General features: G+C 45.4%; 7 protein-coding genes across 14 annotated transcripts; 3 read left to right on the forward strand and 4 right to left on the reverse strand.

Annotated features, from left to right (window-relative positions):
- Nucleotides 1-70323: 70323 nt before the first annotated feature.
- Nucleotides 70324-96132, reverse strand: LOC128834380 (protein spire homolog 1-like). Its single transcript, XM_054023091.1, has 18 exons — nt 95080-96132; nt 94322-94371; nt 93140-93215; nt 92480-92511; nt 91433-91597; nt 89585-89710; nt 89191-89259; nt 85831-86001; nt 83143-83211; nt 82460-82589; nt 81910-82049; nt 80253-80325; nt 79495-79643; nt 74973-75101; nt 73735-73799; nt 72828-72855; nt 72114-72256; nt 70324-70692 (listed from the first exon to the last, which is right to left on the reverse strand). Exons 1-18 carry the CDS (start codon nt 95351-95353, stop codon nt 70506-70508), a joined length of 2076 nt encoding a protein of 691 aa, XP_053879066.1. The 5' UTR covers nt 95354-96132; the 3' UTR covers nt 70324-70505.
- Nucleotides 96133-97170: 1038 nt separating this feature from the next.
- Nucleotides 97171-109881, forward strand: NEPRO (nucleolus and neural progenitor protein). Of its 2 annotated transcripts, none has more exons than XM_054044083.1 (9): nt 97171-97277; nt 98145-98299; nt 99244-99320; nt 103767-103898; nt 104296-104373; nt 106096-106448; nt 107347-107408; nt 107882-108111; nt 108799-109881. In XM_054044083.1, exons 1-9 carry the CDS (start codon nt 97178-97180, stop codon nt 109217-109219), a joined length of 1608 nt encoding a protein of 535 aa, XP_053900058.1. In that variant the 5' UTR covers nt 97171-97177; the 3' UTR covers nt 109220-109881. The 2 variants fall into 2 exon arrangements, with proteins under 2 accessions (XP_053900058.1, XP_053900067.1); XM_054044092.1 differs by lacking the exon at nt 97171-97277 and adding an exon at nt 97325-97527.
- A 3991-nt stretch (nt 109882-113872) lies between these two features.
- On the reverse strand, nt 113873-119413 carry TAF13 (TATA-box binding protein associated factor 13). Its single transcript, XM_054044167.1, has 4 exons — nt 119306-119413; nt 117908-117989; nt 115882-115979; nt 113873-114649 (listed from the first exon to the last, which is right to left on the reverse strand). Exons 1-4 carry the CDS (start codon nt 119330-119332, stop codon nt 114479-114481), a joined length of 378 nt encoding a protein of 125 aa, XP_053900142.1. The 5' UTR covers nt 119333-119413; the 3' UTR covers nt 113873-114478.
- Nucleotides 119414-119460: 47 nt separating this feature from the next.
- LOC128845445 (kinetochore protein NDC80 homolog) lies at nt 119461-200927 on the forward strand. Its single transcript, XM_054044181.1, has 17 exons — nt 119461-119561; nt 172787-172899; nt 174706-174777; nt 175357-175483; nt 176403-176575; nt 179559-179661; nt 182572-182661; nt 184187-184280; nt 185331-185437; nt 186256-186400; nt 187230-187435; nt 189056-189208; nt 191189-191278; nt 194218-194310; nt 195940-196070; nt 198301-198403; nt 200543-200927. Exons 2-17 carry the CDS (start codon nt 172796-172798, stop codon nt 200663-200665), a joined length of 1914 nt encoding a protein of 637 aa, XP_053900156.1. The 5' UTR covers nt 119461-119561; nt 172787-172795; the 3' UTR covers nt 200666-200927.
- Nucleotides 128057-140294, reverse strand: LOC128845429 (cell surface glycoprotein CD200 receptor 1-A-like). Its single transcript, XM_054044157.1, has 6 exons — nt 139009-140294; nt 135183-135494; nt 133084-133323; nt 131922-132024; nt 129881-129932; nt 128057-128142 (listed from the first exon to the last, which is right to left on the reverse strand). Exons 1-5 carry the CDS (start codon nt 139094-139096, stop codon nt 129920-129922), a joined length of 756 nt encoding a protein of 251 aa, XP_053900132.1. The 5' UTR covers nt 139097-140294; the 3' UTR covers nt 128057-128142; nt 129881-129919.
- On the reverse strand, nt 187083-210400 carry GTPBP8 (GTP binding protein 8 (putative)). Of its 5 annotated transcripts, none has more exons than XM_054044124.1 (8): nt 210371-210400; nt 209232-209603; nt 208179-208277; nt 206342-206472; nt 205829-205928; nt 205248-205366; nt 203031-203156; nt 187083-187301 (listed from the first exon to the last, which is right to left on the reverse strand). In XM_054044124.1, the coding sequence occupies exons 1-7, from the start codon at nt 210383-210385 to the stop codon at nt 203075-203077; spliced, it is 918 nt and encodes a 305-aa protein (XP_053900099.1). In that variant the 5' UTR covers nt 210386-210400; the 3' UTR covers nt 187083-187301; nt 203031-203074. The 5 variants fall into 5 exon arrangements, with proteins under 5 accessions (XP_053900099.1, XP_053900090.1, XP_053900080.1 ...); XM_054044115.1 differs by lacking the exon at nt 187083-187301 and adding an exon at nt 201457-202490; XM_054044105.1 differs by lacking the exon at nt 187083-187301 and having other exon boundaries at nt 202824-203156.
- Nucleotides 210401-239352: 28952 nt separating this feature from the next.
- LOC128845451 (cell surface glycoprotein CD200 receptor 1-A-like) lies at nt 239353-281243 on the forward strand. Of its 3 annotated transcripts, none has more exons than XM_054044201.1 (6): nt 239353-239596; nt 251554-251865; nt 253738-253977; nt 255021-255123; nt 256771-256822; nt 278358-281243. In XM_054044201.1, exons 1-6 carry the CDS (start codon nt 239509-239511, stop codon nt 278586-278588), a joined length of 1026 nt encoding a protein of 341 aa, XP_053900176.1. In that variant the 5' UTR covers nt 239353-239508; the 3' UTR covers nt 278589-281243. The 3 variants fall into 3 exon arrangements, with proteins under 3 accessions (XP_053900176.1, XP_053900169.1, XP_053900184.1); XM_054044194.1 differs by lacking the exon at nt 278358-281243 and adding an exon at nt 276594-276862; XM_054044209.1 differs by lacking the exon at nt 278358-281243 and adding an exon at nt 258234-259543.
- The last annotated feature ends 7115 nt before the right edge of the window (nt 281244-288358 follow it).

Raw genomic sequence — 288358 nt, forward strand, 5'->3', positions numbered from 1 at the left:
AACGTTTTTAGTGAAGACTGAAGCAGGGTGGATTTGATTTAAATCACTAGTCAAGAAGACTCAATTTAATCATCGATTTCTACATAAAAGTGCATTCTTGTTGGTTATTATAACCTTAATACATATTCTTCATCACTCAGAGATAGATGTAGGTTTCATTTTTAGAAGGTACACAGTATACATTTAAATGATTTATTTTGAAAAAATTTCAGGTTAGTTTTACAGCTATATCAGAAAATGAATGATTGGTTGGTTGGTTATTTCATTTACCAAAAGTAAATGAAGCAGATATTTTGAAGTCATTAGGAGGTGAACTATCATTAATATTTGGAGGATTTTCTTGCCAGACAGACATTTAAGTTGTTTTATTTAACTAAAACAACATTATGTAGTCTGGATTTTTTTCTTCAACAGCACGCATATTTTAACAAAACAATCATATGAATTTTTGAATTTAGTTAAACATTAGGGTGACCAGATGTCCCGATTTTATAGGGACAGTCCCGTTTTTTGGGTCTTTTCCTTGTATAGGTTCCTATTACCCCCCACCCCCGTCCTGATTTTTCACATTTGTTGTCTGGTCACCCTATTAAACATTCATGTTTTTTAAAGTCAGATTTTTTGTTAAAATTGTTTTTAACTAAAATAGTTTGAAGTTTTTTAAAAAACAAAAATTAAATTGACTGTCAGCTAGGTCAACATGAGAAACTTAAAATATTGGATTCTGCAGCTAACTCAGTTGTCTTCACCTTCATTTTCCTTTTTGTTCATAATCTGGAAAAGAAAAACAAGCTTTCCTGCTTTTTCAGGTCCCAAATGATTTCTCAATTTGGAATGAATTAGTTCAAAGGAAGAAAATATTCTTTCTACACCGGCAGAAGAAGCTACTGCTGTTAAAAGTTAGATCACCACTTCAGCCTTTGAATCCAAGTGCTTAAGTGACTTTCACCAGTTCACTGGTGAGACTTTCAAGAAATATGTTTGCTGCTGCTGATTTAAAGAATGGTTCATCCTTAGCTCTGAAGTTTATTATAGTTGGCATTGTGGAGGGATGATTGCTGGATGTCCATGTCATAGCCAACTCTTTCTTCAGCAGTTAAGGTTTGACCCATGTACCGAGTATTGAGAATATTTGCCAGAAAATGAGCTGAAGATAGTGCTTGTCCCATTCGTTTTTTTAATGCTTGTAATTTAACTCTGTCACTGCATATTTCTCTTTTTAAGATCTCACTCAGTTCCTTCCAAGTGTCAACAGTGTCAACAAATAAAACAGCTATTTCCCTGAAGTTTGTTCAAGGCTACAGAACTAGGCTTCAGGGTACTCAGCAGGTGTTGATCATTTCTCTTAAGCCCAATGTTGAGAACTTTGGCTGTGACAGTGCCCTCTATTTTTTCATGATTTTGTTCACAAAATGTCGTCAGATTAGGCCAGTTCTTGATCTAGTGCTCAAAACAGTTCACTACTGAGTTCCATCACATCTCTTGTGGGAGAGTTAGCTTGGTTCCTCCCACTTTTTTCAGAGCAGCTGCTGCAAAGTGGTTGTTACGGAAGTATTTTGCAATTTCAACAACATTAGCCTTTATTTCTGGAACACTGAAGTCTTTGGCTAGGAGGTGCATCAAATGAGCACTGCAGCCATATGTTATTAGCTTGGGACTCTCTTCACTCTGTGACAAAGCTGCATACTAGACATTTGCATCCCCCCCGCCCCCCAGTTTGTTATAGCTTTTACTGCTACTTCTTGTAAGTATTCTGCTGTGTGTGCATTTCCTGGTGTATCAATTGTTTCTGTAAGGAAGACATTCCCTTCTTCTGTTGTCTCACAAGCACATACAACAGGATCAGTGTGGACATTGCTCCACCCATCAAGACTCAGGTTAACAATTTCACCCTCTAGACCTTTTACACACTGCTCAATTTCTCTTTCAGACACTTTATCCAGCAATTTGCCTGTGACATCTGCTCTATTGGGTGGACTGCATCCTGGTCTTAATGATTGAACCATGTTAATGAAGTGTGGGTTCTCAATCATACGGAAAGGAGAGTTTGTTTCATAAACAAACAGGGAATTTTCTCATCAACCTCTTTTTGTAATCTGCTGGTTCTTATCACAGCCTTATCTATGGTTGCTTCTGGATGATTAGACTTTTTTCTTCTTTTTGCTACAGGTGATATACTGTGGCTATGTGACATCATGATGTGACTGAAACACTGTCATTGGCAGATAACTCTGAAACTATAGAAAACGATAGTGATCTTGAAGGCGGATAGTCTTCAGAATCCTGTATGTTGTGGGTGGATTCTCCTAAACAAAATAAGTCAATGCAGTTATTTAATTATTACCATACTGCTCATTTAGTATTACTCGTTGCATTCACTGACACTCAGTACTACTTTAAAGGTGAAATTGTAAAAGGAAGATCTGCCTATTTCAGCTATTTATTTTTTTTAATCACAACTCCATCTAAAATGATAGTACCATACAGCAACAACTAGAATTCTCATGTTTGCGCAAAAAATAAAGAATAGTCCAGAAGGAAGATAGGCACTCCTTAAGAAACAAGTATGAAATAAAAAAGTTTACCAACCTGAAGATCCTGCACGTTCAGACATGTTCCTTTCATCATCTTCAACGCAGCTTCCTCCTGAGAAGGAACACTTCTCATGATGTTGTTTCATTTGGGCAACCAGGCCTTGCATTTCTTTGTTGCACTGTTTGCATTTTGCACGCATGCCTGTCTTACCCACAGGTAGAAGAACTTCATTAAAATATTCCCAAACTGGGTCTCTTTTATGACCTGCTGCCATTATAGGTTTTCCTTTCTAGTGAGAGAATGATGTGGTAGATCTCAAATCAATGAAGGCTACACTCAGAAAGACCTCAAGACTTTTGGAATATGCTGCTCAAACAGTTTCACTTTTGTTTCTACTGCCTGTCTCTCCCTTCTCACATTTATCTCCAGGCTTCTCCTTGTCCAGATCTATTCCACCCCCAACAATCTTCTATTCATTGAACTTTTTGAAACTTTGCACTTTTAGAGAGAGGTAAGGAATTTACTGTGTAGACAGATAGGGTTGAGGTCTGTTATTTCTCACCTCTATATATTATTTATTTAAAAACATTTTTGCTGTTAACAAGCATGTTATCTCTGGACACACAGCTCCAGTGTGAGAACTGGAAAATTAAGCATCTCTGATGGTATCTTCTAGACTGAGCAGAGTCACATTGGTTAGATAGAAAGATTAACCTAAATAATCTATACAGAAGCCCCTGGAACCCCATAAGATTGGTTCCCTAATCAATGAACTACTGCAACTCATTTCCAAAACTTTTCTTAAACATTACATTAATATATTGTCTCATATATAGAAGTAGACTTTATAATCCCTATTCCATGATGAGCTCTTTGAACTATAATATATCTTAATTAAAATTCTCTTTAGATAGGTTGTTTCCTCAAAAAGCATTTTATCAAAAAAATCCAATTTAAATAAAAAAAATCTGATTTTTTAAAATTAAATATATGTGTGTGTGTGTGTGTGTGTGTGTGTGTGTGTATATATATATTTTTTAATCCACCCTTGCCTGAAGCAAAATAGGCATTGAACTCTGACTTCTTGAAGTCAGTCATTAGTTCTCCTTCCCCACTAAGTAGAGGACTTATGCTTTCCTTCACCTTTCTCCGAGTGTATTAAAAGGCAATGAGAACAGGTTCTTTATGTCCATTGCTAGGTGTAACACATTTTGTGCTGTAGCTTTTCTGATTGTCCCTTTATGTTTGTGCTATTTTTTTGTACTCCTCCTTGCAATTCATCCATATTTCCAGTTTTTGTCGTATTCCTTTTTGATTTTCAGGTAATTAAAGAACTCCTGATGGAGCCCTATTGGCCTCTTATTATTCTTCCTATCTTTCCTTTGTATCAGGATAGTTTGCTGTTGTGCCTTGAATATGGTCTCCTTGAGAAACTGCAAGTTTTCCTGAGCTCCTTTATCAATTAGATTTTCTTCCCATGGGCAGGGCCGGCTCCAGGCACCAGCCAACCAAGCACGTGCTTGGGGCAGCACCTTGTAAGGGGCGGCCAATCTTCGGGTGGTGGGGGGCGCTCAGGGTTTTTTGTTGTTGTTGTTTTGGTTTCGGCCGGGTGGCGCTAGGGGGCTGGGTTGTTTGTGTTTCGGTGGTGTGGCGCTCGGGGGGGAGGGGGTTTTTGGCGGCATGGCACGGGGGGGGGGGGGCGTGTTTCAGCGGGGCGGCGCGCGGAGTTCCCCCCCCCCAGGAGCATGGCGCTTGGGGGGAGGGGTGTTTCGGCGGGGCGGCACGCAGGTTTTTTTTTTCCTGGCGGTGCGGCGCGGCGCTCGGGGGGGGGGGGGTTTGGCGGCACGGCGCTGGGGTGTGTGTGTTTCGGCGGGGCAGCGCAGCACTCGGGGGGCGTGTTTCGGTGGGTCAGCACGGCGCTCTTTTTTTTTTACTTGGGGGCGGCAAAAAAGTTAGAGCCGGCCCTGCCCATGGGACCTTACCAACTAATCTTGAGTATATTAAAGTCTGCTTTTTTGAAGTCCATTGTCCTTATCCTGCTGCTCTCACTTCCTTTCCTTAAGATCATGAAATGTATCATCAGCCACTTTCATCCAAATGGTCTTCCACCATCAGATTCACAACCAATCCCTCCCTGTAGGTCAGAATGAAGTCTAAAATGGCCACTCCCTGGTTACTTCCACCACTTTCTGAAACCAAGTTTTCTCCAATACATTTCAAGAGCTTAATGGAAATTTTGTGTTTTGTTGAATTAGGCCATGTTTACACTACCACTTATGTCAGCAAACCTTATGTCACTCAGGGGTGTGAAGAAACTAGCATAAAGGGTAGTGTGCACAGGGCTATGTCAATGGAAGAGCTTTTCCTGCCAACATAGCTATCACCTCTTGTTGGGGGTGGTTTAATTATGTCAACAACATAGAGCGGCTGCATGAGAGGTCTTACAGTGGCATAGCTGCATCAGTACAGCTGTGCCACTGAAAGCTCTCTAGTGTAGACATAGGCTTAGTTTTGTAGGTAAAGTCCCCCATTACTACTAGGTCTTGTATTTTGGATATTTGTGTTATTTGTTCTAGAAATGTCTCATCCACATCCTCTTCTTGATTTGGTGGTCTATAGCCGACCCCTAGCATGATATCACATTTTCCCCCTTTTCCCAGAGACTTTCAACTGGTCTGCCTCTCACCATCTTTTGGACCTCAGAAAAAGCATATATATTCTTGATGCATAATGTAACATCTCCCTTTTTCCCTGCCTGTCCTTTCTTGTCAAGCTACATCCCATTGTACAAATATCCCAGTCTGGAGATTTATCACTCCAAGTCTCTGTGATGCCAGTTAAATCATAAGTTAGCTTTATACTAATACTTCCAGTGCTTTCTGTTTAGTTCCCAGACACCTTGCAGTTGTGTATAGACATCTGAGATGTTTAGCAGATTCCCCTGTTGATGTCAAGCATTCAGCACCAGGTAACCAGGCTGGGCCCACAACATTCAAACATCCTTTTTTTGTTGTTGTTTTTTTTAAAGTGATAGATTGAGATGGTCTTAATCTGGCTCTATTTTGGGTGGGGCAGGAAATGAGCCTGTTTTATTCCCCAGAAGGGGATCTCCTTCTCCAAAACAGCTGCCTTCTATCTGCTTTCACACATGGGCATTCAGTCCACTATGGTATTCTCCCTCGCAGTGGGACCTGGTGCAGATGTTCCTCAGTTCAACCCACTGAGGATGTGATTTATGAAGCCTCTCAGAGGTCCCATCTTCCCCCCCTCCACTTCGTTTTAGCAACTCTGGGATTTTTTTTTTTTTTTTTAAAGCACTCCAAGTTTCTTTAAGGCAGGTCCCCTTGATTTATTGTGCTCTAGTTTCAGCAACAAAAGGCTTTTTCTAAAGTCTTTTGCTACTTTGAGTGGCGGTTTCCTGTTCTACCTCAGCCTCCCTTCAAACAGAGTGGAGCATGGGACCAAACCCAGGGCTTCTCCCAGCATCAGAGAACAGCAAAATTGGGCAGGGGTAGGGACTCACTTTTTAAAATGTGGAGTCAATCCATCAAGAGGCAGAACGTTGTGCTGTGCTGCTTTTATACCACATGATTTTCGGAGGTGCTAGCTCCCAGCAAGGTCAGTCTAGGATTCAGCCACATGTTAGATCTTGTCTGTCACCCCTGCATTTCACATGCTATTTTATATAAAGCTACAGAGCAACCCAAACAAAGTAATCATGATAGTAGCATAGAATTGGCTATGAAAGCATCACAAGAAAAAAATCTGTAGGCCAGCTATGCCATAAATAACCCAAACAGATAAAAAACACTCCACTAAAATTATGCAGTGGCATAATTCAATATGTCTTACTATATGGGAGCAAAACCTGGGGCCCATCTTTAACAGCCAATGCCACCAACTTGGACAAAATCTCAACAGTAACCCTGTACCTACAGTTCTGCAGACAAGCATTGCATGCACACAGGAACCCCTGCAACAATGGCTGCAGAACAGGGTGGGCTCCTCCTAATCAACATACAGAAAGCAACAACCCTGAAAGCACTCCCCTCCTCCATAAAGCACTAGACGCAAAGATCCAAACCAGAATCCAACTGAAGACAACTTACTCCTATAAAATCACCACATCCAAATCTCTTCAACCTTCTGACCAATGGACATCATTCCATTTTTGGTGATAATCCAGGTTACTGAACCAACATTTAAAACACCAATCTATAGCCAACAGGGAAGAAGAAGAAGAAGAAAAAAAACAAACTTAGATTGCAAGAAGTGCCTGCACAAAAGTAGGACACTAAGACAGTGATTCTCTACATTTTCCATAATGTGACCCCATGTTAAGAAGAGTTTCAGGACCTATCACCAATCTAGCCTTAAAGGGAAGCTGGCTGCAACTCCTTGGAACCTGTTATGACCTCCAGGTTGAGAGCCAAGGCATTAGCCGACATCTCACCACAGTGAAATGGACAAAGCTAAGTCAGATTCTTACCAAATACAGATTTGCTCTATGAACAGCAAACTATAAAGCACTATGAAGCCAATATGACAAAGGAGGGGGCAGTACAGATATGTTTCTTATCCTATGTCCAAAATGGGAGGGGGAGGAGTAAAAAAAAAAAATCTGAGGAACTATCAGAGACAATAAAACATCTCCCATGTATAAGTGTTCAGGAGACACTGTACCTAATCCTAGGTGAGGGAAGTTCTACAACAGACAGTATCACATGACATAGCAGCCAACCATCAAATCATGAGTGTACAGCAAAAACAAGTGGATCAAACCCCAAACACAGATCTGGTGTCATAGATCTGGCCATGTACCCCCGCCAGCCACACACCACACTGCTGAGAGGAGAATCAAAGCATCTGGAGCCTGGATGAGTCCAGCCACTGCCTCAGCCTGAGGGTCCCTAGGCACAGGCTCAGGTGCAAACCTGCTGTCTAGCACCCCACCCTGAAAGCTGCCATCCAACTGCCAAGGCTCAAGATACAATGCTGACTCCCAAAATACCCCACTTGCTTAGAATCCCAGCAAAAGATGTGAGCCTTAACTCTCTCAGGGGGCTCACAGTAACCGTGATTAGCACTTAGCACATAGACTCAAAGCAAAGTGTCTCTAACACACGTGCTTCTACTTAATCATATAAAGCACATGAGAGTATAGCTCAAACAGAAAAACATCCTAACCACAGAGCCCTTCAGTAGGCAGTGCAGGGCCATCTGGGCTCAGGTAAGTAGGCAGGCAGGCCCCTCATCTTAAACAGGCTCCTACATACTGGGATGATTCCTTTCTCCTCTTGGCCATTTTATCTCCAGCTCAACTACCCCATTTTAGTCAGCTCCTCCTTTTAAACTTTCAGCCCCCTTGGTCAGATAGCCCTCTTGCCAGCTTCCCCACATAATCCTGCCCCCAGAGGTGAAAGTAAGCTGGTCCGGTATGACATACCGGCAAGAGCCACTATGGCATACCGGCAAGAGCTTCCGTGGCATGGATTTAAAGGGCTCTGGGCTCCCTGCAGTAGCCGGCCGCTAGAGGGATTTAAAGGGCTCTGGGCTGCCCGCAGCAGCAGGAGCTCCGGGCCCTTTAAATCCCGGCCCCAGCCTGGCAAGGCTCAGGGCTCCCCGCAGCCCTGGGCCCTTTAAATCCTGCCTGCAGCTCCTGCTGCCGGAGCTGTGGTGGGGATTTAAAGGGCCCGGAGCTCCACAGCGGCTGGAGCCCTGGGCCCTTTAATTTGCCCCTGAGGGCAGCTGGGAGCCCCGGGTTGATTTAAAGGCCCTGGGGCTTCCAGCCACAGCCGGTGCCCCAGGGCCTTTAAATCTTGAGAGGCGCCCCCCCCCCTCCCCTCAGGATTCTGGCAGTACCAGTAAGTCCTGTAAGTTACTTTCACCCCTGCCTGCCCCCCTCTAGTGACTTCATTGCCAAGGTGAGGATGACCTCTCCCTTGCAAAGCCAGTTCTCTTGGTTAGGAGCCAGTCTATTGTTTAATGCTATTCCCTGTTAATGAAAGATCACTTAACATTAACAACTCTTTTGACACCCGCCTTTGAAATTTCAGTGCAATATGGAGGCAAACCTGATGCTGAACCTTCAAAATGGAGTTTTCACTTTGGTAAAGATACATTTAGAGTAGCATTCATGATACAGCAGGCTTTCATAGTAACATTTAACAATAACTTCATAATATCAACCAGAATTCATACATCAAGTCACACATGGTGAAACCCATTCTAGGCAACTACTTGGAGACCTAAGGTTTCTGGTCCTTTTATATCTTGTACAACTTTTAATGCCAACATGAATGGAGTCAAAAAAAGGAATGTTTACATATAGACTTGGAGGTTCTGGTGGGGCCCAAAACTACAGAGGTTGGACCTATCTATACTTATCAACTGAAGCCTATATCAGAATTGAAATACACCATTTAGTACCTTGAATAGGCTTCTGAGAAATGGTGATGTCACAAGGGCTTTTAGAGTCTCTTCTCCTTAGAAGCAGAAACACACCTTCCCCTGAATATTAGGAAAGTTAAAACATTCCACCTCTAGAGGCCTTTTCATCACCAGCTAATACTGATGGTTACTGTTAACTCCCTGTTTATCTCACTCAGCTCCATCCTGATTAAGGGCTCAGGTGTGAGTGGAGGAATCAAGTACCTAAGGAATGTTTATGGAGAGTTCTTGGTATGTCATACAAAGCAAAGGGCACTATGAGAACACACCCCTTCTCAGCATGAGAAGGGGAAACCTAGCAGGAGTATTAACACCAAGTAGAAGAGAGAGAGAGAGAGAGAGCACACAAGTAAGAGCCAATTACAAACAGCTGCTTTAGGGATGCCAAATTTAAAAGGCCAGAGAAAAGTGTGCTGGGAAAAGATGCTTGTAACAAGGCAAGCCTGCAGGAAAGAGCATGCAGTTCTAAAAGATGGGACTATGGCTTGCCCACTAGCTGTGTATTGTAGGCATTGTTCTCATCTTCTGAATCGGAGAAGAGTTGGTTAGCAAATTTGTGGTTTTGGCTTTATAAAAGCTCAGGAGCCAGTGAGCAAACAATCAGGAATCAGTTCAGTTAAACACAGCATCCTCTAGTCTGGTAATAATGACAACACCTTATGCTTAGCATAGCCTATTTCATCAGATCTGTGAGCACCTTACAAATACTAACCAGGAGATCACACTAATTCCCTAGATAAGAGGCAGGATCTGAAGAGAAGATCTGCCACCAATGACCACATAAAAATGACCTATGATAGAGAACAGGCTCACCTGTTAACGCTCTGCACTTTGATCACTCTGGCACTAATTAGCTCCCCCAGAGAGGGCTGATGGGGAATGAAATGTGATTAGCTAATCAGGATAGCAGGTTGGGTGAGCTAAAGGATTAATTAGCCAAATAGCTGTGGCCTGATGAAAAGGCACAGGAAGGCCATGTAAAGGAGAGGGTAAGCAGTGCTAGCTGAGTCTAGTGTCCGAGAGTGCTCCAGTAAGAGATCTCCTCTCGGGCCCTGGAAAAGGGCTGTGGAGACAAGGGATATTGTAACTAGTATTGCTGCACAAAACTGCAAAGGTGTTGGTAGCAGGGCCGGCTCTGGCTTTTTTGCCGCCCCAGGCAAAAAAGCCTCCCCTCCCCCCAGAGTGTGGCAGGGGAGGGCGCCGAGCCTGGCCGTGGGCCGCTCTCCTGGGCTCCAGCGGCGCAGGGTCCGGAGGTATGGGGGCTGCCCAAAGCCCGTAGCGCTCGGCTCTTAAACAGAGCCAAAGAGTCGGGGAGGAGCAGAGCCGCCGCGGCTGGAGGCTCTGCTCCTCCCCTGACTCTTCGGCTCTGTTTAAGAGACGAGCTGCCCCAGCGCTACCGGCTTCAGTCAGCCCCCATGCCTCCGGACCCTGCGCCGCCGGAGCCCGGGAGGGAAAGTGCCCGGCCGGCGGCTGGGGTCCGGAGGCAAGGGGTCTGCCTGAAGCCCATAGCGCTCGGGCAGCTCAGCTCTTAAACAGAGCCGAAGAGTCAGGGGAGGAGCAGAGCCGCCATTTTCCCGGACATGTTCGGCTTTTTGGCAATTCCCCCCAGACGGGGGTTTGAGTGCCGAAAAGCCGGACATGTCTGGGAAAAAGAGGACGTATGGTAACCCTACTAAACCAATCTTACCAGGGAGTCACAGACAGTCCCCTAAGGCTCTCTAGTCTATCTTGCCACCCAGACAAACTGAACTTTGTGAATAAAGGTCCCTTAAACCCCCCAAAATTACACCACATCAGGTTACTCCCAGTCCCAAAGAATAAGCCACTTACCTCAGCTCAATTGGTACTCCAGATCTTACACAAAAGATAATGCTGATAGCTAATTCTATGGTAAAATAACTATAGGTTTATTAGCTAAGAAAAAGAAAGGAGAGTTATTGGGAGGTTAAAGCAAATAAAAAATATTAACCGGTGAATCACAGTTTGTAAAACCCAGTGGTGGCAGTGATGTAATAAACTGCTAGTTTCCCACAAGTCTTTTCAGGGTACCCAGATTGTCTTGGGGAATCTCGGCTTTGTATCTGGTACCCTTCTCTGTAAGAGTTCAAACAGGGAGAGAAACAGGATCTTTCTTTGAATACATATTTATAGCTTCTTCCAACAGAAAACAAGCTGACAATCTCTCTACTCACATGGGCTTTTGCTGTGATGATGGGGAGTAAGGAATGCACTTGACCTTGATCATCACACCACGCAATGACCACTTGCTTTGAAATTAGCATTTTCTGTTAAAGTTCTTCATTTTCATTCCTAAAGGTTTCTTTCTCTGTTGGTGAGTTATTTAGTTACAGGGATATACACAAAGTAAATGTTGCCATTACATTATAATGGGATATAGATAAGTGAAAACAATGCAAATAACATCCCATTAGTTTTCCTGAAGTTTAAACACCCAATACATTTTTATACCATCTAACCATTACTTGATCTAAACTAATATACAAGTGAATTTTCCTGAGGCTCTGGCATGAGCTGGCACAGGGTCTGTCAGCATCACAATGGTATGAAACCTTCTTTAATAACAAGGATGCACAGAAATGTAAACAACAGCTCATAAGGGTAACATTTGAATGTGACACCTCCTGGCTCCCAGCACAGTGCACTTTCCCCATGAAGCCCAACCTACTACCTTTGCCAGCAACCAACCTCTCTCATAAACAGCTCAGAGCTCTCTGTTATTTATGGCTGAGTGTGCAACCCTGTTTTACTCAACCCGCATTAGATCTTGGGTCCACTTATGTGCAATTTTTGTGTAGAGGAATTGTGCTTAGAGGGACGCTGCTGCAGCTAGGCAGTAGGGCATGGAAAGATGGTAAGTAACTCAACGGGTATATAAGTGGGCAAGTAAATAACTCAGCTGGTGACTAACTCACAGCCTTTGATGGGACTGCTGTGCATGCAGCAGCAGGATCAGGTCCTATGGTCTCTTTCTTGATGTCAGTTTGCCCCTTCCCCTCCTTTGGAAACAGAAAGAAAGGAAAGGAAACATAATAACACTTTTAGACGAGTGGGTGAGAGAGAATCCTTAGTGCTTAAGAACATTTAATGAAAACCAGCTGCCGGAGTGAGACCAAAGAGTTGGTCATGCTGGGGTATTGTTCCTAAGGTTTCTCTGGAGCAGTGGTTCTCAACCTACTAATCATGTGGGCTGCAGGTTGAGAACCACAGCACCCCCCACTAAAATCCCCCCATAAACCCATATGCCCAGTACCCCCCGCCCAGAGGTCCCTCCATAGAGTGGGACCAGAAGCGGAGCCCTGGGCATGGGCCGGGCAGCTGGGACCCAGACCCTGAACTCTGCCAAGCATGGGGCTGGCAGCCAGGCATCCAGACCGCGGAACCCCATCAAGTGTGGGACCGAGCAGCTGGGCCTTGCCGAGCGTGGGACCAGGCAGCCAGATCCCAGACATCGCTTAGCACGGGGCCACGAAGCTGGGACCTGGACCCTGGACCTCTCTGCATGCTGGGCTGGGCAGCTGGGACCTGGATTTGTTTTTTAATACACAGCTGGACCGCAGCTGTGTGCTTATTGGGCTGCATGTGACCCGCGGGAGAACCACTGTTCTGGAGGTACCTGCTGAGGAAGAGGGAGGGAGATGGTAGAGAGACTGTGCAGTGAAGAGGAGAAATGGTGAAGGGGATGTGTTCCCAGGCCAGGGCTGGCTCTGGCTTTTTTGCCGCCCTAGGCAGAAAAGCCACGCGCCGCCCCTCCCCCCCACAACACGGCAGGGGAGGGCGGAGAGCCTGGCTGGGGCTCTCCGCTCTCCCCGGCGGCCAGAGCGCCAGGAGCAGGGCAGAGAGCCCCCGGCGGCCAGAGCGCCGGGGGGGAGGGCGGAGAGCCCCCAGCGGCCAGAGCGCCGGGGGGGAGGGCGGAGAGCCCGGCTGGGGCTCTCTGCTCTCCCCGGCGGCCAGAGTGCCGGGAGCAGGGCGGAGAGCCCCCAGCGGCCAGAGTGCCGGGAGCAGGGTGGAGAGCCCAGCCGGGGCTCTCCGCTCTCCCTGGCGGCCAGAGCTCTGGGGGGAGGGCGGCGAGCCCGCCACGGCTCTCCGCTCTCTCCCACTGGCTGGCGCGCCCGGCCGGGGCCCCGCTCTCCCTGACCGGCCGGAGCGCTGTGGGGAGGGCGGCGAGCCTGGCCGGGGCCCGCTCTCCCCGACCGGCCGGAGCGCCGGGGGGAGGGCGGCGAGCCCAGTCGCGGCCCCACTCTCGGCCGGAGCGCCCCACCGCGCCGCCCCCCTCCAGGCGCCGCCCCAAGCACATGCTTGGTGGGCTGGTGCCTGGAGCCGGCCCTGTCCCAGGCATTTTACCTCAGAGCTCTGAGAGGCTCCCTCCCCTCACTATTTAAAGGAGCTGCTCTTGGAGAGGAGCCTTTCTGGGACAAAATAAGATGGCAAAAGAGAGAGTAAACACAGGGTGAGGGTGTGGGTGGATGTATGTGACAGAAAGAGAGTGGGTGGACAGAAGGAAAGAGGATCCCAAAGTTCAGTGCACAAGACAAAAGCCGGGGCCTGCCCTGTGCCCCCCTTCCGTTCCTCCTCAACTCCAGACAGCTGCAATTTAGATGTAACCGATACACAGACAGCTATTCACCCAAATCAATGTTCCCTCGCTTCCTCCTGATCCGTCAGGCTCTCTAATGTGCCCATAACTGTGGTAACTGCCAAACCGTAGGAGAATTCTGAGATTGCCAACACATGAACAAACATACAAATGAGTGCTCTGTGGCTGCAACCCTTTGGTGAAACTATATAGTGGGAAGGGGAGCCCAGTGGGGCAGATGGAACTGGGCGGGAGAATAGAGAGTGCTTTAAATTAGTTCTTCCTCCCCTAAGAATAATCAACTCCTACTAACTAGTGCCAGCAATGCCTAGGCCTTGCAACCCCATCGCCTTGAAATCTAGGAGAGACACTCATTTCCCCTTACTGCTGTGCCAACTCTATCTCCTGTGCAATGAGGCCCTGCACCCATCAAATCATTGGTCTCTCCCTGTGCCTTCACCAGACCCAACTTGGCATGCTTTGGGGTACAGATCACAACCTCCATTGGTGCCTTTGACCTGAGGTCATAGCTCAGATACTGCCTCTCTTAAGTGCACTAGCCTTTGTCAACTCCTAATTCACAGCTTTGGAAACAAAGGTCTGGACATGGTAAACAGGCAAATCTTGTGAGTTCTGTGCCCAAGAACAGAAATTCAATCTGTCAATACAGCAAGTATATGGAAGTTCAGAGACCCAACTATCCCTTTGGCTTGGTCTACACTAAACCCCCAAATCGAACTAAGGTACGCAACTTCAGCTACGTGAATAACGTAGCTGAAGTCGACATACCTTAGTTCGAACTTACCGCCGTCCAGATGCGGCAGGCAGGCTCCCCCGTCGACTCCGCGTACTCCTCGCGGCGAGCAGGATTACCGGAGTCGACGGGGAGCACTTCTGAGTTCGATTTATCGCGTCCAGACTAGACGCGATAAATCGAACCCAGAAGTTCGATTGCCTGCCGCCGAACCAGCGCGGTAAGTATAGACAAGCCCTTTCAGAGTTAAAAAAAAATAAATGCTCAACAGAAGAGATGCTCCAAATCAGGAAAAGGTAAAGTACCAGGGGGGTATATGTAGCTATGAAACTGTAATGCTATATTAGGACTGCTTGAAATTTAGGGAGATTTTCTTCTTCCATTTGATTCTTTAGATCAGTGGTTTTCAACCCTTGGTCCATGGACTGCTGGGGTCCGCAGACTATGTCTACGATTTCCAAAGGGCTCCTCCATTTGAAATTTTGTAGGGGTCTGCAAATGAAAAAAGGTTGAAAACCACTGCTTTAGATGAAACTTATGCTTTTCAGCTAGAAAAATTGGTTTTGGTCTATAGTGCTTGTATGTCATCTCCCCTACTTCCTGTGGAAGAAATAAATATTTAAAAAATGTCTTGCCAACCCCCCAACATTCAAAAATCATGAGCCAGGTACCCCCAAAACCATGAGATTGGCTTAAAAATCATTAAATCTTAAACATTAATAAATCTGGGGGTCTTTTTGCCTTCTGGTGTTTGAGCTACTAGATTTTCTGATTTCAAGGTGTACGAACACATAATAAGGGGCAGTCTCTGCCCTGAAGTGTTTAGCCTATAAATAGACAAGAGTGAGAGAGGAAAGGAGGTGCAGAGAGTTGAAGGTCAAAGGGTGGTGGTGGTGGTAGAGGCAGGAATAGGACCTATAGTTTTTGATTACTAGATTGGTGCCTTACCCACTGAGCCAGGCTGCCTAGCCAAATACCAATCCCACCTTATCTACAGTAATGCTCTGACTGTTTGCTGCCATCAGTGAAGTTGCAGCAGTGCAAGAGCAATAGTGGGAAATTTAAAGAAAACCTCAGCCTATATGCGGGTGGCTACGTTTCCTCATAGTAGTTGACCAAAACTATAGGATGGGTGGCATATTTGGGCACCAGACTCTAGAAAAGAGAAGTCTCAAAAGCATGAGTCTTAGAAGCAGGAATGCTGTGGTGGGCTCCAGTGTGGATATAATTTTCTGTTCCATCCTCTCATTGTAGCTCAGAGGATAGTAAATTATGACTGAAACAGTTAACTACTGGTCTAATGTTTCTTAGTGGTGCTCCTGAAGTGTGGAAAGAGTGCTGCATAGTGGAGTTATCTGAGGCCAATTAGGGGTGAAGGGATTTTTGTAAGCATGAAGCTAATATGAAATAATTTGTGTCTTGAGCCCTGCCCAACAACCCCCTTTCCCAGCAATAATAAAAAACCTTCTTCTTCAGTTTGTCACCTTGTGAAGAAGATGGCATGCTGCTCCAAACACAGCCATAGGTCAAAATTTACCCCCTGCTTGGGCTTTGGCTTTATCCACAAAATCCAGCCCAAGCCTTCTCCCCCAGACTTGGTTGCTCTTCCTTGATGACTGCTCAGCCCACACTCTAGGTCTTCTGTAGATAGCCCATCTCTTATATCTCAATGGGGGTAATGAGTCATCTTGAATAGAGTCAGCAGAGCCCACTTAGCATTTCCAACAGGATAACCATTTGTTAACAAGGTACTTATTTTTTCAGGAACACACTGCCAGCCTATTGCACACCTGCACAATGGTTGATAACAAATTAAAGCTATAACTGCTCAGATAATGATGATACTACAGATATGAAAGTGCATCCTTATGGGTCAAATCCTGCAAAAGTTACTCTTGTGCATGTGCTTACTCTCAGACAGCGTCCCATTCAAGCCAACAGGACTCTGTTTGGGGGTAAGGATACATGCTGTAATAAGTGATAGCAGGATCAGTCTCTATGGTAGCATCAGTAAGGTAACAAAGAGTCCTGTGGCACCTTATAGACTAACAGATGTATTGGAGCATAAGCTTTCATGGGTGAATACTGCGTCTGACGAAGTGGGTATTCACCCATGAAAGCTTATGCTCCAATACATCTGTTAGTCTATAAGGTGCCACAGGACTCTTTGTTGCTTTTTACAGATCCAGACTAACACAGCTACCCCTCTGATACTCATCAGTAAAGTAGTTTGTCTAGTAGTTAGAACAAGGAGCTAAGCCTCCTGAGTTCTATTCCCAGCTTTACCATTAACTCATGGTGTGACCTTGGGCATGTCATGTCCTTGCTTCGTGCCTCAGTTTTCCCATCTGTAAAACTAGCTATGGATCTGTCCCCAATCTTCCTCAAGTTCAGGGCTGTCTCTTTAAATTCAGGCTCCTCTCTAATGTAGATAGAATTGAAGCAACAGTACTACCAGTTATAAATGGGGAATGAGATTATGGGGAACTTCAGGGGATTATGTCCTTCAGGTGGGCCTCTCCCTATCCGTCCAGCCCTCTTATTGGTTCTTATTCTATGCCCTTCACTGGGCCATCTGAGTGCCCTCTTTCCTAGCACACATCTCTCCCTTCATTCTTAGCTGCTGTGTTTTAAAGAAAAAATTGTACCTGGATTTCCAAACTGCCTTCTCTCTCTCTCTTTCTCTTTGATGTTAATTGTCTCCAGTGCTGGAGAGCTCCTTGGCTGATTAAATCAGAGAGTCCTCCCTGGTTTTATTGACCCATGAATGGGGGCCTCTTCAGTGCTCACTGGAGTGCGGTATCATTGCCCCTCCTCCTCCCCCCCATTTGGTTTGATGGATTAATCCCGCTGTGTAAAGAAAAGTGGGGTGGGATGGGAAACTGAAGCAGTGGGAAAGGGGGGGTGTGGAGAGGGGAAGAGAGAGAAGGCTCTTCAGCAAATGCTCTGCTGCCCTTCCTTAAAATAACACAGTTTATTTAAGCAGGTCAGCCACACAATGGCATGAGGAAGGCTGTTACCAAGCTCATGGGACCTTGTGTGTGTTGTGTAAGAGGCTGAAGTGGGTTTTAACCAAACTAGGAAAGCTGGCCTCTTCCTCCCCCCTATGTGCACTACGCACACACACGCACTCTCCTCTCTTCCACATAACACACGGAAGTCCTTGCTTCTCAAGCGCTGGGACGATGGGCAGCTGGGGATAACACTGCTTCTCCAGCAGTGCTGACTTAAGATCCAGGCTTAGTTCTGCTGGCTTGCTGACCTGGACTCCTGGCGGAGCTGTGGGTGGGGGTATTCTTTGTTGGCACACTGCTCCCCACCCCCCATTTGTTTGAGGCATGTGCCAGGAATTCACACCTCAAAAGAGTGCTAGCAACTCAGAAGAACTCATCCCTCAATCACCACCCCACACCCATTCTGATGGCATAAATGCTCACTCTGAATGTCACAGACTGTCTGCAATGTACAAAGCTTCCTGAGCATGGAGAATTTCTTGGTCTTAATATCACATGTCAGAATTTAGTGCTGAGGAAAATAAGGTGTGTGTGTGGAGGGGCTCAGCTAAGTACATTGCAGGCTGGCTTCACTCCGTTCCCAGCTCTGCCAAAAGTATCTCAGTCTTCCAGAGACAAAACATTCCTTGGTATTCCAGCCCTGGGCTCCCCACAATCAGCTCTGCCAATTCCCCTCACTCCTGACCCATGAACAAATTTGGCTATTCCAATCTTGGGTCCCTTCTGATCTGACACTGCCAGTTCATCAACTCACTCCAAATTGGATACTGGTGATTTTGTAATGCTGGGAAATGTTCACAGGTGAGCTGGGTTAGGCCACCAAATTCATTTTTCACTTGTGATACAAACCAGCTGTTGAATCACCACATGGCAGACCAAAACAGTATGTGCTATTGTCCCCCAATAAAAACAACCAGCCCCAAACCAATTCATGGGAAATTCCCCCCCCCCCTTTCCCCGTTTCCCTCCACTCACTAATGGCCGTATGGGATGATTTATACAAGGACCACTACAGAATTGTACCATTCCTGATCATATTCATCTCCCCACCAGAAAGTCAGCAACAGGAAATGAACAGACTCTCCCTGAGGAGACTTGTGTAATTTTCCAGTCTCTCGCTTTCTCTTTTTCTTTCTCTGGCTTCAGGGTGAGTACGTTGCTGTTGGCACCACCTTGCCAGCTTCCTGGCACAGTTATTCATTCATCCTGCCAGACGTTTCAAGGCTTACTTGCCCTTTCCAGAGAATGGAAGCAAAGAGGGGGAGACAGGCTCCCTTGGAATGAATTGGCAGCCAGCATGTTTCCAAACACTGAGAGAGAGAAATCTGCCTCTCCAGACTCACCAAAGCTGCCACCATTAGTGGATCTGGGCCAGACAAATCTAAAAATTACCATCATGCTGCTGGACACACATGCTTTTTGGGGGACAGAATGGGACAACGAGAAGGGGGCAGAAGTTGCTGGCATTTCTTTTGAAGTCTGTGTTTTTGCAAAAGAGCATCGCATAGGCACCACCTAAATTCCTGCTCTGCATGTGCTGCTTATTTTAATATGTGGAATTCAACCAGTGTGATTGGGAGTAGCTGCAAATGGCCATTTCTTTGCAGAGAATTCCTATTCCCAGTCCACCTGCCTGCCTGCGCCTCTTTGTATGTGTGTGAAAGAGAGCATGGGGAACAGTGTGTGTGTGTGTGAGAAAGAGAGAGAGAGTTTACATTGTGTTAGAGGAATTACAGTGTGTGAGCATGGGGGAGATTGTGTGTGTGTGTGTGTGTGTGTGAGACTGTATGCAGGAATGGACTGAGTGTGTATCACTGGACTGTGTGTGTATATAGATGAGTGTTGCTGGGTTCGAGCGTGTGTGCACAGTGAGGACAATTAAGGAGGCCTTGCTCTAAAGGCACTGGACAGGGATTCGGGAGCTCTGAGTCCATTTCCTGTGTGACTTTGGGCAAGTTACTTAATATCTTCATGACACAGTAACTGTAAAATGGGGCCAATAGCACTTTCTTGCTCCCACCCACATCCATTGGATTGTAAGCTCTGTGGGGCAGGGACTGTCTCTCACAGCCCTAGCACAATGCGGCCCTGATCTTGATTAGGCTATCGAGGCAATGCTGTAATATTACTAATAAATACATGACAAGTTATTTAAATTGGACACAAATTGAGCAAAAATGGCTTCATTGCTGATCTGGAGAAAATGAAAACAGACGTAATGCCCTCAGTGTAGAGTGGATCTGCAGAGCTTTATGAAGGGGATAAATTATTTTTTGGCAAAATTCATTCCAATCTGTGAGTAAGGGCTTTATCTTGCAAGGTGCCAAGCATTCTGTTCCCAGTCCAGCAAAGCACTTGAGCACGTCAGTAGTATCACTGACTTCACAGAGATTACTTCTGGTGAAAGGCGCTATGCACCACAAGTCAGGCACCTAGCCCAAAGGAAAGATGGCGCAGGGGACTGGAACTTGGGTTCAATTCCCACCTCAGCCACAGACCTGCTGTGTGATTAAGGTTGCCAGTTTTGGTTGGACGTATTCCTGGAGGTTTCATCGCATGACATAATGACTCCAGGACAATCCTGGAGGCTTGGCAACCCTATGTGTGACAGTGAGCCAGTTGCTTTACCCTCCCTCTGCCTCATTCCTCATCTGCCCAGTGGGGATAGTGGCTCTGTACTTCACAGAGGCATTCAGAGGCTAACGTCTATTATTGTCTGTGATTTGCTTGGCTACTAAAAGGATGAGGGCCAGATAAATCCCGAGGCAGAGAGGCAAAGTGATACTGAGACTATGAAATCCAGGTCAAATGTCTATTACTATTTCAAACAGGGGACCCTGCATTGTGTGAACTGACACTAACAAGATGGCCGAAAGAAAGAGCAGAGTCAGAAACCAAACAGAGACCGGGCTGTTTGTGAGGCAGGATGAGGGTGGCCTCTCATGCGTTCCCAGAAGACAGGGCATTCTGGTATGTCTGGGAAGGGCTTGGGCCTACCCCACCGGGGTGACCCCGCCCCGGCCAGCGTGTTCGTGTGAGGCCATGCCAGCAGAGGCAGAATGCCATGCTCTTCAAAATAGTGTCCCCTATCTGACACCAGACAAAAGCACGTCCAGATGGGGGGACAAACCACCCAAAAGGAGGACTGTTTGATTTAAAACCGGATGGATGGCCTGCCTCAACACGACATCATCCCGTATGGGCTGGTGCCTATCCAGTCCAACGGTCGATACCTCCTATATCCCACCATCACTGCCACCAAATCCTTCTTCAGCGTCAGGACTGGATCAGCTCCAGCCCTCCCTGAGGCACCTTTGCCCAAAGGTTGTTTTAAAAACCCCAGCCCTCATTTGTTAAAAAACAAAACCAAACCCAAACACCTTGGCTTTGAAGAACAGCCTGGAGAAAAGAGAAAATAATTTCCCTTTCCTTTTAGTGTAACTCCTGGTGCGTGTGTATTAGGGACTGGAGCACACAGGGATGGGGGAAGGGGAAGAAAGTGGAAAGGTTCTCATTAACGGGGACAGCTCCCCACATACTCAGACACAGGTTCCCAGATTTCCCTGAGCTTGCTTCCTTCCATGGAGCACATCACAAAGCCATCTCTTCCTCCCCTGCCTGGGTTGTAAAATAACAAGTTTCATGTTATTGCTGAACTGCGGAGGTCTGGAGCCCTGCAAAGAGAGCGGGGCAGTCTAATTAGGGAAATGAGAGCCATCCTTAATGAGCACTCCTGACTCAGTGGAGTTTAAAAGAGAAAGGAGAGAAAACTGGCTTGATTCACACAGCTTTCTCTCTCCCCTCCTTTCTGTCCTCCCCATAAACCTACCGCAGTTTGTTCCCTAAGTCCAGGATTCTCTCTTCATTTAAATATTCAGCTTCTTGCTCCATGTGATTTCACTGTGGAATAATTGATTCCAGCTTCTTGGCTGATTTTATTTTGTGAAGGTGTGTTTGCGTCTGGCTGTAGGTGCGTGTTGGTGTATCTCACTATGCTTTTGCCTCTGTGACTCTGTGTATGTCAGTGAAAAGAAGAACAGGAGTACTTGTGGCACCTTAGAGACTAACAAATTTATTAGAGCATAAGCTTTCGTGGACTACAGCCCACTTGTCAGTGGGCATCTATGGGTCTGCTTCTTTATGAGCACGGATTGATGTGCATGTACCTGAATGTGTCTCCGTGCGCACAGACCCCTCAGTCATAGAGAAATATACCATTGTCACCATGTGGTGCTCATAAAACACATAAAGGCGTTCCTCACATTTCATGAGAGGTACCAGCATTGTTCCAATTGCCCCAGCTCCAAGCAATCAAGACAATGGCTGTGCCTGCACCTGTCCAGTTGAGAGTGCTTGTGTGGAGGGCTAGGAACTGCAAACGCTGCAGATGCCCTTTTGTAGTGGGACCTCCCAGCTCCATCTCAGGGTGCCCATGCCCACCCTTTCAGTGACCACTTTGAAATTTGTACCCCAGCCTTGGGCATCCCATGAGTCAACTGTACTGAAAGTCCCTTCCCTGCATATAATGCCCTGCACTCAACTCAGGTTCTCACCACAGGTTCTAAAATGTTCACTGCAGTCTCTCACATTACCCACACTTCTTTCCAGGTTCCCACGCTGAGTTCAACTGGACCCCTAAGTGTGCTGACCTGAACCTAGAGCCCTTCTGGAGGAGGACAAGTCAACTGCACAGATACACCTGTGAATTTCTCTCCTGCACTGATTTTATTAGCTATTCTAATTAGAGTTGAGCTTGAATTAAATGTCCCTCAACTTTGGGAGAGTTCAGTTCTGGCTCCCAGCTTTGCAGCGTGGGCCCAAGGGGAAGGAGGAGTTTGAAGTAGATTCTGAGGTAGGGTGACCAGATGTCCTGTTTTTAAAGGGACAGTCCCATTTTGGGGGACTTTTTCTTATATAGGCGCCCATTTTTTCACAGTTGCTATCTGGTCACCCTATTCTGAGGTACACCACACCCCCACTTTACTGACAGCCATGACCTTCTGCTGAGATCTTGGAACTTTATGGCTCCATGGTGAAGGTACATAATGCGAGGCTGAATGGAGGGTCTTATCTTCCTGAACACAGAGGAAGCAGAGTGCTCCAGGGTTTACTAGACTGTAGCCTCCAGCTAGTATTGGGGGATGTTATTCCCAAGTGTCTGCCAGAATCCTTGTTCAGTTAAATTAGCACATGCTGAAATGCTTATGCTAGGTTGTAGGGAGCTAGCTCTAAGCCAGAAGTGTGGGAGGAACGCAGTCCAACAGAAAGAAAATAAGCAGAGAACATTTTACCCATAAAAGCACTTTGCTTTCTCCTTCCTTCATAAATCAGCTTTCTCTGATCTCATCCAAGAAATGCCACCAGCTCCCTGCTTCACCCTGTCTGGGAGACATTTCTGGGTTTGGATCTTGCCTTGGGGCAATTAAGAGATCAAATGGTTTCCACCCCTCTCCCCAAAATTAGGGAGAAAACTAGCATCTAGCATGAAGCTGCAGGCCCCATCTAGTGAAGCGTTGAGCACCTTCCCTTCCTCTAAAAGGCAATTGGAGCTGGGAGAGTTCAGCACTCCTGAAAATCGGGTCATTTATTTAACCAAATACAGAGTCAGGTGTCTAACTTCAGCCATATGGCTTTGAAACTGCTGGCCTAAGTGACTTGCCTAAAATTGCATAGAGCCAGATTGGCAACTCCTTATGTCCACTGATGAGTAGTTGCTAACATGAGTAGACTCGGTGGCTTCATTGGGGCCACTCATGTAAGTAATTGCTCACCAGTGAAAGAAAAGGGTTCACAATCAGACCTATAGTGTGTCAGTGGCAGAATGAGGAGTCGAACCCAGAAGTCCTGACACCCACTTCCCTGCACTAATCACTAGATATTTTCCCTAAAGCTGGTGAAAAGTTTTTGAAATTTCAATGGAAAAATTTTACTCAGTGTAATTCTCATTTCCTTTTATGGCTCAAGGAACTCCAATCAGTGCTGAGCACCTGTAGTTTGAACTAGACTGGCACAACGTTTTTTTGTGTCTGAATTACATAGATAACCTAGAAAGTCTTAGCCTGAGAGCCAGTTTCCCTCTCCTCTTGCCCTGGCTTGATATGACAGAGCTGGTGTGAGCCCAGTGTAAAATGATTGTGGGCACCACATCCAAACTAGTGGAGTGTCTTTACGTTTTATAGTTGATGTCACACTCAAGTAAAACATGTGGTTACTAAATTGAGTAGGCAAGAAAATAAGAAATACGGCACAGCTCAGAGAAGCAAAGTGTCATCTCCATAGCAGAGTATAATAGTATGGGTCCAAGCTGCAAGAGTTTCATCCAGTTTTCAAACTGCTGAAAGTCTGGCTGTGTTTGGCATCCCCTTTTTGGTTCAGCCCATGATAATAAAAGATGCCAGTCACAAAATTTAGATCCATATCCAGCCTGGGGTTCTGTAATGCAGTCAGCAAACTATTCCATGGCTATGTCCAGGCCAGGATTTAGGGAAATCCTGTGCTGTGATACTGGGCAGCACAGGCTGTGCTAGTTAGTCAGAGGAAACCACAGGGTCTGTTGGTGTCCAGACAGTCTCAACAAAGAACCCCCTTTATGTTCATGACAGCCCAGTCCTGTCTCTTCTCCACTGTGAGAGACAATTCTTAATATTGTCAGAATGGCCAGGAGGCCGGCAGAGGAAGGAACAGATGCAGACTGGAGCAGGGAATGGCTTGCGTGGAAACAGGCACAGCTAGAGCAGGAGCAATGAGTTGAAATGACTGGTCATGGGAGTGTTCCCAGCTCGCGTTCCCAGTGACATTGAGCAGACTGGAGAGACTGCTTCCCTTAGGAGCCTATACACCTGCCTTGGGGATCACTTGCATGGAGGGAGGGGTCTTTGCCTGTGGATTGGCTGAACCCTGGCTGAACACTGTGCCTATCGTAAGACCTGCAGGTAATTGCCAGAATGGGCCAAGATATTGATAGTCCAGCTTTAGGGTGACCAGATAGCAAGTGCGAAAAATCGGGTAAGGGGGTGGGAGGTAATAGGAGCCCATATAAAAAAAATATCCAAATATCGGGACTGTCCTGTAAAATCGGGACATCTGGTCACCCTATCCAGCTTTCTTGAGGGGTGCTGGGCAGTGCCCAGGTATTACATCAAGAGCCATACCTTATCCCCGACCACGATATGAAGGTTGTCCTGCTGATGGAAGTCAGAATATCACTTTTCAGAGTAGCAGCCGTGTTAGTCTGTATCCGCAAAAAGAAGAACAGGAGTACTTGTGGCACCTTAGAGACTAACAAATTTATTAGAGCATAAGCTTTCATGGACTATGATGCTATGCATCCGAAGAAGTGGGCTGTAGTCCACGAAAGCTTATGCTCTAATAAATTTGTTAGTCTCTAAGGTGCCACAAGTACTCCTGTTCTTCTTTTTGAGAATATCACTTGTAATCCTTGGCTGATTCAAGGTAGGTTTTCAGTTCTTTGTGGATGTGGTGCAGGTGCTTAAACATGTCCATGAAGAATTGAAAATCACCTGACCTGTGGATTGGCTGAACCCTGGTAGAATGGCCTGGGGCCTATCACAAGACCTGTTGGAAATTGCCTCTGATGACTCATCACAGTCTCTGGCTCAGGAATGAATCATCAGGCTTAGACTTGGAGGTGACTTGGGCCTGGTCTACACTGCAGAGTTAGGTCGACATAAGGCAGCTTATGTTGACCTAACTCTGTAAGTGTCTACACTAAAGTGTAGCTCCCACTGATACAACTCTCCCACTACACCGATTTAACAACTCTACCTCTGCGAGAGGCATAGCACTTAAGTCAATATCATTAGGTCAACGCAGTGTCAGTGTAGACATTGTGTTGCTTACATCAACTGTTGCTGCCTTTCAGAAACCATCCCACAATGCCTCAAGCTGGCAGTTAAATAGGTGCAAGCGCTCCTGGTGAAGATGCACCCCGCTGACACAAGGAGAGTAGTGTGGCTATGTAAAACCAATTCAATTACTGCAATGGCTGTATGTTGATGAAACTTAGATCAACTTAATTTTGTAGCCTAGACTTATCCTCTGACTTAGGCAGGCTCCGGTTCAAAGATATCACAAATATACACACATCAACACACTCAACATTTGGAGGTATTTAGATCTAGGGTTTAGATTCAGGTGTCTCTCTAACTGTGATTGTGGATGGACTCAACAGCTCTGGAAATCTTTGAAAATCTCTGAGTTAGGGATGGAGCAAACCACTTTTTGCAGTCAGTCTTTGAGGGGTGTAAACCCGAATGAGGGAGAGAAATTGTTTAGGTTAAATTGTTTAGGTTGGTTCCTGAGGTTACAACCAGATAGGTAGGTTGTAGGTAGGATAGATCTTACAGTCCATGTAAGTGGTATAAACCCCATCACAGATAGGCCAAAACACTGGAGACCATTAGACTACAGGAAACATGCGTTGGTTGGTCTGGGTTCACAGTACATGTGCCGGGTCTAAGTATTATGACTCTGTGATTACATAAGAACAGGCCTCAAATCTCAAACCAAAATAAATCCAACCTTTCCCTTTCTTTCTGAGTCTCATTGCTTGTTCCAAAAAGTCTGGTCAATGTACCTGCGCCGAATTGCCGCCGAATCCGCAGGACCGGCGGACCTCCTGCAGGCATACCACTGAAGGCTGCCTGACTGCCGCCCTTGCAGGGACCGGCAGGGCGCCCCCTGCGGCTTGCTGCCCCAGGCACGCGCTTGGAGCACTGGTGCCTGGAGCCGCCGCTGCCTATTACCACCCAGCCCCGTCCCAATTTTTTACACTTGCTGTCTGGTCACCCTAGCGGCTGTGCCTGCAGCTTGTGCTTTCTTACTTTGAGCTGCTCTGCTGCAGGACTACTACCCCCAAACACATACTCACACAGTCCTCTCTACCCCTTTACCTATTCCTCTTTCCTTCCCAAACACACACAGCACAACCGCCGTTCCTCTCCTAATCCTTGCAAAGGTCTCCCTGATTTTCTTTTGAAAACTTGGGTCATTCTAAAGCCCAGAGGCCCTATCTGCCTCTCACTTGATCAGGAGTATCTCCTCTGAAGCTGGGCGCAGGAGTGGTGCAGGGGAAAGATCATCAATAAGCCAGGTATAACTTCCTGAATCCATCGGTCTAGCGCTGATGTGAGTACTGCCACTGGTATGATGGCTGTATGGATTTAAGCCAGTGGAGAACTGGTGGTGCCCCACCATACCTGCTTCATTCTGCAACCCTCCCCCTATGCTGGGGTGGGGAGTAGCTGATGCAGGAGCTGCCATCTTCATGCCAATGAAGAGTTCCCCTTCCCAAAGGTAATTCTCCATTGACCATTTATGGCCAGAATGTGACCCGTTTGTGTCTCTGAGAATCAGCTCCTATAAGTCTTATTTATCTATAGTACAACTGCAGAGAAGTCAATGGAATTCTGTCAGGGCTGAATTTGACCCTGTGGAGTTACATTAGTGTAAGTGAGAGGAGAACCAGACCCTAGATATCCATAAACTCCTAGTCATCCCAGATCAAACCTCCATGAACAGAACATTAAGAGTCTGCCCCAGGAAAGGCTCCACACCCTCAACTCCTACTGGTGGGAGTGTGCTACTCAGAGCCCCAGGTAAGGCTGCACCCTACCTTAACTCCTCTGAGTGTTTTGCGGCGGTTCCTAGTACAGCATGAGCAGTTAGTCTCATTAACAGTGTAGAGTCTATGTCTTTTGTAGAGTGTTTGTTTAACGGGCAAATGTTTACACAGCTTGTGGGGAGGGATTTTAATAGAAAATTAAACTACTGTAGCACCTTCATCTCTGTCCTACCCTTGACAGGTCTCCACAGCCCCCCAGTTTCCCATCCCTTTCCAGGGCACTTGTAATGCCCATAAAAGTCGAGAAAGTCTCTGTTGTAAATCGATTTCTGTCCTTTATAACCCTAGAAAAATGTGTTGGATTTAATGTTGGGTTTGAGGAATTTATTTTTATGATTGTGGCTGGCTGGCTTGGGGAATAAGTAAATACATTGTGCTTGTTAAAAAAATTGTCTGGTCTTGCAGTGTGTGTGTGAGAGAGTATGCACACATGGGGTATGTAAGCATGTAAGGGTGTGTTTGAATGTGGGATGGGACTGTGTGTATATGAGGGCGTGGGTCAGGGAGTATATGTTCATGTTTGTGATTGTATGTGTATATGAGGACATGGGGGTGGTTTGTGCGTGCTTGTCTGTTTGAGTAGGGGACATGAGGGATCTAGGGGTTATAGTGGACCACAAGCTAAATATGAGTCAACAGTGTGATGCTGTTGCAAAAAAAGCAAACATGATTCTGGGATTTATTAACAAGTGTGTTGTGAGCAAGACACGAGAAGTCATTCTTCCGCTCTACTCTGCTCTGGTTAGGCCTCAGCTGGAGTATTGTGTCCAGTTCTGGGCACCGCATTTCAAGAAAGATGTGGAGAAATTGGAGAGGGTCCAGAGAAGAGCAACAAGAATGATTAAAGGTCTAGAGAACATGACCTATGAAGGAAGGCTGAAAGAATTGGGTTTGTTTAGTTTGGAAAAGAGAAGCCTGAGAGGGGACATGATAGCAGTTTTCAGGTATCTAAAAGGGTGTCATAAGGAGGAGAGAGAAAATTTGTTCATCTTAGCCTCTAAGGATAGAACAAGAAGCAATGGGCTTAAACTGCAGCAAGGGAGGTTTAGGTTGGACATTAGGAAAAAGTTCCTAACTGTCAGGGTGGTTAAACACTGGAATAAATTGCCTAGGGAGGTTGTGGAATCTTCATCTCTGGAGATATTTAAGAGTAGGTTAGATATATGTCTATCAGGGATGGTCTAGACAGTATTTGGTCCTGCCATGAGGGCAGGGGACTGGACTCAATGACCTCTCAAGGTCCCTTCCAGCCCTAGAATCTATGTATCTATGAGCATGTGTATGAGGCTGTGCACATGTGGTGAGTGGAGTTGTAGGTGTGAATGAGACTGATTGTGGGGGAGTCCAAGGATATGCATGTAGGGGTGTACATAGATGAGCATGTGTGTATCAGGTGTACAAATGTGGGAGGAAAAGATGCACTTGTAGTTCATGAGTTTAGCTATAGATCCTGTCTAATGATCTAAATAATTATAGGCCTGTCAGTCTGGCATCAATCCCGGACAAGGTAATGGAGCAGCTAATCCAGGAGTCCATTAATAAAGAGTGTAATGTAATTAATGCAAATCAACATGGATTTATGGAAAATAGATCCTGTCAAACTAACTTGATATCTTTTTTGGATCAGGTTACAAGTTTGGTTGATAAAGGTAACAGTATTGACATAAGATACTTAGACTCTGTGCGGCGTTTGACTTGGTTCCACACGATATTTTGATCAAAAAACTAGAATGATATCAAATTAACACGACACACATTAAATGGATTAAAAATGGGCTAATTGTTGGGTCTCAAAATGTAACTGTAAATGGGTCATCGTCATTGAGCAAGTGTATTTCCAGTGGGACTCTGCAAGGATCAGTTGGCTCTATGTTTATCAATCACCTGGAAGAAAACATAAAATCATTATTCATAAAGTTTGCAGATGACACACAAAGTGGAGGAGGGGTAAATAATGAGAGAACAATTGATTCAGAGTGATCTATATCTCTTGGAAAGTGTGCACAAGCAAACATTATGTATTTTCATAAGGCTAAATGTAAATGTATCCACCTAGAAACAAAGAATGCAGGCCATACTTACAGGATGGGGGAGTCTACCCTGGGAAGCAGTGACTCTGAAAAAGATTTGGGAGTTGTGGGGGGATAATCAGCTGAACGTGAGCTCCGAGTGTGATGCTGTGGCCGAAAGAGCTAATGCAATCCTGGGATGCAGAAACAGGGGAATCTCAAGTAAGAGTAGAAAGGTTATTTTACCTTTATATTTGGCACTGGTGAGACCACTGCTGGAATAGTATGTCCAGCTCTGGTGTCCACAATTCAAGGATGATGTTGATAAATTGCAGAGGGTTCAGAGAAGAGCCGTGAGAATGATTTAAGGTTTAGAAAACATGCCTTATAATGAGAGACTCAAAAAACTCTGTTTAGTTTAACAAAGAGAAGGTTAAGGGGTGATTTTATTACAGTCTATAATTACTTACATGAGGGGCTTGGATCAACATTCATGTCACGCTCCCAGTCAGTAGCCGGCCCAGGCCTGGGAAGCTAATGATCCAACCAGTGGACCAAATTTGGTGATGAATCCTGGTCATGCCACCTGAGGCACATTGTGCATATGCTAAGAAGAAAAGTATTTACATAGGGAACACATTTTAATAATGGGCTGCTCAATCTAGCAGAAAAAGGTGTAACACGATCCAATGGCTGGAATGTGAAGCTAGACAAATTCAGACTGGAAATAAGGTGTACATTTTTGACAATGAGTGTAATTAACCATTGGAACAACTTACTAGGGGTCACGGTGGATTCTTCATCACTGACACAACTTTAAAATCAAGACTGGATGTTTGTCTAAAAGATCTGCTCTAGGAATTACTTTGGAGAAGTTCTATGGCCTGCGTTATGCAGGAGGTGAGACTAGATGATCACAACAGTCCCTTCAGGCCTTAGAATCTATGAGGGTATATGTATGGGTGTGTTTGTGTGTGGGGAGGTGTGCATGCCTGGGTATGTGGGTCTGAGATGAACCCTAGCCCTGGGTTACTGGCTTTCAGAGTTTATTTGCCAAATAATTTGGGACCCATTTCAGAAGGTCAGTGCAAAGCCTCATTTTCTAGATGCATTTGGAGAGTTTCTGAGCTCTCCTAATATACCTGCCCCTAGCTGCCATATCACCCCAAACCTTTTCTCTACTATCACTCCCTTTCTCTTCCTTCCTTTTTCTGACCTCCCTTTCTCTTTCTCCCATTTCATTCCTTCATTCCCTATACCTCTTCCTCCCCATCATTTCTTCCTTCCTCTTCTTTCCTTTCCCTCTCTCTGCTCCTCCTCTTGTCTCTCTTCCCCCACTCCTTCAGCCTTCCTCCTCCCCCCTTTCTTTCCACTCTCCTCTCTTACTTCTTCCCCTTGCTTCTCTTTCCACTGCTCTCACCCCACATTCTTTTGTTCTCCCTTTTTCTCTCCCCTCCATTGCCTCTGTCTTTCCTTCTCTCTCAACTGCCTCACTCCCCTCCCTTGCCAAAATATAATTCCCCCATGTGAAGCTACGGGCTGCCTTCCAGCTGCTAGTGAGACGAAGGGTCCCAGGCATGCTCAGCTCTGAGTTCCACAGGGCATTGTAACCTTGGGTACCAAGGCTATAAAATCTTTAGTGTCTCTAGGAAAGATGATTGTAAATTCTTCAGAAGTCGCACCACGGGTGTAAAGTTTCTCCCTCCTTTCCCCAGGCCTCTATGAAAGGGGCTATGTAGTAAAACAAGGGGCTCACACCTCCCAACAATCCCAGCTGTTAAAGCACTGGCTCTGGTCTAGGAAATGTTGACCTATGGCTGACGTCCTGGGGCCTAATTCTCTCCATGAGGTTCAAGTATCCTGCAGGGAAGAGAATCAGGTCCTCTGGATCTTGGTCACTTAGTATTTGACTTTAAATACATGAATAACAATAGTAAGAAGGATCTAGAGGGACTCTGTTCTGACTGTTGAGCAAACAGAAGCACATAGACTCTGAAAAATCACTGCCAACATGATCCAATATATATTCACTCTCACTGATTCTGTATCAAAGGTGCTCAAGTTTTATAAATCCAGAAATGTTTTTACTAACTTCCAGCGCCACACACTCCACCTGGGATCTGGCTATTCAGCTGGGCGTGTCCTGGCTCTCACTCTGTCGCTCATTATAAAGATCCTGCCATCAGAACTCAGCTGAGAGTTTTGCTTACACATTGTAGGGAAAGAACAGAATCCAACTCACTGTCCTACAGCTGTGTGGCTAACAGGAGTAAAACCTGGTTACTGTCAGTCAAGGGAGCAGGTGAGGCTCAAAGACAAACAGAGAGCAGAATTGTGGAGAAGGAAGGAGCAATAATTACTCAGTCACTTTTCTGACCCCAAGCATAACGTTATGACACTCTGCATGGGAATTTGACCATGTGGCCTTCACAAAAAGAATCAGATGCCTAAATTCCTGGGCATCTTCAGACAATCAGAAGTCCGGAAGGGAGAGCTGGTAAGATGAGAGGCTGGCAGGGTGAGGTAGGAATCACTGATGACTGTACAGCAATCATAGCATTGTACCATGCATAGATCTGTCAGATGAGCTGGTGTGAGACTGCAGTGTCAAATCCAATGTCTCACATTAACAGCCTGATCAATAAATGTAACTCTAATTTGTACCCAGGCCAGGTCTGCTCTTCACAACAGGCCACTGTTCAACACATAGCAGGAAGTGAGTCAGATACTGATACGATTCTCCTTGTTCTCCTAGATTTCTCAGTCAAAGAATGAAGAAAGGAGTGATGCTCGTGTTACTGAACCAATCTGTCACTTCTGGAGATGGTGGCACAAATTTATTTCACATGACAAGTGAAGATGAGTTTGTAATTCTCATCCTTATCGACTGAGTATACATTTGTCCGTAGTGTCAAACTGCTGCCATTCAGCATGACTGGAAAGACCCAGGCCTGGAGGGGCATCGGCAGAGCTGTGCAGGGAGCCCAGGACTGGAGTAGCAGTGGGGGCTGCAGATCAGGAGAGAGGGGCATTGGCAGAGCTGTGTGGGCAGCCCAGGACTGGAATGGAGGGTGACTGAAGCAGCCAGGGCATTGGAAGAGATATGTGTGGGATAGCAAGGAGTTTTGTAGGTCAAAAGCTGTGTGGGAGACTCGCTCAGCACCTGGCTCGCTCTGGTCTAGTCTACACAAGGAAATCCAGGGAAGTTAATCCAAATTAACTAAAGGTATCAATTTGAAGTGGATTAGTTAAACTGCATTAAACCCCTGTGTGAACACCCTCATTCGGGGCTCGTCTGCACTATGGGCACTACAGCAGCACAGATACAGCACTGTAGCGGTACCACTGTAGCACCAGAGTGTAGATGCTTACTAAAGAGATGGAAAGGGTTTTTCTGTCACTGTGCATGATCCCCTGCCTGAGAGACAGTATCTAGATCGAGAGAAGCATTCTTCTGTCAACAGAAAGGCATCTACACTGGGCTTTAGGTCGGCATAGTTACAATGACCAGGGGGTATGAATTTTTCACCTCCCTTCATGACGTAGCTATGTAGATCTAAATTTTAAGTGTAGACCAGGCCTCAGAATTAAAGCGGCCTTAATTTTGTTTAGCTTAATTCACTTCCATAGTAAATTAAACTAAAGCAAATTAAGGCCGCTTTAATTCTGAATAACAGCAGCTACCCAGGGATTTAATGTGGTTTAAATAATCCATTTCAAATTCAATCCTTTAGTTAATTTGGATTAATATTCCTGACTGTCCCCAGGTAGACAAGCCCTCTAGCGAACACTTGTGCAACAAACTCACTCAAAATGTAAAAAGAATTAGGCGAAGTTGCCTGGCTTTTGTTCTGCCTTCCCCTTGCTCTTGCCAAGTTCTGCGCTCTGCCTTACTATAAAAGCTGCAAAACTGTTTTCCGCCTCCCCACTGAATTGCATTGCTACAGACAGTTTCCTTTCATCTTCCTTCACAGCCTTCAGCCTGGTGGGGTGCTAGAAGTGTAACCAGGCTTCCTCTCCTGCTATTGTTACCTCCCCAGAGTCCTGGGGGCTTTCAGCATTCCAAGACTATTGTTGTCATAGGACCATATGGATTGGTCATCTATACCTCCAATGTTGTCCGGGACCTGATGTACCTAGTCCATTGTGCAAAAGTGGACATAGATATGCCTTGTAACTTACTTTCCGAGACAGGTTGAGCTATCAATCAGGTCTCCAATGATCAGAGCAGTGTTGCATAGTGGATAGAGCACTGGACTGGGACTCAGGAGACCTAGGTACTATTCCCAGCTCTGCCACTGGGCTGCTGGGTGACCTTGGACAAGTCACTTGCCCATTCTGTGCCTCAGTTTCCCTACCCTTGCTCCATTGTAAAGCACTTTGAGCTAGGGTGACTAGACAGCAAATGTGAAAAATCGGGACCGGGGTGGGGGGTAATAGGAACCCATATAAGAAAAAGACGCAAAAATCGGGACATCTGGTCACCCTACTTTGAGCTCTACTGATGAAAAGCACTATATCAGAGCTAGGTATTACTATTTGTGCAAGTATTACTCACTGGTGAGTGTGTATTACAAGTTCCCCTCTGTGCCCATTCACCTACACAAGCAGGTCAGGACCCTGCCCTGGGTTTAGCTGAACCTCTCCAAGAAAAATAACCTTCCCTCCTACTCAGCCCCAAGTTGTCTCCCAAAGATACTGGCCGATTTGATTTTTGTGGCATGGTCTAAGCCCTCAAAAGAGCTGAACAATGGCCTCCCCCTCAGAAATGTACCAACCTATTTGATTTCTGGGTTGTTGGGCAGAGCCCATCAGGACAGCACACGGGCTGTCCCTCAGGTGTGAGGAGGCGACGCAGATCTCAGAACATCAACTAATTACATGGGGCAAAGAACGAAAAACAGGGATGGGGAGCAGGTCACAAGGCCACAGGGAATCCTTAGGGGGACACTAAGCAGAGAGCTGTTGACAAAGAGGCCAAGGAATCAGTGCAGCCAAAAAGTGCCAGATGGACAGCCAGGGATACTGAACTCCTTTCTTCATCCATAAAACAGGTACAGCACAGAGCCAGCTTTCCGGCATTGCTCTGCCCATGTGTTTTCATAATAACCTAGAGGGACTATCTCTAGAGATGAGAGGGTAATTCAGTCTCCAGGCCCTAACCAGTCCTTGGCCTCTCCACTGCAACCACCAGAGAGGGTCCAATGAGTGGGAATTCAGGGGGCAGCTTTTGTGCTGTGTCCCCAGGGTGGATTGAACCCCACCCAGCTCATTTTCACAAGGCCACCAAAACAGCCACTGGAGGCTAATGACTTTCAATCACTCCTGACCCAGGCTGGCTTTGAGACCGTGACCCAGATGCCCAAGTCTCAGTAGCAAAGTGGCTGTTTAATTACACGATTCTAGCTCAAATTCTGAGCACAGGGGCTTTGACATTGCTGTTTGTTTTCTTATTTGAGAAGCTCAAGAGAAGCTCAAGACTTAAAAGCAAACCCTTGAAAGCAGAGAATTTCCAATCACATAAAAGTCTCTGTGCAGGCCAGGGCTGAAGAGGGGGTTTGTGACTTTAATCTTTGCATATCCCTTTCTCTCCTCAAGAATCTCTCTCTTGCACACACACACTCACTGCTCCCCCCACCTTCAATAGTATAATACGCCTAGAGTGGGAAAGATGAGGAGGAGGTGGAGGAGGGAGGAGGAAGCGAGCCCTCCCGCCCGCCCCCATGCTGAGTCCGAGTAGACTTTGTGAGAAAGCGTCTCTCCAGCTGCAGCCCAACCCGGTGGGAGTCAATTAATTCTGAATAACCTAAACCGACAGAGGTATTTGCATTCACAACCTGACTGATGACCGTATAAAATTGATTTATGAATTGAAGTGCTTCCCCTCCCCTTATCCCCGATTCAAGCCATAATTGATTATATGTGCTGCAGCGAAATTAAAGAAAAGAAAATTAAAACAAGAAAAGAAAAAAGGGAGGCCCCACAGATGCTGCTCTATATTCTCAAGGTTTCCCGGGATTAGCCGATCTATTCATCGCTTATCATTTTTTATTTAAAAAGTTGCTTCCCCTCCCCACCCCGGCGACCACCACCTCCCACTCCGGGATGCAGCCCAGTGCGAAGGACCGAGAGAGGTGGATGGGAAGGTGCAGTCCGACTGCCAGGAAACTAGCAATTTGGCTGCCCTACAGACATAGTAGACATGGGACTGGAAGGGTTCTCAAACCTGATGCCCTTACTGGTGGGGAAGGAGAGCCCATTCTTAAACCTGTGTTGAGAGCAATAACAATGGTAGACCTCAATCCTGCAGAGGCATAAGCACACACTTAACTTTATGCCTTTTGAGTAGTCCCATTGTGATCCTTTGCAGGATGGGGACTTGACTTTGCCCTTCAACGGTGCTTTCTGTCTGACGATCTCTAATACCACCACCTGCATGGTGTCTTTCATCCATACATCGCACAGCATCCATACCCACAAAGGTGGGTGACTATAGCAATATAGGAATTAACAAAACCAGCTCAGAACCATGGTCCATCTAGTTCGGTCCCTGTCCGTGACCAGCATCAGCTGCTTCAGAGGAAGGTAAAAAAACCCTTCCAGTAGGCCAGGGGTAGGCAAACTACAACCCGGGGGCCGCATCCAGTCCTCCAGATGTTTTAATCCGGCCCTCGAGCTGGGGAGCGGGGTCTGGGGCTTGCCCTACGCCACACAACTCCCAGAAGCAGCGGCATGTCCCCCCTCTGGCTCCTATGCGTGGGGCAACCAGGGGGTTCTACACACTGTCCCCAACCCCAAGTGCTGACCCCGCAGCACCTATTGGCTGGAAACCATGGCCAATGGGAACTACAGGGGCAGCGCCTGTAGACAGGGCAGTGCACAGAGCTTCCTGGCTGTGTCACCGCATAGGAGCCGGAGGGGGGACATGCCGCTGCTTCTGGGACCTGCTTGAGGTAAGTGCCACCCAGAGCCTGCACCCCGGACTCCCTCCCACACCCCAACCCCCTGCCCTGATCCCCCTCCTGCCCTCCGAACCCCTCGGTCCCAGTCCGGAGCACCTCCTGCACCCCAAACTCCTCATTCCCAGCCCCACCACAGAGCCCACACCTCCAACCGGAGCCCTCCCCCACATACCCAACCCCCCTGCCCCAGCCTGGAGCCCCCTCCAGCACCTTGAATGCCTCATTTCTGGCCCCACCCCAGACCCTGCACCCCAAGCCATAGCCTTCACCCCCTCCCACACCCCAACCCCCAATTTTGTGAGCATTCATGGCCTGCCATACAATTTCCATACCCAGATGTGGCCCTCAGGCCAAAAAGTTTGCCCACCTCTGCAGTAGGCAGTGATAGGACAACCTGCTCCAGAGAAAGTTTCCTCCTGACCCCCAATAGGTCAAGGTTGGCTTGAACCCTGAAGCATGAGGGTTTATGTCCCTGCCAGTTTTCTTTAATTACTGTTCTAACCCTGGATATTCTCATTATCCCATTCTTTTCATTGACTCATCTCTTTGTCATTCAGATTTATACAGATGGGAAAACGACTGTAAAGAGAGGTGAGGTGACTAGCCTAAGGTCACCCCAGGGTTCAGTAGCAAAGTCAAGAACAGCAGGTAGGTAAGCTGATCCCCATTCTAGTTCCCCTTCCTCACTCCCTTCTTCTAAACAGTTGTCAAACATTCAAGAGACTCAAAGCTTCTCAGACAGAGGGAGGTGATTTTTTTACCAGAGCCAGGCGAGACATTTCCCTTACAGACCCCAAGCCCTATGAAACTGCCCTGGGTTAGGATTTCATTATAAATCCATTACCCACACCAGGCTCATCTCAAAGTAATTTAAGGCTCACAAGCCTTTTGAACGACAGCTGCAAAGTTTGGGCCTGAAGCCAGAGCTGAACTCTCCCAAAGTTCAGGTGTGTTTGGCTGCAGACTTTGCTTTGGCTCCATCTCTGGTTGACATGATTTTTAATCATGCAGTTTTGCACTGCTTTAGTATTCATAGACTCAGATGTTTAAGGCCAAAAGGGACCATTGAAACCACCTAGCCTGACCTCCTCATAACACAGGCCTATTTTACAGATATGGAAACTGAGGTGTTGAAAAGTAATTTTTAGCTATTGGGAGCAGCTGGAAAGAGGAGGTTAGGCTAGCAATCGGAGCTAGTGTCACGCTATGATCTACATCTAATTGAATCTAGTCAGATGTTTCTAAAGTGCACAGGCATCACTTTAGTCTACAGGTGCAATATCTAGACTGATGAAGACTTCAAAGGCATAAGTACATCTATCAAGACTACATAAGGTTGCCACACCTGATGTGGACATTGCTGATCACAGGCAGGGAACTAAATGAGTAAACATCAAATGAAGGATTTCCCTTGGCTGCTTAGAAAGCCTGTTGAGAAGGAGCTGATCCAGGAACGGTTGCATGGCCAAATGAGTGGGGCTAGCTGTCGAGTTAAAGGAGAATCCACTTTGCCTGCCGCTTTCAGGCCTAAAAGGACTGCAGCCAAAGGTTTCAGGCGAAGGCAATATCCTGACCTTCATGAATGAGGCATTAATTTGAACAGACAGGAACCCCATACAGATGCGTAAAGCAGGTGCACATGGGACTAAAAGACCCTGAGGTTGGCCTGCCTTCTGCCCAATGGCTAGCGACTTCAGAAAGTTCAGAGCTATTCCCCCTCCCTCCACACTGGCCAGTGAAGTAGGTCCCTGGTGAGGAATGTTCACTGCACCCTGTCAGAGGTTGGTTGGGTGGTGGCTATGCTCCCTGTGTGCTGTGGGATGTACGATGCCTGCCTAATGTATGGTGTCTCCGGAGCGTCTTCTGGGGGCGGGGAGGGGTGCCTTAAGGGCACAATTTAGCCCAGAGATGAGTTGTTAAAGTTTAGCTGTAGACACTGATTGTTCAACAGCTTGTTCTAATGGCCAGTTGGACTTCTTAGATGATGATACCGCCGTGCACTGTAACATAGATAGTAGTCCCGTCCATGACTAATAAATCCAGCCCAAAGCTAGGGAGAGTCTGTGAGGTGACATGAGGCAGCATGAGCTGTGTCAGTCAGTCTGGGAGCTGCAGAACTAGCGAGAACCACGGGGTCTGTCTGTGTCCAGCAGCCTCAGTAAAGACTCCCCTTTGTATTCAATATGGCCCAGCCCTGTCTCTTCTCCACTGTAAGGAACATTACAGATGCCAACTTCTAAAAGTGTATAGCTGGAACCTTATCCTGAGCAATATAGGAAGGTTCCTACATCCTGGCTGTTAAATGAGTGTAGAAAGAAATTAATAGAGGAGACAAAGGGGCAGCTTGAAGAGGAGAAGACGTGGGTAGAGGGAACAGGAAATGTAGGGATGGGGATTGGGACAATCAGGAGAAGGAAAAGGGACAGTTTTATAATGTCTCTTCCATTTTTTCATACACATCATTTAAATCTGAATGATTTTTATTGTAGATGAAGGAAGAACAATAGCAAGAAAGAAAGAGAATGGAATTGATGTCTCCATTAGAGAGCACAGGGTGTGTGTCTCCACCACATCAAGCAGGAGCAACTCTGAGAACAAAATGGTGGTTGGAGCTGCAAATTAAAGTTACAGTACACAGAAAATAAAGGCATAATGCAGAAAATAAATGCAGTTTCATTACTCCATATGTCCTTACAAATAATTATAACAACAAACTGCTTCTGTATTACCATCGTGCTTAGGAGCTTCTGTCATGGACCAGGACCCCATTGTGCTAGGCGCTGTATGAACACAGAACAGAAAGATGTTCCCTGCCCTAAAGAGCTTACAAACGGAGTGTAAGACAAAGGACACCAGGTGGAGACAGTTTGTAGCTCTGCAGACATTTTAAAACTTTTGTTTGCTATAAAGACTGATTCAGTTTCCACTGAAGTTAATGGAAATCTTTCTATTGACTTGAATGGGAACTGGATAGGGCCAAATGTGAGCATTGTTTGATGTGCCAAATGTAGTTTTCATAACACACATTGAGCCAAAAATGACGCTTGAGTCACAAACTGCTGCTGAAACTGCAGTTGGGCATCTGGGGGATGGAGAATGGAACCAGAGGGGTCAGAGAACAGTAACAGAGAAAAGTTTAGAAAAATATTCACAGATAAGTATATTTCAAAAAGTTCCCATTCCCTGCTTTTTTAAAAAATCCTTCTACTAGGAACTATTTTTTGTAGCAGAAGGAGCTGCTGCATAATGCACTCCTGTCTTCCAATATTTTTAAATGTTAAAAAAAAAAAAATCTGCCACACTCTAATAAGCTACATGTCAGTCAGGGTGGGCATTAGTTAGCTATTGGACCACTTTATGGGTGGTTAAAGGCCCTCAGCATTTGCCCTGTTGTCTGACAATGCACCTAAGGCTTGCACCACTCGCTGTCTCTAACTCCCCCATTGTGGTTTCTGGGATTATAACTTGGTCTGTGATCATGCCCTCATTCTGTCATTGTACGGGATCTGTTCAATCGTTACACAGTGAAACAAAATAGTGTAAGGAAATATCTATTTATCAGGGGGGAATTCATCCCCATAAAGAGAGACACCAAAATGCCTACGCACACACCACTGAAGTCCTAGTTACGCCCTCAAAGTAGGAAAGAGAACAACTCTCAGTTGGTGATTGGTGATGGTGCTAGCTCCTACACCAACTGCTCCCCCTGCCCATGTAGGGGGCATGATGGGGCTGGAAGACAGAGAGGGAGGAGTGGAGCTCTGCTCCCCTATAACAATTCTCAGCTGGTGTCTGACTCCTGAGGGACCATAGTCAGATGTTGTAAGTAGGAGCAGCTCTGAGGCTGTTTTAATTTACACCAAGGCTGAGGCCAGGGCAGCCTGAGAATCAGGGAGTTGTAATTAGCCAAGTGCCAAGCTATGCTTGGCTCCACCTCCCATCCCATCCACACAATCTTCTGCACTAAGCGTATCTTGGCACAGGAAACAGGCTTGTCTGTTTATTTTTAACCCTTTCTTTCCCCAGTTTTAATCACCTGAGCTGCTGAGGAAATTTTTTAAATAGATGTCTTTGATCTTCATGGTACATTATTATTCCTTATTTGTCTTATGGTAGGTCTTAGGGGGTCCCACCAAGATTGAGGCCCCACTGCACCGGGCACCGTATACACTGAGAGTGAGAGATGGTCCTCATTTTGAAGAGCTTATTATTTTAATATCACATACGGCAGGTCATTTGTAGATACAGCACTTATTTAGGCAATGTAAAATTCAAAATGCAAAGCAAATATTTTTCTAAACAGTAGAGGCCCAGCGCTCATGCCTGGCTGAGCTGTGCTTTGCACACAGCTCAGACAAGCGAGGGGACAAAAGATGGCCATATAAGATATGCTTCAGTCAAATACAAGGTATTGGGCTCAATGCAGGGATAGCTGAGTGAAATGTGTTTTACAGGAGGTGTGCCTAGATGATCACAATGGTCTCTTCTGAGTCTATGAACTGATATGCCACTTTAAAATCCTCACATCCCCTGGAATGCAGGGGGTGGGGGGATGATCCAAACCCAGCACAAGTTAGAGCAGCTTCTGGGCTCCCCAGCCATACCCCTAAGCTAGGCAATGTAAAGGGGGTGCCTAGGGTAGCTTTAGAGTCACTTTGCACCACTGGAGCAGCTCACATGATGGGGGCCATTGCAGAGGCTGGGATCTTGCCCTAGCTGCTGAGGGATCAAAGTTTTTCAAAGCATGTCAGCATCTCAGTTCTCTCGCTGTTTCCCAGATACTGGATAGGCACCTGAGAAATGTAACCGATTTCCATTTCTTTCCATTTGGAAAGTAGCAAAAAACCATTCAGACTCTTTTATAAACAAATCCTCTCATCAACGTTGACTTTTGTTAATTGAAAAAGGTTTTATGAGAGTCAAATCAAAATTCCATCTGTGATGCGAGCACAGCTCCACACAAGCAGGGTTGTAAGAGAGAGGAAAATCTGCCCCCCCCTTCCCCAAATATGTATTTAATTTTTGGAGGGGGGAAATAAACATATGGAGCCAGAGTTCCCAAATTACATATGGAGAGGGAGATTTTCCATACTGATTCCTTAAGCCCAGAAAACACAGGGCGGGTTGTTTCTAGAAACGGCAACTCAACAGCCGTGCCAGCAGGTCGTATATTACAATCTGCTATAAATCCAGGAGGGGATGCAAAACAGAGAGATTGTTCCTAGATTTCACTGGGTTTAAATTGAAATTCCATCCACTCTTTCCTTGTAGCAGCAACCCCCAAAGCCCTGGGACATTGTGGAAAAAAACAAGATTTCATCTCCATTTACAGCTTTTTTCACTTCAGAAAAATAAAAGTTTTTCCAAAATCACTTTTCCACTCAACCCCTCTCTGGCCTCCCCCCACCTCCGTACCAAAACAGCCACACACACAAAAAAGTTTAAAAGACATTCTTTATTTCCCCTCACAGCTGCCCCTGTGCAGCCCCCCCCTTGCTCCAGTGCATGCTGGGTAATGCCATGTATTCTTAGACTCCCAATGGCCCCCATTACTGTCAATTAGTTACGGAATGCTACTGGGATTCATGCCTGACAGCTCCAGCAAAGCAGGAGAAATGGGCTCAGTAGGGAGCGAGGGGCCTGCCCTTTTTTTCCTCCACCCCCACCCCCCACGAAAAATACCTTTCTCAGCAAGGCTTTCTAACGGCCGCCTCTGCCCCCCATCCACTCTATCTGCACGCACACACATGACGTGTGCTCGTGTATATTGTGCTGGATGGTGAGAACGCTCGGTTTAGGAGGCTCCAAGAAAGTTGATCTCCTGAAATAAGGGGGGTCTTCAAAATCCTTGCGTGTTTCTCTCAGCAGCCCCCAAGGGCCTCCTGTTACAAACCCCTTGGCTTCAACTCCCTGAGTGTGTAACATCTCACTCCTCTCCTCCAACCCTTCCCACCCCCCTTCAGAAGGAGCTGACAGGTCAGAAGGTTAACTTTATTCTGTAACAAGTGTGGATCTCACTCAGCAGAATCCGCTTCTTGCCCATTTCTGCTGCCCTCCAATGTGAGTGCAACTCCCCCAACCCTGGAAATCCAACACAATAAAGGTCTAGGAGGACAGGTTGCTCCAATAATCTCACTGCAAATGTTTGCACAGCAAGGTTTTAAGGAAGACGTTTAGGATTTAACTGTTTGGGGGTTTCTCTGGACACACTGCAGAAATGAGATATCATTGGAGGGAGAAAGCGTCGCCACTCTCTGACCCTCGGCACTTGGTTCCTAAACATACCCATGGCATTCTCAGAGAAGGGGGGAAAAGGGTGTGTATCATATAAGCCCCAGTTGTGTCACCTGTAGCACTGCCATTTAGAAATGGAGCTAACTTGCTTCCAGCCTGGTCCCCTGCTTGTATCATCCTAACTGGTTTGATTTTTAAATAACACTTCACTCTTCCATAGTGCATTTTACAAACATTGGACCAGATCCTAAACTGGCAAAAATCCATGAAGTTCCCTGACTGCTTTGGAGCTAACCCAGTTTACATCAGCTGAGGGTCTGGCCCACACAAACTAGTGTTGACGGATGGTATTGTGGGTAAAGAAGAGGATTTGGGGGTTCTATTCCTCTCTCTGCCACTGACCCTCAGTGTGGCCTTCTCAAGTCACTTCACCTCCCTTTAGCAGGGCCAAGTGCAAACATATTCTTTGGTTTTGCCCCATGTGGCTTCACTTTCCCTCCCCTGTGCTTCAGGCTGAAAGCACAATTCAATTTAAGCCAATGAGTGTCACCTGACTTCAATCAGAGCTGGCTCAAAACCAGCATCTTCAAGCTGAACCATTTCGAAGGCCAACAAACTGTCAGATTAAAATCCCTGGTCCTGAATCCTCCCCGACAGTTTTAGTTCCTGGACAGATCCAAACCCAGGAAAGGCTGTTTTTTGGGCTGGGATGCGGCTGAAAGGCTGAGGTGCAGCCCACGCTGGAGGCAGCTTGTACAAGCAGCTGGTCTGCCATTGAAATTTCTGCCATTCTAAGGGATGAAATCCTTCAACAACAGAGATTTCAGTACCATTGAAATAAGCTACCAACTCATTCCCTGATATGGTCTCCAAACTGAACCCTGAACCTTAGACAAATCCAAAATCAGAATGTGACAATACCCCCTGGGCCCACATGTAGCATGGATGAAATATTATAAAGTGTCCCTGATTTACTCAGAATGGCCTAGGTTCAACTGAAAAGCTCATGAACATCAGTGAATGTTTGGGCAAACCTGGCCTGAGTGTGTTGTTTATAACAAAAACAGACTCCTGGGGAGTTGTGTATGGCTTAGTTTGGCTGTGAGCTATTATTTTTATGCTCCTGATAGCAAGAGTGTGGGTGGAGGGGAAGAGGTATCAAACACAAATATCTAGAGATCACAAGGACAGGTCTGATATTATTTATACTCACAAGATGCATAGATACCGAGGCAGAAGGGACCACTTGTGATCATCTTATAACACAGGCCATAGGACTCCCCCAAAAGAATTCCTTGAGCAGATCTTGTAGAAAAACATCCAATCTTGATTTTAAAATTGTTGGTGATGAAGAATCACCCACAACCTTAGTAATTGACCCAATGGTTAGTTACCCTCACCGTCAAAAATTAATGCCTTATTTCGAGTCGGAATTTTTCTAACTGCAATTTATAGCCATTGGATTGTGTAATACCTTTCTCTGCTAGATTGAAGAGCCCATTGTTAAATATTTGTTCCCCAGGTAGGTACGTATAAACTCTGATCAAATCCCCCCCCTTAACCTTCTTTTCATTAAGATAAATAAATTGAGCGCCTTGAGTCATGCCACTACAAGGCATGTTTTCTAATCCTTTAATCATTCTTGTGGCTCTTCTCTGAATCCTCTCCAATTTATCAACATCCTTCTTGAATTGTGGATACCAGAATTGGACACTCTATTCCAGCAGTGGTCACACCAGTGCCAAATACAAAGATAAGATAACTGTTCTATTCCTACTCGAGATTCTCCTGTTTATGCAACCACGGATGGCAATAGCTCTTTTGGCCACAGCATTACACTGGGAGCTCAGCTTATTATCCAGCACAACCTTCAAATCTTTTTCAGAGTCCTGGCCTCCCAGGACAAAGTCCCCCATCTTGCTTCCCAAGAGGGGCTAACAACCTTGCTAGGCCACTATGGGAATAAGATGGCTAAAGAACTTCCATCTGAGCTAGTCTTAGCACAGCTTCTATTGGCTTGGCAAGAGGGTGGTTTGCTTTTGATTTACTATGCAAAGCCACTGCCTATGGACCACAACGATACAAGTTCAAACCCTAGTTATGGTAATATTCAGGCTGTTCATGCATGGTGAGTGCAGCCCTGGAGAAGGGACCCCAGTAAGCAAATTAAGCCCACTACAGTGTGTCACTGGCAGAGCAAATGGCTTGCTTTCCCAGTGTTTGATTATAGGTCTTATTAAAAGGGTTAAATAATCACATGATACCCACATAACAGCATTGAAGTGAATAAACAACATAGTGTGGGAGAAGTTTGCTTTGCTTCTCTTAACAACAAAATGTTCCAGAGACTGGGTTAGGGATCAGTAATGGGGTAGGGACTTTCCAAGTCTAGGTGAGGGAGGAGGTAATTGGCAGTTGTCTATTTTTTGGTGGTCCAGGTGAATGAGTTGAGCAGGTCTATTTCCTGGTGGACAGGAATCCATAGCAGAAAAACTGCCACCAATAATTGGCTACCTTGTTGACGGCCTCACAAAAGAGGCTACAGACTTGAATTACTGTTCCAGCCCTCCAGGACAGGTCACTGCCTTGCAGAGTGTTGCCCATACAGTACTTATTTTGTGGCTAAACCCAGAGAACTTCGGTCTTCAAGGCTGCTCATCCAGAATCTTTCCCCAGTGCTCATTTCACACAACAATACACAACTAACGCACTCTGAAAACCTCTCTGAAAATGACCTGTCTCAGGAACAAGAAGCTGGAGGAAATCTATGCTTGTTATCACAGGGCTAAACTCATCTCCGCGTCTGAGCCATGGACTGATATGAACCAGGAGAGGCTAAAGAGCATAGAAGAGGGAAGAAGAAAGACTAAACTGCAAGATCTCTTTCCTAACAGGCATCTCATAAATAATGGAAACATGTTGGGGCAGCAGGAGGAGGAGGAGGAGGGTGACGAGGGGGGATGGTGAGGAACCAGCCAAGGAGGAGAGCTGGTCGCGAAATGCTAGGGGAGGCCACTTTGGTCACATGGTTTCCGAACTGCTGAAGAAAAGTTGACAGGAATGTCAGGGCATGAAAAGGCAAAATGGCCACTTTAATTAACTCCTTTTCAGCAGGCCTGACCAGAAGCCACCTCCCTCTCCCCCCCCCCCCCCCCCCAGGCCTCATCAAGCCCCTAGTACAGAGCTGCCTGAAAACAGGATAGTGTGAGAGATGTTTATCACTGATTATAAATGTATCGCTGACAGGGTCACGGGCCCCTGCTCGCTGCTTCTGGGAGTGAGGCGAGTAGCTCACTGCCTGGGATTGCCTGCTGCAGACACAGCCAGGGAATAGTACGCTAGTGGCTCAAGAGAGGGTGAAGGCATAATCTTCCCATAGAAGCAACCCCAATGTGTGGGCACCATTAGCATGTAACATGCAGTGTGAAACGGGACTGTGGTCCATTGTGAGTTTGGAAGGCCAGGGTATCACTATCATACTGTCCTAAAAACTGGGGGCTGGAGTAGGAGGACTTAGCCTGTCAGAGAAAAGTTCTTTCTTCCCATTTCTGTCCCCTTTAATATCAAGTGCTATGTTGGGAGAAAGATTTGGTGTCTCCTGAGGCTAGATCCGCAAAGGGATACAGGCCCTGAAATCCCATTGATTTCCATGGGAGTTAGGGGCCTCAATATATTTGAGGATCTAGGCCTTGGTGCCATCTACGTTCATTGCTTTTGTGATGGTAAATTAAGGTGCAGTGGGAAGGATCCACCAGTCTGGCCCCTGATGATCCAAAGAGAACCCAATGCCTCATATCTCCTGTCCTGCCAGAGTAATTTGGAGTGCTCCCAAAGCTGTCCCTAGTTGCACTGGGTGAAGACGGTATTAGGAGTCACCCACCCACCACTCCCTTCTCCTGTCCTTTCCCCAAGCTCAATGACCCACCCTTGTGTGATTTCCTCCTACAGAAGGGGGATTCATCTCTCTGCTTAGGGTGTGGGGATCAGGGGCTGGGGTGTAGAAGATCTGCAGTCAGAGAAGAGGGTTCACGGACTGGTCTGTTGGTGAGTGACTATGACAGTCCTAATACTGGTGTGGTGCCCCTTCATGCAGGGAGCTTTCTACTCAGTCCGTGGCTAAGGCTGCCTTGGGCTGCACCGTGTTTTTGACTGATCCGGGTAGCAGAGGAAGGATTGTCTATTGGCTAGGGCACGACCCTAGGATTTTGAGAGGCTTGGATTCAAGTTTCTGCTCTGCCACAGGTTTCCTGTGTGATCTGGGGCAAGTCGCTTAGCCTCTCTGTGCTTCATTGCCACATCTGTACAATGTGGGTAATAGCACTGCCATACCTCACAGGGGTACTGTGAGGATAAATATGCCAAAGATTGTCAGTTACTAGGGTGATGGGGACCATATAAATGCCTTAGATAGATACATCGTGTTTAAACATAACTGGTCCCTGCACTTTTGTTGTTACTTTATCCCTTTCTATCTATCCATCACACAAGACATCTCTGGTTTGCCCTGGATGGCTGCAATTAAACATAGGGCTTGAGTATGATCTTATTCACCCCATATTTATACCATTCTAACTCCTTTTAATTCAATGGAGTTACTCCTGGTTTATGGCAAAGTAAGTTTGAGGGGAATTAGACCAATAGGAGCAAGAAAGGGACCTGAACTGAAATCATCTAACTGAAATCCCCAGAAGTTCAGCTCGGGTTGGAAGGTTTGAAATATGAACTAAATCCTGCAGTTCCCCTTAAACAAAAGTGATAGGGTTTAATAAGGATGAGACCAATAACGTTCTACAGAATTTACTTTCAACCAACCTATAGAATGTAATAGGGACTGAGATCCTTCTGGTAGTTTTTTTCGAACTGTCCTATAGATTTCTACAGCAGGGGTACCATTTTCTGTTAAATTGTGTTGGACTTTTCCATCTCTAATAATGTCTTCTCTTTGTAGGTCCATCTATGCTAGAGGGCTGGGCAGCTACATGGTTAAACATTGCAACTACCGTATTTTCCGGCGTATAAGACGACTGGGCGTATAAGACGACCCCCAACTTTTCCAGTTAAAATATAGAGTTTGGGATATACTCGCTGTATAAGACTACCCCTCTTCCAACGCACACCAAAAAAAAAATTAAAAAAACATCAGATTTGATTTCAATATGGTAATTTTAATTCAAATGCTTATGACATGCAGGTACTTAGCAGGAAAACTGTCACTTATAAACATAAGGCTGTTTGTCATCAAACATGTAAACATAAAACAGTGCAAGTGGATTAAACTTTTCCTAATTCACTCTAAAGCTGAAAGGAAGGATAAGACAATAAACCCATGGGAGCTGCCATGCTGTTTGTTTTCTAAGCTGTCAACCAAACTGGAACTGATGATGATAGGAGGAAGATAACAAACAAGAGAGAGAGAGCAAGTGCTGGGCAAGTCCCTGGCGAGTTAGCAACGCCCATCATAACTGCAAGCTACGGTATTTTTACAGGTTTTGCTGGCGTGACAGTTTCCCTTTAAAAGCCTTCAAAATCCTCCTGTTCGTCATCTGATATCATAAGTACATCAATGACATCTTGTGATACATTTGTAAGGCAGTCATCGTATGGATCGAATTCCGTATCAGATGGTGTGGTCTCAGCTTCGGCTTCCTCTTCATCTTGCCACAAGTAGTCGTCCTCCATACCATCTAATGAATTTGATATGCCACACTCCTTGAAAGACTTGATTACTGTTTCTGCATCAATATCATTCCAGGCTTTTATGACAAACTTGCACAAAACATCCAACTGTGGAGCACGCATGTTTCCTCCTTTTGTGAATGACTTTTCGCCGCTAACCATCCATTCATTCCACTGTTCTTGAATGCGATCTTTAAATGGCTTGTTTAGGCACACATCCAGTGGCTGTACCAACGATGTCAATCCTGCAGGAATAACTGCCGCATCTGTGTTTAGTCTTGCAAGCATTTGCTTGGTGCTGGGAGTTAAATGAGCCCTGAACATATCCCACACCAGTAGACTACATTTTTGAATAAGTCCACCTGGTCGCCTGCTCCATACATTGTCAAGCCATAGCTTTACCCCTTCTTCATCCATCCAGCCTTTTTCATTCACATGTACAAAACAACCAACAGGGAACTTGAATTTCGGCATTGTTTTTCTTTTAAAAATAATCATTGGTCTCAGTTTGGCGCCATCAGCTGTGCATCCTAGTACCACTGTAAAACTGGACTTCTCATGTCCTGTTGTTTTAATTAAAATTGTTTTTTCACCTTTTTGATGGACAGTTTTATTTCCAACCATATCAAAATTCATTGGAGTTTCATCCATATTTCCAATACTACTTAACGCATAGCTATGTTTAGTGCGCTGTTGTATTACGTATCGATGGAAACTATTTACTTTGCTATCAAGATCTGCAGGTAATTTTGGGGCAATTTTCATCTTTTGCCTCAGTACCATATTATGCCTTCCCATGAATCTAGTACACCAGGATACAGTGGCCTTAAATCTGTTGCTGTGATCTGGGTTAGATTTGGCCCACTGAAGTGCAAACAAATGTATTTTATTTCGTGTCACTACATAACCGTTTTGGCGATGCTCATTCACCATGTCTGCTACATGTTTTTCGAGTTCTGGCCAATGTGGAGTGCCTCTTCTTAATGCACACTTACCCCTTGGCATACTCTTTAATGCTTTTTCATTTGCTTTCCAGTCCCGAACCATCTTTTCTGTTACTCCATATTGTCTTGCAGCAGCGCAGTTATTATGTTCCATGGCAAAGTTTACAACTTTAAGTTTGAAACTGGCTTCATATTTCTTTCTTCTTGCTGGTGGAGCCATGATGGGGTTTTGACTGTTGGACATTTGTATACTGTACTGTATGTACTGGTGCTATACTGTATGAACAGGTACAGATACTGGTGCTGTACTGTATGTGGTACCCAGTATACAACAACCAGCCAATCACAGCAAGCGATGTACCTTACCGGCGATTGGCTGGTTGTTGTATACAAAGCCTGCTTGGATTGGTCAGCTCTCCCTGCCTGCCCAGCCCTCCCTGTCTCCAAGACTATCAGAGCGGTAGCGCAAACACGCCTCTTTCACCCGTCTGGCCCGCCCTTGTATCCTATTACCTCCTTCTTTGCCTCTCAGATCTCGCACATGCGCGCCTGCGCCGCTTCACTGCAGTCCTCAGGAGCGAGATCTGAGAGGCAGAGAAGGAGGTACGGTAATAGGATACAAGGGCAGGCCAGACGGGTGAAAGAGGCGTGTTTTTCTGGGCACAGCGCCGCTCTATCTCTTTTTTCCATACCCCGGGCGTCCCGGACGCCTGCAGCTTGCTCCGCCCTTCACTTACACCTTCCCGGTGAGGCGCCCCCTCACCTCGTCATCGGGCGGGGATGCGGCCGCGGCCGTTTTTGAGCTCCCCCCACCATATGCGGCGACCGCAGATTCTCCAGTCCTGCTCGGAAGTTTCAGCACCCGCCCTATAAGACGACACCCGGCGTATAAGACGACCCCTGACTTTTGAGAAGATTTTCCTGGGTTAAAAAGTAGTCTTATACGCCAGAAAATACAGTAAGTTTTTCTAGCACCATTTGCTCCTCACATGGTTCAGTGTAGCCATATTTACCAGCCTGGTCAGCAGGAAGCAGTTCAGCATGTCCACACATGGTATTCCCTACAACTGTTGCTCTACCAATGCATTGTGGCATCTAGTCCATAACTGCAGACACAGCTCCCTGGAGTGGGTATATTGCAGGTGCACAGCCTGCTCGCAGGTGCATGTGTTACAGTATATATTGTATATGGAAAAGGGTTCAGAAATGAGCTACAAGAATGACCTGAGGTCTGGAAAACAGCAACAACAACTCAGGAAGCTCAATCTATCCAAGAAAAGGTTAATAGGTGACATGATCGTAGTCTACAAGGACCTACATGGGAAAGAGATTTCTGCTAGTAAACAGCTATTTAATTTAGCAGAAAAAGGCATTATGAGAGCCAATAGGTGGAAGCTGCAGCCAGACAAATTCAAGTAAAAACAAGGCACAGATTTTCAATAGCAAGGGTAATTAACCACCAGAAAAACTTGTGTTGGATTCTCCATCACTAGCAGTCTTTAAATTAAGGCTGGATGCCTTTCAAAAAAGATTTGCTGTAGTTCAAATAGAAGTTCTAGGCTTGTTGCAGAAATTCCTAGGTGAGGTTCTCAGGCCTGTAATGCAAGAGGTCAGGTTAGCTGCTCACAATGGTCCCTTCTGGCTTAACCTCTATGGGTGTATATATACACATGCACAAGCCCAGCTTCTCAGCTGGCATAAATCAGTGCTGACCCAGCCAAGGGCCTGACCCACTCTTCCATTTCAATTTAAAAGCACTGAATAAGCACCCAGCCCATGCTCTGGGGACTTTTTATATAAGTTAAAATTCCACAGTTTCCAAACAGTTCCCACCTCACAATGGACAGTGTTCTCAGAAAGACCCATCAGAAAAAAATAGCCATGACCCCTCCACAAAAGCCAGGTAATAATGGAGAGGGTCATTGTGTTTGTGGGCCTGTTGGATCTGATTTCTCTGTCACTTACCTCAATGTAAATCAGCAGGAACGCCACCCAAGCCAGAGGCCCCAGTTCTGTGCACCTGAAGTTATTTCCAGCTGGCAAAGGGAGTGCACATTGTTACTGCCAGAGTGAATAAGGGGAGGATTCTGCTTGGCTAATGCTTCCACTGGTGTAACTGGGACACAGGTGCAAGGCAGGGGAGAATCAGGCCCCAGTGGAGGTAGGCTTGTGTCTAAAGTGAGGAGTGTTGTGGTTAAGACTGTGGGCAGGGGGAGGGCAGCTAGGAAGAATCAAGATCTGGTATGTGAAGGGGGGCTGGGGTGGAATAACTCTGCCAACCTTATGTTCAATTCCACCCGATCACACTGAATCTAGGGCAAGTCGGAGCAAAGAAAACACTTGTTGACTGAACTGCTCTTCCAGTTCTTTCAAGCTGGTTTTTTTTTATGTCATTAAGAATCTCCCTCGCTCTCTTTTTTTTTATGGCAGGAGGAGAGAACCGTTGCATACTGAGGGGGTGGGGGGCATTGCATACTTAGCGTTGAAACAAAAAAGCTCCTTCTATTGACTCCTGAATGGCTGAGATAAAGAGAACCACATGGGAATCATTGTTAGAAACGAGAGCTCCACAGCCTGGCCTCCCCTTTCCCATTATTGTACTATTCTCCTCCCTTCCCCCCAGCCTCCTATCCCCCTACCATTCCCCCTCTGCCCTGCACAGTCCCAGGGAATCCTTTTTCAGGCCTGCACTGCCTCAGGCCCCTCCATTTAGCCTGAAACCTCCATTCAGAATCACTGGATTGGGCAAAATCCCTTCTTCCCCCTCCCCCTCTCCACACACACAACTTGCCCTCATCAGCTGAGCTTCAGTTCAGATCTCACAAAACAAAACGCAACAAAAACCAGCCTATATAATTGATGGCTGTTGTGGAGAGAGACCCCCCCCACCTCCGCCCCCTTCGTCCACCTCCCTCCCTAGCCCGCTCCCAGCAGCTCCTGCTGTTGCCATTCTCTGTCTCCTCCCTCCTGGCTCTATTTTTTTTAGTTAACAAGTGGGCACTGTTATTATTGCATCTCCACCCCCCCCCATATTTATTTCCTTTCACACTGAAGGGGGGGTTGGAACATGCAACTGAGAGATTTTTTGACACCTGGGCCCCTTTCCATGTGCCAAGGAGAAGCAGCAGTGGCAGCAACTCAGGCTTCAGAGCTGAGTGGCACAATGCTGACGGGGTGGGGAACTGAAAAGACCTTCCTGAGCACTTGGGGAATCAAACGAAAGGGAATCATTGGAACACCCAGGGCGACCCAGCTGGGCAAAGTGCAGTGAGACGGAGAGCAAGGTGGCGGCTTAGTTAATAGGCTGCATTAAAGTTAAATGGAGATCGTTTTCATTTCTAGAGGACACAGGGACTGTAGAACCCGTTTTTCTGTCCCTTAGGAAATGTGGCACAGATTGCAAAAAAAACCCCATCCTAGGTTCTTAGCTGTATAAACCAGAATAGCGCCATCAACTGTGATTCGCTGACTGCAATGGTCCCCTGTTCTGGTAACTATTCGGTAAGGAGCCAAATTCTGATCTCCTTGACATTGGTGTAAATCCACAGTTCCCTGAGACAGAGTAGGATCTCATGTACATGGGAGTAATTATGGTGTAACTGGACTGATTCTCCACTACCTTGCATAGTTGTGACAGCCACCATCTTGGACCTCCAGATCTAAAAGCCGGAGCTGCTACAGCCTGTACTGAAGAGCCAAGCCTCTGTAGGTGGGGCTGAAACAACTCATATCCTCAGTGGCTCAGGAGCCTGTCACACACACATCCCGCAGTGGGTGACATAGTCATTTAAGCCCTAATTCAGCAAAGCATTTAAGCATGTGCTTAAATTGTGTCCTTGCCTTCAATGGGACTCAAGCACATGCTTAAGCATGATCTTAACTGCTTTGCTGAATAGGCATAGACTTAATCACATGCTTAAAGTTAAGAACATGCTTAAGTGCTCTGAGGAATAGGGATCTTGCACCTGGGGAAAGCAGGTGTAAAAAACTACCCAGTCAGAACAGGACTATTGGTAAATGATGATCAATTCTTTGAGGTTATTAATGGTTCTGATCCTAAGGAAGATCAGAGAAAATTCTCATTTTGTGAGCACAGATCAGGTGTAATTAATCTGATAGTGTCTTGGATGGATATTTGATGTGTGAAAAATACCTGGGTGGTAATATTCTACATATCTTACTGTCAGCACTATGACTGCAGTTCTCTAATTGGCGAGGTCTGAGAAAGGTGTATAGGGTTTTCTCATCTTAATATGGTTGCACGGCATTGTGGTTTTTCTCTCTCTTGAATGCCACAGCTGTTTTAGCAGAAAAAATGTTGGGCCAGATCCTCTGCTGGTGTAGCTCAGCAAAGCTCCACTTAAACAACCGGTTTATACTATCTGGGGTCTGGTCTTGTATAAATGCAAAGTTTAAAAAGGAATGACAGCATTTCATATCCATTTGGCACCGGTGTAAATCACTACACAAGGTGCCAGGCAGGGGAGAATTCCACCCTCTGATCTCATTTACATTTGTGTCAATTTGAAGTAACTGGGCCAGGTGAAAGGTGCTGGATTGACAGCCCTGAAGTCTGACATTTTCTGTTGAGGTTAAATGTTGACGGTTACTCATTTGGAGTTGCAGGTGCTCAGCAGTTGTCCAGGCCCTTTCAGGACTCTCTTTATCCCAGACCATATACAGCATGGGCAGCATCATTGCAAGCTTCCCTCATGCTGACCCCTGATGATGTGCATTATCATGTTCACAGCATACACACATCGGAGGTGGATTAAAAACATAAAATGCTGTTGTTGGAAGGTTGCAATGTAACACTATTTTATTTCTTAAAAATTTGGAACAATAACACACCAGAAACAGAGTGAGACAAAGCAGGCTGCTCCTTAAAGAAGAGAAGCACAACTCACCTCACCTTACTGCAGACTCACTCTGTTAGGCCCAGACCACATACTTTCTGACAGAGCCCCCTAGCCTACAAACAGGACCAGGAAACATCCCTGAGCATTTAAAGTGAGAGCTGACAATTTTAATACAGCTTTCAATACACCACATGCATCAACCCTGCCCTGGAAGGATCTGTCTTTAGGGGTGAGAAGGTAGTTCAATCTCCATTGTCCATTTCTGTTGAGACTACCGACTAGAGCGACTATTCATGTCAATTGTGATGTGGCTTCCACTCCTCAGAGGACTATGTAGAGTTCAGTAATCATGCAGTAATCCCAAAGAGAACTTCTTTATTCAGTCACACGGTTCTCTACTGCCTCTGCATGACAGTATACTCGTCGCCCTCCCCCAGGTCTCCTATTAGGAAACTAAACCACTTAAAGGTACATTTCCCAATCAACATGCAAAATCAAACATAGCTTTTCTTTACACCTCTTGACCTGCCAAGGCCCAACATGGGACACAATGTGTGACAAAGCCCCACAATGAGGTTTATGCAGAAATTACCCATGTAGGGAACTTGACATCCCATGGGATTCCTTCCGTAAATAACTCTTTCTAAAGGTACAAGTTCATGGTTCTTTATTGCTGATACAAATAATTTTCAGCAATAAAAGTAAGGAAACCTCAAATTGGTGTGGAACACAGATAACTTGGGACTAAAATGAATGGCATCCCTCAAAATGAGGGACATTGGAGAGGTATTCTCTCTAAAAATTTAGACTTGCCATGAACTTCAGTGAGGACTAGCATCTTGGACATTTCTGAAGCCATCTAATTTACAAAAATCGCAGTTATGCAATTCCAAGCACCACAAATGGGTCTCTCTGAAATTACAGTAGGGCAAGGGGTAAAAGGGAAGCGCTAAGTGTTAGCAGCAATCAATGGGCCAGTTTTTCAACCATATCCTACTTGGACACATAAATCCCCAGAGGTATCTGCTCAAGCAGTGCATGTGCATGAAGGAAGTTTCATTCCTAACATAAATGTGCTAAAAGTGCATAAGCATTTTTGTACACCCATGTTTGAAAATTTGGCCCTACATATCCTTTAGGTCGGATCTTTTAGTCAGGGTGAACAGTGCTCTGCGGTATCCTTTACTGCAATAATGATGCAAGATCCTGGTGAGATCCCATCTAGATTCCAAATGGGGATTTTGGAAGATACCAAACTGATTCTTGATTTAATCCACTCAAGTTTTTCTGGAGACACCAGTGATGCAAGGACAGAGCACTCTGAAAAGTTCATAGCCAGGTCCATGTCAGCCACCAGCTGGCCTGCATGTATTTGAGAAAGCTGCTAGGTCTTTACCACAATACTGAGTCTCAGTTTAATAAATCAAGGCCCTTAGAATTCGGAGACACAAAATCGCTCCTTGACTTTTCAACTTGACATCTGCAGAGCAGTTTATTGAAATAAGTGCTGGGAAAGCAGACACAGAGTGAGGTGGGGTTACTGAAGCTGCTGTGATTTGGGAATAGGTGGGTTCTCCAAAGTTTTTTAATGCTAAGTGACTTCAGGATTTGGGGAATGGGGTTGGTGTTGTGTAAGCCAATGATTTGGAGAAGAAGATAGTGTTGGGTGGGCTAAGAATTTAAGAGACTCAGTAAGTTGTGCAGATGGTAACAAAATGCAGGACATTTCTCTTGTAAGATACTCTTTCATATCCAGCCCATGTTGGTGGAAACAAAACAGAATTACTCAGAAATTGGGGGGGAGGGAAGGGGATTGTGTGTGTGAGAGAGAGAGAGAGAGAGAGAGAGAGAGAGGATTCTGACCCCCTTGAGGGGTTTAGCATAAGGAATGGCCTTCCTGCAGCCTGGAGGCCTCTGGGAGACATTACCTATCCCTGAGACTCAAAATCACCTGGGGGTGATATAAAAATAATGGTGTAGCAATGGAAATAAACTTGGGCAGTGCCACTGGAGATGGCTCAATGCATCCTGGGATGAATAAATAATGAAAGCAACAAGTATCTGCAACGAAATGGCAGTATACATACCTGTTGTTCTTTACCCCTCTCTCTCATTGACCGAGGTTTGTTCTTTCTTTGCCCCTTCAGATCACCCTAAAATTGAGATCCTGTCTTTGACAAGCAAAGGGGTTTGGGCTTCTGATCTCTCCAGCTCTTGTTAGTCCGTGCATCCATCTCTGCTCGTCTCTCTCCCCCCCTTCCCATTGCCACATCCTGAGCATGAAAGCTGGCTGGATTAATCCAGCGTGGAGCACATTGTGCGTGAGTCATGACAGACTCACTAAAGCATGCAGTGCTGATAAAAGACTGTCCTGATGGGCTCTGTCAGGGATCTTGGAGAAACAGCGTGGAAAAAATCCGCTAACCCCTATCCCAGCTCCCGTGCCCAGGGCCCCAGACAGGAAGGCACCTCGGAGAAAAGCCCACAGTGCTGGCCTGGCCCTGTTCCTGCCTCAGCCAAGGAAAGATCCCTTGTCATAGTCCCCACTGCCTCATGCTTTACTTGGTGCTTTCCAGGGGCTGCATGATCAGTTGCAAACTTGCTGGGCCAAATTCACCCCGGCATAACCTCACTGGTCTCAGTGGAGTTACACCAGGGATAACCTGTCCCACTCCGCTGAAGGGGCCAGAGAAAGATTCTGATGGTTACTGACCTCTAAAAATCAGAAACAGGGCAGCCCCGCCAGGCCTCTCAGTCCAGCCCTCTGCCTAATGCAGAGTCATCCCCCACAGTACATTTTCCAGTGCTTTGCTCGGTTTAGGGCTACATGGTGGCTATTAGTCACTGCCCTGCTTTGGGGGTGCACAGCTACATCAGCCTCAAGGGAACCCCACGTTGTTTTGTGCCTCAGGACAACACAACACCCTCCAGGGTGTGAGGAGAACATACCAGCTACTATACCATTTACGGGGATTCAGCATCTTCCCTGAGCTCCCATCCCTGAATTTCCAGAGACTTCTTTGTTTGGATAAGGGCCCAGCTCTGATCCCCACTAATCTGGTCTGGGTTCAAAAGAGTGACTTAGAGGGGAAAGTGGCTGTGTAATATTAGCACCTACACAATCTTGTCAGTCTCTCTAATCCTTGGCCCACCCCAGCACCACTTCCCTCCCAAATTCTTGGGGCATTCGACGTATTTTCACCTGCCCCACAGCTTGTTTGTGCTCTCTTCTTATTGTTATTTGTGTTACAGTAGGCCCTAGATGCCCCAGGGGAGATCAGGGCCCATGTTCTTCTAGGCACTGTACACACACATGCTACAAGACAACTCCTGGCCTCAAGAGCTTACAGTTTAAATAGATGGGACCAAGGAAAGGTGAGAGGGAAAAGAGAGGTGAAGTAACTTGCCTGAGGTCACACGTCAGGGCAGCAGCAGACCTAGGAATAGAACCCAGGTTCATGCCTCCTGGTGCCCTATCCACTAGACCATGCTGCCTTCTGCATTTGCACAGACTGTGTCTGTCTGCTTGTCCCACGTGCCTTTAGATTTTAAGCTCCGTAGAGCAGGACTCCCATTGTTTCTATCACATGCCGACCAGTTGCAAAGCACTGTACAATACTAACATTTCTCTAACATGATTAATCCTAATATCTAGTACCACCCAAGTTCTTGGCTCACTCAATACTCTGCTATCTTACTGTCCTCAGCTCTCCCAATGCTATCCTCACCCCTCATTTGCTTGGCCAGCACAATTCCCCCCACCACCACCCAGTCGCCCTTCCCAAACTCCAGCCTCCTCGTCTGCCGCTTGGAATGAAGAGGGAACACTTGAATCTGAACTTTCCGCAGCACGATTCCAGCTTCCAGGGAAGGCTAAAGTCCTCACATGGTTGTCTGTCACTGATTTATCGACGCCTCCCTAATCGTGGAATGCCAGCCATACATGGAGATCTGGGGAAAGAAAGAGCTTTACTTGAGGAATGAGAGGTCATTGCAGTCAAATCAGACATAGGCTCCAAGGGATTTTTTTTCCCCTTTGCTGCTGCTGCTGTTGTAACAAATTTACATCTGCTGAGCTGTTTCTGCTGTCCCAGCTTTCCATGTTCCAGACTTGGACCTTAACTCTATGGAGTGGGGCCGATTGCTCGGCCAGTGGAAGCTCTGCGTGTGTGTGTCCGTGTCAGTGTGAGTGACAGTGTTCTTTTTCCAAGGCGTATTCTTTTTCATCCCCTGCCAGTCCTTTTCTGGATGGAGATTTTCATCCCCCCTTTTTTCAACCATAACGTAAGCACGAATCTAAGAATGATCAGTATAAATAGGATTTAATGAGTTTACTGACATCGTAGGAGGCCAGGAAAAGATGAGAGCAAAATTCCAGCCCTCATCTTCATTAACTTGTTTATTAACAAATCTAAAGAAAATATTATTGAACAAATTCATTCATTTTTGACTGATTGATTTGACCATTCCCCCATGAGCTGCAGGGTTTCCCCATCCCCTCTACACACACACACACACACACACCCCTCTTCCTTCTGGGGTTTACTTCTCTCTTCCCCATCTCAATTGCGACCGGGATGAAATCCTGGCTCACTAGGGAGTTTTGGCACAGACGTCAATGGGCCAAGATTTCACCCCAGTGATCCTGAGCCTTACGCGTTGTCTACACTACAGAGTTTTAGCGACAAACGTTATGCCGCTTTAATTAAAGCATTTTAACCAAACCTCTGTTGCATGTCCACAATATTCTCCCTGTATCGGCCGAGCACATCCACACTAGCAGCTCTTGCGTTGACACAGAGAGCAGCACACTGGTAGCTATCCCACCGTGCAACTGGCTGCAGGGTGCTTTGGGAAGGGTTTGCAATGCCTCAGGGGCAGATACAGCGTCACATGATGCAGGTTTCTCAATCCCATTGTTCCATGGGCATCCTACTAGATTGCCAGGCGCTTCTCAATTGAAGTGTATGTTGGTGGGGAGAAGGGGGAGAGTGTTTGACAGGGAGTGTGTGTGTGTGTAGGGGAGAGACAGAGTGTGTGTGAGAGATTGTGTGTGTGGGGAGTGTATACTGTATGTGAGAGAGACTGTGTGTTGGGGAAGTGTGTGTGGTGGGGGGGGAGTGTGTCAGCATGCTGTCTCTAAGTTCAGACAGCAACCTGAGCAACCAATCCTGGGGGAGGGGGACACCCCCTCCCACATCAGCCCCTCGCTCTGCACAGCACAGCTCTCTCTCCTCCTCCTCCCACTCCCCCCCCCCCCCCCCCCCGCAGCAGCCTGCTCTGCTTGCCTGCCTATCGTTCTGGGAATCCCTCCGAGTTCTCCCACAGTCTGTTCAGCTGCCCAGAGCAGCATCCCCAGAAGCTCTGTGAGCTCTCCAGGCTGAGGAATGTCAAAACTTCCCCATGCTTTGGAAGGGGAGAGGTGCATGCCGGCAGGGCAGCTGAGATCAAACCAGTGAGCAGAGCGGTCACGGTGGGCATTGTGGGATACTGGGGGAGGCTAGTTATGTCGACAAAACAAACAGCAGCATCTACACTGTTGCTTTAACTTTGCCGCAAAAAGCTCTGTGCCTCTCGTCGAGGAGGCTTTATTTTGTCAGCAAATCAGCAGAGTTTTGCCGCCAAAAGTTGCTTTTTAGCGTGTACAATTCCCCTGTTTTGTCGGCAAAACTGTGTAGTGTAGACAAGGCCTTAGTAGCAACTTGAGGTGGTTGCCAGACTGCCTTTATACCCTCTAACACCTTTCTCTCTGCACATAGTCTAACCTGAGTACGGCTCTTGCCTCCCTGTGTTGGGTCTGTACCGTGGATCCCAGTGCCACGTCCCTAGACTGTAACTCAGGAGGAGCGTTGATTTGATGACACACTGGGGGAAATGCAGTGGCCTTTCACCAATGCAGACTTAATGCAGTTGTGCAGGCAGAGGGCAGAATTAGCCTGCTGAGTTCAAATTTAAAGGAGAGAATATGTCAGGAACACTGCCCACAAAAACGGAGCACCAACACCACACTACACATTCGTTTGAGCGGGAACTTCTGCTTGGGAGAGCTCCAGGACTGGAATAGTGGAGGACAAGGAGTTGCAGTGCAGGAGTGAGGAAGATTGGCAGAGCTGTGGGAGAGGGAGCCCAGGACTGGAATAGCAGGGGGTGCTGCAGGTCAGGAGTGGGGTGCATTGGCAGAGATGGAGGGAGCCGAGGGTTGAGGGTGCTGCAGGGGCAGAGGAGAGCGGCAGAGCTTTTTGTGAGGAGGTTTGCACAGCACCTGCCTGAACTACTCCTGGACCTTATAGGTGGAACTGACCCTCATTCTCCTGACAACAAATTCACTCTCCAAAATATAATACATTGAAACAGAATCACTTCCTTTGAATGGAGCTGTGATGGAGCACAGACCACTGGTGGAGCAAACAGCGCTGATATAGAGTGGATTAGTGCCAAATAGAGGCTAACAGAATAATCTAGGAACTGAAAAGAGAATGGTTTCATCTATTGGGCAACACTTCTGGGAAAGATAGACAACCGCCCCTGGGGAGGGACCCATTAACACGCAAACAAATGTGATGCTGACTAAAGTGTATGCAGTGAAGTGATACGCATTTTGGGGTGACAGCTACTTAGATCAAAGGAGAATGCTGACAGGGAAACAGACTTCCGCCGTGGGTGTGTGTGTATATGTGAAGGGGAAACTTTAATTAACAATGGCAGACAATGACTATTTTTCTGGGAAAGGGACAGAGCTTATATCACTTCCCAAGACACTGCACCTGAGGAAATCTTATGTGGAGACATCCTGCTCGAGGACTCCACGGCTGGTCTGGTAATGGAAATCCAACCCTGACTTCAGAGATTGCCAGGAGCATTCCTGAGGGGCCAGATCCCCAGAAGTACTCAGGACCCAGCAGTTCCCACTGAGAACAGCAGGCGCTGCTGAGCACCTCTGAAAATGTGGCCACTTCATTTATGTGCCTCAGTGGGAACTGAGCAACGAGTACCTGGGCCGAGTCGGGAGCGCTGACAGAGCGGGGCCTGTTGGCTCATAAGCGAGCCAATGAGATGTTGTGATGCTAAGAGACTGGCAAGGGATTTGGCAGCCGATAACAATGGGGCTGATGTAACCCAGATGTTGCAACCCAGACTTGGACTAGATGTGATTTTCTGCCATTCACTTCTGCTGCAGTATGATTTTTCCTCTCCGTTTTCCCATAGACGTAGGCTGCCTTGGCGATATTTCAGGAGGACAAGAAAAATGAATTCCTTGCTTCTGGGGGGAGGCAGCGGGGGTAAAATGTGCTCAACTTAAGGAATCTGTTCAAAAGACCTTGCCAAATGACTGCCTGCCCCAAGAGGTGCTGCCAAAATACTGGTTGACTCCATCATCCCTCCTCTTTGTCACGATTCCTGCAAAAATCTAGAGAACAGGCAGCATGCGGGAATATAGAGATCACTGCCCATTATGGCATTGTCTCATTGTTTCCTTGTACTCCCCCATCCGTCTTTGCTCATCTGTTGCCTCTTGTCTTCCACTTTGATTGTAAGCTCTCTGGGGCAGGGACTATCTTTTTGTTCTGTGTTTGTGCAGTGCCTAGTACATGACCAGGCCCATGACCAGGACCCCATGGCTCTTTGGCACTATGGTAATACAAATAAATAAATAATAATAATAATAATGATTGATGTCAGTAATGTACAAGGGTAAAACTTGGGGACCACGAGGAGTGAGAGGTATAGGGGATTGATGGTACTTGGTTTAAAAATCTCTTGGGCATGATTAAAAATTAAATTAATGGAGATATCCTATCTCCTAAAACTGGAAGGGACCTTGAAAGGTCATTGAGTCCAGCCCCCTGCCTTAACTAGCAGGACCAAGTACTGATTTTGCCCCAGATCCCTAAGTGACCCCCCTCAAGGATTGAACTTACAACTCTGGGTTTAGTAGGCCAATGCTCAAACCACTGAGCTATCCCTCCTTCCTTCTTCAGTGCATCACTCTAATTTCATGCCAATGTAATTCTATCGATTCCAAGGGAATCACACTGCAGTGAATTAGGCCCCTACCTTTAAGGCCCTCTATAAATGTAACTTTCATCCTTACTAGTGTGGGAAGCATCACCAAGGATTTCTTGTACAGATGGGCTCTAACCAGACATTGAATCCAAACCTCACCCAGTTTTGGCAGGGCTCCTGGGCCAAACTCAGATTCTACTCTGCATCCCTGCAAGCCAGTCTTCCGGGGCCATGGAAACAACCCCAATAGTATATTGGGCTAGCAAAAAATGGCACCATTGCAACATGCTGGTGTACCTTTTAGAGCTGAACCCACCTCTTGTTTCTTTGTGATTGTCTTACTGCGTGGCCCAATGGTGACCTTTTTACACAAGATTGTGGTGTGCAAACAACTGATTCCCATTAACAGGCTCTTAAACAAAAACCTCACCCCATTTGTTTGACAGGCTCTTGTCTTTTTGGAATTTCCATACTGAATATTAAATAACCCTCTGAAATTGTGGCTATCAGTTTTTGGTCGCAGCCCTGCAGTCGTCGTGTGTGTGGGGTCTATATACTATAAGGATCGATAGATTGGTGCCAGTAGGTACAACACGCATTTAAAAAACTATTCAGAAACCTAGTCCTTGAATATTTGACTTTTACAACATCTCTGCTGGGTAGTGGAAGACAGTGAGCTGGATTCTGGCTGGTGTCAACTGGTGTATTTCTGTCATTCAAAGTAGCTTTGGCTATTTGCCTCAGCTAAGCAATCTGCCGTATGTCTCCATCCACATAAATCTAACTAGCCCATCATTAGAACCCCCAGTTTTCTTCAATAGTTTCCCTGTGCTTTTTGATGATAAGAGGTCATTTGCTCCCTGAGTAAATAAGACAATAAATCTTCTGTCCAATCCAGTACAGAAGGGGCAGTGTCTGATATTCACTGCTTATTAATTATTATGTTGTACTGAGTAGCACCTAGGGATTCAGTCAAAGACCAGGACTCCATTGCACTAGACAGCGTACAAACAGCGTATGGCCTTTTTTTCACTATTACTAGCAAAACTATACATCTTTCTTTAATTGTATTCCAATTAACGCTTGTCAGCATACCTGAATCACAATAATTAAATGAGCGAGACATCACATACAGAAGCCACACTACAGTGGGCCAGATCCATTGACTTCCATGGAGTGACACTGATCTCCACCAGCAGAGGATCTGGCCCACCAAATCTGTGCCCCACATTTCTGATTTCCAAGACGTGTCAAGAGCATATGGAATACTGATGCAATTCCCTTTTTACATTTGGCGCAAGTGCCGCAGGCTTTGTTACGACCCAAAGTGATTTGTTGGTTTGGAATTGTGTTAGGTCCTGTCTCCTCAGAAAGGCCATTCTCTCTGCTTATGAATCACGGGCGTAAGCAAATAAGTGCACTCAGACTCCCAATGCAGCCAGGGGGAAATGACAAATGCTTTCTTAGTGGCCACAGCAGCCCCATTGTAAGAAACCAAGGAATCATTTCCCAGTTACTGTAGCTTTCAGATACCTTGATCCAACTTGAACCCCAAAATAAAGAGATTGCAAATGATATATTGGCTATTCTGCTTTGGTGACTGACCACTCGGGAGCAAGAATGCAGCTCCAAGGGGCACGACACAAGGGTCTGAAGAGCTTGGCTGTATTTTCTTCCACTTAAAATTTGGAGAGGTGAATAGCCAGTGAAAGTTAGGAGGAGATTGATGGCTTTGGAAGCTGCAATGCCCTCTTCCTATGCGGGACAGCTTTGGTACAGGCAGGCAGCCTCATGCCTGACCTTCCCCTCCCTGCCCCATCAGTGACCTCAACGCTGACCTCCCTTTCCAGGGGTGAGAGATGGTTAGAGAATGGGGAAAGAGTCTAAGAAGAGATCAGCTCAAGAATTTTTTGGGGGGAGGGGAGGCAGGAGCAGAGAGCTGGTGGTCTCTCCATGCTCAGTTATTATCTACCCAATGGCTTTATACCGGGCACACACCATTTGCCCTGGTCCAACTCACTTCACTTCAGCTCAGCTTGGAACTGTGCTCCTTCTGCCCATGACCCCATGGAATTCCCATCTGCATCCCATTCTGGCTGTTGTGAGATGGGCAAGACACATCCCAGATGGATTGTTTAAGTCTCCCATTCTGATGCACTCTAGGTCCAAAACAGCTGCTTTCTGTACCAGCCACGACCTAAATATTTCAACAGTGCAACCCTGAATCCGTCTGCAGCTCTCTGTTTCTCTCCTTTCCTTGGAAACCGTCTCCTCTCCACTCTTCCTTCCCCCCCGCTGGCCACCTTTTCCTGTCCTGTTTCGAAAATGCTCAGCCCACGTGGCAGCTGGGGGAAGCCACTCAAATTTCACATTGATTTAATTGCCATGGCTGTGCTTGTTTGATTTATCTTCACACATACACTTGACAGATATTGTCTCATAAAATCTCCACGGAGAACCCTGCCAAAAAGGCCCGCAGCTATACTCTGCTAGCCTGGGATCTCACTGGAATAAACCAGCTAAGTAGGGGGCACACTTAGTAACAGTACCTAGATGGGAAACCTCAAGGCTTGTAGAAAGCATCATTGGTGCTCAGTTGGGGTGGACCGATGCCCCAGGGGGTGCGGTGTGGCTGGAAGTGTTGTTAAACAAGGTCCACACTGAATGGACTGAATGGCACTTTATACAAGAATAAGGTACTACCTTGTTCAAATTATCTCATATTTGGACTGCTAACCCTCTTCTGGACTTCCATGAGATACAGGAAATTTCAAGACAATCCAAGAAAGCATGTGGATTTTACAGCTCTTTGAAAAAATCAATTGTTAAGCAGTAAGCTAGTCTCAACCAATAGCAGTGCTACCAGCTGACTATAATATTTGCATTGTGTCTAAGGGCTTGTCTACACGGTACGGCAATGCAGACTACTAGGTTGTTACAAGGAGGAGGGGAAAAATTGTTTTTCTTAACCTCTAAGGATAGGACAAGAGGCAATGGGCTTAAATTGCAGCAAGAGAGGTTTAGGTTGGACATTGGGAAAAACTTCCTGTCAGGGTGGTTAAGCACTGGAATTAATTGCCTAGGGAGGCTGTGGAGTCTCCATCATTAGAGATTTTTAAGGGCAGGTTGGACAAACACCTGTCAGGGAAGGTCTAAGTAATACTTAGTCCTGCCATGAGTGCAGGGGACTGGACTAGATGACCTCCCAAGGTCCCTTCCAGTTCTGTGATTCTATGATTTCTAAAAAGCACTGATGTGCTGCACACTAATTGATCTGTGTAGACCCTGCTGGTGTGCACTAAAAGTTCCCTAGTGCACTTTAACGTGGTACTGTTTCAAATGGTACTACATTAAAGCATACTAGGGAACTTTTAGTGTGCACCAGCAGAGTCTACACAGACCAATTAATGCATGGCCTATTAATGTGCTTTAGAAATCAGTCCCTCACAGTCCTCGTTGCCGCACCGGATAGACCAGCCCAAAGTATAACTTTGGTTTAGTTGATGCATTGTTCTAAAATTCCTGTCCTAGACTACTGTGCAGTGGTTCTAACAAACATGTGATACATCCCACTCCAGTGACCTACGTCTAAGTGCAAAGTGACCAATGTAGAAATAGTTTTGGACTGTAAATGCAAGGGATTGTTTCTAAAATGGATGCAGCTCTGAAAATATCCCATTTATATAGGTAAACTAAAACAGATGCAAACAAAGTCACAAGCGCATTAATGATGTTCAGCTATAGGGTTCCCATTGCATCCAGTCAGTATTTTATTATATATCATATAACACCCCATCTTCCTGAGATTGGCACAGTGATCTGGAGGAAAACGCTGTGATTGTCAGTCTGACCTGTAAGACAGAGCCCCTAGAAATCTCCCCAAATAATTCCTTTTTACCTATAGCATATATTTTATGAAAACATCAATCCTAAAATTGCCAGTGATGGAGAATCCACCACAAACCTTGGTAAATTGTTCCAATGGCTAATTACCCTCACTGTTAAAAATGTACACCTTATTTCTAGTCTGAATTTGTCTAGCTTCAAATTCCAGCCATTGGATCCTGTTATACCTTTCTCTGCTAGATTGAGGAGCCTGTTATTAAATATTTGTTCCCCACATAGGTACTTATGGACAGTAATAAAGTCACCCCTTAACTTTTTCTTTGTTAAGCTAAATAATTTCAGCTCCTTGAGTCTATCACCTTAAGGCATGTGTTCTAATCCTTTAATTATTCTCATGGCTATTCTCTGAACCTTCACCAATTTATCAACACCCTTGAATTGTGGACACCAGAACTGGACACAGTATTCTTGTGAGCTCATGTTCACTTGATTATCCACCATGACTCTCAAATCTCTTTCAGTCACTGATTCCCAGGATAGAGGCCCTCATCCTGTATGTATGGCCTAAATTCTTTGTTCCTAGCTGTATGCATTTAGATGTAGCTGTATTAAAACATTGTTTACTTGCACCCAGCTTGCCAAGAGATCCAGATCACTCTATATCAGTGGCCTGACTTTTTCATTATTTACCACTTTCCCCAGTCTTTGTGTTGTCTGGAAACTTTATCAGTGATGATTTTATGTTCTCTTCCAGATCACTGATAAAAATGTTAAATAGCACAGGGTCAAGAACTGACCCCTGCAGGACCTCACTAGAAACACATCCTCTGAGTGTTGATTCCCCATTTAAAATTACAGGATGAGACCTTTCAGTTAGCCAATTTTTAATCCATTTAATGTGTGCCATGTTAATTTTTATGGTTTTAGTTTTTTAATCAAAATATCATGTGGTACCAAGTCAACCGCCTCACAGAAGTCTAAGCATATTATATCTACTACTTTATCAGCCAAACTTGTAATCTCACTAAAAAGGGTGTCAAGTTAGTTTGACAGGATCTATTTTCCATAAATCCCTGTTTATTGGCATTGATTATATTACCCTCCTTTCATTCTTTATTAATGGAGTACTGTATCAGCTGTTCCATTATCTTGCCTGGGATTGATGTCAGACTGAAGGCCTAAAATTACCCAGATCATCCCATTCACCCTTTTAAAATATTGGCACAACAGTAGTTTTTTTCCAGTCTTCTGGAACTTCTCTAGTGTGCCAAGACTTATTGAAAATCAACATTAGTGGTCCAGGTTGCTCCTCAGCCAGCTCTTTTAAAACTCTTGGATGCAAGTTATCTGGACCTGCTGATTTTGGCTCATAACATGGACAATATAGCACAGGCTTCCACCTAGAAGTCTGTATGTCACCTCGATTAGTGAATCCCCATAGATGCACAGGAATAGAGGGAGTGTCTTCAGGTTAGAATTATAGTACCTCAGCTGAGACCATTCCTGGGAAAGTTAGCAGGGCAGGGGAGAAGATCTTCCGTAACATACACATGTTGTATTCCCACACTGACAATATGGCTATGCTTCTCCCAACTCTCTTCAAGTTCTTTAGCTTCTTGACATGTTCAGACCTATAAGCATGAGCCAGGAAGATATCTACAAAACGTGTTCCCCTGCCAAGGAAATACACCCTTGCTCTGCTAAGCAGGACCTGAGGAGCCTGAGGGTGAAATTCATACAAAAGTATTGTGTTTGGTTTAAGTCTCTAGCAAAAGAAAAGAGCTGCTGCTGTTTCTTAACACAGCCTGAACAGTCTATGACAATTCCTCATGCTGGTAAATGGTTATGGAGTACTCTGTTAAGACACATGGCAGAGTTTCTGTAGGTAACCAGCTAGTGAAGAAAAGACGAAAGTGTGATTTTGGTTGCATGAAATATCTCATGGCAGAAAACTTCTCAACCTGCCTTGAGGTATTTCCATTCATAGTAAAGGAGACAAAGTGGGGTGAGGTAATACGTTTTATTGGACTAACTTCTATTGGTGAGAGAGACTAGCTTTTGAGCACCACAGAGCTCTTCTTTAATCAGGTCTACATATTCATAGTACGATACGCAGATGATTTCATTGCGTGTGAGACCAGAAGGCCATGGGGTCATGCGCTGTCATCTACCTGCAGCAAGAAAGCCCCATGCTCATGTGATCCCATTTCAGGGGACACCAAGAAATCAATAGTTGTGGTTATATGATGCTGTTCCACCAGGGACTAAAATCACCATGTGACTTCTCTTTAGATCGGACAGATCCCTATGACCGAAGGATTCTCCTTCATTTGGGTGATTCTACTGATGTAACTCCTGGCCTCACAGAGAGCCATGCCATTCTTGCACTGGTGCAACTGAATAGGAAGAAGATTGCAGTGTTCAGAAAATGATGGCTAATATAAATTACAGCCTTTTGCTGCCCTCTGCTGGAAGACCGAGCACATAGTTCAGTTTTACTATTCATGGACGTCCTGCTCGTTACAAGGAGAACAAAGATATACTGGTGGAGGATGAATTCATAAAGCTACTTCCCAAGCTAAGGTCAGAGCCTGCTCTAGTATAACAAAGTGACAAGTGTCTTACCACTAGTATCACAGGTATCGAGATGGGTGTTAGCTTTGAAATGTCCTTAGCTCATCATGGTTCCCTCCTCACTCACCCTCTTTGAACCACAAGATAAAGGCAAAGATGCTTTGGTTTACTCCCATCTCCCTACTTATGAAAAGTGTCCATGGTTGGGAAATTAGTGGAATAGGCTGGATCAGCTAAAGATGGAAAAGAACTAATATATCTATCTCCCCCCTTCTCCACCTTCCCTCTCAGGGCAGCATCATTCACTTCAGCCACTTGTTCCATCAGTTTGCCAAGTCTCTCTTTGAGCAATCCTTAGCAAAGGTATTTCTGTCTCTTAAGCTGGACTTCTCTGCAGTATAACAAGTTTTGTTGGTGGGATATTTTGTCTGACACACAGCTACAGTTTTTAATATCTATAGTCCCAGCATTCTAGTTCCAGCCTCTTGTACCCACCTGAGCACTCTTCATTCATGATTAGAAGAGAGCATTGCACAACTTTAAACTAGCATGTTCCCAACGAAACAACATTAACCGGGACGACTAAGTAAGGCGTTACTGTACTTGTGTTGATCTAAAGGCTGTAAGGCTGTGTAGATGGTAGTCATGACACATAGAAATTCCACTACTGGCATGGGCCAGTCACTATCACCTGTAGTTTGAGGTGGGTAGGTTCACCTCTTCTGTAAGGGCAGAGAACTTACTGTAATGGTCCACTCACAGGCTAATGTAACCCAAGGTTTCGGAAGAATGAAGAGAAGATTTTGTCTTTCCACTGCTCTACTCTAGCCCTGGTTCAGTAGGTAACTTTTATCCTCTACAACTGAAGTAGGCCCCAGTTTGTCTCTCTTGGAGACTAGCTTAGTTTACACTGAATCATGACAAAGTGAGCAGGAAGCTAGCATGCTAGTAACAGGAGCCTTAGGACAACTCTAATGAGTTTTGTGTTTGAAGTACTCTGGAGTGTTTGTATAGGAAGTTCTTTACCTCCACTGTGGCAGGCACACAGCCTAGTAGGCTCAGCTTGTGTTGTGGATAGCTCTGTTAGCCTGAGCTGCCTCCATCCAGCTGACAATTTACATCCTTTGATTTGAATTTCCAAACTCTTCAAAGCCAGAACTGAGTTTTGCAGCATGGACCCAGCTCAGATGCCATCTTGTCTTCCCTCTGCTACGATGGCTCTAGTCTAGAACCAGCCATTTACCTTTAATGCTGGATGAACTAATGTCTGGGACTTAATGTCACCACAACCCTGTTAACAGTCCTGGTGAAAGAAGCTACCTAGCATGTCACATTCTTACAACAGTACTCCTGTTCTCTTTGCGGATACAGACTAACACGGCTGCTACTCTGAAACCATTCTTACAACTGTCCCTCCACCCTCCCCCAGGCTGAGGGGAGGAGAAATCTACCTTCAAACTACATTTGTTTCTACAGGTGGTCTTAAGGGGACAGGCCAGGAGGATTTAAGTGGATTCTAAAATTCAAGTATACCAGCAAACCCTCTTCCCCTCCACCACTACAGTTTACCAAAATGTTCTTTATTTTTCCACTTAAGCATCACAAAGCATCATCATGGTTCAATTCAGAACAGTTGAAAAAGTTCAAGGCCAGAATAAAAGCAGAATACCAGGCTGAGGGCAAATACTGCAGGTGGTGATGGAAGGTTGCCAGTTACTGAGAGCTCGGAGGGAGCAGCTTTGCTGGCCCAGTACTGACAGCCTCCAGAAGAGCTGGAAGCACCAAAGACAGACTTGCTTACCACTTAAGCTGCAAGCCCTGCAATCTGTCTGCTGGCCGGGGCTAGAATCCTGTTCAGTATCTGCAGTTAATTTCTGGTGATGTTAAATGAGCCAGTTATTGGGGGGGGAAAGAGGTGAAGGCAGAGTGAGCATGAGGGGTTTGGTGCTGTGATCACATGATGGGAAGACCCATTCTCCCCCTGCTAGGCAACAGAGCTTCGGGGTGAGCACTCCCACCCACTTACTGTGCTATTTCACTATTTAGATGGTGGGGATTGCCCTTTGGCAGTGACTATTAGATTTTCATTGTCTTTATAGGTGACCGCAAGTGCGGTGAAGGATGAAATGCTAGAGGCGTGACAGTGCTTCAATATTTATTATTTATTTTATAAAAAAATAAATTAAAAGCAGATTGCCAAGAGCCACAATGTTTTACACTATTTCACTAGAAGTAAACAACAGCTGTGTCTTCTGGCTAGCCAAGAGTATCCAGCAGGGGGTCTTTTATTCAGGCCTTTATGTTAATATATAGATACAGCTGTTATTTTTGCACTCTTACTTCAGGTGCAAAAAACACAAAAATGTAAAGGAATCAATAGGACAGGACACACGTTTAGAGAAAGGAGTCATTCCAGTTCAGTCCATGACCTGGATCTTTTCCTGGGAGGGATGCATTGCTGCTGGCTGGAGAGGACATGTAACAGGTATTGCTCACATGTGGTACAGATGTCCATAGAAGGCCAGTCCATCATGGTCTTCCTCTGAGAGGCAAGAGGCCGTGCTAGGCAATGGGGTTCAAACACTAGTGGTACTCTGAAAGTGACAAAAATGAATCCAGGCTTCAGTTAAATAGGTGGAGTGTTCTGCCAACCCCTTCTCCCATCTGATCCAACACCCACTTAACACTTCATCCAGAGCACAGTCCTGGATGGGTGCTGAGCACCTTCTACTCCCTTCAGTGTAGGACTGGATTGGAACAAGCAAGCACCAGCTCATCTTCATTTGGGAGGGGGAAAACATGGCCTCCAACGATCAAGATGGTCTGCACCCTAGAGGTCACCACCAATAGATCCCCACAGCTACTAATGTGTGTTCTTTACAGCTATGGCGGGTCATGAGGGGGTCACAGCCTGGTGATGTGTTGGTCACCTCCAGCCTCAATTATCACCATGTACCATGCCTTGCAATGAAAGCAGCTACCCTGGCGGAGCTCCAGCTGGTTCTGAATGCAGCTACCCACCTGTTAAGCAATACTAACGGCTATTATCTCTGTGCTCTGAAAATTGTACTGACCCACACCGAAAAGTAGATCAAAACCAAATGCTGCAATGGACAGGTCTCGTCTGCCCCCAAAGAGACCTTTCAAATCCAAGAGTTTCCTAATACTGCTCTCATAATGGACAATGCAACTCCAGACTAGAAGGAAGAGTCCCGAGAAAGCTGTCTTCTGATCTCCTGCACCCCTCCCAGCCACCAGCCCATAGCTATGGGGCTTCTTATAAGAAGAGCCAACAATATCCAGACCTGAACACATTCAGGACAAGTTTTATACTCTATCTTTTTGAAATAGCTTTCCCACAATAAGAGGACTAAAAAAAGTTAACATACTGGAAGAAAAGGGGAGAGAACCAAGATACTGCTGGTTACTTTATGTATTCTGTGATGCACTCAGATACCGTAGCCTATGCACAAGATGCTATTCGTTTGCAAGAGGCAGGATTCCTCTGAGTCACTTAAAATTACTGCCTATGAACATGAGTCCCAGTTTGCATCTAAGCTGTGGTGATATACAAGAGATATTGGACCCTGAGGATATTTTACCAGCTTTAATGTCCCAGGGAATAAATCAGACACTGGATAGGGATTATTGGGTGAATTTTTCTGCAATAGCATTAAGTTGGAGAAAGATACAGATGATCATATATGGAAGTCTTTCCAGTGAGATGTTAAACTACAGTCCACTCTACCCATCTCTGTTTGGAACCTGAGATCCAATGGCACCTTTTCAAGAGAGTCATTAATAAAGCAGGATAATGGGCAGGCCAACAGTCATTCAGTGTAACATGCCATTGGCCAAAGGTACTAATGTCTATAATAGCCATTGTATTTGTCTACACAGGTCCCACTTCACAGAAACAATGCCTTCCCTTGAAAGGAACTTTGAGACACCCAGAAAGTGAAAGACTATAGAAAGCAAGTCTCACATTTAAAAAACCAAAACACACAACACTTACCTAGAACAATCCCAATGTTCTACTTCAAACAACAACTGTGAGGATTTCTGATCTTGGGTAGCTGAGTCCTCCTCCTTGGAGAGTCTCAGTGCTTTTATTAAGCTAAGCGGAAGATGCACACATGGTCTGAAGGGCATGGACATCTAGAACCAGAATGCCATGAAACTTAAATCACCAAACAGAACAAATTCTCTGCTTTAGAAAGCCAGTATGGATCAGTGCAAGTTTATCAAATGCAGGACTAGTCAATATGTTAATCTACTAGTAAGGGTGAGAGATTTTAGTTGTACCAAGGTCAGGAAGTTCATTGTAATAAGCACTTCACCCAGAGATCTCTAAGCATTTCACAAAGATGGATAGGCATCATCATCTCCATTGTCACAGGAGTAAAAGGAGGAACAAAGTGAAGCAATTTGCTTAATGACACAGCAAGTTAATGGCCAAGCTTCGAAGAGAAGCAAAAAAATAGGTTTTCCATCTGGGTCCCTTATTGACTAGGCTATGCAACTGCCCGTACTTTTGGGAGTGTATACATTTCGTTACTGATTTGGAATCTTGAGACAGCTTCTTCCATCTTCTTAGGAGAGAGGTTTAAGGTAAATTGCAAGAGTCAGTGGGACAGAGAGGAAATATTTTTTATGACTAGTTAAGACACATGGTGGGGAGGGTCGAGACAGAAATTAATCAGACTACTGTACAGAGTAAAGGACTTACCTTGACACAACAATCACAGCAGATGACACTGGGGGGGGGGGAGGGGAGGAGGAGAAAAACAGTGTTATTATTTGAATGGAGTTCTGGAGATCCCAATACTGCAGGCAAAGATATGTCTTTCAAATAAGCTCAAAGGCATCATTTGCAATTATGACTTATTCACCTGGCTTCACAGTTAGAACTTTCCCGTTCACTGGTAATTTGTGAACAGATTAATACGTACTAGTTTAAAATGACTGATGTTGTGTGAAAAAACTTCAGCCTATGGACAGCTCACTGTTTGCCACACGTACTCAATAGTCAGAATTCAGTACTAGTGCTATGTGACTGGGTCACCAAATCACAGGGTGTTTGATTGCTGCTGGATGACCCACAGTTAACGAACTACTTCTGCCTCAAATTTAGTTAAAATGACTAAGTCTCTAACAGGCCCCAGATTTGTTTCCGCCCCATGAACAAATCTTACAGTTTATGAGCGAATAGAGGGGTCTCAACCTGCTCCAAGTCACTGAAGGATTCAGATAATTTCAAAATTCATCCAGAAGATCCTGACTTGGAGCATTTGCCTAGGACCTGATCTAGAACCAAGCCAACCTCTGCCCCAGGACTTTGGGGACGATCAGATGCCACCTTTGCAGTGTCAAGCACAGGGGAACAAGCGTGGTTCTTGAAGGGTAAGAATTTCATTATCTTTCATGAATTTTAAGAATTAATAAACTAAGACACTACAAAGTGACAGTCTTCCCTTCACCCATAACCATGAGAAAACAGTTACGATAGAGCCCAACTATTCAGGCAAAATTAAAGGGATAAACAACTTGCTCCATTGAGTGCTGCAATTGGACAATTTAGAATAGTTTTTATGATTCTTTCTTCCGCCCCATAAAGTCCTTCTACACCAGCTTACCTGCTACAGAGATGACACCTGTAAGGCCACAGAAAGACCATCTGCTTATGGCAATGGAAACAGACCTGCAGATAAGAGTTACCTATGAATGCCAATGGGAAGCAACTCTTGGCAAGCAGTAGATGTTGCCAGTACAGCATAGCATATTCTATATTATTCAGTGCCCTGAAGGCTTTAGATCTACATACAGTAACAGTTCAAATACAGGAGGGCAGAGACATAAGAATTAAGAGCCATAGGCAAAGAGGTTTTCAGAGAAGATTTGAAACCTGAGTGTTGATGACAAGGATTTGATTCAGACAGTAAGAGCTGTTCTTGACAATGGCTAGATTGTGCGGAAGAGCATAGGCATCCAATGAAGAAAGCAAGGTGGGGATAGGGAAATGAGCCATTGAGACAGACTATTATTTCCAGGGAGATTAAAGTGTCAGGGCAAATTCGGATCCTGAAGTGGATGATGAGCCATAGGAGAAGCTGAGGAACAGTGGTGTGCTTTTTTAAAATAGACTCCAATGGTGGTGAGAAGTGGTATTGCCACAGGTCTCAGCCTGGAGAACCAGAACTTGGGGAGGTCAAAGAGGAGAGTTTCAATAATCAAGAAAGGGAGGTGATCATGGATGACTATTGCAGAAGAGGAAGAAAGGCGGCTGGGTGTACACAAGCAGTGTTGGGTACTCAGACCGAAGTGGGAAGAAAGGGAGGATTCAGGGTGAAAGGCGCCAGAGTTGGACAGTGGAAGTGAACAACTATGTTAGAAGAAGCTCCTTTTGTTCAAGAAAAGCACTTTGGTCTCATAGTCCAAGTATCTGAATGTCCTTTAGCTAAACATCTTGGGTTTGCATTTGCTTAGAGCTTTTAGGAAGGTCAGAACCCTAGTTAAGTATTGCATCTTAAACCCATTTGGTTCTTGTGGACCAGCTATGACAGAGTTCTTTCCTATTTTGGGAGTAAGGATCTGTTGGGCAACAGCATGGAGTACTAGCTAGGGTCTAGCTCAGTGTGCAAATTAACTTGCTTAGAAATTTAACATTGTGCAGTGTCTAAAGCTTCCATGTGGACTGGGGCAGGACTGCTGAAGATCAGTGTATTATAGGGTTAAGTGAAACCACTTGGGACCCATTTGTCTATCAGGCACTTGTTATTCCCAGGAATGAAAGGACATGAGTGCATGAAGAGGAGTGAAGCCAGCAGACTCTTCAGAAAGAAAGGGCAGTACATCAAAGGGAAATGGTAAATACCCTGGCTCTTGAAGATATCGCACAACCATCTCTTTGGCGGGATCCCTCCATTTCAGACATCACGGCATATCTGGTTCCAATCAGTTCAGCAATGGTTGGTGATGGCCGCCTTGTAGGAGAGGGGTAGTCCTAGGCAAAAAGGACAGTTAAGAGTGAGAGACCAAAGAAAAAGGCCAGTTTGACTAGGATTCTAAACCCGAATTGAACTCCAGCCCCATGTGACTGATGGGTCTCTAGTACAGCAACTGACCAAGTCATCTCAAGCATCTCCTTTCAAGCTCAGTTCTGAGACAGAAGGCAGCCTGGCAAAGCACCCTTCTGAGTCACAATACAGCCATGCCAGAGTCTGAGGGGAGTGAAGGATGGCAAGGGAAGCACCTGGCTCCCATCTGGAAGGGGAGCCGTGTTCTGAAGAAGTTTAGAAAACCAGCCATGAAAGACAGCTACAGGCCACAGTTATATGGTCTGCTCCCCATACAATAAACAGCCTGGTTGTATTAGGAGGCTAAGTTCAAAAGGCCTCCCTGACACATGTGGTGTACCCCCTTCTGCAGCAGACAGGTGACAAAACGGCAGCAGTGAAGGGATCGCATTTAAAGGTGCAGTACACAATTCAGCACAGAGGACCAGAGCCACAAAGGTACTTAGGCACTTAAGTCCCAGTTTTAGGCTCCACTACAGACCACAGACCTCACTGCTGCCTCCCACTAGGCATCCAGATGCCTAACTCCCGGAGCACTCCAGGAACAGGGGAAGATGATGTTCCTCCAGCTAACTCGCATGCAGGACTGGATCCTGTAGGCATGTCAGTGGCAGCCTAGCAGATCAGATCCCATTCAAAATCCAGCCTACAGAAGAGGTACCAGCCTATAACTTTCAGCCCAATGGTTTGAGCACTCACATAGGATGTGGGAGACCCAGATTCCATTCCCCTCCTCTGACTGAGGGGAGAGGCCCTACTCAAATCTCAGGAGAGCGCTCCAACCACTGAGCTATGGGATATTCTGGTGTGGGCTCCCCCAGTCTCTCCTGTTGAAGCTTTTCCTGGATGGATAAATACTAAAGTGCACCAGAGAGAGATTATTCTTTATTCCAGTTATTAGGGACCCACCTGAAAGGTGGGAGACCCCAGCTTCAGGCCCCTTGCTCCAATCACTATTTATCCACAGTGGAACAGCTTCAACAGGAGACAGAGCCTCACACCAGTACCTCCCATAGCACAGAGGTTAGAGCACTGTCAGGAGAGGTGAAAGACCCCCCATTCAAATCCTCTCCTTCACCCCCAGGCAGATGAGAGGAATAGGGTGACTGCTCAATCCACTAGACAAAAAGCTATAAAGTGGGCACCACCACCACCCTCATCCTCTCTCCCCCCCTCCAATTTTGTGTGGAGTGAGCCAAGCACTTCTTGCAATAATTAATTAAGTGATTTATAAGCCTAAACTGCCTGACTCCAGGAGTGATGTTTCCAGTTCGTGAATCACGAGCAGATAGGCTCTTAAATCCAGGCTCCTCCCTGCAGCCTAACACACACCACCATTGGCATCTCCCATTGGCTAGCTTAGGCGACTCCCTGCCTAGCATGCTAGCTTTGCGGATCACTTTCTAAGGCACCTCTCCCCCCATTCATAGTATATGTATGTAGGCCCTTGTGACGTCGTGCAGTCTATGTGGTTTTATAAAAACATGATAAATGAATATAATGTAACTGGAATATGCTTCATGCGAAAGGTCTCTTGTAAGGTATCATTACAAAGCTTATAATCTAATGGGTGTGATCATCCTATTTGTATAAATGTACCACTCTTGTATCTAAAACTAGAAATACAAAATATAACTGAGGGCCTATTGTAATTATGCAAAGTGTGGGCCATTAATAGTGGTTTGGAATCTTGATGACTCCCATTAACCAGGACCATTGTCTGCAGATGGCTGTGTTTACCTGTGAGTCTTCCTGTATGTGTGTGTGCTGGCAAGTGGGTAATGAAGTCTTGCAGCGACATGTGATCATGTCACCTGAACTGAATCCATCTTTAACCTGTTGCTTTTCCAGTGAGGAGGGGTGGGGAAACCCAGAGGGACAAAGGGTTCCCGCCTTATGCAAAAGATATATAAATGGGTGGAACAGAACAAAAGGAGGGAGGGGAGCCATCATGAAGAATCCCCTAGCTACCACCTAAGCTGGAACAAGAGCTGTACCAGGGGAAAGAATTGTGCCCAGGCCTGGAAGGTGTCCAGTCTGAGGGGGAAAACAAACAAACAAACAAACAAACAAACAAACGTACTGAAGCATCTCTGAGGGTGAGATTATCTGTATTTAGTTTGATTAGACATAGATTTGTGCATTTTATTTTATTTTGCTTGGTGACTTTGTTCTGTCTGTTACTACTTGGAACCACTTAAATCTTACTTTCTGTATTTAATAAAATCACTTTTTACTTATTAATTAACTCAGTATGTGTTAATACCTGGGGGAGCAAACAACTGTGCATCTCTCTCTATCAGTGTTATAGAGGGCGAACAATTTATGAGTTTGCCCTGCATAAGCTTTATACAGGGTAAAACGGATTTATTTGGGTTTAGACCCCATTGGGAGTTGGGCATCTGAGTGCTAAAGACAAGCACACTTCTGTGAGCTGTTTTCAGGTAAACCTGCAGCTTTGGGGCAAGTAATTCAGACCCTGGGGCTGTGTTGGAGCAGATGGGAGTCTCTGGCTCAGCAAGACAGGGTGCTGGAGTCCTGAGCTGGCAGGAGCAGGGGCAGTCTTTGCACATCGAGTGGCAGCTCCCAAGGGGGTTTCAGTGATCCAACCCAGCACAGCCTAACTTTATGGATTGCATTGTTGTTCCTGTGATTTGTCTAGACACCTAGAAGTTACCGTAGCAGTACCTAAGTAGATCAGGGCTCAAGAGTTAAGCTACATACACCCTGCTAGTCAGTACACCGGGTTATTTAATTTATTTATTTATTTAAAGATGGCTGCTAAAGACATCCACACTTAACCTGGGCCCAAGAACTCTAAGTTTTTATGTTATTTCCCATCCGAACAACTACATTGAGCATATTTTCAAGAAACAGCCCATTGTTTAGTTCACACAGGGTTTTGATATCCAGCTTTCACCATATGCCTTAGGTCACACATACACTGGCAAAATAAGCCATGTTTGACAAATTCTCACCATCCCTCCTGTTTCCAGTGTTCTGGGCTTGGCAGCTACAGTAGACAGGACCTTACCGCATTTAACACTCTTAGAATGTGTTAAGAGCATTAACCTCCACAGAGTGCGTGAAGAAAGGTTCGAGAAAAGTCTGTACCTGAACTCAAGCACCCGGGCTATGCTGTTAGCAGATGGGAGTTGAGCACCAGACCATTCACCACTGTGTATGGAAGCTTGTTCTGAGCTGGTAAAGATGCCACATTCCTGTTAACACCAGATCTGAGACTATAGTTGCCATTATACAGCTGACCTTTGCACCAGTTGCTTTACTACTGGTGTTCGGCCTTGTCAACTGCAGAAGGGGGGGAGGGGAGGAAGAGAACACCAAGGACAGAGCACTAGATCTCTAACAGAACTGAGTAGCCAGTACACTTACTGTTGCACACCATTAGACCAGCAGTTACACTGTTTTTTCTCCCCACCTCCCATCACGGATAGGGGTGGAGTAGAAAGAAGAAGTGGAACCTGTGCGACACTGGTTGTCAATCATGGCTTGGTTTTCCTAACAACGCCTTGAAATTCTTTATTCCTGAAGTTCAATTAGGAGCACCACGTAGCACGCTTGTTAATCGATTCTGACATTATCAGTTAGCAGAATGTGTATTATGCTAGTTTCTGCTGAACATGCACTTTCAGGTGCATTTTTAACATTCTTCAGGAGCTCTAGAACTGTACCCAGATACCATTTATTTTAAATGTTCCTCATCATCAAGGGATAATTACCCCATCACATACTCAGAAGAGCCAAGCTAGAAGGGAACAAGTACAGCACCAGCTGTGCTAACAACTAGCAGAGAAGCAGGTACTGAAGAGCAGAGTTGTATGAATAATGGATATTTTGCGCTTGCTATCAATTCTAAAATCCAAAAATTTGGGTCAAATAAAAGGTTTTGTTTTGATTTAGAATATTTTTAAACTTGGATTGCTTTAGACTATTTAAGTGTTTTAAACAGTCATTTGGAACCAAAAATAGATTTAAAAAATCTAAACATTTCATTGACACTTTCAAAACAAAATATTTTAAACTGAAACAATTCAGCAAAACTGTCAAATTTGTAAAACATTTTGGTGTTGCTGTATCTGTATTTTTTGTTGAAAAAAAGTTATCAAAAAAAGTTTGACCAGCTTTATTAAGAGTTCAAGTTATGAAAGTTGGGGGAAGTCCATTTCCCCCACCCCACGTTCCATTTTAGAGCTCAATTCTATCCCATCAAGCTGCAACCCTTGGGACAGTAGCCAGGCCAGCTCATTACCAGCTCGTGGCATCACTGGGAGCGGAGTTGCAGGCCCACGCAGGACTTACATCTTCCTTGATTTGAAGGGCACTCCTTAAAGACTCGAACCTCCCTCGGCAGAAAGGCTGTCGCTGATTTCGATTCGGAAAGCTGTTTGTTTTACAGTCTCCTTGCACGGGCACGCTCTTGGGGGTAAATGTGCAGTCTGCAGAGCAATCTGGAAATGGAAAAGTAGGAAAGGACAACAAGGTGTTCAAGCATAAATGTGATCTGGTAACTTCAGAGATTCTTGAGATGAGTGGAATGCTTAAATACTACAGGCTGATCAGTTTCTGATGGGAGTGAAGCCTGTTCTAAAGATCCTCTTCCCTTCCTCCCCTTACCCAAGATCACAGAAGCACCACGTAATTGGGTACATTCTGATCAGAAATGTAAGCAAGCAACCGTGATGTTTTGTTTATAAGTGGGTCCTACTTTAAATCAGTGATTTACTTATTCCTTTCATTCACACATTCTAAAGCCTCACTGAATGTTTGCTACCGTAACATACATCTTGAGGCCTGAAACTGGAAGCACGAAGAATTTTGTCACTATTTAGAAACTTAACAGATTCAAGAAGTTTCACAGCCAGGAACTGATTTGAAAGGTCACTCTCCATGCCAGCAACTCCATGTTATTTGTTCCTCACATTAGATGGCTCTAAAAGACAAGTGACTTCAAAAGCAGGAGGAAGATGGACTGGGCTCATAAGAATGGAGGACGCATTGATTCAAGTATTTAGACCATGTTGTGAGAGGGAGAGTAAGGCAGGAAAGGGCATACTGACCTGTGCTGCTGGATGTCAGTACAGATCTGTGTGAGATGACTCCCAAGTTGTATTTCAATGCCCCGTCTGCTTCCTATGGATCACAGATGGGAGATTTTTACAGTGGGTATAAAACACCACATCAGAGAGGTAGGGTTGGGTGGGAAGGTCACCTCAGCATAACCAAGAGCCCCTGAGAGGAGCAGATATGCTCCTCATTGACAATGAATGAGACAACAGGGGCTCTTATGAGAGCCAACCATCTGGCAGTGGTAAGATAAGCAGAAGTAGTGGTGAAATTAGCTGGCTTGTTCACCTCAATTCACACACCATGCTCCAGATTATTTAGAAGAGCAATAATGAGTCAAACTCCACTGAAGTTACATCACGGATGAATTTGACCCAGTAAAAAAAAATTTAAAAATAGAGATGGGACCCAAATCCTAAATTCAACTCCAGCCTCCCTCAAAAGTTTCAGGGATGGAAGATGTTCAAATACAGCCCTTGAATCTAGACTCTCCTCCTACAGCTTTGGGCCCATGTAGGAAGTTAAATTTTTCCTGGCTCCAGTTTGCATGCAGAAACTCATGAAAGCAACTCAGGAGATTCTGTGGGTGACATGCCTAATCCCCAGATGGTTCCAGGTACCAATGCTTTGGCCTCTCTCTAACTAGTGGAAGTTCAAGACCCTACAATAGAAACTGCTTGAGAAGAGGTCCTTAGAGTACAGGAAATCTCAATAACTGGATTTTGTTTTAAAATCCTGAACTGTGCTTGTGCTGCTGCAATCCTGCTAGCCAAGAGCATTTGTACAAGCCTTCCCACTAGAGATACACCAATATAATTCAGAATCAATGGAGCTATATGAGACATTGTCATCAGAATGATTACAAATTCCTACCAACTACACACTGGAGCTGTGCAAATACAGCTAAAGATTTTCTACAAATATTCATTCACATTTGCAATTGCTTAAGTCAGAGAAAAGCATTTCATTGACAAAAGTGCATATAAAAAATAAACTTCCAGTTTATGTGCCGGAGTATTTGTGCCAGAAGAAAAAAAGTGACTGCATTAGGGAGCAGAAACAGACATGTGACGGACTAAACACAGCTTGAATTTCAGACACCAAGTACTCAGAACTGTTCATGATCAACTCATAGAATAATCTTAAAAAAAATAACCCTAACTTATTGAAGTAAACTGTCGTTTGCTCAAATATTCCATAAGCAGAGAATGTCGAATGATTAACTTGCAGTGAGTAATTTATCTCCACTGTATCCCATAACATATGAAATGCAGACACCACTGGCGTGAAGAGCAATGATAAAGGGAAGGGGAGCAGAAGACATTTTGGCTAACATTGGCTTCACAGATCCCAACTCTTATGAAAAAGAGTCATGGGATGTGCATTGAGAGCAGTGAGAACCTCAGTTTTAAAGGCTCCATCTACACTACATAAATGATCACGTTTTTACACAGGGCTTGGATTTCTGGAAGGTAGATAGGACTCAAATGAACTGATTGGTAGTCCAATTTATTCACCCTGGAAGAGCGAAGGGCCAAGTTGCCCATGGTGGGATTTGAACCTGAAGTTCCAGGGTGCCTGTATGTTTCAAAGATCAAATATTTGGGCCATTTCAGCCTCTATTGCAAAATTTCATTTAAAAGGACTTACCTGAAATTCTGGGACCAGCAAGTCAGGGATCAGCAGCTGTTTTTTAACTTTGTGAATTGTAAGTCCTGTACTGGCATTTTGGACAGATAAGACATTGCCACACGGGGAATTCAAGGAAAACATTGGCATCACAAAGGTATCTGGAAAAAACAAAAACTGCAACGTAAGTGAGCTGTAGATGCAAGACACTGATAACAGACTCCATAAGTCTCACACCGGACCTCGGAGGCGGTGATGGCTCAGCAACCCTCCGCGTCCTTTTAGTCTCACAGGAATTGAGCCTTTTACCCCATCTTTCTTGTACGAGGTGAGAGACTCCAGCCCAGGCACGTGGGCCCTAGCAGGTGACATAAGCCAGAGGTGCAGCGGACTGGACTAGATAACCTCAAGATCCCTTCCAGTCCTACAATTCTATGTCTGAAAAGTAGCAGTACTGGTGCCTCTGAAAATTGATCCGAGCTCCTTAGCGTCCCTTATTTGACCCATGACCAACTCATACATCACAAGTATGCCTACTACTAGTGGATGCCCAGCAGTACCCAGTAGGTACCTTTATGCCTGCTCCCGTTTTTCTCTGTGGAAGATGGCCGAAGCTTCTGTGGCTGTTTTATTTCCATCATGAGCAGGTCGTGCAGACTGGGTGCTTTGGGGGAGTTCTCTTTTAGCTTCCTCTCTGAGGCCTGCAACATGGAGTAGAGAGCTGTGAAAAGCCACTGGATAAAATCCAGATCCCCCAGAGCAATAGACATGCCCCTTCTGAGAAGTGCACTATTTCACAAGTCAGTCTCCACACCCAGCCAGAAATCCTGTAGCCCCAGCACTCTCACCATTTGTAACCTGCGCACTTTACACGCAAATTCCAATTTATAGGAACAATATAGAGTTTTGTTAAAGAATGGAGAATGTTTCCATGGACTAACTCAAAGTAGAAGCTATAGTAAGTGAACCAGAGCTTGACCAGGATTGTTCAGAAGCATTTTAGGAGGCAAAAAGGAAGAGGAGAAGTAGCTGCATTAGTTAGAAATGACATGGGAAGAAAAGGGCGAAGATCTGAGTCATCTTCCCTTCCCCCTGTAACACAGGGGGCCTTTTAAAATTTGGCCTATATATAAAAAAGGGATAGTCTAACATTCAAGCTACCTTGCCGGACTTGGGAATGGGATAGGTCAGTATTGCTTCAGCCAGTTCAGGGATCCTTCTGTTCATGCCATCACAACTAAACAAGTCACTTACTGGCTTTAAAAGGGGCTGTGAAGCGACTGTGTTGCCTTCAGACCTCTTGCAGTTTTGCTCACTGTTGATCTGAAAGGGCGAAAAGGACACTTATGAAATGATGAAAGTTAATTTTTTCTTGAAAAGCCTCCTTCCCCAGAAACGGAGGATGAATTAGGAAATACAGTTTCACGACCTTACATAGCCACTCATGGCATTTCACAAGTATGCGTCTAACTCAAGTCAATCTTTTTAGGCAAGAGATTAAACAAGAGTCCTATTAGAAGACATTTGCTTTCCTGGGAGTGAAGGGTAGAAAGGGCAATAGGATTGAAAGATGTTTTTGCAAGGAGAAAAGCCTGTGAAGAAATAGCACATGGCGATATACTGGGAGCTGGGCAGTACTTAGGTATGTGCATAAGACTTACAAAATTCCTTCAGCCCATGAAAAGATCCTGGCTAGAAGCAGCATAAAGAGTTTCAAGGCTCTAAGAAGCCTCATAATGCACCAACTCCAAAATTACAACATATCCAGACCATGGTGTCACAGAGAGGGGACTTCATGCAGCAGAGCTTCCCCACCCAGTAAAGCAATAGCAGCTAGGGTGACCAGATGTCTCAATTTTATAGGGACAGTCCTGATTTTTGAGTCTTTTTCTTATATAAGCTCCTATTAACCCCTACCCCCATCCCAATTTTTCACACTTGCTGTCTGGGCACCCTAAGAATAGTACCCCCTTGTAGTTTAACTGAGAAGCTCCTAAACAGGTTAACTGTAACAGAAGTAGCTAGCAGGCACATAAGTTTGTTTCTCAAGTTCTCTCATTGGAGAACACGAAGACAGAGATTCTATCACATGGGCAGCTCTTCTATGACCCCCCGCAGCATGGGTAGGGTTGTCACAAGGGGACAGAATTTGTGAGAAAATGAAATCAGACTCCATTTAGTATATTGGGTGCAGCTGCATTTGTTGGATAGCCCTATTTTGTACCTGTGCTGTTTGCTTTACCAAGGAGTGAGGCTTTAGAACACTGGGGAATGCAGACAGTGAGGGGAGATACTAGCAGAGTATCTCCAGGTCAGTTTGCCATTTATCCCCTTGTGTTGCCTATTCCTCTCATTTGTGCTCGCAAACTTGACCCTGGTTTGACAAAGACTGATGCAAAGCAGCATTGAAGATGCAGAGGGGCTTATTTGAAATTTGATGACTCACTCATGGTTTCCAGTGGCTGTTTTGATCAAGGACTGCACTGTAGCTAGCAGGAGGTACACTTACAACTGCTTGACAAATGCTTGTGAGATATACTTGACACACCAATGATCCATGGATCACAGCTGAAGACCCAGTTCATTCTGCTGCCTTAGGTTATGATTTTGAGTGCACCTGCAATTTATACCTCATAACATGTAACAGCTAGTGATGTACCACCTCCTATCTGTCACTATTCCTCTACGTATATGTAACCCCCACACCTCCTGGGTGTGGTGTTCTGTCCCATCTAGTGGCACCAAGACCACTTAGAGAGAGAGATTAATGAATCTGCTCTACAGCCTTAGCCAACAGGCAGTTGGCTTTTAGCTCATGTGGTGGAGGCTCATGCACTAAGCTCCAGAGATCCCAGGTTTAATCCTGCCTGCCAGCGATTGGGGTCTGTTGCATATAGTCTACTCTAAGGTACTTCTGTGCCCTCCCCTGATCACCAGAGTATCTGAGCACCTTGCAAATGGTGTATGCAGTACTAGCTGGGTTCAGACTCAGGATCCAAGTACAGTTTCTCAGCCCAATTGGAAGGACACCACAGTAGTCCAGGAGCTGGTGTTTGACAGCAGGTGAAGGAGGGTGAGGGGAGGATTTTCAAAGTGAAGCTTGTCAGCCCTGGCTGAACCGGGTATGTCATCCCCCCTCACTTTAGGGGAGCATACAATAAGCAGCTGAAGAGCTGGCATTTAGTGAGGTAGGCAAGATTTTTATTTTGTAACGATAGGTCATTATCGCCAAATTGTTTCTCATCTCGTGCCAAAGAGTCGGCTTGCATGACATTGCAACGCTGCACAACCTCATGCCAGCTTTTAAAACTGACCTAGCTCAAGCAGTGGCAAGCAAGTGGTGATGCTGCAGTCCTTTAGAGGAACTCCTTCGTTGTCTCGGGGCACATTAGCAATCAGCAGCATTAGGGCCCACTAACACTTCAGTCAGCACAGGCCTTGCTGGGAACTTGTTCAGCTTTCCTTATTTTGCCCAAACCCCCATTCAAGTCACTGAGTGCTGCCTAAGGCCCTCTGCTTGAGGCAGACCACTAGTAAGTTTCCCTTTGGATAGCTCGCATGTAAGAGGCCTCCATTTTTGAACTGCATACTGCCAAGAAGATCAAGTAGGATGCACCTTAGAGAGCCTGTGGAGACACAGATCAGTGTTTCCAGAGCTGGGAAAGGCAGTGAGCAAGAGACAGTTTAATGAAGTGGCTTCAGACAAGATAGCCTAGAATAGTTTAAGTTTAGTTCTTAGAAATGAAGTGAGTTGGTGGGTGAATATGGTGGCCATTATATGCTCAAGTGGAGCTCATGAGTTCTCACCCACCCTTGGAGCCTGGAAGTTACTCTGAAGGAAAGAGTGTGAGGACACAGGTTGGGTTTAATCAAACAGATGTCAGTTGCCAGGTAGCTAGAGCAGCAGATGCCAAACTAAGCGTGTTGAGAACAACTGCTCACCTTCACCTTGCGGAGGGTGTACCTCTTGCGTCGGATGTCCTCTGCCAAGAGCTCATAGGGAGACCGGGCATATTCCTTGGGAGGAACGCTACGTTGAGGTCGCTCCATGGCCTTGCGCAGCCTCACACCATTCTGCAGTTCCCTGATGACATCGTGCCACAAGCTAGCCTGCTACAGGGCAACATGAGCCAGTTAAAAGATCTCTAGAATCTCTGAGGTGGTATTCGTTCATTCAATAAAAGGGCTCAACTAGCAATTACAAACCATTTGTAGCTGCACTAATATCGGAGAGAGTCTCATTTAAACCTGCTTAGAAATGCAGGCAGAGTAGTACAGTGCTTAGAGCGGTGGGGGGGGCCATAGAGGGGTGGGCAGAGAGAGACCAGAACTCAGGTGGGTTCATGTCTCAGTTGTCACTAACTTTTGATGTATGGCCCTGTGCCTCAGTTTACCTGAGCAAATGGTTAAAATAATTTAGCTACCTCAGATGACTGTTGAAAGGTCTAGTATTTTTGAATTTCTCTTCAAGGTCTTTGGATGAGATACTAGGCAAGATATTAAGTCATTAAAGGTGGCCTACAGTATAAAATGCAGCCTCCATAATCCTTCTGAATGCCCCAAAGAAGAATGGGTAAGAAGGCTGAAATAATACAAATTAACTCAAACTATGGGATTCAGACTGGAAACTACAATATGTATCCATTCTGTTCTTTATCTCAACCTTCAAGGCAAGTGCTTTTAGGTTGGTGCTTGGGCCTGCAAGATCCCATTAACACAACAAAACGATTCAGTTCAGATCCACGTGTTAAATCAACAGCTTAATAATGTAACCTAAACTCTTTCCTTCTCTTGATCTTAGAGGTGATCAGAATAAGAAGGTTGTGTGTGCTCACTTTACTACAGTATTTTTGATTTAGACCTGTCTTAAAAACCTTAAGTTTCTCACATTTGCCTTCCCATGGCCTCTCCCCTCCCTTTCCCCTCCCCCCCCCCCCCCATCTCCCCAATCTGCAATATCAGGTCTTGATCACTATTAACTGCAGGACATTTGGAAGACATGACAAGAGCCATAACTAAGCTGCAGCCCCCAAGCAACACAGATGAGAGGGATGTTTAGTTGCATGCCCTGATAGTCAAGAACCTGGACTGCCCATGGTTTTAACCTAGCTACACAAGGTCCTGTCTACGCTACAAAAATGGAGTAATGTTGCAACCAACTGAAGTAAAGGACAGCCATATTGAGACAGTCTTTCCTGAACTATTGTATTTCTGGAGTAGCAGAACATTGAGCTACCTTTTTAACTCAAGGATGTCCAAGGAAAGGCTGCAGGCAAACTGGCCAATAGCAAAAGAGACCGACACAAACAGCTGTGTGACTGCTTAAGCTGAACTGCCTTCACTAACAAGTATTACAGAAAAGAGTACTGTAATTACCGCAATCAGCACCAGAGTCCTTCTCTGGTTGTAACAGCACCTCACCTTACTTTATGGGACACTATTAAGTAGATCATTAGCCAACTGTCCAAGAGAACGTTCCATTCTTTTCACAGCCAAAATTCGCAGCCTTGTTCCTAGGAAGGCTAAGTGCACACTAGTTCTAGCGCACTCCCCTGCTAGCCTTCATGTGCATTTGGCTAAGGTTGAACCCTCTCAGCCATGCACCTTAAAGTGGTTACCCAGACTTCTGTTCTCTCCAGACCCTGCCCGGGGCTACCCTGACATCAGATGACAGAGAATGCTGTTCTATCAACCTGCACACATGTCCCAGGTACAGTTGGAGTCAGGGTTACCCAAGCAGAGGAAGAGCTAGCAGCATTAGCCTCATTAATGCAAAGGGGTGTGGAGATATGCACACATGCTCCACCCACTTAACAGTTATTTGGCCGGGGAGCGCACACTTAAAGGCTGGTGCAACCGTTATACTCTGAAAAGGCATCTAAGCATTGAGGTCAAGGTGATCGGTGCCTTAGATACTCCAACATACGTATATAGGTAGGACAGCACAGCTCTGCACCAGATGTGCCTAAGGAGGGGTCTGCCTAATGGTGATGTTCAGCATACTAAGTGTATAATCCTGTGCTCCATAGCTACCAGATGTCATTCAAGAATCAAGGGGTTGACAATCTATGGAGCCCTGCTCGACTTGGGCCCTGGCTACCTGCCAGGATGGTGCAAGCAGCTGGCTCTTGCGGGGCTTGAATCTGGGAGACTAGAGGCAGAGGATTGGCAATGGGGCTCTTGCTTTTGAAATGGCACTTTTCTTAATTAAGTGAAGCGGAATCTCTTGGGCTTTCAGGCCACACTGCAAAGCCCATGCATTTACTTGGGTCTTCCCAGACCACTAAATCAATCTCGCGTAGCTTATTCAGGGGAGTGCGAGTTAACTTGCTAGTTTATTTTAATACATGACAAAACTGAAAATATGCCTAAACACATGTCACAAACATTTTCATATGAATGGTTTGTTATGTTTCAAAGTGAACACTATTTAGACAAAGGGAGTAGGAGCAGGTCCCTTGGGGGTTGCTGTTCCCATCTCTTAGACTCCAGTGCATTTGGTTTACCTTGGCAAGGCTCCAGTCAGAAGAGCTGTTTACTTTTGAGCACTGAATTCACTGGCGCTGGACAGAACAGAACAAGTCATTCTCCCTGCCCCAGGAATCTTGAAGTCCAACAACTAGAGGGATAAGACTAGAGAAGGTGGCGGGGAAAAACAAAACAAAACATGGAAGCTACATCTATACTGACCTTTTTCTGGGAATCTCCCACCATTGCTTTAGCTCTGATGGAGCTGTACAAGTGCTAACAGTTTAAGCCAATGGTCTTTAGCTATCTTGATATCTAAACCTGCTCACAGCAGGTCTACGTGACATGGTGACTAGAATCAGAGGGGTAGCCGTGTTAGTCTGGATCTGTAAAAAGCGACAAGGAATCCTGTGGCACCTTGTAGACTAATAGACGTATTGGAGCATAAGCTTTCGAAGTGGGTATTCACCCACAAAAGCTTATGCTCCAATACGTCTGTTAGTCTATAAGGTGCCACAGGACTCCTGGTGACTAGAATGTCACTGGCTGATCTACAGTAGCACATCCAGCATTGTTAGCACCAGTGCTACAGTAGGAGATCTCCCCAAAGTTGGCAGTGTAGACAAGACCAAAGAGAAGAGAACTGCTCTTGGGGCAGATAGCAATTCCCACAGAGAGCTAGAATTTAGCATAACGTGTCACTTGTATTTAGAGGGTTTTAACTAGTTATGTTTCTCTCTATTTGTTTTAAGCTGGGAAGTCACTGGAAGGCCTCACAGAGAGAGTTAAAAAAAAATAAAAAACAAAACAAAACCAACAATTCTAAACTCTTACCCAGTAATTATCCTTCTCCCTCTGAGTGTCATTTTCCAGCAAGTCCTCCACATCCATTCTTCTTAGACTCTGTCAAACAAACATGTGAGCTGATTAGCCTGTACTGTTCCAGTCATTCCTAGACCATTCCTGTCTGTCCAGCCCAGTCACAGTACTGCCAACTTCAACAGTGGGGGGGGAACAAAAAACAAACAACACCACACAATGTGGAAGACAAATACACGAGATTAATGTATTCTGGCTCTTGGGAGAAAGCCCACCCCTTTCACATGCAGGGAATAGAACTTTAGCTAAATAACCTTCTGCTTGGGGAAAGGCAAGAGGATTAGCTTGGAATTAAGTGTGTGGGGTAGGAGGAAAGAAAGACAGCAGCTTAATGATGGTCCCAAAATACCTCTTTGGAGCTCTGTAGGGTGAGCATTAGTTTCTGAAGATCTACGTACTCAGCAAAGAGAACCCTGCAGACTGTTCTGTAATAGCTGGCAGCCTCAGAGGGCCTGGGCAAATGCTCCTCACAGATCTGAAAGGAAATGCAGCCACACACTCAGCACTGATGGTTGGAAAAAAGTTCTCCTTGAAATAAAGGATTTGGGGGTGGGGAGCAGGTTGCCTCTCTCAGTTTCCAGTTTACTCAGGTTCTGAGATTAGGATCACCTTTCCTTGTGTCCCTTGCATATTACAGCTCAGAAGAGCCCTCCCTTCTGCTGGGAGGGCAAAGGGAAGAGGACTAGAGAAAGGGAAAGCCCAATTTTGTGCCAGCTGTGATGTATGGAGTTATGTAATTTATCCTCCTCTATATACTGGAAATTTAAATAACTCCTTGTGTTCTGGTGAGGCTGCCCTTTTCTGAGACATGGCAGAGACAGCATGTTAGAGGAAACCACTGTGTACACTCATGAAGACTTGTTTTTATTCTGTTTTCCTTAAATCTAAAAATAAACCTGTCAGACTGAAATTATGGCTGCTCTGTGCATTGAGCACACCAGCCAGTTGACCAGAGACTGGAACGAGAAAACTTCCTTGAGAACAGTCTAATGGACTAGGCACAAAGTAGGAATCATTAGCTCTTTCAGGAACCTGCTGTAAGGCTTGGACACATGTTTCTATATGCCTCAGTTTCCCCATGTGTAAAATGGAAGAGGGGTTGTGAGGCTCAGTGTCTGGACAGCACTTTGAAGCTAGAGCACAGACCAGAGAGCATGTGTTGCTTTGGATAAAGCTTTTCTTAGTGCCTGCACGCTGCCAAAGTTCTACGGATACAAAAATACCTGCCCATATGGGGAGGGTTTCTAGTAAAAAGGTTAGTCTAGCCTAGAGGTGGATTTGCAAAGCTATATGATAACAGTCTTGCCCGCTAGAATCCAGAGGCCTGAAAAGAGGATAGCTATTAGGATTAGATGAAGCATTTCCTTTAGCTTCAGTGCTGCTTTTGAGTAGAGGGTCCCATTATCCCTTGGGATATGGGAAAGGTTGCTTGGGAGGGTCCACGTTCTGACTGTGCACTAGTCTCTCCTGACCACCTACACTTACATTCAGCTGCCAGGCCAAGAATAGACAGAATGCTGCAAGCACTGATTCTCCTCTTACCTGCAGAAGTCTCTCCTGAAGGCAGGACAGGTGCATTAACACCATGCTTTCTCACTGATGTGCCCATAACTTTCTTTTTACTACCTGGGGCTTATCTGGACCCTATCCAAATATGCTGAATCTCTGTAGGTGACTTGGAAAAAATCAGGCAAGGGGGTGGGGGGAGAAGTAGAACCACAAACATGCTGCCTGCAGGCATGTTTCTACGAGCTTCAGTTCAAGGCAGGTACTTGCACAGGAGACAGCCACAGAGGAGAGAACTGGAGATTAAGGGCCTAGCCATGCTACAGATATTAATTCAGTTTGTAAGTTGTTAAGACCTTACACATGGTGTGTTTTCCCATCCTCGCTACAATTAGTAGCTGTGCCACCTGTGTGGGGTCCTTGCCAGTGGCCTAGGCTGGCACAGGGTTTCCTGCAAGCAGTGGGCCATGTGTACGTAGCCTGACCAATGCCTGTGAAACTAGTTTGCCCCTCTTCCTTCCTCCCATCACTGTGCAGTGGGATCTTCCCGAGTTCACCAGCTCACATGCACTGGTGGGGCCAAGACCAGATTTTCCCAGAATGCACTGGAGCAGTCAGGTAGCGTGGTAAGTGCAGATACATTAGAGAAGTTGACATGGTTGTATAGTAAAAATAAGAAAGGGGGGAAAACCTTGAGGACATCCTGGAAAGTGATTGCTGGTTTTGTTGCCTCAGTGTTCAATTTCAGGAGGAGGGAGATCAGCTTCTCCAGTGGTTCACTCAGCTCTCGCTCCAGATGGTTGTCAATCCCCCAGTCCAGGGCTTTATAGATCACCATTCCCAGACGCTCTGTCAGCTACAGAGGCCAAGGAAATGGTCTTTCAGATTAATGCAGAAATAATTTGGTATTGTGGAGATAAAGTTCCCAAATGGAACCCTAAGATTTCTACCCCTCCCAACCATGCCAGCACCCTTCCCCACATTCAAGGCCATCTGCCTCTTTGGACAGACAACATAATCCTACCACGGTCATTCAAGCAGCTACTGAGATGCTCCTGGATCAACTGGGGATAAGAGACTGGGGCCTAATTCAGTTGTAACACCCAAATATGGCTAGATAACATTGTTTAAGTGAGCTGTGGCAGCAGGGAAAGCAGCCTGCTTTATCTCTTACCCACTGTTGACAGCATTTCCTGCCACAACTCAACCTCCCCCACCCCTTCAGTGTCTATCTTATGCCCAGTCAATTTGCGTCATTTTTTAATTTAGTCCTGGAACTTCACCTAGACTTCCACTCCCATGCAGGAGACAACACCCTAGGCAAGCCACTGGGACAGCAGAAGTGCCATGAACATTAGATGACCATGGAATCTTATGAACCTCCTGAGTCACTGAAGAGCAAGACTGCTGAGATTCCTTTAGCTCAGTAGTTAAACTTTTGTACTGGTGATCCCTTTCACATAACAAGCCTCTAAGTGCGACACCCTCCCCCCCCCCCCTTAAATATATAAAAAATGTTTTTAATCTAAATGCTGGATGCAAAGCAGAGTTTGGGGTGGAGGCTGACAGCTTCCGACCCCCCCGTGCAATAACCTCATGATCCCCTGAGGGGTCCCAACCCCAGTTTGAGAACCCCTGCTTTAGCTAGTCCTTTTACCAATGCAGGCTTATATCTGTGCATTTGCCAGACTAAAAATCACAGGTTCTTAAATGTCATCTCTCAACTCCAGAGTCTTACCTGCTCCTCCAGTTGTTGAGTCTTGTTAACATCTGAAAGGGAAACAAGTGAAAAAAGATCAAACAGTTTACCAATCCCTACAGACTTAAGTCCATACTAGAGAGGGTAATTAGAGTTGGCATTTGTTTTTTTGCTGGTGGTGGATGTGACTGGGGTGCCACTGAGCTTCTGACCCACCAGCCTGGGGTCCCCCTCACACTGTGCTGCTGCTGCGACAAGCTGCAGACCCACTCCTGGTCCTGCAATTCCACAGCATTCACCCAGGTAGGGACACACCCAGCTGCAGTTACATGCAGGCTCTCTGACCAGCCACAGCATGAAGCAACAGTAGAAAGGCTACAGTCAAAATAACTCCCTGCTTAACACCCCAGAGCGGTACTGTCCTGCCCTGGTCCAAACCCCAACCAGTATGAATTTATTATCCAGTTCCCCTGCCCCTCAATGTGGAGAAGAAATGCAACAGCCTCTCTGAGCTAAGATTCCAAGCACTTCACTCCAACTCACTGGTTTAGATAAAGCAAAAACAAGTTTAACTACAAAAGATAGATTTTAAATGATTATAAGTTATAGCAAACAGATCAAGGCAGATTACCTAGTAAATAAATAAAAACAATCTAACTTTAATTCAAATCCTATCTTTCTAGTATGTTAATCTCTCACCCTGACAGATGATACAAGCAGGCTGCAGATTGTTAAAGCCCAAGCTACACTTGCTTTGCAGCTTGGAATCCCCAGGTTTTCATACACAGGCTAGAAATCCCTTTAGCCTGGGTCCAGCACTTCCCCCAGTTCAGTCTTTGTTCCTCAGGTGTTTTCAGGAGTGTTCTTGTGTGAGGAATGATCATCTGTGGTTTTTGTCACTCCACTCCGTATATAGCTTTAGCATATGGTGGGAATCCTTTGGCCCAAAACTCAGTTTATGGAAAAACAATGACAGCCCAAGATGGAGTCCAGAAACATGTGGCCTGGTCTCATGACCTTGTGGAGTCATAGCAGCTATTACTTGGAAGCTGTCTGGAGCATTCTCAGGAAGGCTCATCAGGTGGGAGATAAGCTTCTCCTAAGGCCTATTGTTTTCCCTAATGGCTCATTATCCTGAATAGGCCTTTCCCAGCCAGCTATCTAGACTAAAAGCATCTTGCCTAGTGGGCATCACCCGGTGTAACTACATTTGAAATACAGATACACAGTCTATGTTCATAGCTTCAGTTACAAAAATAATACATGCGTACCAACAGGATGATCATGTTCAGCAAATCATAACTTTTCCAATGACATCTCACATGACGAATCTTGCATAAAATGCATAATTATCTATAATCATATCATGATATCACTATGAAGAATATGGGGTGCAGTGTCATGGTGGAGACCTCCAAAAGCCTTGGATCACAGCAATCCTCCCCTTTCCAGAGGAGGTAAACTGAATATGACTATCTGAGGTCACTAGAGAGGATGCCTGGTACATCTTCCATCTCGAGCCAGGCGTGGTGGCGGTGACCTACTAGTGGATGTTTGTTAACCCAAAGAAAGAATAATTCTCCTTTCCTTCTGCAGTCAGTAGCATGTGGTGGTGGTATGCTGGGAAGAGAACATGCCTAAATATAGCTCTGTCTTTGCACCAATGTTTGACCTTTGGTAAAGGAAGGCATATTTATTGTCCACCTTTCCTCTCCAGGATACAAGAGCTAGCAACAGCCACAGAATCCCTAGAGGTGTCAGCAAAAAGAAATGTGGGAGTGGGATTCATCTTTGCTCCGAATACTACCACAAAAGGAACTCTGAGTCTTTATCAGCCACTTGTCCCTCTTCCCTCACCACCTGCAACTGACAGTCACATACCAGTACAACTGCTACTTTCAGAGAAAGTTTAGCAGCAGAAAGCAAACAGGCTAGGGAGTACATCAATATGATTAAGCAGCTCTCAGGTCACCAAAGCCTCAGATTAAAACACAAATATGTTGTGTGTGTATGCACCCATATAGGTGAAGACAATCAATTTCCAGGAACCAGAGTCCCTTATCTCAGGCATTTGTCCAAATTATCCCCCAAACCAAGTGATTCAATAGATAACCGGGGGTGGGGGGTGAGAGTCGGGGGGGGGGAGGGAAGAGGGGAAGGGGAGAAATAGTCCTACACTTCACTTCTATAGCACTTTCTCGCCAAAAATACTTTACAAACAGTAATTAAGTTTCAAAACATCCCTGTAAACTAGAAAAGTATTTTATCCCCATATTATAGGTGGGGAAGAGCAGCAGATGCAGAACTAGAACCCAGAAACTTTGACTCCTAGTCAGATACTCTAACCATTAGAAATACTACAGGTATGCACCCACTTAGTATCTCTTTCTTCTCTATTCTCTGTAGATAGTCTAATTGGTTTGGAGAATACAGCCCTTCACAGTAGGAGCATAGACATTGGGTTCAAAGACATCAGGCAATACCACAAGTTAGTTTTTTATTTGTAGCAGGATTCATGGGATTCACTATGGAAAGCATTTCAAAGACAGAATCACATGGCTGTATATTCTCATGGGCACAATAAAGAAACCCATAGCATTATCAGAGAGAGAAGGCTTTTCTCTAAGAGTCCCATCCACTGGTGCCTTTGTTCTTACCAGACTTAGGGCGCACCGTGAAGGAAACAGCACCATCAGAATGGATAAGGATGCTTCCTAGACCTTTAATCACCACAGGGTGGGGGCCCTGAGCCAACTGCTTCATTTTATGGCAACATTGAAAGCAAAGGGCCCAGGCCTGCTCCTCACTTATTGGCTGGTCACAACATCTCAGAAACTCTCCCAAAGAAACCTTAGTGACATTCCTCCATTCACAACTTGAATAATCCATTTTTTTACTTTCACCACTCCCCATATGCTTGTTTTTGGCTGGGCTGTTCTACATCCACTCCTCAGACAGCGATAGGTGCTTCTGCCAGTCTTTTATCCATTCTGCCTTGTCTCATCTTCAGGTGGGACCATTCAGAGCAACTTTAGGCTACAGCTCCTTAAAGGGACACCATTACTTTCATCATCTACTCTCTATTTATACAAGCAACAGTGAATGAAGACTGAGAAAAAATTAAAAGGGACCTTGAAAGATTAGAAGCATGAAAAAATTAATGTCTGGCGTAACTCCATTGATTTCAACAGGTTTGTAATTAGAACAAATGTGGCTCATGGGCTCAACAAATTAGATTAAGCATGGAAATAATTTACTATACAATATACATACTTAGTGGGAAGGAGACACTTGGTAATTAATGATGCTGAAAGAGACCTCTGAATCAGTGAACAGCAAGGAGGGTGGTGTGTTTTCAGAGGCCTGTCCCATGGGGCAACCAAGCAACCACATTCTGTATAAACTGGAGCTTTTGCATTTTATCCACCTTCAGCCCCAGAAACAGTGAGTTGCAATTACCCAATTTGGAGGTAATGGATACATGGATCACTCTGGCCAGATCCTCATCTGGAGGAAGGGGTAGTTTCTTAGCAAGCTGGAGGTGGAAGAAGACTTTTCCTTTTGTTCAGCATTGATGCTTCCTGATCACCTAACAGTGAGGCCAAATGCTTACACTAGCAGCGCTTTAATGGTATAGCTATACTGATAAAACACTCCTAGTACGGACCCAACTTACCTTGGCAAACCTGTGCCTTTGCCAGTATAACTTATTTCAGCTCCTCCCCCCCCCATTAGTGATGAGACAGGGCCCCCAGGTTTCGCACCACTTTGGTGAAAAGTGGCTGGATGCCTGTGATGGACAGACCATGTGGTGTTTTTGTCTTTTATCATTTCCCTGTGTGAGTTCAGTGTAGTGATTGTCTCATTTTACCCACATAGTTGTTGTTGGGGCATTTAGTTAACTGGATAATGGACACCATATGCTGTGATAGATGCCTGTAGGGCCCCCTGGCTCTTGAAAGGTGTATTGTGGGGGACGCTGATCATTGTAGGGGGCGTGAATCATTGTAGCAGACGCCGTGATGATATGTCCGCAGGTTTTGCATCTGTTGTTTAGGGAACGTCCAGTGCCGCTTTCAGTTGTGATGGGAGGGGCAGCGACCTGGCTTGGGACAGGCATGATTCCCTGAAGGGCAGGTTGCTGGCCACACTGCCCGAGATCCCTGCCATGTGGATGCACGTTGAGGTGATCTCAGCGGCTGCAGCAGCGCTGCCAGCCCTCGACATTCAAAGCTCACGAATTACAGGCCCCTGAAAAATCATGAGATTGTCTTACAAATCATGAGATCATCATCATCATAATAAGCTAATGCTTGGTGGGTTCTTCACCTTTGTAGCCTCAAGGCAACCCGGGGGTCTCGCTCTCAAGCTGGGCTCTGCGGCCAGGAGGGCGAGACACTCCCTGCCTGGGGGCCAGCTCAGCTTCTCCCCCCATCGCCTGCCTCCAGGAGCTGGGGCCTGAGGCACACCCCAGCGGCGGCCAGGCTGCACCGGCGGGGTCTGGGCCCTGACAGCGCCCGGTCCACGCGCTAGGGACCCCCGAGCCACAGGCCTCAACCCCGCCCTAGGAGAGTCTGCGCTTCCCAGGCACCTTCCTCCGCCCAGACCATTTGGTTCCGCTTCCCCGTCTCCACACCCCCCGCACTGGTTTGGTTCTGCCCAGCCCCGCCTCCTGCTCTTGTAGCTCCGCCCCCCATCTTCACTCTCCGAGTCCCGACTCCTTCTCACCCCGGCAAGATGGCGGCGCCCGTGCAGGGGGAGGCGGCGTGGAACCGGTGGCACGTGCCGTGGCCTGCGAGCTGCGCTACGGTGGCCCTGCCGGCCCAACACCGCGCAGGTAGTCAAGCAAAGGGCAGCACTGGGGAGGGGGCACTGGGAAGAACAAGCACGTACCACCCTGCGCTGGAACCGTGAGGGAAGATGGCAGGGGCGTCACGGGAAGGATTCTGGAGTCGGGGGCTTCATTAGTGGGCTGCACTGGAAGGGTGGGAGAACTCACCAGGCAGGCTCTGCAGGATATGTGGCGACACCCTCCCCCCGTACGTAGAGGGCCATTAGCTCTTGCCCTTCCCGTCTGCAAACTTGAGGTACCAGTACCTGACTCGCAGATCATCTGTGACTCTGAAACACAGCTAGTCGCATACGGCGTGGAGCGTGTGTGTGACTGGGATTGTCAAGGATCTGGGAATGGATTTTTAAAGGGTCTGATCTAGTAGTTTTAGTCCCAGAGTTCTAAAGGTTTGTGGTTTAAATATAGAACAAAACCTGACTAGAACTGATCATGATTAAAAAAACCAACCCCTTCCCTCAACTCACTATCAGGCAGTTTTATTTCTATTCCCTTGCAGTTTTAGGACCACAAATCCAAATCTATTGGACTAGCTCTAGTGATACTGCCTAAACTAGTTGAGTTGCACTGTCCAAGCTAAGTGGGGAGAAGTAAATGACTTTAAAATTCTGTTTTAATGAAACTCCCATGTGTTATATATCATAAGTAAGGACTAAAGAATGTATTGTAGGCAAGAGTAACAAACTGGTATTTGTTCAAATGTATTTGAAAACAAGACAGGTAGTTCCTAGCTTTTCTGAAGTATGTTTCTCTTTGGACCATGTGCTTTGGGACATGGGTTGTTATAATTTATGCTGTCCTAATATGATTTATCTTGTATGGAATAAATAATTAATGTCTTCATTTTTTCCTCAGTGAGATGCCTCCCAGCTGTTGTTAAAGGATGTTACAAGGTCAGCACGTTGCTAAAGAGTAAAGCTGTGGATGCAGAAGGAAAAGTTTTACATTCGATCCTTTATGGTTTCCACAACAGAATGTCTCACCATAAAACCTATTTGTCTCTGAAACAGGTTAGCAAGAAGAAGCTTCATGAAATAATTATGGTTTAAATGAACCTTCTAAATCTCAGTTATAATCCATTGCACTTTTCTCAGAATTTCTTTTGAGGAAGAAATTTGGCAGGTTTGTTTTCATCCCAAAAGTGTGGGTTTTGGTAGTTTCATAACGCTCTTTGCTTGTCTTTTAGACATTGTAAGTTCCACTGGTTTTTGAACCAAGTCTTGCTCCTTTGTAATCAATGAGAATTCTGCTACTTATTTCCGTAAGAACAATATTTAGACCCTTTCTGTTCAAGTTAAGACCCTAATAAATGTAATTAGATGCTTTTATCCATTTCATGCTTCTTACAATTCATGAATAATAGAAATACAAATATTTGTGTTCAATTTATAATGGGTGGGGGAAAATAATCCACAAATTGCCTTTGAAATACAACTTCTGCAAACTATTCTTGGGAAAGAACTGAGTTTTTCAAAGCAGCTTTAAAAAGTGAAGCTGAATATATTTGATAAATATCAATTAAAAACATTTTTTGGTGTATTCTATCTAAATATAATAAGTATGCTGCTCATTGCTGTAGCACAATTGAGATTACAACCCAGGTTTTCTGACTTCCTATCTATCCACTTGACACACTGCCTCCTTCTCAAGTCATTTGCATTTTTATTTTTGAAAACTTAATTAAATCCTAAAAATAGCATCATGCAGCCTAGAGGAGTCAGCATTAATCAACAATCTCTTTGCCCCAGTGTAAATTCCTGTCACAATAATGTCATAGAGAGAGCCCACCACCATTATTCCGATATTTGAATGTATCAATGTACGAGACCTAGAAGGTCCACCTACTGCCCTTGGCAGACCAAGAAGAGATGATGTCTTATTTAACATATGACTCTTAAGCTAAAAAACTTATTTTTCTGAAAATATCCACTCAAGGTGTTTGTTCTCTTTTCAGGTAGAACAATGTTTAAAGCGTTTAAATCAGATGAACTTGATGGGCTCCATTCGAGATCTGGCGGAGTTGTGTCCCAAGTAAGTTGCATGAAACTGTATATCTTACCGCCCATTATCTTGCTACATGATTCATTATCTTAGGCCATGTCTACCTACAAAGTTTGGTTGACACAAGTTATGTTGGCATAAAGCTGCCGTAGATAGTATATTGCTTGTGCATGTGCATACTTGGCTCCTAGCATCAGCTCTGTGCATAAAACTTATCAGGCGTGTTTGTGTTGATGCACAGTGCAGTGCGCCATGGGTAGGTATCCCAGTGTGCAATCTGCCACTGTCCAGCTCACTGTCTCTTGGGAAGTTTTGACAATGCATGGTGGGGCAGAAATGAGTTATGCAGGGGTGTCTGGGAGCAAGGCCTCAACTTTTCAGCATGCAACTGTCTGCATCACAAAATGTCATCTATATCCCATAATTATCTTGTCTTTATTTATATATAAAAATCCCATGAAACTGTATAGCCATCTTCAGTGTCCACTATCTCTGACAGAAGCATGGAGCCTGCGTAGTTCTGCGCTATTGTCATAAGTGTTGCAAGCACAGGATGGACACATGATCCTCCAGTATTTGCAGAGCCATAAGAAGAACCAGATCAGCGAGGAACATTATGATTTATTGGATGACAGACTGCTGTTGGACTTAGCGAGAACCAATTCAAGGTTGCTAGTGCCATTCACAGAGCAGCTTCAGATGGCGAAGAGCCACTTCTGGGCCTGAGAAAGGAGCATTGACTGTTGGGATCTCATTGTAATGCAAGTTCAGGATGATGAGCAATGGCTGCAGAACTTTTGGATGTGAAAGGCCACCTTCCTGGATCTGTGTGCTGAGCTCGCCCCATCCCTCCAGCACAAGGAAGAGAGCTGCACTTACAGTGGAGAAGAAAGTGGGGATCGCACTGTGAAAACTTGCAAGGCTGAATTGCCACCAACCAGTAGGAAATCATTGTGGAGATGGAAAATCCACGGGAGGGGCCATTGTCATGCAAGCATGCAGGGCCATTAATCGTCTCATGCTACACAGGATCGTGAGACTCAGCAACGTGCAGGGCATAGTGGATGGATTTGCATCAGTGGGATTCCCGAACTGCGGTGGAGCAATAGACAGCATGCATCTCCCTGTTTTGGCACCAGAGCATCTTGCCACAGGGGTACTTTTCAATGGTTATGCGAGCATGGGTGGATCACCAGGGATGCTTCATCAACATCAGTGTTGCCTGGTCATGGAAGGTGCATGACACTCACATCTTTAAGAACACAGGACTGTTAAGAAAGCCATGAGCAGGCACTTTCTTTCCTGACCGGTGGATTACCATTGGTGATGTTGAAATGCCAATAGTGATCCTGGGGGATCCAGTCTACACATTACTACTGTGGCTTACGAAGCTGTACACCGGCCACCTCAATAGCAGCAAAGAGAGATTCAAATATCTGCTCAGTAAGGGACAGAACGACAGTTGAATGTGCTTTTGGTAGATTGAAGGGATGCTGGTATTGCTCACTTACAAGATTGGATCTCAGTGAAAAAAACCATCCCAGGGGTTACAACCGTCTGCTGTGACCTGCATAATATCTGTGAAGCAAAGAGGGCAAGTTTGCTGCTGGGGTGGGGTGGAGTGCCTGTCTGCTGAGTCTGAACAGCCGACAGAAGGGCTACTAGAATTGCTCAGTGTGGAGCTGTATGGCTCAGGGAGGCTTTGATAGAGCACATTAACAGTAAGTCACAGGAATGTGTTGTGGTGGACTGTGCTCTCTCTGGCCCTGCTGGTTGGGGTCTGTTAGGAATTGTGTGATGGTTGGTGTACATCTATGAATATCACGCTGCCAGTGCACCTGTTAATTTTGTGGTACTTGCTGTACATTTGATTATTATACTGTAGGTCATTGATCATCTGAGTTGTTACACTGTACAGTAACAAACGGGTGCTTTCAGAACTGCTAGGCACTCTGCAGCATATGTTGTGATCTGATAAAGATGAATTATTTTCCAAATAATAGAATTTTATTCATTAACAGAAAGTGCTTTTAAATTGCATATTTTTCTTTGCAAATACATTAAAAACTAATGGAACAGAACTTAACTAGGGGGAAAGAACATTCATGGCCACTTTACCTACACATACAGCAACTGGCTTTCACAGGTCAGTGTATGTGATGCTCTAGTTGTCCGTAATATCCTGTGGGGTGGAATGATAGGGATAGGGATGCGGCCCAAGATGCCATGTGGAATGTTGGGGGGTGTAAGGAGGTGCTGCAGTGGAGTTCCCCATGGATTGCAAAGGGAGACAAGCCCATGACTATTGAACCTGTAGGTCCAGAAGAGTCTGCAGCATCTATGGTGTTGTCAGAGAAGCCTCATTACGTCCCACATCTCCCTCTCCTTTTCCTGCTGGGACTCTTGGGCCTTTGTCCTGTCTGCTCTTTCCTTCTTCAGACTGTCTGTAGTGTTCACCCTCTAGGCCCTGTGCTCATGGTTTGATGCAGCACTGGCTTGCGGGTTTTCACTGAACATGTCACCCCAAGTCCTCTTCTTTCTCCTCCTCATCTGACTCAGGCATTCAGTGGATGTGGAGCAGGAACCCCCCCAAGGCAGCAACGACACAAAACACACAGAGGTACCATTGTCAGTATAGTCACAACGGAAAGCGAAAGTTGAGGTTCAGAACTCCCATCCTTTGCTCTCCTAAAGAATTAAACAAGACACGCTCATTGACACATCTACTTTGGCATGCTTGTGCAGGGCGCCACTCACAGCACCAGCCATGGTGAGTGTGGCCTGCCAGGGGTGAGGGAAATGAGGAAGGAATTGCTCATTTGCATAAAACTGTGAGTATATGGCAACCGCACTGAATACTGGGACCATTTCCCACAGGGGATGGTGATTTTAGCTGATATCTCACTTCTCAGGGTAACAAAGGCACAGAGAGCACAGCTGCTGCTAGTCTCCCGAAGCTGCCCGGGCCTGTATGCTGCTACCTGTATACTGCAATAGTGCCTGCCAAAGTTATCACTGAGTGGTGTGAGAAAGTGTCCTGCCATGGAGGAAGAAATAAGCTGCCATCCCTAGAAACCTTTGGGAGAGGATTGCAGAGTACCTCCATGAAAGCTTCCTCAAGATCTTTCAGGAGGATTCTAGGGCCATCCCTGTGTACATAAACAAATTGGTCTGTATGCCCCCCCCCCCCCCCTTGCCTAACTACATAGCAATGAAAAGCAGATAACTATGCTACCTTTTTGTTCTACTGCTGCCTCTTCTTAGTATGAGTCAACTAATGAAAAGTCGATAGCTGTGTCCTGTTAAGTTGGGGGCACTGTCAGTACATCAATGTAATGGGAAATACAGTTACACTTACCTAAGGTTCCTTCCTCTGCGTCGGACTTTCCCATGCTCGACTGCCTGGACTGCAGTGGAGTCTTAAACAGGTCCTGATGCTCAGCATAGCTGGACCCTTGGTCGCTTGTCCCTCATCCTACTCCTCTTCCACTTCCTACTCATCCTTGATGTTCATGCCATGGGCCTGTGGCTTGGGCTTCTTTGAGGTATCCATTGTGGTGATGGGGTCTCTGCCAAGTATGGCATGCAGCTCTTTGTAAAGGTGGTATGTCTGCAGTTTGGCACCAGATTGACTGTTGGCCTCCGTGACCTTCTGATATGCCTGATGTAGTTCCTTCACTTTCATGTGACACTGCTGCTTGTCCATGTCGTACCCCTTCTGCATCCCCTGTGCAATCTGCTCGTAGATGTCCACATTTCTACAGCTAGTCTGTAGCTGTATCTGTATCTGCACAGCCTCCTCTCCCTACAGGCCCAGGAGATATTAGATCTCCTATGTAATCTGAGCTGGCGCATGTCTGGAGTGTGTAGCCGTCATGTCCAGCTGGGCAGTTGCACACAACAATGGAGAGCTGCTAGGTGCACTCACCAACTGGGACAATCAGGAGGCTTTAAAGGGAAGCCACTCTCTGTGATCCCTAGGCAATGGAGTTCATAATTGTGACCAGAGCGGTCAGTGTCAGGCATGTGGGACAGCTGCCGGAGGACTGTTAGGATTAACATAAGTAATGCATCAGAGGGGTAGCCGTGTTAGTCTGGATCTGTAAAAAGCAACAGAGGGTCCTATGGCACCTTTAAGACTAACAGATGTATTGGAACATAAGCTTTCGTGGGTGAATGCCCACTTCGTCAGACGCATGTGTATAAGTAATGCAGTGTCTGCACTCGTGCTGCGTCAACCTTGGTACATCGACCGTGGCTCAACGCCACTTGGGGATGGGGGTGTTACTGCGTTGCCATAACAGGGCGCTTACATAGGTGGGAGACGGATTTAAGAATAGACACATGCACAAAGGCACCTAACTTTGTAGTGTAGACCAGGCCTTAGTAAACATTACCTCCAAGCTGCTAAAAATTTCAGAAGAAAATACAAATGCTAAGTGTAACCACTATCTCCTAACCCTTCTGACAATGTAGGAAAAGTAAATCTGAAAATGCAGGGGAGTGCTTGGTTCCCAGCCAGCCTGTGATAGAAGTGGTGGCGGTGAAGATCTTGGGAGGCTGCAAGCTCTTGTTGCGCTTACTGGAGTGTTGCTGCAAAGCATTTGTGTATCCTTTCTCTTTACAGAATGATTTTCTTAAATATCACTTGCTGCCCTCCCCCATTCAGCTTCATGGTGAGAACAAAACTAGATCTACTGTAGGCTCGTAATTGCTGCTGGACTCAGCCAAGCAATTCTTTTTTTTAATCTATTAAAGAAGCTTCAAGTTGCATGTATCTATTTGTGTTATTAGATGTGAGACTCATGCTGCTGGCAAGTTTGCCATTGCAGCCCAAGTAACCCAGTATTTGGGTATCCCTAGCCTAAACAATTGCCAAGGATATTGCTTCTTGAGGGGTTTTTTTTTTTTTTTTTTTTTTTTTTTTAAGGAAAGTCTCTTTGCTCACTAAGTTCCATTGTACATTGTTACGTTGTTGTCTAACCTTAATCAGCTTAATTTCCAGCCTGTCTGTTAAGCATCTGTGTTTGGAAGAATACATCCTTTTGAACACTGTGGTTTCGGGATTGTTGAGCAGATTATGGTTTGTACATTTTGAAAACTAATCTTTACTGTTTTTTTGTCTGTCTTCTTTTCCTTGGGTACTTTCACCAGCAGATGGCATGGTTGTACTCTGGCCTTTCTGGTTAGTGAGTTGTCTGTGACCAGAATAGAGTGGTGTAGCACTAGTTGGTGCCACCTTCCTTCACTCTTGACCTGTCCGTTTCGGGTGTGACAAACAAGTGGTGTTCTCTTACTGGATATCCTGTAGGATGCTGTAGTAGATGTGAAGTGTGTGTACTTGGCACTTAGCAAATTTCTCTAACATTAACTATACCACAGTCAGGGTAGTTGGAATTATTATTATTAATACAGAGTATTACCATGACACTAATTTAACCATAAATTCCTTTATTAAATCCAAAGGCCAAATTATTTTTATACAGCTGCTGCAAACGTGTCTTAAATGCCTAAGCAATAACCACACCCATATAGTAAGATGCAGTTATAAGTATGGATTGGATACTTGTAACAGGACTAAACCTGGGGTGCTCAAACCCATGTTGACTGGTTCCAGCTGGACAGGGCAGGTACTCAGAGTGAACCCTCCGCTTGTTATACCTTTATCAGACCCTACGTGACTGAAAATGTCTTTTTGATTGAACCAGTTTGAACCACTCTTGGTAACTAGGGTGTCTTCTTTAGGACTTTTCCTCCTATCTTGTCAGTTACCTTCCAGGTCCAGTTTTTCCAATTATCCCTCTTCCTTCAAGGCTTTCCCACAACTGCTAACAGGACCTGCACTTTACATAAACTGCAAAACATATATTTTCTTTAGCTAAGTTCATTTCACCCTATATATACACGGTGTCAATTTGCCACATCCGGGATTTTCCAGTAAGCAATCTGACCTGCCTCATGTTGAAAATGAAATGGATAGAATGGAGTCAGTTCTCAATGCTCCTGATTCTTTCAGTGAAATCATTGTTCTAGTCTCTTCACATCATTGCTTTGTGCACAAAGTGTGCAACTAGACTGCAAAAATGTAGACCCTCTTGCATGGCATAGCTCCATGTATAATAAATTGTATAAGTGCTGTTTGGAACAGGAAAATTTTTTTCCAGTTTCCATTGAAAAGGAAAGTGTATAATATCAGATAAGTAAGCCCAACTGCATTGAATTCATGCACCAAACCATTTTGCATCAAAGAATTCCCATGAAATGGGCTTGGCTGGATGTTACTTGAGAACCTGCTAATTCCCAGGGTTTATGGAAGATCCACTAGATATAGTGCTAGGGAAGAAAAGAGGTTTCTGGAGGGTGCGTATTGGATGGAGAATTATAGAGTGGAGCAAGTCTTGTCCTGTTGCTCCATGCTTAGGGTTGCCAACCCTCCAGGACTGTCCTGGAGTCTCCAGGAGTTAAAGATGAATCTTTAATTAAAGATTATATCATGATGAAACCTCCAGGAATAGGTTCAACCAAAATTGGTAACCCGCCCAGAAACTAACATTGAGGAAGCCGTTTACATTGGGAGGTTATGCTATTTATAGGGAAGAACCAGTTTCAAAACACATGCAAGGGAAGGTGGTTGGAGAGCATGAAGTCAGGATCCAGAAGTGTGTGGGGGGGAGGGGGGAAAGGGACTTCTTTAGGAGAAAAGGGGAGGAAGAGGCAGTTACAGGATTAGTGAACTTGCTTAGTGAATACAAGTTAAACAGCTTGTGTCTGCAGTTGGCTCATGCCCATGTGTTTATCTTCCCAGGATTCTTTATAGGTGTGTATTACAAAGCCTCATTTCTTTATATGGGGTGTTGTCTGGGTTGCTGCAGGAGGTGTCCAGAACCCAGCAGATGCCTTATATTAAGGGGTTTACCTTCCCTTCTGAAATCACGGAGTTTCTGGGACCCCTTTATTTGGAGATTAAAAAAAGACCTAAAGTACTTGCAACAAAAAAGGCAACTGGATGGCTGAACAAACTGTTTGCAGGGCCTGCAGTAGCATCCAGGTGCAGTAAAGAGAGAGGCCTGGCAGCTCCCACAAGGTGCAGCAAGATGACCAACATCCAGCGCCCTATTGACATTGGGAAGCCGGTTCTGGTGAAGAGAGCGAACAGAGGTAAAGAGTTCTGAGGCAGTATGGTTAGTGGGGAGGCCCATGTTAGCAACGTGCCCCTAATCCTTAGGTTCTACCTTCATAAAATAGAGTAAATCCTGTGGCTCAGGGATACTACAGGTCCCAGCATTAAATGCTTCATCTTAAGCTTCTTTGGGCCAGGTACATGCTGGGGTCTCTAACAGAAGAGTGGTAAGAAGGTGTGCTTTGGCCTACCCTTGTCTTTCACGTCAGCTTCTGAAATGTAGTTTTGTTACTGTTTTTCTGGAAATGTGTGAAGACTTTTTTGGGGGTGGGGTCGGGGGGGAGGGAGAGTGTTAAGTAATGCTTTGCACTTTCACAGTGCGGTACAGTACAGGATCTCAAAACCCTTTACAAAGATGAACAATTTAAGCCTCTCGGCATGTTTACAAGGTAGGCAGCTCATTCTGATCATTCCTCCCCATTTTTAAATGAGGGGACAGTGAAGCTAAGTAAACTGGCCAACTCCCATACAGCAGAACCTAGATCCTCTGATTCCTAGTTCTGTCCTTTAACCGCTAAACCTCCCTTCCAGGAGGGGCGATGGCAGAAACCAAAAGCATCGAAGTGCATGAATGGCTCTTTATCCACCTAATTTTTCTGGATTGCTTTCTGTGAATCTCGCCATCCATTTTGTTCCTTGCATCTAGCTGGCTGAGATGCATCTTACATCTGGATCCTTTGCTCACCCCTCTTTGCGTTGCCAGCTGGCAATGCTGAACCCTGGTGTGAGCCAATTGTTAGTAAGAAGCTTATGACCCGATGTCTCCTGTATGGCTGTGCAGCAGACTGAAGGGCTGAGCTGGGGTGAAATTGTGCAGTTACAGAAACAACTCTTCCCATTTTTAAGCGACAATCTTTTCTTTCTCTCCCTCTCCAGGAAAGCAGTTGGGATTTGACATCAAGACCTTATGTAGGCAACTTAAACCCAGAGTCCAAGAGGTTTGTATGGCTTAAATTAACACACATTGTATCTTTTAAAGAGGACATCAGGGCTCCAAAGGCTTTTTCTGCATGTTTGTGATTGGAAAATATTCTCTCCCCTTTGCGCTGCCTGTCCCTGGTACGTTGAAGCTAGTGGCTTCCAGGGCTCTTTCCCTGGCTTACCTTATCGTAGCTCCTCTGACTGACATGGAGGCTTCGTGTAGACAATGTAGTTTTATCCTTTGCTTGTGGATCTGAGTGCTTCACAAATGTGGGTATCAGTCTCCATTTCACAGTTGGTGCTAGAGATGGGAATTGGGACTTAAGTTCATGAAAACTGCAGTTCTTCCTCTTAACCACCAGACCACTGCCTCCTGGTGCAGTAAATTATGTTGCTTTAACATTAAGCAGCTGAGCTTCTCTCCTGTTGGACATTGATTTTTTTTTTTTTTTTTTTTAAACACTAATTTCTTCCTTCATCTTTATTTCAGGAAGTAGACTTCAGGCTAACGCTTTCTGAAGCAAAAGCAGTGAGATCCCAGCATGCCAAATCCCTTGTGTTGCGGTTTAGAGAAGCCTGCTCTTTTGGAGAACTGTCTGAAGCACTCAAAACGGCCATTCTCTACTGCAAAAGCAAAAAGCTCAAGTCAGAAGCTTTCTTTCTGGGAACCAAACTTTTGAAAAGCAAACGGCTGCACCATGTGGAGGCTCAGGGCTGCAGGCAGGTGTAATTTAACATGGATTTGGGGGTTTCAGGGACAACACTCTGCGGTTCTTCAATATATCTTACTATTTAGGTCTTTCCTATGTGGGAAAGTTGTTTGGTATTACCGAAGTGTTGAATTAAAACTAATGTAGCTAGGCTAGTACAAAACCTTGTGTGGAGGCTGTTGTTCTGGTATGAGTGGGGTTTTTGGCTTATCTTAAATCAATTAAGAACAGGTTTAAGATGACAGAAATAAGCTATTCTTAAACCAAAGTAAGAGTCCACCAGTGTGCAGTTGCTTAATTAAATCAATTTAATGAAACGGCTGCAAGTTCCTGTGTAGAAAAGCCCTTGGAATGTTCACAGATCTAGAAATGCATTTGAGGGGAGATGTATTACTCTATGAATGTATCCTCATCTGCAGTGAGGCTTTTTTAAATGAGTGAATGAATACTTTCTACACTGCAGTAAGATGTAAGGGTGGGTGAATACTCTTTCTACCTGGGATGGTGATTTTTTTGCAAGCCTGGGCTTATGATTTCCAAGATGCGTTCTATAACTCTGGGTTGTGAGGGAAGAAGGGAAATGTCCAAGTCTCCCAAAGCTGAGGGTTGAATTTTGCCAGAGCAGAAACCTTTTTTTTTTTTTTTTTTTTTTCCCCTCACTGAAGAATTGCTTTGTTTTTTCCCCTTTACCTTAAAGCTTACAGAAAAAACTGGGCTGTGTTAAAGCATCTATCTGCAAATACCTTCTCTCTGGCTTGCAAAAGGCACATTGGCCAAAGCAGTACCACAGAGCAAGTTCCTGGCAGCAAAGGAAGATCAAACTGTCCAGAAGGTCAAAATCTGTCTCAAAGAAGACTCCAGAGTTTGTTCAACAAAGCACTTCCAGCCTTTTTGAAGACAGTATGCCTGGTGCTGCATCCCTCTATCCTTCTTGGCAGTGTGAGCATTCACTTCACCTAAGAAAAGCAGGAGACTGTACTGCTACCAAGCATATTGGAGAACAAGACAAAGTGGGGACCTCTGAACCTGTGGCATTAGAAAGAAACCCTGGGCCTACAGTGAAAGGGACTAGTGAGAACGATGATATTGATGACATTTTTGCAGCAATGGGTGTATAACACTAGTGCGATGATGTGGGGGTGAGTCACTGTAGTACAGAGGTCCCCAAACTGTGGGGCGCACACCCCCCAAGGGTGGGTTTGGAGGAACATTTGGGGGGGCACAGTGGGGCCCAAGCCAGCCCCCATGGGGAGTGAGGAAAAGAGCGCCACCCAACCCCGCTCCAATCCCTCTGCTCTGGCCCCATGCGCAGCCTTGGCTCTGCACCTGTCCCACTCCAAGCCTTGGGCCCGCCCCAAACCTTGGCCCCTGTCTATAGCTCTGTTCCCAACCTTGGCTGGAGACCCGCACCCAGCTGCAACCCCATTACCTGTGTCTGTCTCTCCACCCACCCCGGGAGCTACAGCCTTGCTCCTGGCCAAGGGGAGGAGGGGTGCACAGAGGGGTGTAAGGCAGGGCACAACTGTGAAAAGTTTGGGGACCACTGCTGTAGAATGCCACAATCTAGCTTTTTATAACTGCCTAAAGAAAACTATTAGAAACATTGTTAAAGTGTTAGTCTCTGTAATCCACATACTTAATTTCCCCACAATAATTGGGGGCTAGTGAGGCTGCACTACAGAGAAGATAGTGGTCCTACTAAATGTTTCTTTGTAAAATGTTATTTTAGAGGAGATATCTCAGATGAACAGTTCAATAAATTGTCATGGGTGAGAAGGTCTTGCTAAGGGAACAGTGGTTTATTTGGGCGTTTTTCATCTCTTCATCAAGAAAAGCACAATGGCTCTAGTCCTACTGCTGAGAGACCTGTGTTATAAGTGCTGCAATCACAGAATGTAGTATAAAACACCATGTTAGAAACCAACAAGAGGACAAGACTCCTCTAGCATGTGGAAAGAGCTGGGCCATCTGCTTCTGGCTATCAAAGGAACCCCTCCCTTGCTCTGAGTAAAGATTTAAAATACTTTCTAAGTATCTGTGTTTTTCAAACAAGCCAAGACTATATCTATCTATAGATATAGTCACCCCTTTAATATTTGCTGCTCATACAGAAGCCAAAATGTCTTTGTCATGATCCTAGAGCCTGGACAGCAGTTTTTGTCATTCTGATGCCTGAAGTGTATGGGAGCACATAAGCTAGGTCCTACAGTGTTGCCTTCAGCCAATGGTTGGTGGTACATCAGCTCATCTAGATATTTGCCTAGTTTTTAACAGGCTACAAAAAAAAGCACTAGCAAAGTCAGTACACACTAACATTTTATACAGAAAATTATACTGCTCTGTATACTATACACAAATGTAAGCACAATATTTATTTGATTTCATAATTATATGATAAAATAAGCAATTTTTCAGTAAGTGTGCTGTGACACATTTTTGTTTGATTTTGTAATCAAGTAGTTTTAGGGGCGTGAAACTGGAGGTACTGAAGCCAGATCAAACTCCTGAAAGGGGTACAGCAGTCTGGAAAGGTTGACAGCCACTGCTTTAACCTATTCAAACTCTAGTGCTTGGCCAGATCTGAAATGTAGATCATGCAGTGAGCATACATTCCTGCTGGTGCTGTGAAGTTTAAGCCCCACCTGTAGGAGTGATCCATACAGTAAGTCTAGTGGTCAGGGCTGGAGGCACAATCTAGAACAGGGGTAGGCAACCTATGGCACATGTGCTGAAGGCAGCACGCAAACTGATTTTCACTGGTACTCACGCTACCTGGATCCTGGCTGCCGGTCCAGGGAGCTCTGCATTTTAATTTAATTTTAAGTGAAGCTTCTTAAACATTTTAAAAATGTTATTTACTTTACATACAACAATAGTTTAGTTATATATTAGACGTATAGAAAGAGACCTTCTAAAAACATTAAATACAGTAACATGTATTACTGGCATGTGAAGCCTTAAATTAGAGTGAATAAATGAAGATTTGGCACACCACTTCTGAAAGGTTGCCAACCGCTAATCTAGAGTAAGTGTCTCAGCAGTTAGGGTTCCATTGATAACCCCAGTTCTGAAAGATGCTTGCCTATTTGAAGTGCTGATTATGTGCCTAAAACAGCTCAGAGTAGGGGGAGAGGTGAGCTGATGCTTCAACTTGCACACAATGTAGCTGAGGCTACTTTAAGGGTAGGAGCCAACCAAAATCACTGAAGTAATCTAGCTGTAGCATTACAAGATTAAAAATAAGGGTTCTGCCTTCATCCATCAGAGGACATAAACCCACTTCCTTGGAGTTATTACACTGCCAAATACAGGTAGAGATAAGCTTTTCAGTAACACATTCCATAACTCACTGCTGGACGGAGTCTAGCCAGAAGCAGCTTTAAGCCCAGAAGGCTACTTTCTGGGAAAGAAGTCACTGAAAATAAGGATGGAGAATACATGAGCTGACCTGTGGTTTGTCTAGTCTAGTAACCCCTCTCTACCAGGGACCAGCACCAACTGCTTCAGAGGAAGGTGCAAGAATAATAGCACCAATCAGGTATGAAATATTTAACTTCACTGCTGCCCAGGAGCTCCAAGTTTTGCATTTATGTGTATGTACAAATACATACAAAGCCATGGTCCATACTGAGAAGAACTTAGTTTATGGTCCTCCTCCTATAGCACTGCTGTACAGGAGTAGTCTTATTGAATTCAATGGGACTACTGTTCATAGTTACATGTGTGTTCCTAGGACCAGCCCTTAAGTGCCAGAGAAGGGGGAAGGATGTAATCTCATTTTCAAGTTCTATGTTTTTTGTTTAATGACTTTCTCTGGTTGGTTTCCTGTAGGCATCACAGCAGAGTAAGAACAGAGGAGGAAGGGGTGACCTGGTACAGCAGTTCCCATGATGCTACTGAAATCTTGCCTTTATCACAATGCCCCACTGATCAGCTTTCACCTAGAGGAATACTGGGGTTGTATGGAATATTCTCCTATTATACAGCACCTACTACAATGGGCTGCTGGTCCACAACTGGAGCTGCTAGGTACTATAATACACAAAATAATCTAGGTGCCATTCCTCCTTAAAACCAATCTTTACAATAGTGTCCACAAGAAAGATATAAGATGGGGGGGAACTTTGCTCTTCCATCCTCTAGGCTACCTTTAAGTATCCTACCTCACTTCTCCTGTAAACACTTCAGCATAGACACATTGTATACTTTACATTTTATACAGCACCACCCCCACTGGTGGTAAGTATTCAAATTAAGTCATATTACAGTAAATCTAAAGACTGATGATGATTGGGAAGGGGGAAGAGTCATGCATATCTTTGTTCTATAGATTTCTATTTAATGATACCTGGCTTTCAGAATAACTACTCAACTCCTGAACCATGCATAAAGGTTTTCCCCACACAAGTTTTGTGATCTTGTTTTCTTTGCATACAAATAAATTAATTTCTACAAGAGTCCTGTAGGCTGTTATTTACAAGGTTAAATGCTAGGTTCAGGCAATAGGCTTGAGTAGTCCTGCAGCATACTACAGCAGGCCAATCTTAGAAATCGTCTATTTCTTAGTGGTTTGATTGCTGGGAGAATTTCAGGGGGAAGCCATGTAATAGTCCTATAATTCACACTTTTAACACCTTTCTTTTAGAAGATTCAACAGCACTTACAAGCTATCAATATACAAATCACAAATGTTGTCACCAGTGGGTTAGAGTAGTGGTTCCCAACCAGGAGTCCAGGAGGTATGCAGAGGTCTTCCAGGGGCTATAAAAACTCATCAGCTAGAGATATTTGCCTAATTTTATAATCAGCTACATAAAAAGTACTAGTGAAATCAGTACAAACTAAAATTTCATACAGACAATGACTGGTTTGTACTGCTCTATAGACTACACTGAAATGCAATATTTATATTCCAATTGATTTATAATTATACGGTAAATAAGTAAGCAAAGTGTGTTGTGCCACTTTTGTATTTTTATATCTGATTTTGTAAGCAAGTAGTTTAAGTGAGGTGAAACGTGCCATCCACAAGCCAAATCAGACTCTTGAAAGGGGTACTGTAGTCTGGCAAGGTTGAGAACCAGTGGGTTGAGGGATAAATATGGTCATGCCTGCTGTTTCAAAAGGAGCACCATGGGCTTTGTAGTGGTTCCTACCAAAACAGGCAAGACTTCTTTTTATGGTCTTCTGCAGGAGACCCACTCAAACTAAAATATATGGAACAATGTGTGTCTTAAGGATGAAAGGTAAGTCAACTGGTGGAATTTAAACCTAGATTTTAAAGACACTAGTGTAATGTTTCAAACATTAAACCAGCTGTGAAATACCACAGCAGCTGCATCTTCCAGCAGTACAAAACTATTCAATTAAAATTATTTCTGACTGAACAGAATCATTAAGCTTTATCTATTATGCCAGAAGGAAACTGGAACCTGCTGTTTATTCATCCCTAGCTGCCTCCTTCTCTTGGTTAATAGATGCCTGAAAACCCAGTCTTGTCTTTCCATATAATGTATTAGAGTGCAGTTAAATCTAGGGAAGGTGAGCCTAGAGTCACAGCTAACTGAAGCTAAATCTAAAAAGTCAACATCCTCACTAATATCTGGCAGCGCGCACAAAAAAAGCAAAGACATTTATATGAAAACATATATTAGATTAAGATCCCATTGTGGGCCTAAGACTACTGGACATGCAAATAAATTCTTGTTCCTTATGTGGAAATATTCTCACGTGCCTGAATATATTTAACATCGCAGACAAAGCAAGAGGAGTGAACTGTTGAAACATTTTATTGTTCATAAATACCCCCTTATAAAGAGAAGACACAGAGAAGCAAAAAAGTTTCAATACCTGGGCTAACTACACTGTATAAATCTCTCCAAGCACAATGATGTTCAGGCACTAACTTTTCAATTATTCCTTTGAAATCCACCTAAGGTGGATCAGATGAAGGGTATCTGAATCGAATGAGAACTGAAAACAGATGCTTGGCAAATGTGCACATTTAGCTTTCAAGTCATCTGGTACATAGCTCAAAACAAAAGTTGCTACAAACAAGCATGAACTTCTAGAGCACTTCTAGTTTGAACTCCCCCGCCTTTTCTTAAAATAGCATGAAAGAGCATTAAAAATATACAAAACATTAAGATACATTTACAGGCTTGTCTGACAATTCTAACCAGTAAATGCAGCTTTAGACACTCCAGCACTGAGATCCAACCCCCTCCCCCCCCCCCCCCCAAACACACACACACACACACAAACCCAAACCCAAAGCAGTAGGGGTTAATTTCTCAGTATTGAACAAAAAATGCTCAAAAGTGTATAGGGATAACATGTAACCATAATGTTTACCATCTCTGCACAATACAAAAGCATCAAGATCCATAGTTTGCTTCGTCAAAAGCCTTCCTGGCTCGTTTCAGTTCTTCATTCATAGTCAACAGGTCTTTTACTCTAGCAAACTTCCGTGGGTCCTTGCGGATCAAAAAGACAATATCCTCAACCTGTACACGACCCTGCCGTCCAATTGACATTGCCTTGTGTGTCTGTTTAAAAAAAAAAATGTAAATGATTTCACTGAAATTTATTCTCCCTTTTCCCTCTTGTAAGTTACCTTACACACTATTTTTAAATGGTACCCTTGCACTTTAGTTCTAACAAGCTAGGCTTTGCACTTTTGAAGAGGAAACCAATAGTTTCAGAGATTGAAAGTCACCATCCTAGCTAAACTATGGTGAGAAAAGCCTTTCTAGGTGGTCCATGAACTACCTTTCACACTAGTAAAAAACAGTCTTTTAAGCAGCAATGTTTCCTACCAGTTATTTACTATTTGCAATACCATAGCAGCTATGAGCAAGGTTCATGGACCAGGATCTATTGTGCCAGTCAGTAAGCACCCCACTCCAAAACTCAAATAAATAAAATCTGGAAATCTTATTTCCTGGCAACTCACATATAAGCGCTTCGTTTTAAGGTGCTTTGTCATAAAAAAAGTCACAAACATAATATATAAAATTCACAAACCAAGCCTATGTCTGCACCCTGCACAGCTGCTTTGTGCCTTCATTTTGTGTGTGTGTGGTGTGTGTGTGTGTGGTGAATTGTTGTCTAACTTGCTGATGACACCAAAATCAGAGTAGCAGCAAGTGCACCGGAGGACAGGCCTAACCTGCAAAATGATGTACAGAGACGAGTATTGGGAGTTGCAGTTAGTGAGAAGAAATTAGGTAGTACGGTATATAAGACTCCTGTACCCCAGGAGGAGGAAACACACAGCTCTGTTAAAAAATGGAGTTCATGAATCCCTGGCTAAGGGCAACAAGGCAAATCTTCTCTAACAATAGAAATGGGATCCAATGTCCACACAGAGCCTGCAGGGCATTTTTTTCCCCCCTTTAAAAGTATCATCTAAAAATGCTATACCCACTGTTGAATGCAAGAGATTATCAACCTTGGAAGGATGAAGGGTTAGTGACTGCTGGGATGCAAATCAGATGTTTAATCAGCCAGTTATTGGAATAGTTTAAGACCTTTATTAATAGTTGAAACTTCGGTCTTTTTTTTTTTATTATTATTTTTAGATCTTTTTAGGGAAAAATAAAAAGAAGCCTACTTTTAGCGTCTTTAGAAAACTAACCCATTCCCTTCCACTGATCTTTTTTCAGAAAGGGCTTTCCTAACCGCTGTTCAACTAAGAGTTATTTGTTTTTAAATGCACTGCTCTCTCTAGCCATTACAGTCCAGAAACAAATTAAGCAGATTTCTTAATAGAACCTACCATCTCTGTGATGAACTCTATCACCAGGTCTTCAAGAATATCCACTGACTCTGTGTAGGGATTCTGGTCATCTCCAAACCCATACATCATACATCTTACTGGGGAAACAGAAAACATGGAATGACTGAAAGAGCTCCCTTGTTCCAGCTATGCAGCACACTTAGCACATGTACTAAGTTCTTCAAACAAACTCAAGTCTACAAGTCTGTGCACGCCAAACATGATAGAATTATGGTAAGAATAGCATGCAGATGCTATGTGGATGGAACTATATAGGTAGATAACCATTAGGGATGTAAATATTGGTTTAAAAAGTTAACTGGTTAAACAATTACAATTATATGGTTTAACTGTAAAAAGCAACAGAGAGTCCTGTGGCACCTTTAAGACTAACAGATGTATTGGAGCATAAGCTTTCGTGGGTGAATGCCCACTTCGTCAGACGCACGTAAAGGAAATTTCCAGAGGCAGGTATAAATATGCCGGCAAGAATCAGTCTGGAGATAACGAGGTTAGTTCAATCAGGGAAGGGCGAGGCCCTCTGCTAGCAGTTGAGGTGTGAACACCAAGGAAGGAGAAACTGCTTTTGTAGTTGGCTAGCCAGTCACAGTCTTTGTTTAATCCTGATCAGTTATCTCCAGACTGATTCCTGCCTGCATATTTATACCTGCCTCTGGAAATTTCCATTACATGCATCTGACAAAGTGGGTATTCACCCACGAAAGCTTATGCTCCAATACATCTGTTAGTCTTAAAGGTGCCACACAACTCTCTGTTGCTTTTTTACAGATCCAGACTAACACGGCTACCCCTCTGATACTTGACATGGTTTAACTGGTTAACCGAAGTCGCTGCTATGGCCGGCCGGGCCCAGCCTGGCCTAATGGTTAAAGTTGGTTAATCGGTAAGCCTAATGCTTACCCATTAACTGGTTAAGCTTTTATATCCCTAACCACAATGGGTTGTCAACAGAAACCATATTAGTAACAACCATTTGAAATCCACACAGTACATGTAGTACTACCGGAACTATGCTTGAAAGCAAACTCTAGGATCAGGATACTGGATTAGATGGACCTGGGTCTGATCTAGGATGGCTGTTTCTATGTGTCCCAAGAACAGTTTCTATAACAGTGATGAAAGTGATTTGTAGTTAAAGTGCTTTCTGAACAGGTTTAAAGGGCTTCATTTTTCAGCTAACAATGATTATCATCATCATAGATCAGTCACCAGGACTTAACATTAGGTGCCTGTCTCCAAAGTGAACGTGTTGAGGGATCGTATTCCTTGTGGTATGCTATGGGTCAGTGGTCCCCAATGCAGTGCCTGCAGATGCCACGGCGCCCGCCGGGGTATTTATGTGCGCCCGCCTAGTGCCCAGCAGGGGAGAGAAGCCGCAGCCCCATGCCTGACTGGGACAGAGAACTCAGGCTGCGGGCGCGGTGTTCTCTGTTCCCGGCAGGCGTGGGGCCCGTCTAGTGCCCAGCAGGTGAGAGAAGCCGGGGTTCCGCGCCTTCTGGGGACAAAGTACCCCGGGGCTGCGGGCGCCAGTGTTCTCTGTCCTCGCGGCTTCTCTCTGGATTCATATATTATGTAATATTAAATATGATGTTTTTCGTATTATTTAATGTACAAATACAAAATAAGCCTTGAAAAATTGTTGGTGCCCACCCCACTCTTCTGAAAACATGAATGTGCTACTGGCCACAAGAAGGTTGGGGACCACTGCTATGGGTGCTTGAACTACACAATCCAAATTGTGAATCTTTATTTAGGCAGCAATACAGCCTGTTGCCTTCTTCGCAGTTGCACCGAGATGTATTACAAGTTCCATAACAAGACTCCCACAGAGATCTGGGGCCTGTCACCTTGACTGTCTTATTTTGATTTACAGCTACATCCTCATTTAACAGACTATAATCCCTAGAGGAGTGAAGGATGCCCTGGTATGCTGCAAATGCAACTCTCAGAGAGCCTAAGGTCAGGGTCCTTACCGACCCAGACACAGACAGACATGTCAACTCACACTCTTTGGAGAACAGCCTCTTCCTCTTGCCCTGCCCACCATCTGGGCCTCCTCCTCCGGCTTCCTCAGTGTCCTCTTCAAACTAGGGTGAGGCAGACACCAGAGAGGGAAATCAGACACAGCAGCATAGCAGACAGGCCCAGGTGGTGTCACAGCCCGAGCCCCTTCCCTCCGCCCTCCCACAAGGGTCTCCCAAGCCACCCCACACCCACAGAGCCCCAAGCCATCCCAGTGTTACAGTGTGGGGTTTATGTCTGTCTAATTATGAATTCCATTTGAGCATGTGAACTATTTGTACTTAAGATCTGAACAAGAGCACTATGAAACTCAAAAGCTTGTCTCTTTCACCAAGAGAAGCTGGTCCAAGAACCAGTGTTGCCAACTCATAATTGTGTCACGACTCATCAGAAGGATTGTTTTCTTTAAAGCCCCAGTTCCTGGAGTCAAGTGGATGTGTGATGACTTCCACCTTCATTCTTAAAGAAAAAATAAAGTTTCTAGCCCTTGTGGCTATGGAGAAAGCCTCAAAATATGACCCCAGTGCACCCTAAAGGCTCAAAAAGCAGAAGGCAAATAAGGAATACCAAATCTAGTATTTTTACATAATCTCATGATTTTAAAGTCAATCTCAGGATTTTTGGTGAGCATGACCCATGATTTTTGAACATTTGGAGTTGGCAAGATGGATTTACCTCAGCCACCTTGTCTCTCAATCTCTGTACTCGTAACAGTCAGCCTGGAAAGGAGCTTCTAGTTCGTGGCAGAAAACAGACTATGTCAAAAGGTAGCAGAGGTGCTGGAACTAGGGGTGTGGCTGCACACCCCAGGTTTGAAGTGGTTCCCATCATACCCAGGATTTACACTTTGGTTCAATGTCTCTCAACACCCCCACTAAACATATTGTTCCAGCTCCCTGCTCAGTAGCCCTACCCGGGCAGGGCAATGGGGGCGACCTGCTACGCCAGTGACTTTTCACATTTTTTGTGTGTGTGTGTCAGTGTGTATGGGGGAAGGTACGAGCTGGAGAGTGGGGGCAGCGGCCAGTACAGGGAAGCAGCAGGAAAAGGCCCCAGGTTGGTTTCCAGACAGAGAAATGCTCCCGGCGCTGCTGCAGACGGTCTCCCCGTGTCCCCGCCAGACGCGGCAGCAGCAGCGGGGGCGGAGGGAGCCGATCTCCCTGCGGGGCCCGCGGAAACCCCAGCGCCGCGGTGCGGGGCTGAGCCCGGGCGAAGGGGACCCTGGCCTCGCCTGTGACTCCCCTGCAGCCCAGGGGGTTCAGAAGCTCCTCGGCCCCAGCCAGCGGCCCCCGGGAGCTCACAGGCTTTAAGGCCGGACCACGGTGATCCCCAAAGTAATTTCCCCGGCACCGGGTCCCCCAGGCCTAGCAGCTTCACTCACCGGCGGGTCCTCCTCCTCGTCCGCCATAGTCACCGCGGCACCTCACTTCCTCTCCCAGTGCCGCCTCCGGCTGGGCTGTGGGCGGCGCCATCTTGTTGTACGGCACCAGGCCCAGCCCCGCCCCCTCCCTGCTCGCGCTGCCCGCTCTGGCCAGACCCGCCCCGCGCCCAGGTGTGTTCGCCTCGCCTCGCTGCTGCTCCTGCCTGAGGCGGGCGGGGAGCCCAGGCTGCCAGGCCCCTCCACTCTCCGTGCGGGGGTAAGGACCCATCGTCCTATTGCCTTGGTGTGTTCAGCAATAGGGGAGGGGAGCGGAGCCCTGCCCGCCGCGCTGGGGCCCCTGCCGTGTATGGTGCCCAGAGGCTGGAGGGGATAAATACCCAGCTACACAGATCCCCTCTAGTCACCCCACCCCACCCCGCAGCCGTTCTCGGGAGGGGAGAGATTCTGCCATGGACACCAGCAGCTCTAGGGAGGGACCCGCCCCGTTCAGGGGCTCCCCGGGTGCAGCCCTTCACGGATTAGATACCCCGGAGCTTTTCTTCTGCTCTTTAACGGGGGAGGGGAACATGGGGACCAAACTCTTAACGCGACCCCTCGACTGCACTGAGGCGATTGCAGTGTGCGCTGGCTCCTGTCCCATCCTGGGCTGGGGGCTGGGTGCTACCGCGGGACACCTGCCCTGCTGGGGCTGGGCCCTTTATTTTCATTGGCGCCATTACCCAGGTGTGTGTCTCCGGGGAAAGAGTGCTGTGACTTGTGCGCTGTGCTGGGAGCTGGGTGGCCGGAAAAGGAGCAGGCACTTGCTAAGGAGTAGAGGGGACCAGAGGAACTTTTCTTCTCTGCCCCGCGACACGGGACTGAGGGCAGAGCCGGTTCCAGGCACCAGCAAAGGAAGCAGGTGCTTGGGGCGGCATGTCTGGGGTCTTCAGGGCTTTATTTTTTCCCCCCGCTTCGCGGCTTGGGGTGGCAAAAACGCTGTTTGTGCCGCTACATCTTACCCAGCCAAATTCCACCCCACAATTTTGATGTGATGTTACTATTCTTCACTTTCTGTCCTAAAACGGTTGAATTGCTGAGCAGTTGTGTACAGCTGCTGTATTCAGCCTCAGAGATGGCTGCATTGTAGTAATGGTTGAGACACTTCTCATATTTACAGCAGTTTGTAGACTCCTTTGGAATCCTTCAGGATGAAACACGCTGTATATGTGTAGACTGTAGTATCTTCATTTTAAAGTTAAAGCCAATTTACAAAAGAAAGCATACTCTTAAAGGAGACCGGCAAAGGATTTTCTTTTTAAAATTGTGCTCATTCATCTTTCTGCTGCTTTCTGGTTTATAAAGAGGGCTAAAGGTTTTTTGAGAGGAGTGATGGGAAGATGGGGGGGGGGTTTACACTTTTTCTGAAAAATTGTGTACATTTGAACTCTCTGAAGTTTCAAATGTGATGTTCCCTGGAGACCATTCTGGGTTCTAGTCCTGGCTGTACCAGTGGTGCAAGTGGAATCCATTTCTTACAGGGGGCAGCATGATGGGGCACGTGACCTCCTCACGTGACCCTCCATGTGACTCCTCCCCACCCCCATCCCAGGGCCCCCACGCTCTCCCCATCCCCTCCCCATCATCCACCTCCATTGCGTGGGGCTCTGTCCTCCTCCCGCTACACTGGCGAAAGAAGTAGAACGTGGGGCTGCTGGGCGGCCCCATGCCCGCAGCTCCTCCAGCACAGCTCTTTCGCCTTAGCCCTTCCACTCAGGAATCTCCTCTGTCTGTCAGTGTACAGCAGCAGCCCCGCCGAAGGACAGGGCTGGGGGCAGTACAGCGGCACCGGAGAAGCTGCGGGCGTTGGGCTGCCTGGTGGCCCCATGTTCTACTCCTCTTCCTGCTGCAGTTCCCTCTCCCGGGCGCTGCAGCAGGGAAAGGAGCAGAACGTGGGTGTGACAGGTTCGATCACAGAAACCCACTTGGGACTGTCACCTGATGTGCTGAGACTACCTCTGAGCCTGTTTTCTCTGCCAATTTGGACCACCAGAACCCTGCCTTGTCGAGCCAGACATGCCAGTCTGCTCCAACACAGACCGAGGATCTGAACCATGTGCCCCAAAGCTGTAGATTTAACTGAAAACAACTTAAGAAGTGCTCCTGTCTCTAGCACCCAGACACCCAGCTTCCAATGGGATCCAAACCCCAAATAAATCAGTTTTACTCTGTATAAAGCTTTTATAGGATAAACTCATAAATTGTCCGCCCTCTGTAATGCTGACAGAGATATGCACAGCAGTTTGCTCCCCCCAGGTATTAATTACTTACTCTAGATTAATTAACAAGCAAACGTGATTTTATTAAGTATAAAAAGTAGGATTTAAGTGGTTCCAAGTAATAACAGACAGAACAAAGTAAGTTACCAAGCAAAATTAAAGAAAACACGCAAGTCTAAGCCTAATACATTAAGAAACTGATTACAGATGAAATCTCACCCTCAGAGATGTTCCAATAAGCTTCTTTCACAGACTGGACTCCTTCCTAATCTGGGTCCAGCAATCACTCATACCCTGTATTTACTGTCCTTTGTTCCAGTTTCTTTCAGGCATCTCTTGGGAGTGGAGAGGCCATCTCTTGAGCTACCTGAAGACAAAATGGAGGGGTTTCCAGGGCCTTTTATGGAAAAATAAAAGGGTGGGTGGAAACCCCTTTGTTCTCCTGTGCAAAATCACAGCAACAAGATGGAGTTTGTAGCCACCTGGGCAAGTCACATGTCCATGAATGATTCACCTTTTTGCAGGCCAACACCATTGTTTACATGTTAGTTTGAACATTCCCAGGAAAGCTCAGATGTGGATTGGCATCTCCCAAAGTCCATTGTCAGTTAAGTGTTTCTTGATTGGGCACTTACTGAAAATAGTCCTTTCTCAAGAAGCTGACTAAATGCTTCACTGAGGCTACTTAGAATCAAACACCTTGAGATACAAGTACATAGCCAATATTAATAACTTCAAATGCAAAAATGATACACAATACAGACAGCATAATCATAACCAGCAAACTACAACTTTTCCGTAGACACGCCACTTGACCTCCTTTCTACAAGACCATACCATCTATAAATATCTTGGTACAGTGGACTGAGCCGGACCGGACTTGCCCTACCTGCACTGCTGGAACTAACCTGCTTATAATCAGTCACCAGGGATTTCTTATATATATATATATATACACATACACACACACACGCGCGCGCGCACTCTGTTTCTTGGAGCAGCTCCATTGTGGAACATACCAAGGGCAATGTCTCCTATTGTGACGCTGAAACATCTGAGCTGGTTTAGGAAGCCCATGTGGTTGATCCACTAAGTAACAGTGAATTGAGCAAAATTAAATGTACTAACACCCTTGCTTGCTAGGAAGATGGCTTCAGCACAGTGGCACTGAACTGCAAGGAAAGGAATGTGCATAGTCCACTAGTGATGGAGGAAAAGAGCAGGGAGAAACTCCACCCCAAACTGGTGATGTTCTTCACATCAGAGAAAAGAGAGGACTTGTGTGTAGTAAAAAGATGCTTAACTCACATGCGAATAGTCAAGCGTCTTGGCTCTCTAGGTCACAGAGTCAGGATGAGAGCCTGCGCTGTACAATTTACCATACAAGGTTTGACTAAGTCCTGGCCTGGGTTAAACAATCATGCTGCTACAGGGCAGCATTCCTATTTAGCACTACAGAGGGGGGACAAGTTCCTGTGCTGGCTGTGACGTTGTGCAGTCTATATGGTTTTATAAAAACTTGATAAGAAGTCAATATAATGTAACTGAGCTGGTTTTAGAGAAAATACGGTAATAAGTGAATGTAACGTAACTGGGATATGCTTCATGCAAAAGGTCTCTTGTAAGGTATCATTACAAAGCTTATAATCTACTGAGTATGATCATCTGATTTGTATAAATGTACCACTCTTGTATCTAAAACTAGAAATATAAAATGTAACTCTGAGGGCCTATTGTAATTGTGTAAAGTGTGGACCATTAATGATGGTTTGGAATCTTGATGACTCCCATTGTCTGCAGATGGCTGTATTTACCTGTGAGTCTTCCTGTATATGTGTGTGCTGGCAAGTGAGTAATGAAGTCTTGCAGTGACATGTGATCATGTCACCTGAATTGGAATCCATCTTTAACCTGGTGCTTTTCCAGTGAGGGGGGGTGGAAACCCAGAGAGACAAAGAGTTCCCGCCTTATGCAAAAGATATATAAAGGGGGGAAGAGAAGAGAGAGAGAGAGAGAAGCCATCATGAAGAATCCCCTAGCTATCACCTGAGCTGCAACAAGAGCTGCACCAGGGGAAAGAATTGTGCCCAGGCCTGGAAGGTGTCCAGTCTGAGAAAAACTTACTGAAGCATCTCTGAGGGTGAGATTATCTGTATTCAGTTTGATTAGGCATAGATTTGCGCATTTTATTTTATTTTGCTTGTGACTTACTTTGTTCTGTCTGTTACTACTTTGAACCACTTAAATCCCACTGTCTGTATTTAATAAAATCACTTTCTATTTACTAATTTACTCAGAGTATGTATTAATACCTGGGGGAGCAAACAACTGTGCATATCTCTCTATCAGTGTTATAGAGGGCGAACAATTTATGAGTTTGCCCTGCATAAACTTTATGCAGGGTAAAACGGATTTATCTGGGTTTAGACCCCATTGGGAGTTGGGCATCTGAGTGCTAAAGACAAGCACGCTACTGCGAGCTGTTTTCAGGTAAACTTGCAGCTTTGGGACAGGTGATTCAGACCCTGGGTCTGTGTCTGGAGCCAGACGGGAGTGTCTGGCTCAGCAAGACAGGGTGCTGGAGTCCTGAGCTGGCAGGGAAAACAGGAGCAGGGGTAGTCTTTGCACATCGGGTGGCAGCTCCCAAGGGGGTTTCTGTGATCCAACCCGTCACACTGGCTAACACAGTATGAGGCCCAGACGGATGTGGTTAGCCCCCAAGTCATAATGCAAAGTGCTGCCTTCTGCAGAAGCAGCCGGTGGGACTCCCTGACCTAAGCGCTCTGGTGCTGTGGGAGATGTGGCTTTTGTGCAAAGAATGGATAGTTCACATAACCTAGAGCCAGAAAGAGTGAGAAAAACCAGACTATTTAATAGTAGCAAGAGACTGGCCCTGGAAAAAATTAAATTGACTTAATCAAGGAGATAAAGGCATATGAATAACTCCAGAAAGGCCTGACAAAATTGGTAACTGGGCAACAGGCTGGCAGGTGGAATCCAATATAGACACATGCAAGGTAGTGTACATTGAAAGAGGAAATCTGCTATACACAGCTGGGCTCTGATCTACAACAGCTGTAGTCTCAAGGGGAAAAAATCGGTCTTGTTCACAATACAGTGAGGGTGACTGCTCAACACGCAGCGGTGGGCAAAAAAGGGAATGAATCCCTGGCTATATTAAAACAGCAACAGATCATTATGACAGCATCACTTCCATGATGACTGGGACTTTCAAAGAAGCCCAGAGGAGTTTGGTGGCCATGTCCCATTGCAATCCACTGGAAGTTGGGTGCTAAACTCCGTTAGATTCCTGGGAAATTCCAAGCCCAAGGTACTTCATCACCGTGAATTCAGTATCCAGCTCTGGCCACCTCCACGCAAAAAGGACACGTCAGAAATGGAGAAGGGCAACAGGTGTGTTTAGGAGATTGAGGAGTGGGGTAGCTCTTCCATAGGAGGAAAGGTTGGAGTCTAGGGCTATTTACAGCAGCTTGGAAAGGAGACCAATAGAGAGCCATGTTTCTCTCAACCAGGAGGGTCATAAAAGGCTACCGGGGGATCACAATTTTCAACATCTCGTATTACAGTCTAAAGCAGGGGTGGGCAAACTTTTTGGCCCGAGGGCCACATCAGGGTTGCGCAACTGTATGGAGGGCTGGGTAGGGAAGGCTGTGCCTCCCCAAACAGCCTGGCCTCTTCCCCCTCCCACTTCCTGCCCCCTGACTGCCCCCCTCAGAATTCCCGACCCATCCAATGCCCCCCTGCTCCTTGTCCCCTGACCGCCCCCTTCTGGGACCCCTGCCCCCTATCCAGCCCCCCTGTCCGCTGACTGTCCCGACCCCTATCCACACCCTCGCCCCCGACAGACTCCCTGGGACTCCCACCCCCTATCCACCCGCCCTCTGCTCCTCATCCTCTGACCACCCCCTCCCATGACCCCTGTGACAGTGTACCCCATAAGGCTTTATGGGGAGGGGGTGCTTATAAATGTATGGGTGACATAGCTGGAATATGTTTTGCGCTGCCTGTGCCATGTAACATATCTCCGTAAAGGTTATGGTCTACTATATCTATTCATCCAATTTGTACATATATATCATTTTCTACTCGAGGTTAAGAATATGGGCTGTATGCTTGCTTGATTTCTAAGTAAGCTTTGTGAGGCATTTGGTCAGCTTCTTTAGGAAGGAATGCGCCAGGTTAAGTACCTGATCAGGAGACACTTGGGGAACAATGCATCTTGGAATGCTCCAATCCACATGAGAAGTCTTCCTGGAGACATGCAAGATGCCATGTGGACAATGGCGTCGGCCTGCAAAGACTGAGTCATGCAGGGGCATGTGACTTGCCCAAGTGACTCCAAAACTCCATCTTGGAGCTGGACTTTGCATAGGAGGGAGGAGGGGGGTCTCCACCCACAAGAGCGAGTCTATTTAAACCTGTGGGAGACCCCTCCATTTTGTCTTCAGCTGGCTAAAGAAGGAGCCTCTCCACCCCCCCCCAGGATACTTGAAGGAGACTGAAGCAAAGGACAGTAACTACAGGGGGTGTGAGTGATTGCTGGACCCAGGCTAAAAGGAGATTAGCCTGTAAAAGGGAGCACTCTGGAACTGGTGAGGAAATTATCTGTATTCAGTTTGATTAGGCATAGATCTGCACATTTTATTTTATTTTGCTTGGTGACTTACTTTGTTCTGTCTGTTACTACTTTGAACCACTTAAATCCTACTGTCTGTATTTAATAAAATCACTTTCTATTTAGTAATTTACTCAGAGTATGTATTAATACCTGGGGGAGCAAACAGCTGTGCATATCTCTCTATCAGTGTTATAGAGGGCGAACAATTTATGAGTTTGCCCTGCATAAGCTTTATGCAGGGTAAAATGGATTTATCTGGGTTTAGACCCCATTGGGAGTTGGGCATCTGAGTGCTAAAGACAAGCACACTACTGTGAGCTGTTTTCAGGTAAACTTGCAGCTTTGGGACAAGTGATTCAGACCCTGGGTCTGTGTTGGAGCCAGACGGGAGTGTCTGGCTCAGCAAGACAGGGTGCTGGAGTCCTGAGCTGGCAGGGAAAACAGAAGCAGGGGTAGTCTTGGCACATCGGGTGGCAGCTCCCAAGGGGGTTTCTGTGATCCAACCCGTCACAGTCCCGCTCCTAACTGCCCCCTGGAATCCCACCCTCTTATTCAGCCTTCCCTGTTCCCTAACTGCCCTCCCAACCCCTATCCACATCCCCTCCCAACCTTCCCTGTTTCCCATCCCCTGACTGCCCCTGCAGAACCTCCACCCCATCCAACCACCCCCTCCTCCCTGACTGCCCCCAGGTAGAGAGGACAACTGCTTTGTCCTATTTACCTCTGTCCATAACACAAGGACAAGAGGCACTTTGATGAAATTAAAAGATAACACGTTTGAAATGGATAAACTCATTTTTATATGAGGTAAATTAGCCTTGTGCTGCAATTATACTTAGACAAAATAGTTTAATAAGATTCAAGGAATGGTATCAGCACATAATTGAAACCACCCTCTCCAATTAACATTAGCTAAAATAAACATTACAAGGGCCAGCAAGCCTTATGCTTCAAGATAAACTGAGTACCAGCTGAGGTCAGGAAGAAATTACCCTGGCTTGGTACATTATTGCACAATCCCAGTAGATGCATTATTGGTGTTTTTCTTCTTTTCCTGAAATATTTGGCATTGGCCACTGTTAGAAACAGATTAATGGAGTGGCTGGACCATTATGCTATTGCAGTATGTTAATGCCTGTGCTTCCTGAAGGAGGAGATTCCACCAGGAGAAGATTCATGAGAATGACTTGTAAGTACAGACTATAGAAAACATTTTGTGTTCAATGGGAGACCTGACAAGTTATTCAGCCTGTCTGTGAACCATCCTCCTACCCAATGGACCTCCTCAATAGAGAGTGTTTCTTCTCAGGACTGGGAGGATAAGGAGATACTCTGTTGATCTCCCATCCCAGCTGGTCTATCATCTAATGATCAGTGCGCTTACTATTACAGTAGACTTGGTCAGTGGGTGTTTCCCTCCTCCTCCTCCCAAAGTGACACAGAACTAATGCCCAAAAGCGAATGTCAGATGTTTGGATTGCTGAAGTCAGGGCAGCTAGTGGGGACCTGTGAGCACAAGAGCTGTCCATGGTGAAACCAATGGCAGCAGGTCACTCTGGCCTTCACAGTGCTACTCAATTCCCAGGATGGGACAGGTGGGGACAAAAAGGGAAAGAGGAAACAAGAGGAATTGATCAGCAGGCAGATATGTTTGGAGGCACCCAGTGGCTATGCAGATCCTTGCTTCCCAGAATCTCATCAAGAAAGTGTTTGGTGATGGAGATGCTCTTCTGGAAGGAATCCAGTATCATTAATCTTCCCTGCAACCTGTTCTCCTTCTTCACACAGGTGGTGAGTCAGGCCCAGCTGGATTCTCATGTTGCTGACTGGAGCCCTGGTGGGAGTTCTTCACTCACTGTTACTTCATACACTGTGTTGTAGATCATGTTTTCCTTCTGCACGTAGCTGGCGTACGGCTCCAACTCCTGCTGCTCATTACTATCCTAGTAAATCCAAGGCAATAACCATTAGCACCAGGACTGGATTTGTTGGGAAATAAAGTTCTTTCTGGACTCTTAAAAAGTGTGAACTGAGCAACAACGTTTCCCCTCCCCTAAATGTAAGAAATACAGGGAGCAGGGCTCCACGGATATCTGAATGATCACCGGCTGATGCTATGGAAACGGTTGATGGCATGTCTGCCTTACAGATAGAGCCATCAAGGGCAGCATGGTCTAGTATCTAGCACAGCGGAATGGGGCTCAAAACTGGGATCAGTGCCTGGTTCTGTCACTGACCTGCTGAGTGAACTGGAGACATTTACTTCACCTCTGTTTTCTCATCAATGCTCTGTCTCTTACCTCTTTGGACTATAAGATCTTTGGGGACGGCCTCTCACTATGTCTTCGTACAATACTGAGCAAAATGGGGCCCTGATGTCAGTTGGTTCCTAGAGGTTCTATTGTAAACCAGTAATAAATAATAACCCAGGCTAAAACTGCAAAATAAGGTTAAGTTCCAATCTATGCTAATGAGGATTTCATGATGTGTCAGCAAAAACAATTAATAGTATTTAGGTTTCAGAGTAGCAGCCGTGTTAGTCTGTATCCGCAAAAAGAACAGGAGTACTTGTGGCACCTTAGAGACTAACAAATTTATTTGAGCATAAGCTTTCGTGGGCTACAGCCCAATTCATCAGATGCATAGAATGGAACATATAGTACGAAGATATATATACATACAGAGAACATGAAAAGGTGGAAGTTGCCATATGTTATATAAATATATATATATGTATATATATCTTCGTACTATATGTTCTATTCTATGCATCTGATGAAATGGGCTGTAGCCCACGAAAGCTTATGCTCAAATAAATTTGTTAGTCTTTAAGGTACAATCGTATATAGGCTCCTAAATGCACAAATGCCTTTTGAAAATGAGACTTGGGCTCCTCAATCAGATCTTGCACTGCTGAGGGCAGAAATGCCTCAATACCTTTAAAATTCTGGGCCTATGTGACTTGCTCAAAGTCACCACAGGAAGTCTGTGGTAGACAAACGAATTGACTTTAGCTCACTAGAGCCCATGGCTAGCACTCCAACCACTGACCCGTCTTCCCTCTCCTGTCCTTAGTCAGCTCACCTGTATTGTAACATGATTTGATTACATCAGAGTTAACTATTGTTAAAGTGTGGGTCTGGCTCTCATTTTTGCTAAGGACTCTTTACACTGCTCTGGCCATAAAGGAGCCTTAAAGGGTATTCAGAAATTTCCAGATTCACAGTCCATTTTGTTACATGACATCTTTCCTTTGTAAATTTTTAAAAAGTTGCTTCTCATTTAGAGCAATAGGAAAAACTTTTAAAACAACCCCCTCCCCCAGCCACTTTGCTGTAAAACCACTAGGTGTATCACAGCTAAACCCAGCCCAGCTCTTCCTGGCACGATCAGGGAGAAGTGTCAGAGCTGCTGCTTTTTGAATCACAAGAACGCTAGTTTGAGTCTTGACTGTGGCAGTGCGCTACAGGCACATATTACAAGTCTGAATCTTGATATTCGGAGTGCAGATGGACTCTGTCCTGCTTTGTGTCAAGTGACAGTTTCTGGAACACAATTGCACCTGCAGAAAGCAGCAAGAGCAAAGTCTGACAGCTTCCCTTAAAATATAAAACTGTTCCCAGTTACTTTGGCAGCACATCTCAGATTTACTGACATCTTGACTTACATCCTCTTCCTTACCTGCATGTTGTGTGTGGGAGCAGACTCAGGGATTTTGGATTAACAACAAATTCTGTGGAAGGGAAAAGAGGAAAAAAAGACAGAAAAAAGTATAACAAATTCTACCTTCATTGTTAGGTTGGGCCACTGAGACCGCATTATCTTGGAGCAGGAGGGCCCTGGTTTTGAGAGAGTCTGTAATCCATAACTAATGAACCTCTTCTTCCTCAAGTCATCAAGAAGGAGGCTAAACGTCATCTCTCAGATCCTTCACTGGGTGGCTCTTGACTCTGATGTTTTGATCTCCTGACTCTACATTTGTGAAGACCCTACTCCTGCCTGTGGGAGCCCCGAGCCCCTTGGGAGAGCAGAATAGTGGAGGCAAGGTCCTCTGGATGGATAAGAGCTTTGCCCTGAGTAAGCTGTTAGGGGGCTTATTCCTTCACCCTCTCACTTCCCTGGTCCTTCTCGCATGAACAGAGAGCAACAATACCCGAAGTCCAAAGGCACAAACCATTTGATGTTTATTGGGGTGAACTCCCAGCAAGCATGATTCCAGTTTCCTTCCTCAGTGTCCCCATTCCCAGCTCTGACATCACAGAGCCATCCCTGTTCCCATTCCCTGTTCCCCTTCCCCCCTTAGCAAAACATGATTCCAATTTCCCCACCCCCATTCCCTGTTCCCATTCTCCCCCCTTACTTCCTGATTGACTGCAGACTATATAGTAAAACTTGAGTTCTGCTTAGCTATACCTTAACCAATCATTTTACTGAAATTTACCTAACCAATCCTAACACATTGTAACATGGTTATTTAACCAATAATTTCCCACCACCTTAATTGGTTTACACCCAACAAAATTAATTATACAGCAGACAGAAACAATTACAGAACCAGACAGAGACCATGCAAATAAACATACAAAACAATACAGAAGCGAGGATTTCTCATCCCAGCTATTGATAAGTGAGTTCTTGCCAGACAGGATGCTATCAAACTAAGTTTCCTTTTACATCTTCTAGGCTCTTCCCTTTCTCTGGAGGTGACAAGAATAGCAGGACAGGACTGTATTCCTAACAGCCCCGTAGCACCTTCTTTCCATGTGACTAGTTTGCAATGTGAGGATGTGACCGTTCACTTCTCAGCTTATGGCTGCCTCTGCTGCTTAGCCAAAGGCCTTACTTCGCCTAAGAACAGAGCCTCAGACTGTCACAGTACGAGAAGGCCCTTACACGGACAGTCAGTGATGTTGATTCTTTCTTTTATATCTCTATAACTAGCTAAGTGATAAGAATACAGCTACATTCTTAAAGTATAGGCCTTTACAGACAGGCCTGAATATCTATATCCTAACATAAACTTTACTCTACATGAACTAATCCCCTTCTGAGGGAGGAGGAGGACATGAGGCTAAGCAGTTGGAGCTTGGACTAGGGGGGAGAGGAGCTGAGTGAGGGGTTCTCCTGGAATACCACCTACACCAGGAAAAGAACGTCCCAGTTACAAATTGTCTATATTTAAATACAACGCTCCCTGCTGTTTTACCCTGGCACTGCATCCTTCTGACGCGTTTAAGCAAGGTCTGATGGAACTGAAGAGTAGCTCCAGCCAGCAGCATCCCTTGCGCAACAAAGGAATAAAGATTCTGCTGCTGGATTCAGCTTTATTAACCTTCTGACAGGACAGTCCTGCTCCGTCCTCCAGAGCTGGGTGACATCTGTCTGGTAGGGAAACCGATCACCCAAAGTGCTGACTCAAAGAAGCAGATTGAGAGATTCTGTAGTTCGTAGAGAACAGCTTTTACTTTGCCAGCTCTCCGTACTGACAGGAAGCTTCCCTGGACACAGGGGGTAGCATCTTATGTGTCCCATGCCCACCCCCTCCACCAGTGTATCATTCACTTAGATACATCGTGCCTCTTTGTGCCGCATCATGCCACATCCTGTGTGAACGTAACAGAATCAGAGATGCTTGGATGTCATTTGATCTGATATCAAACAACACCTTAAGTTTCCGCTCAGCTCTAGACAAACTGATTCCTTAGTGACATGTCATACATACCTGCCACGGTGAACCTTACAGAGGAAAATGAAAGCCAGAATGAAGAAGATGCCCTGGAGACCAACAGAGATGGCGAAATATGGAAGAAATGTGTTTCCATTTTCTAATAAGAGAGAATCATGATTTTCTAAATAGGGAGAATCACCATTTCAATTATTTCCTCACTGATCAATTCCTTTATTGTGTCCACCTGAGGATCACAAGGTGCTTTAAATATTAATTATACCTCACAGCCTGCCTGTAAAATAAGTAGTATCCCCACTTGACAGAAGGGGAAACTGAGGCAAAAAGGTTAAATAACTTGTCAAAGGTCATGCCTGGAGATTTCAATCTGGAAATGAAACCCATATCTCCCAATGGCCAATCATGCACTATAACTACTAGGTCATGTTGCTCTGAAGGACTCTGCATATCTCACCATTCAAGCTATCTCCTATATGACTTCAAAGCAAAAGAGCAAGGAAAATAAATAAAACAGTCCAGATAACAGCCATTTACTGTTCAGATTATGAGACTGTTACCCATTTTAAGGTGTCCAGACACTAGAATGTGCTCTCCTCCCCTTCTCCTTTCACAATCCCGGTGGCAGGATTCGTATTTGCATCCCAACAAATTTTATTTATGCTTCTCTTGCAGCTGAACGTCTTGTCCATACAAGCAAGTGACAGTTGTGACTCAGGTCCCATCAATGCCTCCCCACTCCCAATAAAGTACCACAACCCTGGCCTAGAGGGAGCACCTCCAGGGCGGGAGTAGGATAGTTGAGTCTTCATGGCCCAAGTCATGATATCACACATGTCACTGACTCTTGGTCACTACCAAGCTGGGCCAAATGTGACCTGGTGACGTCACCGTGAAAGGCTCCATAGCCATCGAACAGTCCCCTAACCGACCCAGTCCCCCAGGTTAGACATTTGTATGGAAAGGAGATAAGAAAAAGGGCCCACTTCAGTCTTAAATTGTAGAGAGTATTTCTGCAGCTTTGATAGATTTCCCTCTCTAGACATTTTATGAAGCAAACTGGAATGGTCGGCTGAATTTGCATGGCCCCTGCCACAACCTCAACAGTCTCACTAATATTTGTTGGAGCTGGTGAACAGAGGAGCACATAGTTTATCAGTTATGAATGAAGACTAAATAGAGAAAAGAGATGTGTTCTTACCTGATGGGCATTCCTTGGATTGGCTCGTGTTCCAAGCCGGATGAGAGACCAGGCAGGTTATACTGGTCTCTCTAGGGCTGTATATACTGAGCACAGTCACTGTCCCATTTCTGTGATTTTCAAGCTCGGTCCTGGGATCTCCGTTTGGGTCCCAAGAGACCTGTGCAGCTGGTTTCCCTGCAGCTGCTTTGCACACAGCGGTCTCTTTACTGTCACAGGTCAAGGTCACCACAGGAGGGACTGCAGGACAGGAGAAAGGGGAAAGAGTTGAAGTTAGTTTGCTGCACGTGGAATGGCAACTTTCCTCATTCCTATACAAGAGGAACATCGCAGAAAGAGGAGAATGGGCATGGAGATAGTATTGCAATAAATAGCAAACACCTGCTACGACAAAATAGATAACGTGGAGTCCTTACAGCTCTTGAAATAGGGGTATCCCTTGGATGAGGGGGTGAGTGAAAACCTTAGTGTACCATTTGGACTACCATAGATAAGATTCTGAGACACGGCTTTGGGGAAATGAAGTACCCTCTCCTCACATGGCAATTTATCCTGGTTCAGTTTGAGACATATAAGCTCTCAGACACCCTCTGCTGTCAAGTTGGAACAAAAACAAAAGAAAAGAACCTGTATCACTTCAGAACCAGAGAATGTTGAGGGCTAAAGTGGGAATTAGGGAAAACAGCCGAGAGGAGGATGGCTGGGAACCACAATAAGCAAAGGTGCATTCCTGTAGGCCCTTTCCTTCAACTGTTTTGACTGACCAAGTTTCCCAGCTCCACCCCACAAAGCAAATGGCTGGGACCAGGAGCTCATCTATCACCCAGGTTCCACTGCATTGTCTTGTCGTCATGACTCCTAACAATCTCACCCACTCATGTCAGTTTCTCAGGCATGGTGGGTAGAAATGGGCCTGAATCCAAAACTGCATATCCAAAAACTTCAGCTCTGGATCCTGATCTACATTTTGTGTCATCTGCTGCTGATCCCCGGCAGTAGTTAACACAGGGGTGTGCGTATATTTCTTATCCTTGGGGTGTCTTTGTCTCGCTCTTCCCCTCTGTTTTAGTTAATTTTGCAGTAGTAAATTCTTATGGTTATATCATTTGATATAGTCTTTCCAAAATTACCTGGCGAACTTTCAGTATTCTGATCTAGTTACTGCCCTTGTGTCAGGTGGGTCACCACGGTCATCCTCCTTTGTTGTGCACAAGCTAATGCACTAATGATGTTCCTAGTAAATAGTCTCTTTATGCTTGAGGCAGAAATGTTACAGGGGTAGGATAGGAGGAACTGGATGTCCCAGGGGGTTAGTAATAGGCTCTATTAGCCTTTTACTTGTAGCTCATCAGTTCTAAACCAGATCAGGTTTGCAGTAATTGAAAGTCATTACTATCTGCTGTAGTGAACCGAGCTGACCTCAGTCCTGGTGCTAACAGACTTGGTTTACACTCGCCAATGGGCATCCAGTCTCAGAAGAGAAACCAAAGAACAATTGAACACGGGGGGACTGAACTATCATTATTCCTAAAAGGGGCCTCACTAAGTAGGGTTTAAGGTGCATTGACTTGTTTGCTATACATGTTCTGTGGAGAGAGGATTTCAGTCTCCAGAACTTCATGCTGGAATTTCTCACAAGCACGACGGCTCAGATTCTCAAAGGTATTTAGGCTCCTAACATCCATTGAAATCAGTGGAAGTTGGGAGTCTAAATACTTTTCAGGATCTGGGCCTAAATTAACTTTTGAAAAGCAGTTTCCTGGGGGGATGGCTTGGGCTGGGGGTGTTTGTACAGAAGCCCCTCTACCAAATAGCCAAAGATCAGGTGGAAAAATAGCTCATGGCCAACCTTTCCAGCCCTAGAAACCACGAGAAAGGTTTGTGGTGGGAAAGGAGGACCAGAATGTAAAGAAGTTGGATGTGAGAAGAGACCAGAATGAATTCACATAAGGGGATTAATCCGGCAGACATCCTGAACTCCTTAGTTCTTGGAGTTCTCTGAGCCTATATTCTCAACTTTCTAAGAGGAGGGGAGGTTTATGTGTCAGGCATGAATCTGATTGTGCAGACAATTAAAGACGTCAGAAACTGTTACTTACTTAATACAGTCAGAGTGTAGGTTCGAATGAAAGTTCCATCGCTGGTTGAAGTTTTACAGCTATAACATCCCTCATCTGTGAGTGTCACTTGCCGTATCTGAAGTGCACTATCAGTTTCAGGACTATATTTCCAATCCATTCTCTCACTGCAGTTTGTTCTGTTTGTCTTGTTCAGATCACGTCTGTATGCCAGTGCGCAGTGATTTCCAGTCCTTGGTCTTATCTTCCATATTACTGCTACCAGATCCACCACTGAAACGTTACTACAGTTCAGATTAATGCTGGAACCAGCTATTTTAGATACTCTGTCATCTAGAAAAGATGCAGGAAGAGAAGGACACTTGAAAAGGTCACCCAGAATGTCATTATAACCTTGGATCTCTGGGGTAACATCTCTAGTATTATATAATATTCCATAGTAAGATCCCACCTCTGCAGGTACTAGACCCATCTTCTTGCATCCATAGCTTTAAATGGTGACTGATAACCTGACTTTTGGTTTTGCCACCAGTCCATAGGATTAACCTCTCTGCTCCCATACTCCAAAGAACCTGCTCCCTACTGCAATCACTGCCAAGTTTCAGTATAAAGATGTTATTGCAGAGTGGAGCCTGACTGAGATGCAGGGCACACCCATACTGGAGGAGCTCCTGGGGTAACTTTATTTTTTTCTTCTTCTTGCTTTGGCTGCAATTGTGAGGCAAATGAATGATGGGGAGGAGTAACATTAGCAGTGCAACTGTTCTGTACTGCCCTTGGCGTAAGCACAAATCAGGAGAAGTTAGACGTTTCTGAGCCACCTCCTGCTGCTCCAGCCACAATGGGAGTTAAACTGCCATCTTGGAGTAGCTGGAACTCAGCAGAATCAGAAAATCCTTGCAGGAGCTGTATGCTAAAGATTAGTGTATACATAAAACTTATACTGCGGTAGCTATGTCAGATAGGGGTGTGATTATTTTTTACCAATATAGCTATGCCAGAGTAAGCCCTAGTGTAGATTCAGTTATCCTAGAAAAACAGTCCAACTTTGAAAATAGTTTCTATTCAACATATCTTTCCTCCTCTACCCTCTCAAGGCCAAATTGTGCCCTGCTACACTTGAGTAAATCTGAATTAGGTCCTTTGATTTTAGTGGTGTTATGCCAGATTTACACTGATGTTATTGAAAACCAAATTTGAATGTTTGTATTTGATATTTATCAGGTCACTTCTCTGATAAGAACGAGTTTGTAGTCTTCTTAGGCCTGCAAAGCCCATACAGACACAGGAGAGCGAGCTGGGGTCTATTCTGCCTCACTGAGCATTGACAAAACTCTCAGTCAAGTTTCAGTGAAATAGTCTTTACTATCGATGGTGGAGGAAGATGAACAAAGAACCCAGCTGCATTTTCAGATCCCAGGTGAAATTTGTGGAGCTGGCAGTTAGAAAAATCTTATGACTGCTAAGCTGAGCAAATTTGTCCTGCGATTGCAGAGAACAAATAAGGAACTGCCCTTCCCCCATCTCCTTTTAGAGTTTCTATTCTGGATATAAAATGCATATGAAGTCCAGTACAACTTATTTTCATGGCTGAATCATCAGCATCACCAACCCCTGGGCTGGGCAGCTTTAGGTGTGAGTTAGTGACATGCCAGTGGATGGAGGAGTCTAGTAGGTGGATCTCCAACCAAACCCATCCCTTGTATAGTGGTGGTCCAGCAGGCCTTGATGCTGCTACAGCCCATGGGCTGCAGTCCTACCCATAGAGCCTTAAAACCTGCGGATCCCATTCTCTTACCCCATGAAGATTCTCTATGCAGAACTATTCACTTTGATTTTATACTTCTTGGGGCAGGGACCATCTCTTTGTTCTGTGTTTGTCCAGCGCCTAGCATGGTGAGGCCCTGCTCCATGACTGGGGCATCTAGATGGTACCATAATACAAATAATGATTAATAATAATGAGATTTTTTTGCAGGATGAGAGGATTCAACCCCAAGTATAGGGTTAACTTCTCCTTCCAATTCTCTCACAGGATGGTGGATGTCTCAGTGCTCTGAGTTATGCCAGTACTGTGCGGCACCAGGCCACCCTCTCTTTCCTAACCACTCAGTGATGGCCATTCGATCAGGAAGTATATTGCCATTATGAAGGTTTGGACTTCGTGAGCTCCGGAAATCTTGCTTCTTGCCAGCACTTAAATTGTTTTCTTGACCGGGCTCAGTATCAGATCTGATGGAATTTCTTGCCTGAGAACCTTTGTATAAGGAAAAATAGGAATATAACTTTCAAATTAGCTCACTAACGTCGAGGGGAAACTAAGAGTCTCTATCCGATTAGTTGCTGACAATACACCTCTTCACAATCTGTTCAAAATGGCTAAAAGATGCTTCATGCACAGCGAGTATTGTTGCAATAGAGAGCTCATCTCCTCCCCCTTCCCCGCTCCCCTGTGGCCTGTAGCAGCTTGTCCCTTCCTGCCTGCACAGTGTCGAAAAGTAGCTAACACATCCATGCTGCTGCTGGCCACGAACATAACCCAGCCACCTGCTTTTCCCTGGCTACACTGCAGGCAGGAAGGGGTTAAGCCCTAAGGATGCATTGTGCACCAGTGCTCAGAGAGAACCTGACTGCAGGGGCTTCAGCGAACCCAGCCAGAGAAGTGGCTCAGCAGGGGAGGGTGCCTAGGGGATGGAGCAGCCTCCCGCTCCCTGGGGGCAGAACCAGGGTTGGGAGGTGGGTGGGGGTGGGTAAAGCGGATGTAAGACCCTGCCTGGGGGGCTGCTGTGGAGCCTGCAGGGTTGGAGTGTGAACAGGCTGGAAATCGCTTTCCTCTCCTCCCCCCGCCACTCCAGAGCTTAGCTGAGGCGCAGAGAGGCTTCCCCGTGCCAGCGCTGTGTGGGGCTTCGGCACACGCAGGGCTCGGCTCCTCCTGGCCAGCTCCCTGGGCCGGAGAGTCTTGGGCTTTCCTGGGGCACCGGCTCAGCCAGAGGCAGTGGGGGAAGGAAGGCGCCTGCCTGCCAGGCTGTTGATGAGCTCAGCGCTCTGACCAGGGGCTGGTTCTCTGCACAGCGCTGGGAGCAGGATGTGCCCCATGGGGGGATCGGAGGAGGGAAGTGGAGGAGCAGCGGGGCTGGTGTGGGTGAAGGGAGAAAGCAGGGAGAGGACAGCGAGATGGGGACCACGTAAAGGGCCAATGGCTGGGCAGCAGAGGCGATACGTAACTGGCCGCCACTTGGCTTCTGCCTGCAACTCAACAGTCAACACAGCGCGCAGCCAGTGCTGGCCAGAAACGGGACAGGGGGCAGGGGACCTGAAGGCAGAGGGCTGGCACACAGTGAGGACTGCGCTGACAGACCAGCACGGGGAGCAGCTGGCCCCATGAACTGCAGCTTTGCCCCACTGCCAGCCTTGCACACCCATCCCCATTGTCAGCCACTGGACCCCCCACTCACCACTGGTGGGCAGGCAGCTGGGAAGCAGGGATCCAGCCAGCAGCAGGACCCACCAGTACTGATGGGGAGGCGGGGTGAGACAGAAAATACGGGACAATTTGCCCGTTTATAAGGAAAAGTCGGGGCATCTGCAGGAGGGCTTAAATACGGGACTGTCCCTTTAAAAACGGGACATCTGGTCACCCTACTAGTGACAACAGGCCTGGTGATCACAGGCAGATGTAGTGGATGAAAAGCAGGTCTAAGATGCCAGTAACAATACATAATCAACTGTGTCCTTTAATTAAAGCAGCACTGATAAGTACAGCATTTACGTGATGGAAACATCCTAACACATTCCCCTTCCCTCTATCCATAGCAGCTGCTTGGTCCCAAAGAGAAGTCCAACTTACCCATTGTTACCATGGCCACAGCGATGGTGAGCAGAACGAAGGCACAAAAAGTCTTCCCAACACAATTCATGTCAGCTTTTGCTTTCATCGCTCACACAGCTCGCTCGCTCCATCCATCCTGTTGTAAGCCCAGCTGCAGATGTGGGGAGCTTCCCTCTGTGACAGCGTGTCCTTGCCAGCCAGTGTCTCTGTTCCCTCTTCCACTTCCCCACCTCTCCTCCACCCCAACTCCACCTGCTCCTGACTGATTATCTCCTGGGAGATGGAGAGGCTCCTTCTTCTGCCTTTTCATAGCACTAGGTTTCCTGAGCTGAGAGCCAAAGCGAACATTGAGGAAGCAGATTGAGCAGCTCTGCCTTCCGTTCATTGGCTCTCCTCGCAGTGCTGATGTGTGAAGATAAACTCCACGGCAGAGCTCAGAATTGAGTAAAAATGAAGCATATTCTTCAAGCCTGGGCTTACTGTCAGAGAGGGACCATCTCTACAAAGACCTCTTTTAATAATTGCTCCGCAGGATGTGCTCTGTCCCTGTTAGGATCAGGGCCTTAATCCTGCTCTTAAACAAAGAGGCCCACTCAGACCTCAGAGGAAAGAATGTGTACTGAAGGGGGGGGAGGCTTCTATATTTTACTTAGCTTTGGACACAAGTTCTTTAGCCTTCCCAGCTTGGCAGCTGCCTCCTGGGAGTAACAGTTGTAACTAAAACAGACTGAGCAGAGAGGCCGGCATGTGTTTTGTCAGGCCCATGACTTTGGGCTGTATTTTTTGTGGTTACTTTAACACTTCTTGGCTAGATAAGAATGCCATAACAGATCAGTTCAGTGGTCCATATAGTCCACCATCCTGACAGTATCTGGTACTAACTGCTTCAGAGGAAGGTGCAAGAAATCCCATAATGGACATTATGGATTATCCTGTCCCTAATCTTCCTAATCTCTGCCAGTGAGGGGTAGTTTAGGCTTGGAAGCGTGACAATTTATCTCACTTATAATTTTTTTTATCCTGCCCAATGTTATTGTGGATGTTCTCAGTACCCTTAAAATGTCTAGTCCTGAGCAATTGGCCTCAATAATATCATTGGGCAATAAGGTCCATGGGTAAACTCTGTTAAATTAACAAATGTTTCTTCTTATTAGTTTTAAATGTAATTTAATTGAATGCCCCTTGTTCTAGTAATATGAGAGAAGGTGAATAGAAACACTCAATGTACTTTAAGTATACCATTTGTTATTTTGTATATATGTATCTGTATTATATTCCATCTTGATCATCTCCTTTGAAGTAAACAGTTCCAGTCTTTCTTCACACATAAGTCTCTAATCATTTTTGCCTCTGCCACTGTCCCATTTCTAATTCTGCTATATCCTCATGGACCAGAACTGAGCAAAGTACTGCATAGGAGGACATACCATTGTTTTATAATATTTTCCATTCCATCCCTTCTACATTTAAATATTTTGTTTGCTTTTTAGACCTCCACAGTGCATTGAGCCGAGGTTTTCACTGAGCTTCCCCCGCTGCTGTTCAGGTCTATTTCCCGAGTGATTACCATTAATCTAGAAACCACTAATGCATGTGAGCAGATAACATGATTATCTCAGAGAGTGGGAGAGAGACAGGAAGGGGGTGGTTGATTGGAGACACATTAAGAGACCAGGGTGGAAAGAGAGTTAGGGAAGATCTAAGTATTACCGAGCCTTGTTCATGAAGGAAAAGGAGCTTGAATTTGATGCAGAAGCCCAGGGGACTTGAAGAGGAGCTAGACATGAACATAGAGGCAGGCAAGGCAACTGGAAGAGAGAATCAAACAAAAAACCCAGCAGCAGTGAGGGGGATGGGGGAAGGGAAGGTCCCAGGAGGGGGAGGGGTCCCAGGACGGCTGAAGATTTGTGTATGTCCAAGATCATATCCAACCTTCTCCTTTGGAGTACAATGCAGCGGGTACTGTACTTCAGCAGGGCCAAACTGCAGAGGGATGGGTGTTGAGTGCAGTGGTTAGTGGGAGTCCGCACTGCTGGACTGTGAGGGGGGAGGAGTGGAATGCTGCGAGTATAGACTGGAGCCAGGAGGTTGATAAGAGTGTGTTGGCAGTGTCTGGGGGGGGCATGGGAAAGAGTTTTGCGACAGCGGCTGCAGGAGAGGGCGGGTGTGGAGCTGCTCGGTTTGAAGTGCTAGTATCGCCTAGAGTGTGTCTGCTTGGTGCTCCATAACTAAGAGCCTCTCCGTGGCTTCATTCTGGTGTGCCGTGTTCTCCTTTCGGTCCCTCTTCTTGCTGTCCCACCACTCCTTCAATTCCTGTTTCTCTGATGCATCATAACATCACGCAGAAAGTCCTCCTTAGTTCTTCTTGGCCACTTTCTAACTCTGTGCAGCCATCCAGCCACCGATAACAAAGAGGGAGGCTGGGCTCCCAAGGTCCTATCTGTGAAATTTAAACGCAACATTTTACAGAAGCAGTATTGTTTGCAACACACACAACACTGATTCAGTGTTTTAAAACACAGCCAGTACTCGCACACCTGTCACTAACTGGCTGACCACAGGCAAACATGTGAGCCACAAGACACCCAAATGGTGAGTAGCCGCAGGGGCAGAGTAAATCACTCTTGCCGGACCCTGCTGTACACTGGGCACGTGGCTCTTGGGAAGAGCCAGCACTGTAGGAGGGCCTGATAATCAGGGCTGGCTCTGGCTTTTTTGCCGCCCTAGGCAAAAAAGCCACCCGCCGCCCCCCCACCCTCAGCGCGGCAGGGGAGGCCGCCGAGCCCAGCCGCGGGCCCGCAATCCCCAACTGGCGGGAGCGCCAGGAGGAGAGCCCGGCTGGGGCTCTCCGTTCTCCCCGGCGGCCAGAGCGCCGGGAGCAGGACGGAGAGCCCGGCCGGGGCTCTCCGCTCTCCCCGGCGGTCAGAGCCCCGGCGGGAGGGCAGCGAGCCCGCCGTGGCTCTCCACTCTCCCCGATCGGCCAGTGCACCGGGGGGAGGGTGGCGAGCCCGGCCGGAGCCCCGCTCTCCCCGACCCGCCGGAGCACCGGGGGGGAGGGCGGCCAGCCCAGCCTGGGCCCTGCCGTGCCGCCCCCCTCTAGGCACCGCCCCAAGCACATGCTTGGTGGGCTGGTGCCTGGAGCCGGCCCTGCTGATAATAATTCCTGTCCCCACACTTTCCACAGGATGTGATCATTATGGAAGATATCTTGCTGCTGAGGGTGAGCAGGGAATCAAGGGAGGGTCTTCTCCAAGACTGCAGCTTCCGCCCTGGCCCCTTTATGGCTCACCTGTGTGCATCAATGCTCCCCCCATCCCACTCCCATGGGGGCACAGTGGAATGGGAAAGTTACCATTACTGAACTGCATCCAGCTCTTTGTAGAACCGGCAGCTTGTGAGCACAGCACCAGAGCGGCGGTTTGCCTCCCGTGCCTTGTGGTAGGCGTTCCGCAGCTCCTTCACTTTGACCCTCCACTGCAGTGTGTCTTGGTCATGGCCCCTTTCTGTCATGCATTGTGAAATTCATCCATAGGTAAGGTAGGGATAGTGGGTGGGGGTTCCCCAGGGAGGGGAGACCCTAGTACTGAGGGGTGTACTGCCAGGGGGCAGCACCCCAGATACAAGGGCACCAGGGTCCAGGAGGGACACAGGGGCCAGAGGACAGGCGGATCACCGGCCTGCAGGGGGTGCTCCAGGATGCTGGAAAAGCTAATTCCCGAGACGACCAGCAGGAGGCGCCACAGGGGTGAGTCCGCTCCTCTACAGTCCCCAAACTTTTTACCTCACACCCTTTATCTTTCATCTGCTGATCAAAGAGAAGTGAAAAAGGCTTATTAATTTAGGGACCCTATAAAAAGCAGATGATGGATCCCCTCACCCCCCCACTTCCCCAGATAGAGGTACTTTGCCTCTCACTGGTACTGTGCGGTGAGTGGAAAAGCAATGACGAGAGGCGCACTCTCACATGACAGCAGTGCACAAAGTGGACTGAAATAAGTGGGGCTGCTATCAGAATCTGGGAGTAGTTGCTTTGCTTAACGGGCACCCCTCAGGGACCTAGTTTGATTCTTAATGTATTAATTTTTTTCCAGTCTGCGACCCCTTGTAACATTCCCCCACTGCCCAAAACACTCTTACGCACTGGATAACTGGGACATACCACAGGCACCGGCAGGGAAAAGATGTGGGGGGAGTGGGGTTGCAGACATTCCTGCTGAGCCCCACTTTTGAGGAACAACTTTTCAATTGCATTTCATCCTTAAAGGTCAGGTGAGGGTGGAGGGAGATTATTTACAGATGGGATTAATCAGGAGAGAAACACCCCTCATGTGCAGGTGTGTAGGGCTAGCAGGGGTTAACCCAAGCAGAAAGGAGGATTTCAGCGTGAAACTTGTACTCTTTTCCCTTAAAACCCCTTGCTTTATTTGGCTGTGTGACTCTTACACTTTTTGTTTTCTCTGCAATCACCCTTGAACCTTGAAGGGCTCTGCAGCATAAAGAGAAGGGTGGTCATTTTGTGTTCAGTTCAGAGCACAAAGTCCCCATGAAGGAAGGCACTGAGTTCTCTCATCCTGGACACTTTACTGTTCTCCTCAAATAAGTAATTCAGGCCAGAAGTATCTGCTTGCACCTTGTGCATGGAGAAACATAACACATCAGGCTCCTGACTCTCTGCGGCTCTGCTGCTTGTGCTGGTGTTTGCACCAGTACAAAGTGGGTGTAAAAATGTTACTATTCTGTTTGTGGGAGCGTTTCACACTTGCTTTGTTTTAGCCTAAATGACAGCACAAGCTACAGAGTGACAGAAAAACAGGCCCTAGAGCCTTTTACATTGCCCATTAGGACAGAGACCTGAGGGGCATATTATGAAAGTAACGTGAGCTGCATAGTCTGTTAAAAATGTAGCTGGAGATATGGTAAGAGGAGAGAAGCAGGCAGCCCTAGAGCAGAAGGAGGTCAGTGGTGCAAAGCAAAGTGACGGGGAGGGATTTGGAGAGAGAAGGCAAGGAAGGATGCATGGTGTGTAAGAAGAGGGAAGTCATTCCAGTCATAGGAGGAACGTTAAAAAGGCATGAACATAAGTTAGGGTTACCATTCGTCCGGATTTACCCGGACATGTCCTCCTTTTCGCGCTAAAAATAGCGTCCGGGGGGAATTTGTAAAGCACTCACAATGTCCGGGATTTCCCCCTCCCCCGGCAGAGTGAGCGGCTGGGAGGGCTGCAGAAAAATCCCGGGCTGGACTCCTGAGCAGCTGTAGAGGAGCCGGAGCCGCCCTGCATTCTGAGTTGGCCTCTCCTGCAACCCGGTCCGGCAGCACTGTGCAGGGCCAGGGACCGGGTTTTGTTGTGCTGGGGAGCTCAGCCACGTGTCTGGCTCGGCTCGCACAGAGCCCAACACCCTGTTCTGAGCAGCAGGGTAAGGGGGGGCAGGAGAAGGGGCAGGGAGGTTCTGGAGGGGGCAGTCAAGAAACGGGGGGGGTGGCTTTTGGGGGGGGGGTGGAGAAAGTTTTGGGCAGTCAGGGTACAGGTAGGGGGTAGGGTCCTGGGGGGCAGTTGGGGGGGTCTTAGGAGGGGGCAGTTAGGGGACAAGGAACAGGGAGGCTTAGGGGTGGGGTTCTGGAGGGCAGTTAGGAGCAGGGGTCCCAGGAAGGGGCAGTCAGGGGACAAGGAGCAGGGGGGTGGGGAGCTGGGAGTTCGGGGGGGGGCTGTCAGGGGGCAGGAGTGGGGAGAGGGATCGGAGCAGTCAGGGGACAGGGAGCAGAGAGGTTTAGATGGGTTGGGAGTTCTGGGGGGGGCTGTCAGGGGGCAGGAGTGCGGAGAGGGATCGGAGCAGTCAGGGGACAGGGAGCAGAGGGGTTTTAGATGGGTTGGGAGTTCGGGGGGGGCTGTCAGGGGGTGGGGAGTGGTTGGATGGGGCATGGGAGTCCCAGGGGTCTGTCTGGGGGTGGGGGGGTGGATAAGGGTTGGGGCAGTCAGGGGACAAGAGGCAGGGAGGCTTAGATAGGGAGTGGAGTCCTGGGGGGCAGTTAGGGGCAGGGGTCCCAGGAGGGGGCAGTCAGGGGACAAGGAACGGGGGGCGGGGCTAGGGCGGGGCTCCTCCCGTCCTCTTTTTTGCTTGCTGAAATATGGTAACCCTAACATAAGTAGGTGGAGGATACAAACAGCAACAAGGTGACAAGAGTGAACAGAGGGCCGGGGCATTTTTTATGCCAGTTCTCCTGCATGGGATTTGAATGTTGTACTCCCAACAGGCCCAAGTAACACTGCTGAATGACCATCGAAAGCAGTGGTTCTCAACCAGGGGCACACACACTGCTGTAGGTACACAGATGTCTTCAGGGGGTACATCAACTCATCTAGATATTTGCCTAGTTTTACAACAGGCTACGTAAAAAGCTCTAGTGAAGTCCATACAAACTCAAATTTCATACAGACAATGACTTGTTTATACTGCTCTACATACTATACACTGAAATGTAAGTACACTATTTATATTCCAGTTGATTTATTTTATAAAATGAGGAAGTAAGCAATTTTTCAGTAATAGTGTGCTATGACACTTTTGCATTTTTGTGTCTTATTTTGTAAGCAAGTAGTTTTTAAGTGAGGTGAAACTTGGGGGTACACAAGACAAATCAGACTCCTGAAAGGGGTACAGGAGTCTGGAAAAGTTGAGAGCCACTATAGAGCTCTGTAGAGCAGGTTTCTGAGAGGCTTTTGTGTGTATGATCCCAAAGGGCTAATCAGTATTCCTCTAAAATCAATAATAATTATTTTATGGTGATCTATAGATTTCACAGAACTTTACCAAAGGGGAAAACATCATTAATCCTGTGGTAACGCGAATTCGGCGGCATGCCTACGGGAGGTCCGCTGGTCCCGTGCATTTGGCCTACCCGCTGCCGAATTGCTGCCGAAACCGCGGGACTGGAGGACCTCCTGCAGGCATGCCGCCGAAGGCAGCCTGACTGCTGCCCTCACAGCGATCGGCAGGCTGCCCCCTGCGGCTTGCCACCCCAGGCACGTGCTTCCTGCGCTGGTGCCTGGAGCCGCCCCTGATCCTAGAGATGTTGTGAGGATAAAAACTTTACAGATCGTTGAAGCACTTAGATACTAGGGGAATGAGGCTATATAAGAACCTTTTCTAGAAAACTAGATACATAGCTTTCCGGTGACAGTAACCCTAAGGAAATCCTATATGCTAACAGGATGTGGGTGGATTACGCTGTGATATTCTGGTGGACAGGTTCACCAAGTGACAAAGAATAAGGGACTGTGGTCAAAGGTCTGCTGTCTCACAGATAAAAGCACACATGGTGGAGGAAAGTTTGAAACTTACCGATCTCTGTTCCTTTTTGGAAGGGGAAAGCTAGGGGCAGTCTCTGGATTTTTTTTACAAAAAGCTTTTCTCATTACTTATTCACGTTGTCCTAATATTGTTACCATATTACCTTGAAAAAAAATCATGAAAAGAACATTATTAAGGTTGCAAAATTAATCACTCAAAAGTTAGGAAATGCCAGATTTACAGTTGCCTGTGCAGCCTGCCTTCGGCCCCCTTGCATGTATGCAGTAGGGTTGCCACCTCTGAGGTACAAAACCCCCCAGGACATCCAGGACGCTTTTGAACCCATAAAACTGGCCCGCTAGCAGCATGTACTGAGCCCCCTTACAGATTTCCTGGGGCGGCTACCTCAAAAAAGGGACAATCCTGGGAAATCCTGGACATGTGGCAACGCTAGTATGTAAAATGATGCCCTCTTTATTGACAGGATCACATACTGTTTTTTTTCCACAGGACTCCTCCTTTATGAAGTGCTCAGGAAAAATGGTGCTTCTGAAATGGGTAGCTATTCAATATTCCTTTTTACCCTCCTCAGTCAATGTGGGCACCCACAAATTATTTACTGCTCACAATCTAAACCCTGCATTGACTTCACTGAATTCTCTCCTGGGCTTTCTGTGCTGCACCCACTGTAATATCTTAGTGCTTTACAACCACTAAAATTCATTTTCACAACACTTGTGTGAGATGAGGTGGTGTAAGTTGTCCACATTTTATAGGCCAGAAATGAGGCACGGAGAGACAAAGGAAAAGAAGTGTCCACTAATTTTGGGTAGCCAACTTGAGACCCTGGGGCCTGATTTTTCAGTCCTTCACATTATTAGCACTTTATATGTTCAGAGCAGCACTTCTGTGAATCAGACCCCAGGTTAAGCACAACTTCCCCCTATTCCTTGTCTCCTGCATTCTAGTCAGATGTTTCTTCCTTCTCTTCTTCACTACCTGGTGCTACTAGGTTTGGGCGGAGGGAGTGCATTGGAAGTACACACAGGAGCAAGTGCAAGGAAAGTCCTGCTCATCCGGACAGTCCCTGAATGGAGCAGGCTCAGTTACTTTGTGGGAGGTGCATGCGTGCCTGGTTGGCAGGAAGGAGCTGTGAGGGGATGTGGAACATGTCCAGTGCAGATGGAGAGAATTTAGCTGTCAAACTCTCTCAAACCTCTACAGAGCATGTGCAAACAGAGGTTTTTCAGAGACTTCTAATTCAGCCAAATTTGGGCAGATTTTCAAAGGGACAGTAAATGATGCATTCTTAACATAGCCAAATTTCAAGTTCCTGCTTCAAAGCATGAAGGTGCTAGAGATACTCAACAAAATGGTTGTGAGATTTTGTTAACATTGGCAAAACAAGGCATTGTCCCCTAATCTTGTCCTTGGAAATGGCTGTTTTGGCTGAAATTTCCCAAAAGAAATTCAGCCTGAGGCAGACACCTGGAATGGAAAATTTCAGTCCAAATTGTTAAAGTTTGGCAAAGTTCTAAACAACTGGGAAGTATAATGGGAAAACTCAGACAGCCTTAACTGCAGATGGCACTCCCAGCTCTGCCTACAATAGAAATCATGAGCCAGATTTATCCTTGCATGGGTGCAATCACTGTGTGGCGGAAGAAATCTTCACCTTTCACTTGACTGATCTTGAGCTTCTTTCAGAGACCCTAGTTAGTGCTCTCTCCTGCGCTCCCTCTAGATTCCCATCCAATCGGGAAGAAAAGGAAGTCACAATTAGGAGACCAATGGAACGAGGGGACAAGAAATAAGATAAGGTTGCTGGTTCAAATCCAAAGGTGGCTGGCACAGAAGGGAAGTTACTACCAAAAGACAACTGTGAAAACACGAGATGGCCATCAGTTCCTAGTGGATATGTGTCCATATCATAAACCCTATTACATTTGACAATGACTGGCCCACTCAGCAGAGAGAAAAATCTGAGTAAGATCATAAGAACGGTCATACTGGGTCAGACCAAAGGTCCATCTAGACCAGTATCCTGTCTTCCAAGAGTGGCCAATGCCAGGTGCCCCAGAGGGAATGAACAGAACAGGTCAATTATTGAGTGATCCATTCCTTGTCGCCCATTTCCAGCTTCTGGCAAACAGAGGCTAGGTACACCATCCCTGCCCATCCTGGCTAAAACCATTGATGGACCTATCCTCCTTGAACGTATCTAGTTCTTTTTTCAACCCTGTTATAGTTGTGACCTTCACAACATCCTCTGTCAAGGAGTTCCACAGGCTAACTGTGCACTGTGTTGTGTTTTGTTTGTTTTAAACCTGCTGCCTATTAAACTTCCTTTTGTTTGAATGAGTCTTGAAAGGTGAACTCCCCCTTTAACCTTGGAAATGATCCCTCCCAGGTACTCGTACTGGTGGGTGAGGGGTGTGTGTGTGTGGTAGTGTTGCACTGTAGCTGCTGTTTGTGCTGTACCTGTTCTTTGAATAAATAGAGGATTTCACTCTTGCTGTCAATCCAATACCTCTTATGTGCAGTAAATTCATTTAAACTGTGAATAAAGTCATCCAGGTATTTAAAAATATAAATGAGGGCAGCCTGGTTTTCTGAGCCTGGATTCACAATGGCTTTCCAAAAGGCAGCTATGTTACCATAAAGAATTAGCAGTCACCTTCTGTTTGTATTTTAAAATGTTTATTCTTAACTCTGAGTGAAAGAGAAACCGTTTTTCTTCTACAGTTCATTTATACCACAGGTCTGCTCTATAGGACTCAGATCATTCTGAAACCACACCACACATAAGAATGGCCATACTGGGTCAGATCAATGGCCCATCTACCGCAGTATCCTGTCTTGTGACAGTGACCAGTGCCAGATGCTTCAGAGGGAATGAACAGAACAGGTCAATAGAACAGGAGTGATCTGTTCCCTGTTGTCCAGTCCCAACTTCTGGCAGTCAGAGTCCTAGGGACACCCAGAGCATGGGGTCGTGTCTCTGACCATCTTGGCTAATAGCCATCAATGCACCTATCGTACATGAACTTATCTAATTCTTTTTTAACCCAGTTGTCCTTTTGACCTTCACAGCATCCCTGACAATGAGTTCCAAAGGTTGACTGTGTGTTGTGTGAAGAAATACTTCCTTGTGTTTGTTTTAAGCCTGCTGCCTATTAATCTCATTGGGTGACTCCTGGTTCTTGTATTATGAGAGGTGGCAAATATCACTTCCCAATTCACTTTCTCCACACCATTCATCATTTTATAGACCTCTATCATATTCCCCCTTAGTTTTCTTTTTTCTAAAATGAACAGTCCCAGTCTTTTTACTCTCTCCTCATATGAAAGCTGTTCCATACCCCAGTCGTTTTTGTTGCCCTTCTCTGTGCTTTTTCCAATTCTAATATCTCATTTTTGAGATGAGGGAACTAAAACTGCACACAGTATTCAAGGTGTGGGCATACCATGGATTTATACAGTGGCATTATGATATATTCTGTTTTATTATCTATCCCTTTCCTAATGGTTCCTAACATTCTGTTAGCTTTTTTTCACTGCCGTTGCACGTGGACCAGATGTTTTCAGAGAACTATCCACGATGACTAAGATCTTTCTAAGTAGTAACAACTAATTTAGATCCCATCATTTTGTATGTCTAGTTGGGATTATGTTTTCCAATGTGCATTACTTTGCACTTACCAACATTGAATTTCATCTGCCATTTTTGTTATTCTCAACCAGTTTTGTGAAATCCCTTTGCAATTTTTCACAGTCAGCTTTGAACTTAACTATCTTGAGTAATTTTCTATCCTTTGCAAATTCCACCCCACTATTTACCCCCTTTTCCAGATAATTTTATGAGCATGTTAAACTGCACAGGTCCCAGTACAGATCCGTGGGTAACCGCACTATATACCTTGCTCCATTGTGAAAACTGACCATTTATTCTGTGGCAGAGTTCCGACCTTGTCCCCGTGGGTCCCACGCTTCTAGGCGGTACATGCTAGCCTCAGTGGCTCTCTGTGACCCTCCACGTAGCCCTTCTCTCTCTAGGGCCAGGGCTACAGTCTACTGAGCCCTTTTCATCATAAGCCAGCAAGGAGGTTGGTGAGAGAACTCCCACAGTCTCTGTTATCCCTAGGGGCTTGTTTCAGAACAGTTTAGTCTCCTGTCCTGACAGGGGCCTGTCTTCCCCTCCTAGGAGGAGTTCCTGTAGTGGTGGGTTGGGGGAACCCAGGCCCGCCCTCTACTCCAGGTTCCAGCCCAGGGACCCTAATGGTAGCAGCTGTTGGCAGCCAACCTTTCACTGCCAGAGTTGCTACATTTCCCTGGGCCACTTCCCCACAGCTCTCCTGCTTCTCCCTTCTTCACCCTTACCTTAGGGCTCCCTTACCAATGACTTGAGGTTGTCTTCATTAACCAACCCTTCAGCCACACTTCCTCCCCTCTATCTCCCCAGCTCTCCTCTGCCTAACTGGAGTGAGTCCTTTTATAGTATCAGAGGAGCCTTAATTAGAGTCAGATGGTCACATTAGCTTAATGGCCTCACCTGACTCTTTGCAGGTTAATTGGAGTCAGGTGTTCTCATTAGCCTGGAGCAGCCCCTGCTCTGGTCAGTCAGGGAACAGAAAACTGTCAATCCAGTGGCCAGTATATCTGCCTTCTGCTGTACCCCGTCTACAGCGTGAGAGACACCCTGGCACACGTTTATCTGGAGTGCGCCAGGTTGCAGCCCCTCTTCCGGCTCCTCTTAGATATATTATTATGTTTTTTGTTGCACTTTTCCCCTCACCTGTTTATCTATGCACTCCCCATCCAAGGCCCCACAAAGTCGCGGGACCTCCTTGTCAACCTCCTCCTAGCCCTGGCCAAACTGGCCATGTACAAAACCAGGGAGAGGAGGTTGGCCGACGGGAGTTCCTGTTATTTAATTAGTTGTCCCCCGGAATTACTTGGTTATCCAGATCCTGTGGATCCTCCCCTTAGGGTGGTGGGAGGTCCTTTGGCAGTGGGCTTCGCCCGCCCACTTCCTGGCTACCAATAAGGCTACTCTGCTGTACCCAAGTGGCCTGGGTCTATCACAATTCCGACCCTTTGTTTCCTTTCTTTGTTACTGATCCATGAGAGAACCTTCCCTCTTTTCCCATAACTGATTATTTTGCTTAAGAGCCTTTGGCATGGAACCTTGTCAAAGGCTTTCTGAAAGTCCAAATAGGCTATATTGACTGGATCACCCTTTTCCATGCTTGCTGATCCCTTCAAAGAATTCTAGTAGATTGGTGAGGCATGATTTCCATTTACAAAAGCCGTGTTGACTCTTCCCCAACAAACCGTATTCATCTATATGTCTGAGAATTCTGGTCTTTTCTGTAGTTTCAACCAATTTGCCTGGTACTGAAGTTAAGTTACTGGCCTGTAATTGCCAGGATTGTCTCTGGAGCCATTTGTAAAAATCAGCGTTACATTAGCTATCCACCAGTCATTTGGTACAGAGGCTGATTTAAGTAATACATTACACACCACAGTTAGTAGTGCAGCAATTTCATATTTGAAATTTCATGCACACAGGAGGGTCACAGCTAGCAGTCTTGAGCTACATGACCTTCATCAAGATCTGTCATGGTGCCAAAGGCAACAGGGTGTTGGAGGGACAGGATGATTCAGGAGAGCAGTAATGGGACATGCAACCAGTGAGCCCTTGGTGCCAATTGGCACCGGGCATAAGGGGTGCATAGAGGTTTATAGGGTCTGATGTTTACATAATGGTGTCAAGGATGGCATATGGTGTCTACCAACAGCCACTAATACACTGGTCATTCTGATCATTGCAAAATGTATGGCTGGATGATATTTAGGGAGTTATTTATCTATATTTAGAACAATGTTCTTAAGGCATGCGAGTTAAGACGGGTCACCAATGTTCCCTCTAATTTTTTCCATCAATGTGCGGAATAAGTTTTGTTATGTGCACCAAGGTATGTGTGGATGTGCGCCGCCAGTAGAAATAAAAACCCTATATATATTTTTAAAAAGGTACCATAGGGATAATTACTCCAGCCAGGACAGATTAGGCATTTTAGAACTCACTACTCAAAGAATTAAATTTAAGTGTAAGAGAAATAAAAATTATTAAATGCATAGACCAGTCAAAACACTAAAATAACACACTTTAAAAGAATAAAATTACAGAGAATATATGTGCATTGCAGGAAGTACCAAGAAGTAACAACAACAATAATGCAAGTATGTATTGGGTAGTGAGTGTGAAAGAGACAGAGACTGTGTGTGTGTGAGAAACAGAGACAGGTTTGTGTGCTGGCTGTTGGGGAAGCTGTGCGTTGTCTCCTTAAGACACTCACTGAATGCTCTCCTGCTCTGTCCTGAGACCTGTTGTCTCCCCTCCCCCACTCTGCGGAAATGCGGGGAATCCGGTCCCCCAACTCCACTCGCCACACAAACACTCCTTGTAAGGCCTGCGCAGGCCCTGCTCTTTCTCTACAGCAGGGATCTCAAACTCAAATCACCACGAGGGCCACATGAGGACTAGTACATTGGCCCAAGGGCCGCATCACTGAAACCTTTTCATACAATGATACAAAAGTATAGTCAAAAATGAAAAAAAATGAAGAGTAATATAGGATGCTATTAAAAGTCAATGTATTAACTTTTTAAAAATTGTAATGCGAAGAAGGGTTTTAATAAAATATAAACACCTGTAACTACTATATTCCTTATGTGGTCAGTAACACTGATGATGATCTACACTAACAGTCTAGCAACACAGCTGTAATGGCAGGAATTTTTTAAGATAACTATTCATACAAAATACGTTGCCACTTTTAACAAACATTCTTCCCAACTACTCACAGCAAAGAATCATACAGCTGAACTTCATACCTCAGACTGCTCATCTAGTCCAGGAGGCCCTGCCCCGCCTCTTGCCACCTCTTCCCCGCCCCCATTCCAACCCCTTCCCCAAAGTCCCACAGCTGTTTGGCGACGGGAAGCACTGGGAGGTAGACGGAGGAGCAGGGCCATGGCACGCTTGGGCAGGGGGAGGGGAGCTTGGCTGCTGGTGGAGTCGGCACCTATGGTGGGCCGCAGGAAATAACTTAGCCTGTGGGCCATGTGTTTGAGTCCCCTGCTCTATAGAACAAAATAATCAGTCTGTCACAAGGGTGTAATCTCTACCCCAAACATGTGATCTCCACCCAGACACAAAATCCAAAGTCCCAACAGCCAACTGAATGGGAAATATTGTTGAGCATCCCAGCAGAGTGATCAGGGATTGAATGGACCTGAAGATTGAATTGCCCTCTCACTCCAGTAGATGGACTTTCCAGGCCTGTCTTGGAAGACAGTGCGGGGCAGCTGTTCCTCTTTTGTGGATAAATAGAGGATCTTGGCCTCCAGTCTTGTCAGCCTTGTACTTTTCACCTGAGCTAGGTTCTTTATAGAATGGGAAGATAGAGCAAATGCAATGGACTATAGAGAAAATAGTGTTGCCAAACCAAAGCACTCAAAAATCATGAGTCAACCCCCCAAAATTATGAGATTTACCTTCAAAATCATGAGATATTAAAAATAATTCATGTAGGGTTCTTTTTATTTGTTTTCTGGTCTTTGAGTCTTTAGGATTCACGTTTTCAACCTTTTCTCTGCAACAGCCATGAGAGCAAGAAACTTACTTTTTTTAGATTAAAGCTGAGATCTCACACAATCACATGATTCCAGGAGTTGGGGCTTTAAGAAAAACTACAAATAGCTTGAGATAGCAGAGTTGGCAACACTGAGATCACAGCATCGGCTAGGAGTCACAAAAAGGAAAACGATAAGATGGTACAAATAGCTCAGTGGTTTGAGCATTAGTCTGCTAAACCCAGAGTTGTAAATTCAATCCTTGAAGGAGCCATTTAGGGATCTACGGCAAAAATCTGTCTGGGGATTAGTCCTGCTTTGAGCAGGGGGTTGGACTAGATGACCTCCTGAGGTCTCTTCCAACCTGGATATTAATATGAAATTCTGGTATTTATGTGAGTTTGGCTGTTTTCTTGCACCAGTCAGAATTTATGATCAAAATATTGATGATCAGAGTAGTAACATTTAATGTTTTATATCTTTAAAGTGCTATTTAGATAGGATCAAATTGAGGTAAGGAAGTCTATTATCCCCATGTCGCAGGGTGACTGTCCCCTTAAAGGAAAGGTGTTCCCCAGGTCGACCAGATTAAGAGGGTGGGAGTGGTCCTTGGTGCTATTAAAAGTGAGAATGGGAAATCTCTCAAGAGAAAACACAAGAGAAGAGAGGGTTGGGCAGGAATCCAGGGCTTGGGGAAGAGAACTGTGAGAAGGCTTGAGTCACAGACTGGGGATGAAACTCCAAGTGACTGGGTGCAAATTTGGTGGGAAGATGTGGCGGTAAGAAGGCTCTGCATCCTCTCCTATGGAGCAGATCCAGGATGGAGAAAGAGAACAAGCTGCTGGAGCCAGGAAGTAGCTTTCTCAGTGGACCCTAGGGAAGGGAGCAAGAACTTGAGGGAAAGAAACGCTAAGAGGTCAGGGGATAAAAGAGAATCTGGAAGGAAGAAGGAATTCTTAAACCAGTGGGACTGAGAGTGAGCGGTGGGAGTGCTTGTTTGGCACCACTCTGGTGAGAGTCTGAGGAAAAAGTAAACCCAGATGGGGGAAGGATTTGGAGGGGGAGCTTCACTATTTAAGTATTGATGGTGGTGAAGAACATTATTACAGACAGTGAAGCCCCAGAAGGGGTGGGATAAAAGAGGGGACCTACCTGGAGGGCCGGGTACTCCTACAACCTGGGAACGATGCTGCTGCAAGAGGGTGTTGGAGAAGTGAGGATTGTTACACCCTGCTTTATAAATGGGGACACTGAAACTCAGGGCTTGTCTACACTGTGACGTTATCAACAAAACTTTTGTCTTTCACGGGTACTTTAAAAAGCCCCCCCGCAAAAGACAAAAGTTTTGCTGATGCAAGTGGTCCTTGGTGCTATTAAAAGTTTGTCGGTGCTCTCCTGACGACAAACCTAATGCCACTCACGGGGCTGGAACTATTTTGTCAGCAAAAGTATTTGTCGACACAACCTTGTCGCTAAAAGCTGCGTAGTGTAAACAAGCCCCCGGAGGATGAGACTGGCCCAAGGATACAAAAGGAGTTGGTGACAGAGCTGGAATTCTTGCTTCCCAGTCCTTTGTTCCACTCACAAGCCCTTGCTTACAGCTGCTGTCTGAGATAACTATGTTGAAATTTTTGCCTATTATGAGATGCTGCTAAAGTCCTGGAAATACCCTGAGCTGCATTTTGCTGAGGCAAGAGGATGATGTTCAGCATAACATTCTAGCATCTCATCTATTTCTGGATTGCTTTTCTGAACCCAGGGTCCCTTGACTATGGTCTGATGCTTGTCAGTTAAGCCCTGCAAAGAGCAACTGAATTAATGTCCAGAAAAACTATAAATACCGACCATGGTTTTGTAACAAAATCTTCATCCCCATCTCCATTGTGTGCATCAGCAACAGCAACTGCAGTTTCTCTTCTCAAAAAGTCGCTTTACAGACAAACCATCTCAGTAAAGCGGCTGTCCTCCCCCTGCCTTCCCCACTGCATGAAACTTCAGCTTAAATTGTCTGTGGTTAGGAGCTTGCTTTTAACAGACTTTTCACACACAGAATTTGTACATCTGTATTAGGAGATGAGCCCTGAGCTGCAAAGGTCAGATCCCAGGATGAACCTTCCCAAGGTGGCAGCAGCCGGGGACTCAGCTTTGTTCGACCGTCTAAATTGGTAGAGTGACTCCGCAAAACATGACACAGGCAGCTAGCAAGGAATAATGTTGATAACAAAACAGCCAAGTAAGACAGAAAGGGCAACAGAAACACGCAGTGCCTCCCCCCAGTGTGTGGTTCAATGCAGACCTACTCCCTGGGAGTGCAGGCCAAAACTTCCCATAGGTGTGTTCCCCAGACAGCCACTCTAGTAATTAAGATATTGGTCAAAGCTATTTTCCCCTCTACCTTCAACATAGCTAACAAAGCCTCTTCAGCTACAGAGCAGGCCTTCCAATATCATCTGGGCAAATAACTCCAGTGCAAACATATTAGCCTTGCCTCTAATGTTTGAACAATTTCCTTTGCTGGGATCCTCAGCAGAGAGATTTTCTAAGATTCTGTTTTTCTATAAAATAAGTAATTTGTGGCACTCAATTTGCAAGGACACCCCAGCTCCTTTACACTCCATTGTCTCATTATCTTGCACTTACACCCCTCTCCTTTTACTGCTGTTGTGTGAGAATTCTAACTATGAGCTCTCTCACTCTATGTCCTGATTATCTTATACAGAAAGGAGCCCCTAGTAATTGCTGGAATTCACAAGTGAACTGAAATTGTTATTTTTATCTACTTCCTGGGTGTTTCAGGGTTGTATGAGGCATCACAATGGTTTCTAACTCCATTTTTTTCAATTCCAGTGCCCAATGCAGATGAACAAGCTTCACAGGCTCGGCATAAGATCAGCCCAGCCCACTTACTTATTTATGAATCACCGGGGGTCCAGGAAGCAGAGAGGATAGGTTCACAGAACCACACAGGGACTAGGAGTTCAGAGAAGGATTAGATGAGGGTAAGTAGCATAAAATGAAGGTCATAGAGTCACAGAATTTAAGCCAAGAAGGGGTCACCAGACCATTTAGTCTGACCTCCTGCATGTCACGGCCGCCCACACCACGCAGCCCCTGCACACTAAACCCAGCAACCAAAATTAAACCAAGGTATTACAGCCCACCGGAGACTAAAGTATTATGAACCACAGGCAGAGAATTGGAGGGATTGATGAGCACCAGTGCCTGATGCTAGAAATCAGACACAGGAACTAGCCAGATCCTAGACCCCACCCCTGCCTAATTGGCACCATTGCCAGAGGGAGAAACTAGGACTAGATGAGCAAGGAGACTGGGACTGGGATGAGAAGCCTAAAGAATGGAGAATGGGACAGGGTAGGCAAGGAGAATGGGACTGGATCAAGGAGCCAGAGGTGGAGAAGAGACAGGAATACCAGAATGAAGGTTGTCTGTTCAACCTTAATTTGGCCCCCTTGTGCATACACATTATGATCCAGTCTTTAATTGCATGATCACATACTATTTTTTTTCCTACAGAACCCCTGCCTCATTCAGTGCACAGTATGGACTTGCTTTGAGGAAGAATCAGGGCTGTGTAGTACAGGACACTGTTACCTGTAGGACCTCTGCCTCATTTGTTGCAAAAAATTGGAAGATGATTACTGAATGAAGCAGAGGTTTGCAGGAAGAAAAAAGAAGGATCTCATGGTTAAAGCAGATGAATGCTGCCCTGGAGACCTGGATTCTATCATTGCATCTGCCACAGGCATCCTATGTGATGCTGGGCAATTCACTGAAACTGAACTTTCCACAAATGGTCACTAATTGTGTGCTCCTCATTTTCTGTGTGCCTGACTTGAGAGCCTAGGGTCTAATTTGCAGAGCACGGAGCAATCACAGCTGCAAGTATAGCAGCTGAAAGTGGGAGCAAAGTCTGAATATATAACAGTAAATACTCTGAAAAATCTGGCCCTAATCTGGCCCAGCAGAGTTTTGATCCCAGAAGCACCAGAGAATGTATGAAGTTAGTTAGGGGCTTTGCTACTCCTATTGATTTTACATGGAAGGTGCTCAGCTACTGCAGTGATGGGTGTCAGTATAAAACTCCAAGACAGACAAAATAATGATAATTAAAGACTGTATAATAATACATATGCACCAGGTAAGCACATATGCAAAGTAAGGTTGCACAAGCAGTGTACTTCTGGTATTTCTTTACGTTTGAGTGGTTAACTTTGCAAACGTAATGTTCTTTTAACATAGTCTTTGTCTCTAATTTATGGTGTTTCTAAAAAATGCTCTTTGACTGACTGCCCCTTTATTGCCACCTAGTGATCAGAGCAAGTAATTCCAGTTTCCCATATTACTGGGTTATTAACTATGACTATGGCTAGGATTTAGGCATGGGTATTTTTAAAGTCACGGGCAGGTCACAGCCAATAACCAAAAAGTCATGGCCAGTGACATGTCTGTGACTTTTACTAAAAATACTCACAACTAATTCTTAGATGCTGGGGGTGGTGGTAGCTGCTGTTTCTGGGGACGGGGTGGGGGCCCAGAGCTCTGCTGCTGCTCCTGGGTGGGGGCAGCCCAGGCCCCACCGCTGCTGCTCCGTGCAGGGGGCAGCCTGGGTCCTTGCTGATGCCGCTCTGGGCAGGTGGTGGCTCGGGTCCCCATTGCCGCTGCTCAGAGAGGGGGGTGGCTGAGGCGCTGCCACTCCAGGTGGGGGGCAGCCCCTGGCCCCGCCACCACCGCTCTGGCCCAGAGGCGGCCCAGGGCCCTGCTGCTGCTTCTCCAGGCGGGAGGCAGCCTGGGGCACCACTGCTGCTCCAGGGCAGCACCCAGGATCAGTTGCCAGGGGCCACCAGAGCAGTGGCCAGTGGAGCTGGCCCCAGGGCTGCCCCAGCAGCTCAGGCGGCCCTGTCCACTTTGAACCGCACCTAGGGATCAACTGTACACGCTCGTGCTCCACACGTTGCATTTCCTCACCCTCGTGTCCTGCCCCAACACCAAATGGCGGGACTACCTTCCACCTGTAGAGGGTGAGGAGACCCGGTGGGCCAGCCTCTATTCCCCTTGGTCCCACAGCCCGCCAGGGACATTGGTTGGTGGCTCCTTCACGGAGTTGTGAGCACAGGCGTGTATGTGGCACAGTTCACCCCCATTCCTGAGGCCTGTCCCTTCTGCAGTATGAGGGAGAACCTGGCGCACGCCTACCTTGAATGTGCCAGGTTGCAGGCCCTATTCCAGCTCCTCCAGAACAAGAGGTTCTGGCTGCACTTTTCCCCACACCTGTTCATTTTCGCACACCATATCCGTGGCCCCACAAAGTCACGAGACCTCCTCGTCAACCTCCTTCTGGCCCTGACCAAGGTCACCATAGAATCATAGAATATCAGAGTTGGAAGGGACCTCAGGAGGTCATCTAGTCCAGCCCCCTGCTCAGAGCAGGACCAATCCCCAGACAGATTTTTGCCCCGATCCCTAAATGGCCCCCTCAAGGATTGAACGCACAACCCTGGGTTTAGCAGGCCAATGCTCAAACCACTGAGCTATCCCTGCCCCCATCTATAACACCAGGAGGAGGATGCTGGACGAGGGGGTGCTCTGCAACTGTGGGGCCTATTTCCGGTCCTCCCTAGTCTCACACCTCTGGGCAGAGTTCCACTGGGCAGCGTCCACTGGCTCCCTGGACACCTTTGAGGACCGGTGGAGGCTGTCTGGGGTCCTCTGTTCAGTGTCCACATCTGGATCCCTCATTTTGAACCTCTGACCATCACTCTTGACCCTGTTTTTCATTAGTTGTCCCAAGTACTCATTTGGAACCCAGGTCCAGTGGTCCCTCCTTCTAGGCTGGGGGAGGGGCCTTTAGAAGTGGGCGGCCTTGCACCCACCCACCTCCCACGCTTTCCCAATAAGCTGAGGTGGCCCTGGGGTCAGCTGTATCAGCCGCTGCAGCTGCAGAATTCACATAGGTCCCAGAAAGTCACGGAATCCATGAAAGCCTCACAGCCTTAACTATGACCTTTAGCTGTACTGGAGGTTTTAATCTGAAACCTGAGAGAGCCTGCTGGTGCAAATCACATTTTGCACTGGGGCAGTGCATTTGCACTAGAGACTTATACTGGTGCAGGTACATCTGTGTAGTACCAAAAACTCAGTACAGGCCTACCACTAGAGCTTGTTTCTTCTTCACTGATTTGAAATGGATAAACTGTAGGATTAGCCTTATCCTTATTATTGGGAGTCTGGCTGGGAACACTGATGGTCCAAAACCATGTTCTGATTGGCTAGTTGAACCTTTATAATGATGACACGGCTGTGCACTAACTCCCAATAGTGCATAATAAAACCTCATGAATAAAAGAAACAGAAATCCCTACACCCACAATGGGGTTGACAGCCAGGAAATTAACAAGGGGAGAGGGGTTCTATAATAATTATCTTTGCCTTCTATTTTTAAATTGAGTATTACAGCATTAAGTGCAAAGGCAGCCAAAACCCATTTTTATTAGGACTGTTGATTAATCACAGTTATCTCACGCAATTAACTAAAAAAAATGAATCATGATTAATCGCACTGTTAAACAATAGAATACCAATTGAAATTTATTAAATATTTTTGGAGGTTTTCTACATTTTCAAATATATCGATTTCAATTACAACACAGAATATAAAGTGTACAGTGTTCACTTTATATTATTTTTATTACAAATATTTGCATTGTAAAAATGATAAACAAAAGAAATAGTATTTTTCAATTCATCTCATACAAATACTGTAGTGCAATCTCTTGATCATGAAAGTGCAACTTACAAATGTAGGTTTTTTTGTTACATAACTGCACTCAAAAACAAAACAATGTAAAACTTTAGCGCCTACAAGTCCACTCAGTCCTACTTCTTGTTCAACCAATCGCTAAGAGAAACAAGTTTGTTTACATTTACGGGAGATAATGCAGCCCACTTCTTGTTTACAATGTCACTTGAAAGTGAGAACAGGCATTCGCATGGCACTGTTGTAGCTGGTGTCACAAGATATTTACATGCCAGATGCGCTGAAGATTCATATGCCTCTTGATGCTTTGGACATCGTTTCAGAGGACATGCTTCCATGCTGATGACATTTTTTTCCCTTTAAAAGTATCTTCTAAAAATGCTATACACACTGTTGAATGCAGGAAATTTTCAACCTTGGAAGGATGAAGGATTAGTGACTGCTGGGATGCAAATCAAATGTTTAATCAGCCAGTTACTGGACTATCCCAAGGCCTTCTGTAAGGTTTTTTTTTTTTTTTTGAATGTAGGTCTTTTTGGGGAAAAATGAAAAGAAGCCTACTTTTAGAGTCTTTAGAAAACTAACCCATTTCCTTCCACTGATAACGATCTTTCTAAAAAAGATTTTTCCTAACCATTCTCTCTAGTCATTACAGTCTAGAAACAAATTAAGCAGATTTCTTAATAGAACCTACTATCTCTGTGATGAACTCTATCACCAGGTCTTCAAGAATATCCATTGACTCTGTGTAGGGATTCTGTTCATCTCCAAACCCAAACATCATACAACTTACTGGGGAAACAGAAAACATGGTATGACTGAAAGAGCTCCCTTGTTCCAGCTATGCAGCAGACTTAGCACATGCACTAAATTCTTCAAACAAACTCAAGTCTAGAAGTCTGTGTAAGCTAAATATGATAGAATTGTGGTAAGAATGGCATGCAGATGCCATGTGGATGGGACTATATAGGTAGATAATAATTAGGGATGTAAATATCAGTTAAAAAAGTTAACCAGTTAAACAATTAAAATTATATGGTTTAACTAGTTAATGGAGGTTGCTATGGCCAGCCAGCCCAGCCGGGGTCCCGTCGGGGTCCCTCTGGCTGGCCAGCCCAGCGCAGCCAGGATTAATGGTTAAGGTTCGTTAACCGTAAGCCTAATGCTTACCCGTTAACCTTTTACATCCCTAAAAACAATGGGTCATCAACAAAAACCATATTAGCAACAACCATTTGAAATAAATACATGTAGTACTACCAGAACCATGCTTGAGAGCAAACTCTAGGATCAGGATACTAGATTAGATGGACCTGGATCTGATCTAGGGTGGCTGTTCCTATGCTTCCCAGTAAAGAGGATGTGGAAAAAACTAATGTACTCAATGCTTTTTTTGCCTCTGTCTTCATGAACAAGGTCAGCTCCCAGACTACTGCACTGGGCAGCACAGCATGGGGAGGAGGTGACCAGCCCTCTGTGGAGAAAGAAGTGGTTCAGAACTATTTAGAAAAGCTGGACAAGCACAAGTCCATAGGGCTGGATGCGCTGCATCCAAGGGTGCTAAAGGAGTTGGCGGATGTGATTGCAGAACCACTTGCCATTATCTTTGAAAACTCATCGCAATCCGGGGAGGTCCCAGATGACTGGAAAAAGGCTAATGTAGTGCCCATCTTTAAAAAAAGGGAGGAGGATCCGGGGAACTACAGGCCAGTCAGCCTCACCTCAGTCCCTGGAAAAATCATGGAGCAGGTCCTCAAGGAATCAATTCTGAAGCACTTAGAGGAGAGGAAAGTGATCAGGAACAGTCAGCATGGATTCACCAAAGGCAAGTCATGCCTGACTAACCTAATTGCCTTCTATGATGAGATAACTGGCTCTGTGGATGAGGGGAAAGCAGTGGATGTGTTATTCCTTAACTTTAGCAAAGCTTTTGATACAGTTTCCCACAGTATTCTTGCCAGCAAGTTAAAGAAGTATTGGCTGGATGAATGGACTATAAGGTGGATAGAAAGCTGGCTAGATCATGGGGCTCAATGGGTAGTAATCAATGGCTCCATGTCTAGTTGGCAGCCGGTATCAAGCGGAGTGCCCCAAGTGTCGGTCCTGGGGCCGGTTTTGTTCAATATCTACATTAATGATCTGGAGGATGACGTTACAGTAGACGAGAGGCTGGATATGAGTCGACAGTATGCCCTTGTTGCCAAGAAGGCTAATGGCATTTTGGGCTGTATAAGTAGGGGCATTGCCAGCAGATCGAGGGATGTGATCATTCCCCTCTATTTGACATTGGTGAGGCCTCATCTGGAGTACTGTGTCCAGTTTTGGGCCCCACACTACAAGAAGGATGTGGAAAAATTGGAAAGAGTCCAGTGGAGGGCAACAAAAATGATTAGAGGGCTGGAGCACATGACTTATGAGAAGAGGCTGAGGGAACTGGGATTGTTTGGTCTGCAGAAGAGAAGAATGAGGGGGGATTTGATAGCTGCTTTCAACTACATGAAAGGCGGTTCCAAAGAGGATGGATCTAGACTGTTCTCAGTGGTACCAGATGACAGAACAAGGAGTAATGGTCTCAAGTTGCAGTGGGGGAGGTTTTGGTTGGATATTAGGAAAAACTTTTTCACTAGGAGGGTGGTGAAGCACTGGAATGGGTTACCTAGGGAGGTGGTGGAATCTCCTTCCTTAGAGGTTTTTAAGGTCAGGCTTGACAAAGCCCTGGCTAGGATGATTTAGTTGGGGATTGGTCCTGCTTTGAGCAGGGGGTTTGACTAGATGACCTCCTGAGGTACCTTCCAACCATGTTATTCAATTATTCTATCAGTTTCTATAACGGTGATGAACGTGATTTGTAGTTGAATTGCTTTCTGAACAGGTTCAAAGGGTCTCATTTTTCAGCTGAAAATGATTTTTAGCATCCTAGATCAGTCACCAGGACTTAACATTAGGTGCCTGATTCCAAAGTGAACATGTTGAGGGATCGTGTTCCCTGTGGTATGCTATGGGTGCAGGGACTACACAATCTAAATTGTGAATCTTTAATTAGGCAGCAGTACAGCCTGTTGCCTTCTTCATAGTTACACCAAGCTGTATTACAAGTTATATAACAAGATTCCCTCACAGATCCTGGGGCCTGTCACCTTGACTGGCTTATTTCAATTTAAGGCTACAGCCTCATTTAACAGACTATAATCCCCAGAGGAGTGAAGGGTGCCTTGGTATGCCACAAATAGGATGACCAGATGTCTCTATTTTATAAGGACAGTCCCAATATTTGGGGCTTTTTCTTATATAGGCTCCTATTACCCCCCACCCTCTGTCCTGATTTTTCACACTTGCTGTCTGGTCACCCTAGCCACAAATGCAGCTCGCAGAGAGCCTATGGTGGGGGTCCTTACTGACCCAGACATAGACAGACACATGTCGACTCACAGTCTTTGGAGAACATCCTCTTCCTGTTGCCCTGCCCACCATCCGGGCCTCCTCCAGCTTCCTTTTCAAACTAGGGTGAGGCAGACACCAGAGAGGGAGATCAGACACAGCAGCATAGCAGACAAGCCCAGGTGGTCACGCAGCCCAAGCCTCTTACCCCCACCCATCTCAACCTCCCCACAAGGGTCTCCTAAGCCACCCCACACCCACAGAGCCCCGAGCCACCCCAGTGTTACAATGTGGGGAATATGTCTGTCTAATTATGAATTCCATTTGAGCATGTGAACTATTTGTACTTAAGTCCTGAAGAAGAGCCCTGTGAAACTCAAAAGCTTGTCTCTTTCACCAAGAGAAGCTGGTCCAAGAACCAGTGTTGCCAACTCAGGATTGTGACATGAGTCTCATGAGAAGGATTGTTTTCCTTAAAGCCCCAGCTCCTGGAGTCAAGTGGATGTGTGATGATTTCAGCCTTCATTCTTAAAGAAAAAATAAAGTTTCTAGCCCTTGTGGCTATGGAGAAAGCTTCAAAATGTGGCCTCAGTGCACGCAAAAGGCTCAAAAAGCAGAAGGCAAATAAAAACACCAAATGTAGTATTTTTTACATAATCTCAGGATTTTTGTGAGCCCAACCCATGATTTTTTAATGTTTAGCGTTGGCAATATGGATTTACCTCAGCCACCTTGTCTCTCACTCTCTGTACTCACAACAGTCAGCCTAAAAAGAACAGAAGTACTTGTATCACCTTAGAGACTAACAAATTTATTTGAGCATAAGCTTTCGTGAGCTACAGCCCACTTCATCGGATGCATAGAATGGAAGGGAGCTTCCAGTCTGTGGCAGAAAACAGACTATGTCAAAAGCTGAAACAGGACCATAAACCTTCCGTAGCAGAGGTGCTGGAACTAGGGGTGCCGCACACCCCAGGTTTGAAGTGGTTCCCATCATACGCAGGGTTTACAGTTTGATTCAATGGCTCTCAACACCCCCACTATACACACTGTTCCAGCTCCCTGCTCAGTAGCCCTACCGGGGCAGGGCAATGGGGGCGACCTGCTACGCCAGTGACTGGTCACATCCTTTGCCAGCAGCGTGTGTGTGTCTGTGTGTATGGGGGGGGAGGGTGGAGGTGCGAGCTGGAGAGTGGGGGCAGCGGCCAGTACAAGCGAAGCAGCAGGAAAAGGCCCCAGGTTGGTTTCCAGACAGAGCAATTCTCCCGGCGCTGCTGCAGACGGTCTCCCCGTGTCCCCGCCAGACGCGGCAGCAGCGGGAGCCGGTCTCCCTGCGGGGCCCGCGGAAACCCCAGCGCCGCGGTGGCCCCGCCTGTGACTCTCCTGCAGCCTGGGCGAGGGGGGCGGGGCTGTTTCAGAAGCTCCTCGGCACAAGCCAGCGCCCCCCGGGGCTCACAGGGGCGGTGCCGGGGCCCGGGGATAAGGGGCGTTGCCATCTTGTTACGGCACCGGGCCCAGCCCCCCGCTGCTTCAAATGCCCCGCCCCTTCCTCGCTCTGCCCGCTCTGGCCAGACCCGCCCCGCGCCTAGGTGTGTTCGCATCGCTTCGCTGCTGCTCCTGCCTGAGGCGGGCGGGGAGGAACCTGGGGCCCCTTCAGTGCCCAGGCTCAGAGGTGAATAAATACCCGGCTAGACAGAGCCCCTCTAGTCACACACACCCCCACCCCAACACGCAGCCATTCTTGGTCGGGGAGAGATTCTGCCAGTGATTTTCCTACACTCCCCCCCGAATTTTCCCACCCCTCCCCCCAGTTTTGTGAACTAGTTACATGCCAATTTAGTGACTGTTTGGAAATTTAAATTGACATTGAAACATTAATACACCCTTTAAAAGCACATACGGTGTATGATAAAATACATGTATCTGAAAAAGTATAATAGATTTGAAAAGTATGAACATAGACTAGCTTCCTTATACAGCTGTTGTTTTTTATGACAATGTCAGTGCATTCATTTCGGTGATGTTAGCCAACCTAATAATTTCAAATGATGATTTGTAAGCGAAGTCTAAATGAGCTCTCCCTGACAGCTGGTGATGGGCTGGGGGGAAAGGCTTCAGGACCAGACTGTATTTACATTCCCACCTAATCTACCTAGGCATCCAGCAAACAGAGCTGTGTTGCCCAAGTGATAGATTTTGGTTGGGGTTGGGTTACAAATCACTTGAGAGTGTGTGTGTATGTGTGTGAAATGTTGTTGTTCTTATTGTATGAGTAAAGGGCAGTAGAACTGTACTTAGCCTGTGCTGACTGAGGGCATCGAGAGAGGGTGGGGTCCTGTCCCTTTCCCAGGAGCAGCGCCAGGGTTTTTGGCGCCCCTAGGCGGGGGGTCCTTCCACGCTCCCAGTCTTCAGCGGCAATTTTGTGGCGGGGGGTCCTTCCGCACTTCTGGTCTTCGGGTAGGGTTACCATACGTCCGGATTTTCCCGGACATGTCCGGCTTTTTGGGCTCCAAATCCCCGTCCGGGGGGAAAGCCCAAAAAGCCGGACATGTCCGGGAAAATCGGGACATGCCGGCCGGCGGTGCGGGTGCTCGGGGATCGGGCCGGGGGCTCGGGCCGGGCCCGCGGTGCGGTGCCTGGCCGGGGGCTCCGGGGCTGGGCGCTCGGGGCCTCCGGCGCGGCCGGGTCGGGTCGGCCGGGCCGGGGCCTCCGGCGGGGCCGGGTTGGGTCGGGGGCCCGGGCCGGGGCCTCCGGCGGGGCCGGGGCCGGTTGGGTCGGGTCGGCCGGGCCGGGGCCGGTCGGGTCGGGTCGGCCGGGCCGGGGCCTCCGGCGGGGCCGGGTCGGGTCGGGGCCGGTCGGGTCGGGTCGGGGCCTCCGGCGGGGCCGGTCGGGTCGGGGCCTCCGGCGGGGCCGGGGCCGGTCGGGTCGGCAGGGCCGGGGGCTCCGGCGGGGGGATCGGGGGCGCCAGCCGGGCCGGGGACTCGGGGGCCGGGCCGGCGGTGCCAGGCCGGGCCGGGGGTGGTGGGCCGGGGCCGGCACCCCAGGGCCGGGGACAGCCTGGACTGCGCCTCCTCCCCCCACACTCCCCCTTACCTGCTTCAGGCTTCCCGCGACTCAAATGTTCGCGGGAAGCAGGGGAGGGGGCGGAGACTTTGGGGAGGGGGCGGAGTTGGGGCGGGGCTGGGGGCGGGGCCGGGCCCACGTGGAGTGTCCTCCTTTGGGAGGCACAAAATATGGTAACCCTATCTTCGGGGCACTTAGGCGGTGGGTTCTGGAGCATGGAAGGACCCACTGCCCCAAAATAGCTGCCCCCCAAATCCTGGTGCCCTAGGCGACCGCCTAGGTTGCCTAAATGGAAGCGCCAGCCCTGCCCTCTCCACTGTTTAAAGACAGAGCTGATTAGGCTCCATAGATAGTCTTTTGTTCTGTTAAGGACCAATGCAGCTGAAATCGCTGATAATCAGGTCTAAGTGCTTAGTCGTGCTGTGGGGACAGTGTTTCTGTGGAAGAGGCGACCCAGACTGCACTAGCCGCGAGGTCCCCCCCCCCGTCACCCCAGAGAGCTCATCTGAAATCACTGAGAGCTGGGTGGAACCTCAAGAGACCAACTTGCAGAGGTCACAGTGGCAGGTGGCAGCAGAAGGTGACGGCGCAGGGTCATTGGCAACAGAGCAATGGAGTGAACGGTGGCACAATGAACAGCAGTGGCCAGAGCGAACAGTGAGCAGCTGGAGGAACGAGCAAGGTGCCTTCTTGCCCCCCACCTGTGAGGTGTACTCACGTGAAAGCACCTCTGAACTCTGAGTCTCCACTGACCAAGGACAACACCGGTGAGTGTGGTGCAGTGGAGGGAAAAGTGAGGGGCACGTTAAATAAACATTTGTTTGTTGGACTATATTTTAGTCACTTTGCTCCAGAATGCTAGATTGGTGACTGGGAATGGAAACTTATATAAATATGTTCCCTAGCAGGCCAAGATTTTTAAAATGCATTATTTGCCAAGGTTGTTATCTCACATCGTTGCTATCTTGAGAGGTCATTATATTGGGGAGTTTCTGTACTAAACATTTTTATTATTATAATTAATTTTTACATAAGAATGGTCATACTGGGTCAGACCAATGGTCCATATAGCCCAGTATCCTGTCTTCCAACAGTGGTCAAGGCCAGGTGCTTCAGAGGGAATGAACAGAACAGGGAATCATCAAGTGTTCCATCCCCTGTTGCCCATTCCCAGCTTCTGGCAAATAGGCTAGGGACACTCAGAGCATGGTGTTGCATCCCTCCCCATCCTGGCTAATAGTCACAGTTCTCCAGGAATTTATCTAGTTCTTTTTTAAATCCTGTCATAGTTTTGGTCTTCACAGCATCCCCTGGCAAAGAGTTCCACAGGTTGACTTACATTGTGTGAAGAAGTACTTCCTTTTGTTTTTTTTAAAACCTGCTGCCTATTAATTTCATTGGATGACTGCTAGTTCTTGTGCTATGTGAAGGATTAAATAACATTTCCTTATTCACTTTCTTCACACCAGTCAAGATTTTATAGACCTCTATCATATTCCACCTTAGTCGTCTCTTTTCTAAGCTGAAAATTCCCACTCATTTAAATCTCTCCTCCTGTTTCATACCCCTAATCATTTTAGTTGCTCATCTTTGTACGTTTTCCAATTCCAATATATCTTTTTTGGGATGGGGTGACCAGATCTGCACACTGTATTCAAGGTGTGCACGTACCATGGATTTACATAGAGGCAATATGATATTTTCTGTCTTATTATCTATCCCTTTCTTAATGATTCCCAACATTCTGTTTGCTTTTTTGACTGCCGCTGCACATTGGGTGGATGTTTTCAGAGAACTATCCACAAGGACTCCAAGATCTCTTTCTTGAGTGTTAACAGCTAATTCAGACTCCATCATTTTGTATGTATAGTTGAGATTGTTTTCCAATGTGTGTTACTTTGTATTTATCAACATTGAATTTCATCTGCCATTTTGTTGCCCAGTCACCCAGTTTTGTGAGATCCCTTTGTAACTCTTCGCAGTCTGTCTGGGACTTAACTATCTTGAATAGTTTTGTATCATCTGCAAATTTTGCCACCTCACTGTTTACCCATTTTTCCAGATCATTTATGAATATGTTGAACAGTAATGGTCCCAGTACTGACCCCTCAGGGATACCGCTATTTATCTCCCTCCATTCTGAAAACTGATAATTTATTCCTTCCCGTTGTTTCCCATCTTTTAACCAGTTACTGATCCATGAGAGGACTTCCCTCTTATCCCATGAGGGCTTACTTTTCAAAAGTCAATTTAAATTAAATACATTTTTTTAATTATATTTTTTTAGAAATCTAGACCCATGATGTGTTTTGGTGTAACTTGCATTATCCTTTCGTTAAATTTGCATTATCCTAACAAAACATTTACTTTATTCATATCTCTTTTATATGTTGCAGGTCAAAGTGAAAATGAAAAGACAAAAAACAATACAATAATTTTTCCACTCAAAGGCCTCAAAAACTAACCAAGGTGAAGAACACATCAAGAATCAAGAATATATCAACATGTCATCTGAAGGTTCAAGTGGTATATTTACATCCGACCAGCCCGAAACACAAATGTAGCTACCTACTGAAGAAAGTGTCTCCAAAACCTAAAGGCAGTTCCCGATGTTTGTCGGTCAAAGTGTTCCCATTTATTGAAGTTACAAAAGATGGCTACTGGTGCACCTCTTGCAAAAAAGCTTACGAAGAAGGAAAGCTTCCCAATGCTATAAGTGGAGGAGCCTGGTTCGTCAAACCGATCAGCAAAGCCAATGCTGACAAACTACGTGAAAAAGCTGCAAAACACCAGGCCTCTGGAGTGTATCAACATGCAGAAAGCCTTATAAGTCCACTTTCAAAGCCAATTTTAGAAGTACTTAATGAGGCTGTTAAGAATGCTGGAAACACACAGTTCATGCGAACAAACATGACTGTGGCATCCTACTTTCTATTTAAGCAAGCGATACCACACACTACAAACTGGAGGCCAATGTTAAGTGCATTGTCACTTGTTCATCCTGAAGTTGAACACTGGTTCCGAACAGGACCAGCAAATGCTCACTGTCTTTCTGCAAGAAACTCAACTGACTGGCTAGAAGCATGCGGTGCAACAGTGAAAGACTCAACAGTTGAAAAAGTGAAGAACTCTCTCACCACATTCAAAAAATGTGCATACATGTCTGATGAATGCACCGATGCAAATGGGCATGAAGTATTAAGTCATTCTGTACGTTATCTTGATGTCAGTGGTAGGCCAGTAGATGCATTTCTAGATGTTCAAGTTATAGAAGACACATCGGCTGCATCTGTGACAACCCACATCTTAGAAGAGTTAAATGCTTGTCAGTTGAACCCCAAACAGATGGCTGCCTGTGCATTTGATGGAGCTGCAAACTTCTCTGGAAGACATGGTGGAGTACAAGCTTTGCTCAGAGAAAAGTGTAACCCTAATCTCTCCTATACACACTGCAGAGGCCATCTACTCCAACTAGCACTAGTACAAGCTGCAGAATCTTCAAAAGACATTAAAAAAGCTATAAATTTAATGTCTTAATTATATTTTTTCAGCAAGAATCCAAAAAGACAGAATATCTTGGAAAATATAGAAGATACACTGGGACTGAAGTTCAAATTAGTCCAACCTGGGAAAACCCACTGGCTTTCTCATGAGCGATCCTTGGCTGTGTTGTCTTAAAATTACTCCAGCCGTTATTACTGGCTTTGGAAAGTATCTACCAAGATGGGATGGATCTAAGTAGTGAGGCTGGTGGATTACTTTTGCTACTATGTTCAGAGAAGACTATTGCCATTCTCTCTCTCGTAAGTCTACTGTTGAAACCACTTGGGTCATTAAACAGCATCTGCTACAACAGTAGTAGATCTTTGTCCAGCAATAGAAGCTACATTTGGATCAATCAGAGATCTATCCATTGAAAAAGTACTGGAAGAAGCAAAGACTTCAGTCCAGAATTTGACTAATGAAAGCATTTATATTGAATCCTTAAGTGAATAAGACAAGAAGTGTTTAAGACAACTGAAAAAGTACACAGACTTGATTCTTTAAAATCTACAACATCGACTTCTAGATTCTACTCAACCTCTACGTAGCTTTTACAGATGCCTGTCCTATAAAACACCAACAGTTGAGTGGAGTGAGGCACTACCAGCAATGAGGCTGCCATGTGCTCAGGACAGAATAGAGAATTTGAACACAGAGTGGAATATCATACGACAAATGAATGAAGATTTGACTTCAACTTCATTTTTTATCATCACTAGTGGCTCGACCCGATCTTTGTGTTCTGTTTCCTGGGATGAAAGAAGTAGGAATTCGTCTCTTGCTACTCCCAGTCACAACAGCTACAGTTGAGCGTTCTTTTTCATCATTGAATAGAATTTTGTGTTCTGAAAGAAGTCGCCTTCTGCTTGATCATGTGAATGAACTAATGAGCATATCAATTGAAGGAATGGAAGTACTGGACACATGAGAAGCCACCAAAGATGAATGCACTGCATTCAAGAAGTTCATTAACAGAGTTGTGCAAAATTATAACAAGAAACCAAGAAGGATGTAGATGTAGTGCTTCATAGAAGGCTTGAGTAGCCAACTTTAATTTGTGTGATGATTTTAAAAGATGAGTTAAATCTAATAAAATGGTCATGAAACATTTTTCAGTTTTTACTATGGTGCCATACAGCCCACCTTCACCCTCACAGTCTCACCCCTCATCGGCCCTGACACCCCCCCCCCAGTAAATTCGAACACCCCCGCCCCCCAATTTCAATTCCTGGGGAAGCCACTGGATTCTGCCATGGACACCAGCAGCTCTAGGGAGGGACCCACCCCACTCAGGGGCTCCCCCGGGTGCAGCCCTTCAGCTGGGGCACGGATTAGATACCCCGCAGCTTTTCTTCTACTCTTTAACAGGGGAGGGGAACATGGGGACCAAACTCTTAACGTGGCCCCTCGACTGCACTGAGGCGATTGCAGTGTGCGCTGGCTCCTGTCCCATCCTGTGCAGGGGGCTGGGTGCTACCGTGGGACACCTGCCCTGCTGGGGCTGGGCCCTTTATTTTCATTGGCGCCATTACCCAGGTGTGTGTCTCCGGGGAAAGAGTGCTGTGACTTGTGCGCTGTGCTGGGAGCTGGGTGGCCGGAAAAGGAGCAGGCACTTGCTAAGGAGTAGAGGGGACCAGAGGAACTTTTTTCCCTGCCACGCGACACGGGACTGAGGGGAGATCTGGCTTTAGGGATGGTTCCCTGCAGCTCCGTTAGACTTTTACACATGGCTTCTGCCTTTATTAAAGGGAAGGGCCAAGGGATGCAAGATGTTTTGGGGGTTGATTTAAAGGGGCAGTAGGTGGATGTGATGGGCCACGTTTCTGTGTCAGGGACTCCATAAAATACTTAAACAAATTAAAGCAAAACTGGGCCCAGTCAGGGAAGTCATTCTCACGAGCCAAACTGAGAAAAGCGTCTGTCTGAGACCCATTAATATGGGGGACTTGTTTAGTCCCCTCTGAGCTGCTCCCTCCCACTTTCCTGTTTCTGGCCTGGCTTAATGCTCTGGCTGGGTTCTCCAATAGCTGTTCTGCGTGACCTGTAAGATCAATATTTCCCGTTTTCCTTTTATGCATTTTTTGGCTGACAGTCCTTTGTCTTGCAGCTTAAACAGATGAAACGGAGCTCATCTTCCAGTGGTAGCAATGGCCGGGCCTCCCTGCTGCCCATTAGAGTTCAGGATGCAAGCAGAGCCGGTCTATATACACCTCAAACAACGTATGTGCTGCTGATCTCTAAGCACGTTTATCCTGATGTAACTGAGAGGAGGAGGGTTGTGGTTATTTGTTGTGGCCTTGGTGTGAAGAGATTCACTGTTATGATAAATGGCACCTGGATGTCTAGTTCACATCTAACCACATCTCTGAGTGACCTAGTGCAGGAGTTCTCAAACTGGGGGTCGGGACCCTCAGGGGGTTGCAAGGTTATTACCTGGGGGGTCATGAGCTGTCAGCCTCCACCGCAAACCCTGCTTTGCCTCCAGCATTTATAATGGTGTTAAATATATAAAAAATGTGTTTTTAATTTATAAGGGGGGGGTCGCACTCAGAGGCTTGCTATGTGAAAGGGGTCACCAGTATAAAAGTTTGAGAACCACTGACCTAGTGATATTGATGTAAATGTATGGTGTAGACCTGGCCTAAGGCTAACATCATTTCAGATAGGTGGCATTGGTAGTACTGTAAATTTCACTTGTGTAGACAGGTTCATGGAAACAAGAACACCACAGTACTTGACTTAACAGAACACTTTCCATTTAAAAATAATGTATTGTAAACTAATTTTACTATCCACTCCACATTAGAATTTTCAATATGAAAGATGTTTTAAGTCCTTTAAAGGGACAATGTCTTGAAATTTAGTAAATTGTCAATTAAAATGAGTTAAAATAACTATTATGATACCTGCCATCTAATCTACCCACTTGCTTATTTTGTGGGGCAGAGGAAGTTATGTCACACTTTTGTGGATAAATCTCATATGACTTTACATTGTGCCTCTTTATATAACTTTGTAGTGGGTCTATCCATGTGTGACCTCTGTTTTCATGAAAACTTTGTATCAAAGCCTCATGTAGAAACTTTGCATTGAACCTTGGTATAATGTTATAGCCCCTAAGGATAGAATAAGATAGAGGAAAAATGTCTTTTTGCTAGCAGTAGAACAAGATCCGCTCTCCACCCCCCCACGCACTCTTAATCAGTTGCCCTGTTGACTGAACGAGGTGTGAATGAGTAAAGGCTTGGAAGGCAGCACCTCCAGACAGCTGCAACCCTTGGAAAGGGGATGGAAGCCAGACCCAAAGACAATAAAATGTGTCAAGTGGGCTCATTAAAGAACAGCAGACATACTGAAGGCCTCGGTGGTTAGAAGCAAGCACCTTCTTTTGGAAATACCCTCTTTGAACAGCATTGGGACAACCCCCAGAAGGAAGCAGCACAAAGGACCAATGGACACAGACACAGATTTTGCAGAGGACCCCGGGTCTCGTCTTGTCAATATGGGAGCATCGATCCAGATTGGCAGAAGCCCAGCTCCACCCCCTCCCCCATCTAACTCACCTGGCCAGTGAAGTTAAGGGGAGCAACTAACTGGTAACAACAACAAGACTGAGTGTGTGTGCGTATGTGAGTGCATGAGTGTAATATAGATCATATGCATATGATACAGTGTTAATTAATACATGTATTACTAATAAATGTGGTGTTTTGCCTTATTCCCCCTGAAAAGATCCTGTGCAGTACTAAGTACAACACTTTTTAAAATTTTTCAGTGTTTTTTCTTTCCATTGGTGCTATGTAAAAGATCCACACAAAGTGAGAAAACTAACTTCACTGGGGAAGTGGTGAAGTTGTGCTTTTGATAGCACTGTGTGTGTAATCAAATTTAAAAAAAAAAATCCAGAAATTTAATTAAAATAGATTCCTAATAATCTTGGGTCGTGTAACAATAGTTGTGAAACCACTAGCAGCACCATAATAACTCTTTAAATTACAGTTTAACTTTTTGTTATCTTTTCTATAGAGAACGATCGAAGCTGAGCATATCTAAGTACACTGGTGGCTCTGAAGGAAAAACCAGCTTCTCTGTGAAAAGGTGCTGTTACAATGCCTCCTGACTTGTCTTAGTCAATATTTTCTATATAAAATGGTGAATAATTAAAACTCTAGGATTTAAAAGTGGCTTGCAAAGGGGGCAGGAGGGAAATGGATATGTGTCCCTTTTTTGGGGAGAGGGGCCTGTTTTGATGTATAAAGAAGACCTAAAAGATTTGTTTTTTCCCCCTCAAAGGCTTTTTTCCTGCTTGATTTTTTTCATTCATTAGATTACAGAGTAGGCACATAGGAATTGTGCACAAATGGTATGTTAATGAGACTCATGTAAGTGCATAGGAAGATTGCTATCCTGTATGAGATCACTGTAGCAGGTCTGAGATGCTTCAGAGGAATATGTATGAATCTCTGTAATGGAGAGTTGTGGAATAACCTGCCTGTGGGACAATTTTTTTTCTTAACTCCCTTCATTGGATGTTTGGTTTATGCTTTGAAGCATGAGAATTTTATAGTTCTTGTACACTTTGGATATCCTATCCGATGTGATTCTGGGTGTTCTGTAAATGCTAAAAGCACACAGCATGTGATCCAAAGCAGTTTAAACTTCTCTGTTTGGTTTCAGGACAAGTGGTTCTGGAGCGTCGCGAAATACTCCATGGGGCTTTTTTACTGGCACAGAAAAGTTAAAGGATCCCAGGCCACTTCATGATAAGACTTACATCCAGCAGTGCATCCGACAGCTCTGCGAGGTATACCTGGGTTCCCACCCACTGTGCCATCAATGTCTGCTGCATCTGCTCATAACGATGTTGTATTCTAACTGCAAACGTGAGATGCTGTCTTCTTTGGCAATAGATTAGTTGGTTCTGTTACAGAATTAGGATTGTACATGTGATACACAGAAGATAAAACTGGGATAGCTTGTGATTGGGTGGAGAAACCATGTGATAAACAGGTTTCAGATTGGGGAGGAAAGTGGTGGTGCTCTAATCAGGTTATGCCCGCAATCCCAAATTAGCTGAGTGTTTCTGCTAAAATGCGCAGTTGGTATTAAAACTGCCCTATTTAGACTTCAGAATTAACACGGTATAGAGATGAATAGGGCCAGTTTGCATCTCTCTCCTGCAGCTTAATAAAGCAGCATGGGATTGGGTCACATTTGGAAGATTAACATCTAGAAGGGCAAGAATAATGCCATTTGATTTAATGTTTGTTTTTAACTGAAAGTTTAGATATTGCACATACTGTTGAGCCATCAGAAGTGCTGGCACAAGGAACATCTGTTCAATCAGTCACTTTTTCAGTAAGTTGTTTACCTTCTGAGGACAACAATGCTACAATTATCATCCTTGTAGACTTAACAGAGAGTATATACAAATCTCAGTTTATTCACTGACTCATCAGACATGAATATATTTTTTTCTGAGCCTCTATCTCCCCCTCTGAATGTTAGATTCTTCCAGAAATGGGTGGCTGTTATGAGGGAGAGTTCTTTGTTTTAAATTGAAAATACCCATTTAGAATGTATTGATCAGTATATGTATATTGACTTCTATTAGAAGCAATGAAAATTGAATGTTCCTCAAGATAAATCCTGACATTGACGTCACCTTGGTAAATATCTGATGAGGGGTCTGTATTAACCTTTGTGTCTGTTGCCTTTCTTAGTTTCTTGTGGAGAATGGCTATGCCCAGAATGTGTCTGTGAAATCTCTCCAAACTCCATCTACTAAGGACTTTTTCAGGATTTTTGCTTTTATATATGCTTTTTTGTGCCCTTCTTATGAACTTCCTGATTCTAAAATTGAAGAGGAGATCCCAAAAGTCTTTAAAGAACTTGGGTATGTATCAGGGCTGATCAGAGATTGTATAAAGTGGGCACCCTAATGTTCAAAGGGACAGAGTCAAGTAGGGTGACCAGACAGCAAGTGTGAAAAATCAGGACGGGGGTGGTGGATAATAGGCACCTATGTAAGACAAAGCCCCAAATATCGGGACTGTCCCTATAAAATCAGGACATCTGGTCACCCTAGAGTCAAGATAAAGATCCGGATAAAAAAAATTCTGAGAACAACATAAAATTGATAACTTTATCTTTTTCTGAAGGTCCCCACTGCTGAATCCAGGCTCTGTTGTATGAACAAGTCAGTGGTTCTCGTGTCAGGCCCTGCAATGGGATCCAGGTGCCCTGTTGGTATACAAGGTGTCAATTCCTTTCAGTGAAGGCATTGCCACCAGGTCACTGCAGCTCTCAGACTCCATGACTGTCTGACTCCACTCAGCCTCTGGTTGTTTTTTTACTTTGTGTTACCTTAGGGGTATCCTGCTGTCCTCTAGTGTTTCAACCTCAACATTTTCCTCCCCCTTTAAGCGTTTGAATTGAGTCCATTTGCCAGTGTAGGTTCTAGCTACTGCTAGGTTGCAGTGTTCAAGAGACACTGGAAAATGCTTAAAGCTAGTACAAGGGCATCTTCAGGATAAATATCATAGCTTAAAACATTCGTTTCCCTGCATGACTTCAGAGTTACAGATTCATAGTTTTTAAGGCCAGAAAAGACCATTAGATCATCTAGTCCAACCTCCAGGGGAATATAGGTGATAGAATTTCACCCAGCTACTCCTGTATTGAGCTCAATAATTTGTTGGACTAAAGCATATCTTTATTACTAGTAATGCCAAAACTATGAAAGCTGAAATAACTTACTTTCAGGACTTCTATTCTACCTTTTGCGCTTCCTTTATCATAGACAGTAAAACTAGATGGCTCTATTTTACTTTCTGGTTCCCATGCACTAGAGTAATGCTGTGATGTTTCGGTTTCTGATATTGCAGGGAAATATTTTGAGCAGTAGATTTGCTTTTTCACACAATCAGTGCCTTGCATATGAACTACTTGAGTTTCTTTTTTCAATGTACTTATGCCTGACTAATCCCACTGTGGATTTCTTCCGGAATTGGTGAAATCTATGTTAAATGACACAATGGGTTTTGTCATTTCTCAGTGATTCCAGATAAGTTGTACTTGTGATTGGTTTCCCCCTCTTCCCTTCCCCCCACACGAGTGCTACTTGGAACTGGGGTACCCCTGAGCCTGCCTAACCGGCCAGCCTGGGCTCCCTTTCACACTGTGGTGCTATAAATTGCCAACCGCTCCAAGCTTGCTCTGTCACCAGCATACACAGATAGGGGCACACCCAGCTGCAGCGTCACACACACACACACACACACGCTGAGATCAGCTCTGCACGGGAAGGCTCAGCTAAGGCATCTCCCAGTTGCTAAGGCACGTACCCTCCTCTAGAATGTAAACCCAAAATTATACCATCTTGTGCTGCACAGGGAACTGTACAGCGTAAGCTCATAAAATTCGCCCCTCTCTCAATGTGGAGAGAGAGATGCAACAACTTTCTGCCCCAAGTAATAATTTCCACACACTGGCTTTAGATAAAACACAGACCAAGTTTATTAAATACAAAAGATAGATTATAAGAGAGAGCAAATAGATCAAAGCAGATTACCTTAATAAATAAACAAAAACCGCAAATGGAGCTTAACACACCTATGGATTGGTGGGTAGTGATCGAGCTATTGGGGATCAATTTATCGCGTCTAGTGTAGACGCAATGTTGCGTCTAGTGTAGACACAATAAATTGATTCCCGATTGCTCTGCCGTCAACTCCTGTACTTCACCGCGGTGAGAGGTGGAAGCAGAGTCGACGGGGCAGCGGCGGCAGTCAACCTCGCGCCATGAGGTAAGTCGACCTAAGATACGTCGACTTCAGCTACGCTATTCTCGTAGCTGAAGTTGCGTATCTTAGGTCGATTTCTTCCCCCAGTGTAGATCAGGCCTAGATAAGTAATATATGAATTAGCAAATTCTCACCCTGAGCGATAAACAGGCTGGCAGATTCTTAAGGCACAAGCTGCCTTGGCTTTCCCAGGTTTTCATACACAGGCCAAAAATACTTCTAGCCTGGGACCATCACTTCCCACAATTTAGTCCTTGCCCCTCAGGTGTTTCCAGGTATGGTGTTGTAGGGAGAGTGAGGTACCACCATGATGTCATTTTCCGCCTTTGTATATCTTCCTCTCACTTGCTGGAAAGCTCTTTTGCTGTGACCTGGGTCAAACATTTCCCATTGTGTAGTGCTCTCTCTCAGAGGTTTCTATTGTACACAGTTCCTGGGGTAATCATTGTGCTTGTGTGCATTTTCTTAATAAGCCATTAACGTTGTTTGGCCTTTTTACTGTTGTACCTGAAAGGCTGCTTGTAGGTGTTTTCAACCTCACAACATGTTTCAGTAACACATACATAGCCAAATTTCATAACTTCACATACGACGATAGCAGATACAATCCAACGAGATATTACTGTCTAGCAGATCAAGACTTTTAGAATGATATCTCAAAGGCGTACTTTGTACAAAACATATCCCAATTACATGACAGTGGTGAATATTGGGGTGCCAGAGTGTGTCAGTACTCTATTTGCAACTCAAGAGTATTTTTCTAATTGTCAGTGCCACAAACTCCACCTGGTATCCAAAACTGAGTTGTGCTTTTTTTTTAAAACTTCTTTACAAGTGGTAAAGATACTGCAATTTGACCTTAGCTGACAGATTTTGTTGATGCACATAAAAGGAATAGGATCAGTTCATGATCTGTAGTGTTAAAAATAGTGAACGTTCATCAGTAAAACAGGCAGAAGTCCGCGTGTGTCCAGTAAATCAAATCTATTTGGCAGGGAGATGTCTTTTAATTCTCTGCTGATTATAATCGTGCTCAGGTAATTAGAAACTGCTCTAACTTTTCTTTCCTTGTAGATATCCCTTCCCATTGCCCAAAAGCTCCATGTACACCGTGGGTGTGCCACATGTCTGGCCTCAGGTTGCTGCTGCACTAGTGTGGTTAATAGACTGCATCAAGGTATGGTGAGAAAGGGAGGTCAGCTGTGATCCAGTGGATCTGAGCTGAGCAGGGACAAATGGGTTCTGTTCCAGGCTCTGCCATTGACTTTGGGCTAGTTAAGGCCAGAGTTTCAAAAGTATTTAGGTGCCTGAAGATGGAGAAAGCCACCTAATAATGGGATTTTCAAAGAGCACCTAAGCAAGGTGGGCACCTAAATCCCATTGAAATTGATGGGTTTTACGTACCTAACATGTATATGATTCTAGTGGGATTTTCAAAAGTGCCTATCTGCCTCTTTAGGTGCCTAAATGCCTTTAAAATCTGGCACCTAATCCTATGCCCCAGTTTTCCCTTTTGTAAAACTGGAACAGTAATATTTCCCTACTGCACAGGTATGTTGTCAGTATACATTCATTATCTTCTTTGAAGTGGTTTGAAATCCTCAAAGGGAAGATGCTAGAGAAATGAAAAGTAGTAACTATTACAAATAACAATACCCATGGTGGGTGAGTATGTGCGTGTAAGAGGAAAGAATAAACAAGAGAAAACAGGTCTACATTAGATTCTGATAGAAATGAACTGAAGTTTTTAATCTATAATCCTCCAAGATCCAGAATTGTCTTCATGCAGCCTTAGGGCCCTACAGCAATATCTTAGATTCAGAAGCTGTCTGGCTTTTTGACTGCAGATATAAGCAGACAAGGCTGCTGAGGTAATGTCTCTGCATCTGTTGGAGGAAAAGTGGCTTTTTCTATAGTAACTGCCTCTTACCTTAGCCATAATCAACTTCTTTCTGTCTTCCTCTAGAAAATTCCTTTTTATTGGCAATCTTTACACGTGGTGGTACCCAGCTGTGCACATGTCGCGGGGAAGGGGGGGAGAATGGGGGATGGACAGTAACCCATCTCTTGTGCAAAATCTTGCAGTGTGGTGATTGCTATCTTACTCATACAACTTCCTGGTGTTTTTTAGGTACACCTGCCCTGTTGACATTGTGTCAAGCTGCAGTGCTTTAAGCTTATCCTGAAAATATGTTTTCTCTTGCCTCCCTTTGAGACCCTCCCATGATTTTCATAGTGTTTCCTCAGAATCTGCTATTCCATTCTTTAATTGTCTCTTTGAAATGTATTGCCATTAACAGATTGAAGAGAATGGGTTATGATCCCTTCAGTATGAATCTTTTTTTGACCACATCAGTTACATTAATTCTGATATATGTGTCAGTTATCTAGGTGGTGCGCAGGGGCTTGTTTTTCACTGTAAAAGTCAGACAAAATATACTGACACTTAGTGAAGAGAACTCTTTCCCCCCTTGACAATTTAACAGGCTGCTCTGAGCAGAACGTTGTATCACTCCCATTAATCCTGGGTATGTCATCCATTCTTTCCATCATTCCTACCACCACTGTGTCACAGCCAACCAGCTACTAACACAGATTCCAGTGCTCCATCAACAGATGTAACACTATTCTGTGAAGTCAGGGGCTTACCTGGACCAAATTACTGTGTTAACAGAGCAATGTTTCCCATGTAATTTTGCCGAAGGAGATTTTTTTACTCCTGGAGGAATTCTGCAACAAAAAATTAAAAAATCTGTGCACAATGTTTTAAAATAAATAACAATATAATCACACCACTTTCAATTATTTTTGATCATTTATTTCAAAATACCTGTCAGCAAGTATGTGTGTAACAATAAGGACAACAAAAAAGATTCAGGAAATGTTTTTTGAGAAATAGATTCCTTACTAGGCACATTAATACAGAACTGAGTAAGAATTCATTTAAACTACAAAACAGAACTGTATTTCATGTACCCCTCAGAAGCAGTGCAAAGGTTTGGGGGAGTCAGGGGTAATGGAAGAGCTGAGGGAGAGGAAAGTAATTGCTGGGAAGGAGCCTGTGTGTGATCTTGTAGGGTGGGAAAAGTGTGGAACAGGGTGGTTTCTTTGGTGGGGGGAGGGCAGGGTTTGTTAGGGAGCATCCCCCTGCAGCTCCTGGCTGACCCCTAGCCTCTCCCATTCAGTCAGGCACATCTGCCCCTGTTCCCATATGTTCCTGAACCCCCATGTGTCCTTGCACCCCCTGTCCACATGTCCCTCCACCCCCACTCAGACACCTACTCCCTATCCTTATGTTGCTCTGTACCCACTCCCCCTGTGCCTATGTGGCCCTGAACCTCCTCCCTGTCCCCATGTCCCTCTGTGCCCCCACCCAGCCACTCCCCGGTCCCTGTGTGTCCATGTCTCCAAGTCTCTCTGTGTCCCCACCCAGCATTCTCCCTGCTCCTGTGTAGCTCAGCACCCCCTCCCCATCACCATTTGGCCCTACACCTCCCTCCCTGACTAGTCCTTATGAGCCCCTGTTTGACACTCCCCTCCCCCCCAGCACCCCATGCTGTCTGTCTCTCCATAGCCCGTCTCCTGACCTGGCCTGACGGGCGCTACAAAGAAGGCAGGCTTTTTCTCTTCCCTTGCTGGCTGGGAGCTGCTGCTGTTCTTGTGCCACAGCACCCTTTGGTGGGGAAAAAGGCAGAACTGCAGCAACATTTCAGCTGAAACTCTTTTCTGCACAAAAAAAATTAAAAATATGCATGGCTCATTAATTATGCATGCGCACAGTAGCGCAGAATTCTCCCAGGAGTAGACTTTGGCCTAGAATCATCGAGATTCCTTTTTTCAGCATTTTGCTGTAGTACCAGGGGTTTAGCTTATTGTTTAGAGATAAAAGGAGGCTTCTACACCAAAGAAACAGGGAGCTCCAAGAGTGTGCAACCCACCCTGATGGGGCTAGCTCTGCCTCCTTACATTGTTTTCTTAATACAAATATGACTGATATGGAGGCTAGTGAGGGGTGATATCGAATAAGAATCTCCAGTGAACACCGTACACTTCTAATTTGTGAGAGTTACACTCTGTCCCTTTTTAGATCTACGGTGTCATGAGAGGGAACTCAGATGCTCTTGTCGATGCTCAGTGCTGGTCAGGAGAGGCTGAAGATGAAATGGTAGTTAATAAGGTATCCTACTATATTAATTGTTCGTCAGACAATGTTCACGACACTATCAGGAAAAGTAGCGAATGCAGTAAATGTACTCCCATTTTGTATGGGGTTTTTAATTTGGATTTTAATCAGCCTTTTTTCCATTCATACTCAAGTGTGTATTGTTTTCAGTGCTCTTCCAAAAGAGTTGGACAGAATGTAAATGTAAGAACTGTTGTTAAAATAATAATTAAAAAAACACACTGCTTTCTATAATGAGTTAGATATCTACAGTTTACAACTGGAGTGGGATTTAGCTGGCCATGGGATTAATTACAGAAGGGACGGGAGAAAAGGACAGCCTTGTTTTCTAGCATGCTTTGGGAGGCAATTTCATCTGGTGGATAATGCATGGGTTGGGGAGGAGGGATGGTGGTCAGAGTGGATTAAATTCTTGACTATGCTATTGACTTACTATGTGACTGTGGGCAATTTATTTTAGCTTTGTTTTCTCCTGTGTAAAATGAGCATGACACTGGTCTACCCCTGTAAAATACATTTATGTATGGATGAGAAGTGTTCTCTCTTAAAAAGGCAAATCATTTTAGACAGATATGTTTGTACTTTACCATCATTTGTACTTTTATAATACAGTGCTGAAGGAGAGGAATAGATCTGCCATCCCTTGATTTCTGCGCGCCCCCTCCTCTCTCCCCGCCGTTCCTCCTTGCCAAGTGGCTGATAGCTTGGACCATTGCCTGAAGCCACCTCTTTTTCCTAACACTGTCAGCACATACTGCTCTTCTCACAGAAGCAGTGGGAGTAGATGAAGGGAACATACTGCTTATGCCACTGGGCTGAAGTGGCAAGGGGAAGTGGCCAGTTCCTGGTAGGGGTCCCACTTTGGGACCACACATGCAAGTCAAAGGCTTTTTCCCTGTACCCCAGTGGCCAGTTGCTTGGCTTCTCAAAAATAGGAGCAGCTATTTTGAAAGCTTGCAGCCCAGAAGACAGCTGGTTGTTTAACTGCTCCTCTCTGCTCACCCATAAATCACATGGCAAGTTATGGATTTGGGAGTACCTTTCCCACCTCAAATAAAAATCAGCTTCTTGGTCTGTGCGGTCTCAGTCTGATTTCTTTTTGGTGGAGGCCAGAAGGGGATTTTCACATACCTGTGTCAGTTTCCCTCCTTGGCACCTGGCATGCTGCCCATGGAGTTCTGGTTAGCTCTGGGCCTGACGTCAAGCCTAGAGAAACCCAAGTTACAGCCTGCAATGAGCTGGGTGTCCACTTGGCCAGGAAACAAAAAGATCCTGAAGTGGAAGCTGCTTTTTAAAAGCAACAAAAATAACCCAATCTTCTAACTGGGGATTTGCCCTAAAGCACCTTCTTAGATTTAAAAGGGTGGTTTGTCATTACATTCAAGCTTTAAAATAGAACTTGTGACCTTGTATGTCCATTTTAATAATATTTAAGGTGTTGGTTTGCCATGTGGCTTTGTATGTCAAGCTTGCTTAATGTGTTTTTAAAAAGCTCTAAAAACACATTGTTTGTTTTCAGCTACTTATGGAGTACACTGAGAAGTGTTATGATCATTTCATGAATGGAGGAGATGCTTTTGAAGAGATGGATGCAGAACTGCAGGCAAAACTAAGTGAGTGTGGCCATCTGAATTAGCTATTGCAAGAAACCACATGCAGGCTAGTAGAATTCTGGGCCTTGTCGCACTTATTGCCTTCCTTACAGGGGTTATAGTAAGGCCAATATCCTCATTTTTCAAATGATGGTGCCTACTTGTGGATTGAGTGCCTAGAGTTAAGCACCCATGTTCATATTTAGGTATCTTATTTAGGAAAATGCTGACGTTTAAAAGTGCGGGTCTAAGTCTCTTCACTGTGGCCATGATTTTCAGAAGTGCAAAGTGACTTGGTGCCTTAATTTGTGGTTGCCCAACTGGAGGTGCCTTAAAGGGGCCTGACTTTCAGAGGGTGGGTGCTCATCACTTTCTGTAAACCAAGCTCCTTTATAGCCTCTCAAGTTGGGCACTCAAAATCACTGGTCACTTTTGGTGTATATGTCCTAAGCTCACCATCTGTTGATTAAAAACAGCTGGTTTGATATTGGGTCAGGATTCCGCACCCTCTCCTAGAACTAGCAGCTGCTCATCTGCCTGCTCATAGGATATTGCAAGGCTCTCCTTCTTAAGAGTGAATCTTTTTTTGGTGTGGTTTCTCTTTGCAAATCACTTCCAATAGTGGAAACTGACTTCCATTTTCCTCTTCAGACTATTTCGTTCCCAAGACAGGGCTTCTCTTGTTGGCAATGTCATCTCTTGTTATTGCATACCATCTACCTGTAAACGTTTCTAAAGTGCCTGGCAGTGGTGCTCAAACTGTGGGTCAGGACCCTAAAGTGGGTCATGACCCCATTTTAATGGGGTTGCCAAGGCCAGCGTTAGATTCACTGGGGCCCAGGGCCGAAGCCCGAAGGCTTGAGTCTGGGGTAGAAGGGATCTGGCCCCCTCCTCTTCCCCCTGCCTGAGGCTGCGGGGCTTGGGCTCCAGTTATGTAGTAACTTTTGTTGTCAGAAGGGGGTGATGGTGCAATGAAGCTTGAGAACTGCTGCACTACAGCATTGTGGCACTGTTGTCTGGTATGACTATCAAGGCTCTAGGGTTATTCAAACCCCATGTGGTTTCTTGCAGACGAAGTTTTTAAAGTCGACCATTCCAAAGTGAAGACCTTAGAAGCAGAGAACAAAAGGTTGAATGAAGAGATTGCAAGGCTAGAGAGAGAGAGGGAAAGTGAGCCGGTTAGTAAACCATCTTTCTACTTCTTTCAACTATATCAAAGCTGGGTCTTCCCTTATTGGGGTTCCAGGTACTGTAATCTCACCAGTAACATGTACATACTGAGCAAGTGGCGGGGACAGCTGAATCAGGGGCACCTGAAATTCTGCTTCCTGAAGTGATAGGAAGGGGCTGAGGTGCTACAAAGGAAACTATCTCCAGAGCTATAGGTATCACCTGGGACACTCTCAACTCCTGGCCCCAGCAGGTGGAAGAGTCAAGTCAGTGTCTCAGACTCTCATAGTAGAATCCTGCTTTAGTTTATTAAAAAAAAAAAGCCAGCTATGAAATTAATGCAAGAAAAATATGAGTTGAGGCTTCTCTGTCCTTACAGAGCTGTGACTTATTACTGCAGTGCATCTGGTACACAAGACTCAAGCATTATTAGACTCCTGTGATGCATGACAGCCCCACCTCTGATCTTATTTCCTCCTGTAGCTTGTAATTTCTTAATGTTTCAATTTAGCTGGTGTTCTAATGATAGAATTTTAAATTCTAATTTATCAGACTGGGAATAACGATCTCTTGTAGTCTGAGACTGAAAATTTGACCCAAATAAGATAGAGGGAAGAGGCTTTTGGGGTAGGGATTGTACAGGGATCGACAGAGTGGCAGGGTTCACCACCATTTAGGCTTGTGAGGAAAATTATCTGCCTTGGTAAAAGCTGATTCAAGAAAGGGTGCAACTGAAAATCGATCATTGAGCTGCTGTTGTTTCCGGTAACCACTGTAAAGGTTATTATACCAGTTAGGTTATTAACACTCTTCTTTTTTCTCAAAGGATCGTCTAGAAACGCTGAGGAAGCTGAAAGCTTCGCTGCAAGCTGATGTTGAAAAATATCAGGCTTACATGACTAATCTGGAATCTCATTCAGCTGTCCTGGATCAGAAAATACGTAGCCTCAGTGAGGCGTGTGAGGCATCAGGTGAGAAGGAAGCTGCCTCAGTGATGTATCATCACTTCTTTTGTTGACTAGTACTGCAGATTGAAGGCTCTGAAACAGACATACACTTGCTCCATGGATGGATTTGTACTAAAGTGGATTTTACTTGGCTAGTAATCTTGTACTTTCTGGGAAAAGAGTGGGGCAGTACATACAGGGATAAGTGCTTCCTGGACAAGAAAGTGCTGGATGCATCTTTAAAAGCCACGGCCTTGATTTCTAGGGGGAGAAGAATTGTCTTTTGGGGCAGAAACATGTAAGTTGTCCGGCTGTCGAGTGTGGGAGATGACGAGGTTCGGGGGTAGACTCTGCCCTCTTGGACCAGCTTCCTTACAGTTGGTCTCCTTTTCCCATAGCTCAGTGAGGGAAGGAAGCAGAGACTGATCTCACACCAAAGCTTTCTTGCCTCAAATTAAAGGAAAATCCCTCAGCCCTAAATAGTGAAATCACAACCTGCCTAAGTTGAAATCCTTCCATTTAAAAAACAGTAGATCTGAGTCGATCTCCCTGACCTAGAACAAAGCGGCAGCACTGGGGGAGAAGGGACATAGCCCTCTGAAATGTGCATGTAGAGCCTGAGGAGATCCCACTTTAACCTACCTCACAAAAGTGCTGTGAGGCTTAAGTTTGTAGAGCACTTTAAAGATGGAGAGTGCCATTCATGGAAGCAGTACACATCTGTATTACTGCTAGGAGTACACCTGACTGATGAATGGGATGTTTATACTGGAAAAGCAGGGGTGGCGACACTGTGACCCTTAGTAAATGTCCAGAGATCTGTAGCTCCTCTTTTTGTTGTTGTTGATTGCAGAATTGGAAGTTGAAATGATGAAGCAGGAAAATGCCCGGCTGCAGCACACTGTTGATAATCAGCTTTACACAGCTGTAGACATAGAGAGAATAAACCATGAGAAAGATGAGCTTCAGCAAACTATCAACAAGCTTACCAAGGAGCTAGAGACGGAGCGGCAGCAGCTGTGGGCTGAGGAGCTAAAATATGCAAGAGGCAAAGAGTCAGTGAGTGCCTGTCCCAGTTCCCGCCAATGGTTTCAATCGGGCAACTTTGCAGCTTGGATATTAAGGGTCAAAATACAAAAGAAAAAAAGTTGGGAATTTAAGAGGTTGCTGTGAATTATTTTTCTAATGACACTAAACCAGGCCAAAATGAGTGACTCTAACAGCTTAAAAATGATTTACAATTAACAAGCACAAATTTTTGCTTTTGCTTCCAGTAGGCCTGGAATTTGTTCATGTACTTGTTTGTGCATCAGCAGCCAAGGCCTGATTCAATGCCCATTTGAATCATTGAGTATCCAGGCCCCGGGAGGCCACAGCAGGCATGTGTATTGCATTCAACTGTAGTTGCAGAGACAGCTCAGGAGCTTGAAATAGTCTGAAGAGCCTGAACATCACTATCCCCATTTTACAGATGGCAAAACTGAGGCACACAGCAATTCCATTACCTGATCAAGACACAGTAATTTAGTGCAGAAATAGGAATTGAACCAAGGGGCCAGATCCTCAGCTGGCGTAAACTAGTGTAACTTCTTTTACGTCAATACAGCTATGCTGACTTCTATCAGGTGGCTTAGTGACTGAGTCCCAGTCTGATGCCTTGTCCCATGGACCGTGCAGACTCAACAGTCTTCTCTTTCCCATGACTATTGCCACAGTGAGATGCCCCATTTAGAAGCAGGCCCTTGTGCTTCATAAAGTTTCCCAAGCTGTGTCAGTGACTAACACCAGAGACAAGAAAGAAGGATGGCCCAGTTATGGTTAGGGTGCCAGCTTGAGAGTCAGTTGACATGGCTTCAGTTCCCAGGGTGTTGTGAGAATAAATGCATCAGAATGTGAGGCTCAGCTACTGTGGTGATGGGGGCCATATAAGTACCTCTGACAGTCTTTGCATTTGTAGGGCTGGGTCGCTCAACTGTATTCTTAATTTATTTATCACTTGTAAGACTCCTCCCAGCCAAATATCTTAAATTGCTTTACACGTGAGTCCAATTTTACAGATAGGCAATCTGAGACACGGGGCCGTGAAGTGTGTCTTGCCCGTGTTCACAAGGAAATCTGTGGCAGAGCAGAGAACAGAGCCCAGAACTCTGCACTCCCATTCCCATGCTTTTGCCACAATACCATCTGTACTCCTTACAGGCAGCTTCCAAGGATGCAGACTAGCTAACCTTCCTTGAATATTCAGGGGATAGGTGGAGCAGGCATTTATCCAGGAGAGGAAAATACAGCTGCTCAGAAAGGAATGGACAGCTAAAAACCACTCAAGTCTGTCTGTCTACAGGCCATTGAGCTTCAAATCACATCACCTCTCTGTGCCCTGGTTTTCCCATCTCTGAAATTGGGAGAATGATGCTGACCTTCCTTTGTAAAGTGCCTTGAGATTGATGGCTGAAAAGCTGCTCCGTAAATAGAAGAAATGATCGTCTCACTCAAAAGCTTCCAGTGCTGACTAATATTTTAAAGATTTTTTTTTTCCTGAGGTCTCAAAATATCTGCATCTCTGAAGCCACCTGGCAGTGGCACCCTCTTAGAGGTAGCAACAATAGTGATCTATGTTTTGGCCTTTTCTATTCAGTGTCTTTCTCTCTTACTGTCCCTCTAACTCCACATATTTCCCAGATTGAAGCACAGCTGGATGATTATCACAAACTGGCTCGGAAGCTGAAGCTAATCCCAGCAGGCATGGAAAATTCCAGAGGCCACGATTTTGAGATTAAGTTTAACCCGGAGGATGGACCCCATTCTCTCTCCAAATACAGAAGGCAGATCAACGTAGGTGTGCTTTAACAACTGCTTTTGTTTGGAACACTTGAGTCCTGCGAACAGTGTTATGTATTTCAGCGGTAAAATGTTAGGAAAAATACAAGGAAGGTCGTCCTTGAACATCCCTACTATAGCTGCAGTACAGTCTAGCCTGCGTGGGATGTTGCCAATAGAGCTGAACGAATAATCAATATTATTTTTTTTTTTTTTCCATTTTGTGTCTGAACGGAAACATCTGGGAAAAACTTGAGTGTCTTGAACAGAAACTGAATTTTGTTTTTTTTTTTCCTCAAACCGAAAAACTAAAACTACTTTGTTCAGGTTGAACTCAATATTTGATTGTCTAATCTAATTGATATTTCCAAAATGTTTTGTTTTCGGTTGGTTTGTTTTTTAGTTGGAAAAAAAAAAAAAATATATATATATATATATATATATATAATATGCAAAGAAAAAGTTTCACCCATCACTCGTTGCTACAGAATGGAGGGTGAGGGGGGGCCACATTAACAAGCCAGATGTCTTGAATCAAAGGGGGAGGGACAGACATAATTGTGTTACAAACAAAACTTACTCCGGGGGGAATTCTGTGCCAAAAAATTAAGAATTCTGCACATATTTTAAAATCCTGCATATTTTATTTGTCAAAATAACACAATATAGACCTCCTCGTCTTCCCTCCCTCCACCCCCAAAAAAATTATTATTTTTTTTATAAATAGATTTCTTACTAAGCATATTAATACGGAACTTTGAGTAATTCATTTAAATTACATTACAGAAATGTATTTCCTGCACCTGTCAGAAGCAGTGCAAAGATTTCGGGGAGTCAGGGGTAACAGGAACTGAGGGAGAGGGAAGGAGCCTGGAGTATACCTGGAGTGTTGTTGAGTGTGGGTGAGAAGTATGGAACAGATTTTTTGGTGGGGGAGGGAGGAGGGATTGTTAGGGAGATGGGGAACCTTCCCCCATGCAGACCCTGGCTGACCCCAAACCTCTCCCATTCAGTCAGGCATATCTGCCGCTGTCCCCACCCCCCATCCCCATGTGTCTCTGCCTCCCATTCAGCCCCTGGCTCAACGCTGTCAGCCTACTAGCTCCCCTAAGCCTGTGCCCCAGTCTGCCGCCCCACTAGCCATTCTGAACCCCAATGTGAGACACCCGCCGCTGCCTTCCCCAGCAGCCCCATGTGCCCCACTCTTTCTGTCGTAACCTGGTGCCGCAGGCAGGGTGCTGTGATGAATTTCTAGTCCTGGGGGAATTCTGCGCCACTGCGCACATGCAGAACTGCCCCCAGGAAAAAATTCTGTGGCACCAGAATTGGGCAAAAGGCAGAACTGCAGCACTTCTCAGGCAGAATGTATTTTCTGCAGGGGGGGGGGGATTTTGCATGTGCGCAGTGGCGCAGAATTCCCCCAGGAGTAAAAGTGTAGGGATTGGTTAAAAGCTACAATCCCTCAGAGGAGAATTTTAAGCCATCTTCATCTCACTTATTCTTTTCTTTGTTTGCTGCAGCATATATTGTGCCCCCTTTCCTGCAACCATCTCCAGCCTACTGCACTGCTTCTATTCCTTCTCCCCTGCCTAGCTGTGCTGCCTCTTTGAAACATGGTGGAAAATACCTACCACCTGGCAAAATCTGTCCATTACATGGCTGCATCTCTGAACTGTCTGTGGGTCTTGAGTGCTGCACTAGTTTTACTGTTTCAGTGATGTTAGAACAGTGACCTGCCACTGATGTAGGGCTGAGTCTTACCTGGCAGGAGTAACTTTTGTGGGGGTAGGGGGTGGGGAGAATACATGTTTGGGGATGTGGGGAGGAAACATTTCTTTGGCAGGCTGATTTAAAAAAAAAAGTCTGTTTTAAAGATGCGGAGAGATTTTGAATACCCATTAATGGGCAGAATTCAGTCAGCGATTCCTTGTAAATTTCAGAACTGTACCACATGGCTCTCTTATCTGTGTGTCTTTTTTTCAATATGCATTACAGGTTCCGCTTATGCAGATAATAGATGAGACTGAAGAGGCAATAAGTAAAGCTAGTAACAAGAAAATCATTTTAGAGGATTCCTTAGAACAGGTGAGCTCTAAAAGCTTTATACATCTTTGCTTACGGGGTTTACATAGTAAATATTTTCAGAATGGTGGCCTTCAGGCAGTGAGTCAGTGGGCTATATATTATTCTTGGCATTGCTGGTTAGAGAAACCTACTGATCATATTCTGTAACTTCTCTTAAATCCGCATTCTTTAACTGAACACCTGCCACAAAATATTTTCATCCAAATGTGTATGGTTTGGTGCAGTGAAAGCACGTAAATACCTCTGGAGGAAGCAAACTTCCCACTTAGTTATCTAGCAGAGGGTATGGATTGCAAGCCCAGCTACCAAGTTCCCTGTAGGTGTTACAGATCTCAGCTCGGTCAAGCAAATGTGGATTTTCTCCTATTCAAGAACATGTAAGAGTAAACGAATTCAGCAAGCAGAAATACCAGGCCTAGGCTATATAAGGTGACCGGAGTTGTAAGATGGTGAAACAACCAATTTAAGTGAGAGGTTTAAACCATGAATATAGAGAGAAATTTACAGTCAAAATATATTCTTGGTTGGCAATGAGTCTGCTGCTCCTTGATTTGTTTCAGCAGAGCTCCAGACCTGAGAAGGAAATACAAGTTATTCCTAAAAAAGCAGCCAGTGAATTAACTTGAGTTGTAGGCGCTATGTGTGCTAAGGTAGACCCTGTATTGTTAGTAACACAAATAGTCATTTGTAGTCAGCACCAGCAGTTCACCACCTCAGCTCTCCAGCCTTCGTTGCTTAATTCATGCAAATGAATTGAGCACTGTACAAGGTCTTGAATCTGAAATATTATACCTCTACCCTGAGCCTCTGCACATTTAGGACATGTAATTCAGTACTGTAATCATTCCACAATCCATCCAACAAAAAACGGGAATCTGCTAAATGCTGAGACACTGGCTTGGTCCCTATGTTGGGTCCATGGAGAAGGTGGCAGCAGGACAAAAGATCCTGTTAGCCACTGAAGTGTTCCAGCAAACATTACTGCTTGGGCTAGGTAGCGGAGATCCGCACACTGATACTTAATGTACATTGGTGTCCAGTTAGTCTCTAAAGAAGCAAAGATTGCTGAAATTAATCCAGGAGAGTGAGTGAGTAATACTGTATGTTCATAATGAACTTTATCCCTCTAGTGCAGGGGTCTCAAACTCAATTTACCTTAGGGCCAGTGCCAGTCCTCAAATCCTCCCAGCGGGCCAATAATGTCACTGAAGATGGTGTTCAGAAAAGAAAATGTTTATATTGTATTTTTTATTTCAAATTTCTCAGAAATAATAAAACTGTCATACAACTTTATACAGTTCTTCGCCTGCCAGAGAGTTTTTAGTGTTTGCTAGACACCTGGCAACGCTTCCGTTCTGTCAGTTTGTTAATGTTTGGCCTCAGTGACTGAGCAGTTGCACACCTTGCTGCAATCCTGAAGGTGTGCCTCACAGGGCCGGCTTTAGCAAGAGCGGGGCCCGATTCCTGGGGGCGGGGCTTGCTGCAAGCCCCGCCCCCAGGACCCGAGCCGCGCCGCGGGGGGGGACCTGAGCCGCGGGGGGGGGGGAGACGGGGGGACCCGAGCTGCGCCGCGGGGGGGGAGGGGGAGACGGGGGGACCCGAGCCGCGCCGCGGGGGGACCCGCGCCGCAGGGGGGGACAGGGGGACCCGAGCCGCGCCGCGGAAGCCGCGCCGGGGGGTGGGGGGGGGACCCGGGCCGGAGCCGGGCCCCGGGGGCCAGGCTGGAGCCAAGCCGGGCCAGAGCCGCTGGGGCCTGCGGGAACGGGCCGTGCCGTGCCTCCCCGGAGCCCTTCCCCCGCCCCCACCCCCACCCCCACCCCAGCTTACCTCGTGCTGCTGGCCCGCCCCTGCTTCCTCTCAGACTTCCCGCGAATCTCTGATTCACGGGAAGCAGGGGAGGGGGCGGGGCGTGCAGGGGAGGGGAGGAGGGGGAAGTGAGCTGGGGGCGGGGCGGACAGCTGCAGCGCGGGGCCCTCTTGGCGCGGGGCCCAATTCAGCCGAATCGGCTGAATCGGCCTAAAGCCGGCCCTGGTGCATCAGATAGTTGTTTTCGGTATTTTGACTTGTTTATATTCATTGTGGAAAAAAGTGATGCTGCCTCCATGGCTGACTCTGCCCGGCAACTGGTGATGGTATCTCTATCCCTCGCCCCCAGCCAATAGGAGCTGTGGGGAGGAGGGCAGCGCCTGCCGCAGACATTGCCAGCAGTGTGGCTGCATGCCTCTCTCCTCCACGGGCCGCAGTCAGGCAGTTCTCGGGCTGCAGATGGCTCATGGGCCGGGACTTTGAGACCCCTGCTCTAATGTAGGAAACCAGGAGAAAGTTTACTGAAGGTGTGCGATAGAATAGTTAGTGCACAGGGGAAATGCATTGCATCACCCCTTGAGACAAAAACACTTATTTTATAAAATACATAGTTTATATTGTTCGTTAGTTTTTATTAGAAGTCCATCCACTTTCTGCCTTTTTCAGATGCCCATTGAAAAGGGTTATCTTCCTATTGCTGTATAAGTGCAGACTACTGTAGAATTATAGCAGTGTCACTGAAAATGATTTGTATGGGTCGAAGGTAATGTACAAAATTTGAGCATCTGTTTATTTTTTCCAGTGAAAATTTTCCATGGACTCTGCAACCGCACTAGCACCTTTCTCTGTTTCTGAGGGAACATAAATTCATCTGGCTTCCTGATGTGGGAAAATTAACATGACATTAAATAGTTCTCCAGTATTTCCCTTATCTTAATATCTACATTGTGAGTTCAGGCTGAGCATTTATCTCTAGCACTTGAGTAAGGGTCCTTGACCTTTGATTCAGCTCCATCTAGGTAGTCTATTGTTTAAAGTTCTATATAACTCTGAGGTTTTGCAAGGTATTTCCAGGCAGCTGTACATATGGTGTGTGGTGTTTTATTTTTTTTAAACCAAATCTATTCTTGAAGTTGAATGTGGTGATAGCAGAGAAGAAAAGCAACATAAAACTGCTGAAAGACGAAGTCCAAAAGCTGGATGACCATCACCAGCAGAAGCTCAAGGTAGGAATTTACTTTTCTAAAGTGAAAATAAATGAGAAATCTTTGAATAAGTAGGACTAAATTCTGCGCTGACTTACACCCTTTGTCACTCTGAATTTAGCCTGATGAATCATTCTATGGCTTTGGACAGTCAGCTGGTCCTGTCTTAGGTGGCATCTCATGAGTAGAAACTGCTTATCCCTCTGCCTAACTTCCAGCAGAAGAGCTCCCTTTCCCCACACCCACCCTTTGGATGTTGTTTGTTGTTGATGTTGCCTCCCATTTCTTTCTGAACAGTTGGCAGGTATGGTACCCAGTTTCTGTTCAGATGGAAGTATTTACACACCCAGTTTTTCTTGGAACAAATATCTTGTTGCAACCTTTTTCCGCAACCCTTTCTGGACCTGGATCTGCCTGGTTGATGGCTTCTCTACAGCAGAAACTGAGTTCACTTGCACCACACTGTGATGTGTTTAGGACCCCCGACTGCCTTAATCCAGTCCTAATCTCACTTGTTCCTCACTTAGTTGGGGGCGGCGGGGGGGGGGGGGGTAGAAAAAGCCTGGTGAGCTTCTCAAAAACCATTCCAGGCAGCATGCTGGTATAGGCAGGTGCCAACGTGCATGGACAGGGCAAAATGTCTTTTAAAAAAAATAATAAAATGGTTCACAAAATATTTCAGATTTGGTGCTGCAAGGACACTTCAGGGTGTGCAGCCTCTCATGATGCCTGGCTCATTACAGTTCATGCATGACCCGATGCCCAACTAGTCTAGTGCAGCATTTCCCAAACTGGGGTCTGTGGGCCCTTCTGATCAACTCCTCCCCCTCTCTACCTCCCAGGGCCCCCTGCAAGCCAGTGGTGTGCAGGAGGTGCTGGGAGGGAGGGGGAGGAGCGGGGACAGGGCAAACTCAGGGGAGGGGGCGGAAAGAGGCAGGGAACAGGAGGGGCAGGGGTGGTGCTGTGGGGGTGGGGCCTGGGGCTGAGAGGGGAACTTGGGGGTCTACAAAAAATACTAAATCAAAATGGGGGTCCTCGGGTTGCTAAAGTTTGAGAACTGCTGATCTAATGGATACAGGAGAGAAGTGTTTCTGCCTGTTTCTTTTTTCATAGTTCTTGCTAAGTCATTTTGAACCCCACTCAGATTTGGGGCTGAGTGGTAGGCTGCCCATGAGAACAATGGCTCCTCTTAGAAAGAAAAGAGAGAAAAAGGAAACCTTTAAGGAGTTACTTGTTTTTATTAAAGGGATCTAAGTTTGGGACTATTTCTAGTCATGTATGGTCCTCTCCCATTCCACATCATCTTGTCAGACTGTTGTTGAACCTTTACCCAGGAACACTTGCTTTGCCTTTTAAAACATGCTTGTGAGTTGCCCTGCTACTTGTCACCTCTTTATCAATATAACCAAAAAGCAACTGTTTAATCTTGGGTGGGGGGAAGGGAAGGGGGTCAATAATTTTTACTAGTTGAAGTTTGTCCTGCTGAGGCGTTGGTTTGATCCTCTCATAGGGGGAATTCTTTGGGTTTGCCTGTATTCCTCTGCTGCCAGGAGATCCACTCTCCTAGCAAGTTCTAGGACTTTAATTATTGGTAGGTAAACTTAGTCTGAGGAACATGCTGCTGATCAGAATTTGTTTATCCTTCCTTAGGTGGCTGAAGAAGAAGAGGAAAAAAGTGCAGCTGAACTGCAAGCTCTAGAGATACATAAAAACCTAATTGAGGCTGGAGTCAACGAGGGCCTCAATGAAGCTATGAATGAGCTACACGAAATTCAGAAGAAGTAAGTGCACACAGCCAGACGGTTTTTTTTTAAAACAGATTTTTCCTGAGAAGTCAACTGCATTGCAATGTAGATAGAAAACCATACTCTGGAGGGTTGATGGTGAATTTCTGTAGTTTGTATAAGATTTCCTTGACTGAGTACGTAACTAGCCCTTAGTCTTGCACATATACTATGGTTCCCATATCACTAACTCTCTCTCCTCCCAGAACCTTGCAGTATGGAGTATTAATTAATGCCTCCATAGCAAGGGCTGGTTAAAATTTAAGACAAATGTAAGAAAAGTGCCTGCTACTTCCAGTGGAAAATGGACTTTGTCAAGAAACCTTTTCACTTTTTGAAAATTAACCCTGGTGGTTTTTTTTTTTTGACTGACTAAATTGATTTGAGGGGAAAAGCCCATTTCTAATCAGCCTTGCTACTGTGAGTCTGCCATAGTGAGTCTGAAATACCTGTATGTGTTTGGACACATTTCCATATGCTGTGAAATTCAGAAGTTAACTTTCAATAGTGACTGGACTGTAGTTAAAGGTTTCAGTATCCTTTACAGTTCATGCATTCTCTAATATCCAGCCATGTGAATGTTAGTTATTACATATTCCAATCCCATGTCCCATCTATCAAGAGTCTTTGAGTTTTCAAGTTCTACAGAAAGGCCCCAAGACTTGACACACTTGTTGACCATATAAAAGTCCTAATATTATACCTTCTAGCTCTTTTATAGCCTTTCATCAGTTGATCTCAAAGTGCTTTACAAAGGAAGTCCGTATTACCACCATTTTACAGATGGGTAAACTGAGGCACCGGAAGGGAAAATGCTTGTCCAAAGTCACCCAGCAGGCCAGTGGCAAAGCCAGGAATAGAACTCAAATCTGAGTCCCAGTCCCCTGCTTTATCTTGTGCCATGCTACATAAACCATGCACATTCAAAGTCTAGCCCTACACATATAGCTGCAGAATGTTAATATTTTTAACACTACAAAGCACGCATAATATTGTTGTGTAACTAAGATTTATCATCTTAGACTACATCTATATATAATACCTAAAAATACTCCTGTGTACATGGATGGTTCACTAGAGTTTTTGATATATTTGAACTGATTAAAAATGTATTGGGAGAGATTAGATGTAAGGTTATTGTAATGTCTGACAATGCTGAATTGGCTAGATGCTTGCTAGAGAATGTATAAACTGTATAGGTACTCAATTTTATCTATAGTCTTAGTTTTAGGATTAGATTTTATTTGAAATTGGATTTTTATTTTATTTAAATTATTTTTTATAAAAATAAACCTGTTCAAAATTAAATCTGGATTTGAAACAAAATGTTAAGGTCTAAATTTATTATCTCTTAAAATATGAAGTAAAATAAATATGCTGAATCCATGATCCTTGATTTTAAAAAACAAGCAAACTGAGTTAATAGCTGTTTTCTATATAGAAGATGTATTTTCCTGAGTAACTTTTGAGGTCAAGCTTTTTAAATATGGCACAATAGGTCAGCCTGAGTAATTTAGGAGACAGTCTTATTTTCAAGAGACTTAGGTGAGACTAGGAACTTAAACTCACTTTTACTTAGGCATATTTGAAAATTTTCCCAAGCTCACCTGAAATAACCAGTTTAATCCACTGAGTAGTTAATCTCTGTTTAATAAATCATTTAGTTGTAAAGGTGGAACATGCTTTGATAAGAGATTATCTAGCCAAAACATTTAAGGTGGTATTTTATATGCTGTTTTGTGTTTGTTTAAATTCCAGTTACCATCCTACTACAGCTTGACACAAATCAGAGCAAAAAGTAAATTATCTAGTAAATAAGCAGTATCACTCACAATTTTCTAACGTACTAAAAATGTACAGTTAATCTGAAAATATTAAGCTACATAATTGCTTAAACGTAGATAGTTCTAGTGTATTCTCTTAGGTAGCAAAAAGATGCACTAAATCTAGTGAAAAGGTTTTAGTTGTAAATTAACATTTTAATAGTTGCATCTTCCAATGAGAATGCACCTTCCTTTAGAAAGACACTGAAGTACAAATGGAAAAGTAGGTTTAAATCGAGGCTTTCCATTTGGTGATTTTTAAATTGCCTTGATTTAAATTACTTTGATTTAAATTATCCAGCCTGTTGAGTTTTTCTAACATTTATTACATTGTCAACCTTAAAATGAAGAGGTTTCTCTTTGGCCTGGGCATGCAATTAAGGAAATGTATTTGTATTCCTCAGGCACCAGATTGCTGTGAGGACAACAAATGAAGAGAAAATGCAACTGCTTGATAAGTTGTACCGTGTCCTGGAGATGGTGGCTTTTCATGTAGGGTCTGTAGAGGTAAGTCACACCATTACTGTTAACACGAAAGCAGGGTTAGGAAATATACATTGCCCAAAAGGCAATTTACGGTCAGTTCATTTCCACGCCACCCCTCTTTAATTCTCTCTCTCTCTCTCTCTCTCTCTCTTTCTCCAAGTCCTGCCAAGTTCATGGCAGGTTATGAAGAAAGAGGTGGTCTGTTCTCCCCAAAAGTCAGTCAGTCTGTCTCTCTCTCTCGGGAGTGACTGGTTAGTGTCTCCAAGCTCCTTGGAAAGAACAAATCTCTCTCCTGTTTGTCTGGGCATGCTGAACCTTCTCCCTTCCTGTACAGAAAAATCCACAATTTCTCCCAAAGTGACACAATAGCAAATTCCATGTGGATTAAAAATGTGCTGAAACTAACTGCCACGTGCAAGCAGAGCACCCAACCAGTGTGTGGTGTTGAGAATAGCCTCTTAATAGTCTCTTGTTCTAGGGTTCCTTTTATGGATATTTCATGACTGATTTTGTGTGTGTGTGTGTGTACCCACACATACTCACTCTCCATAGCTCATCTTCCCTACCTCCCCCTCAAATTATTGGCAAAGCCAGTAAAATGACCTGTTTACTGGTAAAATGACCCCTTGTAATGCTTCCAATGTCTATTAAGCTTTTGCCAAAGAGCTTGGAGGCTGCAAAAATACAGCACCATGCCCTGCCAACCTCACTTAAAACAGCTGTCACCACACTGATTGAATGTAGGATGAAATAGCAGTAACAATTGCAATTGTTCTTCCTGGGCTGTATTTGAAAAAGGAGACACTGTAGGTCTCCGAATACTTGAATTGTTGGTGTTCAGTACTGCTGATGTGGGTGGATGTTCTAGTTTGTTCAGACCCTCTGTTATCAGAACTGCAAAAAGTCATCTTTCCAAAATGATCTCTACAATAGCCTCTCCTATAGTTCAAAGGCTTATTAACCAATCCACAAAGGGTGGGATATGATTGATAGTTTGCATTACAGTAGACAACATAAACTGTGGGAGGGGAAACAGGTACAGAGAGGGGCCAGGGATTCAGCCAAGGGCAGGGAAATGACAGAAGTAGAAATAGAACTCTGGGCTCCTGACTATCCCTAGAGCATCTGCCTCACAATTAATGTTGCCAGAACCTTTATTCAGGGAAAACAATTTTAATCAAGAGGGCTTAAGCCATAAAGAGTGTGCAGTTTGCTGTGTAAATCCATCTAGGTTAGTGAAAGTATTGGGCCATCAAAACCCCTTCTAAAATGGAATTACACTCATAGTGACTGTGCAGGGGATGGCTACAGAAGGGAGATAAATGCTTAGGCCATTAGACACAAGCTTCTGTTGCTGAAAGGGACAAGCTTACGAGCTTCACAGCACTTCTTCGGGTCTGGGGAAGGTAAATGGTTAGGACACTGTAATCCAAGTGCAAGTTTCAGATTGCATGTTTCCAATCTGAAATATACACATTCAATGGGAAGGAGAAATGTGGAAACAACTAATGCTGGACTAGGGGAGAGAAGAGGCATACTTAGATATTCAGCGTGATATCCTGCACCATTAACTTCAATGAAACTGGGATTTCTCTGAAGGTTTGTACCAGGAAATAGGCTCCCCCCCCCCCCCCCCCCCAAAAAAAAAAAAAAAAAAAGTCGTCTTAGGTCTGAAGAAAAGGCATTATGGCAGAGAGCTCCCAGTCACTCTGCAGACATTTAAGAGGGATCTAAAGCTTCCTAAAAATCAACAAATTATCCATGCTCCTTTGGTGTTCTGCTATGCTAACCTCCCTCAAGAACAGGATTGGCTTTTACACCAGCAGCCTATGAGTTGAGACTATTTTAATAGGCAACACAAGTATGTCTTTCATTCACAAGAACTCCTAGGGATCAGATTTGTGCCCTAGGAATTCACAAAGTTTGGTGGCATGCCACTGTCAAACACAGCTGTTTTCAACCTAGTTACTTTACTATCAAGTTATTTGGTTAATTTTTTTATTGAAGAAACAAGTTTTACTATTTAAATTATAGATAGATGGCCTTATCCCAATGCAGTGGATAATAATAAAAGATGCAGCTTCTGTGTCAGCACCATGTGCATGTCTTTTAGGTTAAAAACGGAAGTTGGAAATCTCACCAGTAACATTCTCTTCCTAGAAATACCTGGCTGAGCATAATGCAAAAGCTGATACAGTATTTGAAGAATTTATGTCTGAAGACCTCTTGGACAACCTGAAACAAATCCTAGCCAAATATAAAAGTAAAGCTAATGCTCTATAACCCTTGCATGGAGGACTTCACCTATGCATTTTTTTTTCCTGTAGCACCATTGTAATGTGGGCCAGTCCTGCATTCCTTCCACTAACTCCCAAGGCAGTCAATCTAATGGTCCTTGTACATACGTAATTACTACAGGATCTGGTCCACAATGTGCTGTTTGAGAGCTGTTACTCCTAAGTATGTATATATTAAATTCTTACAAATGTAAACTCTGTGTGTATTTAAAAATATCAAAAGTATTTCATAAAAATTTTTGATAGCAGTTGGTGTAGTGTGATTTTTTTTTTTTAAAATAAGAACCTTGGGTTCAGCAGGCAGCTGTATATGAAGCTATATGATGTAAGACACACTTTTCACAAGGGTCCATTAATTTTGGATGCTTAACTTGGCGAGAGCCCAGAGCATGCAGTACCCAAAACTGAGTGGATGCTTGTGAAAAAGGTTTGCTAGCATGCTGAAACTATTCACCAAGAACTGACATTGAGCCATAGCATGTGCTCCAGGAAACTCTTTCCCCCTGAGAGATGTACCATTTGGGACAGCACCTCTGCTGTTATGACACTAAGCACTTCTAACAGTGGTTATAGATGGAGTCATAGCCCTGACTCTCCCTTTGTTCTGCTTGATGGATTTAACTCCTAAGTACTTTGATCAATCTCTTTTGCTTACAGCACATAAGAATTAGTTTACTGCATTAGGCTACTGTTCCAACAACTCCCAGATCTTGTTTTTAGGAGTGGCTACTATCAGGTAGCAGGATTAACATCGAATGACAATGAGTTTGAGGTTAATTAGGTTAGGTAAAGCATTTCCTTTTATGAACAGACATGAACTTGACCACACACCCTCTTAATCTACACTTAAGTCACATGTAGAGTACAGACATAGCATTGGTATAACAGCATTGCTTCAGTGAAGAGCACATGCCTGAACCCCCAGGCTGGAAAGGTAGGGTGTGTGTGTATGCGCACGCACACACCTACCTCCTTGCTCTACAGTGCTATTTTTAGCAGTGTAACATCTTCCTACTTAAGCCTTCCCCTGCCCCAGTGAAAGGCTCCAGCTGCTCCCGCCTGTTGTCATGGCACACAGCTAGCCCCTGCAGTGACAACTGAGAACACAGCCAGTACTCCACACCCCACCAGTGTAAACGGAGCTTAAGAATGGGCGATCTTCTGGGAAGGAAATCTTACCCATCAGTAACACTACAGCTATGCCATCTAGTGGGCATTGCTGGACAGATGCAACTTAGTGTGAGAAGTTTATTCCACATCTGTTATATGCCCCTGAAGAATAGGAGGCTACCACTGAGGGACAAGGTAGGGCCAGATATGCAGCATGTACCTCATTTGCCATGGAAGTTCACTCCTTTATGGTCAGTTGTCATCACTTTAGAATTTTGGTTTGTTCCCTGAGAGGTCCACAATGAAGTCTGTTCTAAGCAAGTACACAGTGCAAAAAGGAGAGGTAACCTCCACCCCTTTGAAATCCTCAGGCCTTGCTCTCTAAGGCAATAGATGCTATGTAAGTACTAATTCTTCCAGCAGAGTGCTCCACTAACAAGTGCTGTCAAAACAGTCATCTTCTCACCATTCACAAAGTCACAGCTTTTCATCTGCTCTTTCTCCTAGGAACTGATAGGGTGGTGGAGAGCCCACAGCTTGTAGTCACTGCTGCTCGATTACATTAGGGTAATTTCCTTTTGGGGCATAGAGTGGAGGTACCACATAACTCCACGCAGCCTGTGTACCAGACTTTCTTTTCAGGCATCATCCTCTCATAACTTCTTAAAGGACAGGTCCTTTCCACCTCCAGGTAGGAAGCCCTACAGCAAGACAGCAGGAAAGAGTGTTCTTGCTACTTCCTTGTCACCACTAAAGAAAGCATGAAAATTTAGAACTGAACACATACATCAACAAGTTCAAATTCCATAGGGTGACTATTCTCATATATTACCTGTATTAAAACAAATTGACTGACAGTCACAGCTGATCAGTGAATAAAGAATGTTGCTATAGCCAGGGCCACATGCACTCTGTTGGTGTTTCTCTTGCTATACCACTATGTTCTAGCATCTAAGCCTTAATTGTGAAGCAGGTTTTAAATGAAAGCTATCTTCATAACAAGGAAGGGAAACAAGTGGAAGCTTGTTAAAACATAAGCTTTAAAAATCCTTTATTTTTTGTCAATTTAGTAAATTAATACCAATAAATACATCTAGAAAATCATAGATAACATTCTGCTGCATGAATCACAACTTGTTAATGAAAATTTAAGGAAACTTGTTACAAACCCTCAAAATAATTTCACTATTTTATCTTATTTACAAAGCAAAAAGCAATGTCCAGAGCAATATGGTTGGTACCTGTTGTGCTGGGTGAGTAGAATACAACAGGAGAGTTGTGGCTGTCAAGAATTCATCATGGGAAGGTTTCCTGTAACATGGGCTATAAAACACCTCAGCAGGTGGATGCCAGAATACTCTATGGAACTGTAGAAACAAAGATTTACATGTTCAGGTCCTTGCTTCCTTTAAATGCAGGTGCCTAATTCTGCTAACTGCCACCGTCCCTTGAAGTAACAGGTAACTTCAAAGTCAGCCAATTGTTTGATACATTTTAAAACATCAATTGTTGTAGGACTAAATCATCAGGAAATGTATAGTTCCTGCAGCAACTTTAACTCTACCACTGCACAATCACAGAGTGGAATCAGCAAAAAAATGTTATGGTACATCACAGAATCTCTTCACTTAGCTTTGTGTGTAGAAGGAAGTACTTGTCTTTCTGGTGCAAAAATGCAGCTTCACAAGAGTTTGAAATTACAGGTCAGTGGTGCCCTAAACATTTTCTATCCAATGAAATTAGGTGTTAATTCTTCCATTTAGTTTACTGCTGCAATAATAACAGAATTGCTACACTCTGCAGCTGAGGTTTAGAGTTCAGCAACCCTTAGTACAAGTTTAACAACTTCACAAGACATGTTCAAAATAAGGTGATGTTTAAGGCTCTCTGCTGAGATTTTTTTAAAAAAAGGAAAAAATGTTACATAGGATTTTTCCCAGTTACACACACCACTTAATTTAAATATCAAGGGTCAAATTCTGGCCTATTGACTTCAATGTCCTAGGATTTCATTTATGTTTCTCCATAAAGGAGCTACATTTGAACTTTTATCAGGTACAACGTGCTCAGCAATGGAAGCTTGGCTGTGGCTTGTCACTTAGTTCAGGATCTCATTAGAAAGGGATGTTATCATGACAGTTACAAACTGGTGTACTCCTTTACATGTTATCTTACAAAATCCAGTGCTGATCTCCCCAAATTGACAATTGCTCACTATCAAATAAAAAAATCCCGAGCCCATATGATATGAGATAAGGGTGCAGCAACCCCAGAGAGGAGATATGATACTAAAAGCACAGGCTTTGGGTAGTCACTTATACCCATACCAAGTGGCTGTAGAACATTACCCCATCCTGATTTTTGGTAGCCTTTTGCTGTAAGTGACTTCACAAATGCAGAGCAATGGATATCTGGGTTCTATTTCAAGCTCTGCTACAACTTTTTTCTGTGTCCTTGGCCAAGTCACTTAGGAGCCTACATAGCTTTGTGGCTCTAGGCCTTAGCATAGTTCTACTCTGAAAACTGACACTGTAAAAGCAGCATTTTGAGGTCCCATGTTTGACACGCTCAAGATAAACCTTGCTCTATTTACACAAAGAGATTTTTTAAATTGCCACAGTCTCACCCCAGAAACTGAGAGTCAAGCTGGGTTCTTTCCAACACATCCACCCCCCGTACAAGATTCTATATGCCAAATTCCATTCAGTTACATTTGTACCATGCAGCTCGGTTCAGTGAGGTGGTACAGATGTAACCAAGGGCAGAGCTGCGCCTGAAATCAGAAACTGGTTACCTTTTCTGCTAATGCTAGATCCAAAACAGAACCCAGCTCCCTCTCCCACAGTTGTACAGGTTCTGCAGGGCTAACCGGAATAAGAACATTGAAGTTAAAGTTACACACAGGCAGCAGAGCTGTTACGTAAGATGCCATTTTTATCTTGCTCTTTTTCAGAGAAGAACTGCATGTTAGCCTCTCTGCCCATTCGCCCATCTGCAGAGGAGATACTTTGTATACAGTCTTAGCACAAAGTAGCCTTAATTTGTATTGGGCAGCATAACTGCAAGTACTATCCTTGGTATGCCTAAGAATGCCACAACCATTTCAAACCTGGTCCCAAGCTATTGCCCATACGTGGTCTGTTTAGAATGAGTGCGGTAGTCGCAGATAGGCATTCACACCACAAAACCCACCATCATATGTTGTGCCTCTGCTGCCAGTCTCATCTGAAAGACCAAACAAGGAATGGGCCTTGAAAGCTGAACTCTCCTCTCACCTCTTTAGGAGGTTCTCCCTCAGATAGGATGGGATCAGCATGAGGGTAACTTGCCCTGACACTGCTCATTGTACCTGTTCTGGGCACAAACAGGAGTTCGGTCTCCCAAACTGTCATACCTTTCAGTGAGTTTGGTGTTTTTCAGGTGCTTAAAATTAAGACATCAGTAGAAGTGAGCTTTACCTGACTGGGAAGAGTTGAGGAAAGCACCCCTGAGTGTGTTTCTCTGCGAAGTCTTGGATCTCCAGTACATTTTTAACCAACAGTCCCTTGGGAGCTTTGTCGATTTTGGTTAACACAAACTGCACAAATCCATAAAGAGAAGATTTAGGGAGCAGGGGGGGAAGAATGTTGCTTTACTGTAAACCTGGAAATATTTGCCAAGATGTATCACCGTCCCACCACTTTCAAACTGCTCCATGTCCTATCTAAATGGGATACTAGGACATGAATGCTGAGCACCCAGCCTATTAAAATCAGGCCTCTTTAAGGGGTGTCAAACTAGGCACCAAAAATAAGGTCAATTTTGAAAATTCAGACCTAAAAGAAGACAGATTTTCAGGCCTCCCTATACAGTACGAATAAAAAAAACGGGGGGGCGGGGACAATTTTTTTCCCTGTGCAGATCACCTTTAACTCACTGCTAGAGCTCTACTGCTGAGGCGCGTCTAGCTGAAGGTACAAAATGTTTAGAGAATGCCCTTGAGCCCGGCCAATTTACATTTTTAATTTGGTTCGTGTTTTAAAGAGAAAGTATAACTTACAACGTAAGGGATCCCAAACTCCTCCAACATTTCTATGGCAATGTGGTCTGCTTTCTGAAATCCTACCAAGCTGTCCACTAATAAGAACGTCCTCTTCAAGCTAACAAAGATACAGATAGTAACACAAGTGAGGGGCAATGCAACAATGGTTGTTTCTACGTTAACGAGCAAGAGAACTGAGACGCTACCTCATAGGATTTGGAGATGGGAAAAGAGAATTAGTCTTATCTAGTTCATCCTGAGAGGAGTCAATACAGGATAGCACCTAAGGGGAATATTTTCCAGTGCTTTGATCCATCCAAGCTTCAAAACAGGACTCAAACAATGGTAATGCCACCACTTCACTCTGGAAACTATACCGTGGTCTAATACATTCCACCCCATTGTTGGTAAAGCCTTCTTGATATCTACACTTAACTCCTCCACCTTTTTATAATCTCCGCAAACATCCCACTGTTCTGATGCACTGTGAGATTGCAGGTAAAACACGACAGCATGCAATGGCTCTCTTACTTCTGACGCTCTTGTAAATAGGCCTCCACCATGTCAGCAAAGTCTTGCGGGGCTCGGTAGCCATAGCCTGGCATGTCCACCAATGTAAAGTATTTCCCCACTTTGAAGAAATTCATTTTCTTTGTGTGGCCCTGGAGAGAGAAAGATTGGGCTTTATTAAATATTACTAAATGACCATGGGATTATTTAAAAGGTACTTTATGCCCAACATTAGAAATCTGAGCTGAATATGGACAAGAACCAAGAATCCGATGGGCCTAGAAGACTGGAAAGTGTTTTAGATTCATTAGAAATGCTGAATAGACTTTGTAATGTATCCTGGGTAACTGACAAGCTGACTGAATGAGGGAAGCACTTCATGGTTTAGTAGAAACAGGATACCATCCCAATGACTGATACACAAGCTTAAGTTTGTCTAAATGTGACTACACAAATCTATGTAGTTGAGAGGAGGGAGATGCTGTATGAGCCCACGTAGGAGAGTCCAGTAGGCACATGATGTACTGGACTTACATTTTTTGAAATTACAACTCTAGAGCAGTATCAGGGGGTAGCCGCGTTAGTCTGTATCCACAAAAACAACAAGGAGTCTGGTGGCACCTTAAAGATTAACAGATTTATTTGGGCATAAACTTTCATGAAGAGGTGTTTTATCCACGAATGCTTATGCCCAAATAAATCTGTTAGCCTTTAAGCTGCCACCAGAACACTAGTACTTACCATACTATTTAGCCATGGTATCAGAAAGGATTTTAGAAAACACTCGGCAGCAGTGTTTCTCAGCCAGGGATATGCATACCCCTGAGGTACATGGAGGTCTTCCAGAGGTACATCAACTCATCTACATGTTTGCCTAGTTTTACAACTGGCTACATAAAAAGCACTAGCAAAGTCCGTACGAACTCAAATTTCATAAACAAGTCGTATCATAGAATATCAGGGTTGGAAGGGACCTCAGGAGGTCATCTAGTCCAACCTCCTGCTCAAAGCAGGACCAATACTGCTCTCTATAGTATACACTGAAATGTAAGTACAATATTTACATTCCAGTTGATGTCTTTTATAACTACATGGTAAAAATGAGAAAGAAAGCAATTTTTCAGTAATAAAAATACAAAAGTGTCACAGCACATTATGTCTGATTTTGTAAGGAAATAGTTTAAGTGAGGTGAAACTTGCAGGTACACAAGACAAATCAGACTCCTGAAAGGGGTACACTAGTCTGGAAAGGTGAAGAACCACTGCTTTACGGATCCTGGTCTTCACACATAGCCAGAGAACCTAGTCTCTGCCTATGGGAGGTTCTCAGTTTGGGCCTCTGTGGGTCCATAGGGTATGGCGGCCCCTTGCACAGCCTCCCTGTGGCCTGCTCCTCTCCGTGTGGAGCAGACTGCAACAGTTCCACTGCTTCAAAGACTTTCCACAGTCATTACTTGAACAGGAGGATTTAGCTCCGAGTGCCAAACTACTCTCAAAAAGTGACTACAAATTAGCTTGGTAGGGCTGTGTGTTTGTTTTGTCTCAGCGGTCGCACATCAAGTGTGCTCCAACTTATGAGTAATAAGATTCTTTTTTTCCTCCCAACTGTTAGCCCTGCAAACTTACCCTGGGCTCTGAGAGTCAAGCTAGGTTCTTTTCACCTCCTATTTCCAGTAATAGGACTTTTGCAAATGAACCTTAAAATTTCTGTTGAAGATGCACAAGCCAGAACAGAATCCAGCTTACGCTCCCAGAGCTTTGTGTTACCCCAGAGCTAAGGTTATCCCTCTTTCTCTCATCTCCCCTGACTGGCAGGAACTTCCAGTTGAGATGGAGGGAATCCCATAACGACACTTACTGGAGTTTTTGACACTCGGACTTCAACATCGGGAGCCAATGAAAACAAGGCCTTTATTAAGGAGGATTTCCCAACATTGCTTCTGCCCACAAAGCACACCTGGAGAGAGACAGGAGAAAGGAGATACTACTGTTAGTTTTCTCTCCTTCATCCAACCCCACCTGTGCAACAGGAGTGGGTCACTCCTGCAAATCCTCAATTAGTTCTTGTGGCCTTACCACCTTAGACGAGGAAGGATGGTCCAGTGACTACAGCACTCACGTAAGTCTTGGGAGCCGAGTTCTAGACCATACCATAGACTTCCCGTGTAAAGCTGAGCAAGTCATGTAGCCTCTCAGTTCCCCATCTGTAAAATGGGGATAATAGCACTTCCCTATCTCACGGGGTGTTATCACAGATTGTGAGGTGCTCAGATAGCATGGTGCTGGGGGCCATATATGTAACTAAGACAGACTTGCTTTCAGGGAATGTCTTTGTGCTAGTTGATACCCTCCTATATGAAAAGTCGCCGGAAGGGCCAAGTTAGGTTGAAAACTTAGTAGCCCTGACAACATGAAATTTCCATGTAATTGTCCTATCTGTAGGGATAAATATTTTGTTCCCTTGATAAGGGACTTAGTCCTTCAACTCTGTAGAAGTCCCAGGATCTGTAAAATCTTGGGACATCTGCAAAAAGCCCAGGCATTAGTCTAGTCCTTGGACCCCAGGCCCTTCAAAAGCTGCGCTTCCATCAGTTCGCCTACCCAGTGTGGACAAAAATGCACCACTTGCTCGAGGGAATTGACAGTGCAGAGCAGGTTTCCCTACATAAGATCATGCTGACGCAGCCCCCATGATTCACAGAGGGCTGAGGCTGCACAGAGACGCTCTCTTTTGGCTCCATGTGGTCAAACCAACTGCCAAAACTATAGCACCCAAATGCATGAATTCAGGGAAGGGGAGATAGGGACGATGCTGTATAGGATGGACTCCCTGCTCCCCCCCACTCAGCATGTGTTCTGACCACAGGAGCAAGGATACCACCTCCCTCTCCATCCCTGGAAATGGCTTCACCTCAGGCTGTGACAGCTGTGGTGCATGGTCCATGCGGACAGCAGAACTGAAATAATCAATCGTGTGTCTGCCCGAGGGTTTGAAAAGCGCCTCTGCCCTGTGGATATCATCCAGGCCGGGGTTGAAAGTCCGGAAGCTTGCAGTGTTCACGTTCGAGGCTAGATACTTCTCTAGACCCTGGAGAGGGAAAACTACACCAGTGAGCTTTTTATCCTCCAGCTGCAGCACTTCCGAAAACGATGCATTTTTGGTAGAGCTCCTCCAAGTAGCGCTGTGTCTCCGGAGCAGGCAGTTTGCCCCCGCAAGCCTCCTCATCCTCTGTAGCTGGCGCATCTCTGGTCGCTCTGCCCAGTCTCCCAAAAGCTCATCAGCCTGCAATGGTTTAAAGAGTCCTTAAAGAGCTAGTCCAACAGCTGAACCAAAGGTAGCTTCACACTGGAGATCAGTGTCTCACGCTCAAAGCCCTGAGTGGAGGGAACTTTAAGGGGGTTATTATATTTGTACCGCAGTAACACCCGCCTCACACCCCAAGAGAAGATGGTGTCCCTGACGCGTTCACAACCCGGGTGTCAGGCAGGGCACCCCAGGGGGAGGATGGAGGCACCCAGTGGAGTTAAGCCGCGAAGATGGACGCACTGGAAATGCAGGAGGTCTGTGGAGGATGGTTGGGTCCTGCGCGGAGACGGGTCCTGCAGCCGGGCCCGGGGGCGGGGGACGCTTTGCAGCGGGGCCAGGCGCAGCAGGGCTGGAAGGATGCCAGAGCACCGGGGGGAGGGGGCGGCAGTAGGTGCTCAGGCGGGTTGCGATGGCAGCGGGGAGGGACACGCAGGGGAAGGGGCTGCCCGGGACTCACCCTCTCCCTGGCGGCGGCGGCCCGACCTCTCCGCGGCCCTTAACCCCGGCCGGGGCGATCACTTCCGGGCAGGGAGGTGGGGCTGGGCCGGCGCTGCGGGGTGATGGGGAGGAGGCGCCGCATGGAGGGGCGGGGGGAGGTTCCCTGCAGCGGGCCTGGCTCCGGCCTCTCCGGAGCTGAGACCGTCCCTCCCCCCGTCCCCGCGGGCTGCCGAGCCGCGAGCACCCTGCGGGGCGGTGTGTGCCGTGGGGGCTCCCCTCGGGCCGGCTTTGCACCCGCCCCCCACCTCCACACGCTGCATCCCATCCACACCGCACGGCCTGGGCGCTCGCTGCTCCCTCCCTGGCCGGCCAGCTGGAGAAGCCCCGTCCCGGGCTGATGAGCTCACGGGTACTGAAGCAGGTTAATGGAGAGGGGCGGGGAGTTTATTCATTGTTTGAAACTGTTGCTCCCTATTTAACTCAAACGCCTGATAAAGGCAGGAGAAAAGGTGTCACCCAGCCTCCCTTTCCCACTTGAGAACAGAGTAGGCTCTCCCTGCACACGTAAGCCCTCCAAAACCAGGGAAGCCCAGACTGGACAGCCCTGCTCATTTCTAAGATTAAATCATAATAATGGAGAGGGAAGAAATCCACCTTTCAGGCCTTCTTCCCTCCCTTGTAAAAAGGAAGAAGAAAAGCACAGACCCATTTTTTCCCTTTGCAGTTCATCTTTAAGCTACCTCGCCTCAGCACTGTACAGCCCAAGTCGATTTCAGAGCAGCCCAGCACTGCATTGCACTGCTCTGCTCCAAGGCTGGGCAGCGGCAGGTGAAAGAGAATCTGTTTCCTCTTCCATCATAGCCAGAGAGCTGAGCAGCTCTGGAGAGCGGTGGGCTGGCTCCAAACTTTGGGACCTTCAATTGTATAGTGCCAAGTTAGGAGCTACTTCAATACTGAAACAGACAACGCAAGTTTAAATGCACCCCAGAAGGGGGTTAGTAGGGATGGAAAGTAAGGGGGGCCTGGAAGAGGAAGCAGGTAGCAAGGAGGCATAAAAATGGGGTTTGGCTGCCTTTTCACTTAATGTTTGTAATACTCAATTTAAAAATAGGAGGCAAGATAATTATTATAGAGCCCCTTTCCCCTTGTTAATTTCCTGGCTGTCAACCCCATTCTGTTTCTTTTATTCAGGAGGTTTTATTGTGCACTATTGTGGGTTAGTGCACAGCCATGTAATCACTATAAAAGGTTCAACTAGCCAATCAGAACATGGTTTTGGACCATCAGTGTTCCCAGCCAGACTCCCAATAAGAAGAATAAGGCTGATCCTCCAGTTTATCCATTTCAAATCCGTGAAGGAGAAACAAGCTAGAGGGAGGCCTGTACTGGGTTTTTGGTAGCTACACAGCTGTACCTGCACCAGTGCAAGCCCCTACTGTAAATGCAGTGTCCCAGCGCAAAATGTGATTTGCACCAGCAGGCTTTCTCCGGTTTCAAAGTAAAAACTCCAGTGCAAATAAAGGCCATAGTTAACAACCCAGTAATAAAGGAAACTGGAATTACTTGCTCTGATCACCAGATGGCAATAAAGGGGCAGTCAAAGAGCATTTTTTTAGAAACACTCACTATAAATTACAGACAAAAACTATGTTAAAAGAACATTACGTTTGCAAAGTTAACCACTCAAACGTAAAGAAATGCCAGATGTACGCTGCTTGTGCAACCTTACTTGCATATGTGCTTACCTGGTGCATATGCATTATGATACAGTCTTTATTTTGTCTATCGGAGTTTTATACTGACCCCATCACTGCAGTGGCTGAGCATCTTCCATGTCAAATCAATAGGAGTAGCAAAGCCCCTCAGTGACTTCATACATTCTCTGGTGCTTCTGGGGTCAAAACCCCACTCTCCCCACAGTTGCCAGTTCCAGTTTCCTTGCACAACAAGTCCTAATCTCACCCCCCCCCCCAAATTCCCAGTTTCTCTCCCCCTTCCAGTCTCACTCTCACCAGCCTCCTTGCCCCAATCTCCTTCTTTCCCCAGTCTGGCTCTTGTCCTCTCTGCAGTCGAGTCAGACAGCTTTCTCCTCACTGCCTGGGTGCCAGCAGGGATCAGCCACACCCAGGCCTGGAGCTGCAATCAGAGGGAAAGTACAGCTTTACCCCATAGCCCTGGGCTGGGGCATGCTCATCACTCTGTGGGGATGGCACATGCACAATTTGATCAGCACTAAGATCTATGAGAGGCTTGAGCATCCTCACTGAGAACAGAACCTTTAGAAATTTTAGCTGTTAAACTCTAGGATGTCTCTACTGAGCCTCAAGGATCAGAGGGGTAGCCGTGTTAGTCTGAATCTGTAAAAAGCAACAGAGGGTCCTGTAGCACCTTCCTTCTGTTAGTCTCAAAGGTGCCACAGGACCCTCTGTTGCTTTCTACTGAGCCTGTGCAAAATGATTTTTTCCCCAAGATTGATGCAAAGGCCAGCCCCTACCAAATTGCAAGTGCCTGCTTCAGAGCACAGGCACATTAGTGTTTCTCAAAGAAAAGGTCATTTGCAGAAATGGCTGTAGCATTTAGGGTGAAACTTTCCCAAATTATTCAGCCCGAGGCAGCTTGAGAAATTTCAGCCCAAGTGGTTATAGTTTAGCAATCGATAAGCAACCGAAAACAGGGTCTTGTAATGGGAAGCGTTGGGCAACCTTAAAATAGGTACAGCTATGAGCCCCTACAATAGAAGAAAATGGGGGTATATATTATACTGAGCATACATGTGCATGTGCCAAAGATCACTGAAGATACAGACAGTTGGGTTGCTGAACTGTGCCAAAGCTGTTGATAGAACCTGTTCTGTGTTCTTCTCAACAAGCCCACGTGTACATTAACAGAAAAGTGTTCTCTGTGGTAATGTAGGCCTTAGTGGATCAATGCAGGAGATCCATGAAAAGGTCCATAGGGTGGCCAGATCAAGTGCACAATGCCAGAATTTGAAAATAAAAAATAAAAGGCCGCACTTTCAAGAGTGAGCAAAATGGGAACTGCATTATCAGTATCCCCTACCAATTCCAATATTGATGGTGTTTCTGTCCACACTGTGCCCCTGGGTGACCCTGCATGCCCAATATTTCCATGGCTCAAGGAATCTTTCTCAGACTTTACAAACCCACAGAGAACAAAACCCTACTGAGCAAGTGCAGGACGAGGGTGGAGTGTGCTTTTGGTAGACGGAAATTAAAATGGAGATATCCACTGGCTGCACTGGTATCTCTGTGTCTAATGTTTTTATTAGACGTCTGCTGCATTTTGCATCAGGATCTGAAAACATTTTGCATGGGGATCTGTCAGTCAAGGCTACACTGACCAGGCAGTCACGCTGGCTCTGACCTATGTACTACTAAACAGAGAAGTGACTGTTAACCCTGCTTGCAGTCTGTGGTTGCATGTAGTTTGAAACTGAGTGGGGGAAGTGGATGTAGGGCAACAGCTAGCTAATGTACTGTAATGCTGGTCTGTTTTGGTTATTTGCATTAAAACCACCCTTGTAAAATTCTCTGTAATTGTGCTGAGCCTAGTTGATAGATTATTTGTTTTTATGGTAGTGAGGTTATTTTCTGGCTGTTTTCCAAATGACTTATGATGCAACAGGGAAGGCATTGTTTGATTTGCATTAAAGACCAGTGTAACTGATGTGCAAAGTACACGTGACCTTTTGTTTCCAACCCGCACTTTTTAAATACTTAAATATGTGCAAAAGCCATACAAACCCGAATGTGTACAGGGGCAATGTTTGCCTTATGCGTGCCTGAAATTGAGGTACATCATCTCCTTCCATTTATCTGGCACAGTAATTGAATGACTGGGGAAAGGCTGAGAAGGGCAGGAGAAGCTGGTGTAGGTGCCCATTGTGATAGGGTTACCATACGTCCGTTTTTTCCCGGACATGTCCGGCTTTTCGGCAATCAAACCCCCGTCCAGGGGGAATTGCCAAAAAGCCAAACATGTCCAGGAAAAATACCTTCCGGGCACTTCCCCTCCCGCGGGGGCTCTGCTCCTTCCCTGACTCTTCGGCTCTGTTTAAGAGACGAGCGCTACGGGCTTCGGGCAGCCCCCATGCCTCCGGACCCTGCGCCACCGGAGCCCGGGAGGGGAAGTGCCCGGCCGGGGGCGCAGGGTCTGGAGGCATAGGGGCTGCCCGAAGCCCAAGCGCTACCAGCTTCACGGTTTGCCGGGCAGCCTCCAGACCCTGCGCCCCCGGCTGAGCGCTTCCCCTCCCGGGCTCCAGCTGCGCTGGGGAAGCACTGGCCAGGGGTGCAGGGTCTGGGGGCTGCCCGGCAAACCGTGAAGCCGATAGCGCTTGGGCAGCCCTTTTCGCATGGCTGGGAGTGGGAGGGAGGAGGGGGGCGGAGTTAGGGCAGGGAAGGGGCGGAGTTGGGGGTGGGAAATGGGCAGGGCCAGGGCCCGTGGAGGGTCCTCTTTTTTTATTTGTTAAATATGGTAACCCTACATTGTGATAAAGCTGCAGGCAATGGGTGGGATTTTGAGCCCAATAACAGCACCGCCACATCAGCCTTTGTATGCTGCTATGGGACCAGTCCTGGGAGAATTCCACCAGTGCAGGCACTGCATCAGACAGCTGCAGGTTGTCCTATGAGGCTTCCGCCAGGAATAGACGGGATATGCAAATGGCAGGGGTTACAGGAGCAGGGCCAGAGCACTACAGCAATACTGGGTTAGGCTGCCGCCCACAGGCAGTTCGGATTGGGCTGCTAACTTGAGGTAGCTCCCTGGAACAATCCAGAAACAAAAGGGCACTAGGTAACTTTTAACCACCTTTTCCTTGCTTCTTCCCCTTCACATTTCCCCTGGGCTGTGAGGTTTGTGTTGTGTCTCTAAGAGTACATCTGCACTGCAGCTGGAAGGTGTAAATTCCACCTCAAGGAGACTTACCCGCGCTAGCTCTGAGCAAGCTAATGCACTAAAAATAGCAATGTAGCCCCAATGGTGTCAGTGGCTAGCCGCCTAGTGACTCAGATGGGATCATACTCAGGGCGCCTAGCCCGTCCCACTGCTTGCACTGCTGTGGCCACACTTCTGTTTTCAGCACGCTTGCTCTAGTGCAGGTCTGGCTCCTAGAGCTGGAATTTACATCTTCTAGCTTCAGTGCAGACATATCTAAGGCACAGCATAGAATCTTCCCCATCTCTCTGTTGCTTCCAAATAGCTGTTAAACAACTGGGGATGAAATTCTGTCTTCCCTGTGCATTGCTGTCTCCCTTCTTATGTATTCCAGCATCAGTTCCTTGTCTTCCCACTGGTACCACTCCCTGCTTTCGCAGAGTGCTCCTGCCTTTTTCAAAGTGACTGGCACATGATATCGCCAGTCTGGGGGCATGGATTTTTAATAAATCTATCTATTCAGGGGTGCTACCATGTGACTAGAGAACAGCTAACATCAGACCTATATTTAAGAAGGGGAAAAAAGTCACCTTTGTCCGGCTTGTTCTTGTCTGTCTCTCCACAAATGCAAGTCAACACCACACCATTCTATTTTGTTATCAGCACGTTCTTTCCATTTCTGGCCAAAGAGTTTTGTCATGGGATCAGCCCAGCACGTTTTCAGTCTGCCTAGCGATCGCTTGTGGTCTCTGGGGATCCAGTCACTGATGTGGGTTGTCCACCTATTGTCTTGCATGACCCGCCCATCTTTGCCTTGCATTGTACACTGCCTACACTACACCTGTGATTGCACAGATCTATTACATTATGAATAAAAGAATAATTAAATTCATGGAGATAAATGGAAAAAGGGAAATAATGCCACATGGACTATGCCAGACTAACCTGATATCCTCCTTCAAGAAGATAACTGATTTTTTAGATAAGGGAAATGCAGTAGATCTGATATAGCTGGACTTCAGTAAAGCATTTGACATGGCGTCATATGAGAAATTATTAGTTAAATTAGGGAAGATAGGGATTAGTACAAGAATTGTGAGGTGGATGAGGAACTGGCTCATGGGGAGAGGACAACGGGTTGAGTTAAAGGTGAACTATTAGACTGGAGGGAGGTTACTAGTGGAGTTCCTCAAGGATCGGTCTTGGCACCAATCTTATTTAATACTTTTATTTATGACTGGCATGGAAAGTAGGAATGCGCTAATGAAATTTGTTGACAGTATGAAGTTGGGAGGCATCGCCAATACAGAGGAGGATCGGAACATTGTACAGGAAGATCTGGATTACCTTGAAGACTGGAGTGACAGAAAAGGGATGAAATTCAATAGTTTGAAGTGCAAAGTCATGCACTTAGGATCTAATAATAAGAATTTCTGCTACCAGCTGGGGGCTCACCAGTTGGAAGTGACAGAGGAGGATGGAGATCTGGGCATGTGGGCTGATCAAGGATTACTAGGAGCCATCAATATGATATGGCTGCGAAAAAAGGCAAATATGATCCTAGAATGTATTAGGCAAGGCATTTCCAGTAGAGGCAGAGACGTATTAATGCGATTGTACAAGGCAGTGGTTAGACCTGCTCTGGGACACTGTGTGCAGTTTTGGTCATCTGTGCTGAAGAAAGATGAACTTAAACTGGAACAGATGCAGAGAAGAGCTACTAGGATGATCAGGGGATTGAAGGGCCTATCTGATAAGAGGAGGCTGGAGGAGATTGACTTATTTAGTCTTGCAAAAAGAAAGCTGAGAGGAGATATAATTGCTTTCTCAAAATACATTGCGGGAGTAAAACTCCAGGAAGGGAGAAGATTTATTTAAGCCAAAGGACAATGTTGGCATAAGAACAAATAGGTGTAAAGTGGCCACTAACAAATTCAGGCTGGACATTAGAAGGAGGTTTCTAACCATCAGCAGGGCGAGGTTCTGGAACAGCCTCCCTATAGGAATTATGGGGGAAAACAATTAGTTTTGAGACAGCTGGACCAGTTTGAGTGTGATTGTAGAAGGGGGTTGCTTGTGATGATAGGGGCAGTGCTCAGCAGCCCTGAGGGTCCCTTCAGTTTCATATCTGGTGTTCCTAAAATCTCCTGCTTGAGGGTTTTCGTTTGGTCATCTGCAGGGGTTGAGAAGGGATTCTCCCCCTCACACATTATATTCTGCTGGGCGGGTGGCTCCTTCCTCTGAGGCATCAGCAATGGCCACAGCTGAAGATGGCACACTGGATGAGGTGGGCTGCTAGTGGTAATCTCTCGGGGCATTCTCTCAGGGGCTTGCCTGGCTGGGTCTTGCTCGGAGTCTAACTGATGGCCATATATCGGGGACAGGAGGAACTTTCCCCCGGGTCAGATTGACAGGCACCTTGGCCAATCTCTGCCGTGTGTGGGTGCAGGTCACTTGCCAGGATTATCTGGGTGGATCTCACTTAATCATTTTCATGCTGCTGCGGGGTCTTCGGTCACTGGTGCACCTCAGTCCCTCCAATTCTCTGCCTGTGGTTCATAATACTTTAGTCTCCGGTGGGCTATAATACCTTGGTTTAATTTTGGTTGCTGGGTTTAGTGTGCAGGGGTTGGGTGGTGTGGGTGGCCCGTGACATGCAGGAGGTCAGACTAAATGGTCTGGTGACCCCTTCTTGGCTTAAATTCTGTGACTCTATGACCTTCATTTTATGCTACTTACCCTCATCTAATCCTTCTCTGAGGTCCTAGTCCCTGTGTGGTTCTGTGAACAGATCCTCTCTGCTTCCTGGACCCCCAGTGATTCATAAATAAGTAACTGGGCTGGGCTGATCTCATGTCTAGCCTGTGATGCTTGTTCATCTGGAATTGGCACTGTAATGGAAAAAAAATGAGTTAGAAACCATTCTGATGCCTCATACAACCCTGAAACACCCAGGAAGTAGATAAAAATAACAATTTCAGTTCACTTGTGAATTCCAGCAATTACTAGGGGCTCCTTTCTGTATAAGATAATCAGGACATAGAGTGAGAAAGCTCATAGTTAGAATTCTCACATAACAGCAGTAAAAGGAGAGGGGTGTAAGTGCAATATAATGAGACAATGGGGTGTAAAGGAGCTGGGGTGTCCTTGCAAATTGAGGGCCACAAATTACTTATTTTATAGAAAAACAGAATCTTAGAAAATCTCTCTGCTGAGGATCCCAGCAAAGGAAATTTTTCAAACATTAGAGGCAAGGCTAATATGTTTGCATTGGAGTTCTTTGCACAGATGATATTGGAAGGCCTGCTCTGTAGCTGAAGAGGCTTTGTTAACTATATTGAATGTAGAGGAAAAAAATAGCTTTGACCAATATCTTAATTTAGGGTTACCATACTTAACAAATAAAAAAAGAGGACCCTCCACAGGGTCCTGGCCCCGCCCATTTCCCACCCCAGCCCTGCCCCAATTCCACCCCTTCCCCGCCCCAACTCCGCCCCTGCCCCCCTCCCACTCCCAGCCACGCGGAAAGGGCTGCCCGAGCGCTACCGGCTTCACGGTTTGCCGGGCAGCCTCCAGACCCTGCGCCCCCGGCCGGCGCTTCCCCAGTGCAGCTGGAGCCCGGGAGGGGAAGCGCCCAGCCGGGGGCGCAGGGTCTGGAGGCTGCCCAGCAAACCGTGAAGCCGGTAGCGCTTGGGCTTCGGGCAGCCCCCTTGCCTCCGGACCCTGCGCCCCCAGCCGGGCACTTCCCCTCCCGGGCTCCGGCGGTGCAGGGTCCGGAGGCATGGGGGCTGCCCGAAGCTGGTAGCGCTCGGGCAGCCCGGCTCTTAAACAGAGCTGAAGAGTCAGGGGAGGAGCATAGCCGGACATGTTCGGCTTTTTGGCAATTCCCCCGGGACGGGGGGTTGAGTGCCGAAAAGCCGGACATGTCCGGGAAAAACCGAACGTATGGTAACCCTACTTAATTACTAGAGTGGCTGTCTGGGGAACACGCCTACGGGAAGTTTGGGCTTGCACTCCCAGGGTAGTAGGTCTGCATTGAACCACACACAGTGGAGGAGAAGAGTTTTCTGTTGCCCTTTCTGCCTTACTTGGCTGTTTTGTTATCAACATTATTCCTTGTTAGCTGCCTGTGTCATTTTTTGTGGAGTCACTCAACCAATTTAGACGGTCAACCAAAGCTGCTGCCACTTTGGGAAGGTTCATCCTGGGATCTGACCTTTGCAGCTCAGGGCCCATCTCCTAATACAGATGTACAAATTCTGTCTGTGAAAAGTCTGTTAAAAGCAAGCTCCTAACCACAGACAATTTAAGCTGAAGTTTCATGCAGTGAGGAAGGGCGGGGGAGAGCAGCCGCCTTACTGAGATGGTTTGTCTGTAAAGCGACTTTTTGAGAAGAGAAACTGCAGTTGCTGCTGCTGATGCACACAATGGAGATGGGGATGAAGATTTTGTTCAAAACCATGGTCGGTATTTATAGTGTTTCTGGACATTGATTCAGTTGCTCTTTGCAGGGCTTAACTGACAAACATCAAACCATAGTCAAGGGACCCTGGGTTCAGAAAAGCAATCCAGAAATAGATGAGATGTTCGAATGTTCTGCTGAACATCATCCTCTTGCCTCAGCAAAATGCAGCTCAGCTGCTCAGGGTATTTCCAGGACTTTAGCAGCATCTCATACTAGGCAAAAATTTCAACATAGTTATCTCAGACAGCAGCTGTAAGCAAGGGCTTGTGGGTGGAACAAAGGACTGGGAAGCAAGAATGCCAGCTCTCTCACCAACTCCTTTTGTAGCCTTGGGCCAATCTCAATCCTCTGCGTTTCAGTGTCCCCATTTGTAAAGCAGGACGTAACAATCCCTCACTTCTCAGACACCCTCTTGCAGCAGCATCGTTCTCAGGTTGTAGGAGTACCCGGCCCTCCAGGTAGGCCCCCTCTTTTTTCCCACCCCTTCTAAGGCTTCACTGACTGTAACAATGTTCTTCACCACCATCAATACCTCAATAGTGACCCCCTCCAAATTCTCCCCCCATCAGGGTTTACTTTTTCCTCAGACTCTCACCAGAGTGGTGCCAAACAAGCACTCCCACCGCTCACTCTCAGTCCCACTGGTTTGAGAACTCCTTCTTCCTTCCAGATTCCCTTTTACCCCCGACCTCTGAGCAGCAGGGCCAGCTCTGGCTTTCTGGCCGCCCCAAGCCAAAAAAAAAAAACAAAAAAAAACCAACGCGGCAGCCAGAATAGCAAAGCAAAAAAAAAAAAAAACCCTGCAGCGCGGCCGGAGCCAGGGTGCAGGGGGACTCCCTGCCCTGCAGATGTGCCCCGGCTAGTGTGGGGAGGGGAGAGGGAGCGGGGGGAGAGAGAGAAGGGGGCGGCCAGGGCTTCAGCGGGGCGCTGCCACGCGGCCCCTCCTGCCATGCCCCCTGCCGGGAGGGCTCCGCACCGCTCCGGTCAGCTGGGAGGGAAGGACGCGGGCTGCCCTGCTGGGCTTGCTGCAGGGCGCTCCCGTCCTCCATGCTGCTGCCCCCTACAGGGCGGCTGGAGCGGAACAACAACAACAACAAAAGCGGCCGTGCCGCCCTAGGATTGGGCGGAATGCCGCCTCCTACAAACTGCCGCCCCAAGCACCAGCTTGCTCGGCTGATGCCTGGAGCCGGCCCTGCTTAGCAGGTCAGTGACCCCTGGGATTTCTTTCCCTCACGTTCTTGCTCCCTTCCCTAGGGCCCACTGTGAAAGCTACTTCCAGGCTCCAGCAGCTTGTTCTCTTTCTCCATCCTGAATCTGCTCCATAGGAGAGGATGCAGAGCCTTCTTACTGCCACATCTTCCCACCACATTTGCACCCAGTCACTTGGAGTTTCATCCCCAGTCTGTCACTCAAGCCTTCTCACAGTTCTCTTCCCCAAGCCCTGGATTCCTGCCCAACCCTCTCTTCTCTAGGCATGTTCCACTCCTGGCTATCGGAAAGTTTTCTCTTGAGAGATTTCCCATTCTCACTTTTATTAGCACCAAGGACCACCCCCACCCTCTTAATCTGGTCCAGCTGGGGAACAACTTTCCTTAAAGGGGACAGTCACCCTGCGACATGGGGATAAGGGACTTCCTTCCCTCAATTTGATCCTATCTACATAGCACTTTAAAGATATAAAACAGCGGTCAGCAACCTTTCAGAAGTGGTGTGCCGAGTCTTCATTTATTCACTCTAATTTAAGATTTTGCCTGCCAGTAATACATTTTAACTTTTTAGAAGGTCTCTTTCTATAAGTCTATAATATATAACTGAACTATTGTTGTATGTAAAGTAAATAAGGTTTTTAAAATGTTTAAGAAGCTTCATTTAAAATTAAATTAAAATGCAGAGCCCCCCGGACTGGTGGCCAGGACCCGGGCAGTGTGAGTGCCACTGAAAATCAGGTCGCGTGCTGCCTTTGGCACACGTGCCATAGGTTGCCTATCCCTGATATAAAACATTAAATGTTACTACTCTGATCATCAATATTTTGATCATAAATTCTGACTGGTGCAAGCAAACAGCCCAAACTCACATAAAGAACAGAATTTGTACCATCTTGTCTTTTTCCTTTCCCTGACTCCTATCCTATGCTCCCTGCAGTGGTCTCAGTGTTGCCAACTCTGAGTCTCGTGCTATTTGTAGTTTTTCTTAAAGCCCCAACTCCTGGAATCATGATTGTGTGAGATCTCAGATTTAATCTAAAAAAAGTAAGTTTCTAGCTCTCATGGCTCGTGCAGAGAAAAGGTGTAATATACTGGAAGGATATTGGGTGAGCTTTTGCTCTATAAGACATGACAGTAACTAGGTTCCATGCCAAAGACTCTTAAGCAAAGTAACAAATCACGGGAAAAGAGGGAAGGTTCTATCCTGGATCAGTAACAAAGAAAGGAAACAAAGAGTAGGAATAAATGGTCAGTTTTCACAATGGAGGGAGGTAGGATACATAGCAGGATTCCCCATGGATCTGTACTAGGATCTGTGCAGTTTAACATATTCATAGATTATCTGGAAAAGGGGATAAACAGTGGGGTGGAATTTGCAGAGGTTAGAAAATACTCAAGATAGTTAAGTCCAAAGCTGACTGTGAAGAATTACAAAGGGATTTCACAAAACTGGGTGAGAATAACAAAATGGCAGACGAAATTCAATGTTGGTAAGTGCATCTAGTCCAGTCCCCTGCACTCGTGGCAGGACTAAGTATTATCTAGACCATTCCTGATGGAGACTCCACAACCTCCCTAGGCAATTTATTCCAGTGCTTAACCACCCTGACAGGACGTTTTTTCTAATATCCAACCTAAACCTCCCTTGCTGCAATTTAAGCCCATTGCTTATTGTCCTATCCTCAGAGGTTAAGAAGAACAATTCTTCTCCCTCCTCCTTGTAACAACCTTTTACATACTTGAAAACTGTTATAATGTCCCCTCTCAGTCTTCTCTATTCCAGACTAAACAAACCCATTTTTTTCAATCTTCCCTCCTAGGTCATGTTTTCTAGATCCTTAATCATTTTTGTTGCTCTTCTCTGGACTCTCTCCAATTTGTCCACATCCTTCCTGAAATGTGGCGCCCAGAACTGGACACAATAATCCAGTTGAGGTCTAATCAGCGTGGAGTAGAGCAGAAAAATTACTTCTCGTGTCTTGCTTACAACACTCCTGCTAATACATCCCAGAATGATGATCACTTTTTTTGCTACAGCGTTACAACTGTTGATTTATATTTAGCTTGTGGTCCACTATGACCTCCAGATCCCTTTCCGCAGTACTCCTTCTTAGGCAGTCATTTCCCATTTTGTATGTATGCAAGTTTCTAAGTGGAGTACTTTGTGCATTTGTCCTTAATGAATTTCATCCTATTTACTTCAGACCATTTCTCCAGTTTGTCCAAATCGTTTTGAATTTTAATCCCATCCTCCAAAGCTCTTGCAACCCCTCCCATCTTGGTATTGTCTGCAAATTTTATAAGTGTACTCTGTATGCCATTATCTAAATCATTGATGAAGATATTGAACAGAACCAGACCCAGAACTGATCCCTGCAGGACCCCACTCATTATGCCCTTCCAGCATGACTGTGAACCACTGATAACTAGTCTCTGGGAATGTTTTTCCAATCAGTTTTGCACCCACCATATAGTAGCTCCATCTAGGTTGTATTTCCCTAGTTTGTTTATAAGAAGGACATGCGAGACAGTGTCAAAAGCTTTACTAAAGTCAAGATATACCACTTCGACCACTTCCCCCATCCACAAGGCTCGTTACCCTGTCAGAGAAAGCTATCTGGTTGGTTTGACATGATTTGTTTTTGACAAATCCATGATGACTGTTACTTATCACCTTATTATCTTCTAGATGTTTGCAAACTGATTGCTTAATTATTTGCTCAATTATCTTTCCGGGTACAGAAATTAGTCTGACTGGTCTGTAATTCCCTGGGTTGTCCTTATTTCCTTTTTTATAGATTGGCACTTTATTTGCCCTTTCCCAGTCTTCTGGAATCTCTCCTGTCTTCCATGACTTTTCAAAGATAATTGCTAATGGCTTAGATGTATCCCCAGTCAGCTCCTAGGATGGATTTCATCAGGCCCCAGTGACTTGAAGACATCTAATTTGTCCAAGTAATTTTTAACTTGTTCTTTCCCTATTTCCTATCATGGACAGTTCTCTGAAAACATCTGGTCCACATGCAATGGCAGTGAAAAAAGCTAACAAAGTTAGGAACCATGACTTAATTCACAGTTTAAATGAATTTATTGCACATAAGAGGTGCTGGTTTGACAGCAAAAAAGTGAAATCCTCTATTTGTTCAAAGAACAGGTACAGCACAAACAGCAGCTACAGTGCAGCATTGACACACACACACACACACCTCACCCACCAGTACGAGTGCCTGGGAGGAATCATTTCCAAGGTTAAAGGGGGAGTGCACACTTCATGACTCATTCAAACAAAAGGAAGTTTCATAGGCAGCAGGTTTAAAACAAACAAAAGGAAGTATTTCTTCACACAATGCACAGTCAACCTTGCCAGAGGATGTTGTGGAGGCCAAGATTATAACAGGATTCAAAAAAGAACTAGATAAAGTTCATGGAAGATAGGTCCATCAATGGCTAATAACCAATAGGATGATGTCCCTAGCCTCTATTTGCCAGAAGCTGGGGATGGGCAACAGGGGATGGATCACTTGATGGTTATCTGTTCATTCCCTCTGGGGCACCTGGCATTGGCCACTGTTGGAAGACAGGATACTGGGCTAGATGGACCTTTGATCTGACCCAGTATGGCCATTCTTATGATTTTATTCAGATTTTTGTCTCTCTTCTGAGCGGGCCAGTCATTGTCAAATGTAAATGATGTGGACACATATCCACTAGGAACTGATGGCCATCTCATATTTTCACACTTGTCTTTTGGTAGTAACTTCCCTTCTCTGCCAGCCACCTTTGGATTTGAACCAGCAACCTTATCTTATTTCTTGTCCCTTTGTTCCATTTGGTCTCCTAATTGTGACTTCCTTTTCTTCCCGATTGGTTGGGTATCTAGAGGGAGCGCAGGAGAGAGCACTAACTAGGGTCTTTGAAAGAAGCTCAAGATCAGTCAAGTGAAAGGTGAAGATTTCTTCCGCCACACAGTGATTGCACCCATGCAAGGATAAATCTGGCTCATGATTTCTATTGTAGGCAGAGCTGGGAGTGCCATCTGCAGTTAAGGCTGTCTGACTCTTCCCATTATACTTCCCAGTTGTTTAGAACTTTGCCAAACTTAACTCTTTGGGCTGAAATTTTCCATGCCAGGTGTCTGCCTCAGGCTGAATTTCTTTGGGGGAAATTTCAGCCAGAACAGCCATTTCCAAGGACAAGATGAGGGGACAATGCCTTGTTTTGCCAATGTTAACAAAATCTCACAACCATTTTGTTGAGTGTCTCTAGCACCTTCATGCTTTGAAGCAGGAACTTGAAATTTGGCAATGTTAAAAATGCATCATTTACTGTCCCTTTGAAAATCTGCCCAAATTTGGCTGAATTAGAAGTCTCTGAAAAACCTCTGTTTGCACATGCTCAGTAGAGGCTTGTGAAAGTTTGGCAGCTAAGTTCTCTGACCAATGCGTCCGCACTGGACATGCTCCACATCCCCTCACAGCTCCTGCCTGCCAACCGGGCACGCATGCACCTCCCACAAAGTGACTGAGCCTGCTCCATCCAGGGACTGCCAGGCTGAGCAGGACTTTCCCTGCACTTGCTCCTCCACGCTGCCAGGGCACCAGGCACCAGAACTGAAAGCAGAGAGACTCCGTCTCCTGTGTGTACTTCCAATGCACCCCCTCCGCCCAAACCTGGTAGCACCAGGTAGTGAAGAAGAGAAGGAAGAAACATCTGACTAGAATGCAGGAGACAAGGAATGGGGGGAAGATGTGCTTAACCTGGGGTCTGAGTCACAGAAGTGCTGAGCACTCACTGCTGCGGCTGAAGCCAATGGGGGCTAAGCTCTGAACATATAAAGTGCTAAATAATGTGAAGGACTCTGAAAAATCAGGCCTCAGGGTCTCAAGTTGGCCACCCAAAATTAGTGGACACTTCTTTTCCTTTGTCTCTCTGTGCCTCATTTCTAGCCTATAAAATGTGGACAACTTACACCACCTCACCTCACACAGGTGTTGTGAAAATTTATTAGTGGTTGTAAAGCACTAAGATACTACAGTGGGTGCAGCACAGAAAGCCCAGGAGAGAATTCAGTGTATTCAATGCAGGGTTTAGATTGTGAGCACTGCAGTAAATAATTTGTGGGTGCCCACATTGAATGAGGAGGGTAAAAAGGAATATTGAATAACTACCCATTTCAGAAGCGCCATTTTTCCTGAGCACTTCATAAAGCAGGAGTCCTGTGGAAAAAACAGTATGTGATTCTGTCAATAAAGTTGGCATCATTTTACATGTTAGCGTTGCCACATGTCCAGGATTTCCCAGGATTGTCCATTTTTTGAGGTAGCTGCCCCAGGAAATCTGTAAGTGGGCTCAGTACATGCTGCTAGCGGGCCAGTTTTATGGGTTCAAAAGCATCCTGGATGTCCTGGGGTTTTTAGTACCTCAGAGGTGGCAACCCTACTGCATACACGCAAGGGGGCCAAAGGCAAGTTGCACAGGCAACTGTAAATCTGGCATTTCCTAACTTTTGAGTTGACTTTGCAATCTTAATAACGTTCTTTTCATGATTTTTTCAAGGTAATATGGTAACAATATTAGGACAACATGAATAAGTAATGAGAAAAGCTTCTTGTGAAAACATCCTGAGACTGCCCCTAGCTTTCCCCTTCCAAAAAGGAATAGAGATCAGTAAGTTTTAAACCTTCCTCCACCATGTGTGCTTTTATCTGGGAGACAGCAGACCTTTGACCACAGGCTCTTATTCTTTGTCACTTGGTGAACCTGTCCACCAGAATATCACAGCATAATCCACCCACATCCTGTTAGCATGTAGGATTTCCTTAGGGTTACTGTCACCGGAAAACTATGTATCTAGCTTTCTAGATAAGGTACTTATATAGCCTCATTCCCCTAGTATCTAAGTGCTTCAACAATCTGTAAAGTATTTATTCTCAGAACACCCCTAGGATGATCACTGAGACATCCCCAGAATACAGGGCATCCCCTCGGTGCGAGGTCACACTGCAGAGTGGATGCCATGTTGCAGAGTGTGCTGCTCCACCCCGGCTGGCATAGCCTCGCATGCACGTGCAGGGTGTGTATGAAGTCTGCTGCATGGAGGATGCCATTTTGCAGAGCACACAGCTCCATCCCGACTGGCATGACGGTGCATGTGAGATCACGCCGCCAGAGCAGTGCATTATGATGAAATATTGAACAAAATCATGTCTGGTTTTATATCGGTTCCAAACAAGGGACAAATCTAACAAAAACAGGGCTTTAAACTGGGTAAATACCCCTGTGAGGCAGGGCAGTGCTATTATTCCCATGGAACAGTTTGGAGAACTGACTCACAGAGAGACTAAGTGACCTGCTCAAGGTCACACATAAATCTGTGGCAGAGCAAAGAAATAAACCCAGGTCTCCTAACTCCCAGTCTAGCACCCTAATCTCTGGGCCTTCCTTCCTCTCTTGCCTGTGATGTTAGTAACAGAAGAGATCAAGGCCTGATTCTACATAGGGTGTCTCCTGGTGGCAGAGGACGGGGTCAACATGTGAGCAGGGCCGGCTCTAGGCACCAGCCGACCAAGCACATGCTTGGGGCGGCACCTCAGAAGGGGTGGCCAATGTTGGGGTTGGGGGGGGGGCGCTCGACGGTTTTGTTTTTGTTTGTTTGTTTCGGCTGGGCAGCGGGCGGGGGTTCGGCGGCGCGGTGCTGAGGGGGGGTTGGCGGCGCGGCGCTGGGGTGGGGTGTTACGGCAGGGCGGCGCTCTTCTTTTTTGCCTGGGGCAGCAAAAAAGTTAGAGCCAGCCCTGCATGTGAGGCACATAAAATGGAACCCCAAATTTATGATTTTAGAAGGAAAAGAGTTTTCACTCTGACCAAGCTGACGTCTAACCTTTCAGCCAGATTTTGAATGTCAAAAATTGCTGTTCAAAGCTGATCTGTTGAGAGTAGGTGCGGCTGGTAGCATCACCTAATACTAAGGTGGCCTGATACTTCCTGTCATAGGACCCTGTTTTCAGTTGCTTATAACTTTACCAAACTTTAACAGTTTGAGCTGACATTTTCCATGCTGGATGGCTGCCTCAAGCTGAAAATTTTTGGAAAGTTTCTGTCAAAACAATTCAGTTGTTTCTGAGAATGAGGCTACATTGTTTGCACATTTAAAAAAAAATGCTGTCAATCTTCTCTTTGAGAATTTATAGTGCCCCATGCTTTGGAGCAGGGCCTTGAAATTTTGCAGGAGCTTGGCTTTTATGTCAGGGAAATGCCTTTTCTCATCCCCACACAGGCAACCTTAATTCTGGCTTTTCCTAATGTCTGAGTGCTTGACTTTGCAACCTTAATACCGTTCTTTTAGTGTAGTTATTTTGAGTGTCATTAAAATATAATTAAAATAGAAAGGGCATGTTATAAGCATCTGTCAGGACCTGTCCCTCTCTGGGCATGGCTGAATGTATGACTGGTGTTCCCTGTGTTCTCAGTTCCATCTTGAGTTGGCCTTTTAGAAGGGTTGAGATCGTGCCTGTGCATTGACCCAGAATCTCAAATGTTTCAAACTACCCACGGACCTGCTGCCTGGGTAAATGTGTAGGTCCCTGGACTTTCTGGGCCTCAAGTTATTGGAATGGGAAGGTTCTTCGTTTCCATAAAGGTAACCTAATTGGACCCCATTTGGTGGTGCCAGCCACCTCAGAAGAGTATTCCAGTCTGATTCATCAAGGAGCTCCTGAGAAGAATTCCAAGGGGAGGAACAAGCCAGGTGTCCTGATCTGTAAAATGGAGATTAATGGTGTTTTCCCCTTTGGTAAAGTTCTTTGAGATCTATAGATCACCATTGTATGGTGATCTATAGAAGGCATCCGAAGAAGTGAGGTTTTTACCCACGAAAGCTTATGCCCAAATAAATCTGTTAGTCTTTAAGGTGCCACCAGACTCCTTATTATTATTGGTTTTTACAGGGATATTGATTAGCCCTTTGGGATCACACACACAAAAGCCTCTCAGAAACCTGCTCTGCAGAGCTCTTTAGATCAGTGGCTCTCAACTTTTCCAGACTCCTGTACCCCTTTCAGGAGTCTGATTTGTCTTGTGTACCCCCAAGTTTCACCTCACTTAAAAACTACTTACTTATAAAATCAGACATAAAAATACAAAAGTGTCATAGCGCACACACTGAAAAATTGCTTACTTCTTCATTTTTACCATATAATTATAAAATAAATCAACTGGACTACAAATATTATACTTACATTTTAGTGTATAGCATATAGTGCAGTATAAACAAGTCATTGTCTATATGAAATTTGAATTTGTACGGACTTCGCTAGAGCTTTTTCTGTAGCCTGTTGTAAAATTAGGCAAATATCTAGATGAGTTGATGTACCCCTGGAAGACCTCTGTGAACCCCCAGCAGTGTGTGTGCCCCTGGTTGAGAACCACTGCTTTAGATGGTCATTCAGCAGTGTTACTTGGGCTTGTTGGAGTTCAAACATTCAAATCCCGTGCAGGAGAACTGGCATAAAAAATGCCCTGGCCCTCTGTTCACTCTTGTCACCTTGTTGCTGTTTGTATCCTCCACCTACTTATGTTCATGCCTTTTTAACATTCCTCCTATGACTGGAATGACTTCCCTCTTCTTACACACCATGCATCCTTCCTTGCCTTCTCTCTCCAAATCCCTCCCCCTCACTTTGCTTTGCACCACTGACCTCCTTCTGCTCTAGGGCTGCCTGCTTCTCTCCTCTTACCATATCTCCAGCTACATTTTTAACAGACTATGCAGCTCACGTTACTTTCATAATATGCCCCTCAGGTCTCTGTCCTAATGGGCAATGTAAAAGGCTCTAGGGCCTGTTTTTCTGTCACTCTGTAGCTTGTGCTGTCATTTATGCTAAAACAAAGCAGGTGTGAAACGCTCCCACAAACAGAATAGTAACATTTTTACACCCACTTTGTACTGGTGCAAACACCAGCACAAGCAGCAGAGCCGCAGAGAGTCAGGAGCCTGATGTTTTATGTTTCTCCATGCACAAGGTGCAAGCAGATACTTCTGGCCTGAATTACTTATTTGAGGAGAACAGTAAAGTGTCCAGGATGAGAGAACTCAGTGCCTTCCTTCGTGGGGACTTTGTGCTCTGAACTGAACACAAAATGACCACCCTTCTCTTTATGCTGCAGAGCCCTTCAAGGTTCAAAGGTGATTGCAGAGAAAACAAAAAGTGTAAGAGTCACACAGCCAAATAAAGCAAGGGGTTTTAAGGAAAAAGAGTACAAGTTTCATGCTGAAATCCTCCTTTCTGATTGGCTTAACCCCTGCTAGCCCTACACACCTGCACATGAGGGGTGTTTCTCTCCTGATTAACCCCATCTGTAAATAATTTCCCTCCACTCTCACCTGACCTTTACAGGGTGAAATGCAATTAAAAAGTTGCTCCTCAAAAGGAGGGCTCAGCAGGAATGTCTGCAATCCCCCCCCCTCCCCCCAACACACACACCCACCATCTTTTCCCTGCCTGTGGTATGTCCCAGTTATCCAGTGCGTAAGGGTGCTTTGGGCGGTGGGGGAATGTTGCAAGGGGTTGCAGACTGGCAAAAAATAAATACATTAAAAATCAAGCTAGGCCCCTGAGAGGTGCCTGTTAAGCACTGTTTTACCAAAGCGACTGCTCCCAGATTCTGATAGCAGCCCCACTTATTTCAGCCCACTTTGTGCACTGCTGTCATGTGAGAGTGTGCCTCTCATCATTGCTTTTCCACTCACTGCACGGTACCAGTGAGAGGCAAAGTACCTCTATCTGGGGAAGTGGGGGGATGAGGGGATCCATCATCTGCTTTTTATAGGGTCCCTAAATTAATAAGCCTTTTTCACTTCGCTTTGATCAGCAGATAAAAGATAAAGGGTCATTCTTTCAGCTTGTAACTTCAGTGAAGGCCATGGAGTTACACCACTGAGGGATGTGGCCCACTAAGCAGGAGAGGCATCACCGATCTAGCTATTTTCAGAAGTGCACAGTTACATCCTTCCTCTAGGCTTTGTGCAGCCTGGCTGCTTTTTTTGCTTCTATTTGTTCTGTTGATAAGTTGATGCTGCATGCCAACAAACAAACACAAATGCCAATGCCACATTAAAGGTGAGATTTTAATCAGACAGCTCAAGTCAGGAAATGCAAAATTAAGGTTTCCACAGCAACAGCATCTCGGCCACACGGCACAGTCTGCTCACAGTTATGCTACTGTAAAGCCAGAGTAATTACACTAACTACAGGGGATTTACACTGATGTAATAGTGCAGAATTTGACCCAATGTACAAATTAAGGTTTAAGTCTAAACAACTTGTACAAATCAAAAATTAGGAGCAGGAGGCTACACCGTAGTACTAGTCAGTCTACACTGCATTGCTGCATTTCCATTGAACTCATCTGGCTCCCCTTGCACAGACTTAAACTGATGGACTAAACAAGGTTCATTTCATCCATCTGCCTCTGGATGAATAGCAACACTACCGCTAAAAACTAAGCAAGTTTAGGGAAATAAGTGACTACTACCTGGAGCGTCTCTTCTCCCTGCCTCATAACACAGGAACAAGGAATTATAATGAAGCAACTTCAAAACAAATACAAGGAAATACTTTTTCACTCAATGCACAGTTGGGCTGTGGAACCCACTGCCACTTTATGTCAGAGGCCAAAATCTTAGCAAGATTCAAAACAGGACTGGACATTTACACGGATATCAAGAATATTCTGAATTATAGTAGTGCAAACATACATCTTGGAAGAGATATTAAACCTTATGTGTCAGGGCTTAAACCCACCTCTAACTATTAGGAATTAACAGGTTTCATACCCCTTCCTCTGAAGTATCTGGATCTAACAAGTCAGAGACAGGATACTGGATTCGATGGATCTCAGGTCTGATCCAGTCTGGTAACTCCTATGTGTGGAATTGAAACTGGAGGAGGATATAAAGAGACAGAGTGTAATTACCTGTGTAGAAATTTGACCAAGACACTAGGGGAAACACCCCTACCCTTGTAAAAAGTCCCATGAGATTTTTAGTAACCAAACTTGGTCAGGACCTTGGTCTTACATCCAACCCTCTGCTGTGGTATTGGCTCATCACTGAACCAGAGAGAAGAGTCCCATACCACTGCCTGCAGCACCTGTGTTTTCCATCCAAGCACCGGCCCAGTCCAATGCTCCTTAGCTTGGGAGAGTTGTTAGGATCACAGCACAATGGCTCCAGCTTTACCAGGAGGCAGAGCCACACAGTTGTTTTAGGAAAAGTAACTGTGAATTCCCTGACTCGTGTGCCATTAAATTCCCATCTATTTTTCTCCTCCTCTTCTCCAAGCTTTAATGCTGCTCATAAGGCCAAAGTCGGAGAAAAAAGGGAAGAAAAAATACAGAAGGTAATAGGAGGAGTTCAACCCCACATAAACCACCAAATTTGGCAGATAAGTCTCAGACCTAGTGTAGCCCTAAGTACTCACATGCAGGTGCAGCACATGTGATGGAAGATAACCCAAGGTCTTGAGAGCCCTGAAATGCTTACATACAATATCATTCCATTGACTTCAGTTGAATATACCAGGGGTGCCCAATCTGCGGCTCCGGAGCCACATGCGGCTCTTCAGAAGTTAATATGCGGCTCCTTGTATAGGCACCAACTCCGGGGCTGGAGCTACAGGCGCCAACTTTCCAATGTGCTGGGGGATGCTCACTGCTCAACCCCTAGCTCTGCCACAGGCCCTGCCCCCACTCCACCGCTTCCTACCCCCTCCCCTGAGCCTGCCATGCCCTCACTCCTCCCCCTCCCCCCAGAGCCTCCTGCATGCCACAAAACAGCTGATCGGGAGGTGTGGGAAGGGAGCGGGAGGCGTTGATTGACGGGGCTGCTGGTGGGCGGGAGGCGCTGGACCTGATGGGGGGCTGCTGATGTATTACTGTGGCTCTTTGGCAATGTACATAGGTAAATTCTGGCTCCTTCTCAGGCTCAGGTTGGCCACCCCTGAATTATACAGTGATGAATCTGTCCCAGAATTTCTATCATTTTCTTCCTTGGTTGTTTTAAATTAGAGAGCATAGGCCACATTTATATTCCATGCAATGCCACTGAAGTCAATAGGAATTGCTTGGCATGCAGGTCAGTGCAGAATTTGGGCCCATACTGGTTTGCTTTCCTTGCAATTCATGGGAATTTAACCACCTGATTCCCAGTTAATGTTCCTGAGAGTTCCCTGTCGAAATGCCCATGCTGTAGTGTTTCGTTTTTCATAACACAATAAACGTTGGCTTGTCCTCACAAAGGAGATGGTTATGTTATATCTCCATTGAAAGGGCATTAGCCTCAGGAGCTGTCAGTTGAAGAAATCCAGATAATTCCATCCAGCAGGGCGTTTGTACTTCTTAAAACGTCTTAGAGAGAACCTGAGAGATCATCTTCCTCCTTCTGTTCAGGTGAAATCAGAGTTATACATTTGTTCTGGTAAGAGCCTCCTGCATGATTCTCCTCATGACCAATGGAACAGAGGTTGGCTTCAGGTGTGCTGGAGACTCAAAGACAGAAGCAGGGGAACTTCCTGGAAATAGCACCCTGCTTCCTTTTCCCCACTAACCCCCCATCTCAGCAACTCATCCAGCCTTCTCCGAGTCTTTCCCTCTCCTCAAGGGGCTTCACTACTCAGTCAGGCACCCTCCTCTCCAAATGTGCTCAGATCCCTTTGCCCAGCCTGCAGTAGTGCTGGTTAGACATCTTTGTAAAAGATACGCTCTAGTTCACATGATGAGCTATTGGACTAGAAGAAGGAATCACTGGGTGATGTTCTGTGGCCGGTGCTGTGCAGGAAGTCAGACTACAGCAGAGGTCCCCAAACTGTGGGGCACGGCCCCCTAGAGGGGGGTGGAGGAACATTGGGGGGGTCATGACTGGGGCCTGGGCCAGCCCCCACAGGGAGCTGGGAGGGAGTGCCACCCAGCTCCGCTCCTGGCCCCAGCCCCGGCTGCTAGCCCCAGCTGCCAGCCCCCATCCGGGGTCCCGGCTGCCAGCCTCGGCCACCAGCCAAGGCTCCGCTCCCACCCCCGCCCCCAGCTGTGGCCTTAGCCTCAACCCCTTTACCATTGTCCACATCCCCCCACCCCAGAGCCACGACCTCGCTCCCGGCTCCAGGGGTGGGGTGCATGGACAGGGGTAATGGGGGGGCATGAGTTAAAAAGTTTGGGGACCACTGGACTAGAGGATCATAATGGTCCCTTCTGGCCTTAAAATTAACTTAACTTAAATCCACTGAGGATTTGCCCCTATAAATCTTTGAGAAAGCAGGTATTTCATTCTGGAGGCAGAAGGATTGTAAGAGACACTGGGTCAGATCCTACAGCGGGGGAGAGGAGTTTCCAAATAGATTTACAAATAAACCCACTCCTCTAAATCTGCCTTGAAGTGCTGGCAGAAATTCTCAGTATATTTTTGATTATATACAATGCAGACCACAAGAAGGATTTTAAACCTGCAGATTCAAGTTCAGGACAATTCTGGTCCTGCAACAGGAAAGAAAAGCTAACGGCACCGAGTCAGGGCTCAGTAATTTCAGTTTTGATATGAAATAAAAGTGCCTTTGATATGTGAGGGTGCTGCACTCTGCCCCTGCCCCTCCTACCCTCCGGGGGGAGTCACAGAAGAGACCATATTCTCATCAAGACTTTCAGGTGTGTGGGTGTTTCCAGGAATAAACAATACCAACTAACCACAGAGCACCTATGAAGCTGCTTCAGAAACAGCCCCAACCCCTTTTCTATGTGACGTTCTCCCCCGGGTTTCACTTTATAACTCTGTTAGGGGAGCAGGTTGGTCAGAGTTTGTTGTTATTTTGTGGGACTGAACTGATAGGAAAAGACCCACAGTATGACATCCTTTATGGGGTGCTGCAGGTAACAGCTGAAGCTGGAGTCTATTATTTTAGCTGTCTTCGCAGTCACATTTCAGGTGGGTTTGCAGGTTAGATTCAAGCTGTTTTGGTGGAATTCTTGGAAGGACTACGACTGGACTAGCAGGGGGGCTGCAGGGCTGGATTGAGGGGCATCGGCACAGCTGTGTGAGGCGCAGAGATGGAATAACGGGAGCGGGGCTGCAGGTCAACATTCAGGAACACTGGCAGAGCTGTGTGGGGAGCCCAGAACGGGAATAGCTGTAGGGCTGCAGGTCAGGATTGTTGTCGAAGAAGTTTGTACAGCATCTGCCGCAAAAAATGTCTCTATCCAATGCTTTTGTTTGTTCACTTTTATGACCACACACAACAAACCTATCAATTTCATCTCGTTTTTTACCTGGGGGGGGGGGGGGGAAGAGTTTAAAGATGAAAAAAAAAGTTATTTAGTAAAATCAACAAAGGTGGAAAAAACTAACAATTATTGTAAGTCTCTGAGGCAAATCATCAAGAAACAGGAAATTTCCCATTAAGCTTGATGTTCCAACTCTATTAGGCTAGGTATACACTACCCGCCTGAATCGGCGGGTAGAAATCGACCTCTCGGGGATCGATTTATTGCGTCCCGTTGGGACGCGACAATCGATCCCCGAATCGACGCTCTTACTCCACCAGCGGAGGTGGGAGTAAGTGCCGTCGACAGGAAGCCGCAGAGGTCGATTTTGCCGCCGTCCTCACAGCGGGGTAAGTCGGCTGCGATACGTCGAATTCAGCTACGCTATTCACGTAGCTGAATTTGCGTATCTTAAATCGACCCCCCCCCTGTAGTGTAGATGTAGCCTTAATGTCTGTAGGGAAGTTAAAGGTTCTTTAAATAGACGTATCAGGGTGAGTAGTGCACAATGCACTGGACTGTAAATGCAGCCTTCCTGCCAAAGTCCAGAACAATTCATTCCACTGATGGGACGTCGTGTGTGTTCTGTGCAGTCAGGGGAGAGTATCAATAGTGCAGAGACCAGCTCCCTTGACTGATGAGACTTTTCGCATGTATCTATTTAAGTCCAGATTACTGAGAGACATCATCACTCACTGGGGGCTCAAGGCCCTGGGCTCTGGGATGCTGTGGTTGACACAATAGGCGAGATCCTCAGAAGTCAATGGAACTTGACGCCAATTTACGCTAACTGAGAATCTGACAAAATAACCACCTCTCAATATTCAGGCTATATTAAGTAGTAATTTTACTCTCAAAAGCTTATTTTTTATCTATACTTGGATAGTTACAACGTATCTTCCCAAATCCTGCAGCTGCTCTGTATATTGAATAAGTTATTATGATAAGTTCTGTTGTCAGGAAAGGCTGAAGCCTGAGCAAAACCACTTCAAACGGAGCTGATCACAGACTGTGCATCTCTCAGACAATGTCTGATGATACTATAATAAATAGACAGTGGATCTAAACTAACCCACGTTAAAAACCACAATGGAGAACCCATACTTCAGCTAGGAGAACAGAAAAGAGCTGGCTTGAGATTGACAATGTGACAAGTCTGCATTCCATTTCAAAGAAATGATCCTGGTATTGACTCTTTGCTGTAGTGCTATGGTAAAACCATGCAACCCCACAGAACGTGTGCCCTCTGAGGCCTCTCAGGACTATTTGGTGCATGTGATTACACTGCTGTCAGGACTGTACTGTTGTCTGAAGAGATGCTGTCAGAGGAAATCATCACTACCCTCTCTCTCTCTGAGATTGTCTCCTCCCTTGGCTTCAGAAAGGGTCATCTCTGGTGTTCTTCCTCCCTCTCCAACTGCTTCATCAGTATCTCCACTGGGGGCTCTTCCTCCTCCCTTTTGTTCTCTGTTGGTGACCCTCAGGCCTCAGTCCTTGGCCCTCTTCTTTTCTCCCCTCTGCACTACCCAGAGGTAACCTCATACAGTCTCCTAGCTTCAGTTATTACCTTTAGCAGAGAGGGCTCTCAGGTCCAGCTCAGCACCCTTCCCTCCCACTCTTTGTCCAGACTCTTCTTGGATAATGCACAGACCACCAGCTCAAGTTCAACCCCATGAAATCCAAACTCCTCCCATTTCCTGCCAGACCTTTCCCTCTTCTTCCCCATTCTCTAGCCCAGCTGACAATTCCTCCAATCTCTGCGTTGTCTCAGCATCACAATCAACTCCCCACTCCCACCCTTCCAGTTTCCCAACATTCATGCTGTCAATAAATCCTCTCAATTTTCCCCTCTGCACGATTTCCAAATTCCATCCATCCTCCTCCATCCAACTTATCCAGGCCCTGATCCTCTCTCACCTTGACTTCTACACCTTCCTCCTCACTGGCCTCCCAGACGTACAGCTCTCCTCACCACCTCTGTAAAAGAGCCCAAGCTCCTCTGATGCAACAGAAACGCCAGTCAGTTATTTTTACAAGAAAAAGAAAGAGTTCCAAAGCCCAGCAGACTCACTGCCTCTGAGCTCTCTGGTCTAACACTCTTGCTGTGAACTCCCTGGCTGGTCTCTGAGCTCCCAGGCCTCTCCCAGAAAAGATCAGCAGGTTTCATAGCTCCTAAATAGCAGGTCAACAGTGTCCACCTGCCAAACAAATCCAGTTGTTTAACCCTGGTTGTCCTGGATAAACCCCTACAGTAAAAGCAAGGGTAGCAGGGTTTCTGTCTGTATGTCAATTTGGGGTGAGATGCTGTTGACCCGGAAGGGTTCCTCCCTTGACCCCCTCCCCACAGGGTCACGACATTCATCCATACCCTTCAATCCACCCAAAGAATTTCCAGAAAATCATCTGCCTTGCCTGCCTCTATGTCCATGTCTAGCTCCTCTTCAAGTTCCCTGGGCTTCTGCATCAAATTCAAGCTCCTTTTCCTTCATGAACAAGGCTCGGTACAACTTAGATCTTCCCTAACTCTCTTTCCACCCTGGTCTCTTAATGTGTCTCCAATCAACCACCCCCTTCCTGTCCCTCTCCCACTCTCGGAGATAATCATGTTATCTGCTCACATGCATTAGTGGTTTCTAGATTAACGGTAATCACTCGGGAAATAGACCTGAACAGCAGTGGGGGAAGCTCATTGAAAACCTCTGCTCAATGCACTGTGGAGGTCTAAAAAGCGAACAAAATATTTAAATGTAGAAGGGATAGAATGGAAAATATTATAAAACAATGGTATGTCCTCCTATGCAGTACTGTGCTCAGTTCTGGTCCCGAGGATACAGCAGAATTAGAAAGGGGACAGAGGCAGATGGCAAAAATGACTAGAGACATATGTGTGAAGAAAGACCGGGGCTGTTTACTTCAAAGGAGATGAGCAAGATGGAATATAATAGAGGTATGTGTATACAAAATAATGAATGGTATAGTTAAAGTACATTGAGTGTTTCTATTTACCTTCTCTCATATTACTAGAACAAGGAGCATTCAATTAAATTACATTTAAAACTAATAAGAAGAAACATTTGTTAATATAACATAGTTTACCCATGGAACTCATTGCCACATGATATTATTGTGGCCAAGGACTCAGGACTAGACCTTTTTATGGGTACTGAGAACATCCACAATAACATTGGGCAGGATAAAAAAAATTATAAGTGAGATAAACTGTCATGCTTCCAAGTATAAACTACCCCTCACTGGCAAAGATTAGGAAGAAACTGCCTCTAGGATAATCCATAATTGTGCATTATGGGATTTTTTGCATCTTCCTCTGAAGCAGTTAGTACCAGACACTGTCAGGATGGTGGACTAGATGGACCAATGGACTGATCTGTTATGGCAGTTCTTATGTTCCCTGCTCTTTTCTCTATGCAAATCTGACACCTGGACCCCACTCCCTGGCCTGCCTCCGCCTCTCCTCCCTTCAATAGGCCTCCAACTTTTCCCAGGAGGTCTATAAACCCTGATTCTGCTAGCCAAGAAGTGTTAAAGTAACCACAAAAAATACAGTCCAAAGTCATGGGCCTAACAAAACACATGCCGACCTCTCTGTTCAGTCTGCTTTTAGTTACAACTGTTACTCCCTTTTGGCTGTTATTCTGGATTTTAATTGTTTTGTGTTATCCATTTGGCCAGCTAGAAGCCCCGGCACTTCTGTGGGACCAGAAAGTTCTGCATGTGAGATGCTGTCGGCTTATGAGAGAAGTAGCCAACCCTGAAACTGACCTGGAAGGGTCAGTGAGGAAGAGGAGAAACGGGGCCATTGTCCTAGCAAAAAGACAAAAATCTTTCAACCAGGGAGATGGGCCAGAAATTGGTGGGGGAGACAGCTGCCAAGCTGGGAAGGCTAAAGAACTTGTGTCCAAAGTTAAGTAAAAAATAGAAGTCTCCCCCTCCCCCCCTTCACTACACATTCTCTCCTCTGAGGTCTGAGTGGGCCTCATTGTTTAAGAGCAGGATTAAGGCCCTGATCCTAACAGGGACAGAGCACCTCCTGCGGGCAATTATTAAAAGAGGTCTTTGTATATAAGGTCTTTTAGAATGGAAGCCCTTCAAGGACTGAACTTTTCTTGTCTGTGGAGCGCTGAGTGCACTGTTATTACTGGATGCTCTAACTCCCCACAATTAATATTCCCTCTCTGACAGTAAGCCCAGGCTTGAAGAATATGCTTCATTTTTACTTAATTCTGAGCTCTGCTGTGGAGTTTATCTTCACACATCAGCACTGTGAGGAGAGCCAATGAACGGAAGGCAGAGCTGCTCAATCTGTTTCCTCAATGTTCGCTTTGGCTCTCAGCACAGGAAGCCTAGTGTCATGAAAAGGCAGAAGAAGGAGCCTCTCCACCTCCAAGGAGCTAATCAGTCAGGAGCAGGCGGAGTTGGGGTGGAGGAGAGGTGGGGAAGTGGAAGAGGGAACAGAGACACTGGCTGGCAAGGACACACTGTCACAGAGGGAAGCTCCCCACGTCTGCAGCTGGGCTTACAACAGGATGGATGGAGCAAGTGAGCTGTGTGAGCGATGAAAGCAAAAGCTGACATGAATTGTGTTGGGAAGACTTTTTGTGCCTTCATTCTGCTCACCGTTGCTGTGGCCATGGTAACAATGGGTAAGTTGGACTTCTCTTTGGGACCAAGCAGCTGCTATGGATAGAGGCAAGGGGAATGTGCTAGGATGTTTCCTTCATGTAAATGCTGTACCTATCAGTGCTGCTTTCATTAAAGGATGCAGTCAATTATGTATTGTTACTGGCATGTTAGACCTACTCTTCATCCGCTGCATCTGCCTGTGATCACCAGGCCTGTTGTCGCTAGGCATGTGCCATGTATCTGGTTTACTTAGCAACTGGGACTGATTCACAGTTAACAACATTATCAGCTGCCAGAAAACTGTTCCCTGTGTCTTTAAATTCCTGTCATCCGAGAGGCTGATTTATTTAACAGACTATAGATCACACAGGGAATGGTGTGTGCAGCCCCATCTGTGAACCCAGAGCCTTAGCCGGGGCGGGGTGTGTGTGTGTGTGTGTGTGTCTCTCTCTCTCTCTCCTGGGTTTTGTTAGGAAGGCTGGCGATAGTTCCCATGGGGTAGGGTGGAGGTCGTAAGTTTCATTCTGAGAACTGGTGGGAGATCCTATTAGGGAGTGGCAAGCAGCCCTGAGGATCCATTCTGAGAGCTGGTGGGAGTTTTACCATAAGGAGCACCTGTCAGAGTTTGATCAAAAACAGCTTCTGTGGTGAAATCAGTATCATCTAAGGCTATGCTTCCTAACCTTTTAGGGCAGCTGTCTCAGTTTAATTAGTCTTTTAGCTGCTCCAGCTACTGTCTACCAGCTCCCATTCACTTGTATTTGTAGAGCTCATGATCTTCCAAGCCCCACTCTCGTGAGTGCAAGGCGCATCCCTTGGGCTCACCACAGAAACTCATCACTAAACCAGGGAGAGGCAGTCTCATGCACCAGTCACAAAAGCCTGAAGTGTTAATGCTAAGTACACATACTGGCAATGAGGACCTGGTCTAATGTGCTGAGCTGTTCAAACACAGGCTTCAAAGATAGGTCTCACTTCTCTAGTGCCTTCCACCAGAGGAGTTTAAAACATTTACAACTGTTGTTTAATTCAGCCTCAGCACCCCTGAGAGTTAGGGGTCTCGTCCCCATTTTACAGATGGAAATACTGAGACACAGGAGTGTTAAACAGCTCTCCCAAGGTATAACAGTGATTTCACGGCAGAGTCAGGGGTAAAACCCCAGGGTCTTAAATAGAGCTGGTCAAAAAATGAGGATTTTTTTCTAGAAAAAAATTGACATAAAAGAAAAGAATTCATTTTCACTGAAATTTTCTGAAGAAAATTTTAACTTTCAGTTAAAATCCTGAAAACCTCTCAGCCACAACCCAAACCTTCTCAGCCAGAAGGTCTTCGAATTTTTTTTTTTTTTTTTTTTTTTTGGACAAGAAGATGGAATTTTCCATGGAAGGCAGATAAGTTTTTCACAAAAACAATTGTTTAATCAAACCCCCAATTTTCCACAGAAAAACAGGAGACAGAAAATTTCCCAGCAGTGGCTACTCTTGAGTGCTCTGTCCACCAGACCAGGCTGCTTCCCTCCCTGCATAAGTTGAAGGCAGGAGGCTGCCTCAGAGCATGTAGTAAAACCAAGGCAACTCCTCTCCAGTTCCTCCATTCTGGCCTCCACTCCCTCACAGACCACAGGCTTAGTGGCGTAGGTGGGCCCAGTGCACGTACACCCATCATGGACACATCTGTCCCCACACAGTACCAAAGTTATTGGGAACTCAGAGTCCCAGACAGCTTCTGGGGGCCAGGAGTGGCTGTAAAAATGAAATGATGATATTTGAAAAATTGTGCACTTTACAGGACTCAGCCAGACCTTAACTGCATGAACCTTTTTCTTAAAATTCCTACTGCTGCACTATCAACTGTGCTGCTGCACTAGTTTTAGTGACATGGGAAGCACTAGCTTAGACAAGGCGCAGATGGTTTAACAGCTATGGTGTCTAGTCCTTCTCTGAGCTGTGTTAGATCAGTGGTTTTCAAACTGTGGGTCGCGGGTCACGGAATGTAAGACTCTGGGTCGAAATGGCTCTGGTCAGCACCACTGACCGGGCCATTAAAAGTCCCGTTGGTGGTGCTACCCGGCTAAGGCAGGCTAGTTCCTACCTGTTCTGACACTGTGCTGCACCCCGGAAGTGGCCAGCAGCAGGTCCGGCTCCTAGGTGCGGAGTCTCCGGGGTTCCCAGCCAATGGGAGCGGGGGTATGTGTGTCTGCGGGCAAGAGCCATGTGGAGCTGCTTGTGTACCTCCGCCTAGGAGCCGGACCCGCTGCTGGCCCATTCCGGGACACAAACAGTCCACGGTGCCAGGACAGGCTGAAAACCTACCTTAGCACCCCTGCTGCGCCACTGACTGGGAGCCACCTGAGATAAGCCTGCACCCCAACCCCACACACCAACCCTCTGCCCCAGCCCTGAGCCCCCTCCCACACTCTGAACCCCTCATTCCCGGCCCCACCCCACAGCCCACACTCCCACTCCCCAACCCTCTGCCCCAACCCTGAGCCCCTCCCACACCGCTCATCCCCAGTTCCATTGGGTCACGGGCGTCAATAATTTTCTTCAACTGGATTTCCAGAAAAAAAGTTTGAAAACCACTGTGTTAGATGACACATCCTTTAAAATGCTGGTGGCCAGGGGAGCTGGAACAGTTTGTATAGTGGGGGTGTTGAGAGCCATTGAACCAAACTGTAAACCCTGTATAGGATGGAAACCACTTCCAGCCACTGGGTGCAGCCACACCTCAGACACTCCTAGTTCCAGCGCCTATGTTGGTGACTGGTCTATACTAGTGATTTCACCATTGCAGGCACCAGAGCCGCAGTAGTGGGAAATTGTAAGAAAAGTGCCAGTGTAGAGACGGCCTCAGTGACTTTCCTTACTGGGTTAAGCAGTGGAATACCCCAAATGTCTGCATATGAACGTCAAGGGAAGAGTGAGCAGTGAGGGGAGGTGTTCCATGGGGAGTTCTTTTAAGGTTGATGCAGCAAATTTCTATTCCTACTGGCCCACAGGAATTGTCATTCTGGATGAGACCAGTGGTCCGTCTATGCTATTGGCAGTGGCCCGTGACAGTTGGTTCAGAGGCCGCTGCAAGAAACCAACATGGGCATTACAGGGCCTGATTCACCACTGAGTTACTCCAGCTTTACAGACCATGATCGGTGAAATCAGTGGTGTCACACCAGTGTGAAAGTGGAGTAAAACTGTACACTAGCGTAAAAGTGGAGTAACTCCAGTGTGAATGGAGCTCATGGAGCAACCTGCCCATAGTGGGGGTTTATTTGCATACATAGCTTCTATCTGAACCTTGACTTCAATGAGTGATCTTCTTTCCTTAATACAGATTGTGGATTCTTGTTTTTTGGTGTATGTTTCCCTGCTCCCTCTATCACTTCCTACCTCCTGCAGCCCTGCCATCCTCCCAGTCACCTGCTCTCATTCATATTGGAACTCTACTCCTGATTTAAGACTTCATAGGATGGGGGAAATATTTTGATAAACTGCCTCGGTCTTCATCCCACTCTTGTTTTAGTGCCCCCTTTCTTTATTGCACTGGCACCCTGATGTTTATTTTAACATTGAAAATGTAACACACTAAAGGGCGGGAAACCATTTGATTATTTTTCTTAACCAACCATTTAAATAGTGTTCTGTATTTTTTTTAAATCATCTGAGACTTTTTCAGATGATCCCCCCCCCCCCCCCCCACCACACACACAAATTCTTTAAAGGCAGATCCTGTTTTAGAACTTCAGAGTTGACATTTACATCGTCCTGACCAAGGACCGTTGTGCTTGAATGAGTCTCATTTTGAAACCCCAGCAGTAAGAAGGTTTGAAAATAGCATCCTGACCACATACAATATTGTATTTTCTAACTCTGACATATGAGTGTGGATGTACACACTGTTGAAAACTCACTGCTGTTCTTTTTTGTTTTTGAAGACGTGATCATTTACATGTACAGGGAGACGCAGACCTTGCCTTATATAGTTTACAGTTTAGGGGCCAGATCCTCAGCTGGTGTAAACTTTTAACTCCATTGACTTCAATTCAGGGATGATGATTTACAACCATTGAGGACCAGCCCTTTGTGTTGTGCAGAATGAATGATTCCAACCCGTGACACTACGCTGGGTATCTGGACGTCAGACCCATGTTAAAGTGGGGCTGCAATCCTTTTTTCTTTTAGGCTGTGTCTATATTAAAACATAGCCAACCTTTCCTAGCCTAGACATGGCCTGAGGGTTGAGTTATGTGCTTCTTACATTGCTGAAGTGTCACTGGAAGACTCCACCCAATAAGTGAGTTTTCAGGGAGGAGCTGAAGAAGAGGAGGAAGATTCTTTGGTGCCCAAGTAGAAAGAGGGAATTCCAGGCGTTTGGGGTGGCACGGAAGAAGGTGTAAAGACAAGAGGAGTGTTTAGGGGTGAGGCTTGGGCAGGTTAAAGGGAACGAGAAGGTAACAGGAAGAAATAAGAGCAGAGAGTTGGGCAGATGCAGATTTGTGTTTAGCCTGGAAAATGAAAACAAGGAGTTTGGATTAGCATTGTCAGTGTGCTCAGCCCGGTACAGTACATATAGCTGAAGCCATTCCTTGGCCTGGAGAGTTTACAGTCTAATGATAAACACATCACAGACAGGCCACGACGAGGAAACCAGAGGTGGGGATGACTTTGTGGGGGATGACTCAGTAATTTATCAGTAATGACGAGAAGAAGCCATCCAGGGTGGGGGAGGGATTCACCCAGAGGAGTGACATGGTAACAGTGGCAGAAGCAGCAGATGATTGCAAGGGAATGAAAGGAGACGCTGGGAAATGAGAAAGCAGGAAGTTTGTGTAATGGAAGCAAGAGATGACTAAATAAACTAGGGTTAGCATGATAGAGATGGGGTGGGGAGCACGGGTTTAGAGAAGTTGTCAGAGAATCAAGAGCCTGGATGTGGAGATGGGAATGGGGAGCTGAAGGTGACACCAAGGTATGAATCCACACTGTCCTTATTTGTGTGTGATTCCCTTCAGCAAGCAACGGAACCCTTATCTCCTATATCTCACAGCTGCAGGGAGATCTACCCAACACACTAACTTGTTTTTTCTACTAGTAGTACATACCTATTCTTACAACTGAAAAGAACAGGCTGGTGTTCAGAAAATAAGTGTGTTTCACAAACACTTTGGGCAACGATCATTCCTGGTGTAACTCCATTCACTGCCATTGAGTTATACCAGGGATCCGTTAAGTTGTCTGTCTTTTATGTTCTCCCATCCCAGCTTTGCTTAATGTCACAGATACACAGTGACAGAGTATAGATACAGATAAAAGACGATACGTATTCAGCATTTTACACCTGGCCTCTTTCAAGCAGCAAGTATTGCCCCTTGAATTGCATCATACTGTAACTCATGTAACATTCATTCCGGAATGCAATCAGTCATCTGCTTGTGGTATATCAATTGTGAGTTTGTTATACCACTAATTTGAATATGTTATAATCTGTTGCGTGTGGGGCCATGCACAGAAAAGTTAAAAAGGGTTGTTGCTGCAGGAAATCAGTGTACAATAGGACTATCTCTGAGCAAAATCATCAATCTCTTTAGAGGGCAAAATCTCCTTAAAAGCTTCAGTTTCTTAAAGAGGCTATTAAGGAAATTAAGTAGTCTCAGGGCATGAGATAAAAGTTCAGTCATGGATGTGAAACTGAGTTTCACCAATTTGAAATCTACTCAATATGAAAAGAGTTAAAAGTCTTTTCAGGTTCTACACCTGCCTCCAAGACCCCCTGTGGTTTTACAATCATATTTTCCTATTTTTAAAAATGTTTTTCTCTCCTTTTGCTGTGTGAAAGATTCAAAGAAACAGGAGAAGATGACTAAGTCACTGATTATAGATGAGAAGCAGTGAAACTGACTATACCCAAAGTGCTGTCAAATGCACAACGTAAACAAACGAAAAAAAAGGAGAGAAAAATATTTTTCCCCAATCGCTTTCAGTTACCGTAATCTTAGGTTTTGCACGTGGTAGCTGACAAATTTTCAAGACATACATATGACTTCTAAATTGACTGTAACTGTTTGAAAAAAAAAAAAAAACCAAAGGAGGGGAAATGGCCCATTTTAAACAAGAAAAGGTGTAAATAGTGGGGTGCCCTAAAAACCTATATTAGGACCAGTGCTATGGAACCTTGTTTAACATTTAATGACTAGCATATTGTTGAACAGAGAAGTGGTAACATTTAGAGATGGTACAGAAATATTCAGGTGAGTCAAAGTTAGAGAATATTGAGGAACTTGAGAGGTTTGGAGATCAGGGCTTAGATTGGGGTTGGGGAAGTGGCGGTATTCTTCTAAGCTCCACCATAACATAAGCTCCACCCACATGAGCCTCCATAATGAAACACTGCTCACACTTGATTTTGTGTACAAAATATGAATGTGCAGCTCTCTGAGCTGCACTAGATTGGACTTCTTGAGCTTGACTTCCCCTCAATGGGGCCCATATAGGCTCTGCTAAGCTCCTGGGGCTGGGCTCCTTCTGACTGAGAAAAAAAAAAAAGTGGTGATATCTCCCAAACGTCACTGACATGTGGCACAAAAATGAGAAATTGCTCACAGTAAGTTATGACCCACTGTCTCCTTTTTTACTCAGGGAATGAAATAGTTAATATTTAAATTATCATCCCTGAGTGAGTGCCTCACTGAGATAAACAAGACACTTTACACTTCTCAGACCCGTTGTTCAAGGCTCTCTGCAGACATCTTTGTATTGATTATACACAGAAAGATAAATCTGTCTGAGGTAAGGTGTGAATTTACACCACAATCGTTATACCGGTATGGCTCCCCATTTGGACACTCACATTCTGGAATAAGAACGTGTTTTTCTGGTATAACTTAAAGCACTTCCAAAATGACAGAACGTAAACTGGGAAAAGTCACCTTTATTCTGTAATAAAAGTGTCTATACAGGGAGTAATACCAGTATGCATAGACCAGTATAGTTTTGCCACTCAATTTCCCTGTGTAGACAGGCCCTAAATTCACATTTTTTAAAGCTTTTCTTTGCAACCATATCAGCTATAGACTTACTCTTTTTTCAAATGAAAGCAGAGATTCTGGAAGACCAGATCCCAGCTTTGGAGAGGTGACAGTATGGCATAGGCCTATGGTAGGCACTGGCTGTTTCCAAGCTTTTATCTAAGGATAAAAATGTTTACGGAATATAAACCCTCATGCTTCAGGACATAAAATAATCAATAATTGCCTAGAGGAATCCTCAGCAGCCCCTTTAGAGCTGCTTTAAGGTCCTGGCAGCACAAAGGGACCTTAGCATATCTGCCCCAGCGATGGGTCTGAACCAAAACCACTTCAAATCTGAACATCCCCAACTATAGGAAAAGTTCATGGCTGACAAACTGGGAGGAGAACAAGGCTGAGGACAATTTCCATTTAGAGACAACCATTTATCCTGAAGGATCTCAAAGCATTTAATAAACTATATATACACAGGAATCACTTCACGCAACACTGAAGTATAGCCACCTCTGGGGCAAAAATAGCAAATGGTTAGCAATACCCACTACCACTTCACTACAGTTTGGGACAGAAAGTGAAGAAGAATCCCATATCCAACCGAAACTCTAGGGAGAATTTAGGGATGCAGAATTGGAATCTGGCCAACATCACGCCCTGATAAGCTATAGCACCTTGGGTCTTTTTCGTAGGCCTCTCATCTAAATATTGACCAGGCCCAATCCTACTTAGCTTGTGAGATATAAGATCTAGCCCCATCCCATTTGAAACTGTCAGAATTTACACTTTGGACTCAGCGTAATGCAACGTTTCGCTCCATTCTGTGATAAGAGGGAGAAGAAATCACCCTCGAGCACTTTTCCTGGTGTTGGATACACACCATTTCCATACTGTGATGATCTGGAGGAGAATAAAGAGGGCTGTAGGCTGGATAAAGGTATCCAAATCCTTTACCAAACCCCACCTTCTCCCTCAGGGTATGTCTACACTTAAAACGCTACAGCAGTGCTGCTGAAGCGCTTCAGTGTAGACACTCACTATGGCGACAGGAGGGGTTCTCTTGTAACTGTAGTTAATCCACCTCACCAAGATGCGATAGCTAGGTCGACCTAGCTCTCTCAACACCAGGGGTTAGGTCGGCATAGCTACGTCTCTTAGGCTACATCTACACTACAGGGGAGAGTCGATTTAAGATATGCAAATTCAGCTACGTGAATAGCGTAGCTGAATTCGACGTATCGCAGCCGACTTACCCCGCTGTGAGGACGGCGGCAAAATCGACCTCTGCGGCTTCCTGTCGACGGCGCTTACTCCCACCTCTGCTGGTCGATTTGGGGATCGATTGTTGCGTCCCAACGGGACGCGATAAATCGATCCCCGAGAGGTCGATTTCTACCCGCCGATTCAGGCGAGTAGTGTAGACCTAGCCTTAGGGGTGTGGATTTTTCATACCCATGCGACATAACTATGCCAATATAAGTTCCCTGTGTGGACCAGTCCTCAGGTTCTCTCCAGCTCAGAGATGGAACACAACCATCCTGGGGAAAACAAGCCAAGTGTTAGCTGTTTCCTGAGAAATGGTTAATGGGGCTCTGACATTAGATAACAGCCTGTGCTGCTAATAATACTTTGCCTTTCCACAGCAACTTTAATCAGAGGCCTTCAAACCACGTTATTAACATGAATTAATTATACTTCACAATATGCCTCTGAGGTAGACATTACCTCCATTTTATGGATGGGGAAACACAGGCACAAAGCTCATGCTTCTGGCATCATTCATTATATCAGTGGCAGAACTAGGAATAAAGACCCTGATTCATATTTACCCTAAGGCCTCTTTGCCCTACTCTGGCAGTTAAAGACAAAGCACATTATTGTATTTACACCCAATTTAAGGTCCCTACTAGAATGGTGGAAACTGGTCTAGTGGACATGAGGCTCAGGCCCAGAATGTTTTAGACTCCTGCTTAAACTATCCTGCCCAGCTAAAAGCCTTCTCATTAAAACAGGATAAAGGGGAATTCAAAGCCGTCCTACAACTTTGATGTAAACCTAAAAAAGAAGATTTTACACAAACCCAATTCAGCAGCTTTCAAGCTGACTGATGTGGCTTGTGGACTGTGAGTGACTTGTACCTGACTCATTCCTGGCCATTTGTGATAGAAGCTGATAGAAAGGTGTAGCAGAAAGCAGCACCTCTTTCACTTCTTCCTTTCTTGCCCCTGGCAATGGACAGTCACTATGTTGGGGAAACTGTACCATATCCCAGGAGGGTTACTTAAGAGAGGAGGGTCCAATAGGCCAGTAAACTGGTGTCACACTTATTTGTCAAGAAAGGTGCACAAGAGTGTTACTGTCATGCAGTGAAAGCAGCCCAGCCATTGCAGTCCACTTGCGCTCTTAGATTTGCTTAGTCATGTTTAGATGAGGCCAGTGGAATTAATGACACGGCCTGACGTGCTGATGCGCCTGACAAAGATAAGTCAGGCAAGGAAGCTCTTTGTTCTCCAATTCATTTTAAGAGACTTTCACAGAACTAAAATCAAGAACCCATCATGAGACATTCAGCCTCTCTCGTTTCCTCTTCTGATGACTTTGTCTGAATTAGAAACAACCGCTCCAGAAGAGTCTTCCTGAAATTCAATTACTCAGAACAATTTGCATATATTTAAAAATAAAATGAAACAAAAAACAACAAAACCCCCATCTTGCTCCTAATGCAGTGTTTGTGTAATCAGAATGCTGTATTCCATTTAATCAACTGGGCAAAGATTTGTAGGAGTGATTTTTTTTTTTGTATACATTTAAAAAATCAATACAGAACGGGTACCAGAAAATTATATTATACTTAGGATTTTCATCTTCAAAATACTTTTAAACATGAACTAATTAATCCTAACAGTTCTCCTTAGAGGGGAGGTAAGTATTATCCCCTTTTATCAATAAAGGAGGGACATGGGAAGCCCCAAAGAAATATTTCATCCCTTATGTCCCCCACTGTCACTGATAAAATCTGTGAGAGTTACAGATTTGTTTGTCACTGTCCAGGGCCGCCCAGGGGGCCTGGGGCAAAGCAATTTCGGGGGCCCCTTCCATAAAAAAAGTTGCAATATTATAGAATACTATATTCTCATGGGGGCTCCTGTGGGGCCTGGGGCAAATTGCCCCACTTGACCCCACCCCCCACCCCCCCGGGCGGCCCTGTCACTGTCTGAGCTGAAGTAACAAGGATCTGTTGTAAGCAGGGTGCAGTTGCAGCTGCATCTGTCCCCAGGACCAGCAGGATGTGGTTTTATCTTGGGAATTTTCTGTTCTGAACCTTAAGGTTATATATTGTGACTCTTCTGCAAACCCTGCGAAAAGGCACAAACATGTAGGTCTGTGTAATCAGGTGAACTGAATAAAATGAACTGAACTGTATTCACTTTGCAAGTTACAAATCATTCCCAAAGGATTTTGGTTTAAGAAAAAGAAAGAAGTGGTCCTAATTAGATAGCCTATTTCTCTGTTTCTTTAATCACAAAAGAGTCCACTTTGAACAGCATTACATGGGATAATGGCAAGAGTTTAGCCATCCTGAAAAAGGTGATGCCAGCTACAGGTTTTTCCCATACGGTCTAATAATAATGGCTTAATATAATAAATAATAATACTTGGCACTGACTTAGCTCGTTTGTTCTAAAAAATATCCTTCATGACTACTGATGAATTAAGCCACACAATGTCCTGTGGAGATGAGTATTATCCCCACTTTAAGGCTGTATCTACACTAAGGGACTATAATGGCATAGCTGCGGTGCCATAGCTATACTGGCATAACCCCAGAGGGTAGATGCAGCCTACAGCAATGGAAGGGGGTTTTCCATAGATGTAAGAACACCACCTCCTTGAGCAAAGGTAGCTAAGTCAACGGAAGCATTCTTCTGTCAACGTAGCTGCATCTACACCAGAAGTTAGGTTGGCATAGTGACAGCACTCAAGAATGTGGATTTTTTACACCGCTGAGCGCTGCAGCTATGTGTCTTTAAATTTTGAGTGTAGCCCAGGCCTAAGAGATAGAGAAAGAGAAACATAAAAGGACTAGATTAGAACCCCCAGAGTCATGCCGCCTCATTGTTTGCACGATATCACATTCCCACTCAGCTCTCCATTGCAACAATGCTCACTGTGTATGAAGCATCTTTTAGCCATTTTGAACAGATCATGAAGCGGTGGATTGTCAGCAGCCAACTGGGTAGAGACTCATTGTTTCCCCTCTGAGCTAGTGAGCTAATTTGAAAGTTATACTCCTATTTTTCCTTATACAAAGGTTCTCAGGCAAAAAATTCCACCAGATCTGATACTGAGCCCAGCCAAGAAAACAATTCAAGCGCTGGCAAGAAGCAAGGTTTCCGGAGCGCACAAAGTCCAAACCTCCCTAATGATAGATTCATAGATTCACAGATTCATAGATTCTAGGACTGGAAGGGACCTCAAGAGGTCATCGAATCCAGTCTCCTGCTCTCATGGCAGGACCAAATACTGTCTAGACCATCCCTGATAGACATTTATCTAACCTACTCTTAAATATCTCCAGAGATGGAGATTCCACAACCTCCCTAGGCAATTTATTCCAGTGTTTAACCACCCTGACAGTTAGGAACTTTTTCCTAATGTCCAACCTAAACCTCCCTTGCTGCAGTTTAAGCCCATTGCTTCTTGTTCTATCCTTAGAGGCTAAGGTGAACAAATTTTCTCCCTCCTCCTTATGACACCCTTTTAGGTACCTGAAAACTGCTATCATGTCCCCTCTCAGTCTTCTCTTTTCCAAACTAAACAAACCCAATTCTTTCAACCTTTCTTCATAGGTCATGTTCTCAAGACCTTTAATCATTCTTGTTGCTCTTCTCTGGACCCTCTCCAATTTCTCCACATCTTTCTTGAAATGCGGTGTCCTTCTCTTCCTGCATCTTTTCTAGATGATAGAGTATCTAAAATAGCTGGTTCCAGCATTAATCTGAACTGTAATAACGTTTCAATGGTGGATCTGGTATCAGTAATATGGAAGATAAGACCAAGGACTGGAAATTACTGCCAACTGGCATACAGACGTGATCTGAACACGACAAACAGAGCAAACTGCAGTGAAAGAATGGATTGGAAATATAGTCCTGAAACTGATAGTGCACTTCAGATACGGCAAGTGACACTCACAGATGAGGGATGTTATAGCTGTGAAACTTCAACCAGCGATGGAACTTTCAATCAAACCCACACTCTGACTGTATTAAGTAAGTAACAGTTTCTGATGTTCTTAATTGTCTGCACAATCAGATTCATGCCTGACACATAAACCTCCCCTCCTCTTAGAAAGTTGAGAATATAGGCTCAGAGAACTCCAAGAACTAAGGAGTTTAGCATGTCTGCTGGGTTAATCCCCTTATGTGAATTCATTCTGGTCTCTCCTCGCATCCAACTTCTTCACATTCTGGTCCTCCTTTCCCTCCATAAACCTTTCTCCTGGTTTCTATGGCTGGAAAATTGGCCATGAGCTATTTTTCTACGTGATGTTAACATCAATCTTTGGCTATTTGGTAGAGGGGCTTCTGTACAAACACCCCTAGCCCAAGCCATCCCCCCAGGAAACTCTTTTCAAAAGTTAATTTAGGCCCAGATCCTGACAAGTATTTAGACTCCCAACTTCCACTGATTTCAATGGATCTTAGGAGCCTAAATACCTTTGAGGATCTGAGCCGTCGTGCTTGTGAGAAATTCCAGCATGACAGTTCTGGAGACTGAAATCCTCTCTCCACAGAACATGTATAGCAAACAAGTCAATGCACCTTTAACCCTACTTAGTGAGGCCCCTTTTAGGAATAACGATAGTTCAGTCCCCCCATGTTCAATTGTTCTTTGGTCTCTCTTCTGAGACTGGATGCCCATTGGCGAGTGTAAACCAAGTCTGTTAGCACCAGGACTGAGGTCAGCTCGGTTCACTACAGCAGATAGTAATGACTTTCAATTACTGCAAACCTGATCTGGTTTAGAACTGATGAGCTACAAGTAAAAGGCTAATAGAGCCTATTACCAACCCCCTGGGACATCCAGTTCCTCCTATCCTACCCCTGTAACATTTCTGCCTCAAGCATAAAGAGGCTATTTGCTAGGAACATCATTAGTGCATTAGCTTGTGCACAACAAAGGAGGATGACCGTGGTGACCCACCTGACACGAGGGCAGTAACTAGATCAGAATACTGAAAGTTCGCCAGGTAATTTTGGAAAGACTATATCAAATGATATAACCATAAGAATTTACTACTGCAAAATTAACTAAAACAGAGGGGGGAAAAGAGACAAAGACACCCCAAGGATAAGAAATATACGCACACCCCTGTGTTAACTACTGCCGGGGATCAGCAGCAGATGACACAAAATGTAGATCAGGATCCAGAGCTGAACTTTTTGGATATGGGGTTTTGGATTCAGGCCCATTTCTACACAGCATCCCTGAGAAAACTGACATGAGTGGGTGAGATTGTTAGGAGTCATGACGACGAGACAATGCAGTGGAACCTGGGTGATAGATGAGCTGCTGGTCCCAACCATTCGCTTTGTGGGGTGGAGCTGGGAAACTTGGTCAGTCAAAATAGTTAAAGGAAAAGGCCTACAGGAATGCACCTTTGATTATTGTGGTTCCCAGCCTTCCTCCTCTCAGCTGTTTTTCCTAGTTCCCACTTTAGCCCTCAACATTCTCCAGTTCTGAAGTGATACAGGTTCTTTTCTTTTGTTTCTGTTCCAACTTGACAGCAGAGGGTGTCTGAGAGCTTATATGTCTCAAACTGAACCCGGATAAATTGCCATGTGAGGAGAGGGTATTTCATTTCCCCAAAGCCGTGTCTCAGGATATTATCTATGGTAGTCCAAATGGTACACCTAAAGTTTTCATTCACCCTCTCATCCAAGGGATACTCCTATTTCAAGAGCTGTAAGGACTCCACGTTATCTATTTTGTCGTAGCAGGTGTTTGCTATTTATTGCAATACTGTCTTCACTCCCATTCTCCTCTTTCTGCTATTTTCTTGTTGTATAGGAATGAGGAAAGTTGCCATTCCACGTGCAGCAAACTAACTTCAACTCTTTCCCCTTTCTCCTGTCCTGCAGTCCCTCCTGTGGTGACCTTGACCTGTGACAGTAACGGGACTGCTTTGTGCAAAGCAGCTGCAGGGAAACCAGCTGCACAGGTCTCTTGGGACCCAAACGGAGACCCCAGGACTGATCTTGAAAATCACACAAATGGGACAGTGACTGTACTCAGTATATACAGCCCTAGAGAGACCAGTATAACCTGCCTGGTCTCTCATCCGGCTTGGAATACGAGCCAATCCAAGAAATGTCAATCAGGTAACAACACATCTCTTTTCTCTATTTAGTCTTCATTCATAACTGATAAACTACGTGCTCCTCTGTTCACCAGCTCCAACAAGTATTAGTGAGACTGGTGAGGGTGTGGCAGGGACCATGCGAATTCAGCTGACCATTCCAGTTTGCTTCATAAAATGTCTAGAGAAGGAAATCTATAAAAGCTGCAGAAATACTCTCTACAATATAAGACTGAAGTGGGCCCTTTTTCTTATCTCCTTTCCATACAAATGTCTAACCTGGGGGACTGGGTCGGTTAGGGGACTGTTCAATGGCTATGGAGCCTTTCACGGTGACGTCACCAGGTCACATTTGGCCCAGCTTGGTAGTGACCAAGAGTCAGTGACATGTGTGATATCATGACTTGGGCCATAAAGATTCAAGTATCCTACTCCCTCTAGGCCAGGGTTGTGGTACTTTATTGGGAGTGGGGAGGCATTGATGGGACTGGAGTCACAATTGTCACTTGCTTGTATGGACAAGACGTTCAACTGAAAGAGAAGCATAAACAAAATTTGTTGGGATGCAAATACGAATCCTACCACCCGGACTGTGAAAGGAGAAGGGGAGGAGAGCACATTCTAGTGTCTGGGCACCTCAAAATGGGTAACAGTCTCATAATCTGAACAGTAAATGGCTGTTATCTGGATGGTTTTATTTAATTTTCCTTGCTCTTTTGCTCTGAAGTCATATAGGAGTTAGCTTGAATGGTGAGAGATGCAGAGTCCTTCAGAGCAATATGATCTAGTAGTTATAGTGCATGATTGGCTATTGGGAGATATGGGTTTCATTTTCAGATTGAAATCTCGAGGCATGACCTTGGACAAGCTATTTAACCTTTTTGCCTCAGTTTCCCCTTCTGTCAAGTGGGGATACTATTTATTTTACAGGCAGGCTGTGAGGTTTAATTAATGTATAAAGCACCTTGTGATCCTCAGATGGACACAATAAAGGAATTGATCAGTGAGGAAATAACTGAAATGGTGATTCTCCCTATTTAGAAAATCATGATTCTCTCTTATTAGACAATGGAAACATGTTTCTTCAGTATTTCGCCATCTCTGCTGGTCTCCTGGGCATCCTCTTCATTCTGGCTTTAATTTTCCTCTGTAAACTCCACCATGGCAGGTATGTATGATATGTCACTAAGGAATCAGTTTGTCTAGAGCTGAGCAGAAACTTTAGGTGTTATTTGATATCACATCAGATGACACCCAAGCATCTCTGATTCTGTCACATTCACACAGAATGTGGCATGATGCGGCACAAAAAGGCACAATGTATCTAAGTGAATGATACACTGGTGGAGGGGGTGGGCATGGGACACATAAGATGCCACCTCCTGACTCCAGGGAAGCTTCCTGTCAGTACGGAGAGCTGGCAAAGTAAAAGTTGTTCTCTACGAACTACAGAATCTCTCAATCTGCTTCTTTGAGTCAGCACTTTCAGGGATCGGTTTCCCTACCAAACAGATGTCACCCAGCTCTGGAGGACTGTCCTGTCAGAAGGTTAATAAAGCTGAATCAAGCAGCAGAATCTTTATTCCTTTGTTGCGTGAGGGACGCTGCTGGCTGGAGCTGCACTTCAGTTCCATCAGACCTTGCTTAAACGAGTCAGAGAGATGCAGTTTCACGGTAAAGCAGCAGGGAGCATTGTATTTAAATATAGACAATTTGTAACGGGGATGTTCTTTCCTGGTGTCAGTGGTATTCCAGAAGAACCCCTCACTCAGCTCCTATCTCCCCCTAGTCCAAGCTCCAACTGCTTAGCCTCATGTCCTCTTCCTCCCTCAGAAGGGGATTAGTTCATGTAGAGTAAAGCTTACTCAGGGCCAGAGCCGGCTCTGGCTTTTTTGCCGCCCTAGGCAAAAAAGTTCCCCGCCGCCCCCCATCCCCAGCGCGGCAGGGGAGGGCGCCAGAGCGCCGGGGGGAGGGTGGCGAGCCCAGCCGGGGCTCTCCGCTCTCCCCGGCGGCAGAGCGCCGGGAGCAGGGCGGCGAGCCCGGCCGAGGCTCTCCGCTCTCCCCGACCGGCCGGAGTGCCGGGGGGAGGGCGGCGAGCCCGCCGCGGCTCTCCGCTCTCCCCGACCACCCGGAGCGCTGTGGGGAGAGCGGCGAGCCTGGCCGGGGCCCCGCCATGCCGCCCACCTCCAGGCGCTGCCCCAAGCACATGCTTGGTGGGCTGGTGCCTGGAGCCGGCCCTGCTCAGCGCAAAGCTCTTATCCATCCAGAGGACCTTGCCTCCACTATTCTGCTCTCCCAATGGGCTCGGGGCTCCCATAGGCAGGAGTAGGGACTTCACAAATGTATTGTGAGGAGATCAAAACATCAGAGTCAAGAGCAGTGGTTCTCAAACTTTCGTATTGGTGGCCCCTTTCACACAGCAAGCCTCTGAGTGCGACCCCCCTTTTTATAAATTAAAAACACATTTTTTATATTTAACTCTATTATAAATGCTGGCAGGGAAGTGGGGTTTGGGGGTGGAGGCTGACAGCTCGCAACCCCCCATGTAATAACTTTGTAACCCCAAGGGTCACAACCCCCAGTTTGAGAACCCTCAGTCAAGAGCCACCCAGTGAAGGATCTAAGAGATGACATTTAGCCTCCTTCTTGATGACTTGAGGAAGACAGGGTTCGTTAGTTGTGGATTACAGACTCTCTCAATAGCAGGGCCCTCCTGCTCCAAGATATGCGGTCTCAGTGGCCCAACCTAACAATGAAGGTAGAATTTGTTGTACTTTTTTTTTCCTGTCTTTTTTTCCTCTTTTCCCTTCCACAGAATTTGTTATAAGTCCAAAATCCCTGAGTCTGCTCCCACACACAACATGCAGGTAAGGAAGAGGATGTAAGTCAGATGTCAGTAAATCTGAGATGTGCTGCCAAAGTAACTGGGAACAGTTTTATATTTTAAGGGAAGCTGTCAGATTTTGGCTCTTGCTGCTTTCTGCAGGTGCAATTGTGTTCCGCAAACTGTCACTTGACACAAAGCAGGACAGAGTCCATCTGCGCTCCGAATACCAAGATTCAGACTTGTAATATGTGCCTGTAGCGCACTACCACAGTCAAGACTCAAACTAGCGTTCTTGTGATTCAAAAAGCAGCAGCTCTGACAATTCTCCCTGATCATGCCCCAAAGAGTGTGCTGAGTATAGCTGTGATACACCTAGTGGTTTTACAGTAAAGTGGCTGGGGAAGGAGGTTGTTTCGAAAGTTTTTCTTATTGCTCTAAATGAGAAACAACTTTTTTTAAATTTACAAAAGGAAAGATGTCATGTAACAAAATGGACTGTGAATCTGGAAATTTCTGAATATCCTTTAAGGCTCCTTTTTGGCCAGAGCAGTGTAAAGAGTCCTTAGCGAAAATGAGAGCTAGACCCACACTTTAACAATAGTTAACTCTGATGTAACATGATTTGATCACAATACAGGTGAGCTGACTAAGGACAGGAAAGGGAAGATGGGTCAGTGGTAAGAGTGCTAGCCACGGGCTCTAGTGAGCTAAGGTCAATCGTTTGTCTACCCAGACTTCCTGTGGTGACTTTGAGCAAGTCACCTGGGCCCAGATTTGTAAAGGTATTTAGCCATTTCTGCCCTCAGCGTTGCAACATCTAAATGATTGAGGAGCCCAAGTCTCATTTTCAAAAGGCATTTGGGCATTTAGGAGCCTAAATACGATTGATTGTTTTTGCTGACACATCATGAAATCCTCATTAGCATAGATTGGAACTTAACCTTATTTTGCAGTTTTAGCCTGGATTATTATTATTTATTACTGGTTTACAATAGAACCTCTAGGCACCAACTGAGATCAGGGCCCCATTTTGCTCAGTATTGTACAAAGACATAGTGAGAGGCAGTCCCCAAAGATCTTATAGTCCAAATAGATAAGAGACAGAGCATTGATGAGAAAACAGAGGTGAAGTAAACGTTTCCAGTTCACTCAGCAGGTCAGTGACAGAACCAGGCACTGATCCCAGTTTTGAGCCCCACTCCATTGTGCTAGGTACTAGACCATGCTGCCTCTTGATGGCTCTATCTGTAAGGCAGACATGCCATCAACTGTTTCCATAGCATCAGCCTGTGATCATTCATATACCCGTAGAGCCTTGCTCCCTGCGTTTCTTACATTTAGGGGAGGGGAAACGTTGTTGCTCAGTTCACACTTTTTAAGAGTCCAGAAAGAACTTTATTTCCAAAAGAATCCAGTCCTGGTGCTCATGGTTATTGCCTTGGATTTACTAGGATAGTAATGAGCAGCAGGAGTTGGAGCCCTACGCCAGCTATGTGCAGAAGGAAAACATGATCTACAACACAGTGTATGAAGTAACAGTGAGTGAAGAACTCCCACCAGGGCTCCAGTCAGCAACGTGAGAATCCAGCTGGGCCCGACTCACCACCTGTGTGAAGAAGGGGAACAGGTTGCAGGGAAGATTAATGATACTGGATTCCTTCCAGAAGAGCATCTCCATCACCAAACACTTTCTTCATGGGATTCTGGGAAGCAAGGATCTGCATAGCCACTGGGTGCCTCCAAACATATCTGCCTGCTGATCAATTCCTCTTGTTTCCTCTTTCCCTTTTTGTCACCCCCGTCCCCATCCTGGGAATTGAGTAGCACTGTGAAGGCCAGAGTGACCTCCTGCCATTGGTTTCACCATGGACAGCTCTTGTGCTCACAGGTCCTCACTGGCTGCCCTGACTTCAGCAATCCAAAAATCTGACATTCAGTTTTGGACATTAGTTCTGTGTCACTTTGTGAGGGGGAGGAGGAGTGAAACACCCACTGACCAAGTCTACTGTAATAATAAGGGCATTGGTTACTAGATGAGAGATCAGCTGGAATGGAAGATCAGCTGAGTATCTCCTTATCCTCCCAATCCTGAGAAGAAACACTCTCTATTGAGGAGGTCCATTTTGTAGGAGGATGGTTCACAGACATGCTGAATAACTTTTCAGGTCCCCCATTGAACACAAAATGTTTTCTATAATCTGTACTAAGTTACAAGTCATTCTCAGGAGTCTTCCCCTGGTGGAATCTCCTCCTTCAGGGAGCACAGGCATTAACATACTGCAATAGCATAATGGTCCAGCCACTCCATTAATCTGTTTCTAACAGTGGCCAATGCCAAATGTTTCAGGAAAAGAAGCAAAACATCAATAATGCGTCTACTGGGATTGTGCAATAATGGACCAAGCCAGGGTAATTTCTCCCTGACCTCAGCTGGTACTCAGTTTATCTTGAAGCATAAGGCTTGCTGGCCCTTGTAATATTTATTTTAGCTAATGTTAATTGCAGAAGGGGGTTTTGAAACCTTTCATTGAATCTTATTAAGCTATTTTGTCTAAGTATAATTGCAGCACAAGCTTAATTTACTTCATATAAAAATGAGTTTATCCATTTCAAACATGTTATCTTTTAATTTCATCAAAGGGCTTCTTGTCCATGTGTTATTGACAGAGATAAATAGGACAAGGCAGTTGTCCTCTCTGCCAGTGTTTCTCAACCTTATTGGGTGGGTGAGCCCTTAATTGAAATAAAAAAATTTAATGACCTCTTTTCTTTACTATAAAAGTAAGAGTAAAAAAAATGTATTTATGCTAAGCCTGTATGATCTGTTTGCGTGTACTCACTGAGAGGTTGACAGAGGCCACCTGACCTTGAAGGGGAAGGGTGTGCAGGCCATGGGGATGGGAGGGTAAAATTTTCTTTGCTTTAGACTGTAATACAATTTTCAACATCTCGTGATCCCCTGATAGCCTTTTGTGACCCTCCCGGTTGAGAAAAAACACGGCTCTCTATTGGTCTCCTTTCCAAGCTGCTGTAAATAGCCCTTGACTCAAACCTTTCCTCCTATGGAAGAGCTACCCCACTCCTCAATCTCCTAAACACACCTGTTGCCCTTCTCCATTTCTGACGTGTCCTTTTTGCATAGAGGTGGCCAGAGCTGGACACTGAATTCAAGGTGAGGAAGTACCTTGGCTTGGAATTTCCCAGGAACCTAAAGGCGTTTAGCACCCAACTCCCAATGGATTGCAATGGGACATGGCCAACAAACTCCTCTGGGCTTCTTTGAAAGTCCCAATCATCATAGAAGTGACATTGTCATAACGATCTCTGTTGCTGTCTTAATATATCCAGAGATTCATTCCCTTTTTGCCCACCCCTGGGTGTTGAGCAGTCACCCTCACTGCATTGTCAACAAGACTGAATTTTTTCCCTTGAGCCTATAGCTGTTGTAGATCAGAGCCCAGCTGTGTATAGCAGATTGCCTCTTTCAGTGTACACTACCTTGCATGTGTCTAAATTGGATTCCACCTGCCAGCCTGTTGCCCAGTTACCTAGTTTTGTTAGGCCTTTCAGGAGTTATTCATATGCCTTGATCTGCTTGACTAAGTCAATTTAATTTTTTCCAGGCCCAGTCTCTTGCTGCTATTAAACAGACTGTTTTTTCTCACTCTTTTTGGCTCTAGGTTACATAGACTATCCCTTCTTTGCACAAAAGCCACATCTCCCACAACACCAGAAAGCTTAGGTCAGGGAGTCCCACCGGTTGCTTCTGCAGAAGTCAGCACTTTGCATCCTGACTTGAGGGCTAACCACATCCCTCTGGGCCTCATGCTGTGTTAGCCAGCACAGCAACTTGTCCCCCCTCTGTAGAGCTAGATAGGAATGCTGCCCTGTAGCTGCATGATTGTTTAACCCAGGCCAGGACTTAGCCAGACCTTGTATGGTAAATTGTACAGCGCAGGCTCTCAGCCTGACTCTGTGACCTGGAGAGCCAAGACGCTTGACTGGCCACATGTGAGTTAAGCATCTTTACTACACACAAGTCCTCTCTTTTCTCTGATGTGAAGAACATCACCAGTTTGGGGTGGAGTTTCTCCCTGCTCTTTTCCTCCATCACTAGTGCACCCATGCACATTCCTTTCCTTGCAGTTCAGTGCCACTGTGCTGAAGCCACCCTGCAAGCAAGCAGGAGTGTTACATTTAATTCTGCACAATTGACTGTTACTTAGTGGCTCAACCATGCGGGCTTCCTAAACCAGCTCAGATGTTACAGAGTCACAAAAGGAGACACTGCCTTTTAGTGTTGTATTAGATCAGTGGTTTTCAACCTTTTTTCATTTGCAGATCCCTAGAACATTTCCAGTGGAGGTGCAAACCCCTTTGGAAATTTAATCTGTGCTCCATGGACCCCTACCATAAAAGTCTTAGACTGTAAACTGACTGAACAGAATTCAACTATGTTGCATGTGCTCGGCTCGGCATTTAACGCAGCATGAGAAAGGCGCTAAACTGTGGGCTTCTATGGTAGCAACAACAATTCCAGGTTTTGACCTGTAGGTGGGGTATTCACATACTTCTGATCAATCAGAAAAACAGAACACCTTTCTGGGATCTGAAACTTTATTTTCAGTTACCTTTTGCTGACCCTTTAGACATAGTCTGCAGATCACCAGGGGTCCATGAACCACAGGCTGAAAACCCCTGTGTTAGATATTGCCACCTCCATGATTGCTCTTCACATTTTACATCCATCATCCTTGTTCTAATCCAGAGGCTGGTACTACACTTCCAGTTTATTTGGTCTGGTGTCCCGATATTGTTTCTGTACATGTGCTACCTCTCGGTCCTCTCCACCCAGAAAATCTCTTTTGATAGAGTCTATGAAGTCTTGTCATACCCAGTACCAACACAGAGTCAGTGTAACACACAAGGCTGGGAGACAAGACATGGGGTGAAATCTTGACCCCATGGGAGTTTTGCCATTGACTTCAATGGAGCCAGGATTTCACCCATGAATTTCATTCCTAGCTCTATCGGTGACTTGCTGTATGACCTTGAACAAGTCTCAAGGTTGGTGTAACTCATCTTGACTCTAACCCTGCTCCTATTGAAGTCAATAGCAAGACTCACGTTGATTAAAAAGGAAGCAGGATCAAGCCCTTTAACCCCATTACACCAACATGCAAAATGGGGATAATATCTAGCTTGGTAAAGTACTGAGCTCCTAAGTCACAAGATGCTATATTACTATTCACCCACTTTAAGTACCATTATTCTTTATTTATATTGTTGTAGTGTCTACTAAGAGCCCCGGTAGCTTTCCTAGCAACCTAATCCATTTCCCCTGTATTTAGTTATGTTCAGGAATTACAGTAATCCCATTGACTTCATCCCACCAGCTTTCAGAAGTGACAAACGTCTAGATCAGGGGATCTCAACATTTTTCTTTCTGATTCCCCCTCTCCCAACATGCTATAAAAACTCCATAGCCCACTTGTGCCAGAAGAACTGGTTTTCTGCATATAAAATCCAGGGCCATTGTTAGGGGTAGCAAGCAGGGCAATTGCCTGGGGCCCCACGCCACAGCTACATTGCTCAGGCTTGGGGTGCAGCCCCGGGGATTTCAGCTCCATGCAGTGGGGCTTTGGCTTTGTGCCCTGACCCCCAGCTACTCTAACGCTGGCCCTGCTTGATGGCCCCCCTGAAACCTGCTTGTGACCCACCAGGGAGCCCCAGATCTGTGGTTGAGAACCACTGGTCTAGATTGTCCCCCAGGGTCACCTATTCACTCTTCTCTCCGGCTCCTTGAGTTCTCATTTGTAATGATACTGCTGGGCCTAGCAGATTGCATGGTCTGATTTAACTGCTTTGCAGCACAGACAAGCTTGCCTCCAGCTACTAGTTTAAATAATTCCAACCCCCCTGCCCCTCCACCAAAATTTAGATTTATATTGCTAGCATGGAAACTAGAGTTAGGGGGATCTTCCATGACTATTCACTTCAGCAAAGCTGAGTTTACTTCAGAGGCATTGGTGCCCTCTGTATTCTCACTTTGCACAAATATTCTAGGAAATTAGTTTGTTGGCAGGAATGTTTAGAGAAATAGCAAAGATTAAAGAGCGTTCCTGAAAACCAGTTTTAACTTTTAAAGTCTGAATAGGCACAGCAGGAACATGAATCTAAGAGTTATGTTTAACCAGTAAGGTAGGGTTACCATATTTTGAGTGTCCAAAAAGAGGACACTCCACAGGGCCCCGGCCCCGCCCATGCCCCGCCCCAACTCCACCCCTTCCCCAAAGTCCCCGCTCCAACTCCGCCCCCTCCTCTGCTTCCCGCGAACATTTGAAGCAGGCAGCAGGTAAGCTGGGGGGGTGGAGGGAGGAGGCGCGGCCCAGTCTTGTCCCCCCAACCGAGCGGCTCCCTCTGGCGGCCGGCCCCGGCCCCGGTGTCTCCAGCCTGGCTCAGCTCCTGGGGTGCTGGCCCCAGGCCAGCCTCTGGCCGAGCACCCCGGGCCAGCCCCCGGCCCAGCACCCCCGGCCCCGCACCCCCGGGCCAGCCCCCGGCCGAGCACCCCCGGCCCAGCACCGCCAGCCCCGGCCCGGCCCCTGGCCCAGCACCCAGCGGCGCCGGCCCCTCCCTCTTTTCCCGGACATGTTCGGCTTTTTGGGATTTCCCCCCGGACGGGGATTTGAGGCCCCAAAAGCCGGACATGTCTGGGAAAATCCGGACGTATGGTAACCCTACAGTAAGGAAAGAGAAGTAACTCTATATCAGGGGTAGGCAACCTATGGCACGCGTGCCGAAGGCGGCACGTGAGCTGATTTTCCGTGGCACTCACACTGCCCGGGTCCTGGCCACCGGTCCGGGGGGACTCTGCATTTTAATTTAATTTTAAATTAAGCTTCTTAAACATTTTAAAAACCTTATTTACTTTACAGACAAAAATAGTTTAGTTATATATTATAGACTTATAGAAAGAGACCTTCTAAAAACGTTCAAATGTATTACTGGCACCCGAAACCTTAAATTAGAGTGAATAAATGAAGACTCGGCACACCACTTCTGAAAGGTTGCCGACCCCTGCTCTATATGATGTGTTCAGTCGTAACTAGAAAGATTGAATGCTAAGTACTCACATAAACAGCCCATGCAATCTAGACTAGGAATGATTCACAGAAAGCATTTGGCAAAGAATTTTGAATAGTGAATTAATTTAAGACAACCCTTTACTTCCAAGGCCCTTCATGGCCTATTTTTCATTCACTATTGAGAGGTCAACTCTTGCCTCCACTCAGCCCATGATGCCAGCCTCCATCATCCACTTGTTAAATTTTCAAACAAGCACCTTCCTGCTTTCTCTCCTGCTGCCCCTCACACTTGGGAGAAACTCCCCATAAACATCTGCAAAACTAACTCATTGTCCTTCTTCAAACCCACTCTGAAGAGTCTCCTTTGCCTTGATGCCTATTAAAAACTTGACCACAGTTAGGCAGCTGGTATGCTGGGATAACTGCCTATCATGCTGACCAGTATTGTCTTATTATTTTCCTGTAGTGCCCCCTCTGCCAGTATCCATCTATTATCTTGTCTTATACTGAGATTTTAGGCTCTTTGGGGAAGGGATAGTCTTTTTGTTCTGTGTTCGTATAGCGCCTACCGCACTGGGGTCCTGATCCATTGTTAGGGCTCCACAGTAATACAAATAAATAATAGATGCTCACACATAATCCACAAACAGAACGAGAGGTTAAGTTTGTCGAGTATGTTATTCACTACAAATTATTCCATTTGCTCCAGTAGAGAATTGCCTTTCGGAACCTGATCTCCCTTGTCTAAAAGGTTCCTTGCTACCTAATGAAAATAAACACAGCTGCACTAGAAACTGAGACTCTGCAGTGGCCTCTGTCTACAGGGCCGTCCTTACCCATATGCAAAGTACGCAGCTGCGTAGGGCACCAGGAAATTTGGGGCACCATCCCTTCCCCAAAGCCCCCGCCCTGCTCCACCCCAACCCCGCCCCCCACTTCCTGAAGGACTGCAGGAGGGCCGGGCCTGCACTCACCAGCAGCAGGAAGCGCAGCGACCCAGACCCAGCTGCACCACCGGTGAGTGCTGGAGGGCAGTTTGCTGCTGTTGATCCCTATTGTTCTGTGTATCAGTCACACTCTCCCCACTTTGTACTATCACTGACTTCCTGGTCACCGTGGAGCTCCTACTTTCTTAAATGCCCAGGCAGCTGTGAGACATGAGCCTACAAGGGAAGACCAGCAGGGAAGGGAAAAGAACCAGTTCAAGTGCCCACAAAAAACTTCTAAGTCTTCTATGAGCAGTAAAGGTGTGCCAGATACTGAGCTGGTGGGGAAAAAGTGGCTGAACCTCAAGATCCAGAAGTCTGGGGCTGTGTCCAAAGTCAGCCCAGAAAAGGAAAGAGAAGATGTGTGCATCTAGTCCTCCCAGTGTATGTATATATAATCCCCAGTGACTGATTACAAGCAGGTTAGCCCTGACTGAACAAGAGGGGACACGTTAGCAAGAGACTTGAAACAAAATCCTGCATGCACTCTATACGTTGAATGCTGCTTTCAGTTAAACCCTACACTTACTCCCTGAAGTTAACGGCCTTGCACAGGTGCAACAGCAGTGTCTGACCATATGAGAATAAACTGGAGCAAGTTTTACCTCCTGGGAGTTGAGTGCAGCTGGTTTCTTTAAACTGTTTTTTTTTTTTAAGGAAATTTGTATCAGAGGCTGCTTTTAAAGTATTTGTATCACATTATTTAAATTTACCAAGATTCTTTCGATGTCATCTTTTAGCCTTATTTCTCCTAGTTTTCAGCCTGCTGAAATTCAGTAGCCTTCAAGGTAACAAGTCACTGAGATAAGCAAGGTGGAGGAAAAGAGAGTTCACAGCTTTGCTGCTGCTATTTAGCTGCAAAGAGTTGCCTGCAAGGACAGGACTAAAGCAGCCTATGGGGAACGGGGGAGAAGAGAATGGATATGCTTCATTTTGATGTCTAAAGGCAGCGTCAAAGTTTTTCCTCCCCACTTCCCTAAAAGGTGGGCTTGTAGGCTTGTTCTTTACATTTTATTCTCTTACTTGTAGCTGAGGTGTGCTGGGAATAGAGAGCTTTCCAACCCTCCCAGGTGAAAATAGTTGTTCATCACCACAGGCTAAGATCTAGCAAGAGGCGCTAGGTGGCGCTTCAACCTCACACCATGGCCAAAGCAGACAGAGTCAAAGTCATGCTGTGGAAGGAGACTTTTCATTATAGCTCCCCAAACACCCTCCATCACAGTGCTGGAATTCAGTGGCTCTCAGATTTTCTCACATTATGCTCCACTTCTTAAGGGATCATCTTGTGGCCTGCCCTCCCAACCTCTCTGTCCGAAACCCATGTCTCCCCGGAGACAACTGGGGTGTCTAGTTACCTTATAAGAGGGTGCTAGGCCAATGTTAAGGAGAAAAGACAAACATCAAGTCACTCTAGTGAAATACACCCAACAATCAGAGTCCCCTGCTCCCCTTGCATGTCTCATGGGCTAATAACCCTCCCATAACTGCCACATTAGGTTCTACACGACACAAAATTGGAGTCTTCTTGGCAGTTGTGGTAGTTATTCCCTCTCATTTCCAGTCATCTTCAGGGGGTTGTCCACGAGCTCATTCTTCCTTTTTTCTGGAGAAGCCAATGGGGTCACTGCTCACCAGTTCCATGGGGCAGTCACCAAAATCTTGAGGGGAACACCTACCACATCATTTCCTCAGTCAAACAGGCCTGTGGAGGCTGGCTGACTGACAGGACTTAAAGCTGGCCCTACATTTTATAGGTTGGGCCAGGGAAATCTCACCCCGTAATGGGTGGGTTTTCCCTGTTTTGAGAAATCCCCACAAAACACAGGGAAAGATTCCTCAGCACAAAGAAACCTACCTACCAGGGGATGAGGTTTCCCTGACCCACTCCTCCAATTCACTGCCTCCTCATGACCATGACAACCACGGCCCCCTAACAACCCCATGCCTCCACTACAACTATACACCCTAAGTCCCTTCTCGCATTACTCCCTAGTGGTCTTCCACCTCTCCTGTTTCTACCCACTCAAGAATACTACTCTTTTGTCTTTCAATAACACTTCCTATTGAAAGATCTCAAAACATTTCACCAACAGCAACACTTTTAGCCTCACTAACCCCTTGTGAAGCAAGGAATGCATTCACTCTACTTTACAGATGGGGAAAAATGAAGCAGAGAGTGGTTGAATGATTTGTGCAAACTCACAGAGAGAATCTGTGGTACAGCCAGGACTAGAACTCAGAATGGCCTCCAGGGAAACCAGGGAAGATCACATTTGAAACTGTACTGTTCAAATGTACAAAAAATTTCAGAAAAAGTGTAACTCCCCCTCTTCCCATCGCTCCTCTCAAAAAAACTTTAGCTCTTTATAAACCAGAAAGAAGCAGAAAAAAGGATATGAGCACAATTTAAAGAAGAAAATCCTTTGCAGGTCTCCTTTAAGAGTATGCTTTCTTTGGTAAATTGGCTTTAACTTTAAAATGAAAATACTACAGTCTATACTTATACAGCGTGTTTCATCCTGAAGGATCCCAAAGGCGTTTACAAACTGCTGCAGATACAAGAAGTATCTCAACCATTACTACAATGCAGCCATCTCTGAGGCTGAATACAGCAGCTGTACGAAACAGCTCAGCAATTCAACCGTTTTAGGACAGAAAGTGAAGAACAGTAACATCACATCAAAATTGTGGGGTGGAATTTGGCTGGGCAAGATGCCATTAACCCTGTGTTTGAATTGAGGCGGGAAACTGGAGAGAACACCCTTACAAAGAATGACATAATGCCTGTAAGGGGTGTAAGTTTTATGTCCATTAATATTTGATGAAAGACATCACTTTCAGCAACAGAACTAATGCCCCAGCGTTGTGCTGACGTGAGCGAAATGTAGCATCTATTAAACAACAGCACTTTCTGCAGCACACTGGGTTTTCTTTCAACGTCTCCCATCCAAATGTTGATCAGATCCAGCCCTGCTTTAGCATGGAAGATGAGCTCACATGCTGATGCTAATGAGGTAAATTAGGCTGAGTCGCTAACATTCCCAAGGCTGAAATCTACAAGCACTGCCACGTGTATGTAATGAGCATGCAAAGGCTCTTCAAAACAGAAATAAAATCAACATACTGACTAGGGAACTCTGTTGTAGGGAGTCAGTGTTTGCTACATCAACGTCTTCAATTATATATGGCTCCGGTTACAACAAAATATCATTTTGTCTTATAAAAAGCTTCATCGTGTACCTCAGAATGGGAAAACCACAAAATCACTTACAGAGCTTCTATTTGAGAAGGAGGAGACAGGCCAAGATATTAGCTCTAAGAAGCTGCAATAAAGACGATAAATGGGAATAGGAAGAGTTCTTAAAGAGCGATCCAGAAAGAAATCTCTTCCCCTTTTGCCCCCTTCCCTTCCCCACAGACAAAAATAATAATAATAATAATCAAGAAATGGACAACAGCCATATCGGTGCTGAAGGGAAGAGAGAACATTTGCAACATTTTCCATTGTCACCTTTCAATTTACAACCAGATTCCATTAGCCTCGGTCATCCCATTAAGGGAGCAAATCTCAAGTCACATACAGTATGGTGCTTAATTTCTTTTAATGGTAGAGGATCGTATTCCCCTGTATCATGCCAAGGGATTAAAAGAAACCAAGTCGGGTAGGAGGTGAATGTGAAGCCTGATTTTGCTGCCAAGCTTACTTTTTTCTTTTAATACAGATTTCCATCCAAAACATGCTTACTTTGGCAGCCCAGACAGAGGACTATGAAATCATAGTAAACATGCTGTCCAATTCTTACCCCTGCAGGACAGTAGACCAAATGTAAGACTTGCAAATAGCAGCTGTTCTTATGAAAATTGTTTTGCCAGACTAGAGAAAACTTTTTTTTTCCTTTTGGGTTGTCGTCAGCCCCTAGATGGGCTACACAAATAGATTCCTGCTGGAGCTTTTGCTATTATTTTGCTGATATCTGCTTTTTAATTATGTGAAGTTTTGATGTGGGGGAGCAAGGTGATCTGGGGTTTTTAAGAGCTACCCTTCAGCAGACTGAATGCATGGCTCAAAGGGACTGGTAACAGGAGATGGGGCTCTTCACCTCCACCTTGTGGCTTAAAGTCACCCATCGATTGGAACTGATTGAAGGTTGCTGGCTACTTTATTATTATTTTTATTCGTGCTTATTATGGTAATGCCTTGGGACCAGCCCAGAATGGGGCCCCACTGTGCTAACACAGAGAATCAGACAGTCCCTGCCCCAAAGTGCTTACAATCTAAATTGACATGACAGACACAAGGGAGGAGGGAGAGATAGAACATAATTACCGTTTGGTAGCTGCTTGGTGGCCTATGCAAAGCGAGTTGGTGTTCTCAGCCCTCTATCACCCACGTGTCATTTGAGGAATCATGTTGGCCAAAGGCAGGGTTTTCAAAAGCACGTAAGGGAGTTAGAGGTACAAGTCTCATTGAAAGTCAATGGGATTTGTGCTTCTAATGCCCTCAGGTGCTTTTGAAAATTCCAAGTTCTTAATTCTAATGGTTGAAGAGCAAGGTCTTGGATATAGGTACCATTTTAAATGCAACACCACCTAGAGTCCAAGGATGAAACTCTGGCTCCATTGAAGTCAATGGTAAAATTCCCATTGACTCCAGTGAGGCCCAAATTTCACCCCAGATATCTGGGATCTGATTAGGTACACAAGTACCAACCTGAAGTAGGGTGACCAGATGTCCCGATTTTATAGGAACAGTCCCGATTTTGGGGTCTTTTCCTTATATAGGCTCCTATTACCCCCCACCCCCGTCCCGATTTTTCACACTTGCTGTCTGGTCACCCTAACCTGAAGTAACTCTACTGAAGTCAAATATAGTGATAATAATAGCTTCTGTGTAGTTCTTTTCATCTGTAGATCTTAAAGCAAAGGTGGATGAGTGTCATTATCCTCATTTTAAAAGTGGAGAAACTGAGGCACAGAGAAGGGAAAGGAACTAAGGTGATCCAGTTACTCTGGATTTAAACTGGTGTAACTGAGATCATAGTCTGGCCCATGAGTTTTAGCAGGATTGGGCAATAGGCTATCAGAAATATACCACCTAGAGAGAATCATAGAATCACAGAACTGGAAGGGACCTCATGAGGTCATCTAGTCAAGTCCCCTGCAATCATGGCAGGACTAAGTATTACCTAGACCATCATTGACAGGTGTTTGTCTAACTTGCTCTTAAAAATCTCCAATGATGGAGACTCCACAATCTCCCTAGGCAATTTATTTCAGTGCTTAACCACCCTGACAGTTAGGAAGTTTTTCCTAATGTCCAACCTAAACCTCCCTTGCTGCAAGTTAAGCCCATTGCTTCTTTTCCTATCCTCAGAGGTTAAGAAAAACAATTTTTCTTCCTCCTCCTTGTAACAACCTTTTACATACTTGAAAACTGTTATCATGTCCCCTCTCAGTCTTCTCTTTTCCAGACTAAACAAACCCAGTTGTTTAAATCATCCCTCACAGGTCATTTTTTCTAGACCTTTAATCATTTTTTGTTGCTCTTCCCTGGACTCTCCAATTTGTCCACATCCTTCCTGAAATGTGGCACCCAGAACTGGACACAATACTCCAGTTGAGGCCTAATCAGCGCAGAGTAGAGCAGAAGAATTACTTTTCAGGTCTTGCTTACAACACTCCTGCTAATACATCCCAGAATGATGTTGGCTTTTTTTTGCAACAGCGTTACACTGTTGACTCATATTTAGCTTGTGATCCACTATGATCCCCAGATCCCTTTCCGCAGTACTGCTTCCTAGGCAGTCATTTCCCATTTTGTATGTGTGCAACTGATTGTTCCTTCCTAAGTGGAGTACTTTGCATTTGTCCTTATTGAATTTCATCCTATTTACTTCAGACCATTTCTCCAGTTTGTCCAGATCATTTTGAATTATAATCCTATCCTCCAAAGCACTTGCAACCCCTCCCAGCTTGGTATCGTCCGCAAACTTTATAAGTGTACTCTCTATGCCATTATCTAAATCATTGATGAAGATATTGAACAGAACCGGACCCAGAACTGATCCTTGTGGATCCCACTCGTTATGCCCTTCCAGCATGATTGTGAGCCACTGATAACTACTCTCTGGGAACGGTTTTCCAACCAAATTTGCACCCATCTTACAGTAGCTCCATCTACATTGCATTTCCCTAGTTTGTTTATGAGAAGGTCATGCGAGACAGTACCAAAAGCTTTACTAAAGTCAAGATATACCACGTCTACCACTTCCCCACTATCCACAAGGTTTGTTACCCTGTCAAAGAAAGCTATCAGGTTGGTTCGACATAATTTGTTTTTGACAAATCCATGCTGACTGTTACTTAGCACCTTATCTTCCAGATGTTTGAAAATTGATTGCTTAATTATTTGCTTCATTATCTTTCTGGGTACAGAAGTTAAACTGACTGGTCTGTAATTCCCTGGGTTGTCCTTATTTCCCTTTTTATAGATGGGCACTATATTTGCCCTTTTCCAGGCTTCTGAAATCTCTCCCGTCTTCCATGACTTTTCAAAGATAATCACTAAATGCTCAGATATTTCCTCAGTCAGTTCCTTGAGTATTCTGGGATGCATTTCATCAGGCCCTGGTGACTTGAAGATAATCTAATTTGTCCAAGTAATTTTTAACTTGTTCTTTCCCTACTTTAGCCTCTTCTGATCCTACCTCATTTTCACTGGCATTCACTACATTAGATGTCCAATCACCACCAACCTTCTTGGTGAAAACTGAAACAAAGAAGTCATTAAGTACCTCTGCCATTTCCATATTTTCTGTTATTCCCCCCCCTCTGTCCTTGGTCTTCCTCTTGCTGCTAATGTTTTTGTAGAATGTTTTCTTGTTACCCTTTATGTCTCTAGCTAGTTTGATCTCATTTTGTGCCTTGGCCTTTCTAATTTTGTCCCTACATACTTGTGTTATTTGTTTATATTCATCCTTTGTAATTTGACCTAGTTTCCACTTTTTGTAGGACTCTTTTTTGATATTTAGATCATTGAAGATCTCCTGGTTAAGCCAGGGTGGTCTCTTGCCATACTTCCTATCTTTCCTACGCAGTGGGATAGTTTGCTCTTGTGCCCTTAATAACGTCTCTCTGAAAAACTGCCAACTGTCTTCTATTGTTTTTCCCCTTAGACCCGCTTCCCATGGTATCTTTCCTACCAACTCCCTGAGTTTGCTAAAGTCTGCCTTCTTGAAATCCATTGTCTTTATTTTGCTGTTCTCCCTCCTACCATTCCTTAGAATCATGAACTCAATCATTTTGTAATCACTTTCACCCAAGCTGCCTTCCAGTTTCAAATTCTCAACCAGTTCCTTCTTATGTATCAAAATCAAATCTTGAAGAGCCTCTCCCCTACTAGCTGTCTCCACCTTCTGAAATAAAAAATTGTCTCCAATACATTCCAAGAATTTATTGGATAATCTGTGTCCTGCTGTTATTTTCCCAACAAATGTCTGAGTAGTTGAAGTCCCCCATCACCAAGTCCTGTGCTTTGGATGATGTTGTTAGCTGTTTAAAAAAAACCTCAACCACCTCTTCTTCTTGGTTAGGTGGTCTGTAGTAGACCCCTACCATGACATCACCCTTGTTTTTTACCCCTTTTATCCCTACCCAGAGACTTTCAACAAGAACAAACGGTTATATACAGATGACAAGAGAGTGGTCCTTGCTCTGATAGGCCACAGATCTTTGGAGGGAAAAGGCCCATTTACCCAAAGTTGTGGTGACGCATAATGGCAGGATGGTATGGGGAAGCTTGCGCAGCTCTTGTGACAGTTATGTGGATCAGCAAAGGACCCCAGTTCTCACAGCTATCGATGCAGCATCCTTCATCAGTGTTACGTTCACTTTTTAAAATTCCCTATGGGGTCAAACTCCAGTCACTGTAGTCAGCTGCATGCTAACAGATGATGCATGTATATATTGCATTCCTCCCTCTGATCTATAAGTACAAGGGAACACGTACGCCTGAGCAATGTGAGAATTGAATCCCACAGGATAAATCAAAAGCAGATTAGCTAAAATTTAAAACAAAATAAACAAACAAAGTTCCCTCAGGAATCTTATCTGGCAGCTTATTGAGGCAACACAGCAATGTAAATATTTACAATTGAAAGCACAAGGATTTCTCATAAATTTGTAGCTGGTTCCAATTTGGAATACTTGCAGTTCCACTTAAGGGCCTTCCATTTCCTTTTGAAATCCAGCCCATCTCTTACTAATTATGTCCCATATACACAAACATTCTTACTTTTTCATCCTTCCCCTTCCCAGCTGCACCCCCATTCAGTTGCTTTCTCCAGAGTTTGTATTACATTGTAAATCCCATGTGATTTTAACTGTTACCAAAGTCAGAAACATCTTATGGATAAAGAAGCAGAATCGCAGTTTGTTGTTTACAAAGCATTAGCGTGCAGTATATATATAATTTCTTTATTATTATTTAGTTGTATTACAGGAGCACCTAGGGAGCCTGGCTGAGATCAGGGACCCATTGGGCTAGGTGCTGAACATACATATAGTAAGTGACAGTCTCTGCCCTGTAGCTCTTGCATTCTAAGTAATCAAGACTGACATAGGGTGGGAGAAGGGCAGTATAATCATGACAGATGTGTGTTTTCACTAATCCCAACTCCTTTTTGCCCTAATCCCACCCCTGCTCCCATCAGGGAATTAGTAATTGAGTACCTGAGTGTTGCACCCACTGGTAGTTACAGATTCAAAACACGCTAGCACGGGTATGGTCCAAAGACATCGTCTGCAGTGGTGTAGCACTGGCGCAGTGCATCGGCACTGGGGCTTTGCAGGGGTGGGATTGCATCAGAGTAGCAAAAATCCATCATGTAGACAAACCTTAAGTCCCTTAGTCTTAACTAGTGCCAGACAAAGCTCAAAGAACTCAGGGGGCCAAATAAGCCTTTAAATCAGTGACACTCAGACCTGACTGGTTCAGGAGACAAATTAGCAAGCAACATTACCCAAAATAGCCACAGTAACGTGAATTCATTGTTTCATTTACTGTAGTACTATATATTCATATTTATTTTTTTATATATATATACACACACACATAAAATATTATTCTCCCAGCAAAATGACTGACCAAGTATTATTATTTTATCAACTACAATTGGTTAATAACTTAGTAAAAGCATCCTGATTGGTTAATAACAAACTGGTTAATAATTAAATCACACGGTGGTTTAATATCGTGCTACAAAGAGCTGCAGGAGACACATTCAAGAGCCAGTTGTGGCTCCTGAGCCTCAGTCTGAGTGACACGGCTTTAAATGTTCAGATTTTACCTCAGCCTCATCTCAATGATCCAGATCTCTTGGGTCTGCAAAATGGCTGCAGACTGTGCAAGAACAGGCTCCCGTGGTGCTTTGCCATTCCCATTACTGAAGCCGAGATCGATTTAAAATAAGTTTTAAAATGCGAAACAACTTCCTCCCCCTCCAAGATGGTTCCCTCTAAATTTGCAGTAAAGGTTTATTCGGATGGAGGAGAGGAGCTTTTATTGTGTCTGAAGCATTTTGTCCCTCTCTGGAAGGTAGCACAGGATGTTAAGAGCCCACACGGGGGGACTTATTCTTTCTTGGGAGGATATGAGTAACTCCCATTGACGTCAATAGGACTTATTAGTATCCCTTGGTGGGAGAACAGGGCCCCCAAGTTAATTGGCACCATAACTAGGTCCTCACACAAAAAATGGGAACTTTTGTGGCACTCTGTGGCTCACTGGATTGGTAACAGAACCCCCGGACTTTCCTGAACCTGGAACAGCAGAGCCCAAAAGCTGTCACCATCTGATGGCAGACGTCCAGCTCACAGATCCACTGTCACTGCTGGCGCTAATTGGGCTCCTTGCTGGTAATCATGTCTCAGGGGCCATGGATTAAACAGAAACCCAGTTGAGAGAGCACTCCCCTCTCACCCCTCCAGGTGCTCCCTTTATGTCAGAGTTGAGGCACGTTGGCAGGACACAGCATGAGGGAAAACTTTCACAGCTACTGCGTGTGAATAAAGTGATGATTTCAGCCTCACCGGGGCTGTCAAAGCAACACGGTTCACCAGCACTGCGGAGAAAACAATGGTACCACCAAGCCTAGACAACTACATTCCAGAGTGAAAGCTGAGCTATCTCTGCCCTGCCTGCCAGCTGAGCACCAGCTCAGTGTAATGGTCACGGCGATCTAGACAACAACTAGCCTTGTGATAACGGTGCATTCAAAACACAGCCCTCAGCAATTCACGTTAGATCTAAATCTAAAGACCACAGTTTATTATCAAGGTGGCCCTGTGTGATTCAGACACGAGGATGCAGGGTTTTTTGGGGGGCAACAGAATAACTGCTTGGTAGGATTAATGTCCCTGGACAGCTCACTTCATTTAGGGGCTTTGGGAGAGTCTCTTTTTTTCCACAGGGTCAAGGGGCCAGGAACATAAACACAATCCGGGGACTCTCTCTCTTTTTTTTTTAATTAGGGAATCATTTAGCGCTGAGCTGCTTTCAGCAGTTTGCCCCCTATGTCTCCAATCAGACAGCTGCTGTTCCTGCATGAGCCTCTCTGAATGTACTTGTTGAGTAGGTCAGAGGCAAGCAGCAAAATCTCAAGGATCTACTTCCCCAGGGCAGTATTCGGATCAATAGCTGAGTCTTTGGCAGGCATAGAACTAATAGTTTAGAGCAAAAGCTAGGGCTGCCCATGAACTGATTCACTGGGATGGGGGACAGAAGAGTGTGCCCAAAGCCTCGCTGACTCCCACTGCAGGAGCAGAGCAGTACCTAGCACAACGGGAGCCGGGTTCATGACTGGGGCATCTAGGCACTATGATAGTACAAATACTGCTAATATTAATATAGGTGTTGCAGTCCCCAAAGTACTAGATTGGTTGCTCAATTAATATGTCCAGTGGGGCACTGACAGCCAGCTTGGGAGCATGATTAGTTTGAGGGCATTCACCCCAGGCACTGTGGAGAATGCGGGCCGCTCCCTTTCGGAGCAGCAGTGGGAATTCTGCAGAGTGTGGTGCTAGCCAGCCGGTCTGAGACATTCTAACAGGCAAAAGAGCTCCTCTGGACCTTTCACTTAGCTGCTAATTCTCTGCACATGCCTCAGGCTAGTACCGTACAGCTAGCATGCTACACTTAATGGCAATACGCATCACCTCTCCTCTCAAAAGTAAAATCCATTGTCTGTTAATGCCGCTGGAAGGAAGTTTAGAGTCTACAGAATCTTATAATATGCTGATGTTGGTACAGTCCATGCACCATTAAATAGATTCTGGGGCAGAAGATAAAACCCTGGCACAGAAACCCCTTTGGGGAACTGGCAGTGTTTTGGAATCTGAATGTGGATCCAAATTTTGTAGTTGGCACCAACCTCTATAATAGACCTAATCAAAACCTAGTCCAGATCCTTATGTTGTGGGCTTGAGCCCGTCTTCTCCCAGGTGTAGGGGGCATAGCAGGGGAAAAGGGGACATGGTTTGGTTAGCTCTATACAGTGATGACACTCAGCGGCTGGAGGCATAGGGACCTTTGGCAGGCAATGGAAAAGACAGTGGTTTTCAGACGACTCTGTCTTAAGGTAGGGAATGGGCTAGCACAGGCCAGCACTAGCCCTGGGGAGACACAAAGGTGACTTGAAGCCACATTTGCCCTCATGCCCCTCTGCACTTGTGCCACCTGCAGGTCTGTCAGTCTGGAAAACCTGGGCCAAATCGTGCAACACAAATACACCGTAGTTTAAGATGTTCGCCGCACAAATTCTGTGAGGCACAAAGGGAAACGACTGCCCCATGGACACAGCCATATCTTTCTATAGCAGCAAGTTCTATACTCAGTGCTTATTGCCTCGTCTCAGGAAATAGTTTGAAGGCGAAATCAGCATCAATCTGTTTGTTTTTATCTTCTCCTGGGAGCATTTATGTGATATTAGCAAAATAAATCAATTTTAAATAACTTAGTGTGGGAGCTTACAACAGACCAATTCTTTTCAGCATCCCTCAGGGACATTGCCCAGTCCTCCACCATTATGAATGAATGAATGGGCTTTAGTTGTGCTGCGACAGAGTAATTTGTTTTAATAATGTCTGAATGCACACTGAGGTAATACTTGTCCGACCCCAGTTGCGTTCGCAGGGCAGGAATTCACAGTCTGAGAGAACAGTGTTTATTTGCAGTTACAGATAGAAAAGAAACTTATACAAATGACATTGGGAGGGTCCAAATTTATTCTCTCTCTGTGATTCCACACTAGATTTGTTTGGTGCACGAGCCCACAGTTGATTTTTCTAACACATAGTTCTGGAAACTCCAGCTGGGATTTGAAAAGTCTCTCTGGGCTCTGCCTGCTTCTTACACCATCAGCCAGAGTATAAAATCATGAAGCTGAATTTAGATGAAGGCCCCTGTAGACAGCAGCAGGAGAATGAAGATGTCTGCAATCTGAACAGCATCATCCAAATCCTTTCCCAACAAATCCTACTTTCTCCCAGAGGCTCTCCTACTCTCAGAGACGGAATACAAACCATACAAACATTAAAGGTGCCACAAGTGAAACATACTAACAGCTTGGGCGATCATCTTGTGTCCATGCCCCAAGAAATTCCTTCTCCCATGAAAGGTACTAAAGTATACAGGAGAGGCCATCCTGTGCCCTTTAAATGATCTGCTAGTGTTATTATGGGGAAGACTGGCTGGGTGTGTGTGTGTGTCTGTCTCAAAATAAGATCAAACATGGGACATCCAGGCTTTGCCATTTGTGTCTCTCCACAACTTTAGTCAGAAGCAATGTCTGCTCTCACTCCAGTGCTAACTTGTTCTGAAGCTACTTCCTGTTCTGACAGGTCTCTGCAGAAACTGCAGTTATATAAAAATCCTTTTAAATGATGAAAACTCCATGGAATTCCAAGCTCAGCCTCCAAAAATGACACTTTTAAAAAAAAGTTTAAATCTTGTTAACTACAGAAATACAGAAAACTACATAGCACTTGGCCAAGAGTTGAAGGCGAAAGAAACCTGTTGATAATCAACATATTCATAGTCATTTGATAGATGCTAACTAGCATTCACCACTGGCAGAACATCTTGTTCTACCACAGTGTTTTTCAGACCTAATAAAACAAGTTATTTGCTAGTTTTATACAATATACATATTCTTTGGATTGAACAGGCTCTGGGTTGGAGAACTCTTGTTTACCACATGACCTTCCCCAAGGCCATCTGCTTAGTAGGTTTTCTTATTAGGTTATGTTTTTCTCGACGTAGGGTTCAACATGTTTTTGTTTAAACAGCTCGTTGAGTTACAGAGGTTTGCCCCTTGCTGCTCCGATATTGCTACTTTAACAGGAGTGGAGGTCATGACAGCACTGCCAAATCATGATGCTGTAGATAAAGTTGAGATGGAATTTCCATTCGCAGCAATAGTCTATAACTTTTTCTCTCCCCATCAAGAATGAAATCTCTTCTGGGCAGCAGCTTCCGATGCTTGGCCTCATCTCAGAAGCAAATCTTTTCTTTGGAAAGTTTGAGTGTAATCATTTGGCTGTCTCGGCGTTAACAGATGAGAAACATTTTTGTTCACATCAGTTAAAAACATCGTGCAGCCCAAAGGATCGGAGGCATCGTTCCAATACCCTGCACACCGTATCTTTCTCCCTATGCTATTGTACTTTATTTGTTTGAGGACCCAGAATCCCCTGAGAAACTGTTTGACAAACAGAATAAAACCAGAATGCTTGATTTTACTGTGGGCTAGAATCTCAGTGCAGATTACTTCAATACTCACGCTTCCATTCTGAATCTGACAGATTCTATTAAAGCTGCTGACTTTGGGAGGAGCTCTGCTTCAGTAAGGAATGTAAAAGGGGGTCCTTGGAGTATAATCCATTTGCTGCAAGGCTTTAACCTTGAGGCAGAAGCTGACTATGGAAGTGCAGCGTACCATGTAAGTTACTTAACTTCTTGTCTGTTTATAATAAAAGCTCCATGACAAAAAAAATGTAATACAGCAGAATTTCACGAATTCACAGTGACTGGGAGACTCAATGTAAACGACCACATCTTTCAAAGTATTCAATATATGAATGAACACAGAAGAATAAAAGCAAGGTTCACTCATCATAAAATGAACTTTGGTCCTTTGACCATTGCAGTTACTTTATTAGCAAAATATGGTCCAGTGGTTGAGGCACAAGCCTAGGACCTGGGATCAATTCCCTGCTCTGCCACAGACTTCCTGTGTGACCTTGATCGAGTCGCTTACTTTCTTTATGTCTCAGTTCCCCATCTGTGAAATGGGAGTAATAACATTTACCTACCTCATAGGGGAGTTTTGAGGGTAAATGCAGTAAAGCCTGTGAGGTGCTCAGATACTGCAGTGATGGGGACCATATAAATCCTTTAGATACAATACTTCTGAAAATGCTAGTAAATGTTCCGGAGTTCATAAAAGTGAAACTCATAGTAACATGAAGCCTCACTACAGAACTCTGGCCCTGATTCAGCAAAGAACTTACACACATCCTTAAGTCCATCACTATTCAGGAAAGCACTGAAAGCTTGTGCTTAACTTGAAGCTCATATGTATGCACATGCTTAAGTGCTTTCCTGACTAGGGATCATGACATCTGCTATTAAATCTGCTGAAACGTTAGCAGAGGCCACCATTACACTGGGCAGTCTATAAGAGTACAGCTTAGCCACATACCACTGTGTTCAGATTTTTTTTTTTAAATTCACTCAAACCCACAAAGTATACAAGCACTAAAAAAACCCAAACAAACTTGTGCTTTCATGAAAGAAAAGGGCACGTGAACTGTTTTTTAAAAAGTGCTTAGGTAACGAAGCATAGATTGCTAGATGCCCGTCACTAACTTCTTCTTGCGAGGTGTAAGGGTGTGTCCTCCTCGTTAGGGCACCCTGTTGTGTGTAGACAGTGCATTGCAGGGGGTCTTCATCTCTCCATCAGATCTACAATGACCCTTCTCAGCCTGCATCTTCTCTCATCTCCCACTTCGGGTATTCTGGGGCTTGGCCCTCTGCCCAGTTCATGTAAAAGTCTAAGCCCCTTCCAGGGTTGCGCAAACAAGTTATAATAAAAGTCCAAACAAATCTTCACAAGAAATAGCTCTTCCCCCAACCCAGCCTTCAGTGTAGGTCTCTTATTAGCCCTATCTCACGGCTTCTCATGCAGTGGTTCTTCCTCCATTGTTACTGATCTGTAAAACTTTAACCTAGGGCTTCTCTCCCAGAAAGACCTGTCTCCTCTGCAGTTTCTCCCCAGACTCAGGGAGCTCAGTCTACTTATAAGATCGAGCACCACCTCCTCTGACCAGGAGGCAATTAGTTAATCATTCCATCCCGAGTGTGGAGCATGACTCATTGCGGTATTTTCCCATGCCTGGAAGTGATGGGGGTTAAGCCCCGTCACATGATGATACAGTCAAATAGAACCACACCCATGCTATCATCTTTGGGGGTGGGAGTGGGGGGGACAGTATCACACAAATAGTTAAGTTCCTGAAAAGAAAATCCAGTCTAGCTAAATTTTGCCGGGAAGTCAGCTTTTCAGCCAGCGTTGTACTAGACATATAATTACCCATAATGTCTTGTTCTCTGAGTATGCCTTAGTGGTCATCAAAAACTTCTGGTTTCAGAGTTATCCTTGCTGAAGGGCCTCTGAGGAATGATGCAGTGACTATTTCTGAGGGATCTGAATAATAAAAACGTCAACAGTGGTTGCCTTAAAAAACAATTAGCCAGCGCAGTTATAGGGTATATATTCCCCTCCCATGGAGAAATGCCTGAAAGCAGCCAAGCTACCCGTAGATGGCTTGTCCTAACTGATGGGTGGTTTAATACGCCTCAAAGTCAAAATGGTGATTTTTCACAAGTTCCTAGGGGAAACATAATTCTGACTTTGCTGACATTTGTGTAATAAAAATCCTGTCCCCTTAACACAACCGCATTGATTCAATGTTATTGTTATTAGTAGCCTGTTTTCAGGGTAATAAACTTGGGTTAGATTTGATTTTAAGCATGTGTCCTTTCCTGCTGTTAAAAGGAAAGCCAACTAAGGCATACAAATGAGATAGAGCCTTCAGCTGCTTTTCACCAGACTCAAGTAATGTTTGTTGGTGTACTGTCAATACATCAGCTCTCAGGGTCTGAGCCAAAGCCCACTGGAATTAATGGGAGACTTTCTATTGACTGCAAGGGACTTCAGATTGGATCTCCGGTAAGGATATTTTGCTGTTGCTAGGGGCAGAGGATATAAAGAGCTGACTATAGCCTGAATAAACACTTAATGGATGCATTTACAGAAAGTGCTGTGAAATCTGGCGGAGGCTGGGACAGGGAAGCTGCGCTTCTTCAAAGCCAGAAGAAAAATTCCTTAACATTAACTTTTAAAAATCAACATTATTTAGCATGTTATTTTTTTAAAAGAAAAAAATTGATATTTTACCCTCTGCTATGATGAATTGTCAGCAGCAGCTGCATCACCTTGTGCACTGACCCTACCAGATTTGGGAGAGCGGGGTGGCTATTGCACTGGTGTGGAGATGTTTCACCTATCTGTAGGACTAAAAATCAGCCTGTGGTGCAAAGACCAGATAGAAACATCCCCACAACCTTTTTTGGGGAGGGAGAGGTGGGGGGCAGGGAGAGGGTTATGATACGAGTCAGGCTTTTTGGTCAGCCCCACCATTAGTAAAACCATTTTAAAATGTACACTTTTTCTTTTAGAATGAGCCTAACATATTTTGCATTTTACAGCCTATGTCCCAGGCACCACCATTGAAAAATATTTTCCTTTAGGCTAAAACTGGCCTTGTGGTTTATTTACCATTGATTTTCTGGGTCTGATCAGGTCAGCAGCAACTGGGAAGTTCCTTGACCTAATTTTCGCAAGCCGCCCCCTGTTCCAGGATAGAAGATTTAGTTCCAGTGGGATCTATTGAGTGTCAGTGGGCCAACTGCTTCCTCCCCTTCAAGAAATCCATTTCCTTATTTTTAAGCAAGACTCAATTGGCAGGGGCAGGGAAAATGCCTCACAGCCAGTGTTTGAATGATCAGGTATTAAGGATAGCAATATTCACTAATAAAAATAACACTTCTTTATATTACTGCTAAATTCTAGGGATTGGCCTGAGCTGCAAAGTTTCCAAATTTTCCCCAACATTCAGGGCTATTTGGAATTGGGAGTTTGATTTGAGCTCATTGCTCTGAATTCATGCTAGGCAAATTGCAGTGTATGTAGCGACACCACTATGTATTTTGTTTATTGCACCTTTAAATCTCTAAGGACTCTGCTGCCTGTGTCTTGAACAGCAATTTTGTATTTGACATCACAGAACGGCAGAGGAGTGACACACAATGTGCTCTGAGCATGGAGACAGAACAAGAACAAAGGTGATAAGGATGGTACTGTAAAAAAGTAAAATACAACAACAGCAAAGAAGTAGTGAAGGAATTTTCTAGTTAAAAAGAAAACTAGGAAAGAGAAGACATCCACTTATAGAAATATGGAAGAGTTCCAGTTTACTAGTAAAGCAGAACAATTTGAAATATACTTGCACATGTATAATGGTTACAATTAATGCACCAAACTGGTCTCTTCTAATTTCATATGAAAATTCCATTTCTTCCACACCAGTGCTAATATAATCGCTTTCCCAAATAGATCTGCATAGAATCATAGAAATATAGGACTGGAAGTAACCTCAGTAAGTCATCTAATCTAATTGCACTGAGGCAAAACTAAGTATTGTCTAAACCATCCCTGACAGGTATTTGTCTAACCTGATAATCTTCAAATACGCTAAGGGATGTTATAAAGAAGACAGGGATCAATTGTTTTCCATGTCCACTGAAGGTAGGACAAGAAGTAATGGGCCTCATCTGCAGCAAAGAAGAAATAGATTAGATGTTAGGAAAAACTTTCTAACTATAAGGGTAGTTTTGCACCTGAACCAGTTTGAGGAAGACTCGGGAAGCTTGATAACAGCAAAGGTAAGGTTTATTCCCCTCACTCTCACATTCTTCCTTCCCTTCTCCTCCTCCCAGTGCGTCCTGGGAATTGTAGTTCCTGGGCTCAAAGCTACTAAAACCACCTAGGAATCCATTTACAAACACAAACTACCTGCACCTAGCTAGATGTAACAGGTAGTCAAACTCTGGAATAAGCTTCCAAGTGAGGTTGTGGAATCCCCGTCATTTGAAGTTTTTAAGAACAGATTGGACAAACACCTGTCAGGAATGGTCTAGGTTTTACTTGGTCCTGCGTCAGTTCATGGGGCTGGTCTTGATGACTTTTCAAGGTCCCTTCCAGCCCTACATTTCTATGAGATAATAAACAAAAATTGAGGAAGATCCTTTTGTATTATGTGATAACTAAGCTATGAAAATAGGCAAGAAGATAGCTTGATTACAAGCGGAAAACTATGGGAATGGAACATTCAGGTTGCAATGTGAGAGATAAACATACAAGGGAGAGAAGCTAAGGTTGCCGTGGGAAACATGACTCTGATTTTGCTGACTTTTGTACAATGAAATAAAAGTGATGGTGTAAAATGGTACTTTCTTACTTTATATACCTGCTCCCCCTGTGCAAAATTTACCCCGTGCACCAATGAAGTCCCACTCAAGCTCTCAAAACATAGGCCTTATGTTGACCCTATGCACAAATACTTTCACCCTATAGGATTCAAGACCTGACTGCTCCTTTACTGACCAACTAGTTTGAACCCCGCATTATGGGGAAGCAAGCTGGAGTCTATTTTGCAATGAGCATTGTCAAAACAACTGTCATCTCACTTCCAACAGGAGATTTCTTATTGGTGATGTATGAGAAGAGGTAGAAAGGAGTCCAGATGGATTATCAGATACCAGAGGGAGTTTGCAGTGCTGGTGATTAGGAAAAAAACCAAAGAAACAATGTTTGACTCAAACTGAACCTGCTGAATCTGGAAGACAGCGTGAGAGAATAAATATGGAATCTCACAAAGCTATCGGTCAAACCTTGATTACCTAGTCTCCCTTAGGTTTCACTAGAGCTTTGGTCCCATTGAGTTTTTAAGAGCCAGAGGAATTAATTGCGCAAGAGGTGTCACTGGAGTTTGGGTGCTCTGCAGGACCAGAATTCTAGCTTTGCAGAGTTTAGTAACTGAGATTCTCACAGCTCAGTAAGGTGGAACTCTTACATGAAGTAGGATTGTAGCTACCAAGCCTATAGGCCTTGCTGAAGCCTGTAAACTCTGCATAACTGAAGAAGCAGACCCAGAAGGCTTGGAAGTCTGCTGTCAAGGTTACCCAAGGACCTTTGGATTATTTGGGTTGTACATTATTAACAGAAGGCCAAATCCTCCAAGCCCCTCTTAGGCAAGACCCACATTGACTTCAGTTTCATTGACTTAAGTCTACATTACAAAGTTAAGTCAACCTAAGTTACATCGACATACAGCCACTGCAGTAATTAAATCGCTTTTGCACTTGTCCACACTCCTCTCCTTGTGTCGGCGGTGTGCGTCCTGACTAGGAGAGCTTGCACTGATTTAACTGTCAGCGTGGGGCATTGCGGGATGCCTTCTGAAAGGCAGCAACAGTCGATGTAAGCAACACAGTGTCTACACTGACAACATGTCTACCTAACTTCATTGACCTAAATGCTACGCCTCTCGTGGAGGTGGAATTATGAAGTCGGTGGGAACAACATTTTAGTGTAGACCAGGGGTTGGCAACCTCTGGCACGCGGCTCCCCAGGGTAAGCACCCTGGCAGGCCGGGCCAGTTTGTTTACCTGCCGCGTTGGCAGGTTTGGTCGATCGCGGCTCCCACTGGCCACGGTTTGCCGTCCTAGGCCAATGGGGGCGGCGGGAAGCGGCACGGGTGAGAGATGTGCTGGCCATGGCTTCCCGCCGCCCCCATTGGCCTGGGACAGCGAACCAGGGCCAGTGGGAGCCACGATCGGCTGAACCTGCTGACGCGGCAGGTAAACAAACTGGCCCAGCCTGCCAGGGTGCTTACCCTGGCGAGCCGCCTGCCAGAGGTTGCTGATCCCTAGTGTAGATACTTACCGAGTTAGGTCGATGTTGACTTAACTCTGTAGTGTAGATCAGTAGTTAGTTTGTTTCCATGGGAACTTTGCCAGAGTAAAAGCAGTTTCATCCTAGGGATTGTCAGACAGAGTTTCACTGTTGACTATACCTTCCCTGCCAGGCACAGGGGTAGAGGTGTTCTCTGAGACAGTCTATCAAAGGCATTAAATATGAAGACCAACATCTGATCTTTGTTCAGATCAAACACAAGACTTGCTTGTTTTTAACAGATTTATCGAAACAGCCTTAGCAGCAGGTAGAATCTTATTCATTGTTCAGGACAGAAACATATTTCAGCTTATTTCTTGCATTAGCTGACCAGTTAACAACAAATTAGAGACACACACTTCTCACTAAACACACACATGTTTACACAGGATTAAGCAAGCTTGCTGGGGCTCTTGAGAGCATAGACAATTATTGCCTTGCAAGGAAAAAATACACCACTAAAGGTCAGAAGTTTTGCTGATGCTTTAGCCATACTCAGGTATCATCTCTGAACAAATTGGCAGCAAACCGATGCCAGCCTTCATCCAGCAACAAGTTGAGGAAATGGAGATTTCAGAGTGAGACATCACTCACCTGTCTGTGGCCTAATAAAGTGGAGGACTTATTCAACCCCAAGGTAAACAAAAGTGGCAGGAAAGCAAATGGGAGGGGCTCCAGAACTTGCCAGGAAAGAACCATAATAATCTTCTTGTGCTTAAAAGGGAAACCAGAGGGCCTGTTTTATGACCAGCTCACCACTGAATTTCAGAAGGGAAAGGGCCTTCCAGTAATGGGATCAGCCAGTTGCCAGACAAGCTCTCCTGCCCCAGTGGCTGGGGATTAATGACATTTTTATATGAAGGGTGTTGGAAATTGTAAGTGCAATGTAGAATGAAATATTTATGATGTTATTGCAAGTGCTCCACACTTATGAACTGTGAGTTCCCATAATTCTTTTCACCGGCAGGGCTGCTCACCACTGCATGAAGTATAAGCTCATAAAGCACACTGCAACCTTCAAAGGCCATGGCTTAAGCTCCAGAATGTGGCATTCTAGTCCGGAGAAGGAGGCACTTTTTCATGGTGACTTAGTGCTTATGGAACAGACCTAGAAACTGAAGGTCTCTATCCATAGAACATACACAACATAAGCTCCTCCCATGTTGTCCCATTTGTGTTCCTCAAACCTCACCTAGGTGAATCACTTCTACAGGTACGAGAGCATTTCAGTCCCCATGGTAGGGACAGGACCTTTGCTAAGACTGACACAGGGAGCAATTAAAGCCCATTGCAGTGGTGATTTCTGTAATATGGAGAGCTGTCTTCTGGGAAATGCACTGAAACCACCAATCTGCCATCAGGTGGTAAGAACCCACTGGTAACAACCAACCTTAGATGGATTTGAACCAATGACAGAGAAGAGAGATTTTAACAGCAGACTCCTGAGAAGATAGACTCCATTAGCATGCTGACAGTCCTCGAAGCTATCCTCCCTGATTACTAATTTAAAACACAGAGCCTGCTTGTTACCTGCACTGAAATAAACCAGAGTCCAAAAACTGTTTCTGAATTTGGTTGTTTCTAGGTCTGTTAAAATCCCAATGGCTGTGATTTAGGAAAGGCATTCTTGGTTGGTTCTCACATGCATTTGCCAAGATGCCCTAGTTTCCTTACACCAAAAGAAAAGGGAGACTAGAATACAGTTTACTAAAAAGCCCATAATCAGGACACCAGCTCAGCAGGAACTGGATGCAGCGTGAGCCCCTAGCATAAGGGCAGGAGTGTGTTTTGGGAGGAGTCTCATACCACAGACAAAGGGCCATCTCCAAAATATGAGGGGAAATGTCATTATAAACTGTACTATGATTTAAGCTCTAGCATCTTCCTTAATTACTGAATATTGTCCAAGCCAGCAATGACTAATTTTTCCTAAGTCAGCACAGCAGGGTTGCTACAGCGACTAAAATTAAAAGGCTGTTAGCATCCTTACATGAAATTAAATTCCTTGTAATGAAACCAGAAGATGCAGGGCAGAATCGGACCCATTAGGATGAAAGTCAGCTAGGTGCAGAGAATGGGGCTGAGACAATGGTTGTGAGATCAGTTGAAATCCAGCTATCTCATTGGTCATGAGCAGACCAGAGAATGTGAGATCACCATTGGAAATTGCAATGCTGATGAGCTCCTCTCTCCAGAAGTCATCCAGTCAGTCCCTGCCCCTCAGCGTCAGTTCTCCCAGGGCTTTCCTAGCCAGGCTCTACCACTGTTAGAGCTGGGCTTGAGCCAAGGATTCGAACCTTGATGTTGATTTTGACCCCACTTCCTCCAAAGATTGGGGATGTTGGGATCCAAGGTTTTGGTTCAGGCCCATCTCAAGTCAACACAGTGATAACAGAGCAGGGCCCTGGGGACCATCAGCAAAGCATTTGGATCTGTCAGTAGGTAAGTGCAATTAATCTCTGGACTGTCCTAGGAGGGGTTAGTAGGGATGGCTGCCCATTTCCCAGATGTCCTGGGCTCACTCCTTCTGCCCGAGAAAGAGGAATTCCCTAGTCTTGCCAAGATCTTGCTGAGTGATGCGTCCATAATAAACACCAGGCATGGGGCTGAGGCACTAAATTCAGATCCAGATTTCATAACACCTGGGAGCAACTGTATCCTGAGTTATGGGCTGATCGGTTATAGGCACGGGTGAGGTAAGGGCAGAGGGAGTTGAGGACAGCTCTGAAATTAGGATCCAGATCCTTGTATGTATTTCAAATTGACCCAAAGTTGGGGTGGAGGTTCCTTAGATCAGGGGATTTGGTTCCAGCCCCTCCACAGCCAGTGTAGCCCTAGACAGGCTGAAATGAGTCAGCTTGAGAGAAAGAGAGAAACATGGGTAATTATGAGAGTGCTAAATCTATGTAAGGTAGCAGAGAAAAGGCTTAGGGAGCTAGGGGACACGATGAGTGTTTAAGTGGCTACCAGGAAACAGAAGAAAGAGAACAGGAAGTATTCACAGTGTTGTGGGGTGGTCAGACAATGGCCAAAAGCCCAAGAGGGCGACACAGAGCTGCGACACCAGCGGAACAGTATTAACAGCGAGCAAGATTGGTGATTGGAATAAACTAGCATGAGGGATTCTATTAGCATAGAGAATTGTGGACAGGTGAGAAGAGGTTTTAGCACAAAGGGCATTGTGAATAGGCAGAGATCAGACAAGATGACCTGTTCCCCGTGACTCTATCCAAAAGTTCTCGCTCTTCCTTTTTAATATTTATACCTCTAGCTCCTTCTCAAAAGTTTTCCCACTTGTCTTTCCTTTCAGTTTTCTCTCGTTTTGTTTTTTTGCTTTATTGATGTATTTAAATACTACTTACTGCTGATC

The sequence above is a fragment of the Malaclemys terrapin genome, chromosome 1, assembly GCF_027887155.1.
Source record: "Malaclemys terrapin pileata isolate rMalTer1 chromosome 1, rMalTer1.hap1, whole genome shotgun sequence".
In the NCBI taxonomy this organism is placed as follows: Eukaryota; Metazoa; Chordata; order Testudines; family Emydidae; genus Malaclemys; species Malaclemys terrapin.

Bases quoted from the DNA above. Each gene is read 5' to 3' on its own strand.
- LOC128834380 (XM_054023091.1), bottom strand. From the start codon at position 95,353: ATGGGGAGTGGTGAAAGTAAAAAAATGGATTATTCAAGTTGTGAATGG. The intron at 93,216-94,321 runs GTATGTGACTGT...TGTGTATGAAAA, and splicing joins TGAAAGTAGCAGTTGTACTG to CCTGGGGATTCCAAGCTGCA. The intron at 72,856-73,734 runs GTAAGCTGGTGT...CCCCCCCCCCAG, and splicing joins AGGTGTCATCTCTGTAGCAG to TGTCATCTGCTGTGATTGTT.
- NEPRO (XM_054044083.1), top strand. From the start codon at position 97,178: ATGGCGGCGCCCGTGCAGGGGGAGGCGGCGTGGAACCGGTGGCACGTG. The intron at 97,278-98,144 runs GTAGTCAAGCAA...TTTTTTCCTCAG, and splicing joins GCCGGCCCAACACCGCGCAG to TGAGATGCCTCCCAGCTGTT. The intron at 108,112-108,798 runs GCAGGTGTAATT...TTTACCTTAAAG, and splicing joins GTGGAGGCTCAGGGCTGCAG to CTTACAGAAAAAACTGGGCT.
- TAF13 (XM_054044167.1), bottom strand. From the start codon at position 119,332: ATGGCGGACGAGGAGGAGGACCCGCCG. The intron at 115,980-117,907 runs GTGAGTTGACAT...CTGTTTCCCCAG, and splicing joins GAGGCTGTTCTCCAAAGAGT to TAAGATGTATGATGTATGGG. The intron at 114,650-115,881 runs GTAGGTTCTATT...TTTTTTAAACAG, and splicing joins TAGAGTTCATCACAGAGATG to ACACACAAGGCAATGTCAAT.
- LOC128845429 (XM_054044157.1), bottom strand. From the start codon at position 139,096: ATGAAAGCAAAAGCTGACATGAATTGTGTTGGGAAGACTTTTTGTGCC. The intron at 133,324-135,182 runs GTAAGTAACAGT...CCTGTCCTGCAG, and splicing joins CTACACTCTGACTGTATTAA to TCCCTCCTGTGGTGACCTTG. The intron at 132,025-133,083 runs GTAAGAACACAT...CTCTCTTATTAG, and splicing joins ATCCAAGGAATGCCCATCAG to AAAATGGAAACACATTTCTT.
- LOC128845445 (XM_054044181.1), top strand. From the start codon at position 172,796: ATGAAACGGAGCTCATCTTCCAGTGGTAGCAATGGCCGGGCCTCCCTG. The intron at 174,778-175,356 runs GTGCTGTTACAA...GTTTGGTTTCAG, and splicing joins ACCAGCTTCTCTGTGAAAAG to GACAAGTGGTTCTGGAGCGT. The intron at 185,438-186,255 runs GTTAGTAAACCA...TTTTTCTCAAAG, and splicing joins GAGAGAGGGAAAGTGAGCCG to GATCGTCTAGAAACGCTGAG.
- GTPBP8 (XM_054044124.1), bottom strand. The intron at 205,929-206,341 runs GTAAGAGAGCCA...TATCTTTGTTAG, and splicing joins TATTTACAAGAGCGTCAGAA to CTTGAAGAGGACGTTCTTAT. The intron at 205,367-205,828 runs GTAAGTTATACT...GGATTTGTGCAG, and splicing joins AGTTTGGGATCCCTTACGTT to TTTGTGTTAACCAAAATCGA.
- LOC128845451 (XM_054044194.1), top strand. From the start codon at position 239,509: ATGAAAGCAAAAGCTGACATGAATTGTGTTGGGAAGACTTTTTGTGCC. The intron at 253,978-255,020 runs GTAACAACACAT...CTCTCTTATTAG, and splicing joins ATCCAAGAAATGTCAATCAG to ACAATGGAAACATGTTTCTT. The intron at 256,823-276,593 runs GTAAGGAAGAGG...TGCCACCTGCAG, and splicing joins CTCCCACACACAACATGCAG to GTCTGTCAGTCTGGAAAACC.